This window comes from Pogona vitticeps, chromosome 3 (assembly GCF_051106095.1).
Source record: "Pogona vitticeps strain Pit_001003342236 chromosome 3, PviZW2.1, whole genome shotgun sequence".
Lineage (NCBI taxonomy): Eukaryota > Metazoa > Chordata > Lepidosauria > Squamata > Agamidae > Pogona > Pogona vitticeps.
In genome coordinates, this window is record NC_135785.1 from 41,626,811 (window position 1) to 41,915,168 (window position 288,358).

Below are 288,358 nucleotides of genomic sequence, written 5' to 3' on the forward strand. Positions count from 1 at the left end.
GGTTAAGTTTGTATGAGTTGATTCATGCAGAGTGTAGTGGGTGTTGATTAGGAGATGGTGAGGAGGAGCCCCAGTGATGAAGCACCTCAGCTCTCACAAAGTGTTGAGGCAGAAGGAAGTGAAACCCTCACACGAGTTCAGCTCCTGTGGAAAGAGCAGGTAAGTGCTACCCATTTATTTAATCATTTGGTCTGTTAGCTGTACACACCTCATTGAAAGTAATGCAGTGCTGAGAAGCAACATCTGCATTTGGGTGCACAACTGAATGCCCAGTTCAGTGTAGATGCCATTCCTCTTTATTGCACTTTCAGTTGAAGGCATAGCAGTCACAAACTGCTTTCATTACTTTCAATAAACACTTTTGCTTCCTATGTTGTGGGGGGTGACAGCATGGTTGTACTGGCAAGTGGGGTATCTTTTCTTTGCAGCCTTAGGGGATTGGAATAAACAGGGGAGCAAAGAGGAATAAAGTACAAAAGTAGGAGAGTCTTTGTGGAAGGGTATTTTTGTACCCTTCACACTTTGCAGCAAATATTACACCTCAGGAAAATTTGGCACAGCCCTACTACGTTCCAGGTGCAGTTAATTAAACTTGATATTTCCACTTAAAATCAAGATGAAATGAATAATTTGTGTCCTAGGTTCTTTTCAAATAGATTTAGGAATAAAGACCAAATTTAAGTGCTTAATGTGTGTCATACGTATTATGAACTGAAACAATGACTTCAGGTATTTTGAAGCATTCGGGTTTTACCTTTCTTTCAAATGGCGAGCATAAAATGATTTTGTGAAGCCTTAAAGTAAAATACAGTATCTTTAGAATATGAGCTCTTCCCAAAGTTATAAAGAAGAACTTATGAGCATGATTCTACAGTTCTCTGTTTTATATTTTAAAATACGGTTTATAATTCTGACAAAATAGCATGATTCAGCTCTGATAAAATACTAAAGGATACAAATTTTTCTTTCCCCATTTCCAGCCAGAATAATTGAGAGAACTCTGAAAACTTACTCAAAACTTAGAAATGCCACAGCCTGAAGGATAGTGGAGAGGGAAGTGAGGGCAGAAACATCACAGGTATGTGGCTGATCACTGCAGGGTTAAAACAAACCCCTCCTCCATTCTCTCACCTTGTCTTCATCTATTGTTGGTTGTCTGAGAGGAGGATCAGCCCCTTGTGTGTAGGTTTCTCTGACCTACATTTTATGATCAGGTTGCCTAGCTTGTGTTGTCGATGTGTGGTACAGACAGTACAGAAGTGAAGAGAGCAGAAAGAACCATCTCTCCTTGGCCACACGGTGGAGCATCACTGAAAGAAATCCTTGGTATATTTTTAACTCATTGAGGTTCCTGTCTCCCTAATTCGAAAACATTACGAGAAAGAGGGAAAGAAAAGAAATAACACAGGGGAGGCTTTCAAAAGTGCCCTTGTATGAGTATGTGTGTGTTTGCTATGTGTGTGCCTCTCTGCATATGAGATTTTTTCCCTCTGCTGATCTTGCAATGCTTAGCCAGGCACTTGGAGGAGATTTGGAAGGAGCCTTATTAAGATGACCGTGCCTAGCAGCAGTCCCAGTTGCAGTGGAGACATTCACAGTGTCTGGTGTAGCAGCGGCGGCGGCAGCATCAGCAGCAACAGCAACCACCGCTATGGGCACGAGCTCAGCCTGAGTCCTACTGGCCATCTAGTCGCAGCCATCTGCCTGGGCATCATCGGAAGCCTGGGCTTCTTGAACAACCTCCTGGTCCTGATCCTCTTCTGCCGGAATAAAGTGCTGAGGTCTCCGATCAACCTGCTGCTGATGAACATTTCATTGAGTGACCTGATGGTGTGCATTGTGGGCACCCCTTTCAGCTTTGCTGCCAGCATACAGGGAAAGTGGCTCATTGGGCCAGCCGGATGCGTGTGGTATGGCTTTGTCAACACTTTATTTGGTAAGTACCAGCGTCCTCTTGGGCATCTTTTGAATAGCATGCTTTCTTTACTCCTGTGTGGCTCATGTGCTCTCTTGGATCTGTCTGCTCAGCAATTCTCCTCTGGCACTGCTAGCTTTGTGCATTTCCCCCCTTTCCTCTACTAAGTTTGGTGTCACATTTTTAGAAGAGTGTCCTTGACCACACTCCTGCACAGAGAGCCAGAAATACTAAAAGCAGTCTGAGTTGTGAAGAATAAGGATCCAGGAGAGACACATCACTTGCTACAATGCTTAAAAGTTTGTAATGGGATGAGAATTTGTAAAGAGTGATGATAGAGGAGATTGAGGGACACACCTATTTGTTGGCTGCTGGGTTAAGCATATTCTCAGGATTAAAAGTGATCCCCCCCCCCCTGCACAAGAGAGGGAAAGAAGTTGTATACAAGAACCAAAAGCATGGATATTGGGCAGAGGGGGCAGTTTCCCTTTCTGGAATCCCAAACTGATTTAGTACAATGGTTACTGTGTTGTATTGGTACCTCCTGACCAGAAAAGTTCCTGTGGACACTTGTGACCAGATGTCCTGCAACCTGTATGGTCAAGGGGCTTCAGTAATTTAGACATTTGACAACACAGTTAAAAGTGTATGCACCGGAGGAATAGCTTTGGAGTGATGTGCCTGTCACTGATGCAAAAATTAGGTTTCTGGGACAGAGTGTGTTGATGTAGAAGCAGAAACAGGTTGAACAGCTGGGGAATACAAGGGAGCAGCAAATGGCTAGGGGATTGTATCTAGATTTTTTAAAAATTTTCTTTCTGGATATACAGTCCTCGGATTTGGTGATTGGCTGTAGCATTGCAAGTATTAAATGAAAGGGGCTTTAGAATGTGAGAAAATGAAGTTGTGATTCCTTATGAGAAACAGTTTGCAATTGCTCTGGATGAATAAAATAAATGGGACCAGGATGCTGAGACTTTAATATGGGGAGTAAGCTTCACCTGAAGACAACAAGATTCACTTTTGAGTAAACATATGTAGCACTGCACTATAATTGTCTGGGAGCAAAGTATGGATTCTGGGATTGATGCTGAAGTAGATGCACAAACTTATTTCATATACAACTATTAGGTGAACTAATATTATATAGAACTATCAGAAAAAAGGTAACATGTTTTTTGAGAATAGCAAGTATTTATCCCAGAGAGAGAAGAATGTGGACTGGAGTGCTTGTCCATCTAGGGTGGGAGGACCTCTTTTTAATGGGATTACACACTGGAACGAATCACTCAGATGAACAACAACTGGAACAAAGTTCAGCACAAAGGTATGCATTATCTCACTAGGAATTATACTTGTGTGCAAGAGTCATTTGTAAAAAGCTGTGAACTATGCAGCTATGTATGTAGTGTGCAATTGTATTCGAAAACAATTTTTTTAAAAGGATGACTGAATCTTGGGGAATACATGGAAAAACAATTCTATGTGTGTGTGTTTGCAACTATATACATACAGGTTTGCCAGTGGGCTTAAAAATCCTAGATGCCTATTCACAAACTGGTTAATAACTTGTTTGATATTGTTATTATACCATGTGAGGTCTACAGTCATTTTGACTACACGGTCCATAGTCCAATCCTAGAAGGAATGGAAAAGAGATCACAAGCAGAGGCACTCTCAAAGGCAACCATTTGAACTGCAAAACTGGGGAAAGAGCTGGGAAACCCACACACCAAACATCGAGGCTCTAGAAAAAACTTAATTTTTAAAACGGAAGAAAGGAAAAACAGCTCATGTTGAAAAATGGATCTAAGCTGTTACACCAATAGCTCAAATCGCCTGACTTTTGCAGGCCCTGGCAGGTAGAAATGTGGTATCTAGCTTTAATAAATTAATAGCCAAAGTCCTGTTGGTGTTCACATAAGATCTGTGTTATTTGCTGTGGCTGATTGCTGCTTACAGGTGAGTAGGTTGGGATGCATTTCAATCATATGCTGAGCTGGGCAACCGAGATTGTGCCAGTAATCAACCTTACTTGAACACCAGGAGGTTTCTGAACAACAATAATCAAAATAAGGAAATACTGATCTTCATAGTGATTATTTTTTACCACTATGAACTCTTTAAGAAGATGGGCATATAAACTTGTTGGTTTTTGCTTTTGTTGTTGCTCTACAGATTGTTCTCTAGCTATGTTACTATTCTCGTGTGTCTTCATTGCATATATATTCAGAAAAAAATTGAATAACAACAAAACCACATACACATGTAGATTGCATTTTGAAGAATGGACAGTGTATTTTACACACATTATCAGATATCCTTAGAAGAACCGTGTAATACTGTCACTAATGTCGCTGTGCACATTATGTGCTGTCAGGTCACAACTGACTTATAATTACCCTAATAGAGTTTTCAAGGTAAGTGAGATTTTAATGGGTGGTTTTACCAGTGCTACTGTTCCCCAATGATTTTCCATGGCCAAGTGGGAGATTTGAACTAGTCCCAGTCAGTTACTCTATCCACTACACCACACTTGGTACAACTAGTATCATTGGCTCAGTATTTTCCTTACAGTGTAGGTCAGGTATGGGTGGCACAGAGAGCATATGTTTGCTCATGCAGTACATTAAATATCTGGAGGACCCAGTTCAGTGCTCTGTGCCTTAAACACACCCTGTACTAGTTCTGTCATGTATAAGACTTGTATGTTGGTATCAAGCAAGCAAGCACCAGCCACTGCATGGGATCCAACACTGTCATTCCATCAACAGAACTGCTTCTTTCAGTCTAACCAGAAGGTGGTTATTCTTTCCTGCAACCCCTTAAAACCTGCTGTGGAAGACAAAGACGTCTGCAGTGGAGAAAGGGAAAATATTTTTGTCCGACAAGTGCATATCTGCCCATAGAGTCTGGATTTAAATCATGATATGAATCCCACCAACAGAGATAAGATACTGGTTGAAATGTTTCCAAATGAGAGTTGTGGCATCCTGAATTTTGAACAAGTTTTATTTGGCCTACGTTTTCATGGACTGTAACTGGGTGAATAATTCAGTGAGTTGGGGTATCTGGCTGCAAAGTAAGATAGTATGAGTTCAATTCGACGCTGTGCATCCCAGGAAAAGAGCCTGCTTAGGTAGCCTTGGGCAAGCTGCACAGTCCCAGGACGCCCCCAAAAGAAGGGAACATTGAACCACTTCAGAGTACTGTACACCTAGAACACCTTGGAAAGAGCCACCACAACTTTGAATTGACTTGAAGGCACTTGATTAATTAATTAAAATTCACAGACTGTAAACAATTTCTTCAGATATGTGGCTGCTGTCCCCAAAAGTTTAGGGCTAAATTGGAATATGGTTGGTTCAATATGATTGGCTCCTGTGCTTATAAATGCGACACTTGTATCGCCAAGGTATATAGTTATGAAATATGAACAGTAAAGGCACTCTGTGAAAGGGCTTCTTCTGATGTTTCTTTTGTACATGTCATGTCTTGGCTGGGAAACAACTTGACCCAGAAACTTCAAACGATTCATTAAAAACTCTTATGCAAAGTATCACCATTTCTTGGTTATACTTTATTGCTATAGTTCAGACATGATTGTAAGTACATTTTGCAAGTTATCTCATTAAAATCATGGGTGTTTGGCTGGAAGGCCTGGAGATTTGCAGCCTTCAAGATTTAATGCATTTAAGTGTGGTTTCCTGTCCCCCCCAGTATTTTCACTTGTGTTACATATAGACATAGAAAATATTACTCTTGGGATAACAATTACAACAACATGGCTGCTGAATTCTATGCATTATAATAAAAAGGATACATTTTCTTGTTTGTGTTAAGCTGGCATCAGTCATCAATCAAGTACTTGTAACATGAAATGGTTGCTTCAGTTGCATGATAATGTCAGTTGCATAGATTCCATGTGTTTGTTCTAGAGAACAACAGTTTTAGGATTTAGATGCACCACTTCCCCAATTAACAACTAATGCTGGGTAGTGATAAAGGTGGAACCAACAACAGCACATGGTATCATGCCATGTTCATATTGCCTAAATGACACATCTGTTAATGGCATGGACCTTTTTTGTTTATGATTCATCAAGTTGCATCTGACTTATAGCAAGCCTAATAGGGTTTATAGGTGAGAGCAGTTTAACCAGTGTTGTCCCATCAGAGAGTTTCCATAGTTGAGTGAGAATTTGAATCCAGATCTCTTGAGTCCTTGTTTGCCACCCTATCCACTATATTACACTGACACGTCCATTGACAGATCCAATTTCCTGGTGTTTTGCTTGTATAAATGTGGAAATCACACACAATATCCACTATTTTATTGTTATTCCTAAGCAGAGGATATTTACTGACTCAGCTGGATTCATAAGACTGTTAATTCACTACTTAACAATTAATATATGGTATCTAGATGGGATTAGCCATTGCACTCAAGTAAAACTTTTAAAAAATTAATGGAATAGATAATATGCCTGAGTGAAAATTAGAATTTTTAAAAAATAAATGACTATGTTTTTAGTATTTTAAACTTGATGTACTAGTTTCCATTGGGTTGATCTGAATTTTGGCAGAGTAGCAGAGATTTCTAAGTAGACTGAAACCCAAGAGCCTCACTAGATGAAATGAAGAATTCATATCTCAAAGGAGTGCTCACTCAAGTGGTGGAAAAGTTGTGATTCTGAAAACCGATTAAAAGGAGAAGTGGCATTGTGTTAGGAGAAGTGGCATGAGTGTCATGGGAGTTATTTCTGGAATATTAAAAAAAAGAGACTTCCATTGCATATTAAAGCAAAGAGACACCTATAACAAAAAAATATGCTATGTGGAAACAAAATTAGAACAGGAAATATATATTTTCTCTGAATGTGTAGCTTGCCTCCAAGACCCATTTTATTATTGGTGCCTTTTCTCTAAGCAATAGAATACTAAAACTTATAATGGCAGAATTGCATTTGTATCTCACCTTAACCAAAGGGGGACTATAGTGCCTCTTCAGTTTCTGGAATTGCATCTATATGTATAATTTAGCATATGACATTTTAATGCACATTTTGTCTTTAATGCCTCTTTTGTCTTCTGTCTTTATGATCAAACAGTTGCTTTTTGGAGAGGAGGGTGAACTATAACTGGCCTCCCTACCCTAGCTGATTGAAAAGCTACCAAAATTTTGCAAAACACTGCTCTGGAATAACTAACTTTCTCAGTTTGGTTTGTGTATGGCTGCTGGGAGTAAGGCAAAGGAGGGAAGAAGGTAGACCTCAAGTTCCCTGTTCTCCCAGTCCTGGAAGACAGATTACTGTTTAAAATATCTTCTTTCGTCATTGGGAACTTTCTGTGAATAGTTCTTACACCAGAACTTAAAAATAGGTATTCTTGTCTTTTTAGTAACATGGCTTATTTATATCTCCTCTGTTTCCTGCAGCATTTTCTTAACATGCAATTATGTATTTCCTTTTAACAGATCAGCTGGATAGAATGGAGAAAGTGTCTTTTTCTCTCTTTTTTTGGCATGGCCTTCCATTCATCCTGCGTTCTTCCGTCTGGCTTTTTCTGGGTGTGTTTCTGTCTCTCTGGATACCCTGGCCTCTGAACTGGTCAAATGCTTTGCATAAATGCAAATGTTAAAAAAGAAAACGGAACTTTCAAAACTGTTCTCCCCTCTGCCCTAATATTATTTTATGCAGCATTTTCATACCAGGCTTGTCTCTCATTCATGTCTTTGTTCGGCATTGAGTTACTTCAACACTTGATATTTAACCTTGATACTTAACAAAGAAGCAACTGAGAGACAATCTGGAGGCAGATGCTTGCCTAGTGTCATAATATTGTGTAGTTCTTTTGAAATAGCTTGTTTGTCTAGTACTTGTATACAGTGTTTTTTTGGCCAAATATGTTTTCACTCCCTGAGGTGAAAGGTCAGATGCCATCCCCTCCCTTTATACCTATGAAAGCCAACCAGACTTGTAGTTAAATTTTCCTTTGATGCTGGCAAATGGGCCACCATGGTCCAGGACACTTTGGTGGCAGCAGGCTAGTTTAGGGGCCCAGGGCAGGCCTTCTTGCACACCTAGCTTGTGTCCTCCAACACCTTACTGATAAAGCTTTTCATCTGGTGCCTGAAACATCTGCTTTTCTCCCTGCCTATCAGCATCTGTCACTTAAAGCACTGAATTACTCTGCCTAATGCCAGGGATGGCTTTGACAAAACCACACATCACATTGTAGGATGAAGAAATGCATCCTTGATCTTCAGGAAGTTTCATTGTGTTATGATATACATTGGAGATGGGCACAAACTGAACTACACCCCCCCCCCCCCACAAATTGGGCTGGTTCATGGTTTGGTTTATGCAAGCTTTTTTGCAAAAATGAAACAAAGTGCTGAACATTTTTTTTGTTTGATCTCCACTTTGCTTTGGTGAAACGGATGCTCCCGCCTCCTTCCCACTGCCCCCGTTGCATACCTACCTGGTCCTGCACCCTCCTCCTCTTCCTCCTCCATTGCCAACATCTTCAGAGACAGTGGAAGGAAAGCCAGGCCTGCTTTCTCTGCACATGCACACGCCTATCAGCTGATATTCTGGTGCATGTGTGGAGAGAGCAGGCCTGGGACCTAGAAAAGAAGCTGGTCGACTGTTTTTGAAGATGATGGCAGCAAAGGAGAAAGAATAGGAGATGGCAGGAACACATAGGAGGTAATGGGGACAGTGGGAAGGACGTTGTGGGTAACAAAGGGGGTGGAGGGGTTAGATTCCCCTCCCCCTCAGGCATGAACCAGAAAAACAAAGCACAAACTGGTTCAATTTTTTCTGGGGTTGTTCGTGGTTTGTGGGTCGCCATGAACCATAAACCACAAAACACACCGATTAGTCATTTTTCTGGTTTGTGTCCATCTCTACTATGCATAGAGATGGACACTATACTGAAACATAAGTACAGCTTAGTTCAGTGGGACTTGCTGTCTTGTGAATAAATGTAGTGCAATTGAATGGAAAGGTCCCAATATATATGACAGCATCTGTTGACTTCTTTACAACTATCCTGTTTACTGGAAGAAGAAAAAGCTGTTGAGAAATGGATTTTTTTTCCACTTACAAATCTTGTTCTTAAAGCTTTCGCATGATTTTTATTTCTTTGGATTTCTTGTGGTACATTTGACAGCAAAACCTGATTAACAGAGTTTTTTTTCTATCGACAGAAGGCTACAACAGTTACTAATAAACAGCTAGTAAAGCATTTTAGTGTATGTTTACTTGGAAGTATATGACGACAACAAATAAGTGGGCTTATTTGCAAGAAACTGCTATGTTAAACACAATTACACGGCGTGTCAATATGCCCTACTGAACACAATGCAATTTACTTCTGAGGAGAACCCGGAAATAGCCTTGTTTCAGATAACAAATTATAGCAATTAGATCCTTTTCCTAGAGACTCTAAGCTAAATTGCAAAGGCAAATTAATGACAGATAAAGACGCTCCTTTCTGGGCTGTAACTGTTCTTTTCAAAGTTACTTTTATAGCTGTGAGGGTATGACCTCATCAAATTTTGGAATAGAAATATCACACGTTTCAAGTGCTGACTGACGCTGCATCTTGGGTTGCTGAATTCTGATTTTTTAAAAAGAAGTCACTAAAAGTAGCTATCAGTTTTGAGAAACAGAAAAATGAAGAGTAATTGATTTTATTTGCCTTGTGCTCTGCCTTCCTATATTGAAAAATTATGCAAGAAAATGTCAATGAGACTTTCTTAGGCTGGATGGTTGGGTTCATTTGTTCTGTTTATCTGTTTCACTTTATGATTTTATTGCTGTTTGCTTGTGGTTTATTTTATATTGCTATGTTGTAAACTGCCCAGTATATTGCTTTTGCACTAAGAGGGTGGTTAATGAATCAAATAAATAAATCAAATAATTAAATAATTTGATGAATCATTGTAACAATAATGAAAACAAATTACTTCTTGGGACATGATAACAGTAACCAGTTGCTTTTTTTAAAAAAAAAGAACTTGCCAGGCTTTGTCCGGTTTTCTGAATAAACATGTGAAGGGTTGTTTCATAAGGTTTCTTTCACTGGGTGGCAGCTGTATGACATGTGAACTTTTTGGCAGACATTCTTCCTCTCATTTGGCAAACCATCAGTAATGTAGGTGACAAGGGGGCCATTATAAGGTTAGTGCCGGTTCGATGGCCTCTCATTACAATCAAATTGCCACAAAATTATCTGTGATACACCTGTTAGCTGCAGTTCTATAACTATTTTCCTGGGGATAAGTCACATGAAAGCCAATGGAAATTGTTTCTGTGCAATATTGAGTGTGGAAAAATCATCCTACATTACCTAGAACTATCTGGATTCATCCCCAGAATCTAGGGATTCTGGAAACTATAGTCCAAAATAATTTGTCAAGCTCTGAAATATTGTACTGTTAATTCTTTATTTGCACACATATCTAATTCTACATTTCCATTTCTCTCAAACAATATTTTCCTCACCGTTGCTAAGATCCACTTTCTTTTCTGACATTTAACCTGTACACCTGGTAGAACAGCTAATTTGAAGCAAGTGAGAGGCACAGCCTTGTCTAATGTGAAAACATTTCAATACAAGTTTTTTTGTTTGTTTGTTTTTTGTACAAAGATTTTGTGGCCCTTGAGCTTGGTTTCTGAAGAAAACCACATCTTAAAAATCCCTTTATATCCACTGGTATCATAAATTTTAAAAGCGTAGGAAATAGGAACAGTTTGAAGGAAATTTTTGACCTAATGAATCATATGAGATCTATTTTTATGCATGTTATTGTACATTGCCTCTAGTACTGTATAGTAGCATGCCAATGTATAAATATTAAATATATATAGACACTTTACGCACACATATATTGCAAGTAGGGATACTAAGTAGGAATATTCTTAGCTGCATTGTTCCCACACTTTGTGACCCAGTTGGAACCTCAGGCTAATTGCAAGGAGAAAGAAAAACATTCTGTTTATTAGAAAAATCAATGAACCATCTCTTCACTTCTTTTCCCTATGTTTTCTAACCAGTGTTCTACAAGCACTGCTTCGCCAATAAATAGTCTGGGGTTTATTATGGCTTGCATATTAACATGTATTCAAATCTCATTCAATCAGTGGGTCTATTTTACTTAGGAGTAGCAATTTAATTAGGATTTTGCTTTAAAGCAAGAGAAAGTCCAAGGGCCAATTTTCTCGCTCTAGGGCTGCTAGCGAAAATGCAAGGGAGAGAGAGCAAAAAGGAGAGAAAAGGAAAAAAGAAGCCCCAGAAATGGCCAGCAGACCACTTCAGGTTTTGAAAATAATCCATAATGTGTGTGCGTGCATGCATGTGTGTATATTAGACACTGCAGGGTGCAGTGTTTTCTTTTTCAGTGCAATCCTGTGGGTATTCAAGCAGAAACAAGTCCTGCTGAGTCCATGTTATCATGCCCAGGATCAGGATGGCAGTCTTTGCTGTGATTTTGGCAGCTCATTATGCCCAAGCACACAGCAATGCTAGTCATCCCTCACTGACCTTGAATGGCAGCTGTCCTCTGTACAGATGCTTCTGTAGCAGATGCACTATGGAAATTGTGCCTTGACCAGTGATCAAGGCAAAAATTTTTGAATCTTGACCTCTAGTAATGTGTGGGTTGATTAATCATACCAGATAAGCTCTCAGAATCAAGATAAGCAGACCTGCTTGCAACTGTGGAAGGTGCCTACACAAAACACCTTCATTGTCAAGGGCAGAGAGACAGAAAGAATAACATTACCTGTTGTCCTGCAGGGCATTTTTTCCTGTTTTGAAAATTATTGACTGTCTGTATTTCTGTTTTAGCCTCGCTATACCTTTTAGCTGTGTGTCTGATATGACATTCCACTTGGAGGAGCAGGAGGAAAACCTATATTGTTCCTTTTGACCCTAAGAAGTAGAGCTATGCACAAATGGCATTTTGAAATTCTCCACTCTGCCTATGTGAAGAGAAATGAGATATGGACTAGATGGGTGGGTTACTTGTCCAATAATTTTTCAGAGGTGGGTCTCATCAGTGGCAGTGGTTGTGCACAGCTGGCTGCCAAAGAAATGATTGTACCATAAAAGACAAAGCATTTACACAGTCCTCAGCCAACTCGCAAGTACAACATTTAAGAGCCAACTAAAAACATGGTTGTACGTTCAGGCCTTCCCTCCTGTCAATTCTTAATTTCTTCTTTTTCCTTTCATTTATTTTTTGTTTTATTACTGCATGTGTCACAGTTTGTTTGTAAAATCTTTATGGTTTATTGTATACTCTTTTATTGGAAGCCCCCCAGAGTGGTCGACCAGACCAGATGGGCAGGATATATATCAAATAAATGAATAAATGAATGAACGAACAAACAAACGAACGAACGAACGAACGAACGAACAAACAAATAAATAAATAAATAAATACATGTTTAGATGTACGTATTGGATATGCTTTTACCTGCAAAATCAAGATGGTCTTTTTTTCAAGATAGATAAACCCTAAGCTCATATTGTTGTCATGTGTGATCAAGTCACTTCCTACTTTAAAGTAACTCTAAAAGGATTTCCAAGGTATATGAAAAGTCTACAGTATTGTTTACCATTTCCATTTTACATTCATGGGTTTTCATGGCCAAACAAAGATTTGAACCCTGGGTTTCCTGGGTCCTGGTCTGACTCTCTCTGTCCAATACACCATAGTGGCTGTCAGATATTATCATGGCATACCACCAACACTCCATGTAACACTGTACTTTGACTGAAATCTAGGTTATTTTGCTAGACAGCATTGTAGTCTACATTCAAAGGAGTCATGGACAAACACTGACATTCAAAACAACACTTACTCACAATTTATAATATCACATATACTAAACAATGACTTTGTCATGTCATTTTCAAATACATTGTGTCAGTCACTCTCTCCTGGTACTTTTTTCAAATACTGATTTTCCCTGTGGATGCAGTACACTATGGCCCAGTTGTGCCTTGTTCAATTTTTACATATATCTTGTTCCTTTTATTCTCTTTGCATTAGATGGGGCTGGAGAGTAATGCTAGTGGCACTGTCATTAGTCTTCATCTTACAAGATAGCTTGCTTAGTTTTCACAAAATTAGTTAATAATAAAGTTTATTTGTCTAGAAATGTTGTTTTGTTATTTATAACCAATGTCTAATTGATTTTAGTGGGTCTCTTCTAAAACATGACTCAGTCTGAAGCTTGTTGTAGAGTAAGCAAAAGAGTGGGACAAGAACAACATTAACTTGTGGTTTTGGCCATTTCAAACTCAAAGGGTTACCAAAGTGCATATCTGCACTTCCTTCTAAGAAAATAAGAAAACTTGGGACTCGTCAGAGAGATGCACGTCAGGTAGGAAAGGTGATAGAAGTCCTAGTTATTACTTATTTAGTTGGGGATGTCAGGGGTCATGGCTACCCCTTTCATCTCTAGAAAATAGGCAAGGTGTCTTTACCTTGGAGGGACAACAAGAAATGTGTGAAAAGGAAGGAAGTAACATCAGCAGCTCTAAGAATAGCCTTCTAAGGCTGAAGGAAGATGAGCACAGGACAAAGCACGTAAAAGACACGTAGGAAACATGAGGAAGCTTTCTCTCTCTCTAATCTTTTTGAAAAAACGTATATCTTCTTGAGTGTAAGTTGAGTTGCACCCACTCACCCGAACACATCTGACCCCAAAAGTGAAGAAATCTTCAGATTCCTTTTATGATAATTTTATCCCACATTTGCATATTCCTTGAAAAGCTGGACTGAAAGGTTCTGACCTGAGTCATATATAGCAACATGCCAATCACTGGAGAATGTTTTTAGAATATTTAGACTTAGAAGCTGAACCTGTAAGATTCTGACAATAATTATGTTTAGAATCCTACACATTCCACGCCCTTCCCTCACTGTTTTCTGTTCCTTCAACTCACAGTCTGTGCCCGCTGAGAATGTTCAGTCCTACTTGGACTGTTTTAAAGATTGCAACATGAAGCTGGTTTGCAGATATAGTTTGGTGTTGCTGCAACCTGAAGAGATCCCTCAGATATGCTTTGTAATACTTTGCACGTGGCTGGTGCCATTTGGCATGGTGTTGTTTTAAGGATAAACACAGAGGAAAATGAAACCTCTATCTGAATATAATATGATGTACATTCTACAGAGATCAAGACAGGAGAATAGCTACAAGTTCCCCAAATTCCACCCTTTCTCATTAACTGGTATGTAAAGTCTCAATAACTACCACTCTGGGCGGCTTCCAACATAACATACTGTATATATATTGTTAACACAAAAACATGAGAAAGAAAAGAGAGTCAAGTGCTGATAGGAAAGCACTCTTTCAACAGTTTATAAGTTAATTATACAGGCTACACATTGTCCCCCACTGTTACCTGGGTGCTCATTTTACTGACCTCGGAAGGATAGAAAGCTGAGTCAACGTTGAGCTGGCTACCTGGGATTCAACCCCAGGTCATGAGGACAGTTTTGGCTGCAGTACAGCATTTTTTTAACTACTGCTCCATGAGGCGGAGCTCTCTTTGAATTTGAAGAGCAAGAAGGAATGATTGGTTACTGCTGGATAGATAAACAATCATCCCAGCCCAGAAAAGTCCGTCCTAGTCACAGAAACCATAGACAAAATCTGAGTTGTAAAAAATGCTCCAGCAGAAAATTCCCAATGCAATGTGAAAAGCTACTAAAATTTATTTTTTTCGGGTGTTTTGAATGTATGCGCCTCTACATCTAGTTAAGTGGAGGTCCAGGATCTTCTCCTCATTTATATTTCTTCCTTGCAGCCAGCCCTGGAAAGTTGTGAAAAAGTATTTTCTAAACATTTTTTTAGGATATAACAAAAGTATTCACTTATGTTCACATGTATTGATGTTAATAATTCTCTGTCTGTCTCTCCCTCCCTTTCTGTCTTCCCTTCTCACTATATGTTTGTGTATGAACAATAACATTTCAATTTAAAACATGGAAGGAAGATAGGCTGCCTCTCTCCTTTGCTACATGTGCTGAACTATACAAATTAAAATGTTATTTTGTCAGTTTCCAGGGGCAATGGTTAATATTTAGGAAAAGAAACCAGAATGAAATATTAAGAAGATCATAGGGAGACAGAAGGATTAGGAAGTAGTGCACTGTAAACACCACACACACACACACACACACACACAGAGAGAGAGAGAGAGAGAGAGAGAGAGAGAGAGACTGTCATACATAGAGAGTAGGAGGCCATAAAAGATTCAATATCAACATGTTTGTGCTGATTCAGCCTTCTTCCTACTATTGATCTATTTTCAGACGTTCGATTTCAAATCCCTTTCCTCTCTGTAACATGGTTTTTTGACTGTTTAATGTCAACAAGCATGTAAAATTATCACTTTTAATTCAAATTGTAGTCCTTAGACTGTTAAATCTGATAAAGATGCACAACCTGGTTTTCTAGCTGGGGAAACCTAAGGTGTACATCTTTGGTTGGCATTTCCTATTTTTACATTTTGATTTCTTACAGTGTTAGAACTAGCCTCTGAGGTATTTAGGGCCCAGGAGCCCACAGCCTCCCATACCCTTAACCCCCCAAATCAGAAACTCGTCATGTGGTTTATTGAGTGCAAATGAGACTTTTTGCTAGGTTCTTTTTTATCCCTTTCATTGGTTTGAACCCCAGGAGATACCTTCCTCCCACCCAAAAACAAAACAAAACAAAAAACAACAAAAAACTGGAAGTGATCAGAAATCACTTCTAGATTTGGAAAAAGGATCATTAAGATCCAGAAACCTTGCATAGTTGCAACCTATGCTTCCTGTAGGAATCAAGCAGTTTCTCACTACTGGGGCCAGTAGGTGCTTTGGGCACAATTGGACCCCTGAGTTCTACATGTGGTCCCCAGGCTATGTTTGGCTTACTCTGGGATACAATGAGCAGTTTGGAGGGTGGCAAAAATGTTTTGCTTTCAAACCCTAATCTACATTCATTCATTAGAAAGAGATGGGCAAAGTGCAGTCTGTTTTTTTTTTTTTTTGCTTGCTAATTGGGTTTTTTTATCCATCATTTTTAGTTAATGTCTGCTTATAAAGGGCATACAAGGAAGGAGGTATATTTTAGAGAACATTGCCAGTCCAAACATAACATTTGGAAAGTCTGAAAAAGGTACAGAATGCTGAAGTGTTGAGTAATACGTGCTGTTACTACATGGTTTAGTGGTCAGTGTTGCTCTAGAACTGAGAAGGCTTTGATGCAGACCCCTACTTATCCATAAATCTGAGTTATTCACACTCTCCTAGCATAACCTAATGCATGAGATTGCTTTATTGGTAAAACATAGATCAGATGAGAACCATATGTGCCACCTTGGAGGAGAGGCTGGCTGGCTGGCTGAATAGATACAGTAGATAGATAGATAGATAGATAGATAGATAGATAGATAGATAGATAGATAGATAGATAGATAGATAGATAGATAGATAGATAGATAGATAGATAGATAGATAGATAGATAGATAGATAGATAGATAGATAGATAGATAGATAGATAGATAGATAGATAGATAGATACACACATCACAACAACTGTAGTTTAATGTTCTTGCTGATGTATAGTTTAATGTTCTTCCAGCAAATGCATTTTAAGTTGTTGTTAGTTAGTTATGCTTTGTCTCCTCACTTCCAGGATATGTTGATGGCATTTCTTCCTTTCTAATATCTTGCCTTTAAAAGTTTCACATCCCTGTGTATGTGTTGCACATGTGCCTCCGCGTGCACACACGTCCAAGCACACACTTACTGTCTGAATTGCTACTAAGCCTCATCTTGTTGAAGATAAGAGGAACTACCAAATAAGGACTTGGCAGTCCTTCTTTTACATGCAACAAACTGTGTCTTTATGGTGGTCTGTGTTCATCCGTCATTTACATGGAGTCCTAATAACTGCATTACTAAAAAACCGTGGAATTAGTGGGGATCCTTGCCACACTTTTGTTCTCATGTCACAGACATAAACCCCAATAACCTGAATGCCTTTTTTGAATTGTTGCTATTCCTGGTGACAATAGGAAGGATTAGTGTAAGGCAAAAGGCTGTAATTATGTCTATGTGAAGCAGAGACTGAAGATGAAAGGAAGGGCTTCATTCTTATCTAGAGAACTTATTTGTACACAGCCTTCTTTCTCCTTCAGTGTCCTTTTCCTGATGTGTGACATGCAAAGGACATGGAAGTCACTGTGGCAAGTTTGTTTCTTGTGCCTAAAGCTTTGTGCAGAATTCATTAAAAGCTCTCCATTTGCAATTTACTTTAGGGACATTCAGTGAATTAACTATGTGGGGTGCCTTTGGAAAGAGTTTGAAAACTTCAGGGGACCCAGAACGCTACAGCCAGATTGTTAGGTCGGGCTGGTAACAGCGATTCACAGTAGCTCCATTGGCTAACAATCTGGTTCTTGGCACAATTCACAGTGCTGGTTTTCACTTATAAATCCCTAAACAGCTTGGGTCTAAGCCATCTCAATGACTGTGTCTCTCTTTATGGGCCTGCCTGCATGCTAAGATCATCAGAGGAAGCCTTTCTCTCGGTCCCACCACCTTCACAGGTGCATTCGGTGGGGGCATGAGAGAGGGCCTTCTCTGTAGCTGCACCCAGAACTCTGGAATTCCATCCAGCGCAGGCCAGGCCAGTGTCATCTTTGCTATCCTTGTGCAAGCAGATGAAAGTCTCTCTCTTCAGACAAGCTTTCCCTTGTCTGTTCGAGATGGGTTGTTAAATGGAGTGTTGTGTGTTGTGCCTTGTTGCTTTGAATCTGTTTTTGGTGTTGATTTTGTTTACCATTTTCAGTACGCCATCTGTTTGATTCTTTGTAAACATTTGTGTATGTACTGTTTTTAGCTTTTAAATATTGTCTTTTACTGATACAAGCTGCCTAGGAGAAAGGTGGAGTAACAATATTATAAATAATAAAAGTAAATAAAATAAAAATAACTTTTCCAAATCAATGCTTGAAAAAACTGATTGTGGGATGTGGGGGGAAATGAGTCAGTGAGTTTTAGGCATCTAGCTCTGGTGTGATGCATTTAGGTTGTTGCTTTGTGTTATCACATTGCTTATGACTTATGATGATGGTCCTATGAGTTAATGAGCTTGGAAAAAATCCTCTTATTAGCAACCCTCTTTAGGTCTTGTAAACTCAAGGCTGTGACTTCCTTTACTAAGTCAGTCCATCCTGTGTTCAGTCTTTCTCCACCCCCACCCCCACCCCCGTTGCTCTCAGTTCTACTCAACATTATTGTCCTTGGCAGAGAGTCTTAACTTCTCCTATGTCCTAGGTATAATCACCCATGTTTAGGCATTGAGCCTCTAGTGAGAGCTCAGGTTTAATTTGAAATAGTAATCCAGGCTTAAATCTTTTTCTTTCTTTCAGCAAAGAGAGTTTCTTATGTAAGGTTTCTATTTGCAACACCTAAGTTGCATTTGTTGGCTTAAATAATAATGATATAAAATAAAACAAAACAATGTGTTGTTCCCCTTCCAGGTACGGTCTCACTTATATCCTTGGCTGTGCTTTCATATGAACGATACTGCACAATGATGGGAACAACAGAAGCAGATGCCACAAACTATAAGAAAGTATGGATGGGAATCTTACTGTCTTGGATCTATTCTTTATTTTGGTCCTTACCGCCCCTTTTTGGATGGAGTAGCTATGGACCTGAAGGACCAGGCACAACATGTTCGGTTAACTGGAACTCAAAGGATGCTAACAATACATCTTACATAATTTGCCTCTTCATCTTTTGTCTCGTGATTCCTTTTTTCATTATTGTGTACTGCTATGGGAAGCTCCTGTGTACCATCAAGCAGGTGAGTGGATCCCTCAACCTACTTTTCAGCATCAACGCTTTCAATGTGCGTGGAATGGAAGGAGGCACTGTCTTAATGCTTCCATGGTATATTGTAGAGAAGCATCTACAGGAAGTGTTTGTAGGAAAGGAACGGATACAATATTTGATTCACACATGATGAAAAATAGCATTTCTAGCATGACTGGTAATGAATTCCAGAGTCATCTGCATCTGAAACAGGCGACTTCACCCTTTAGAGCCATGGTTTCCAACCTTGGGTGTCTCGATCTTCTTGGATGAAAACTTCCAGAAATCCTGGCCAGTAGAGCTAATGGTGAAGGCTTCTGCGAGTTTTAATCCAAGAATATATCGGTACCAAAGATTGGGAACCACTGCTAGAGGATACACTGCTAAAGCTCATTGAAGGAAGAGTCTTGATTTGGCAACCAACATTAAACCCTGAAAGACAGAATGAAAGTAAAGTTGCAGGAAATACATGGCCATTTCTGATGGCATGTGTGGATTCGTTTGCATATGCTCATTTTTAAAATTTCCCATGTAGTTGTAGTGAACCTGAGGGTTAACTGAACTAAATGCATCAATTAAAAAAAAAATACATAAAAACCAAAACTGCTTTAAAAAAAACTCCCGAAACACACTGCCAAAACCAAAACTAAAACCAATACCAAAATAAAAACAAAATGGACAAGCTAATCTTTTGAGACAATCAGATAGCAGGTTCACAGAACCATCATGATTTAGGGCAGGATTCCTCCACACGGTTCCTTCCAGATGATGGGAATTTTCCTATAACAAATCTGGAACGCACTTGGTTCAGGAAGGCTGATTTAGAAGCACAGAAGTCTAAGAGCAGCCTCAAGAAGAACAGTTCTGGGGAAGAAATAGTCATCTATTCCTTACCTAGGGAACAAAATGGTCTTCGACCCTTGGGGCCCTTCCAGCTTTACTGTTCTGTGATTGTTTGAATCTATAAATTGCCCATGCACAGCTGAGCACTTAATAATTTTTGGCTGTGAGATCATGGACAGGGATAAAGGCCAGCTATTTATGGGGACCATATGATCATAGGTATTTTGTACACTAAAAGAGAACACAAGCCATCATCTTATTGTTATGGTTGGATGGGGTGAGATGAGAAGATTTGACTGTCCCAATAGTTTGGGATCAAGAGGTATGGCTGCTTTCTCCACCATGTACAAGTGAATCATGCTGCTGATGTAACTCATGCAATAGATACTCTTCTTTTTCTTGCAGTATTTGCTTCTGGGTTCTGATCTACAGATGACTATTATTTTAATTAAGCACTCTCCAGTTGACACCTTTGTTTCAAATGGGCATGGTTCTTTCTTCACAGCTCTTTTTTCCATTCAAGGACTGGAAATTAAGTTGGTTAAAGTTTATGGACTGGCCATGTTGTGTGTGTGTGTTCAGGATCAACTTTGCATTTTTTTCTATAATCCCGAAATCCATTGATTCTGAGCCTCATGCAAATATACAATTAGAATCAAAGAATTCTGAGCTTAGGCATCTGTTTCATGTTCCAGATCTGAATTGAACCCACACTGCTTTCACTCAAAAAACTATTTTTGTTTACTCCTTGGCTGTGTGAAGGAATGGGTACCATGTTCCCAGGATTCCATAGAAACTTGGTGCTTGGGGGATGGTGATTGGTTGAAGGAATCAAAATCTGGCCAGACAGAAGAGGAATTGGCTGGAGTAACCCAGCCAATCATTGCATAGCTGTTGTAGAGGCAGAACTTGTCTGGCAGACAGGAGGGAAATGGTCCATCAGGAGGGTATATAAGAAACTCCATGGCTGTGTGTTGCGAGTGCGCTGAAGCCTCTATTATCTCAGGCCTTCAGGAGGTGCTCACTCTTCTTCTTTAGTTACTGCCACCAATACCAATTCAGTACCAATTATTTACTGAGACATGTGTTGCTTTGAAACTTAAACTTGTTTATTTGATCAGTAACATATAATAGGTAAATGACAAGTTGCTAATCAATTTCTCTCACTCACTGAACTCACTGACACACAGAACTCTGCTCTCACTCACTTTCTGGCTCACTCTTTCACAGACTCACAGATCTCTCCCAAACTCCCTCTCATACTCAATACACCCCCCCTTTATATCCCAGCACCTCCCCCTTTATCACCACCTTCCGTTCACTCCTTGGCTCCTTTTCCACTGCTCAGCTGTGATGGACAGGTGAGGGCAGGGCTGAACGCTACACTGTGCTCTAGCTGAACTTTCTTAAGACTTTGCCCATCCATTCCTTTCATGTAATACATGTTGATTTAATATAACTGTAAAGATGTAGTATAGTAGCAAAGAAAGGTGTATCTGTGAAGATTCTCAGTCATTCAGGAAGATGAGTCATGGCAACTGGACTTCTTTCTTGTCTGGTCTTTTGGGTATTTGAATCTCTGCCTTAATGTGTTTGCCGGTGTGAAGCGTATGTGGTATGTGGTGATTACCAAAAATCCTTTTGAGCTTTTTAGACACACCAGCCATGTAAGGAATTACCAGGTTCTTCCATCAGCACTGTGTCCCACTGTTCCATTGTCCTCCAGGGTGGTCATGACATTTGCCTTGTTAAAGGCCCATTTTGGAGCCAACGGAAGAACATCCACCCCAAAGACTGGACACAAAAACACAACAGGAGCAATAGAGTATATGTGGTCCAATTTGAAGAGCAGTGTTCAGAGCTCTGCACTGGAGAAACCAAACAGCCACTAAACAGGAGAATGGCCCAGCACAGGAGGGACAATGGCTCAGGACCATAATCAGCAGTGTTCCTTCATTTGAAAGAGAAAGGACAGAAGTGGGATTATCACTCACCTCCAGTCCTTTGTCTTTCTAAGGAGCCTATTCAGACCAGGGGAAAATGAAACCCATGTGGAGGATATATCAGGGCTCTCCTACCAACTCTCCTCAGACTGAAGAAGCTGCCTGGGAGAGTAGCGAAAGGTTTCAACCTAACAAGAAAGAATTCCAGTTGCTATGACTCAACTTCCAGATAGCAAAGAAGGGGATTGTACAGGTATAAATTTTGTTGCAGCTTTTTTGGTTACAGTGAGAGGCAGTTTTGCATATAGGAGCAGATCCTAGGTAAGGCAGGTGGTAAGTCAGCCCTGTCCAAAGCTTGGGATCCCCCATTTGGGGATTAAGGAGTAGGGAACGGACAAGGGTTGCCCAGTTAGGAGAGCTGTCACAGCCCTCCACAATTGAGTACCATTGGTTTCCCCTAGTGCAGGGGTCAGGGAACATTTTTACATTTTACCCCCCCAAAAATTTATATACGCTGACATTATCCCTTTGATTTGAAAGGATTTGAATTCAAAATATTATTGAATCTACACAGGCTGTGTACCAAACTAGTAGGATATATCATCAGTATCAGTGGCTGCCAGGCTATGTACCGGACTAGCAGGATGCACCAAATTTAATAAAGATGTGCACTATTTTTGCTGGAACACATTGCACTCCAGCCATGGAGAATAGGGAGTAGCAAGGTGTCCAATGTGTCTAGCAAGTTGCATTAAATTTTTGCTAGCTCGCAGAGGATTTGATCATCATCAGTGGCTGCCAGAGTGGTGCTAGCAATGACATGCTTGCTAGAGATAGCCAACACAGAGTTGGGGGGGCGGCTTTTCCTACCACTTTAATCATTCTGTGTGTGGTGTGCAAAAAGGAACAAACCAGGCTAAAGGTCATGTCACCCACCCTGGTGCCACAGCCCGATATCAAAGGACCAGTGCACTATTTTTTATCATCATCAATGGAAAACTCAGCAGAGGATTGGAAAAGATTAGTCAACATCCCAACCCCAAAGAAGGGCAGTGCCAGAGAATGCTCCAACTACCATACAATTGCACTCATTTCACACGCTATCAAGGTTATGCTCAAAATCCTACAAGGTAGGTTTCAGCAGTATGTGGACCGAAAACACCCGGAAGTACAAGCTGGATTTCGAAGGGGCAGAGGAACTAGAGACCAAATTGCTAACATGTGCTGGATTATGGAGAAAGCCAGAGAGTTCAAAAAAAACACATCTACTTCTGCTTCATTGGCTACGCAAAAGTCTTTGACTGTGTGGACCACAGCAAACTATGGCAAATTCTTAAAGTACAGGCTGGATTTCGAAGGGGCAGAAGAACTAGAGACCAAATTGCTAACATGTGCTGGATTATGGAGAAAGCCAGAGAGTTCCAGAAAAGCATCTGCTTCTGCTTCATTGACTATGCAAAAGCCTTTGACAACAACAAATTATGGCAAGTTCTTAAAGAAATGGGAGTGCCTGAGAATCTTATCTATCTCCTGAGAAATCTATATGTGGGACAGGAATCAACAATTAGAACTGGATATGGAACAACTGATTGGTTCAAAATTGGGAAAGGAGTACAACAAGGCTGTATATTGTCTCCCTGCTTATTTAAATTATATGCAGAATACATCATGCGAAAGGCTGGCCTGGAGGAATCCCAAACTGGAATTAAGATTGCGGGAAGAAAGATCAACAACCTTAGATATGCAGATGATACCATTTTGATGGCAGAAAGTGAGGAGGAATTAAAGAACCTCTTAATGAAGATGAAAGGAGAGAGCGCCAAAATGGTCTGAAGCTCAACATAAAAAAAACTAAGATCATGGCCACTGGTCCCATCACCTCCTGGCAAATAGAAGGGGAAGATATGGAGGCAGTGACAGATTTTACCTTCTTGGGCTCCATGATCACTGCATATGGTGACAGCAGCCACGAAATTAAAAGGCACCTGCTTCTTGGGAGGAAAGCGATGAGAAACCTAAACAACATTTTAAAAAGCAGAGATATCACCTTGCCAACAAAGGTCCGCATAGTCAAAGCTATGGTTTTTCCAGTAGCGATGTATGGAAGTGAGAGCTGGACCATAAAGAAGGCTGACCGCGGAAGAATTAATGCTTTTGAGTTGTGGTGCTGGAGGAGACTCTTGAGAGTCCCCTGGACTGCAAAGAGAACAAACCTATCCTGGCAAATAGAAGGGGAAGATATGAAGGCAGTGACAGATTTTACTTTCTTGGGCTCCATGATCACTTCAGATGGGGAGAGCAGCCATGAAATTAAAAGATGCCTGTTTCTTGGGAGGAAAGTGATGACAAACCTATTATGACTTGTCAGAAAGGTAAGTAAAGCAAATTTAGTGTGAGCTTTTACTAGAAGCTATAATAACCAAAGAAAGGGTACTCTACTATAGTGGCATCATAAGAAGACAAGCTCACTGGACTATGTAAAACAAAGTTGGAACTTAATATATGTTTGGGCTCAGGAAAAGACAAAAGTTTAGGGCAAAATGTTTTGTGTTTATTACTTTTTTCAAGGCTCACTGGAAACCTGGGAAATCTGGGATCCAAATGAGGTTGGATTCTTTGTCCTCTGAAGGGGGAAGTGGTGGGGTTATTTTGGATTATTTTTTCTCTTTTTTTTTCTCTTTATTGTTGTAGTTTTTTTGAATGATAGATGTTTTGTATTTATATGTTTAAATAAAATAAAACTCTTTTGAAAAAAAGAAAAGGCAGCAATACATGAAAAAGTGCAGTGCAGTAGGAAAAGAAGAAGGCTGCACATGGGATGGATTGAATAAAGAATAAAGAAGCCCACAGTCTTTTGTTTGATGCTGCAGTCAAAGTAGGACCAGGAGCAGAAAAACTGGGATTCAGATTTTGGGAATAAACTATGATACTATTGTCTGCTTTGGGGATGAGAAATAGAGTAATATGATTGCTACACACTTCAACTTCTGTTGTTCTTAGCAGAAACTGCAGAGCTAAATGCAGTGGAGATTATATTTTAGAAGGTTCCTTTATTCATGGTTTTATGAAAGAATCAAGTCTATCTGTCTCTGTCTCCATCTCTCTCTCTCTCTCTCTCTCTCGCACATGCACATACAAACCCTTCCTCCCCCAATTTTCAACAATTAGTTGCTTCAGTTCAGTGTGTCCATTTCCTTTCATTACATTTAAACAAGCTTGATGAAGCCACCCTTCCCCCCCTTAATTCAAGACCCCCGTCCTCCTTGCCTGTTCCTTTTTTTATAGTTTTGAGTCAGTCTCTCTCTCTCATACACACACACACACACACACACACACACACACACACACACACACACACACACACACACACACACACACACACACACACACACACACACACACACACACACACACACCCTCCCTCCCTCAATTTTCTACATACATTTAAACAAGCTGAGGAAGCCACCCGTCAGTCTCTTGCACCTTCCTTTCCTCCTTAACTGGAGCTTTCCCTCCTCCTGTTTGCAGTCACCTCTGGTGGAAGCAGTCATTTACAAACTGGAGTGACTGTCCAGGGCTGTTCTACAGCTGTAACCAATCAAGCTGCCTTATCTCCGATCTCTAAAAGAACAAAGGATTTACAAGTGCCGCAACCAAGGAAGGAGGGAGAGGTGACTTCCAGTTTGAGGTTTGGCTGCAGGGGGTGGGAGTGGGGGGTAGCGCTTTGTTCATTACCCCCAGGATTTTCATTTTTACCCCATTTGGGGTAATTTATCCCTGTTCCCTGACCACTGCCCTAGTGTCTCATGGCTGATTGCCAATCCATTAAGGATGTGATATTGGGGAGCATCAGCTACCAGATAGGTTACATGATGTAGGACTCCACTAGTGCTGCTAGACTAGTCCTATTCTGCTGTAATCAATCAAAGCTGAGGCCTTTCCTGTCCATAATTTATCTTTAATAAGTTTGTCAATTGTTAATGACAATGTGTGTATTAGTGGTTAGCATGCATAGGACAGGAACTCCAATTTCAAGCCCTGGAAACAAGTTGGTGAAGGGGTCAGCTTTGCTTAGTCCTGTTAATGCCCCATTATTTATTGAATATTTCTTATGGAAGTCATGATGTAGATTTGCTTGAGGGAACATTTTTGTTCTCCACAGTTGCTCTCCTAGCTCCTTAATGACATAGTTCAGGCTCTAATCTGGGTGGAAGCTATAGACAGGATACTGAAACACCTAACAAAAAGACCACAGTTTTAGAACTGGGAAGATCAACTGTGAAATTATGGATATCTGAATGTTAACCTTCCTCTACATATACAACTAAACTGATTTCAGAATTTCACATAGGTAGGAAGGCTTAAGTCCTCTGAGAATTACACATGAGTCACCTCTACCCTGGGGCCATTGCAATTTTTGTCATTTTGGGCATGATTATAGTCTTAAGGGAACTACACAGGAGACAGCTCAAACATCATAGCATCCCACATAGTTGAGAAGATTGTATTGTGCTTTGGCCAGTTACCTAGAACATTTCACTTTTTTGCCCTTCCCCTAAATTGTATGCAAGTGTTCCTCTGTGCTGATTCCCCCACTCAAGTAACACAGTAATTTTTTTTTGAGAGAGAGAGAGAGAGAAGGAAAAAGAGAAAAATTGCATCAACTGCACTGACGTTGCAGATCTAGAAATGGTATGGGAAAAGATAAGGAAAACATTTTTAAGATCTGAAGCAACTTGGAAAGGTGAGGTCACAATATCTGGTGTTTGGGGGATGTAGATTTTTTTTAAAGGTGGGAATTTTAACAGAGGTGTATAAAGTTATCCATGGTGCAAACAAAGCAGAAAAATGTTTTTCCCTCTTCCTCAGTGTTAAATGCTGAATCCAGGGCCATCCACTGGAGCTGATTCAGATGCTGGGAAGATAAAAGAAAGTGCTTCTTCACATAAATCTCTGTGAACCTCTGCATTCTTTCCTACAAATTGTATCCAGGGCCACTGATTTATATGGGCTTTTAAAGTTGATTTTAAATGGCTTTTCAAATTCACTTCAGGTGAGGCAATAACTACTAAGGAGAATAGCTCTGTATGCTACCTTTTAAAACAGAGAAAGCACACCAATTTCTGAAAATATAATTGGGAGGATGCAGAGCTTGCAAAAATTACCTTTTTGGCTCCAATACCCAGAAGCCCTCAGCCAGCATAGCCACTGACTGGTGGCTTCCTGGCAATGGTAAAACAAAACAATGAGCTTTCCCATGCTTAAGGAGGAATCTGTTGTTCTATGCTCTGCTCATTGACTTTCCAGTGATATCTAATTATGGTTGATTACAGTAGAATCCTGGACTAGAGAAGCCTTTACACCAATAATAAATGGTGCTGCTGGTCGTCCTACTTTTTCTTTGTAATTTTTAATAAAAAAAAACTCTGAATTTGATTGCTTTTGACATAAGACAGTTCTGGTCTCTTCTGGATTATGTTTGTCAAGTTGGAACCAAGTTACAGTGATCTTGATGATGCTTCAAAGTAAGTGAGATAGCTATTTAAGGTGTGGCTTTACTAGCGTCACCCCCAGTGAGTTTCCATGGCCAAATGGGGATTTGAACCCCGGTCTCCAGAGTCCTAGTCCATCACTCTATTCACTACATCACACTAGGTATCTTTTTTTTTTTTGGCAGTAAGAATGAACCTAGTAGTCACACACAAGTGGCTGAATTTATAGTACAAAGTGGCAGTGAAGAGCACCTGATGAAGTCATTTTTCTAGTATCTGTTATTGTGGCAGTTATCTCAAGTAATTCCTACTTTAATAACCTCAGGGTAGCTGACTATCCATTTGGCATTTAATAGCTTATGTTCCTATACAATCAAAAAGTAAACCTTAAAGTTGTTAATGAAAAGCTCCTGGGGGAAAAAATGCAGCAGAACTCACTTAAATTCCTTTTCCTCAGGGCCAAAATACTTGCTTTTGACATCTTCCCAAGGGACCTATTTATAAAGACTTTTAAATCAGCTTTTTAACCTCCATGTGGGATACTTCCTAAACCCAGTCCTTCCTCATGTGTTTCCTTTGATATTCATAAAACAGCTCCTTACAAAGAAAGCCATAAAGTTCCTCAGCTAAAAACAATTTGTATTTATTGCGAGACACTCCACAGAGTGCATTAATAAATCAATTAAAGAGTTCAGTGGCCACACCACATAGCATACTGTTAGACATTTTCTAGATTCTAACAAGGCAACTGATGTCTTGCCAAGACTTTGTTGCCCACTGACACTTTTGCAGTGGAAAGAATGCACTTCCTGAATTTTGCTCTTCTGTTTATTCCCTAATCCCTAATTATGTGCTTGCATAAACATGAGAGGTCATTTAAAATACCTCACTGACAGATAACATTGCTACTTAAATAGCAGAGTAGTGGGTTTAAATCAATAACATTTAAGTTATTGATTGAACGATCCACTCCTCTCAAGATTCCCTTTATAAAAGTAAAAGCTTTGTAAAAGTATTTGAACAATTCATTTTTTGGTCTTTCAAAGGTTGGTGAATATCTTTTCCCCCAAATATGATTAGTTTGTTTTTTATTGCTACACTGCATCCCAGGTCAAAGTGCTAATTTCGACTTTTAAAGCCTTAAATGACTTGAGTCCAAGCTGTTTGAAAGACAGCATCCGTGTAGATGAGCTTGTCTAGGTTTTAAGAATACCAGGGGAGGCCTTTCTCTTGGATCTGACACCTTCACAAGTTGATTTTGTGAGAATACAAGAGAGTTGCTGCTTCAAAGCTGTGGAACTTCTTCCCACAGCAGGCAGGGGGGTCCCCTCTTTGCTGTCCTTCAGCCAGTTGGCAAAGACCTCTCCTTTCAGGTATGCCTTTCTTCAGTAAGCTGACTGGTTTTTTTAAAATAGTTTTTTTTTTAATGTATTTTAATATTTTATGTTTTTAACATTATTTTAGCTGTTTTTAAAATGATCTGGCTTTAATTGCTTTTTAATACTGAAACAATTTATTGTATTTTTAGGTTTTAATATCTGTTTTAATATTGCAAGCTGGTGTGGTCCTCTTCAAGAGAAAGGCAGGGTATTAGAGATGGGCACAGATTGCTTCATGCCGTGTCATATCACGTTGTTGGTCCAGCACCAGAGGTGCCAAGCGTTTCCTTCTCCCATCCCTTGGCCGGCTCCCCCACTCACCAGCTGGTGCACGCTGCTCTTTGCATGATTGTCCAGTTGCAGCAGGAGCATCTGCTTCTCTCCTCTGCCCTCTCTGGCAGCTCCCACTCAAAAGCTGTGCTGCAGGAATCTCTACCCTGCCTCCTCATCTGAGTGGGCAGCTGCCAGAGGAGGCAGAGGAAGGAAGCAGATGCTCCTGCTGCAACTGGGCAGTAGTGCAAAAAGCAAGAGAAAAGCAACACATGCTGGCTTGTGAGTGGGGGGAACACACACTGGCTGGTGAGTGGGGGAGGTGGGAGATTGGAATTCACAGCACCTGTGGTGCCATGCCATTGATTTGAGATGACACAGCACAAAGCAATTCATGCCCATCTCTACAGGGTATAAATGATGCATTTCAATGCATTCTGCCTTTCCATGAGTCAGCTCAATGCAGAGTATATGGCTGTCCTTCCCACCCCACATTATCCTCACAACAACCCTATGAGTAAGTGCCCAAATACGATGTTAAAGCTTTTTTTGGTTTTCTGTGAGATAAAAGTAACAAATTTCATGGTTCTTCCTCAGTATTAATGTGGGCCTCCTCAGTGGCAGTCCAACACTCTAACCACATTGGTTTAGTCTTTGTGGGATGGTTGACATCTTAAGAATTTTCATTTGAATTAGGTAAGTTTACTTTTAATTCACAAGTAAGGAAAGGATTTCTTTCCTCCCTTAAAAAAATACTGTTTGCTTGGCTGTCTTCTGCAGCTCCCTGGCAACACCTTTATAGTTGCAGAATGGCCCCTCAGGATTGGCACTGTATATGAAACCATCCCTATGAGCCGGTTGATCCCTAGTTGTGAAGGAATTGCTGCTGTGTTGCTGGAGGCCCGCTAAGCTGTTGCTCAAAGCAAAAGCAAACCTCCCCCCTCCCCCGCTGCTTTCCTCTGCCACGGAAAAGAATGTCAAAACAGTCACTTTATCTGACAAAAAGCACACCTTTGCTTTCATCCAACCAGGAGCCTTAGGCTTTGACACAAGAGAACAAAAAATGTACTCAGTCACTGGCAACCCTTTGTCTACAGACATAGGTAATGAGAATTTGTGTTGTATTGCCTGAGAAGAAATGTGGACTTTTCCAATTTTTCCCTCACCCACGTAAGCTCTGCAATACCCAGCCTTAAGAAGGGGTCCTGCTGTAGGTGAAAGCTTGCCTGTTAAATATTTTCGTGGCCTGATAAAGGGATTATTTACTCTTGTTGGAGTTTTTTATTTTCAAAAGTAAGTCCAACTTCACAAGAAAGTTCTTTCATTTCACCTGCCTGCTGATGATTTGCAATTCCCTCACCAGGCTTTTGCAAGGTGGGGGGTGGCGGGAGAGAAGGATTTTGTCTGTAGGTGGCTCATGACTAAAGCAAAACAAAAATGTCCACAGAAACACTTCTTCTGTGGTGAGAGGCTGAAGTTGCATGGTGCTGCTGGATAGGTCAGTAGTTTAGGGATCTGGTTGGTAGTTCAATTCTCCCCAAAACAGGGAGATGGACTCAATGATCCATAGGGTCTCTTCAAGCTCTGCAGTTCAATTGTTGTTGTATAATTTGTGTGCATTGTATGACACAGTTTATTTGTCTACACTAACATACGAAATAAATGTACAAGCCTTGGGGAAAGTATGCCCTTCTCTCTCATGAACACCAGTGGAGCAAGGAGCACACCATCCAAAATGTGGGGGTCAGTGGCTCCCCTCAGACCATGAGCATCTCACCTTCTTGTGATAATATGTATATGTGTGAGAAGATCTGGTCTAACCTGATCACCATCAGAGATGATGCATGATGTACAAGTTAACATGCCATGCTTCTTTCTGTCCATGCACTTGTCACACAACAAACAAGACAGATTATAGACTGCAATGAAAACCTGCACCAATAGAGCTTGTCTCTGTATAGGCAAATCTAGTTAAAGGAAGTCAGGAGCAAATCTAGCATATAGGATCTTACTTTCCCAGTCATGAGTTTATTATTGCTGGATGTCACCTGCAGAGGGGTAGGGTTATATCCAATAATGAATTATGATAGGAGAAAGACAATGGAGTTAATGTGTGCCTTAAAATTGGGCATACTTTTAACTATTTAATAACCTTATGAATTTATATATATATATGAATAACTTTACTTTCTGTAAAAACCAAAACATCATCCTTCCTTAATACCCCTAGCAGACTACATCTTGCTTTAATTTACACGAGAGCCACAGGGTGCATTTTAAGTCCACAGAAGGTGGATTTAGTTTTTTGTGTGTGATGTGCAAATGGAAAACTACCCAGAGTAGACCTTTGGTCTAGATGGGTGGGATAGTAATCCAATCAATCAATCAATCAATCAATCAATCAATCAATCAATCAATCAATCAATCAATCAATCAATCAATCAAATAAATAAAGGTGAAGCTGGCAGGGTGTATATAGATTCTGTATTCTTTTTTTCTGTAGATAGCTTTTGATGCTGTTAAATCCCTTGCTATTTTTACCTCAAAATAATGGACTAATCTGGCTCTAAGGGAAAGATGAAAATACAAGTAGATAAAAACTCTCTTTCTCTCTCGTTCTGTCTCTTTGTGTGTGCGCGCGCCACACGCACACCCACCCACGCACACACACACACACACAGATGGCCCTGCAGGGAACTTAGTAAATCTTGATTGACCCAGGAAGAAGCTAGGGTAAAGCAGCAACCAGGGGCAATGAATTTTTATTGGTAACCTTCCTAGGACCTCTAAGGACTGCTGACTTTCTCTGATAACTTAACAGAGCTAATAAAGTTACTTGGAAAAAAGGGCAACTGTTAAGACATCCTGAATCTATCTACAGTATAACCCTAAAAACTGGGGGAGGTATATATGATTATATGTTCACCATTTGGGGTTCCTGCTGTAGGAAAAGTTGGGGTACAAGTCAATAGTGAGGTATTGATATTACTCTGCATACATACAACTCTATTTATTTCCTGGGCGGGGGGGGGGGGGCTTACCATACGAAGCCAGATGATACACCATTTGCTTTTAAAAATTATCTATGAAAATGTGTTACTGACGTGATGGAGTTAGAAGGTGATTGTTCCAGAGAATCTTTTCTTGACAGATTTCTTTGTTGTAAATTGTTTGTGTTTAATTTAATTTCCTGGGTGCAATTTTTGATGGGACATGTATCAGCCGCCTCTTCTGCCTTGCTGTAAATGTCAACATTCATTAATGTTCTTTTTAATGTGCTGTTTTTCTGAAGTAATCAGTTTGGCTTTTGTATGATGATATGCTGTCAAATTATTTCAAAGATAAATAGAAATTATATTGAAAGATAAATGAAAATTATGCCAAATAAATCTTTTTCTGTATAAAGGTGCATATGAAATCCAAATTAAGTCTATGCCTATTAGTTCTCTGAAGATAATAATTCGGTCCAACAAGCAGAAATACCTAAATTAAACATTTTTTGTTAGTTTAGCTCATTTTATTTCATTTTTATTAAACAAAAACAATCTCGATTTTCTTACTTTTCAATTGATTCTAGGAAGTATTAATATTTTCATTTATCTGTCCCTTCCCAGGAACTCTATTGGTAAGAAATCTGTGATCTAAAACGAGCAATCTTTTTGACAGTTATGGTTTTTATCAAGCATAGGAAAAATCAATAAAATCTTGTTGAGGAAAGAAAGTATTGAAAAATCAATAAAGTACTCTTGAGGTATAGGGGAGATAACACTAGGGTTGCAACATGGACTTAGGTTTATGTTGCCCTGTATTTCATGAAGTGAACCAGCTCATGAAATAGTTGATGCTGCTACTAATTGTACCAACAACTGATTTGATCAGAATGTACTAAACCTCTCAACGCAGAACTTCACCTGTGCCTATAGCTTAGAGCAGTGGCTCCCAACCAGGTGTTTATAGACTACATCTCCCAGAGATCCTGGCAAGCACAGCTGGTGATGAAGGCTTCTGAGAATTGCAGTCCAAGAATACCCAGGTTACCCAAGACTGGAAATCACTGGCATCACAAGAATGTTTCATCTGCCTAGTACAAAGCAGCAATCTATCCTAGTCAAGATGCACAGTACCCAAGGTTGTTATACTGTTTTGGCCCCTGAAGCAGAAAATCTGACAAATCGCTTTTAGAATCTTAGAACTGCACAACTGGAAGGTACACTATAGATGAGTTCAGCCGCTGTCAAGTAGGTACAGTGGGGAATCAAACTCCCAGTCTTTGGTTTCAGACTCAGACACCTAAACAACTGAGCTATCCAACTTAACTCTTCTGTAAAGGTAAAGGTAAAGGTTCCCCCTGACAATTTGTCCAGTCGTGTCTAACTCTAGAGGGTGGTACTCATCCTTATTTCCAAGCCATAGAGCCAGCATTTGTCCAAAGACAGTTTCCGTGGTCATGTGGCCAGCGTGACTAGACACGGAATGTCATACCTTCCCACCTTAGCGGTGCCTATTTATCTACTCACATTTGCATACTTTCAAACTGCTAGGTTGGCAGGAGCTTGGACAAGTGACGGGAACTCACTCTGTCACATGGATTCGAACTGCTGGTCTTACATCCTTGCAGCTCAGATGCTGTGTGGTTTAACCTACAACGCCACCACATCCCTGACTCTTTGGTTTTGTTCTTGTTCTTTAGTCGTTAAGTTGTGTCCGACTCCTCATGATCCCATGACTCTTTGGTACCTGCTTGTAAAAATAGAATAACAGTAATCAGCAGTTGGCTCTCCTTTTACCTATCCTAATGGTAAGGCCGGTTCTGTAGTTCCGCACATGTGAAATCATAATTCTACATTGTTAGTATAGATATGACCTTTTTCTTATGCTCTTGATATTGTTGTTTCATTGCCTGTCCTGTTTCAGTAGCTTTTGAGAAAACGGTTGACAGTTCTCAGGTTGCCAGGTAACTGAAACATGTTGAATCCATTTCACTTAATAACACTATGTCTGAGTAAGTATTTCAAACAGCCATCATAATAAAAATAAATGTAGAATTAAATATTTGAAAATGATATTGGCTAGTATCCTGTTGCCTAAATGGGGAGCGGAAGGGAAGTTGCATACACATCCCATCCCCCATGTTGACAGGTGTCACAAACCCTGTGTCCCTTGTTTATTACATTGGGGTCTTGACTTAAGAACGGCTCGAGTTAAGAACATTTTGACTTAAGAACCACTCTCATAGGAAAATATTGACTTGACTTACATACTTAGATTTGAGTTAAGAACTGAAAAAAAAACCATGTGGGAGGCAGGGAAAGTGCAAAATTTGAACTTTCAGTTAACTGTTGGCCAGTGAAAAGGGTGCCTGTCTGCTTCCTCACTCCTCCCAGCGTTTAGAGAGTGGATTGGGAGACAGTCTTCAGACTGCCTGGTACTGGACTGCCTGGACTGTATTTTCCCTGCCTTCCCTGAACCTTTCTTGACCTAAGAAAAAAAGAAACAAAATATCCCCCTCTAGTGGTCGAAGGCGGAATAGCAGCTTCCCATTAGTTTCTATGGACGGAAAAGAGCAGATACGGATCAAATGGTGTTCAATGCATTCCTATGGGAAATGCAGATTTGACCTGAGAACTTTTTGACTTGAGAACCGCCTTCCAATACGGATTAAGTTCTCAAGTCAAGACCCCACTGTATTCCCTGATTTCTAGATTCCTATCTGATTTCTCTCTCATCCCTATCTCATTGCTCTCTGATTCCTCCTCCTTCAGCCAAGCCTCATATATCAATTGATTCCACCTCTCCACCTCTCTCATAGGCTCACGCAAATAAGCTCTTGAGTGTGACCACAACAGTTTTTTTCAGTACCATGGGGGGTTTTTTTGGTACAAAGTTTTGCAACATTGTGGTCTAGACTTGCCAAACTTGTCTTCATCAAAACCAGTACACAAAGACCTATGTGCTTTATAACCTTTGACAGAGTTGCAGTATTACCAGGATGCGCTAGGTGGCGTTAACCAGTAGAATTCCCCAGAGAGATGAAGACACCAGGCAATAAGACAGGGTTGATAGCAGAAATGTTGTATTAACTCAATTTGTTTGTAGAATATATACATACACATACAGCTTTGTCCTTGTTTCCAGTCCCGTAGTCATACACAGCAGTTCCAACAGAGTTCAGGCATAAATCAGGTCAAAGTCCTTGTATATTAATTCAGCAGTCATATACCATATATTCAGTCCAGCAGTCAGAGTCCTTCTCCAGTATTCTCCACAACGACACAGCTCCTTCCACCACGATACCACAGAGTATGTGTGCTGGGTCTGCTTGCTTTATACAAAGACTCGTATCTCAGCTGATACGAGTCTTCGTATTAGCCCAGCTGCATAAATTCTTGCTTTACTTATTTTCTTAGCAATGAAGACTATTACTTATAGTCTTTGACTGCTCTATACAAAACTGGATAAACAATTTCTCCAGGTTTATCTCAAACCTGTCAACCTTGACTTTCCTTATGTAGCATTTTGAGGGAGAGTGCTATTATTCTCAACATCTAAGTAAAATCCTCAGATAAAAACATTTATCTAAATCACAGGTTAATGAGAAGAGCTGGCTTTATTATGAACCCCTGCCTGATTTACTAACATTCTTCTCTTAAAAAATAAGCTGGAAAACATTTTGCTGTGCTGTAAGATTAGCTACTTCTTGACATTTTGATGTAGCATTATACCAAATAAAAGCTATTACCAGAAAACAAAAACAAACAAGCAAACCAAAAATAAATGTGAAGACATACTATTGTCTAATGTGAAGTGAACAGATGATGCTGAGTTAAAATTCACAACCAACATCACATTAAACAAGGTAATCATTGTTAAATGGCTGTGATGAAGAGTGCATGGGGGGGGGAAATACCCCAATGTATATATTTTTCACATCTTTGGACATTTCTTTAAAAAGAGACAAATCATTAGGAGTAGTTTATTTCATTTTTTTTTAAAAAATTGTTCTGTAGTAAACAGATTTTCCAAATATGTACACTGGATGAAAGGAAGTTATCATGTTTCTAAAATTAATAATCTGTAATCACTTTTTTTCTAGCTCAGCATTATAAGAATATTTTTGTTATCCTAGTCCCTTTTTTCCCAGAACACCATGATGTTTGGGCTGCATTGAATGCTTCCAGCCTGAGGGAATATTGTTCCCAAAGTGGAAAGGCTGCTGACATATGGAATATACACTAGTCTAAGGTTCAAAACAGAAAACTGGGCAGCTTCACAGTTGGACATGACAACTTTCATAGATGCATTTTCAAAGCTGCCTTTTTTTTTTTTTAGCAAATCACATTGCAAACAGAGGCTGTTGTTTTATTCTGGTGATCTGTCATCAAGCAAAAGCAAGCCAAAGTTCCACCTCCAAAGCTGTGAAAGCCATTAGAAGATGATGGGGCTGCTAGTCTCTCTGCTCATTTAGCTCTGTGAAGGGTGCCTCTCAAGGACCCGGAGTCCCTTTCATCACTCCTGGAGCTTGGCCACTCTTAGCCATATCCTTCTTCGGAGGCCAATGGTCATTTGGGAGGCTTACCAAGACCCATGAGTGAGTGCTGAAAAACTCATATGTGGACAATTTTTTTTTTAGCTGCAGCTCTCAGAAGTCTGGCTGGAGGAATTACTGGTGAATGTGGGGGGCTTACAGTGCAAGAAATCTGAAAAATCCCAATGCCTAGAGGATAATCACACATACTTTACTGCTCACGGCTTCTCCACTTTCAGTTGTAAAACTTCTTGTTTGTTAAAAGGGGTTATTCTGGAAACATAACTGTAGAGTGAATCATATAGTTTTTTCATAAAAATTGAGGTCACTCCTTTATAGGATCACCATAACTCCCAGGTAACTTCATGGCACAGAAGAATGACTTCAAATTAATGCATACATGCATGTTGCTATGGATGTGAAATACTATAATGACTCTTTATGTGAAAATGAAGATGTAGGAGTCTGCAAACAATTTAATTTGGTCAATTTATGGAAAAGTACCTGACTGGTATGAAAAATTGCACAATGCTGCTACATTACTCTTTGAACTGTGAAGCTGCCAGAGAGTGGAGAATGAGCTTCAAGGAGGCTAATCAAGCTTTACAGACTGGCTTCGGCTTCCTTTCAAACATTAGAGGAAGGAGCCAGTCCAATTTAGCTGTAAATGGTTTGTTGCAAACATCCAGCTAGAGTTCCCTGATTCAGTATCCATTTGTATGAGCCTGGAAGGTTTTATTAACCCAAACAAAATCTGAAATGGGATGTCAGTCATTGCTGGGGAAACAGTTGGAGGTTAAATCATTAATTTATTTTCTTTCTCATTTGGCTGTATTTTTAAAGTAATAACTTGAGTTTAGAGAAAACACAGCTCTTTCCTGTGGAGGACCTGAACTTGGAAAAGTTACTGTTAAAAACTACAGTAGTGACCATAGTGACAGGGCAATCTGGAACTTGTAACTTTAAAAAGTACTTCTACAATCTCTGCTTCTAGAATCACCAGGTTTTGCTAACTTTGTCTATATGACCTTTCTCAGCTCTTAAGATTTTCAGAGGAGGCTTTTCTCTCTGTTCCATTGTCTTCACAAGTATGTCTGGAGGGATTGAGACAGAGGTCTGTGGAATGCCCTTCTTCGGGAAGTTAAATTGGTCCCCTCTCTCTTGTCCTTCAGGTGACAGGTAAAGACCATCCTTTCTAGGCAGGCTTTTAACAACTAACTGGGCAGTGAAGAGTTTTGATTGTGGGTTCTGCACATTATTATTATTATTATGTGAGAACTTTAAGCACTATGGGTCAGTATACAGTATAAGCAGCATACCTGCTTTTTACTTTATTATTTTTATATTTGTTTACTATATTTTCCAACATGTATTATGGTTTTACTAATTATTTTAATACTGATACATCTTTAGTTGTTTTAATGCAATACTTTATCATATTTTCTGGGTGTTTTTTTTCTTAAATAATGTGTGAGCCACCATGAATCCCTTCACTGGGAGAAAGATGGCAGATAAATGCAATAAAATACATAAAATAAATAAAAACAACTTGCATACTCTTTGGGTATACAGTGTATGGAGTCAGAACTTCTGTTGCCTTAAGTGGGAAGGATTGGTGCATTTTTAGAACATAGGGTGCATACCAAACAATGTGCATTTTAAAAACATGAACAGCTGAAGCCCATAGAGTTGAAAATACATGCATAAACAAACTTCAGTCAATAGGAAAAAATGTGTAAATTTGATCAAGTGCCTTTGTTCTAACACAATAAGTGAGTCAAAAGTGTACAAGCACTGGACACATTTGAAAAATAATCTTTGAGGAGTTGAAGGTTTCATTCCGGCCAGTGTCTCTGCAACAAATGTTACTCATATTGCCAATATCAGATTACTCAAAACGATGAAGCCAGGTTGGACCAAATGGAAGCCTTTAAAAATTATGCAGACAATGGTTTTTTCACTACCATTGCCAAGTTCTCATTTCCATTTGCAATCTATTTTCAATTCTCTACACAGCTCCTTTTCTCCATATGCCAACTCATCTATGATTTTTCAAAAATTCCTGTTCATAGTAACATTCTTAAAATTCACATGTACACCCACACATACATTTTGGGGGTCGGGGGGAAAAGGAGAGAGAATCAGGGGAAATCAAGCTGTGCTGGAGAGACTGTACAAATCTAGGAGAAAAAAGAAAGGTCTAGCAGGAAGGAGAGACCATCTGCACATATGAGGAATGACAAAAGATCAAAGGGTTTTTTAAACACTCAACAGGATTGATTTAGGGAGACTGGAAGTGTGTGAATTGCATAGTGATAAATTAAATAAATAAAGTGATGGGGAGGATGGGAACACATTCACAAGAGCAATGGTCCTGCTAGCAAACTCCAGAGACAGTGACCTGGGGCGCTGTGCATATCAGAAGGAAAAAAAGAACATCCATATAAATGGAAAGAAAGGTCTTGGTTAGTATGTAGCCAGACCTATAGTATGTGCTGCAGGACCAGAGTATCAGCAGATGTAGGAAATTACCTGCATTGTATTGGCGGCACACAGGCATAAAAGATTTTGCCATTTATTGCATCTGTTAGCTGTCAGGGAGAAAGAAGGTGAATTTGGGGTGTATTATATTGGTCGAACAGTACAAATTCCCAGATTCTGTTCAGATGTTACAAGTTAAAATAATCATAGTGCCCCATACTTTTTCCAACTTCAGAGATATGTCTCTTTCTATGGCTCTTTCCCACCTAAATGTAAATAGCAGCTCTTTTCATTAATGTTATTGCAGCAGTTCATTTAGGTGGTGGTTGTGTCTCTGGTAGTATAATCGTGCCTTTACCAATTTCCATGCTGTCTTTACCATCCTGTTTGTCTCTCTAAGGTCTGAAGCACGACTCTTCGGCCTTATGCTGTTTCCACAGCAGATCTTAGGGTGAAAGCAATTTTAAGAAACCCCCTTTTAATCTTTCGCTTGAATCAAGCAGGGCATATGCACAATGACTGGAATGGTTATGAGCAGAGGAAGAAGCATAAACTGCATCATCAACATCAGTATTTCCCCCTTATGAAAAGTTAATCTGAATCTATGAAATTCCTGGTCAGAAAGAACTTTCAGCTGTGTGCTATGTTTTCAAGAATGCATATAGCCAGCCTAATTATTATGCTCCTAAATGCAGTACATCTATCACTGGCTTTTCAGATTGGAAGTAGTCTTGGAAAAATTGTTTCTTATTAGCCAAGTTGGCAGAGATGGGAAAATATAGTTTATTTTGCATTTACAATGCAAGCATTGTTGTTGTTGTTGTTGTTGTTGTTGTTGTTGTTGTTGTTGTTGTTGTTGTTATGCTTCTAAGTTGAAAGTTGGAAGTAGTAGGAAAGATGGGTTGCTTGATAAAAGAAGCCACAACTTTTAGTCTACAAAGCCCCAGTTTAATTTATAGGATTGCCATAAAATGAGAGAGACATCCTGATATCTAAAAAAGGCAGCTTGCTATAAATCCCTGGCACTTTTTTCTTTTGGGAAAGGGCAATAGTAAAGTGTTCATTTCAGAAATGGGTATACACTATTGTATAATAGATATTTAACAGTGGTTTTCTGGGCACATAAAATCAGATTTTGCGTTATCTAAATCCTTGGGAATCATTTGAAGGAGGCATTTGTTCTCCTGACTTCTTGAAATCTTATCCCTTGAATATACACCCATGTGGATTTGCTGGGATGGTGGGTTGACAATTAAACCAACATTAATCACAGCTGATTGGTTGAAACAATTCACAGATTTGATAGCTGTCTTCTTTAAAAGACTTTTTAAAAACCCTGAACTCCAGAGGCAACTAAGAAACCCAAAAATTTGTATGTTTCTTCATTCTTAAAATAAGAAAATTTAGAATATTATCTAAATATATCTGATCCAAAACATCATTTTAGGATAAAATTATAACAATGAGCACTGCAAGAACGGAGAGAAAGAGACAGGTAAGTATGACCAATTCTCAAATTCAATATATGTATATCCCTATATTTCCACAACTTTTTTCCTTCCTGCTCCTCAACTCGTGGTGAATTTTCCTCAGAACGTTTCTCCTGTGAAGATGTTCCCATTCTGAGATGGAAACAAAAATTCATCCTGGCAGGAATCTCCCTGTGCCCTATAGAGTTAGGGTGCAACCACATAGCAGAAAAAACACAGTTCGATCTGCTCTGATCTGCAATTTTTAAAATTGGGTCCCTCTGGTTTTTGTGAGTGAAATAGTGATAGCTGCTCAGACAACAATTATTATTGTGTTGCAGGAGCCAGCAGGGGCAGGAGCAGAGAAAACTGTGTTTGCAGGAGCTCCAAGACCAGAATCTGTCTTTGATCTGACAAGGTGATAATTGGCATTTTCCACCTCTTTTTCAAACATTTAATTTTCCCAAAGTGACCCAGCAACAATCTGTTGCAGTGCTGACTTGAAAGTTGTTTTTTTTAAGAGAAGGAGGAACACTGTTTGGAGACAACAGGCTCCCCATTGAGAGGAACTGCTACCCTTTCAGCTCCCATTGCCTTTGAATCAGATTATCACACACAGTAGAAAGCAGAGAAAAGCAATGCTAGCCAATTGGAGCAAATATAAAGCACCCCTGCCAGCTGAACAAAGAGAGACAATTCCCCACTGGGCTTGCCCACACCGAGCTTTACATTGTACAATCACAATTTTTGAAATTTGATTTTTTTCTTTGCCTAAGCTGATGAAAATGTGGGCTAAAGGGCCACTGCAATCAGTCAGTTTAGGTTAAGCTGATTGGAAACAATTTAATAGAACATATGAATTACTCACATCATTATGTGGCTATTTTTTTTAAAGTAGATATCAAGGAAAGCAGTGCAGTGACAGAATATCATGCCATGAATTCAGAAAGCTGTAGATTTAATTCACATCATATCTAAGTAAGGCTGGATCAGTGTTAGATAGATTTATTAACTGATTCAGTTCAAGGCAGTTTCCTGTATTTCCTGTATTTTCCAATATCTATCTGTCAGAGCTTGGTAAAACTACTTCTTGGACAACATTTCCCGATGGCAATGCTGGATGGGAGTTTTGAGAACTGTAGTTTTAAAAGGGGGACGGAAGTCAAGGGGTGTTACTATTTATTTTCCCAAGATTCTCCAGTAGGTCAACCTCCATATTTTGGAGCTCTCTAAATTTTAGGCTATTAGTGCAAAGGCGTAGTTGTTCCTCTGTAGTTAAGTTTGGGCATGGGTGCTACTTGCCTTAGACAGTAAAATGTATTAGACTGACCCTTTTGTTGTTTAGTCGATAAGTTGTGTTCGACTCTTCGTGACCCCATGGACCAGAGCACGCCAGGCCCTCCTGTCTTCCACTGCCTTCCAGAGTGTGGTCTAATTCACTGGTTCTTAACCTTGGGTTACTCAGGAGTTTTGGACTGCAGCTCCCAGAAGCCTTCACCACCAGCTGTCCTGACTGGGGTTTCTGGGAGTTGCAGTTCAAAAGCATCCGAGTAACAAAGGTTAAGAGCCACTGGTCTAATTCATGTTGGTTGCTTCAATGACAATGTAACCATCTCATCGTCTGTCGTCCCCTTCTCCTCTTGCCTTTACACTTTCCCAACATCAGGGTCTTTTCCAGGGAGTCTTCTCTTCTCATGAGATGGCCAAACTACTGGAGCCTCAGCTTCAGGATCTGTTCTTTCAGTGACCACTCAGGGTTGATTTCCTTAATAATGGATAGGTTTGTTCTCTTTGCAGTCCAGGGGACTCTCAAGAGTCTCCTCCAGCACCACAATTCAAAAGCATCAATTCTTTGGCGGTCAGCCTTCTTTATGGTCCAGCTCTCACTTCCGTACATCGCTGCTGGAAAAACCCTACCTTTGACTATGTGGACCTTTACCAGCAAGGTGAGGTCTCTGCTTTTTAAGATGCTATCTATGTTTTTAAGATCCTGTCATCACTTTCCTCCCAAGAAGCAGGTGTTTTTTAATTTCATGGCTGTTGTCACCATCTGCAGTGATCATGGAGACCAAGAAAGTAAGATCTGTCACTGCCTCCATATCTTCCCCTTCTATTTGCCAGGAGGTGATGGGACCAGTGGCCATGATCTGAGATTTCTGATGTTGAGCTTCAGATGAATTTTTGGGCTCTCCTTTTTCACCCTCATTAAGAGGTTCTTTTATTCCACCTCACTTTCTGCCATCAGAGTGGAATCATCTGCATATCTGAGGTTGTTGATATTTCTTCCGGCAATCTTAATTCATGCTTGGGATTCCTCCAGTCCAGCCTTTCGCATGATGTTTCTGCATATAATTTAAATAAGCAGGGGGACAATATACAGCCTTGTCATACTCCTTTCCCAATTTTATTTATTTATTTATTTATTTATTTATTTATTTATTTATTTATTTATTTATTTATTTATTTATTTATTTATTTATTTATTTATTTGGTCGTTCGTTCATTTGTTTGTTTGTTTGTTTTTATTTATACCCTGCCCATTTAGACAATGTCTACTTCAATTGATTTTGAACCAATCAGTTGTTCCATATCCAGTTCTAACTGTTGCTTCCTGTCCCACGTATAGATTTCTCAGGAGATAGTTAAGGTGGTCAGGCACTCCCATTTCTTTAAGAATTTGCCATAGTTTGCTGTGGTCCACACAAAGGCTTTTGCATAGCCAATGAAGCAGAAGTAGATGTTTTTTCTGGATTTCTCTGGCTTTCTCCATAATCCAGCACATGTTAGCAATTTGGTCTCTAGTTCCTCTGCCCCTTCGAAATCCAGCTTGCATTTCCGGGTGTTCTCAGTCCACATACTGCTGAAGTCTACCTTGGAGGATTTTGAGCATAACCTTGATAGCATGTGAAACGAGTTCAATTGTACGGTATTTGGAGCATTCTTTGGCACTGCCCTTCTTTGGGATTGGGATGCAGACTGATCTTTTCCAATCCTCTGGCAACTGCTGAGTTTTCCAAACTTGCTGGCATATTGAGTGTAGCACCTTAACAGCGTCATCTTTTAAGATTTTAAATAGTTCCACTGGAATGCCATCACCTCCACTGGCCCTATTGTTAGCCATGCTTTCTAAGGCCCAGTTGAATTCACTCTCCAGGATGTCTGGCTCAAGGTCAGCAACCACACTATCTGGGTTGTCCAGGACATCCAGATCTTTTTGGTATAATTCCTCTGTGTATTCTTGCCTGCTCTTCTTTATGTCTTCTGCTTCTGTAAGGTCCCTACCATTTTTGTCCTTTATCATGTCCATCTTTGCACAAAAGGTTCCTTTCATATCTCCAATTTTCTTGAAAAGATCTCTGGTTTTTCCCTTTCTGTTCTTTTCCTCTATATCTTTGCACTGTTCAAATAGGAAGGCCCTCTTTCTCCTTGCTATTCTTTGGAATTCAGCATTCAATTTTCTGTAACTTTCCCTATTTCCCTTCCATTTTGTTTCCCTTCTCTTCTCTGCTATTTGTAAGACCTTGTTGGGCAGCTACTTTGCTTTCTTGCATTTCCTTTTCTTTGGGATGGTTTTTGTTGCTTTCTCCTGTACAATGTAACGAGCCTCCATCCATAGTTCTTCAGGCACTCTGTCCACCAAATCTAGTTACTTAAATTTGTTCTCCACTTCCACTGTGTATTCAGAAGGGATTTGTTTTAGATTGTATGTGACTAGCACAGTGGTTTTCCGCACTTTCTTCAGTTTAAGCTTGAGTATAACTAGTTCTGATCTTGATGAGACCCTAAGTCTCATCAAGATCAGAACTCTTCCTTCAAGTTAAATAGAGAATGGGTAGATCTATTTTACACTGTGTATAATGCATAGTGTCTCATATTCTCTGAATGCCTTTTAAAAAGTACAGTAACTTTCTAGTCCTCATGGGTAAGGAAGGGCCAGGAATTTATGATGGGAATTAATTTGCAAATACATTTTGGATAAACCATCATGTGTGAGAACCACTGTTTGTACAATGAAAACAAACATTTGTAAGCAGATAAATGTGACAGAATCTGGAGGTGCTATGTCGGAATATGTGTATCATTATTTATATGCAGAATGCGTTACTCTGTTAAACCCAGCCTTGAAGAAACAGAGCATGAGTCCCCTGCCAGTGACAATATAAACAATTGGTGTAGAAAATTTGTCAAAACACCGTGAAGGTGTTAGTTGTTCTGGAGGATTAATGAGGTTTAACTATCACATCTTCCTTTGAGCTACAAGGTGAGAGTTCGTGTCCTTGGCTGTTGTTCTGGAGGATTAATGAGGTTTAACTATCACATCTTCCTTTGAGGTACAAGGTGACAGTGGAAAGAATCACACTTAGGTCTACTGTCCTATTCATGTCCTTGGCGGTCGTCTACATGAATCTGAGTTCAATTTCTTTCTTTTTGTGCTGCAACTCAAATTTTAATGGTAGGATAGTCACTGTTGGAACTTTCAAATGACAGTACTGAACAAGTAAGCTCCAAAATGTTCCTGAACAGCGATTTGCTTTAGTCCCAGTTTCAGCAGCATGCATAATCATACTGTTGAGATCAGATGACAGTAAGCCTTCCTTTCTGCTTAATCAGCTAAACACCAAAAGAGGAAATGATTCAGTTGTATGTATGAGTTAAGTGGCAAAACCCAAAGGGGGAGGGGAGACAAAAGACTTGTAGCACCTTAAGAACTAGCTGTTATATTTTAATGTGAGCTTTTGTGGACAAGTCCATTTTTCAGGCATTTCTCTAATAGGCATTCTGTCAGTTTACAGAATGGTTCATTACATAAACAAAGCAAAGGTAAACAAAAGGAGCACAATAGAACAACAGGAGTACAACCATTAATAGAGCTTCAGGGCTGAAGGTTTTCCAAATTTCAGGACATGCAAACTGAGTTAATACCTAGTCAAGATTTACAGGTAGCCATACCTGAATTAGAAGGAATTGCCTCCCTCAAAGAACAGCAGAATCACACTGTCATTTGAACTAATCAAAAAGTAATTTTGAGAAGCCAGCAGACTTCTAGATTCATCAGTGCTCTTTATAAGGCTGCCTTAAGCAGAAACTAAACAATACACATGAAACCAGATACAGAGGAGCAGTGTGAGGATTAAGTCACCAATCCTCTGTGTCCATCCTCTGTGTCTATCAGCCTCTTTTCCCAGGAGTTTCTCTGTTGCATTGAGCTTCCATCCTTGAAATGAGGGCAGCTGATAGAAAACTAAACAAATCCTGAAGTTGGGACTCATTTTACATGATGAGAAAAGCTGTGTGGTAGGAACTGAAGGAGAAACTTCTACTTTCCTCACTTGTCGATCCCTTTTTAAAATAAAAATCAAATCACCTCTCTGCTCCCTGTGTTGTTTTGAGTTCTGAGTGTACCTACCTTGGCTCCCTTCTCATCTTTCTATGCTGGGAAGGCAAGGAAAGTGTGAAGACTCTAGTCAACCCTCTAACATTTCTTGAAGCTGATTGCTCCCAGGTAGGTTTATTTGTTATTTACTGGCAGAGTTCATCAGCCTAGAGTTGAACTTGCAACTATGTTTTCCCAATATTCATATATTTAGTCACAGATTTAATTGCACATTAATTTTAAAAAGAAAAAAAATCTGATGCTCCTGGTTTTCTCCTCATAATGCAAACCAAGAGCTACATACACACTTATGTTAACAACTTTGCAAATCAAAAATTGGATAAATTCATTAATAACTTCATGCAAATCTCTGGCAAAAACCAAATAAAAAAATAAAGACAAAAATGTTGTCGCACCTTAAAGACTAACTGCTATATTTTAAAGTGAGCTTTTGTGGACAAGTTTGTCTCCTCATATGTTCCTCAGATATCTGAAGAAGTAGAGTTGTTTACAAAAGCTCTCATTAAAATATAGCAGTCAGTCTTTAAGGTGCCACAATGTTTTTGTCTTCTTCATTTTTAAATTTTTTGATTGTTTTTGCCTAATATGCTAGAAGAGACTAATATGGCTACCTCTTCTAAAAATGCTAATTTTGGTTTTCTTCTTACCAATGCCCAGTACTCCCACCATCCATCAAGCTTGGACTTCACTGTTCACACTAAACCTTCAAGAAGCAAGAGTAAGAATGGCATGGATGAATTTCCCAAACTTATGCTTTTCTGGGTGTGGATACCATCTCCTGCAGTTCCTGTTAAACAGGTGGGAGGCAGCTGAAATCTCAAATGAAACCTTGCCTCACTCTGACAGCAGACTGCAGAGGAGACAGACAAAAAGCTATAATCATGCTTGTCATTCTTAAAACATTGACATCTGCTTCACGCTTTTGTCCTATCTCCTTGTGGCACAAATAAAAGTTGTTAACTGTTGCAGATAGCCATGATGAGGTGTTGCTGTCATTCTTAAATGCTATCAAGTTGCCTGCAATCAAGGGTGACCCCAAGAGGGAGCAACCACCAGAGTATGTCATCAACAGCTGCACTCAGCTCCTGAGAATCCAAAGTATTGGAGTAGGAAACTGTAAATTTCGTGTTGAGGAAAAGGGAAAGAGAAATGAAACGACCAGGATGTCCTGTAAAACAACCCAAAACAATTGAGCAAATTAGCAAAATTTTCCTGGGCTGGATAATTTGAATTGCTATCAAAGAGAACAGAGCAAAGCAAGGATCTGTTTGTCACTTTTTCCTGGAATTTATTGAGTGCAGGAAGTACAAAACAAACCTTGCTATCTGTGACTGCAGATTATCCACTATCAAAAATAAATGAAAAATGTTCATTAGCAGTTGCCATGATGGCAATTATATTTTAATTTGGAATTTCAAGGCAATTCACAGTATAGCAAGAAGAGAGGTATATATTTGCTTCATGTGAAACAATGACGGCAGTGATTTGAGACCAATATGTGAACTGTGACTTGAGAACAATATGTACAATGAGGAAAATGTCTTAAGGAAGCAATTTCCAAACCTACAACTATCATTGCTCTTTTCTTAGGAAGAAAATATTGTGGTTCAAGTAATCAGAAAATATTAAGTTCAGCACAACCTTTGAGAGGGCATCAGTGTCTCTTGTTATCAATGCATAACAGTTCCACTATACAGATTGTGCTAAAACCTATATGCTCTTGTTGTTCAAGCTTCCCTCACCCTTTTAAGATGTTTTACTTTCTCACTTCCATGAGCAGATAGATAATCGTGGCCTGAAAGAATCAGATGTGTGAGACAGGCACACAAGACAATTTTGTTCTGTTTTGTTTGCTACATTCACAATCCACTTTGGAAGCAGAATGGTCCTCTATGTCAGTGGTTCTTAACCTTGGGTTACTCAGGTGTTTTTGAACTACAACTCCCAGAAACCCCAGCCAGCTCAGCTGGTGGTGAAGGCTTCTGGGAGTTGCAGTCCAAAAACACCTGAGTAACCCAAGGTTAAGAACCACTGCTCTATGTTGTTATTCTCACAACACCCCTATGTGATATGTCACTCTGACAGAGGAAGAATATAACTCAAGATCAATTAGTGACTTTCTTGGCCATATGGCATTTTAGCCTTGGTCCCGGAAAGATAAATGTCCTCCTCCTTTGATTCAATAGATTGAAGACCTCATAGCCTATTCAATATTAAAATGTATAGCAGCTAGGCATTTATTTCATATGGATTGCTCGATCTGGACTTTTTACAAAATTGGACAAGAAAGCTGGGGCTATTTTGTTGTTGTTGCAAAGGCATCAATGTTTATTATAGCTTTGCTATACTCCTGCTTTTATGACATTTTTAAAATCAAGTCTTCCTTGTTGATAGATGACCTAATCAGGAGATTGAATGCAGCTTTCCATTTTATGAAATTTCAGGGCCATCATCTGGGACCACGGGGGTGGATAGCTGTTTACATGATCACATATGCATATGTGTGCATTTCTGTGTTCAAACAGTGAGACAGAGGATGTGGACTTCTGGTAGTGCCTCCTAAACACATGTTATGCATTCAGCACACATACTAACATCTTTACACTGAGCTCCTAAAATCTGGCACTTGTTAGGAGCCTTGTGGCACAATGGTTAAATTGTTGTACTGCAGCCAAAACTGTCATGACCCAGGGTTCAATCCCAAGTAGCCAGCTCAAGGTTGACTCAGCCTTCTATCCTTCCGAGGTCTGGGTGTGTGTGTGTGCATGCGCAATATGTAGCCTGCATAATTAACTTGTAAACCATCCAGAGAATGCTTTAAGTGCTATGGGGGAGTATATAAGCAGCACACTCTGCTTTGTTAGTAGTAGGCAGGAAATAGTGGTTAGGCATTAAAGATATTATGCACAATATAATTAAGCTTTCCTCTGTTCCAGCTCAGCTCTGGTTTGCCTTCCTGCATGGAGGCAGGGGAATTATATCAATCATATAGGAAAATGGCACAGCAAGAAACATTTCCTTCCTTCTCCCAGCTGCTTTTCCTAGAGAAAAATTCATAAACCTGTTAGTTAAATATATACTTGTTACAGTATCAGCATTGCTACACTTGGAGAGCATAGGCCTGTATGGAGGAAAACATTTTTTCTCTCTCTTGTTATTGACTTATTTTGTTGCAAGAGTGTCTGATGGGGCTGTTCAGTATAATCGCAAATCTAGAAAATGCATTTGTTTTGTACTACCAGATGCACTGGTTATCACTTACTTGGTACTGAATGCCACCACATCCCTATAAGAAAAGAGATTATTAGCCAGAATCTACCACACATCAAAGTTAGTTTGAAAAAGTCCAGATAAGCCAGATGTGCTCTCTCTCTCTCCATATATATTCATGTTATATAAAAGAATGGGAGAAACACTTACAGCCCAATAATGCAAATTGCTGCACTGAGATAGACAATGCTTTAGTATTAGTCAAATGCTACCTCTGATTCTAAGACTTTAGAAGCACAATAGGTACTCTTTGCTCTCTGGCTTTCCAGGGGTTGCTCATCAAGTGAGTTGGATAAATTGCTGTAATGTGTCTAATGCAACTACCAGCACCATAGCTTGCAGCTTGAAACTGTCATAAACAGTAGCCACATGATTTGTGCGATTGCCCCTCACAATGCAGAACTTTAGAAAAAAGCACTTTTCAGATGATCAGGTGCTGCATCCTAACCTACACCTATTATAACTTTCCATAGAGTCTCTATGAACATGCAAACTGAATGGATAGCACCCTGTTCAGCATTTATACACACACAACTCCAACTGCAGAACCTGCTGTGAGGACCTGATGCGATGCCAGTTGCATGTGGTTGTGTGCCTGGTTGCAAGGTCATGTGATCAGGCATGTGACTACAAGCAACCACACGGGACTAGCACCTTGTCAGATCATTGCAGCAACTTCTGTAATTAGAGCTCTTTGTATATAAATATTGAACAAGGCACTGGCATACCTAACTATGTAACTAGGAAGTGTTTTTCCAGGGGTTTCCAAAGCGGTATGGAGAGCTACAGATGTGCACTTTCTATGCTCACAGGAACTGTCTCTACAGTCTTGATTTGAGTGAGGAACGGTTATGTGCCAAGATCCTGCACCTTCCCCACACATGTACACTTCTTGTACATACTTTGATCTCTGAAATAGGCTGAAGACTTCCATGCATATGTGCCAGATACTGATACCTACTGTCATGCACATGGTCCTCTAAAGGATCCAGTGGTCAGTGGTTAGAGAGCCTCCAGGCCTTTATCCACCTCTATTTGCACTGGGCTGAGTCCTTCAAGCTCTAGCAGAGTGTAGCATAAATCCCTTCCAGCAAGTCTGAACTAAAAAGAACACTTTGTGCTCACTTAGCACGTTACTTTATACTTTACAAGTACAGATACCTGGGCTTTGTGATTCCTTAGAACTCACAACAGTTCAGTGAGGTTGGACTCTCTCTAGTAGCAATCTGTGGCCTTTCCATCTTCTGGATTAAGGTTTACCATTTGCTGTTCAAGAGACCAATCCTCAAAGTTTTAAGATTAATGTTTTTATTAGAAAAATAAAGTTTCACAGAAATTCAGTTGGTTGCTTAAGCATAGCATTCCAGTGCATATTCAAAGATTATTGAAGTTAAATAAAATACAGTGGTGCCTCACTTAACGATTTTAATTGGTTCCAAAAAATTCATCGCTATGGGAAAACATCGCTAAGCGAAACACAGTTTCCCATAGAAACACATTGAAAACCGGATAATCCGTTCCAATGGGAACAGATTGCCGTCCTTAAGCGAAAATCACCATAGGAAACATCGCTAAGCGAAAATCACCATAGGAAACATCGCTAAGCGAAACGCAGTTCCCCAATTGAAATGCATAGAAACCTATTCAATGCATCTCAATGGGGGGGGGGAATTACAACAAAATTAAAAAGAGTTGGAACAAAGTCAAATTAGTTTAACAAAGGGTTTATTAAGTGCACTTATGATTTCAAGCATTCTAAACATTTTTAAACATTTTAAAACATATAAAAACAGCCAACATGAGGCTGTCAAAACCATCGTTAAGCGAAACAGGGGGGCCCAAACTGTCATCGCTATGCGAAGCATGGTCCCAAACATCGCTTTGCGAAAATCACCCATAGGGAACATCGTTAAACTGAGCGCAAGATCACTCCGAAAAAGCCATCGCTAAGCGAATTCGTCATTAAATGAAGCGCTCGTTAAGCGAGGCACCACTGTAACTAATTCCCAGTTAAAATAAAAACATCTAAAAAGCTTTCTATAGGGTATGGAGGATAACCCCCCTCCTTTCTCCTGCTAACTACAATCTTAGTAATAGCAGTTCAAATTCATCATCAAACTTAATTCCTCATCCTAGCATAAGGAAAAAGGTAAAAAGGAACCTAAAAGGAACTTTTCACATAGCACAATCTCCATTTTCTACTTTCCCAACCTCCTCCCTTCTTAATTGTCCATTAAGTTGTTAACCAATTAGAATTTAGGGGCTGTAACACCTTTCTCCACCCCACTTTCCCATGAGACAGTCCAGGTGTTGTTTTTCTTCTCCAATTAGGTTGGAATGTTGAGTCTTCATGGCCATCTCCTTATCTGGTCCCAGATTGTAACTCAGCATAGGAAAAACATTCTCACAGCTTCTTCAGAAAAACACATTTTAAAGTCCTTCAAATCATCTTTATAAAGAACCATTCTTACTCCATTTTACATTTCTCATGACTACATAACCAATTCATATTACATGCTTTAAACCACATAACTCATGATCATGACACCTACAATTATAGAATCATAGAATAAGTGAGCTGGAAGGGGCCTACAAGCCTTTGACTCCAATCCCCTACTCAATGCCGGAATCCAAATCATAGTGAAACTGATAGATGGTTGTCTAATTTTCTCTTGAATGCCGCCAGTGTTGGACCAGTCAGCACTTCTCAAGATAACTGCATCCATTGCTGTACTGCTCTAACAGCAAGGATGTTTTTCCTGATATTCAACTGAAATCTGGCTTCCTGTAACTTGAATGCATGTGCCCTGCACTCTGTGATAACTGAGAACAGATCCTGCCCTTCCTCTGTATGACAATCGTTTAAATATTTGATGAGTGCTATCATATCTCCCCTCAGTGTTTTCATAAGGCTTAACATGCCCAGTTATTTCTGTCTTTCCTCAGAGGGCTTGGTTTCCGGTCCCCTGATCATCCTTGTTCCAGTTTGTTGTCAACCTTCTTAAAGTGTGGTTTCTGGAAGTAGATCTAGTACTCAAATACTCAAGATGACCCTGACATTAGGAAAGTGTGAAGGCAAGAGAAGGGGATGACAGAAGACGAGATGGTTGGACAGTGTCATTGAAGCTACCAACATGAATTTGACCAAACTCTGGGAGGCAGTGGAAGACAGGAGGGCCTGGCATGCTCTGGTCCATGGGGTGACGAAGAGTCAGACACGACTTAATGACTAAACAACAACAACTCAAGATGAATCTGACTTGAGTTGACGTGCTGAACAGAGAGAAACTCTTTAAGGAATTTGAAGATTACACTTTTGTTAATGCAGCTCATTCTCACCTTTTGCTTTCCTAATGCCCTCCCTACAATTCTTTGCTACTTGTCTTTACTCTTCTTTTGTGGTCTGGCCTTCCTTTAGTTCCTATATGTACCTCCCCCCCCCCCCCCCGTTATTATTATTTTCAGATCTTCTCTGAGCTTTTGGTGAAACCAGATTGGTCTTTTTTTCTTGTTGGAATTGTTTGTAGTTGTGCTTTTAGAATATCCTTTTTTTAAAAACTTCCACACATATTGAACTCCTTTTCCTGTTAGATTATAGTGCCATGGGACCTTACTTATTATTGTCCTGACTGAATTAAAAATTACTGAAATGTCTAAAACCCAGCATATAAATGCAGCTACACTGCTTTTGTCTCCTTTGAAATCAAGAATTTCACCTTTCCTCAAATTCCCCTTACTGACTCTTCTTCCACCAAGTCCAATCTATTGGTTAGAATCAACTAAAGGATCATTAATCCTCTCATATCTTCCTCCACTTTTTGTAACAGAAATTCCGCAACACAAGCCAAAAAGAGTCATATTTTATTGAATTTGATTCCTCCATCAGGATAATGGAAATCTCCCATTACTACTACATTGTGTCTCTTTGAAATCTTTGCAATTGTTTTTTCAAAGTTTTTTTCTGCATCTTCTTGATTGGGCAGACCCCAACTATGTTGTTCCTCTTATTTCTCACTTCAGTTATATTAATTTGGATGCTTTTGATGGGACAACCAAGCTTGTCCTCTTGTACTTCTGTGTAGGAATATATATGTATTTACATATATTGCGACTCCACCTACCTTTCTATTCTTTTTGAACAAAACATTCTTCAGTTCCTGCATTCTAGTTGTGAGTCTCATTCCATCAAGTTTCAGTTATCTGTATAAAGTCATACTTATCCTCCTGAATAATTATTTCCAGTTGTTCTCGTTTTTTTCCTCATACTCACATTCATATATAGACACTGGTGATTTTGTGATTTCTGGCCTGCTTTCTTTCATACATTTGAATGAAGATTATTATTGAGTGTCCTTAGAGCTGCTCAGCCTGTTCCTCCTATTGTGCATAAGCTTTCATCTGTCTTTCCCTCTGAGGTTGAATTTTCCTCCCACTTCCAATTCAGTTTAAAGTCTTCCTAATGAATAAGAATAGAAAGGTAGGTGGAGTCGCAATATATGATGCAGCCAAACACATTCTTCCCAGTGCTTGTTCAACCAAGGTGCAACCAATCACTTACCAGCAGTCCATCTTCCAGGAAGTGTAGCTTCTGGTCCCAAAATCCAAATTCCTCACATCAGCACCACTTTCATAGGCCATCGTTCACCCAGAATATTTCCCTTTCCCTTTCTATTCCTCTTCTGACTACTCCATAATCCATAATCCCTATTTCTTTTTTACTTTCTTTTTTTGTCTTTGACTGTCTTTTCCTTTGTCTTCTCTGCCTTGAAGGATGCTGGGAAATCTCACTAATTTATAACTATATCCAGAGACCAAACCCTTAGTTTGAGCCTTTCTGCCACATTCCTGTTTGCTGTCCCTGGTTGCTTGCTTTGGTCACTTGCGCGCTGGAGTTTGTATCATTTTTATTCATCTGCTGTGCTCTGTTGCGAGTCAGCAGACACAAAACAATTACTTGCTCAGTGCCATAAAGTAAGATATGAGCTCAGCCAGTGTGAAATGTCTGTGTCTATCTTTGTTTTAGCCTCAAGGATTCCACTGTAGCTAGTGCATCATTGTTTTTTACCATTACAATACGTAACTGTGGTGTACATTTTTTTTTCAGAGTAGGCTGGTGGTGGGCCAGGTGCAAAACCTGCCCTTCAGGTTGATGCAAAGGCTGCAACTAATGCTATATGGAGTAGCTAAACTGGCAGAAGAGAAAGTGGATAGCAGCTGTATAGCACCAGTTCTAAGAATATAGTATTGAGCTGCCTGCCAGTATACTTCCAGGAGTAAATTCAAGGGGCTGGAGATGATGTTTAAAGACAGAAACAGGCTAGAACCTTGATACCTAAAGGCTTACCTTCCCCTATATGTACCTGCTAAAGCACTGAAGTCTCTTGGGAATACTTCCTCTCTGTCTCGCTAGTGGGACCACCACATTATGTGGGGGAATGAAAGAAGGCATTCTCTGCTGTAGTGCTCTAGCTGTGGAATACTGTCTCTTCAGAGGCCTGATAGGCATTCATGTTAATTGTATTTCAATGCTAAGTCAAAACTTACCACTCTTCCAAAGCTTTGGGACTATATTGATTGCTGGGATAATAGTGATGACCCATTAATGATTGATCTCCATTTTAGTGTATTCAGGGTTAAATTGTTTTATAAGTTTTAAACAGTCACTTTATGTTGCTTTGAGTTTATTGGTGTTTTGTTGCTTGTACCCATCCTTGAGATGCTTGACTATAGGATGGTACATAAATATTTTATTAAATGAATAAACAAGATGAGCTTAACTGCTGGATAGCTCTGTGGTGTCGGTATCTGGCTGTGGAGCCAGAAGTTGGGAGTTTGATTCCCCTCTGCGCCTCCTTCACAGGGGCTAGACTTGATGATCCATAGGGTTCCTTTGAGCTCTGCACTTGATGATGATGATGATGATGATGATGATGATGATGATGAACATTCCATCTTTTGCATACTACCTGGTAAGGCAAGAACTGAACAAGATTTCTTTACCCTGTCTTGACTTCAGAGTAACGTTCCTTTACAAAAATAAATAAATTGTAGTCCAGGCTACTATTGCATATACCAGTGGTTCTTAACGTGGGCAATAATGCCCCCCAGGGGGCGATTTCATTTTTCAGGGGGGCGGTAGAACAAAAAGGGGCGGTGTGGGGGCGCTGGAGCAGGAGGGGGGGCGGTAGGGGGGCACTGGAGCAAGCCAAACCTGTGAAGATGGCTGCAGCCTTTTTACAGTGTGCATGAATATATATTTTCCTCCAATATTAATTTAGTTTCAGACTTTTTGTCTTGAAATTTTTAGTTCCTGCATTTGTTTTTATGCCCTTTTCATATTTCTTTTTGCGTCTTAAAATTCACTTGCAACTAAATCATTAAATGTTACTTTTTGGGGGGCATTTCATTTTCTTGGAATTTAATTTTGTTTTCAGGGATCATTGGATTTAAGTGTCTTAAATAAATAAACAAACAAACAAACAAACAAACAAACAAACAAACAAACAAACAAACAAACAAATAAATAAATAAATAAATAAAACAAAGATATCACCGCGGGGAGGGGGGCGATGATAACTTCCTCAATGGCTCAAGGGGGTGTTTCTTTCAAAAAGGTTAAGAACCACTGGCATATACCATGGTTGTCAGTACCCATTCAGCTGGCATGAAAAGTGTACTGAGCAGAAATTTGGATTATTTTGGACCAAGGAGATCTGATCTCAAATGTTTCTCTGATCAGTGATGAAGCCTACTATGGGTCAGTCTCTGTTTCTTAGACTAACCTATCTGAAAGGAGTTTTATGAAGGCAGAATAAAAAAGTGGCCTGAGCTCCTTGTGAGCAATAAATAAAGCAATTCAGATACCCTGATTGTTGCATTATTTCAGTTAAAAAACCCCCGAACAGTAACCAGTTTTCTGACTGATTGAATGTTCAGCCCACAATAAGTGTGCACAGCATACAATAAGTAGGTGCTTCATCAAAGAGATCAGCCCAGAAAGACCTCTTTAATTTTGAAAGGTTTGCAGTTAGTCATTAGCTCTATTAGCATTTGATAACATTTATAAAAATGCTAGCAATGTACCAAGTAACCATTTTCCTCTTACAAGGTCATTCCAGAATCTAGACAACCAGAAACATGAACGACAGTACCACTTTGTTTTTCAGCTAATCTGTACAAGTTTTCCTTCTCTGTTGTCAGAGAAATAGCAGTACAGAAATAGCAGCTCTTGGTTACACTACTGTCTAGTATGACTGAGTTTTGTGGCTACAGAATCCTGAAACACAATCCTTATAATCACTTTAGTTCTGAGGTTTTTCTCTTTCAGAACGTCTGTCACAGTAACTAGCTCATCCTGCATTTTAGTCTATGGCAAGGTTATTGCACACATCATCCTTCTGATTGTATATGCAAAATAACAACAAAATCCACAATAACAATCATTTAGATCCTAAACAAACAGCAGTAAGCACACCAAAAATACCGTGGGTTTATATAAAATCTTTGGTGAACCTGTCCCAAAGTCCAAGTTTACTGGGAAATTATTTGAGTTGGACAGCTGTAAAAAGAGAGTAAAATATATTTAACTCTGGAGTATGATACCTTATTTTCTTCTACATGGTTCAGTGCCATTACTGCTGAATTACATGATACAGAAAGACAAGTACATTTTACTTGTTTTACAGTACAATATTCCTTTATGTATGGCTGCAGAAGACAGACTGATTTTTGTAGCATATGGGCCATAACTGCAGTAGAAAAATGAAACCACAAGATTACAATTTATCAACCAGGTAGCTAAGGGACACCCATATAAATGGATCCACCAGAAAACTCTGCAGAGGCCCTTCACCAGATAGAACACTCCCACCAGCTCTACTTCTGCCATGACCACCACCTTTGGAATTAGATGGATGTGAGTTGGTGATGACCATTTCTGTATCTGTGTAAATTATCCCAAGAGATGTTCACCCCTAACCCCTACTCTCTACATTTTTTGACCCAAGGTTAAAACCATTTTATGTTGCCTGGCTTTCACTGAGGAGTGAAACTGATTTTAGTGCAGCTTTTTATTGTTGTGTTCTTTATGGTTTTATGCCATATTCTATGGATTATTATTTTTTTTTGGCTGTGTATGCATATCATTCTAAACAATATGTACCTCACACTAAATTAAGCTAAACTCATGGTATACTTTTAAACACAATAAAATATTTTAATGCAATATGTATGTGCCAAAATGAATTTTAGCACACTCCATGCTGTCTTGTTCTCTCCTTTCCTTTCTGCAGAGACAGAAGCAGGACTTTGGAAGCTTTTGCTTTCATTGTCCTATAATCTCAGTTTGCAATGTCATCTAGAATGACAAACTGTGGTTAAAACTAGCTTCACCAGGGATGTTGGCAAGATTTTGGGTCCAAGTCCCAATACTGAGTCTTTCAGACCAAGGACCAAGTCCGAGTCTTTGGTACTGTCTCGAGTCCCAAGACCCAAGTGTAAGTCCCTATTAAAAATACAGTATTTTTCCCGTGTATAAGACACCCCCACTTTTCTCATCCAAAATTAAGAAAAATAAGTGGGGCTTAGCAAGTATAAGGGGAAAGAGATCAAAGCACTGCAGGATCGCTTTCATCCCTGCTTTCCCTTCCACTTGTTTCTTGTTTTTGTTCTCCCCTCAGCTTACCTCGGTGTATAAGATGACCCTCAATTTTTAGTCTAAAGATTTTGGAAAAATATGGTAAGCTTTTTTTACAGGTTGCAAGTTGTATCCGAGTTATTGGGGGAAAAAAACAAGTCTGAGTTGAGTCACCATTGCAACTTAAGTCCAACTTGACAGCATGTCCAGCGACTTGAGTCCCCATCCGTACTATATACAGAATTTAAAACAAGCTAATTTCTAACCATTCGAACTGACTTAATGTTAAATGCAGTCCCCAGTTTATATAACACAGATTTGTTGAAAGCAAAACCAATGGCATGAGAATGCAATCATTGATTTTCTATTTTGATTCAACTGTATTTTAATTATCATTTTGTGTTTCTCTTTTCCAATTTTTATTATTTTAAGTTTAATGGTAAGGGCAGAGAGATTTTAAACAAATATGCACATATTATATCACCTGGACTAGAATCTCATTCCAGAGGCTGTTCAGCATATTGAACACAGGGAAAACGGTGAAAAGGTTGGATGGAACATTGTTTGTTTAGGAGTCTAGACAACAATTTTCTAGGTTCCTATGTCAACCATAAGGCAGAATATGTAGAACTGCATTGAAGACTAATATGGTGCATATTTTACATAAATAGCTTGTTTTCTTCATGCCAGCTCTTCTCACTTAGTGATTGTTAGGCACCTCTGCTGTGCTGTTTTATTTGTTGCATAGTTCTTGAAATATATTGTATTTTTATTAAAATTTCCAAGTCAGCAGCTGGACAATTTTAAATCAAAGGGAACAATGGCAAAAACAAATAAATCAGTTTGCGAAGACACACTATGAGCACTTTTGATTATTTTATATGGATTTTAAAAACAACCAAGTATTATTTAATTTGCATTTAACATTGTCTTCTTTTCAACCACATTCTCATTAATATAAACATTCTGTAGAGGATATGTTGTATATCTGGTGCAGAATAAATTACATCTACTTAATTATCTGACACAACATTTTAAAAGCTCTGAGCTAATGCACTTATAAATCTTTAAAAATTAATTAATATACAATCTAAGATGTGCTTAATATAAAGTCAAGAATTTGTTTTAACTAACCCATTGGCTGAAATAATGTCACTTAGCATACCTGAGTAGTCTGATTGAATCAGTGGTGCTTACAAAGGAGTTGGCTCACCATATCCCCACTGACTCAGTGGGTCTACTTAATTTATGACGTTCTACACTGAGCAATAGGATTTTAGGTACTGTATCTTTACTTCACTTAAACCTCTAAAACCGTATATAATTCTGAATTTATTTATTATAGCTATTGTGTGGCAGCAGGGTTCAGCATTCTATAAGTGAACCTAAATAAGCCAACATCAATGGCAGCAGTCACGATAGTCTACAGGATACCCTCTTCTACTTACTACCATTCACACTTGTTGAAAAATAGTTCTGACAATTGCTTTGTGTTTGGGTGAGAAGTGGTGAATTGATGAAAAAAAGGAAATCAGCTTCTGGGATTTTCCCCTGTGTGGTGTCACTTTGTGAATGATAGGGAGCAGAAGAGGGTATCCTGTAGACCATCTTGACTGCTGCCTTTGGTGTTGTTAACATTCAGGCTGCCCTTTGCTATGTAAAGTTTGGCATCCTTTTTCTTGCTGGCAATGTAGGGATGAAATTGTGCAGCAATATTGGGTCATTTTCTGGATTTTTGAATCGTGGTTACAGAAGCACAATATTCCACATTATTAAACCAAAGGTTTTGTATTCTTTGATTTGTTTGTTTTGTTTTTTCAAGATTTTAATTTAAATTCCAGCAGCCTGGCTCTGTTTAGGTTTTCTTGAAACATTCATTCTTGAAACATTCATAGGTTTATTAAACCAGTTCTGGCAAACAGCAGGTTTGCTGTTCACAAAAATGCAGGTTAGATAAAATGTGTTAGTCTTTAAGGTGCCATAAGAAATGTTACTGTTTTTAACACACTTACTCACATGCCGATAGACCAGCCATTTCAGAAATACTTCTGATAAGGCCTCCAACATCTACACCCTTGAAACCAGCAGGCACATGTTCAAAGAAATACTCAACAGATTGGTTCCTCAAGAAACTGCTTAAAACTCTGTAGTAAATGCGAAGTCTTCAGGTGAAAATCTGCACAATAGTAAAACCAATGCTCTTCCTCAGCTGTATGGGGAAATGGCAAACATAATCTCACAACCTCAAACATTGCCCAAGAGGAATATCCATATTACACCATATGATTCTCTTTCCACTGATCTCTTTCCCCCTATCACTTTCCCACTACCAATCTATTAACTAATGCTGAAACATTTTCCCTGCTTGATTGTGTACTCTCTTAATTTTACTTTGCAGCAGTGTGATCTGTTCTCTTCTAGGATGGTGTCTTAAAGCCTGATTTACAAAATTTAATTGCACAACAAGATGTTGGCAGTACCAGTGTGCTGTGCATTTCCTTAGGAGCAGGGATGGGAAATCCCACTCTATTGTATTTTTTTTAGTTTCAAGTAACTTTGAATCCTCAATATAAGCAGTTCTTATCTGCACTTGGGAACTGGAAATAAAACTAGAGCAAAAAAGTCTCTAAATAAACAACTAATTAAATATTGCAGATCATTTATACCATTTCATAACATTGTTATACTTCTTTCATGCAAAGTGTATGCCACATCTTGTTTGTTTGTTTGTTCAACATTGATACTGCCCCATAGTGCAATGTGCATTAAGGTGTGTGTCCACAAGTCATGGGCTGAAATAGTTTTTTTCTAACACTGTTGTCATAGGTTCTGCTACATAAAGTTGATTACCTAATCAGCCATGACAATATTTCCAAAATAAAACATTTCTGATTTCAACCCAGAAAGTCCCAAGGCTCTTGTAGAATCATTGTCATCATTGGGACCATAGGTTGGGAAGCCAAAATAGCTGATGCTGGAATGACTTTATTGGTGTGGGAGAATTTTGGTAATTAAAGACTTCCCCTTTCTGTCCCACAGCCCGCAGTTATTTTCTGATGATAACAAGGATTCCACTGGAGCCTTGGGACCTTTGAGAAAGAAATCAAAAATATTTTGTTTCTGAAAAATCACTGAGGCTGATAACATCAGCTTTTCATAGGATAATTTATGCAACAGGATTTCAGCCATAGTTTGGCTTAAAATGGTAGGAAGATTGCAGGACTGTAGGGGATGCTTTGATCATTGAATAACTAAATTGCATATATTGCAAGTAAACAGTCATAAGCATGATGGCTTTGGGAGACGGATTTTGGGTCAAGTCCAGAAAAGAAAGAATAAATATAGTTTATCCAAACTTTTAGAGTATTCAAAAGGTGGCAAAGGAATACTAATCTTTATCTGGTTTGAGAAAGGCATCCAAAGGCAGTAAAATGTCTGTCGAACAGTGCTTGGACTCGTGCTCAGATCTAAATTGCATTCAGTGCAGCAGCAGTTAGCATGGATGAAACAGTGTTTATATAGTCACAAAAGGATTCTAAATACTCATTGGTCACATTACAAACTTCAATAAGTAGAGCACTGGCCCTATTTCTGGCAAATGCATTAGTCATGATCTAGCATGCCATCTGTTCTGATCTCACATGAAGGTTTCCCTCCCTTGATCTCACACGACTTTCCACAGCTATAAGACTACAACATTTCCCTTATCACAAGCCAACACAAGTACCAAAAATGGTAATGTTGTAACATACTCTTTACTTATCTTGACGTTTCCAAAGCTTGTGCATTACTTGTGATTAATGGATTCCCTGTAAATTGATGGTATGAATAAGTGGCATTAAAACTGGAACTGAAGAAGTGATTTTGTGTTTTTGTGATGTAACTTTTAGACTTGGTTTTTAAAAGGATGAGGCAGGACCATACAGTGAAGGCAGAATATCACATATATCAAGTGCTGGTTCATGCTGCACCTTGTCCTCTGTGGTGGAATATTGCGTTCATGACAAGGTAGGTAAGAGAACAGTATGTTTTCTACTATAGACCAGCAGCTCGTAACATCCAGATTTTTCAGAGGTAATTAGGAGTAATTGTTTGAGTTACTTTCCAAAAAAGGAAAGATTTCTTTTTGGGAAAAAAAACCCAACAACCATATAGCTATAACAATGGGGCTAAGTAATTGCTTTTCAAAAGTAATTTGCCATGGCCTTCGTTTAGCATCCTCCATGCCTATTATGATATTGTGCAATGAATACAATATTAAAAAGAAAACTGTATCTTGAATTTTATCCATAATTTCTGGAGCATGCAGAAAAATGTCTGAGCAATTAAGCCTACAAAGATATGCTGTTGACAGGGGACTCATCTGGCGAATATTCCTTTCGTCAGTAAGAAGGCTCATTTTGCTTTCCAGACAAACCATGCACCAGCTGGGCAGTCAGATCTCCCATTATGTGTGGTTATATAGATGATGTGCAATGCAGAAACTTGCACAAATGCTGACACCTGTAGTTTTGTTGTTAGTTTTAACCTGTTTTAAGGTAAACTGAGTGTCAACAAGAGCGGAAAGATTTTAAAGCATCTTCCGCTTCAGAAGAAAAATAAATAAAGGCAAAGAAGTAGAAACAAACAATTGAGTGATGTCTTAAAAATATGTCAGGATCTGCTAAACACAGACTCTTTATAATCAAAGAAAAGAACTGCAAAGTAGAAGCTGACACTCCACAATGTGGGTCGACAATTCTCCCAGCCACCATTTTACTTATAGTTCCAAAAAAGCTTCTTTTGCCAGTTGATAAGTACCTGGCCTATCCTACTAATTGCCTTCGCTTACTTCCTCCTTAGATTAGGTAAATAATAGGGTGTGGGCAACAGGCTTTCAAATATATTACTTCACCCCATTGTCTGAAGCAAAACCATACCAAATTCTAACACATTGCGCCTTTTTGTGTTTGTGGTGGGAGGAGGCATTTGGAAGCAGGTAACCTTCTGGAGGCTCCAATACTTTGGCCATCTCATGAAGAGAGAAAGACTCCCTAGAAAAGATCTGATGTTGGGAAATTGTGAAGGCAAGAGGAGAAGGGGATGACAGAGGACGAGATGGCTGGACAGTGTCATTGAAGTGACCAGCATGAATTTGACCCAACTCCAGGAGGCAGTGGAAGACAGGAGGGCCTAGCATGCTCTGGTCCATGGGGTCATGAAGAGTCGGACACAGCTTAATGACTAAACAACAACAACAATGTTCTGAAACAGATAATTAAAAATCAGCCTGAGAGAAGTTAGAAAAGACAATTGTAATTACTAAAAGTCAGCATAGGCTGCTCAAAAACATGTTATGCCAGCCCAGTTTTCTCTCTTTCTTGGCAGAATTACAAGTTTAGCATAACTCAGAACACTACAGATGCAGCATACCTTAATTTCAAGAAGCCTTTTGACAAAGTTTCCCATGCTGTCCTTGAGACCAAGCTGAAAAAATATGGACTAGATTATGTCCCTGTGAGGCGGATTTGTAGTTGGTTGAGGGGGCCATACCCAAAGAGTGCCCCCTAACTATACTTGATCTTAGCCAAAAGACTAAGAATCAATAACAATTCCTCATCATCCCGGAGAGAATTGACAAGTGAGGTGCTACAGAAGTCTGTCCTGAGCTAAGTGTTGTTTTATATTTTCTTATTGGAGTATCTTTCCCAAAGAACATCAGCATGTGCCACACAACCCTATGAAATACATACATACATACATACATACATACATACATACATACATACATACATACATACATACATACATACATACATACATACATACCATATTTTTCTGTGTATGACACCCCCATGTATAAGACGCCCCCCTTTTCTAATCCAAAATTAAGAAATCTAAGTGGGGCTTTGCAAATGCAGGGGAAAGGGATCAAAGTGCTGCAGGATCGCTGTGATCCCTGTTTTCCCTTCCACTTGTTTTTGTTCTCTCCTCAACTTACTTCCATGTATAAGACAACCCTCAAATTTTAGTCTAAAGATATTAGACAAAAGTATAGTCTTATACATGGAAAAATATGGTACATACATAATGTGGATAATGAGAAGAGGGAATGCCTATTAAGTCTCCAGATTCTTTGGTGTATCAATGCAATTATAGAGTCCTGTACAAGGGAAGTAATAGCAACCTTCTATTCTGCTTTGGGGTAAATGGTCTGGAACCAAAATTTAACCCTTCAGAGAGACAGTTGAGAAAAAGTTTTTTGTTTATTAAGGAGAAGAAAACATTTAATCAACTTCAGATATTTGTAGGGCTGTTAGCTGGAGCAATTTCTCTAGCTCAAGAACATAGGACTTGATCTAATGGACTCAAATTATATGAAAGGAATTTTGCCTAACTATTAAAATGGCTGTCTTGACCGTAAGAGCCATTCAGCTCTTGGAAGGTGGCTGCCTGTCCCTTGTTGGAGGTTTTTAAACAGAGATTGTGTGCCACCCATCAGGGATGCTTTAACTGTATTTCCTTCTTCATCAGGATTCTTGCAGCTGGTCCCTTTCAGTTCTACAATTCTATTATTCTCTGATAATTAAAAAAACCTTATACTAAAATAATCACTTTTGTTCTGAATAACCCACCAACCTATGGTCCAAAACACATTTTTTATCAAACTCATTGTTGCTTGAATACCCACAACAAAACAAGTTTGAGTTGTGAGTTGTGTAATATTCATACTCCATGATTTAGTGAAGGCATCCATCTATAAATATAAAAGCAATTAAAAAGATACACTGTATACTGCAAAAGGAGCACAGTTATCCTTTGGTAAGGTACAAAGTTATGATAACTTTGCTATTTCTTTCATATATGAAAAAAGCAACTACTGTATTTAGAGTCCATTATTTGTGGTAAGTTTTCTTAAAAGCTCTGGGAAGGTGAGTTACTTGTCTGGGTGAAGCATTCCCTTTCATCCCCTGGAACCATCTATGAAACCTTCGCAGAAACAAAACACTTTCCATTTATTTCTCAAAACTAGTGGTGAACATTATTTCTGTTTCAGGGAAATGCCAATTAATACTCACTGTCTTAACACCCATATTCATGATAATCTGGAAATTTAAAATTTTTAAAACTTTGCATTTATGAACAGTTGTTTGTTAATGATATGGTATTTAAAATAAAATAGTAATGAAAATGAGCAGATATAAGGTAGAGAAGTACATAGGGTAACATTCTAGAGTATTACTTTCATTTGTTTTCAAGAAATGCATTGTTTTGACAAGAAGCGACTCCGAGATGCACAAAATAGGCAAATCACATAGGGACATGCTGAATCATAAGTTCAATAATATGGTATTATTGCTACAAAAATAGGTCCTTGCTATTTACAACCTTTTCATGATATGTGAGGCCAGGCTTGACAGTTCTGGAATAAATCTATTCCATGTGTATTTTGAATAGCATCATCCAGCATTCTAATCAAGGAAATATAGCCAGTCCTATTGAATCTCTATTGATTTCCTAAACAATAGACAATTCAATCAGTAAATTCAAAATAAGGTAACTTGTCACTTGAGAAGCTAATATTGACATAAAAGGAGTCAAATGAATATATTACTATAGAATTAGAGAGCTGGGATCAATTTGCTGATAACCTGGCCTTTCTTTACAAATCAACCCATGAGCTTCCTTGCAAGTGTGGATTGGAAATACAGAGAAAAGATATCAGTAGTTGTTTTTTATCTCATCAAAAACAGCTGGAACTACTGGAACAACTACTGGAACTGCAAAAGAGGAAGTTGATGCCCCCAGCTCTGAGCTCTGTCAATCAAGATGTAGGGAGACCTTCACATGGTGTCTTTATTAGGTTTGTCTGGAAGGGACCTTTATGGTGGGGTGATTGTCAATTTATCCAGCACTCACCAATCATTCCCTCCTTGCTCATGAATTTTAAAGAGAGCTGCTCTTCCTTCTTAGTGCTTTTTTCCTCTCTTGAGTCTGTTGAAGTCTGTTGCTGAAAAACAGTCATATTTCTCAGTTTGCTGTGTGATTTGTTCAAGTAATGTAATGAAAGCTTGTATTCTTTCTTCTACTAATGTCTCAGAGTGAGTTATTGAGGCTATAAGTGCTAGTTGATGAGTAAAAGGGGTAGATTAATCTGGGGAATTTAAAGCAATTCTCCTGTGTAAATCCCTGCATTTCTGCTGTGCAGCTAAAGGAATTCAACAACAACAAAAAATCTAAATTCAAAGCATACATCTCATGTCTTTTCAAGTCTTGAAACTATGGATGGGCGAGGCAGGTTTGTCCAAAGGACAACTCCATAGACACAGACAAATTTCTTTCCCTGAAAATGTCCATTTTCCATGTTTAACACTTTTTGACAATGAACACACATGAAATAATCCTAACTGTCCCTGGGGAGGGTACTAGAAAGAAATCAAATGTAATCATTTTGGCTCAGAATAAATCATATGGGACGGCAAGAAAAGAAGCAAGTCATTAAACAATACCAATTGCAGCCTCCAGAGACCACTAGGCAAATATAAGCATGTCATTAAGTATCTTCATCTCCCTAGGATATTAACATCAGAACAGTTACTGAACAAGGAAATTTCTCTTAAAGATACACAAGCAAAACAAGAGCAATTGTTGTGATAAGATTGTACTGCACCTGAAACTCTGTGGATGAGATCATAAAGGGTCTGGATCCCTGCTGTCTTATAAATACTTCTCTCTGCACTTATGCAAAGTGCATAGGCCTCTTTGCATAGGGTCACGCTATATGCTATGAATGCAGTTTTTCACTGCTTTTTAAGTCAGAGGAGTGTAGAAGATGCATGGTCACCATGCACTACCCTAATTTTGAGGCCATAATAATGGCCACTAAAATAGCAATGATGAATGATGTAATTCATAAAAATCAGATGAGGACAAAATAATCTCATTGCTCTGGAAGAGCACCCCTTGATCTCTTTCACAATGCCTATTTATTTATTTCAAATACTTTTAACCAGCCTTTCTCCTTAAAAAGAACCCAGAGCAGCTTACAACTATTAAAAGACAGCATTTAAGTTAGTAACACTGAGTATACTAAAAAAGATAGATGAACAGAATACCAAAAAGAAAGAAAGAAAGAAAAACCCACATTCAATGCAGTCAAGTACAACAATCCGTTTCAAAAATCTCTTTCAGCAGCCATTCACTCAGGGAAAGCTTGCCTGAAGAGAAAGCTCTTTGCCTGCTTGCAGTACAGTAAAGATGGGGCCAGTTTAGCCTCCTGTAGGAAGATGTTCCTGAGTTTGGGAGCAGCAGTAGCGAAGACCGACTCCTATTGACCCACTAAATGGACCTGTGAAGGTGGTGGGACTGAGAAGTAGGCCTCTGTTGATGATCTTAACACTCAAGCAAGCTCATAAAGGGAGATGAGGTCCTTGATCTAGCTTGGGCTGAAGTCATTTAGGGCTTTATAGGTTTGAACCAGTGCTTTAAATTGTGCCCCAAAATGGATAGGTAGCCAGTGGAGCTGTAGTAACAGGAGGGTTGTGTGATCCCTGTGTTAGCAATCTGATTGCTATGTTTTTAACCTGCTGAAGTTTCCTTACACTTTTCATAGGCAGCCCCATGTAGAATGTGTTACAGTAGTCTAGTTGGGATGTAACTAATGCATGGTCACCATGCCAAATCAGACTTGGCCAGGAACAGGCACAGCTGGTACACTAGTTCTGACAGTGCAAAGGTACTACTGGCCATAGCCAAAATTTGGGCATTCAGACTCAAGAGATGAATCCAGAAATATCCCCAGGCTGAAACTCCCGTTATGTTGTCCTTTTGCAAATAAAGAACAAAAGGAGAAAGAACAGAAAGGGAGGTGGTAACAAAATGCTTAGGATGAAATCTAGACCTCTTCCTGGACTAAGATGACTTAAGTCTTTACAACTGTTCATCTGAGAATGTTTCTCAGAAAATTAGTGTCTTCAGAGAAATTTCAACCTCCTCTGCGACATTTTTGGTGTACCTCCTTAACAAAACCACACAATACCATGCCATAGAATGACCTAAGGTAGAGGGCATGGTGGCAGAAGTAAAATCTGGTCAGGCTATCAGCAGATTTGATGGTGTTATAGACAACTGACAGACAAAAAACTGAAACGTTTAGGAAACTCTCACTCCACCCCATGCTATGATCACTGCTAATGATAGAGTGATCATCTCCCATCTCTAAGAAATTGTTAGCAGATTTCTCCTTATTCTGGAGAAATTGAGTAAAATTGTTGCTCTGATTTCTTTTCTCAGAAACAGTATGGAGAATGTTGGGAGATCATTTCTGTATACCTGTAGGCAGAAGCAAGCATATGTTAGAAAAGGTGATTTTGAGAATGGAAAAGGTCTAGAGGTGGCATTGCACCTCATAGCTTGCTTAAGCTGCTTTGAATTTGTGGTGTTGGTGGTGATGGGGAATCCATGACAAAAAGCATTAAAAAATTGTACAGGACATATGGTGGTAAACGTAATTATTTTTAGTTTGGCATGGCTTGGTGTCAGTGAATCAGAGTAGAAATCTATCAGGATTTCTCCAAATGGAAGATTTCCAGGGACTCATATCAGATTCTCTCCTAGGCTTCTGTTCAGATCAGGCAGCTTCTACTTTAACCTTTCAAGTTTAATATATTTTTATAGGCAACTTCACGTTTAATATATTTTTATAGGCAACTTGGATTCTGTCTGGCTTATTAATAATGTTTTGTACAATATAAGAGTGAGATACATTTCAGCTAGACAAAAGTGGGCTGAATACAGTGTTTTATGCTACAAGTTTCAGCTTTGCCAAGAAAAGAGCATAACTTGAGAGGAAAGTCTGGAATTACAATTAAAATTGATCTGTGAAGTACAAAGTGATAGGAATTATCAGTTACAATTAATTGTGACTATGTCTTTTAGGTTTATCTGTTTCGCCTCCTGTGTGCTTCTCACATCTCAATATTTCTTCAGAGCTGATCTTTACTTTGACACAGATAATATGAAACACTGTAATTAAACCACACTGGGATGATTTCCCCCTGTGTGGAGGTAGACAGATTGCCTGTCACTGAGCCCTGCTTTTAATACTGTTTTCATAGGCAAATTGCAAATTATCTCAAATAATCCATCTTTTTGTGTTTTCCATCTTATATAAGTTGCATTTCACCCAGGTGTAGTGCTGGCATGAAGAATATATTCAGTACCTCTACTGTTATTTAAAGTTCCAGGTAAAGCAAGCTTTCTTGAAGTGCATATTAGAACATCAGAGCAAATCTACCTAAATGCCAAGCTGCCAGAGGGCCCATGATGACCTTTAGTTACATGGCTAACACAATTCCAGACCAGGACAACTGACCCAGTGGCCAATAATCATTTAGTCTCCTAACTTTTCTATAACAGATTGTTTGCTTTATAAGAGTTGACTAATGCTCCATCAAAGGTTTACACAGTTATTCTGCATGGCCGATTGCCTAACGCATACAGCCTGACAAGAATCTGCATCACATCCTGGTGGTTTTAGAGAGTCAGTTCCTAAGAATATGGTAACAGCACTGCTGACAGATATGTTAAACATGTTTAAAAAAATCATAGAAATCTTACAATTGTACAGTTGGAAGGGACCCCAAGGGTTATCAAGTCCAACCCACTGCCAAAGCATTTAAAATTACTATGACAGCTGGCCATCTGACCTCTGTTTAAAAACCTCCAGTGAAGGAGAGTCCATCATGCACTGAACAAGTCATTTTCATTGCCAAACAGCTCTTATGGTCAAAATGTTCTTCCTATATTTTACGCAAAATATCCTTTCTCATAATTTGAATCGACTATGTTGGATCCTAACCTTTGGAACCAGGTAAAGCAAACTTGCTCCATTTTCCATGTGATCGCTTCTCAAACAGTTGAACATGGTTGTCATATTCCCCTCTCAATCTTCTCTTCTCCAGGCTAAATATGCCCAGTTTCCTCAGCCTTTCCTCATAGGGTTTGGTTTTCAGTCCTTTTACAATCCTTTTTGCTCACCACATTCTATCTTGTGAACATATTCATTAAACTGTTTTGCCTGGACCTTCTTTCCTCCCCTTTTTGAAGATGAAGAATGACATTTACTCACCTCTGTTCTTCAGGGATCACACCTGTTCTCCAATATTTATCAATGACTAGGTACAGAGACTCCAAGATTGCATGTGCAGGTTCCTTTAATAACCTAGGTTGCAGTTCGTCTGGCCCAGAAGACTTGACCTAATCTAAAGCAGCTAGAACACCTATACCGCCTCTTTGTATATCTTGGGCAGAAATACCCCCACTCCTTTCTTCTACTTGCACTACGTTGAGTTCCTTTCTAATAAGAATTATTTGCCTTTATTACCTTATCCTGAAGAAACTTCCATCCATCATGGATCCCCTTATTTTTGGTTATTTAAGTCCGTAGTTAATCCTGTTTATTTTTTTTTAATGCTTGTGGAAGTCAAATAGCATAATACTCATTCACTGCTAACTGGCAATTAATGACTCTTCACTGGAACTCTTGAGTGTTCACCAAGCCAGCAGGCACATGTGCTCCCAAGATTCACAGTGACTTGTTAATTGTTGAATAAAAGTGAGTGAATGTTATGTTTTTTGCCTCCCACACACATCAAAAAGGAACAGGATTTCAGTCACTATTTTCTTGAGCTTTTTTGAAATCAGCTTTCCTGAAGTCCAGAATGCTTGCTATACTATTCTCAGTTTTCCTTTTTTCTCAGTATAACACGTTCCCAGAGAGTATAATCACTTCCACCCAAAGTTCCCACAGTTTCAGTACCACTGACCAGTTCTTCCTTTTTAAATAGGACCAGATCTAGCACAGCTGTTGCTTTGTTGATTCTTTTACCTTCTGGAAGATGAAGTTATTGGAGATTCAAGTCTTGGCAGAAGTTAGGGTTACAGTTTGTTGGGTGCGAATGGGAGTGCTCCTGATTATTCCATTTCATAGTCTGTATGGTTGGTTAATTCACACCCAAAGAGTGCTGTGGGTGATGTTACCTAAGGTGGTAACCCTGTGAAATTTTTACTGGGTTGAGATATGAAAAGGGAGGATGGAAAAGATCCCCTCCTTTATTGTTGTCTTTTTATTAATATTTCCCTGACATAGGACAATTCTAATATATTAGAGATGTACTTTGGTACAATACATATAACATGTATACCATACTAGGTTGATGCATTGCTGTAGTGCTATGTCACTTTATTTAACGAAAAAAGAGGAGAGCGGCATCTGCTGGAGGAATGATAGCCACAAAAAGGGTGGAAGCAGGGATGGGGGTGTCAGTAATCAAAAGCAGGACAAATTGGAGCAATTTGAAGAGCTGTTTGGATCCTTCTCACAGGAGAATAAACATCTTCCATGTGAATGAAGAGATCACTCAAGTGTGAGATAAAATAGATCACATCAAATATAAGAACCTTTTGAGCACAGACCAGATCATCAAAGTGTAGATGATAAAAGCAACTTTGCAATGAACATAATTTTCATTTAAAAAATCAGAAACTATAATAGTGTGTGTGTGATCATTATCAGTACCACAGAATGTAGAGAGATGCAGAGTTTCAGTTTTTTCTCCTCTGCTAGAGTCTTCATGAAAATAGCTACTATGAAGTTATTATTTACCTTAGTTACATTGTGAGGGTTCCCTTGCACCAGCATCCATGGGAAGACTTCCTCACCATTCAGGTAGCCATTTCAGAAGAGCAATTTTAATCAAGATTACAGGAGGGGAAGAAAGTGTAAAATTCCCACTTCCTATCTGTCATGATTCTGGTGATATAATTCTCCCCAGCAACAAACTGCAATTTTCTGAAAAGCCCATTCAGTGCAAAAATGACTATAATGACAATCTAGCTTGGCTATGATTTTCAGAGCCAAAATTTTTGAAACCAATGCACAAGATATGTTTTCAAAATAATGCACCCATTTCTAGTTCAGTATCTGCATGCTCCTACCTGGATTCCTACGATATATATATATATCTCGTAGGAATCCAGGTAGGAGCATGCAGATATATATATAAAGCAGGTTGAGGAACAGCAGCTGAAAAAATAGTTCACCGCTGGATAGCTGAATGAGTTGGGCATTTGACTGCAGAGTCAGAGATGGGGAGTCTGAGTGTCTACTGTGCCTCTTGGGGTAGGCCTGTCTAGCCTCAGGCCAGCTGCACTGTCCCAGAGTGCCCGCAGAAAAAGGGGAAAGTAAACCACCATAAAGTTATAACGCACCTGATGGCACACAACTGCTATTTTAAACAAATGAATCAAGATGAGGCAGCAAACCTCAAGTGGAATTAAAAAGCAGAAAAAAAATTACCCAGGAAATGATACTGTTCTGCATGGTATTAGGAATTGATCCTGTTCTATTTGAAGGAGAAGAGATTTTGTTCTGGTTTGGGATCATTTTTATTTCCAAAACATGAACATTTCCACCATCAACTCTGATGGAGCTGAATAGATTTAAAGGTGGCAGCAGAGAATTTGATCCCAGATTGAGAAAATGAATCCGGGTTTGTGCATGTCTTTTAACTGTGTTCTCAGAAATGTTACATTGTTATGTGCCATCAAGTCATAAATGACCTATAGCAACCCTAACAGGGAAGTGAGATATTTAAGGAATGGTTTTACCAGTTATGCACCCCTGGTGAGTTTCCATAGGTGAGTGGGGAGTCAAACCCAGATCTCCTGAGTTTTAGTCCATCACTCTACCCACTACACTACACTGAGTCTCAATGTTCTCAGAAATACTGTCCTCTATTTATCCTTGAAGTCTGCCTACTCTGAAGAAGCAATTTTCTTCCACCCCTCACTAACAAACGATTATGTTGCCTAAACTGAAGGGTAATAAACAGAATCCAATTATTACTGTGCATTTTAATGCAAAAGGTCTGAACTAGGGGATATTTCACCTCATCTTGCTACTAATTTGTGTTTTCTTTCTTTCTTTCTTTCACTTGCTAATGATAGAGTACACCTAATGAGAAGGTTAAAAAGCCATATAATTTTAACCGCTTGTAATCTCTTCATAAATTTTAGTTAAAACAGATCAAAATGCTTTTAGTATGTGACTTACCATGCTGAACAACAAGATTTCTCCCCACTAAATTAAATTGTAGCCAAAGAAATCTTCTTCCTGTTAAAATGTTAGTAGGCTGAGCTGCCCAAAACTTTACAGCACTCTGTAAATATTCCTGGTGGAAGTGAAGATGCTCTGCCTCTAGTAGTAGCAGAGGGGTGGTCATGTTTTTATTTTTATTTTTATTTATTTTTTGAAATATTTTATTTTACCTATTGATCTAAACTCTCTCTGCATTACCCATCCCTGCTCTAAAATAAACTGCCTTCTCCAGTCTGGTGCCCAGCAAATGGGTCTGATTACAACTCCCATCATTCTCACTAAGAATGGCCACCAGATGACAATACTGGCAGTTTTGTTTCAAAAAAATCCAGACTGATCCAGGTGGATTTGAAATAATACAATAATACAATAATACAATAATAACACAATGGCTGAAATCTTAGCATCATAAGTTGCAATCAGAGTAGGCCCATTGAACCAATGGAACCAAATCACCACTGATTCAATGGGTTTACACTAGTTGTGAGTTACTATACTAAGGACAAGATTTCAACCAATGTAAGGATATACAAAAGGGTGCCGAAATCAGAACGGTTTGAAGCATTGCACTAAAACTGCAGTAGTGGGTTGTAGCAGATGTCAAACAATTACAAAGACATGCATTGCAGAAGGATTAAAGCTCTCAGCAATATGTTAAGCACTTTGCACTGTGAGCATAGCAGATTCTTCAGAATCAGAGTCATACATCGGTTTTTTCTCTCCATTTATTAAACTTTGTTGAAAGACAAATATCAGATTGTAGGCCTCAATGGATCACATTACATTTGTGAAGGTATTTGGACATCTGAAACATTTCCAATCCAAGAAATGAGCCAACTGAAATTCTCACCCACCTCCAGAAACATGTTCTGATATTCTGTCAGCAGCAAGCAGATTTCAAAACATCCATTGATGTGCCTGAGACGAACAAGAGTCTAATGAATATGGGCAAGAACTATGAAAAATATAAGCAGACCAGAAAAGGAGAGCAATCAGTTCAAAACAAACAAACAAACAAACAACCCATTCCCTCCACAACACTTCCCCCAGATGTAGGAATTGTTCTCAGCTGTGAAATTAGCATATCCTCCCATTCCCCATCTAAATCACTTGATAAGTAGGGAGGGGTCATATAGCTTAATGGTAGTGTGTTGTCAATGAAAATCTTCCAGTAGCATTAGGAAAAGAACTGCTGCTGATCTGTAGTAATGGAAGGACCTAGGGCCTGACCCCATACAAGACAGCTTCCTATGTTTCCATGATCCAGTTATTACTCTCCATTTCATCTATGCATGCTGTAATATGTGCAGTTAACAAGGAGGAATCTATATGTCACACTAAGCAATCGCAATAGTGTGATTCTGACTGTTGCTTCCTTTTGGCATTTCCCAAGAGTTCTAAGTACAAAGCTTAAATTTGGAAGGGAAACCTGGAATAGTCTAAATCTCAAAAGCTGAAACATATCCTACAGAAAATATGGCACAGACTCTGTAGAAATGTGTTGACATTACTTTTATGTAAGACTAAAGAAGCTACTTGGATAAGTAGTGAAACATTTTAACCTAAGAAGCCCAGTTGCCATCACTCAACTTCCAGATAACCTCACCTGGATGACTGAGAATCTTCACAGATATATTACTTTTAAGTGCAAAGAATGTGTGTAGGGGGAGAACAGATCCCCTCCTGTCTGGCCTCTGACCCAGCTTTGTGCTTTTAGTGTGCATTCTAAGGGCCAATGCATCTAGAAAACCAGTTCCAGTTGCTTAGACAGAGCCTGTACACAGGCTTCCATACAGCTAGCTATGTTCAGAAGTTACACTGAAAGCACACAGAGAATGATGAAGACTAGCAATCATGGTCATATCCTTTGCTGTGGTGTAATGTCTTTTGAGCTTGTGTTTATTATAAAGATTTTATTAAGGACATAGTTTAGTGTCACTGAAACAGGACCAAATAAAATCAGAAGTCACATAGGTTAGTAAAACATGTGTTGTGTTATGTGCTGTAAACTTACATCTGACTCATAATGGTCCTAACAGGGTTCTTAAGGTTAAAAAAAGGATATGATCAGATGGTGGCAAAGGTGTGTGCCTGATTGCACTGGAATGAGTAACTTTAACTGGAGTGATCTTCATTCCAGTGACTCTTCCATTTGCCTTGGAATGGCTCTAGCCCAATCCAAAAAAGTAGAAGCCTGGGCGTGAATCAGGGTTGGGGTGGAGTGCATTTCCCTATGCAACATGTGATTGCCAGAAAAGAGATCTCATCAGATCACTTTATGAGCAGTCCAAATTGAGTTCTGTTTTCCCATATGATCACACCCTGAAATATATAACGAGTAGTGTTACCAATGCTATCTCCCCCTTTCCATGAGTTTCCATGGCTTAGGGATTGAAATCCAGGTTTCCTGAGTCCTGTTGTTCAGTCTATCCACTACACCACACTGGGTACTAAAGCATGCCAGTGTGTGGAGTGGAGGTGTGCAGAAAGATACTGAGATAAGTATGGAAGTCAGGTAGACTTCATTCACTTATTTAAGAGTCAACAAAGAGTGTTCCAGAAGTTACAGTTAAAGATTTGTATACCTTGGTTCTATTATCAGTCCAAATGAAGACTGCAGCCAAGAAATCAGAAAAAGACTGAAACTAGGAAGGGCAGCAATGAAGTAATCAGAAGAGTGTATAAAGTGTAAGGATGTGTCAACGGAGACCAAGGCCAAGATCATCAACACACTAGTATTTCTAATCACCATGTCTGGGTATGAAAACTGGACAGTAAGGAAAGCTGATAGGGAAAAAATGATTCATTTGTAATATGGGGCTGGAGGAGAGCTTCTGGACCACCAGAAAAACAAAGAAGTGGGTGCTAAATCAAATCGAACCTGAATTGAGGCAAAAATGATGAAACTGAGGCTATTGTACTTTGGGCACATTGTGAGAAGGAAGATTCTCTAGAAAGGATAATAATACTGGGAAAATAATACCAGGAAAGGGGGAAAACTAAATATAAGATGGATAGACCCCTTAAAAGAAGCCATAGGCCTTAGTTTACAAGAGCTGATCATGCTTACCTGGCTAGCGTGAAGAGCCTCTTCAAAGGCCTTTCTTCCGATGCTTCTGTCAAATGAAGTCTTATCTACAGTATAAATGCTAAAGAGAGGATTTTTCCATGCTGAATGGGTTTTTTTAGATCTTGTGCTATCCAAGTTTACTTGATTTTTTCACTTTGATTTTAATGTTCTTGCAGGCTTGAACTTCGGTATACTTTGCTGAATTCTTGGAAAATGTTAAGGCATTTACATTAAGTTTTATGATGTCTGCGCACAATAGGGTTTAAAGCCTTATTTTTGAGCAAGAGAGCACTTCAGCTGATATATCATTAACTTGTCACCATAAGATAATATTACTGGTGGATAGAATGCTGCCCACTTCTCCATGAAGATATAGAATTATTTGATTACTGTTCCCTCCTTTTTCTCTCCACCAGGAAAACCAGCACCCCATGTAACAAGGCAGACAAGATTTTCCCATGAGGATAAATGCTGGGTACAAGTGCTTTGCTTCATTTTAAGGGAAGGGGAGGATAGGATAACTTTATAGGCTACCCATGCTTCTCAGGATCTTAAACAGCATTCAGAGCTATTATTGATCCATTTGCATTACATTGCAAAAGAATGTAGAACTCTTTTATTTGGCATATTCAGTATTTCCAGAATTTTTATACTCCTTATTTTCTATATATTCGCGAAGGCTTTCATGGCCAGGATCTAATGGATACATTGTCAGTTTGTATAATCATGTATTTCTGAAATGTCTCAATTACAAACTTTCAGATCTAATTTTTTTCTAATGCCTTGTGAAAAGCAAATGTCCTTCTGCTCAACCTGGCCAGCTAGATTTGACCTATCTACAACTAATATCTTTCATACTCAAGGAACACCAGTCTGCTATTGAGGAAATACAGATTCGATTCATATAGGCAAATAGGCGTGGAAAGAATCAATGGTCCCTATAAACATATCTGAAAAATTCTTCCTCCTTCAAAGCAGGAACATTGTTGACTGATCTGAAACAAAGTGTGGTGGTTGTTGTTAAGAAAATGATAATGCTTTTCTTTTTGGTTGGGCTCAAATCCAACTGAGCAGGACATGCAATATTTTTAAAAACATATACACTCACATATCAGCATCAGAATGTGGCTTAAGCAATTCAGATACTTTATTCATTCAACATTAATTTGATCTGAGTGAAATAAAAAGTTGGAGAACAATCAGAAAAAGGGCAAGTGGATCCCCCCCACACACAAAAGCCACAATACAAATGAAAAAGCAGGCAATACCTTTATTAGATCACTGAAAAAATCAAGTAAACATCTAGCTTTCAATGATAATTCATCTTCATCAGGTTGTGCACCAAGATCTTGTTCAGAACCAATATCTTGTGCATAGCAATTTGTTGATCTTATCAATTTCAGGCTCTTTCATTGGTCAGTTTCAAATTCATGTATACTGAATGGTGTGGTACACAGCTATTTAAAAGGTGTAAGTGCAGAAGCCTGACTTTAACAAGAGCTCTCAAAAAAACTGTCCAGGATAATAATTCATGTACAAGATACACAGAACTGTCAAACTTAATCCTGAGCAGGAATTGGTAGGTAAAATTTATGTAGGTGTTGATAGGGAATCCTGTGGAGAATGGTATCAGTTCCTGCACAGTATCTAAGGATTAATGTGCAGTATCTAAGACATTATGGGAAGAAACTGAGGACACTTTACTGGCTGGGAAGTCCTGGGAAAACTAAGAAAAGAGACAGATAATCCCATAGAATGCTGTGCAACCAAGAAGCATCTAGATTCAGAACCCTATAAAAAGATGTAGAAAAATAAAGATTTCACAACTCCATTGTAATCTGGGTATCATACACTTTGTAAGTGGGGTATGCGGCAAAAAAACTTATCTTATTCAGAGTTGTGGCTAGCATGGTACCTCATTCTATCCCCAATATTTTCCATTTCTCTTTCATCTACTGGCAATCTCTGTTCCAGTGGTCCCCAACCTTGGGTCCCCAGATGTTCTTGGACTATAACTTCCAGAAATCCTGGCCAGCAAAGCTAGCAGTGAAAGCTTCTGGAAGTTTTATCCCAAGAACATCTGGGAACCCAAGGTTGGGAACCACTGCTCTATTCCAATTTTGCATATTGGCCAGATTTCCATTAGTTACTCCCACTAGTGTAACTCCATCAGTACAAATCTAAGCTGTGAATTACTGCATGTTGAGAATTCAGCACAGGCACAGCTGTTGCACACCTGACACAAAGCTCAGTGTACAGCAGCAGATGCCTATGCTGACTTGCAAACTTACAGCACTCTGCAACTAAAATGTATATAATTGAGTTTACCTTAGCATTTTTTTAACCTGGATTCTGCCCATTGAATTTTTGCTGAGCTATTTCTGCTCCCTACTTTACAGTTCTCACCGCCTAATTTTTGGGGGCCATTTTGCAAACCATGGGGTTCATTCCAAATCTTTTGATACCTTCTTCTTGATGTGTGAGTTTGTGTATGTATGTGTTTCAGCTGCACAAGGATAAGAATATGAGCTATTAGTATATGTGTTGAAGAAATATGTGTTATAAAGCTTGTTTAAAGAACCACTGTATTTTAAATGTCTGTATTTAATAGAACGCTGTATAAGCCATTAAAGTGATGTAGACTTGTTGCTAAATCAGAAGACTCTCTAATGTTTCCCATCCTTGGGGATACCAGATTTTTTAAAATTTGCTATTCATTTACTGTGTGCTGAATAATATATTCAAACAAACTTGGCTCACTTAAGTCTGCCAGGCTGGAGAAGGCAGCTTCATTGGATTACCGGTAATTATTACTCACATAATTAAAACTGCAGTAGCAAGACCTTCTTGTCATTGAAAAGAAAATTGATGTTTTATTAATTTATAAATAGTATTCAACAAATCCCCAGTGCTAAGATCTCTTTATTCATTGGGGCAATTGTGACAGACTGCATGCCTTGAAATCATGCGAATTTCTTTCTTTCTTTCTTTTTAATTGAATGGAGAATAGAACTTCAGAATATTTAAACTTCCGACCGAGCAGAAATGCACACAGTATTTGTTAGATAATTTTTCATTAGACAAATTGCATGATAAGAAGCATTTGCTTTGTCTCATGAGCACCAATTCTCTCTGATGGTAGGAAATTGACATGACAGAACAGCAAATGGTTCAAGGAAATATTCTGTTGTTCACCATCATCTCTCCAAGTATATGATTATTTCTAAGTGGTACCTCCTGTAATTTTTTCTTCCAACATTTTCCAATTTTCTCTCTCTTTTTCTTTTGAGTTCTCTGCATGTTCAGTGAGCCTGTGGTGAGTGGGAGGGGCACACCTATTCTTTATATCCCAATTACTCTGTGTTCAGGTATAAGTGTATATGGAGTGCATGCATTTGCATTCATATAGGGCTTTACACACATGGAGGGGACTGGGGTGGAATACAATATTGTGCCCTTGCTCTCCAATCCACCCATTCGATGAAGATATAATTTATGTGTGGAGGAGTTGGATTCTTTAAATTTACATTTAAATTGTATATATGTTACGCTACATTGCATTACATTATTTTGGATTTCCACTCCCAGAATCTGCTCCCCAGCTGGGGATTCTGAGAGCAACACTCTTAACACAGATACCTTTTCCAGACTTTGCTTAATCAGATCTTTTTCCTTGTGTTCTGGCATTACTTTCATCTATATTATTCTGCTGTTTCAGGTGAGTGGAGTACCCAAAGGGATGGCCCAAACAAGAGAGCAACGTGTCCTGATCATGGTGATTGTGATGGTCATTTGCTTTCTGCTTTGCTGGTTGCCTTATGGGATTGTGGCCCTGATAGCAACATTTGGGAAACCTGGTCTAGTCACCTCCTCGGCCAGCATCATTCCTTCTATCCTTGCGAAGAGCAGCACCGTCTACAACCCCATCATCTACATCTTTTTGAACAAGCAGGTAAATAAAATGTGTTGTGACATACAGAGCAGAATGCCAAATGCTTCTGACTATAGGAACCATTTGTTAATCCATCTTTTATAAATGACAAATGTTGGCTGCAAAGGAAAGCCATTTGTTTACATTGGCTGGAGATTTAGGCCAGGATCAAATTGTGAAAATCCAATAACGTATAATAAAATCTTGTGTTTTACTAGTAGCCCACACAATTTTCAGCCAGGAATATTATGACCCTATGACTGATAAATCAAAGAATAAGTAGTGAAAGAAGTCTAAGAGCTCCTCAGGGAAATTATGTCAAATATGAGACTTTAGAATTGTGTTGAGACACCAACTTCTGAACATGAGAAGTAGTTTTCTAAGAAAAGAAAATGATAGTTCTGAAGTGCTAGAAAGGAAACAGCCTAGTTGGTAGCTTATTCTTCTAATCACATTTAATTGGCTGCAAATAAAGTGAAGTTTAGGTTACAGTTACACTATGAAAATTAATTGGGAGATGGATCAGGATTTTTGAAGTCACTTTAAAGTCATGTAGTTTTGGGATCAGTGTGTGTGCTTTTGTGAACATTTTAGTTTGTTTTAAAACTGTGTTGTATATTGGTTGAGATGGGAACATTGGCTTTTATAATCATTGCATTTGAGCCTTTGTCTTGTGCCCACACAACCTTGCACTGGCTGCCTCTCACAGCTGCTGCTAGGAACTTGTTTGAATTTTTTTAAAAAATTTCTTGTAAAAAAAATTTCTTCTGGCATAGCGCTAGTTCAGTATGACAGATAGAACAAAATATTAAAACAGATTAGTCTGCAAGCTTTCTTTGCAGCCCAGCACATGTGCACGCACGCACACACACACACAGAGAGAGAGAGAGAGAGAGAGAGAGAGAGAGAGAGAGTAAGAGCAAGAGTTAGAGTAAGAGTAAGAGTAAGAGTAAGAGTAAGAGTAAGAGTAAGAGTAGAGAAGAAGAGGGAATTGTCAGTCCAGGCTAGTGAGAAGGAAGTACACCAGTGAATGGCAAAAAGAAACTGACCAGAGTAATTGACAAGATTGGCAGCTTCTGAACATGTGAAGGAGGGAGCATTTTCCCCACTCAACATTCCTCTTTCTACTGGTTCTCTTTTTAGATTGGACTGCAAGGTTTTCCTGCAACCTGAAACCCATGATGCTGGCATTCATTTACTTGACAAAACCCACAGACACAATTACACTGAAATAGGCATTTAAATATGCCAAAACAAGTAAAAATAAATTGATTCCACAAGCAATTTGAAATAAATGACCCTCTCGTAAAATACCTTGCTTTCCAACTGAAAAACATGCTTCCCTCTGCATTCTTTATTTTCACGGTCACATGGTATATATACCGGTAGGAATGTTCCCATTGGTTTTAAAAATATTGATTCATTTATTCCTATTTGAAATGTTATTGCCGGCTACATAATGGAATCAATTTATTTTTTCTGATGTTTCCTGAAGCGGTGCTGACCCTACTTTTTTTTTTTACCCTAAATGATACATCAATATAGCAGAAAGGGATTCCCATTCAGGAATGTTTGATCTGTGATGCTTGCAACTCTGGAAGTAATGGGTTGCCCACCATGGTCCCAGCCTCCGCCTGTATGGCTGTGCCACTTGGCAAACAGTAGGCTGAGGCATTAAGCAGTAAGCAAGACTAATGGCACACAGAAGTCAATCTGCACTGAGTTTTATTGATATATCCGTATACCAGCCATGAAAAAATAATAAAAACCAAATACAGCAGTCATGTGGCAATTATGGTGGTCGCCTCCCCTGGTGCCCTAGGAGGGGAAAAGAATTGAAAGGAACATGTATATATGGTATACTGGTAAGGAATGATACATCATCAGTACAATTTAAAATCACCCTCTCAACGAGGGGGAAAATGTACTGGAAATGCACCACTAGCTGGGAAAATGAGTTAATCTTGGCCATGTATCGTGTGTATGGAAATTTATGAAACAAGCTAAAAAAACAATGCAAATAGGTATAAGTGGAGTTCTTTTGGCAGGTGTGATTGGGCCCTAAGTAAAACAAAAACAGTATATGTTATTAAATTTATGGTTTCTTTACCATCCTATCTATATAATACATACATTTCTTGTACTCACGTATCACATTTCAGGGTGTCAACTGAAAATATTTTCATAGAGTTGGTCTATTTCAGCCTCTTCAGCATCAGTGGTTGGTGCATAAACATGGATTACTGTGATGTTGAAAGGTCTACCTTGGATTTGTATTGAAATCATTCTATCATTTTTGAGATTGCATCCCAGTACAGCTTTTCCCACTCTTTGGTTGACTATGAGGGCGACTCCATTTCTTCTATGGGATTCTTGCCCACAATAGTAGATATGGTAATCTTCTGAACTGAATTTGCCCATTCCCATCCATTTAAGTTCACTGACACCCAGGATGTCAATGTTTATTATTGCCATCTCCTGTTTGACCACATCCAGCTTACCAAGGTTACATTCCAGGTTCCTATGCTGTATTTTTCTTTGCCACATTGGATTTTCTTTTCACTTCCAGGCACGTCCACAGCTGAGCGTCCTTTCAGGTTTGGCCCAACCACTTCATTAGATCTGGAGCTACTTGTATTTGTCCTCCACTCTTCCTCAGTAGCATGTTGGATGCCTTTCGACCTGAGGGGCTCATCTTCCAGCATCATATCTTTTAGCCTTTTGTTTCTGTCCATGGAGTTTTATTGGCAAAGATACTGGAGTGGCTTGCCAGCTCCTGTTCCAGGTGGATCGCATTTAGTCAGAACTCTCCCCTATGACCTGTCCATCTTGGGTGTCCCTGCACAGCATAGCCCATTGCTTCTCTGAATTACTCAAGCCCCTTCGCCACGACAAGGCAGCAATCCATGAAGGGGTTCCAGATCTGTTAGGAATTCATAATACCATTCAATGAAAAGCTTCCCAGTCAGTCAATGTTTCCAAATGGTTCAATAACACCACCAAGAAGATAAAGTTATTAATTTAGTCCTGTCTAATTTTAACTAAGATGCTTGCAAAGTTTTTACACCACACAATTATCTTATCTGAAACCATACTAGAGAACACTTGAACATTCAAAAAGTCAGAAGCCTTTACTGGACACATGATAGCTCAGTTCCAGTAGTGGAGGCTGCCTAATTACTTTCAGTAGAATACATAGACCCATAAATGTCAGGTTTACAGGACATGTACCACTAATCCCAACCTCACTCTGAATAGGAACAATGCAATGAGTGACCTCTAGCATGCTTCATTCCCATTAAATTTCAAAATCCTATACTGCTGCCCCAAATTGTACGATTTGAAGATGAAAGAGCTGAATAGGAGCTGACCTCTCCATGGCTTCAGAGACTCTGACAAGACTTTTCATGTGGTTTAACTCTAAAGATCATACATCTGTTGCATCATTTCCTAGGCTTATTGGGACCAGAAAGTGTTACTGGATCTTTAGCAGAAATCATGCACTAGGACATTGGATTTAGAAGACAATGTAATACCATTATTTCTCTACTTTGCTGTCACTGTGACATTTCCCCTTTTTCATTTCTTTCTAGTGTTATCATCAATGGTATGCCAAAATCTATAGAGAATATAATTTCTCTTTACTAATCCCATTGCCATCTCTTTGCATGATTCAAAGTATCAAACCATCTGTATGAGCAAGTCTTTCATATACGCAAACACCTTGTATTTTCAGATCCTAAAATTAGCTCTCAAAATTGGTTATAACTGGTTATAACTTTCCTCTTTGGAAAAAAACCCGCAGTCCTACAACACTAACAATCCCAAAATGTCTAGATCCATTTCATTGTGGGCCTCCATCACTGAAAATCCAGTCCCTGTACCAGTCCTGTGCAAAATATTACATCATGTGAGCATATATTGGAGCCCAATTCAGCCATTTCTTACCGAATTCTCAGAAATGCACTCAGAAAGGAGAGTGCTTCTTTTCTTCTCCATTATTGCTTTTTCCATGTGGAGAACAGTGTGCCTGAAGAGGAGAAGAGTCTTGCTCCTGTGTAGGCTCTTCACACAAGCAAGAATCTTGAAAAAGAGCCCTGGAAAGCCTAAAAAAGTAATGGCACAATAAAAGTTAGATCTGACTGAAAAGATATGTTGGGGCATCTGCTTTTTTAAATGTAGCACTGCAGGTATGTATTCATCCAGACACTTATATTTGGATTATGTGTTTTTCATTAAAACAAGGATAATTATCATGATTCATTTAATGCCGAAGATATTCTTCCTCACCGACCATAGAAGCAACAAGTACTTGTTACATACAGCACTGATGTTACCTGTCTGTCATGGGTTTGGAGGGAAAGTTCCATCCTATGGGGAGTGGAAGGCGGGACATCAGGAGGAGGGGCTGTACTGTATATATAGGTGAAGCCTGTGTGGAGAAGTTCAGGAGATGCTGGGATGTGACGAAGCATCAGCTGGGAAGAAGAAGCTGGTGTGGGAGTCTGTGTGTCAGACAGGGTACTACTGTGTGTCAGAGTACCAACCTGATAGGTTCAGGTGTCTGTTGGTTAGCCAGAACTGATAGGTTCAGGGTCTGTGCTTCAAGTTAAGGGGTCTGTGTGAACCAACCTGTGTGTATGTATGAGTGAAACTAAGCCACGTTACTATTTCTTATTCACCTGATCATTTTATTTTGCCTGTGTGTTGTTTTAAATAAACCTTATTCTTTTATTTGTTGAAAATCCATCCCTGGTCTGTGTGACTTCTTATAGGGAATGGTTGGTGGCAGCTTAGTTAACGTGTGGCAGATCCCAGTAGGTCTGGGTTTGTCACATTGATTGGTGGCAGCGGTGGGATACGACTGGTCCAGTTGTCCAGTGGTCCAGCAAAGCCTTGGCACGTGTGCCCAGAGCAAGGGGGGTCTAGTCAGGGACAATCTGAGGCGCGTAGGTAATCTTCTAGGTGTACCTCAGGGGGAGGTGCGCTAGTGGAAGAACGTGCCAACTGGGGAGACTAGATTAGGGTGCTCTGAGGCAGCCTGTTTTTGGCGGGAAAAAAGCTGAGGCAAAACTGTGTAGTAGCAGTGATCTAGCCTGCCTGCTGAGAGGCCCAGCAGAGGGGGGGGTAGACTTTAACTCGCTACAGTTGCAAGTTAGTGCTGAAAGGACAGCAGCAATCTATAGGGAAAGCTGGTTCTGAGGCAAAAGGAAAAAAAAAAGTGGTCGTTTTATTTTGAGGCTTGACTTTTTAAAGCAGCCTGTTCTGAGGGGGGATTATGCCCTTGACTCGAAGCCAGATGGCAGAAATGGGTGAAGTGAAAGACCCCCAGGTAGACCAAGGTTCTGAGGATGAATTTGGCTCAGTGCAGGGTGACAGCACAGGAGAGCAGAACCCAGAACTCAGAAAATTGCTCCTAGCCCAACAGCATGAACTGAGGGTGAGGGAAATGGAGGAAAGATTAGAGAGAGAAAGAAGGCAATTTGAATTGGAATTGCAGAGAGAGAAAATGGCGTTTGAATTAAAAAAATTGGAACTGATGAACCAGAACAATAATAACAATAGGGATTCTGAGGGAGGCCAACTGTCTAAAGCTGACCTGAAGAAATTCCCTGTGTACCACAAGGGAGATTGTCCTGAGGTGTTCTTTTCCTTAGTGGAAAGAGCGTTTGTGGACTTCTCAGTGAGGGAAACTGAGAAGATGACCATCATGCGATCTTTAATCAGTGGTAGCCTGGCTGAGGTCTATGCCGAGATGCCTGAGGAACTGATGAAAGATTTTGCAGAGTTTAAAAAACTGGTGTTTGCAAGACATGGGATAAATGCGGAACAGCTGAGGCAAAGATTCAGGTCCCTCACAAAGAAACCAGAGCAGACTTTTACCCAAGTGGGGGCCCAATTGGTGAGGCTGCTTGAGAAATGGCTATCTCAGGAGGGGACAGAGACCTTTCAGCAGCTTAAAGATTTGATAGCGCTGGAACAGTTCTATTCAGTCCTGCATGGGGAACTGAAATTCCAGGTGAGGGAAAGGAAACCAAAATCTGTGGCAGAAGCAGCCGAGATCGCAGATTTTATTTCCCAAATAAGAAAGCCCTTGGGTGAGGGGAAATCTGTGGGGAAACCCAAAGAAACCTACAGCAAGTACTCTCAGGGACCAGGGAAAAGCCAGCAAGGGGGAGGGGCCCATGGTGAAGGGAAGCCCTCAGACATGAAACCAAGACCTCAGATTTTGGAGGGAAAACCAAAACAAGATGAGAAAGACTCAAAATACACCAGAAAATGTTATTTCTGTCAGGGAAAGGGCCATCTAATCTCAGAGTGTGAGAAATTAAGGCAGCTAAAAGGAATGGTTCCTCAGGAATCGAGTGGAACCAAGCCAAAAGCTGTGTTCTGTGTCCAGAAAGAGCAAGGCTCATTGTCACTGAGGGAGCCTGTTGCCATGGCTACTCAATCTGAAACAGCTACATCTGCTGATCAGGCTGAGGAAAATGGTCCTCTTGTAGAGGTCAGGCGCTGCCTGTTGGTGAGAACAGATTCCCAGTTGTTTGAGACAGCAGGGGTGGACGTAGGAATACTTGGCCATCAGTATCGGGGGCTGCGGGACACTTGTTCCCAGGTGACCCTGTGCCATCCAGATATTATTCCTAGGGAGTATGTAATCCCAAATGAGAGCATGAAGGTGGCAGGGATTGAGGGGCAGGTAATCTCTCTGCCAGTCGCGGAGGTACCTGTCAACTTTCAAGGCTGGAGGGGAGTTTGGCGGCTAGCAATTTCATCGACTCTGCCAGCAGCCGTACTCGTGGGAAATGACCTGGCTGAACATGTGAAACGGGTGCTAGTGATTACACGTTCACAAGCCACCACGGGGACAGTTCAAGGGGGTAATGATGAGCCAGAGACGGAAGCAGAGGGGAGTTCAGAAGCTGTGGTGGAAACCTTAACCACAGACAGCAGATTTGGACAGGAGCAAAAGGCAGACGCCACTCTCCAAAAGTGTTTTGAACAGGTGACTGACGCCCAGCTAACACCTGAAACCCCAGTGAGATTTCTGGAGAAAAAGGGGATTTTGTATAGAGAGACCCTGAGGAATATCTCAAAAGGGGGAGATGGGATCAGAAGTCAGCTGGTGGTACCTGAAAAGTATCGCCCCATGATCTTACAAAGGGGGCACTCTGACATGTTTGCTGCGCACTTAGGGGTGAACAAAACACAGCAGAGAATCACACAGAATTTCTACTGGCCTGACATAGGGAAGCAGATCAGGGAGTTCTGTAAACAATGTGATGTGTGTCAAAGGCAGGGGAATAGCCGCGATAGGACCAAAGCAAAGTTGTGCCCTTTGCCTGTGATTGACACTCCGTTCAAATGCATAGGGGTGGATATTGTGGGACCTTTGCCCAAGGCCACAAAGAGGGGGAACAGGTTCATTCTCACCATTGTGGACCATGCCACGAGGTACCCTGAAGCCATACCCTTGACAAACATTGAAACTAACACAGTGGCAGATGCCTTGGTGGGGTATATGTCCAGGATGGGATTTGCCTCAGAAATAATCACAGATTTGGGAGCATCAGTCACATCAAAGCTCATGAAACGCTTATGGCAAATCTGTGGAATTAAGCACAAGGAAACCACTGCCTATCAACCTGAAAGTAATGGGTTAACTGAGAAGTTCAATGGGACTCTAATGCGCATGATTAGGGCTTACTTGGCAGAGAATCCAAACAATTGGGACCAGAAGCTGCAATCCCTTTTGTTTGCTTATCGATCAGTGCCACAAGCCAGTACCGGGTTCAGTCCATTTGAACTTTTATTTGGGAGAAGGGTGAAAGGGCCCCTTGATTTGATCAAACAAAATTGGGAGCAGATCACCCAGGATGACCCACAAAACGTTGTGACATACATAGACTCTTTAAGGAAAGACCTAAAGAGAAACCTAGAGCTAGCAACAGAGACCCTGCAAGCTCAAAAGGTCAGAAAGAAAGCTTGGGATGACCAGAGAGCCAGTGAGAGGCACTTTGACCCAGGGGAGGGAGTGCTTTGGCCTAGGCTCTGCAAAGAGAGCAAACTGCAGCTGGGTAGCCCAGAAATAAAATACTTGGGTCACATGGTAGGGGGAGGAGTGATAAAACCCCTGGAGGCCAAAATAGAAGCAGTTCGTGATTGGCCCAGACCCAACACCAAGAAAAAAGTCAAATCATTTCTTGGGGTGGTGGGCTACTACAGAAAGTTCATCCCGAGGTTTAGCGAGATTGCGGCTCCGCTGACCGATCTGACGAGGAAGAAGGCTGATGACCGCATCCCGTGGACCAGCGACTGTGAGGCGGCGTTCCAGAGGTTGAAGGAGGCGCTCGTCCAGTATCCAGTGCTACGTGCTTCAGACTTCGACCGGGAGTTCATCATCTACACCGATGCGTCTAACAGCGGGGTAGGAGCAGTTCTGTGCCAGGAGGATGAGAATGGTGACCAGCATCCAGTGTCCTACCTGAGTAGGAAACTTCAAAAAGGTGAGAGACATTTGGCAACCGTGGAGAAGGAGTGTTTGGCCATAGTCTACGCGATCCAGAAGGCCAAGCCTTACATCTGGGGAAGACATTTTGTTCTGTGCACTGACCATTCACCACTGCAATGGTTAAAGACAATGAAAACCCACAATAGCAAACTTATGAGGTGGGCTTTAAACCTGCAGGACTATGACTTTGAAGTGAAGGTGGTCAGAGGGTCAGTGAACTGTGTTGCTGACGCCTTGTCAAGAAGACCTGAAGATTGAAGACGGCGAAAGAAACATGGACTATGTATATATGTATTGATGACAAAAAGTTAAATGTACCTGTTTTTTGAACTTGGTTTGTATGAATAAAGGTAAATTGATGTAATGTAAATGGTAAATGTTTAAATGCCTAATTGCTATGGTTAACTTAGAATGTAAGTATAAGTAAGTATGATATGGTATGTATAACTGTTGTTGTGTGTTTTATCCAGGTTGTTTTTTGGGAAAAAGCACCTTAGCTTTCCCCCTACAAAACAACTTGTGGGGAGGGGAGGTGTTACATACAGCACTGATGTTACCTGTCTGTCATGGGTTTGGAGGGAAAGTTCCATCCTATGGGGAGTGGAAGGCGGGACATCAGGAGGAGGGGCTGTACTGTATATATAGGTGAAGCCTGTGTGGAGAAGTTCAGGAGATGCTGGGATGTGACGAAGCATCAGCTGGGAAGAAGAAGCTGGTGTGGGAGTCTGTGTGTCAGACAGGGTACTACTGTGTGTCAGAGTACCAACCTGATAGGTTCAGGTGTCTGTTGGTTAGCCAGAACTGATAGGTTCAGGGTCTGTGCTTCAAGTTAAGGGGTCTGTGTGAACCAACCTGTGTGTATGTATGAGTGAAACTAAGCCACGTTACTATTTCTTATTCACCTGATCATTTTATTTTGCCTGTGTGTTGTTTTAAATAAACCTTATTCTTTTATTTGTTGAAAATCCATCCCTGGTCTGTGTGACTTCTTATAGGGAATGGTTGGTGGCAGCTTAGTTAACGTGTGGCAGATCCCAGTAGGTCTGGGTTTGTCACAGTACTGAGTTAGTGAGAATTATACGAATGAAAGAGGATTATCAGAGGGGAGTTTTCTGGGGAAACTTTAACAGGGAAAAAGGGTTTTTTTTCCCCCCTGAGCTGCTGAGAGGAATTTTCTCCAGCAGATAAAGCTAGTTGTGAAATGTCATGGTTGAAAAAGAGAGAAGGTTTTAGGGATTTATGAGTGATACAGTTCACAAACTACTAGGTTTACAATACCCTTCATATCTAAAGACAGTAGAAAATATAAATTTTACCATTAAATCAACAATGCCCAGTTCCCCACTGGGACCTTTTGTAAAAAGATCACAGTTGGAAAAGAACAATAGTCTGAAAATGCTGTGAGACTGATGGTAAAATGTATATTTTTTTTCTGTCTTTGAATGTAAAAGTGACTGTAAACTCAGTAGTGTTTTACTCCTTCTGCAAATGTCCTGATGAGAAACCTAACATAATTGGTTTTATATGAAAAAGGCCCTTTGTGTCAGTATAATGCAATTGTCCTGTATACCTAAGCTTATGATCATGCCAACTTTTATAAAAGTATGATCAGCAGGTTAGGCCCTCAAATGAACTGACAACAGACAAATGTGAAGTGCAAGTGGAGGGGACACAATTGCAGCTGGAGACTGATAAACAAATGGTCAAGGAATACCTTGCCACCATGAACGGGTTCAAATCTCCAGGGCCGGATGAACTGCCACCAAGAGTACTGAAGAACTCTCAGAACTGCTGTCCTTTATTTTATTGAAATTACAGGAAATGGGTGAGGGGCCTGAGGACTGGAGGAGGACTAATGTTGTCCCTATCTTTAAAAAGGACAAAAAAGAGGAACCTGGGAACTACAGGCCACTCAGCCTGACGTCAATCCCAGGGAAAATTCTGAAAAAAAAACTATAAAACAGTCACTATACAAGCACCTAGAAAGCAGTGCAGTAATAACTAGAAGCCAACACAGATTTGTCAAGAACAAATTCTGCCACACTAATCTAATTTTTTTAAAAAAATTGGATAACCTCCCTGATTAGAGATGGGGGTATTCGAACACGACTATCCCCACAGATAACGAGGGTCTGGCCCCACTGCTACCATGGGCTCTATACTCCCTTCCTGTCACTCCATGGATTAGCCACTCCTCGACCTGGCAGAGAGGCCCATCATCCCACCTTCTGCCAGGAGTGCCTAATTCACCGTGAGCTACAGAGCGATAGGAAGGGAGTGCAGAGCCCACAGCAGTGGCGGAATGGTGAATGGTCTGAAACAAAAACAAGACTCATTTTCTTTTACAAAAACAGAAGGCTGAGGATTAAAAGACAATGGACTGATCACTGAAGCTGTCATTTTTTTCATGTTCACCAACATCAGAATGCAAGAAAGTCAGTATAGAATGTTAGGATTTGGTCAGCAAAACGGAATATTTTCCAGGCTGAATTTTCTGCCATGCAACTGGGACACCTGCACACCTGCCATAGAAACCTTGCATATCACAGAAAATTCTGGGACATCTTTTAGCATGCATACTCAATATTGCATTGCAGAACAGTAGAAGAGATGTGATACTAGCAGCCGATCAGAATCCACACTTATGGATCAAGCCCTTTAATTCCAATTGATTTTATGTCAGATCAGCACATAAAAATAATAAAAATAAAGATCATTTTGATGCAGAGCAATAATGATTATCTATAGTCTCGTATAGGAAAAGCGGGGGGGGGGGAGAATGAATAATCTGCAAGGTCACAATCTTTGATAAGGAAGTTTCACAAAAATCAGAAAATAGTCTTTCGCCTTTTTGTTTTATTTGTACAGAATCATGTAATTAAAATTAGGGGGCTGGCCCCTGCTTGCTCACTGAGACACTTTTTAAGGTGGCATTTTAGCAGTTGACAAGGATGTTAGCATTTGCCATGAAAAATAAATTTTCTCTCAGTCTGATTACCTGTGACCAAGTTAGCTGGCCAAGGGTTACTGTATCATTAATTGACTCTGGAAGTTCTAACCATCCTTACCCTCCTTGCAAGAGATTCCTCTCTCTTCCCATCAACAATGCCCATTTATCGCTCTGCATAAAGGTTATAAATGATGTTTCCATTCCAAGGGAATTCAATCTCAATCCATTTCCAAAATTACCTAAGAATTAAATAGTCCTAGAATCCAAAAATCATGATAAAAATATTTAGAAAGAAAGGAAATACATTTACCTATATTTTTGCTCTGGAGATGGAGAAAGATGGAGAAGCTCTATACAGTCAGCAAAAACAAGACCTGGAGCTGACTGCGGTTCTGATCATCAGCTTCTCATAGCAAAATTCAAGGTTAGACTGAAGAGATTAGGAAAAACCACTGGGCCACTCAGGTATAATCTAAACCAAATCCCTTATGAATACACAGTGGAAGTAAAGAACAGATTTAAGGAACTCGATTTGGTGGACAGAGTGCCTGAAGAACTTTGGATAGAGGCTCGTAACATTGTCCAGGAGGCAGCAACGAAAACCATCCCAAAGAAAAGGAAATGCAAGAAAGCAAAGTGGCTGTCCAACGAGGCCTTAGAAATAGCAGAGAGGAGAAGGGAAGCAAAATGCAAGGGAGACAGGGAAAGTTACAGAAACTTGAATGCAGACTTCCAAAGAATAGCAAGGAGAGACAAGAGGGCCTTCTTAAATGAACAATGCAAAGAAATAGAGGAAGATAACAGAAAAGGAAAGACCAGAGATCTGTTCAGGAAAATTGGAGATATTAGAGGAACATTTTGCGCAAAGATGAACATGATAAAAGACAAAAATGGGAGGGACCTAACAGAAGCAGAAGACGTCAAGAAGAGGTGGCAAGAATACACAGAGGAATTATATCAGAAAGATGTGGATATCCCGGACAACCCAGACAATGTAGTTGCTGACCTTGAGCCAGACATCCTGGAGAGCGAAGTCAAGTGGGCCTTAGAAAGCCTGGCTAACAACAAGGCCAGTGGAGGTGATGGCATTCCAGTTGAACTATTTAAAATCTTGAAAGATGATGCTGTTAAGGTGCTACATTCAATATGCCAGCAAGTTTGGAAAACTCAACAGTGGCCAGAGGATTGGAAAAGATCAGTCTACATCCCAATCCCAAAGAAAGGCAGTGCCAAAGAATGCTCCAACTACCGTACAATTGCACTCATTTCGCACGCTAGCAAGGTTATGCTCAAAATCCTACAAGGTAGGCTTCAGCAGTATGTGGACCGAGAACTCCCAGAAGTACAAGCTGGATTCCGAAGAGGCAGAGGAACTCGAGACCAAATTGCTAACTTGCGCTGGATTATGGAGAAAGCCAGAGAGTTCCAGAAAAATATCTACTTCTGCTTCATTGACTATGCGAAAGCCTTTGACTGTGTGGACCACAGCAAACTATGGCAAGTTCTTAAAGAAATGGGAGTGCCTGACCACTTTATCCGTCTCCTGAGAAACCTATATGTGGGACAGGAAGCAACAGTTAGAACTGGTTATGGAACAACTGAGTGGTTCAAAATTGGGAAAGGAGTACGGCAAGGCTGTATATTGTCCCCCAGCTTATTTAACTTATATGTAGAATACATCATGCGGAAGGCTGGACTGGAAGAAACCCAAGCCGGAATTAAGATTGCCGGAAGAAATATCAACAACCTCCGATATGCAGATGATACCACTCTGATGGCAGAAAGTGAGGAGGAATTAAAGAACCTTGTAATGAGAGTGAAAGAGGAGAGTGCAAAAAACGGTCTGAAACTCAACATCAAAAAAACTAAGATCATGGCCACTGGTTCCATCACCTCCTGGGAAATAGAAGGGGAAGATATGGAGGCAGTGTCAAATTTTATCTTCCTGGGCTCCATGATTACTTCAGATGGAGACAGCAGCCCTGAAATTAAAAGGCGCCTTCTTCTTGGGAGGAAAGCGATGACAAATCTTGACAGCATCTTGAAAAGCAGAGACATCACCTTGCCAACAAAAGTCCGAATAGTCAAAGCTATGGTTTTTCCTGTCGTGATGTATGGAAGTGAGAGCTGGACCATAAAGAAAGCAGACCGCCGAAGAATTGATGCCTTTGAATTGTGGTGCTGGAGGAGGTTCTTGAGAATCCCCTGGACTGCAAGGAGAACAAACCTATCAGTTCTAAAGGAAATCAACCCTGAATGCTCACTTGAAGGACAGATCCTGAAGCTGAGGCTCCAGTACTTTGGCCATCTCATGAGAAGAAAAGAGTCCTTGGAAAAAACCTTGATGTTAGGAAGGTGTGATGGCAAGAGGAGAAGGGGACGACCAAGGATGAGATGGCTGGACAGTGTCTGCGAAGCAACCAACATGAACCTGACACAACTCCAGGAGGCAGTAGAAGACAGGAAGGCCTGGCGTGCTCTGGTCCATGGGGTCACGAAGAGTCGGACACGATTAAACGACTAAACACACACACAATCCTTTTTAAATAATTAAGTTATGGCCCATAAAAACTGACAATATCAGGAAATGTTCAAATTCAACCCAGGTAAGAAATAATGGATTCTAAATTCCCAAATACTTTGTATGTTTACTCCAGCTACCAATTTAATTCAGTGAATGCAAGAATTAATTAATATAACTCACGACCAGCTCAAGATGTGGGATCATCCTAAGGCATATCACAGCTAATGTCATCACTTTATGAAATAGAATTACCAAACATGCATGTTGGTGTCAGATGTTTAAGGTAAAGATATAGGAAATTCCCTTATACTCAGGGCACATCCAGACAGTCTAGTTCATGCTTAAAAAGTTCTTATCTCTAGTGTGGTCTACATTATTACTAACTTCAATTCACACTGATCATCATTTTTCCCTCCCATGAGGAAGGTCCAGACAGGTCTTGGGATCTCTCTAATTTGTCTCCCTTTGAATTAATGACACTCTCCTTCATGCCCCCTTTCTCGCCTTTTTCCTTGGCCATCATTCAGCAGGTGGCAGTGATTTTCATTTCCTTTTCTCCCCCCCCCCCTTTTTTTGGTAAAATAAAGGATATGATATTGCAAGATAGATAGATAGATAGATAGATAGATAGATAGATAGATAGATAGATAGATAGATAGATAGATAGATAGATAGATAGATAGATAGATAGATAGATAGATAGATAGATAGATAGATAGATAGATAGATAGATAATTAAAATGGTAGAATAGATGAAAATAGAGAAGGGGGTTATCTGTCATATCGCTTGTCCAACTCAGGATGGCACAGACTCCGATTAATTTTCAGATTCTCATGAGAAAAGGCTCTGTTAAAAGTGGAATGTTTGAATGCCGATGTGGACACATCAGTGCAATTTGGTGTTTTTTTTTGGGGGGGGGAGGAGAAATGTATCCTGCTCAAGTTCATGTATCATTCTGTGGCTTGTACTTACATCCCAACACAGAGCCCATTGCCTTTCCACTGAATCATGAGGTTCAGGTTGTTTTATTATCTTAAAAAGATAAAACGTTTTTAATTGCTATGGGCGGCAGGGTAGGGAAAATCTATACTCCATGTTTGCTCATTTGGGCTTAGGCAGTACCCACTTCCCTGGGAGTGAAGAGTATATGAGAATTGCATCAGCAGGCTCTGAGCATGAGTTTGAGTGTGCAACCTAATCCTACCTGTATTCCCCATGGTTATTACTGTTGCCAAGAGGTGCAAAACGGAATGGAAAACAGATGGTTATGTCCATTGTGGCAGCAAAACTAAATATTGTTCACCCTATGCTTTTAGATTAAAAGACTGAAAGTAAAACAAGGTGAGGAGCTGAGCCTTGGCAACTCCTCCTCTACTTTTCTCCTTCTTACTAAGCATTACATAGATCTCTTGCAAAATGCTGTGTTTTCAGCAGAGCAATTGCTGGATAATACCCTTGTCTGGAATCATCCTGTATATCTTCCTGCCCTGCCTGCCTCCCCGCTGCAAATGACAGAGGGGTTGTGCAAAAATCACTGCCTATAGAACAAATGCTATATTTAAAAAATGGTGGAAAAATACATCACTGCTTGAGATCTTAAAAAATAATAATTGAACATATTAAACAAACCCAAAACATCTGTTTTCACCTTGTTTTCTTTCTTCCTTTCTCCTTCCCTGTCCTTTGTAGAGGTCAAAGATATATAAGACCTAGTATATCATACACAAATACTGTAAAAGAAATCAGCATCAGTCACAGGGATAGGAGAAAAGGTGTAGAAGTTTGGTCCTTTTTAATGCACTGATCTTTCTGGCTCCAGGCCAGCTGAATTCAGAGTCGTGCCCTTTTGTTTAAAATTTCTAAAAGTTCTTATCATTTCCAAGACAAGTATAAAAATAATTTGGAAAAGCAAAGTGACTCATTTTTTTAAAAAATGGACATACAGAGATAGAGATACAATAGGTAAAATATAGAGTTGAGTTGGCTGTCAAAAAAATACAATGAAGAAGCCATTTGTGTTTAAGGCTAACAATTTGGCCTTTAACGACTATAACTAGCTACATATGCCCCAAAGTGCAGTCCCTCCTGATAAACATTAGAATGATCATGATTTAACAATTCCATAGTCCCTTCATCTCCCATGCTCCATATACCCCCCCCATTTAAAGCAATGGAAGTTTTGTGATGTCTTGCTCATCCCATTGTCTTCAGCAGAACTCAAGTTAGCATAATTTATCATGATTCCATACCATTATATGGATGTTTCTGTATAAGCTGTTATTTTCATGAGTTTATTTAACATTGTGGGTGGTGGGCTTTAACTCTCAGAAGGAAAGAGATACCTATGATATATGGAAATTATTTCCCCCATGGCCCATAAATCTAGTCCCACTGCTGCTCCTGGATTTTTCCAGGTTGCTGTGACTTTATCAGCTTCATGTGCAAACTCAGATCTGGAGATCATCTTTCAAGGCTTCCTAATCTTAATTTTAAATGACTCTGGTGCTTGGTGTTTTACTGTCATAATGATTACTATTAAGACTCAACTTTTGCAGCATTGTTCGTGCAGCTGCAGAATCCACAAAAGCTGGTAAAATTAAGGATTCTGTGTTTGTAACAATTTCCTGTTGCTTTATGGACGCAGAATCCAAAAATGTCCTGTCTCACTTCCCCTCTTTTTATGTTTGGGTAAACTTGTAGCTCCAACCTATATTAGAGATCATTGAACCTTATTGGTGGGAAAAGCTTGAACCCCCTTTAAAAAATCTCCACCTTAAGCATAGGTGCTAGAAGTGTGGGGAGGGGACCTATGGACATTGCGTTGGAAACGTATAAATGGCACAGTCAGGCTCTATACTTGAGAGATTTCATGCACTATGAAATTCCATCTCAGTCTTTAAATTCAAACAAAAATATGTTCCTGACCATAGCAATAGTCTGCCATAATAAAAAATATGGCCAACACAGCTATGTTACATGTTATAGGTATATTGTTTGGGTTCCAAAACTATGTTCATATTTGCCCCAACAAGATGATGCTTAAAACACATTAAAACACCAAATGGTGCTTAAATCTCATTAATTATATGGGAATTGTTATTAACAGTTTATTGTATCATCATCATCATCATCATCATCATCATCATCATCATCATCATCATCATCATCATCATCATCATCATCATCGTCATTATTATTATTATTATTATTATTATTATTATTATTATTATTATTATTATTATTATTATTATTATTATTATTATAAAACATGAGGCACAGTCAATCAAAATTTTAAAAATATTTACTAGTATTATAACAGATATAAGTATTAACCAAAAACCTAAGTATCTGTTAAATATCAACACAGTATGTATGCTGTTACTAATATTGCCATTTTTTGTAGCTGTGATTTTTGAGATCTGCAACTGCTTGTAATGTTCCTTGATATTGTTCCCACAGCCCTGATGACTGTGGGGAGCACTGAAGTGTGCTTCTTTCACAAGCAAGATGTTTCAATTGCCAGATCTCTGTATTTTGTTAGTTTTTTCCAATTCTTTATTTTCAACTCTGGCATCTCCGGAATTGCAATGTCAATGATCCAGACATTTCTTTGTTCTATTACTACTATGTTTGGTGTGTTATGCTCAAGGTGTCTATTAGTTTGTATCCAGAAATCCCACAAGATCTTGACTTCCTCATTGTCTCACACCTTCTCTACCTCATGCTCCCACTGGTTTTTGGAGGCTAGTGAGTTATATTTTTTTGCATAATAACCAGTACACTAACTTTGCCACTCTATCATGTCTAACTTTGTAATCTCTTTGTGCAATCTTTGGACATTCACAGATGAGGTGTGACACAGTTTCATCTTTTTCTTGGCAGAGTTGGCATTTGCTATTAGCACTAATTCCTTAGATCTTAAGTTTCATCACACTGTTTTGGAGTGCTTGTTCTTGTGCACCAAAAATCAAGTCTTCAGTTTCTTTCTTAAGGGTCCCCAGGTTTAGCCATGCCCATATTGAATTATGATCATGCTTTCCATCAATATTTCTCAGGTGTTGTCCATGTAGTGGTTTATTTTTTCCACCTGTTTAATTTATTTTCAAATTGTTGTTTCTTATATTGAACCTCTCTGTTGTTTTCAAAATATTCTCCATTTTCAGTGTCTTAAGTAATTTTTCTCTGCGAGTACATATATAATTATTTAGGCTCTTTTTTTCTCCTCTACTACCTGCTGTATTTGCAGTAATCCATGGCCTCTGATTTTTCATGGTAAATATAATCTGTCCACATCACTTTTTGGATTTAGTGTGTGATGCATGTTCATTAATATACTCTGGTTTTTCTTCCTATCATGTAAATCTTTTGCCTTTTACTAAATATGATGATGATGATGATGATGATGATGATGATGATGATGATGATGATGATGATGATAGACTGCAAATGCAATACACAGATTTTGGACTAATTTTATAGACATTTGTATTATAAATACACAACTTTAGTGACTTTTTTCAAAACTTCTCAGTGACCTCTGGAGAAATACAGGCAGGTGTTTTTTCTTGCCTGATAAATGTGCACCATGACAATTTCAAAAGTCCTTGTTTCTATGCAACTCTAGGCTGTGTAGTTCTCTTCCTTTTTGCCCAAAGTGGAAATATGCCTGTTCCTAGCTGATTAAAATGTATAGTATAATATAAGCATCTGCTGTGGCATCTCCAGTCCTTCATCTGGTCTGATGCACAAGTCACCATGAAGAAACTGACACATACAGCTTAATTGACAACCCTTTACATTTAGGAGGACTTCACACAGACATAACAGCAGAGAGTTTATAAGCAGTTCTGAGCAGTATAGAAAGTGCTTCTTTTTCAGCTTTCATTTACACTTTCTTCCTGCCATGGAAAAGTCTGTGGAAGGAAACTATATACTTCAGTGCACCATTAAAGAGGAGTCTTTGGCTTATCAAGCCAACCTGCAAAATTTGGCCTTTAAATGCTGGACTATATAATGAGACACAGGGTTTAGGTCTTTCCAGTTTGGATGGTTCAGTGTTTAGGGGCAGAGTAAGGGTGCAATTTCTGGCTCCTTTGACTTCTACTTTGCATTTTGGATCCTAGTCCCAGCCCCTATGCACCAAGGCTAGTTGAGACATTTTGCTCCCTGAAGAATCCGGAGAACTCCCAGGAACCTTCTGACACTGAGGATTGTGGGAACTGTCACTAAAAAAATTGAGTTTCCAAGCCCACCGGACCACATACCTCAGGAGAAAAGCACAACTGAAGAGGGTGGGCTACAGGGCAGATCATGTGACACATTCCTCTCTAACTCTTCATTCTCTCTTAATTCTCAGAGTTCTCACTACCTGAGGAAGCCACTTCAGTCTGCTTTATGACAGGGCTAGCTGTGCATTATAGCTTCATTCTGCTGTCTGCATAAGGCTAGATGCTTCCTTGCTTCCCGAGATACCTGGGCCTTGCTATATCACTATCACTGTCACCACGTAGTTAGAGAAATATTAGTATGGCATCTGTAGGTCCATGTTATACCAATTCAAGAAGAGATCATAGCCCAGAACTTGGAATGTTTTTGAACTACCATTCTTAGACTCAGCAACCCAGTTCGCATGGTCACTAGCAACTGCAAATCCAGAAATGTAACTTTTCCAAGCTCTGTTCAAATCAGTACTCTTAAAACTGTGATTCCCAACCATGTGTCACTAGATGTTCTTGGTTACAACTCCAAGAAATCATGGCTAGCACAGCTAGTGGTGAAGGCTTCTGGGAATTTTAGTTCGAGAACATCTGGAGATGTTGGGAACCACTGTACTAAAGAAAATGTTGGGGAGCTGTGGAGAGAAAGCTTACTGCTTCCTGTTTGCATGATTATATCAGCCCTCATTTATATGATTTTTATACAATGATTTAAAATATTTTTCATTTCCTGGTGGAAATGCATTTTAGAATGAGGGTACTATAACCCATTTTGGCTGGCCAGATAGCTCAGTGGTTTAGGTCTCTCACCGCAGAAACGGAGATTGAGAATTTGATTTCCTACTGTGCCTCATGGGAAAAGAACCACCCAATTTGAGCCTAATCCTGCAGATTAGCAGAACAGCAAGTAAGTCTGAGGCATACATAGTCAGGGCATGCTGTGGACAGCACCATCTGCTTCATTTCACAAGGAGATCTTTTAAATCCAGTGTATTAAGTTGATCCAAGTACCAGTAGGTCTGTCAGAGGATTATACAGAAATATCGGTGAGTTGCATTAAAAGCAATTCTAACAAATAAAGTCAGAAGAGAAAGTGAGATATTGTAATGCTTCCACATTTTCTCTATAGCTCTGGGCATTCTCTGCCCAAATTCTAACACAATCAGCAAAGCTGTCAGGATGTCTGCTAGGCTGTTGATGCTCTAATCTGCTGACAAGCACAGAAAAGAAACTCAAAACAGAGGAAAGGAATTGAAGTTCTAATTAACATTGCTGTTATTTCACCAAGAGACCAAAAACATCATCATTTTCTATCACAGATGGAAAAGTGCTACTGATAACTGGCACCTTAGAAGCTAGTTTTGTTACGAAAAACGCTTGAAAATAAAATGTATTTTTTAAAAATACAGATTTAAAATACTACTTATACCTCTTATGCTGAGGTCCCAGTGGTCTCCCATGCTCCACAGCCTCTAAACTTCAGTAAATGTTCCAGTGTCAGATGCCTCCAGCTTGTTCATTGATTCATCAAATGCAGGTTGCCTAATGAATGTGGGAAAATTACAAGGGTGGACAGCATGCGACACATTAATCATTTCTCTACATATCCCTATACATCCCCACACCATATCTGTCTGTCTGTCTGTCTGTCTGTCTGTCTGTCTGTCTGTCTGTCTATCTCCCATGCCTCTCTCCCTCCTTATAAGGGCATTGGGGGCTGCTGTGCCATGTTTTGTGAGGCCTCCAGCACTTGGGCGTTCTTTTCCACTAGATGATACTGTACAAAGAAGAGATTTAGTTTACAGTTTTTTGTTTTTTGTTAAACATACTAGTATCCTTTATGATACATAACCACTGCTTTAATGGTTAAAGAGTCTTGTGGCGCAGTGGTTAAACCGCGGTACTGCAGCCAAAACTGTGCTCACAACCTGGGGTTCAATCCCAGGTAGCGGCTCAAGGTTGAATCAGCCTTCTATCCTTTCGAGGTCAGTAAAATGAGTACCCAACTCGCTGAGGGGGGGGGCAATGTGTAGCCTGCATAATTAACTTGTAAACCGCCCAGAGAGTGCTTGAAGCGCTATGGGGCGGTATATAAGCAGTATACTTTGCTTTTTTAATTTTTTTCCTAAAAAACTTAAAAATTATGCCTGCAAATTAGGCTCTTTGACAATTCCCATCCCCTTCAGCCATAGTCCCTTGGAAATGTAAGTGTCAGGATGATCTATAGTTACATTGTTTTTGAAATGCAAATGCAAAAGAACTTTTGGACTTTACATCTAAAAATAACTTTCCTGTCAAAATCCATCTTGCCATGAACTTTTGAACTTTAAGTTCTTTACACTGGTACTAGCCTGATGAAGTGGTGTTTTATCCATGAAAGCTCACTATTGTATGAGGACTTTTTAGTGGTCTACAAAGGTATCACCTATTTTTGTGTTTGTAGTTTATTTTGACCACACGGTTCCACTTTATTTCAATTGTTTTCATAAGTGTTCGTTTCATGTGAGGAGGTATGAGCTGGGAATTGTCTAGAAAAAGTAGGTATGTCCTCCATGACTAGGAACAACATTTTTATTCAGATAATATCACTGTAAAACTTACAAAAAAAGGCATGTTTTCAGGTTCTTCTCACCTTTTCTTCCAATAATGTATAAAAACTGGATAGGAAAAGAAGCAAAAAGTCCACTAAAAATAAGAACTAAACAAACATCAAGCCATATGGAATAGCCATTGTTCCTGTAAGCAGACTGACTTGCATAATGGAGACTGAAGACTTAGTGAAAAATGAAGCTGACTATTAAGGTATGAAATTATAGTCTCTCACCTCTCTCTGAGCAGAACTTGGGTGTAACTTGTATTGATTGATTCTCTGCTCTGAACAAGGAACTATCTCTGGACTTCTTAAGCCATTGTTCTCTTAGGACCGAGCTATTGCATATGCCGCATCAAATACATAACATACCACTAAGTTCCAGTTTCTTTCTTACTCCCAAGTAAGCACATGTAGACTTAGCCTGGATCAGAGCCACCTCTCCAATTATTTCCCCCTTCTCACACAAGCTTAAGAAACAAATACGCACAGTATTCTGTTGACGCCAAGTGATATTTCTCCCCTCTCCTAGCCCTCATATATATTTATTTATTTAGTTTACAAAACTTTTAGCCACGCCATTACCAATGGTCTCTGAGTGGAGTACAACAATATTAAAACTTTAAACACATTAAAACCATTAAAAATAGGCAATACAGTGGTGCATTACAAGACGATTTTAATTCATTCTGCGAAAATCATCGTCTTGTGAAAAAAAATCATTTTGCGAGGTTCCCTATGCATCAATCTAAAAAAAAAAAAAGTCTTGCAAAGCATCAGTCTAAAAAAAAAGTCTTGCGAAGCACGATCATAGAAAAAAGGTCTTGCAAGGCACCATAGTGATCACAAAAAACAATCGTCTTGCAGGTTTTTCATCCCACGAAGCAATCGTCTAGCAAGGCACCACTGTATTATAATATATGGCAGTATAAATTTAAGAGGAAAAGTCACATTGCAGGACATTATTGGCTGACAAGTAATTGGAACAGCAAAGGCCTGTTAGGTGGGCTGGGCTGCTTCACTTAATCTTAGTGTATTATTTATTGATTACTATAAACATTTATTGGTGTCCCCCCCCCCAATGCAATGACTGTTCTGGAAAACCTTTATAAGAATCACAAATGAGTCACCTGTCTTCACTCTGATCAACTAGTACTTAGCCTTGCTAAATGTAAAATCTTCACAGAGTTCTTCTTTATGACACATGGGGAAGAGCTTTTCTAGCTCACTTTTATTGGTAATGGTAAATTAGCATAGGCATCCTTCAGTCTCGAGAGACTATGGTAACATGCTCTGAATCGAGGAGTGTCCTCTCCAGAGCATGAAGCCCGGGTAAGGTAATATGGAGGATAGGCTGTTACCCAAGCAGCAGATCCCCCCTCTCCACATTGCTGAAATGGTCCAATGGAAAGGCAAGAGCCAATACAACTGGTTCCAGCAATGTCGCAGGAGTTGGCAGAACGACACATGCTGCCTTCGGGACTCCAGCTCCGGATTTTGCCTCAAGGTTAACTCCTGAAGCCTTTTCCATGAGTGGATATAGCCACAAGGCAGTGGAGGTTTGAAATTGGAGTTTTCCAATTTGGAGTTTTCCTTACATTTGGATAAATACTGTATTTCTAATCATAGAAGAATTTCCTTATTGTTTAAGGCTATGAATTGGGGCATGACATCTGTATCATTCACAAAATGATATTAAGTATGCTAAATGAATCTATCAAGTATTCATACTGCATTTTAAGTGTAGGTCTCTGCTGTTATTACCAAATCAGTTAGAAATACACAAGTCTGTGATCTGAGGTAAAAAATTGTCATGAGTCATGGCAACATATTTGATTGCTAACATTATAAACATAATACAGCTGTTGTTCATAACGATCCTCATGCTTGGAAATATTGAACCATTTAGAGATTTTAAATTAATTAATTAAATAATATAATATAATTGCTTATTTAAACAATCAATGGCCAGAATCTTGTTGCATATGTATGCTGTCATAAGTACAATGGCATAAATCACAGTGATGAGTTGCCACTAATTAAGGGGGCGCCACTTGCATTTCTTGTTATGCACCAGTTGTAGCAATATTTTAATTACATGGATTTGAGAATACTATAAATGTTTCTGCTGGATATACAGAGTGTACTGTATATAACCTTGTGTAAATTGGCTGCATTCCTATATCTTATTAGTGAGGGTAGACGTATTCAGTGGTTGTTTATATATGTTTGGCCATACTGTGAGATGATTGTGGTAGCCACAAGAACAGTATTATTCTGCCACCAGTTTAAATAGAGCTCACAATGTCCAAACTAAGAGAATGTTGGCTTCTTTAAACCAGTGATAGGAAACCAGAAACCGATAGAAAACCCAACAGTGAAGTTGGAACCAGTCAGAATTGCAGCATAAGAGGGCAGCATCTTCTCACAAATGAGAGAATGGCTGTGGCCATGTATGTGGGTATGGTTGAATGAATGAGTGCGTGTATGGATAAATGTATGCGAGTGTGGCTTTAGGTCCTTTCACTTTTGTCATGCACACAACTTGAGGTTTACCCAGAAGGGAATAAATGACTTGGGGGTGAGCCCCTCCCTTCTACAAACGATGATTAGTTTTAAAAGAAGAAAAGACAGGGTCAAGCCATGGCTTCATAGATTTCATTTAGGTTTGGGCAGCCTCTGCCAGCTGGTTTAATTTGGCCTATGGAACCTTTCACTGGCAACACTGGAAAATTTTCTTCTTACCTGTATTGAGGGGCTGCAGCCATTAAAATTGGTGCCAGGTGAGGGGATGTTTAAGATTTAAAAACTACGTGGAGTGCAAAAAAAAAAAAAATCCCCCTGACAGTAAAAAAGAAAAAAAAGGCATAATGTGAGGGATAAGTTAATAATATGACTGTAACGGAACCTTAGTTTACAAGAAAAAGTGCTTATTTATCAAAGAGGCGATGTGTATGACACTTCCTAGTCTCTTCATATCTATACATTCAACATACTTAATTTCATCTATAGAAGAGATAGTTGGACACTCTATGTGTTTGTATCACTTTGTCTTGTGTAATGGCAATTGGTTATCTTTAAGTGAGACACAAAGTATTTGTCATTACATCTACATTATACAGTATCTACATATTTTCAGGGGAGGGAATTGAATCACTGTCATAAATCTATGTAGTTTTCCATAGCATGGACAGATTTTCCCCCATGGTGTTTCTTCCCATGAACATTTCAGATAACCCCACACAGCAGACATCAGTCTCGGGACTATTTCGTCTCAGGAAAAAGTGGAATTTGATTGCCCTGTATGTCATTTTCAGTCTTCAATTCCTCCCAGCCCGTTAAATGGAAACTATGAGTTGAGGCGAGTTGAAGACTAAAAATGCTGTGCAGATTCAAGGTATCATTCCCACTGCAGAGGTCGGACTGCTTTAGAAGAAACGAAGAGGATCACAAGGAAGCCAAGGTAAGAAGACAGTTCAAGAATGGATTTCTTCAAAATTTACTCGTAACTGTTTGCACATGTTCACCAAAAAATAAAATAAAATAAAGGAATATGCTGAGCCATGTATTCAGTGATAAAAAGAACAAATCTCTCATCTCCATTGTCACTAATGTGAGACTGAATGTTATTTTGTTTCATGCTGTTTAATGAGATGAATGGGTTACATGTGTAATGTTGCTTGCCTAAAGGAATCAATGGTCAATGAGTTTGATATCTGCGTAGCCAATAATCCTACCATGTTTTCTGTAATACCCTGCCCCTGTTATAGAGAACCAGAAGGGGAAGTAAAGGAATCAATTGATTGCTGCTTTGTTTTTCACTTCCTTTGTTCTCTGATCTCTTCCTCTCCCCACTGCACTTTTTAATGGACTGGAGAACCACCATCACACTCAATCCCCCCCTCCCATAGTGCTACTTCCCCTTCAAGGTAAAGAGGATAACGCTAAGATGCTTTTGGGGGAAAATCAAGTAAAATGGAAAATGGATCCTAAACTCCACCTTTGGAACAAAGAGCTACAAAAAATAAACTAGGAATATGAGGAAGGATAAACAGGTCTGAGAAACCAAGAAAAAGAACCAGTGTGAAGCAAAGTATGGGAAATATTCCAGTCATTGTATTTGTGAAGGCTTTCACAGCTGGGATCTAATGGTTGTTGTGGGTTTTTCGGGCTCTTTGGCCATGCTCTGAAGGTTGTTCTTCCTAACGTTTCGCCAGTCTCTGTGGCTGGCATCTTCATAGGACAGGACTAGCACTCTGTGCTCTGGTGCAGTTTGTTTGGGAGCTGAGTATTTATAGCTGTTGGATCATCTTATGTCCTTTTCAGGATTTGAGTGATTATGGTGATCAGTGTGTTTTTGTTGTGGGTGTACTGTTGTGAAAAGGAAGAGAGATTATCTGTCACTGTGATCGATGGGTGTCGCTAGCTGGTCTTTTGCGTGTAGTGATCACAAGGATCGGTGACCACTACACACAACCTTCAGAACATGGCCAAAGAGCCCAAAAATCCACAACAACCATTCCAGTTATTATCCATGGCTGACAGGGAATAAAGTGGTACAAATGCCCAATCTGGAAGATTGTTAGGATTAGAATCCTAAACATACATATGTGGGAGCCCAATTGAACACAGTGTGGTTTTTGTGTGAGGATACATGCATGAAATGCCTACCTTAGTCCCTGAGGGACCAACATATTCATTATATCATAACCTTTCATAAGATTACAGTCCATGTCAGCAGATAAAAGCTTATGTCAAAACTTGTTTGTTGCTGCTTCAAGTGCCACAAGTTTATGTTGTTGTTGATGTAACAGACCAACACAGTTGCTTTCTGAAAGATGAGCAATTGGTGCTTTGTCTCATGTAAACATTCACATGGAAAGCAACAGACCAAGGCTGCAATCTTGTATTTGCCCCTCCAAAGTAAGTCCCAATGAAATCATAGAAATGAAGTCCCACTGAACTGCATAGAGATGAGTAAGGTTGTGCAGAAAAACTGGATTGTTGCTTGCTGCAGGATCTGCTTGAGTGTGTATTTTCAACAACATCTTTCAGGTAAATCACAAAATATTAATTACCTATGAGTAAACAGTTGTGTCATTCTAATTTTGTTTGAACACTGAAGAAACAGCTTATCTGGAAACCAAGTTTTTGCACATTGGCCTCCACTATGAAATAGCTTCATACCTCCTATCAAGTTTCTTGGACTTTTTCTCCTATGAAGTTCTATTTTCCTCAACAGTAGGTATATTCGCTTCTTCACAGGATACAATTGATTCAGCCTGTTCTCTCCAGTTCATGCCATATTGTGTCTAGTGAATGTTGTCTGAAACACTGCAGCCCTGCTACATCCTTTGTAAACAGCCTACTCAAATACCATCTGCTCCTGGCAGAGAAAATCTCCAAGTACTGTATTTATAATCAAATCTAGAATGTTGCAGCTACCTCCCATGAGTAAAAGTGTTCATGTCGTATTTCTCCAAAGAGCACATGTGGTTCAATTTTAGCAAATGATTGGTTCATAAAACAAAGCTCTTTCAGTGTAGTTTGAAATAAACTTGTTATGTGCCCTGAAGTTTCTTCTGATTTATGGCCATTACAATAGGGTTTTTGAGGTAGGTGAGCTTTTCAAGGAATAGTATGCCACCCCCCAGAAACTTTCCATGGCAATGTGATTATTTGAACCAAGGTCTCCGGAGTCTTGGTCTGACTTTCCATCAACACTACACTGTCTCTTTGCATTCTAAGTGAACAGTCAACAATTCTGTACATGTTAGCTGTCGAGAAAGAAAGAAAGAAAGAAAGAAAGAAAGAAAGAAAGAAAGAAAGAAAGAAAGAAAGAAAGAAAGAAAGAAAGAGACCTGAATGGATACTCCGATTGTTTGGTGTCTTTTCCACAAAAGCCTGCCCTTTTTGTATTATAGGTGCAAATAAGGAGCCTACCTGGTCCATGGGTCACGAAGAATCGGACATGACAAAACGACTAAACAACAATAACAACCAGTAATAAAGTTGTTTGTGTCATATTTTCCTGGTCCCAGCTGAGAAGGTTATCGCTTCCCAACCTTCCCTGAAGAAAGCTTTAATATTTTGAATTATGTCTCCCACATTTCACATGACAAGTTCCATTTAAAGAAAATGTCTGATTTCAATTGCAGTTATTCTTTGGGAAGGAATGGGAATTAAAAATGATAGATACATTATTTTGTAACATGAGTAACAGAGAGTGTGGATTGGACATTTCTCATAGGGTGGATATGTTTTGCCTTATGTTACTGAGAAGAATGCTTGAAATGAAATGGAAGTAAGTTTTGGATTTTGTTTTAAACATAAGAAAACAGGAAGATGCAATGTCTATGGACATTATGTGTAAATATGAACTGAATCAAGGTGTTTGTGAGGCAATAATGGGATACGCAAAGAGCTCAGAGGCAGTAACAGTTCAGAGTGGGATCACTATGACCCCCCCCCCATGTTAAGTCTGGCATTCATAGGTCACAATTATAAGGAGCGAAAGGGAAAGAAAAACTAAGGAAGATGATGGGTTAGTGGCAAAGGAGAAGGAGAATATTGTCTTTACCTTAGAAATAATCCTTCCTTGCCTTTCCTGCTGCAAAGTTATTGACTAAATCATCAAAGCCTATAGCCACAGGAACACTAATTATGGATCCAAGGAATGGGAAGGAGGGAGGAAAGAAAATGTAGAAGTGCAGTCTCCCTGCATTGTCCTTTTAAGAACAATCAAAGATGACCATGCCCATTGCCTCTTTGAGGTCCATCACCCACTAACCTCTTTTTTTCCCCTGCTGACAAATAGAAAGAGAAAAACAAGAATAAAGCAGAGCGCCTAGCTTTGTCACCTGCCCCAGCGCCCTTCTGTCTTACTTGTGCCATTCAGTCTATGACCTGGGTTTTATTTTTGTGTTTTTGTGGCTTCTCCATTATCAGGCCTGGAGTTTTCACAGAGAACTGGAAATGCAGAAACATTATCACAGGCCTTGATAAACATTGGGATAGAGTGTCACCAAAAAAGACACAAGATGAGTTGGATGTGATCTTTGTATACTTTATTTGGGCATCGACTGGGGGTGGTGGTGTCAGTGGGATTATGCACATCACTGTAATAAAAATGCATTCATTCATTCATTCATTCATTCATTCATTCATTCATTCATTCATTCATTCATTCATTCATTCATTCCACTTTTATACCACCCATTTGGCCAGGAGCCATATTGGGCAGTGTTCAACAGAGAACAATACCACAATCAAAAATCATAAACCACCAACTTAACAAAATATGGTCAGCAAAACTACTTGGACTTTGTAACTATCTGTGTTATTTTTAATCAATAAGGTTTTTATTATTCACATATCCTTCATTGTAATTATGACAGATCAAGTGATACAATCATCAGAATCAGGTCCTAAAATATGAGAACTCTCAAGGCTGGCTAGGGGGGCAATAATCCTCTTCCCTCCTGTTATGCCCTACAATAGGTATACAAATGTGCAGTGTCTTAGACCCCAGAGGAAACATATGGCCATTATGACACCTCTAGGATCAGAGGCAATATGTCTAGCTTGGGGATCTTCCAGGAGCATCTGGTAGAAAATAAGATGCTGGATGAGATAAGTCTTTGGTCTGATCTCAGTGGTCTCTTCTGTCAGCCTAGGGTAATACAGTTGTGTTCAAAGTTATTCAGCCCCCACTGAAATTGAATGTTTTGGCCATTTTGACATTGATTTTGATCATTCAGTCATCTTGCTTACATTTACATGAAAGAGGCACTTGTAGGTCAGAGAAATATAACCCTTAAGTTTATAATGAAATAACCACAAATGTCTTTTCTGTGCTCACATCATTATTAGTTTTTATTCAACCCCCAAGTGACATTCAATCTTAGTACTTAGTACAACATCCTTTTACAGTTATAACAGCTTTGAAACGTGAAGCATAGCTTGACACAAGTGTCTTGCAGTGATTTACGGGTATCTTCGCCCATTCTTCATGGGCAAAAACCTCCAGTTCAGTCAAATTCTTAGGCTTGCGCACTGCAACTGCTTTCTTTAAGTCCCACCAGAGGTTCTCAATTGGATTTAAGTCTGGTGACTGCGATGGCCACTCCAAAATGTTCCAGCCTTTCCTCTGCAACCATGCTCTAGTGGACTTGGAGGTATGCTTGGGATCATTGTCCTGTTGAAAGGTCCAACGTCTCCCAAGCCTCAGGTGTGTGACGGACTGCATCACATTTTCATCCAATATCTCCTGGTACTGAAGAGAATTCATGGTACCTTGTACACGCTGAAGCTTCCCTGTACCTGCAGAAGCAAAACAGCCCCAAAGCATTATTGACCCTCCGCCATGCTTCACAGTAGGCAAGGTGTTCTTTTCGTCATATGCCTTGTTCTTCCTCCTCCAAACATAGCGTTGATCCACGGGCCCAAACAGTTCTAATTTTGTTTCATCAGTCCACAGAACACTATCCCACAACTTTTGTGGTTTGCCCACATGACTTTTGGCATACTGCAGTCGACTTTTCTTATTCTTGGGAGACAGCAAGGGGGTGCGCCTGGGGGTTCTGGCATGGAGACCTTCATTACGCAGTGTGCGCCTTATTGTCTGAGCTGAAACTTCTATACCCACATCTGACAAATCTTTTTTCAGTTCCTCAGCAGTCACACGGGGACTTTTCACCACTCTACGCTTTAGGTAGCGCACAGCAGTCGAAGTCAGCATCTTCTTTCTTCCACGACCAGGTAGCATTTCAATGATGCTTCCTATGGTGTCTCTTGGTATGTTTAACTTCTTTGCAATCTTCTTATAGCCATTGCCCTTCCTGTGAAGACAAATCACCTCTTCTCTTGTCTTCCTGGACCATTCTCTTGACTTCACCATGTTTGTAACCACACCAGTAAATGTCTAGAAGGAGCTGAGTATCACAGTCATTTTAAAGCTGCCTAATTGGTGCTTATTATGCTTGATTGGTGCTCGGTGACATCCACAGGTGTTTTCAATACCTGATCGAAAACACCTGAATGAACCTCTCTTCTTCAGAGTGGTAGTCTTTAAGGGGTTGAATAATTGTGGCAATGAAGAAACCACAAAAGAAACATTTACTACTGTATTACATAAACAATTGATGTTATTTTAGTTGCATTTGGTTCTTTAAAACGTCCTTGTAGGATTTCATTCTGAATACAATTCCAAATGTACACTATAGTCCCTAAACCCCTTTACAGCATTGGGGGCTGAATAATTTTGAACACAACTGTATATTTGAAAGAATGAATAAGAAGGGACTGTTAGTAATATCTCTGTACTTTGTTGTTTCTTTTTATAAAAACTGCTATTCCACCTTAACATCTCAAAATGCCCTCCAGATTTAAAATTTAAAAATATAAGATAAAATTTTATTATATATCTTTGGACATAAAACTAATGGGTAAGATATACATATACCTTACCCAATAGTTTTATGCCCAATGGGATGAATAGATTCCATAAGGGAAGCCACCGCCTTAAATTTAGAAGAGCTGAAATGGGTTTTTGAGGACAGGACCTTTTGGAGGTTGCTCGCTTATAGTGAATAAGTTGGAGACAACTTAGTAGATGTATGTAACAACAACAATGATAACATTCTACCTTCCTATTTGTGTAAAGTGTGGTAAAATGAACCTTTTGAAGGCACTTCCACAAGCTGAATGCTATTATTGTGAGGTTCCTTCATGAATCGCATCTTTCAGTGTGGTGGAATTGAGAGCAGAGACTGAGATATTGAAAACAGCACACCTATGGAAAGGGACAGGAGAGGGCCCTTCTGAGCACCTGTGCTATTGCTGGTAATAATTACAGTTATCATTACATGCTGCCAATTTGCTCCTGATTTACGGCAAACCCTTTGAATTAGCAAGCTCCAGAAGGCCTTTTTGTTGACAGTCCTGTTCAGTTCTTGCAAACTTAAGACTTCCTTTATTAAGTCAGTACTCCTAAGGTTTGGTCCTTCTTTTCCTGTTGCCTTCATTTTTTTCTCATTATTTTTTCCCAGTAATTCTTGTCTGTCTGAAATGTGCTTTAGTTCAGTCATTTTTGCTTCTAGGGATATTTCAACCTTGATTTAATTTAGAACCCACTTATTTGTGTTATTGGCACAGTCATTTCAGTAAATATTAATACCGTATCAGTTTTGCATTTATGATGCATCACTTATTCTTTTTTGATTGCTATTTACATTTTCCTCCAATGAAGAAGCAGCATATCTGAAACAACTGTGCACCTAAGAAAGCATTCATCTGTTCACATGAGGGACTAAACAGAACTGGGTTCCCAAAGAGGATTGTTCTGGAAGCCCATTCAGCCAGAGTCCTCCTCAGCCCTTTGTGGTCAAAGCACAGAGCTCTCTTACATTGCCAGGTGCATGGGGACACCTGAAGGATGAGACTTCCATATGTTCCCACTGCAAATTTAGCCTACCACAAATTTAGCCCAGTTGAGATTGGCTTAGAGAAATATAAAAGCAAGAAAGGTCATTTACATCTAAGGTCACAATCTTGAGATTTGTTCTGCTACTAGATAGTGAAATTTGGTCCTCCAGATATTTCATTCCATACCTCCTGAAGTACCACAAGGTATGACGGCTATGGCTTCAAAGAGGTGACGTCTGAGCATCCGAAGGGCCAAAGTTTCCTCATCCCTGCTTTAAAATAACTATTAGGGTGAGAGATACAAGAGCCATAGCTTTTCCATCTCTTCCTTTCCTCTTCTTATTTCCTTGTCTCTACTACCTGCTGTAGCAAGACACATTCCAGGTATGCCAAGCTTAAGGATGAAGAGCAAGGCAGATAAAGAAACCAGGGAAAGGATACAAATGCAGGAATAGGCAATATCTTTATTGGATCACTGAAGAAATCAAGTGGATGACTAGCTTTTGATAATAAATTATTCATCTTCATCAGGATGTGCACCAGAATAAAGTCTCAAAATTTCATGGCATGGTTGTTGTTTATACTGTTCATTTCATGGCATGGTTGTTGTTCATACCTGTTCTTAAGGTGAGTTGTGCAATATGCAAACAACTTGTGTGTGTGTGTGGAAACTCCTTCCCAAGCATCATTTTGGAATTTATCAGCCATTGCTTCAAAGAACTGGCAAGCCATCTGCATCGCCCCTCTCCCCCCACACCGATTGCCTTCTTTTGTAACTCAATGTTTATGTTTGGTTGGGAAGTGAGTGGGGGCAACAAAGCCACATGGAAGGCCTCCATCAAAGAGCTGGGATTAAAAATTTAGTTTTCAGGGAAGGCCAGTTTTCTTCAGTGTGCACTATTTATTTATTTATTTATTTATTTATTTAGTTAGTTAGTTAGTTAGTTAGTTAGTTAGTTATTGGACTTATATACTGCCCCATAGCACTACAAGCACTCTCTGGGCGGTTTACAATTTTTTAATTATACAGGCTACACTTTGCCCCCCGCCCCCAACAAGCTGGGTACTCATTTTACCGACCTCGGAAGGATGGAAGGCTGAGTCAACCTTGAGCCGGCTACCCGGGATTTGAACCCCAGGTCGTGAGCACAGTTTTAGCTGTAGTACAGCGTTTTAACCACTGTGCCACGAGGCTCCTGCTTGGTTGGTGTCAAAAAGTTTACCAATGTGTTACATTGTTTTCTAATGTGTGCCTTGGGCAGCCATTCAAGGAAAAGGATAGGAGAGAAGAGTTGTAAGGATTGCTTCTCTTACTGTACTAATTATTCAAAAGGAACAGCCACATGTGACTTTCTGTTTGTGTGTTCAATCTCTCTGCTTCAGAAATTTCTGACAAAGATTTATGGTTGGCTCCTGATGCTGTTGTTTTCCCCTATCTCTCATCTGTTTTTACAGTGCTTCTTTCTTCTATGTACATTTGCCCTCCCACTCCCTAAGACAGCATGACCCCAGCCAGTGAAATATCAAGCTCCCCCTGGACATGCAAGCCCCCAGCCTTTGGCAGCCATCACCCTGGGGAGCGGCCTCAGCAAGTCTTTCCTCCCAGCACTGTAACCTCACAATCTACAGCGGCGAAAGTTCAGACCCATTATGCACTGCTTGAATTCCATGGGCTCTCACTGATTCAGTTTCCTTCCACACTACCCGCCACAGAATGGGCAAATTTGATACGCTCCACACACACCCATCCAGCTGAAAATTTTGGCATGCAGGCCCCTACAAAGCTCCCTCATCACCTCTATAATGTTCCGGTCAGTCCAATCATATCTCCAGGTGTCCTATTACTAATCCTAAGCCATTAACAATTGCTCTGCAAATTTCCTTATTAACTTTCCTACGTGCTCTATTTATGCAACTAGCATTGCAGTCGGCTCTCCAACCATGCCGAGGAATAATCGTGGACCCAACTATTCTTGAAAACGGGAACTTTGCCTTCTAGCTCCTCAAATGAGCCAGAATGTCCAGCACAAGGGACTTGCCACTTCTCCTGGCCAACTCATTACCCCCCAGATGAACCAATAACACATCTGGGGATACACCAGCTGCTGGTGCATCTGCCATGCCAGGAAAAATTGGCCCAAAGCATGTCCCTCCAGCCAAGCCATTTCAAGCTCGCTACTGGTTGCAGTCCCAAATCTCAGCCCCATGCCATCCTGGCAGAATAATCAGTGACCAGTGGCTAAACGAATGGACCTACACTCTGCCCTCTCAGACCTCCTTCTCATTTTTTTGTCTATTTCCTCCACACCTTGAACAGACTTCAAATTTTTGGCAAACGTTGCGTTGTGTCTCCCCAAAACTGGAATATGAAAACCTAACCGAAACCCATCAAGTAAATACGCTGCAACTTCCTTTAAATGGTAGTTAGCCAAACAAAACTGTAAGCACCTCCAATTTAATAGGGCTGGGCCCCTTTTGCCGATCCATCAGGCTTCCTGTTACTGCCTTGTTCCTTGCCATCCACTTTTGGTGACCTCCCTTTAAAACATTTCCAACTGGAGTGGGCTCCACCACAGGTGGCACACTCATGTCTGTATTGGCATGGTTTCCTGGAACAGGACCCCCATGAAGTGAAGTCCCAGCAGAGCAGGCGGGGTTGAACCCCCTGCCCCACTCCAGCATGGGAACTGTTAACCTGCTCTGTCTTCCTGATAAGGTGTCCACTGTTGAATCTCTCACCCTGCAGTGGCCAGGCAGGCTTCATGGTTGGAAGCCTTAAGCCCGGGTGAGGTTCATCCCATTGCATGTTCGTGTGTATTGACGTTCTCATGAAGAAATTTTGATCATGGGTCAGCCAGGAATCACCCGGGAAGTCCACGTAGGGCCTGTATATCAAGTCCAAATAATGAAATAAAGACAATACATGCCAAGTTTGCGCCTTCACAGTTATACCTCCATAAATAAAAAATCCCAGCAACCAATTGGCTCAGGTGCACTCTGGCTTTTTGCGCTACCTCCTCTCTTTCTCTACCTCATCCTTCTCCCACTCCTTAGTGTCCATGTTTCTATTTAGTAATCAAAATAGATCTAAGTATTGACCCTTCCATATACGCTCTTTCATAACTGGTGTCAAGTGATAGGGAGAGCATAGTCTCCAAATGGCAAAGCCCTAAGGGGAACGGAATTATACCCAGTGTCAGGTACAGAAGGGTACAGTCAAACCCCAACTCCCACCGATGCCCCTGTAGGGGTGGAGAAAGGTGTTGGAGGAAATAAGAGGCCTGCCAGGTGCCAGTGGATGAACTCAACGGCACCTGACTTGCCAGCCAGTCCTGCGTGCCCATGGTCAACTGCTCCTTCACTTGTGTTCCCAACCCCCATGGCCACACCGGCAGAGCTCCACTAATGTTCCATGCAGAAGCAAGCTCGCCTGACATTTGAGTAGTGGCTGCGTGGCAGCTGGTTGAAGGCCTTTCACCATCCGACCTGCTGTCCTTGACCACTTCCCGCCTCTGGACCCTGTTACTGCCCAGGCATGCAAATGTGGGTGCAGCTCTGCTCTCAACCAGGCTGATCAATTCTGCTGGCTGGCATTCCCTTGATGAATCTGCAACTCCTGACGCACCTTGCACACCAGCCTCTAAAGCAGCAAAACGGGACAAAATATTATCAGCAAGGGCTTTCACTTTAGCATGCTTGTGTGCCTTGGACTCCCTTGCTGAGTACCTAGGCTGATTGTTCTTAGCCTTCCACTGCTCCAATGCTGCTATTTTAGCCTGTATTTCCACCCACACAGGCCACCCCTCCTCATATGATGATGATGATACAACTGGAGTGGACACCCTGGGAGCCTTGCACTTTTCAGGCTATTTGTCTTTGCTATTGCCGTGACCCTTTGGGGAGGGGCATCACTGCTAACAAAAGCTCTTACTAAATAATCTACCTGGTAGCCAGACAGCTACCCCTTACTAACATGCTCCAATTGTAAAAAAACACCCTACATTGTACCCTTATTGTTTGCCTTTTTGTTTATCTATTAATTTATAATAATCATTCTTTTCTTTTTTAAAAAATAAAAACCCTCAGGACTAGCTAACCAACAACTGGTAGTTGCTCGAATGCAACTATTCCTGTTGTTATTATAATCAAATTTAATTTTTATTTGAATCTCTCTCTCTCTCTCTCTCTCTCTATCTCTCTCTCTCTATCTATCTATCTTATTTGTTTGTTTGTTTGTTTGTTTGTTTGTTTATGTATGTATGTATGTATGTATGTATGTATGTATGTATGTATGTATGTATGTATGTATGTATTTATATTTTATTTTTTGAATGTGCGCGCACATATATCTGTATGCATGCCTTTAGTGTGTGTTTGGGGTGTGTGTGTTTGCCTTGTCCCCAACTGCCTCAACCCAAGGGCCAAACTCAAGGGGGGGGGTTACCACCCCCTTAATCCTGAAGCTTATGGAATCCTTTCCCCACTCGCTCCAATTTATGATTTTATTTAAATATAGATATAGATATATAAACAGAAGAAATCTCTTAGGATTTCTTGTTCTCCAATTCCTTCTGCTTTTTTCTTTTTAAAAAAACACCACAAAATGGCTGTAAGCAGGCACCACTGGGGATCAAGGCTGATCCACAACACTACACTCCAACTTTGGGGAGTGCCGATGCAGCTCCCTAGACGTTGTTGGCTGCTATGCAGCAAAAAAATCCCTGCAGTGCTGAACACAGCCGCTGCCAGGGAATGCAAGCCTCAAAAGAGGCCAAGCATGTGGGGGAGAGTCCCCCTCCCCTTGGGTAACTACGAGAATAGCGCGTCTCACGCTATCCTGAGGGGAGGGCAAAAGAACTCCGCTCAGCGACAACCACCGGCAGAGCCGACAATCACAGAAAATCCACAAAGGAGGGAAGGACAAAATACTATGCAATATCTTTAGACTGCACTGAGAGCTGGTGTAGTGTTGTGGATATAGTGGTGGATTTTAAATGTGTTTTCAGCATTTATTTTATTTATTGTTTTAATATGATATTTGTTTAATTCTTCTTAAAATATTTGTTTACTGTTTTTAGCTGTAAATATTGTCTTTTTAATGATGAAAGCAGCATGGGGTCTTTTTTAAGGAGAAAGCCAGGGTAAACATATTTCAAATAAATAAATAAATAAATAAATAAATAAATAAATAAATAAATAAATAAATAAATAAATAAATAAGAAAGAAAGAAAGAAAGAAAGAAAGAAAGAAAGAAAGAAAGAAAGAAAGAAAGAAAGAAAGAAAGAAAGACTCAGGAGAGCTGGATTCAAATCCCATCTTAGCCATGGAAACTCACTAGGGCTGGAGAGGGACTGGCACTGTCAAAACCACTCCTTATATGTTGCACATACCCTGAAAAGCCCATCAGGGTCACCAAAAGTCAATTATGATGGCACATACCAATAACAGGAGCACAGTCTTAAAGCAGTCACAATGACTGTCTGAGTTCAGGCTGGCAAATGAAGGTGTACCTTTGTGGCATTTTGGTTTCATGTCTTTGTCTATTTGCTGTAGCCTTTGCTTTAAAAAATGCAAGAGAGAATGTATAATTCACCATCACTCTCAGAATACCTATTTTGTAGGGGCCTTACTACGATTACAGGCTCCAGATGAAGCAGTTTCAAGGTTGCAGCCAGGAAAAGGCTATTGTTTTGTTGCATCTTGGATTCAACAAAAGGCTGGTAATTGCATGTGATATTGGTCTACATGTGGCCTTCCTAGTGAATAACACTGCTGGATATTGTTTGTCTTTCAAGCCTTTCTCTCAGCATGCCTTCGAAAGGCTGCATGGACAGATCTGTATCTCTGTGTTTCAATTATTACTGAATTTGTTGGATGATGATGAGGTGGTGGTATAGGCCTGATCCTGTTGGGTTAAAATATATATCTTTATAGTATTTACATAAAATATCTTTGCAGCATTTTTTAAGAGCCAATCTTTCACTGACCATTTTGGGCCTTTCTTTTATCCATTATATCTTCTCTTTCGTTAGCTCAGACAGTGAGCACCCAGGTGGTTAGTTTTATCACCTCCAACCCAGACAGACACAAAGTCACTATGGATGGAAAATACGCCCCTCATCCACTTGCCAAAAGGGTTATGTGAACTAGTATCGCCACCAGAACAATCTTTGGTACTTCATTTTCTGCCTCACAGGTTGTTTTATTGCTAGTGGGCTGTACCTTGGTAAATATTTCATTAGCACTGCCTTTGAGGAAAGAATTATCCAGTCTTTTAGGCATTTGAAAGCAGCAAAATGGCTCAGGAAGAGAAGTGCAGCTTTATGTGTTTAAAATGTGTGTGTGTTTTCTCATACAAACACACATTTTATAGGTTTTAATGACTGGAGGGTTGGCATCAAGCACAGTGCTGCCCTTTTTAATTAATAGTCATTTTAAAATCTGCTGGAATTTTACTCCATGCTTTTTGGGATATAGGAAGATGCCTTGTAGTGAGGCGAATTTGTCTAGCTCAATATCATCAACCTTGTTTATCCAGGGCTTCAAGCAGGATTCTTTCCTAGCCTTATTTAGAGATCCCTTGTGTTTCTTGGTGGCTTCTCATCCAAGCAGTAACCTGGTAATTTTCTGCTCAGCTTTGGAAACCAAGTTAGCTCAGGTTTGTCCAGGATCTGCAGTTGCCAGGTCTTAGCGTGCTACCTAGAGTTTCAGGGAATTGCTACACTTTGGATCTCCAAGCAGGGAGCCAACTCTGAGGATCAGCAACACTGGAGGAGGAGGAGAACTGGTTTTCATGTGTGAATTTATTTTAAAGCCTGGGTACATGGAACTCATCATTTCTTAGTTGGTGCTGAGACACATCTTACTGCCTCTCTGGCAGCTGGCCATCAATAGATAGTTTTTCTTTGGTTCTAGTTTGCCATATTACCTGGTTACTGAAGTTTTGCTGAGATCCTGAGCCCATCTTCTAGGGCCCATCTACTTAAGCCATTTTTCTACAGTCAGCTGTCAGAAACCATTCTACCTCCTAAGCCCCTACCACTACATCAGAAGGCCCCACCCTCACATCACAGACAACCAACCCCTGGCCTTAAGTGTTAACCCTGAAAGCTCAGGGAATGAAATGATGGCACCTTTAGTAGTTATAAAATTACCTTTACAGCGGTGCCCTGCATAGCGATGTTAATCCGTTCCAGGAAAAACGTTGCTATGTGGATTCGTCGCTATGCGGGGCAGAAAACCCCATAACAATGCATTAGAACACATTTAATGCGTTATTATGTGGGATAAACTCACCGTTATGCAAAAATCCCTCATGCGGCCACCATTTTCGCGCCCTCGGTAAGTGAGGGCAGGGCACGAAAACGGAGTGGGCAGCCATTTTCTTTACCCGGCGGCCATTTTGGAACCGCCGATCAGCTGTTTTAAAAAAATTGCTATGCGAAAATCGGTAAGCGAAACGCTTACCAGTCACAAAGTGATTTTTGGCCATTGGAAACATATGTATGCGATCGCATTAGCGATCGCAAAATCCGCATCGCTATGCGGATTCATCGTAAAACGGTGCACTCATTATGCGAGACACCACTGTGTAACTTTTTTTAAAATTATAGTTTCTGGAAACAGCAGCGCTAGTAGGTGGCTCAACAGGCAAGGGAAAGGGCATCCTTTAGGAGATTTGCCTCAGGTGTTGCATATAAACTGAAGAATCTATAGCTCAAGTTTCTGCCTTTATTTTTCACTACTGTTTATTTCCTCTATTGACTTACAATTCAGGTTTTCATTCCTATTTTTAACTTTCTGCAAGCTGCCTTACACATTTTATTCTGAAATGCGGGATACGTTGTTATTGTATAATACATGTCAAAAGTTCAAACTGCCCACTGCTATACCGAACTCTTTACATAAGTATAGCAAAATGTTTGGAGAGGCAGAAAGGTGTTAGGTGTGCTTTGTTCTGAAAATGGCCTTGATGAATAAAGGTGATTTCGTTCCATGAGGGGAAATGATTCATATCAGGTTGACATGTTTTAAGCCAATAGTTATATTTAAGTGTTAGTAAAGAATTATGTGACAAACAAAGAAGATGGTTCACCAAACATGCCAATCTCTGTTCCAATGCATAATTCAAAGGATTAAAAATGCCCGGTGCAACTCACCTTTTTTTTTACAGCTCACCCAGAGCTGTGTCTAATATTCACAAACTTTGATGCATACAGACTCCTTATGATTAACCACTCAGTTCACCTAAGGATGCTTTTTGTCGTCTTTCTCCCACATCTTCCTTACTGTCTTTTCTTCTCTTGAAGAAAGTGCTTGGTCATTTGATTTTACCCCAACCTGCCCTGCAGCTGAACCTATCAGTGTTACAGCTGCATTCTTTAAAAAGCCGGCACTCAAATTTTACTGCTCACTGAGATAGCTCATTGTGCACCAGGAGATGTTTAGGGCACCCTATATATAGGCAATTGGAGGTTTTTGTTTGTTTGTTTATTTGTATGTTCTTTACTCACCAAGCCAGCAAACCTCTGGGAGTGATCCATTCCTCTAAACTGTGGATCTGTCCCCATATCAGTGCTTGCCTGGTGTGAAACTCCCAAGCTCTTAAAATTCTGAGTTTTAATTGGCCTTTAACAGTTAGTTGTTGTGGTTTTTTTGGGCTCTTTTGTCGTATTCTGAAGGTTGTTCTTCTTAACGTTTCGCCAGTCTCTGTGGCCGGCATCTTCAGAGGACAGCACTCTGAAGATGCTGGCCACAGAGGACAGTACTCTGAAGATGCCAGCCGAGAGACTGGTGAAACGTTAGAAAGAACAACCTTCAGAACATGGCCAAAAAGCCTGAAAAACACACAACAACCATTAGATCCCAGCCATGAAAGCCTTCGTGAATACATTTAACAGTTACGGTAGGATTCTATGTTATATTATCTTCTTTATTTTGTCAGAATGATATTATTGTGATGTTTTGCAATTGTAAACCCCTCTATAAACCAATTCAATTGAAAGCACTTTCTGTTTGGGGAGAATCCATTCATGAATAAATAAAAAAATTAATTAATGCAACCACACAAGCTGTAGGAAGGGTAACCAACACAAAGGTATATGAAAGGTTTAGGTTCCTAATGGCAAAGACTGCTAGGTACTTTAAGGGAGACATTTCACAATAGCTACACACCCATTAACAGAATATAAGGCAATAGAGATGGGCACAAACCTCAGTTCGGAGGTTTATGCAGGTTCATATGCACAACATCACAGGTGCCACACATTCCTTTCCCCCATCTTCCTGGCTGGATCCCCCACTCACCAGCTGGCTCACACTGCTCTCCACCTGCTCTTCAGCTGTTTGTCCAGTCTCCTGCAGGAGCAGGGGCTTGTCTGTCCCACCTCCTCAGCCTATTGCTCCCTCAGACAAGGAGGCAGGACATGCAAACCTGCGCTCCTGCTGAAGACTAGTCAAACTGAAGAGGAGGATCAAAGTAGCACATGCCAGCTGGTGAATGGTTTGTTGGCTGGGGAGGTGGGAGAAAGGAATGTGCAGTCCCTGTGGTGTTATGTGTATGAACCTCATGAATGCCTGAACTGAGGTTTGTGCCCATCTCTATAAGGCAATCTTGGTGCTCCATCAGATGCCATCTGATCAAAAGGTACTTGTGGAGCAGAGGTCATCTTACTGCAGTGGCACCATTATCAGTAATAAATATTTGGTTTACATGTCATAATGTATTCGTTTGAGAAAAAGGGAACACTGGCAAAAGATACCATTGAGTAGATTTAATGGACATGTAGAAAAGCAAACAGCCTTTTAGAAGTTTTAAGTGGTTTATTTTTGTGAAATTACTTATCAAACCTTTTGTCTCTGTGCAATGGAATATCAACAAGGAGGAGTAGACCAAAATGCTTTCTCTTAGTTTTAGAGAAATGTGCAATTCCCAAGCAAAGAGCTATGCACATAATATAGAGCCCATTGAATTGAACTGGTATGAAATGCTCTTGGGCTGTAGAATCCTTTAACAAAGGAGTTAGCTCTGATTATTTAAGGTGTGCAGAAAGTGCTATGAAGTTTAAACGAGAGAAGAATAAGCAATACAGAAAAGAAATGAAGGATATATTCTAATACAAGGACATATTCTCTGCAGAACTGCTTTTGGTTTTTAAGCAGAATTGCTTACCTACTCTAGCCTGTATTAATAACATTCTTCATGTGCAGAGCCATAGAAGATAAACAAAAATGATACAGTGTCTGCGCTTCAAGCACTTCTCCAAGTTTTGAAATATAGAATTATCATTTTTACTGTGCTATTAAACTTCTGTTGCCTGGCAACACCAAAATCTTGTTTGCAGAAACTTGCTAATATGTAGAGCCAAAATTTCCTTTTAATTACATTATCCTGTAATATACCAAGTTAAATTCTGTCCAATTTTTCCCTCCTTTTCTTTTTAGCCTAGTCAGTGAGTGAGGAACGAAGCTTAGAGACAATACAATACCTGATTTTTTGAAAGAATTCCTCTTTCACAGACCTGGGTTAATTTGAGAATTGTGATTCACCATTGAAATTCCAGTTACAAAGGCAAAGGAAAAAAATTCCTTGAGAATTCCTAAATGCATTTCCTTCTAGTTCAGCAGTCAGGGTCTTTATGCTACATACAGCCTGAATCATGGACTGTGACGTCCACCCCGTGCCCTGTTTGTTTCCCACAAACCACAGCCCACACTAGTGACGTTCTTTCGCTACCACCAGTGGATTTCTTTTATCCACAATGCAAATTACAGTATTTTACTCAAACACTGGCTGCCAACAATTGGAAGATTTTATTAAAGTTACAGGTGTTCTTTATTTAGTTACTCAGAATCACAATCATTGAAATGTTATATTTTATTAACTTATTTGCAATTTAGCCCAACTTATGTATTTGCTTGTTACAACTCACATTTCTAACTTTGACTATCTAGCTCTTTCTGCAAATCTCTCCATCTCATTTCTCTCTCACACACACACTCTCTCTCTCACTGAATCTAACTCTCTCTCTCTGACTTTAGCTGACACAACTGACTCTCTCTCCAGACTCTGCTCTCGCCCCCCGTTCTCCCATTGGCTCATGCAAATAAGGTTCCGATGCGATTGACAGGTGGGCATCCGCCACATGACCATCTGAAATATTTCATTATCTAATGGAGGTATGGGAAGATGATGCTATGGTGGATTTCAACAAATAGTTTAGTCTCAAACTACAGTACTTTGTCAAAAAGATAGCCATGGCTTGATTAATGTAAAACAGATAAAATTAATCCATGCCCAGTCCTGTCTCTAGAGGTATATTGTAGCTCCGTGCTGATGGAACTAAAAATATGGTTACAAATACTAAAGGAACTGGTCAATGTACAAATGCGATTTAAACGAATGAGCAAACATAACACAAAAGACAAGGAATTACTTATATATTTATATAAACACTTCTATTTAGATGTACATTTAGCCCTCTCTTGGATGCACAGCTTAACATGTTGATGGGCTCTGGGTACATCAGGAAAGCTGAGGACAGTATAGTCAACAACATATATTCAGTTGGCAGTCTAATCTCCAAGCAGGGTCACCCCGGACAGAATAGCAAAGTCTGCTTACCATTGTATATGCAGTATTTTGAACAACATACTGACCTTAGTCTGCATCTTGGCCCAACAAGATGAAGGGGAAATGAGTTGATGTTCATTTTGTACTCCATTGTTGCTAATCAAGATGATGATGGTGTGATGATATTGATAGTACATGGAATATGTCACCTTTCAAATTCTGGATTACAGTTCACATCGTACCTCACTTTAACTATACTGACTAGGAGGACCAATGAGAATTGCAGTCCAACAACATATTGGACGGCAATTGAGTAGATAGGATACTACAAGTATCTCCCAAAATACTAGAAATAAGCAGGAAATTGACTCATAGAGATGGCTAAAATGTTTGGCTTTTAAGTTACAGCAGCCTTGACTGATAAACTCAATAATTTACAAAACCCATGTCATTGCAGCTGTCTGGTTCCTATTACACACACAGGAAGCAGCAAATTGCTTTTTGGTGTCTGAATAGTCCATGTTTTTGATACTGAAAAAAAAATCTGTGTAGGTCAGAAAATGTCACTTCAATTTAGGATGCAGTGTATATAATAAGATCCCCCCACCCAAGTCCATCTGTACTCAGATCATGAACCTATAAAAGCTCAGAACAAAAATACCTCAGTTGTCAGAAATCAGAATCCTCAGTTTGTGAGGAGGAACCAAGATAGTTTGTTGCAGCAAAACTGAGAAAGAATCTTGTGGCAGAAAGAATCCTGTAAGTCTAAAAGACTTTGTTTTATGAAAAGTTCAAGGAGTGGTTTACTATTGACGCCCTCCAGTGCATTTTCATGACCAAGTGAGCATTTTGAATCCAGAGCATCGGAGTCCTTCTCTGACACTCTCTCCAATATGCTGCACTACCTCTCTTAAACACTAAACCCGTATACGATATAGGCTTCCATGAACTGCAATCTACTTTATCAGCTATGTATAAGTTGCCAGAAAAAAAGCTGTAGAAACTGAAGGAGAATCTGTGACACCAAAAGACTTTCAGGAATGAACCATCCAGTCACATTTCCCTTGGCTCCAGCTCAACTGAGTAGCCATCATTATTCTGTTCCACAGAAAACAAGTGAGACTTCTAACTTGAACCACAGATATCAATGCAACCTAAGCATGCCAAATCCTATCCTTTGTTTATGTTAAATAAGGAATTCTACTTTAGAACCAGGCCTTAATTTGTTAAAGGTAGTTTGTTTTCTAAAAGGTTTTCTAAAAGGCCTACCATTAGCACTCTGTCTGCTCATAAGAAGTCAAATTTGGATCTTCTCAATTTAAAAATGGATCTTCTTATTTTCCCCTCCCATTATTTTGGAGTCTAGAAACATATTATACAATCTGTGCATAATCTAGCCAATTTACATCCACGCCATGAGTGGAGCAGATCTTGTAGCCACTGCCACCCTCTCTCAGTAGCTCTCCTTTGGATATAGACTCCTAAAAAGGAATTTATTAGCTCAGGCCTTTCTTTTGTAGAATATATAATATATATTCAAAATATTTTTACTCCACCTTTCTCCTTAAAAAGGACCCAAGGCAGCTTACATCATTAAAATACAACATTTAAAGCTAAAAACAGTAAGTATACAAATAGTAAAAAGGATCAAACAAATACCACAGTAAAACATGATAAGCAAAAGCAACACCAAGAAACACCAAAAACACATTCAATGGAGTAAAGCACAACAATCTATCTGAAAACCTCACTCAGTCAGCCTTAATTTGCTTTAACAGCAAGGTGAGCAACCCTCTGTGTCACACAGTGATTGGATCCTTACAATAAAAAATTTGTTCTCATCCTCCTACTCTACCATACTGTCAAGGAATGGGGCTGAGTAATGTTCTCTACTGCTGGCATATAGCTGGCGATGCAATAAGTAGCAGACAAGATCTTCTTCTTCATCTGCCCCACATATACAAAGTCTATCGTGTACTGGAATGCCCTGAAATGCATCATTTGCTCAAAACGAAGACAAGTGAAGGCCATACATAAATCTTTTTTTTATTGGGAAAGACAAGTATTTTTCCTCCTGAAATTGGGCTTTAGTCTTTGCTAAGCATTTCATAGATCTTACAGATGACAAGTCAGCTCCCTCCAACTGTGCTCTGGTATCTAATACACATTCTTTGAAATATTTCCATTAAACATACTTACAGCCTTTACACCAAAACCATTATTTGAAAGCAATTTTGAAAAATTAGATAACTATAATTGTTTTGACATTTTGATCTCCTGTTCTTCTCACATTGGGGAGCCTGACATCACTCATTTTAGGTAACTTATTCCAGTAATGGAATATCTTAAGAAGGCAAAGATCTGTTACAGATATAATTCAAAATTCAGCTCTAATTATCTGGGGTGAGGAGGTTCTTGATGCTTGCTAGCAAGGCTCCCTCTAAGGTGCACAGATGCATTAGTGCACTCAACTCCTCCCCTCTCTGCGCAGCTTTCCTCCTCCTCCACAGTGAGCGTTTTTTTGACCCTTTGGTTGCGGTCACGACAGAACCCCATATGGGGGGGAGAGGGTTTGGAGTAGGGATGGTGGTTGACTTGCTCTGCCCAGTGGGGGTGAAAATTAGAACATTGCTCCTGAGTTCAGGTGCAAAAATTTATTCTGTGTCCTTTCAATTTTCTTATTACTGGCAAATCCCCAGATTTCAGTACCAAATATTAACATAGATGTATATGTGAATATATATAAATATATATGTTCTGGCTCCATTCTTATTGCATGCTAGAAGTGTGTCTCATTGAATTAAGGCAGCTGTACTTTTGCACTGATATGCAGAAGACTCTCATTTAGGCTTTCATTTACTTGGGAGTAAGTCCCACTGCTACCTGACTGCAGAGATTTTATCTTCTTTTTTCAGAAGGAACATATGCATATACCTTTGGCTGCTCCTTGGGATCAAAGCAGCCATTAATGACTTTATTAAGAGCAATTAACAGACCAGTTTTAAGGCTTTTATTTATTTATTTATTTATTTATTGGACTTATATACCGCCCCATAGCGCTACAAGCACTCTCCGGGCGGTTTACAATTTTTAATTATACAGGCTACACATTGCCCCCCCCCCCAGCGAGCTGGGTACTCATTTTACCGACCTCGGAAGGATGGAAGGCTGAGTCAACCTTGAGCCGGCTACCTGGGATTTGAACCCCAGGTCGTGAGCACAGTTTTAGCTGCAGTACAGCATTTTAACCACTGCGCCACGAGGCTCTTACGGATGCAACATCAGCATATAGAGGTGAGGTGGAATGAGAAACTTTCAAAGAATAAAAAAGTAGTCCAAGCATTCCTGAAAGTCAAGAGCTGAACTTGGATTTCTCATAGGACCAGCCTTCAAAGCACCAGTTCTTGAACCTGCAGCTCCACACAAGCACCCAGAATCAATATTTTTATTTCAGAAGACATAGGTCAAGGCACAGGTTAAGAGTGCAAAGTAGCTGTTCTCCTTTCTTCAGGCTGTAAAATAAAAGCTCGTTGAGTCTGAAGGAAAGCTAAATTGTGTTAAGAAGGCATTGTAAAACTACATATACGTTAGTTCAGTGGTTCTTAACGTGGGCGATAATGCCCCCCAGGGGGCGATTTCATTTTTCAGGGGGGCGGTAGGGGGGCGCTGGAGCAAGCCAAACCTGTGAAGATGGCTGCAGCCTTTTTACAGTGTGCATGAATATATATTTTCCTCCAATCTTAATTTAGTTTCAGAGTTTTTGTCTTGAAATTTTTAGTTCCTGCATTGCAGTTCGTTTTTATGCCCTTTTTATATTTCTTTTTCCGTCTTAAAATTCACTTGCAACTAAATCATTAAATGTTACTTTTTTGGGGCATTTCATTTTCTTGGACTTGAATTTTGTTTTCAGGGGTCATTGGATTTAAGTGTCTCAAATAAATAAATAAATAAATAAATAAATAAATAAATAAATAAATAAATAAATAAATAAATAAATAAATAAATAAATAAGATATCAGCGCGGGGAGGGGGGCGATGATAACTTCCTCAATGGCTCAAGGGGGCGTTTCTTTCAAAAAGGTTAAGAACCACTGCGTTAGTTGAAATGTTTTATTCTAGTTAATTGCCAAGACCACTTTTTGAACTGGCTGTTTCAGAAAACGTGATGAATCAGTATATCCCTCAGAGAGAGGGAAAAAAATGTGCAGGCCAGTTCAAGAATATGTTAAGTTAGGAAGTGTCACAACTGGCTTAATGATGTTATACTGAAGTTTCTTAGATCTTCCATGATCCTTTACTACAGAGGTGCCAACTTTCACTGGAGGGCCTCCATGCCTCCTTTGACCCACTAGAGGTTGGATCCATCCATCCATCCATCCATCCATCCATCCATCCATCCATCCATCCATCCATCCATCCATCCATCTATCTATCTATCTATCTATCTATCTATCTATCTATCTATCTATCTATCTATCTATCTATCTATCTATCTATCTATCTATCTATCTATCTATCTATCTATCTATCTATCTATCTATCTATCTTGATTTCACTGTTGATGAAATCCAGTGTCTTGCTTGGTTGGGCATTTCTTTAGTTATTTGTAGGCTGTTGGCATTGTGGTTTCTTTCTGGTATCCCCTGCTATCCCCACTGCTAGACCCCAAATTTCCTCTCTAGGTTGGGCTTCTGTTTTGTGAGTCCTCATTGGCTGGGAAGCCAAAGAGTTATTGCATTATTGCCTGGTGACTTTCCTTCCTCTTAGTCTTGCGGGCTCCAACACAGTAGTTGAAGCTACTTGGCAAATCCTGGCATTCATATGATTATTACAGCACAGGAAAAAGAGTATATTTAAATTTATATAGGATTTGACCACAAAGGAGTATTGGTACCTTGTATTTATTGCCAACAGAAGTCAGTAAGGATCCTCTGATGGTAGATGCATCTTTTCTGTCTCATAAATAGAACTATAAATTGTCTTAGCCTGCAAAACATGCCAGAAGGGTTTGTTTGTGTGGTTTGAGGTGGGTTTTTTTTTTAACAAGAAAAATGTTCTTGTAATATCAGTGTAAAATCACACCTTCCAGACACAGTGTTCACACAGCCATAGGGTTTTGTAACCAAAACAGTTATTTGATGAAAGTGTATTGCTATTGCTATTGGATAGAATATTATCTTCAATGTATGCAAATACTGTAGATGTAATATGACAGGATGCCAAAGGCAGCTTCCCTTGCTTTCCACACTGCAGGCACACACATATGCACACAAACACTACAGACAGGTTCACCTTAAGGCTTAAAACTTCATTGAGTCAGTGGGTCATACCTCACCCTTCAGCTTATCACCTTGCCATAATCAGCTCTAGATTTCTTGCACTTTATAAAAGAGCAGCATGGTTAAGATTCGAAAACAGTCCTTCTACTCCTTTCAGTCCCAGCTGTGGAAAAGCCAATTTTTGGAAGTTAGTATCTGAACCAGAGTTTGGGGGAGGGGGAATCTTTCTAATTTACACTATTGCTCTCCACGCAACACCCCCATCCATAACCGTGACTGCTGGGCTGCTGATACTGAGAGTTCATAACTTTTCCAAGTTCTGAATTCCAAACACATTTGAGGATTGCATGTTATGTTCTTAAACATAAACAGAACAAGCATTCGGAGGGCAACCCTTCCTTCAGGCTACAGTAGAAAGTGAGCTGGGGAGCAGGGTGCTCTCCATCTGTTCTACTGACATTGCATCTGCCTATCAGGCTCTTCCTCTCCTTGAAATGTTTCCAAACAATCTGGTCATTAAAAGGATATTGGAACTTTAAGAACTGGTATGCTTTTTGTCCTTTGCCTTCCTCATCCTTTTCACTTTCTCTGTCATGACATTTGGATTGTAAGATTGAAGACGAGGGGAAGCATGATTAAAAGGAGGAGTTAAGGCCTCCTTGGGTTCTTTTTAAGAAGGTGGGATAAAAATATTTTAAATAATAAATAATAGTAAATTAAAAATTTAAATGCAGTCATTAAAATGTAAGATTTCCCTTTGACTTCAATGGACCAGTGCTAATAGCAACAGAAGGACAAATCCATCATGTTTAAGACATAATGCCATCGCCAAATGCAAACTGTTCCTCAGTCTTAAAGAGTAGTTGTTTATCATTCCATGAACAATGTCCTGTAGAGAGTTATCACCATTTTTACGCACGTTTGTACTTTCCTGCAAATTCCATTCCCTGGAGTGCAAGCCATTTTCTTCAGCACGGTGCTGCACTTCACTCTGATTTTGCAGCATGTGTGGCAATAAGGAAGGAAGACCAGAAATCATTAAGAACAAAGCAGCTTAAGAATAACTAGCATGCTCCTGATGTACCTCCCCCCCCCCATCCACTCGTTATAACCTTAGCTTTCTAAAGTATAAATAGTTGTGTTCCCTTCAAATGTGTTGACCTTGACCTGCAACTGTTATGGTGACATTCACCCAGCGGCTTGCTTAGCATCTTCACATAATTCAACTGCCTTAATGTGCCGCAAGAGTTTACACCCGCTTACAGTGCATGCATTTGCACTAATTATGAAATAAGACAAGACTCAACAGTTTTAAATATTCTTGTTTTAAAGGCTTCGTGCGATGAGACAAGACAGGGATACTGTTTAATGAGGTTAAAGTGTTTTTCAGAGGTGCAAGACTATAAAGCATGGCTTGCAGCTTCCTCTGCTTGCCCAACAGGGAAACCTACTGATGTTATTTATTGAAAATGCTTGCATATTCTTTCCATCTGGTTCAAGGAGGTTCAGAGTAGGGTGTCTTTCCGGCAGTCCTGGATCGTGTGTGTGTGTGTGTGTGTGTGTGTGTGTGTGAGAGAGAGAGAGAGAGAGAGAGAGAGAAAGAGAGAGAGAGTGAGTGAGTGAGTGAGTGAGTGAGTGAGTGAGTGAGTGAGTGAAAGAGAGGGAGGGGAGAGGAAGGGAGGGAGAATGAGTGAAGTGTAAGTGAAGGAAATACTGGCCTTGATGGCAACCACTGGTCCCACCTATCACCAGAACAGTTGTCAAAATTGTAGCTTCCTATCTTTTGAGATAACCGAGGTAGGAGGGGACGAGGGGAGTGTGCCCTGTGAAGTCAGAGGGGCGGGCTCTTGTGATGCCACAGGGACATGGCCCTCTGTAATTTTGCAAACTAATGACTGCATAGCTGGATAGCTCAGTGAGTTAGATATCTAGCTGTGAAGCCAGAGGCTGGGAGTTCAGTTCTCCACTGTGCATCCTAGAAGATGTGGGCCCATGGGTCAATCTGCACAATCCCAGGATGCCCCCGGGAGTTGGAAAAGGTAGTCCACTTCAGAGGACTCTCTATCTGGAAAATCCTGAGAAGGGTAGGCCAGGATTGATTTGATGCCACATAAGACTGCATACCTGTATTCATAAATGGGCAAGCCAGGTACACAATGTGGATTTCCTGAAGTATCTCAAACAAACATTATGTATACAATACACATACAAACAGATCCACACTGAACCCAGGCTTGAAAGCCCCTACACAATAAAATAAAACACTTTGGGAGTAAATAATGCTGCAGTCTATCTCCCCGTCTAGAGACAAGGAGTAGCATAGCCATTTGGACCAGCTTTGACTGGTGCCCTGAGACCAGTTAATCCTAACTACCGGTTCTGGCCATGCCCACTGCTAAACATTCCTGACCACTTACCCACAACTCCATGTATCCCACATGGGCAAAAAGATTTCATATACATGCGCATGGGAGTATTCCCTCACCCCCTGAAATGAATTGCAATGTAGTTTGTTGAAACAGTACATTTCAACATACTTTCACACCATGGTTAAGTAATTGTTTCATGCTTCGAATCAATCCCTAGAAAGCCAAAAGAGGTATTAGCTACAAGTTTCTCATATGCAAGCCCTTTTACCCATAGCTGAACCCTGCATACAGTAAATACAGGAAATAAATCAGAGTTACAAAAATGGAGAAATATTCATGTAACACTGTCAAGTTATAAATGCAATGCTAGTTTGTGCCCCGGTGCTTTCCTCTATGTATAATCAAATCAGTCTGTGGAGTAAAAGGGTGTCTTAAAGGTGTGCTTGGTGGGGAAGTGGGCCTTCTCTGTCTCTGCTCCCAGACTCTGGAATTCCCTCCCACAGGAAGCCAGACTGGCCCTGTTTTTGCTGTCCTTCCACAAGCATGAAAAAATATTTTTCTTCAGGGAGTTTTTCTTTAAAGTCTATCTAGGAGACAATAAATGGGATGGTTTATATTTTGTTGCTTCTAAATCTGTTTTTGTAATGCTTTTACATAACACTTTAAATATAATGTTCTTAGTTCTTTAATATTTGAATATTTTACTGTTTTTAGCGTTCATCATTAATGAAGTAAGCCATGTTGGGTGCTTTTTAAAGAAAAAAGGTGGGATAAAATACTTTTAAAAAATAAATAAAATAAATGAATAAATAAATAAATGCAGATCAGCTCATGCCATAGAGAAAATTACCTCATGAAAAGAAAAATGTTGTGGAGTGTTATGGCTGGGTTCCTTTCAGTCATTCTACTCCTGATGTGCTTCTCACCATTCATAGCCTTGTTGTCTCTCATTAATGTATATTTCCCCCTGTTCAGATCAAAGCACCACTTATTATCCTTCAAATCTCATTCTGTTTTCATTATAAGCTCATTATAAGCTATATATGCTGTGCAGAGCAACCTCATGCAATTAAAATGTTTTATTCCTGATTTTAGAACCATGCTTCTGATTCTTTTTATACCCAGAATTGGTCTAGGAACTTTTTGGAGGAAAAAAAGTTAATTTTTTTACACTGCCTTTTTCCAGACGTATTGTTTTTCTAAGTAGACAGTAGAAGTAGAGTATACTAGAAGTATTTCCATTGGGATGTGTAGGAGACCCCAGACCTGCTCTGTACCCAAATAAAGAGTATACGGATTGGGTTATACTCACCTTGTACCCTTTAGGAAATAGTCGGATCAGCTCCATTCCCAGGTCCATGACATTGCCTGTGCACTTCAAGACCACCCCAAGACAAAAACAAGCAAACAAAAACCCAAAACATTCCTCCTAGCACAAAGACTATGGTTTTGCCTTGGAGGACAAGTAACAGGCCTGTTGTAAGACTGAGGGAGCAGTAAGAGATCTGTCCAGCCAAGGAGCTCAGATTGGCAAATGAGACTAGGAGATGGGTAGTTTGAGGCGCTCCACTTGCAGCTGTGAGGGTGTGGAAGATTTTATGGCTTATTCTTCTGCCACAACCTTTCTTGGTTCATCATGAGGATTGGATTCAAAATATGCTTTAATTGATAGTTCCTGATTTCAAGCAAGCTTAGAGATTCAAAATATCTTGCTCTTAGACATCCTAATGAAAAGTGGTTGTTGAGAGTCTTGAGTGGAGGAAATATGACCAATCAAGGTGTAGTAGATGATTCAAGTGCTACTTGTTACTACTAAGAATCAAGAGGAATTCTATGAAACAAATAATTTTATTAAAATAAGGTTGCTTCTAACTCTGTCTCTCTTGCTCTGTCTCTGTATTGTTATTACCAAGTCATATTTTTAGCTCTTCCTTTAATCTATGCCACCCCTCTTGATCATTGAGTTTCTTCTCTCTGCTGACCTAGCTCCTTCTCAGAGCATGGAAGTAACATGCTACACTGAACTGGCTACTTTATTAGAGTATACTTGCATTCAAAAGCAGAGTAATGAGTAGCCATAAAGCTGCCTTTTTCTTATAACAAGTAAGGTTTCTGAGTTCAATTTTTTTCCTTTTCAAAGGCGTAAAATGGGTGCATAAAATCACCAAGCCATCTTGGTGATTTTACAGTTTGCTGAACATGAGTCTCACAAGGGACCATATTGCTTGATGCAATAGAGAAATGAAGCCATCACTTCACAAATAGGCTGTCTCTATTTACTACATATATTTGTGTGTTAGTTTTACAGATGCTTTTGTGCTCTTCTGAAATGTGGAAAGTCAAACACTTCCAGCAACAGATGCTCCTCCAAGTCGACTCGAGTGTGTCGCAGTATCCGGAGACAGGACAACAACTTCACATTTGTTGCAGCTTCAGCAGGAGCACCATCCTTGGACCCTCAGGATGCCATGGTTAGCGCAAACCACAGTTCCAAGGCGAAACAAACAGTGTTACTTGTAGCACATTACAGTGCTTGAATAAAAATCAACTCTTTGCCCTTTCAAACATAGGAGGAAGTAACTCTGAAGATGAATGGAACTTTGGAGTTTGCAAGTTCATAACTCTGTAAGGAGTGGACAATGTAGTTGGGCTCAGCTATTTGGGGCAGAGAGAATGTAAAGAATCTGCAGTCCAATGAAATGTTTGTGCAATCTCAACAGCCCTTCAAAATGTAATACAAATGTCTTTTCATGAAAAAAATGTTCACAATGTTAATAATGCTAGGTATAAACCATGGGTAGGCTACTCTTGTGAGTAGGACTTAGTGATCTCTGGTTCTGGTGATGATGTGCCTGCTTTTTCAGAGCAGTGATGCTGCCTGCTTACCTAAGTAGATTTAAAGGGGCAACAAATCTAAGGCATAGAGATTTTCAGGGATCATTTTGATGGTAGCATGTTTTAACAAACATGGAGTACAATGACACTGAATTATAATCTGCTTTGCATTGGAGTTTGCACACCTGAAATCACTGCCTTTTTCTCTGACTACAGTATGTAGAGCTAATAATGTGGAAGCTTGTGCTTCTTCTGGAGTCATTCATTTCTTTTGGAATGGCCAGCAGAGGGTTGTTTATTTTCAACTGATTCACTTGCATCCTTTTTCCCTTGTTCTGGTGTGTCTGATTGCTTAACTTGATCTAAATGTGCAATTGGAAGTTTGTCCCATAGTGAATTTTTTTTACTCTTCAGTGGGCACCAATATGCCTTTACAGTTAGACAATCCCCTTCAAATAAATGACTGTTGTCTGTCGTCCAGCCAGTTTTACTCCTTCTTCTTTAATCTGCCTGTCAAGTTTAGCACTGTTTCATATCAGTGGCAAGGCTGCTTTGCTTTTCCTAGCAGTTTGCTTTCTTTCTATGCCTGTTTTTTCATGGGGACAATTGTTGTACTAAAGGGTTTACCTTTCCTTCAACAAATGTTTGCCTTTCTACTTTTGATGGCACAGCCTCTAGTTCTTTGGGAGGCTAAGCCTTTCAAAGTTGCACTATATCACTTTGAAAAGAGAGGAAAAGAGAGAGAGAAAAGGAGTTCAAACTGGTAGGAATTGATTGTTAAGCTTCTACATAAAGGGGAGGAATGAAGGTAAAAGGTGTGGAGGAGAGGGTTTGGGATGTGTGATGCGGATTCTTGCAGTGGTGCAATTGGTGTGAACAACCAGAGAGATTTGTGCAGCAGAAGCCAACAGGGAATACATCTATTTAATCTAATGCTCCTCCCCTGTGTAGCCACACCCATGGATTGCCAAATTCTGATCACCAATTACAGTCTAGCTTCGGCTATTGTTCTAATGACTGAGTATGAATATGAAACTGTCACATGGGGAATGGGTTAACTGATGAAGTTAAAAGCTGAAGTAACCCTTGTGGGGTTGCACTCCCATTACAGTATTCACAGAATTAGAAGTAAAGTCAAGGCCTGGCTATTTGGGCAGGCTTTTCCTCCTGCTATATCCTAAATTCACATTTTGCCATATTAGAGTTATAGTATATGTTCATTGTTTTTACTGTTTTTAAATTTGTAATGCCGCCCAGAATAGACCTTTGATCTAGATGGGTGGGGTAGAAGTCAAATGAATGAATGAATGAATGAATGAATGAATGAATGAATGAATGAATGAATGAATGAATGAATAAATAAATAAATGAATGAATGAATGAATGAATGAATGAATGAATGAATGAATGAATGAATGAGAATGCCATTGTCTTTTACTTTGGGCTGGACTTTTTTGACTTCAACCTACAGTAGAATGTTGACAGTGCATTGGATATCTGAGCTGAACATACTAGATTTTTAAAAGTTCCCTTCTTAGTACACAAATGCAAAATAACACATTCTACTGATAGGAAAGAAGGTTAGGAAATATGTGCAACTCTAATTAAGAATGAAAAATTATAGTGATAACATAAAAAATATTTAAGAAAAATATTAGTTTAGTAGGATTATTTTTCCCCTAGCACATCAAGGGAAATACCTTTCTCTGATTAAACAAATTGTGGTCAGTGCTGATGTGTTGCTACATAAAATAGAAGCTTTTCTTGTCATTTGAAAGTGCTTACATTTACACATACAAAGCGGCTTGGTATCAAACAGTGGACAATATATCACAGTTCAATTCAAGAACAAGCAAAATTCATTCCTAGCCTAAGGTTGGGCAATGGTGAGTACCATCATCTGTTTCTTCAAAAGATAGAAAGGCAAAGTGCTGGGATGTAGCAGTCTGCTACCTCTACTTTATGAACTCTGTCTTCATTATCAGAAGAATCTGGGCAAGGATCCTACCACCTAGTTCACACTTCCCTTTCATTTATGTGAGCATATTTTATGTGAGTAGTTGCAGCCTAGGACTATTTGCTTGCAGGGAACATTCATGTTGAGTGGTACAATTTCTACAGGACAATGACACCATCATTTAAAATGGCACATAAGTGAAAGAACTGAAAGATGTTCAAGGACGTTCCTAGACTTCCACAAAAGATAATGTCATTAAATGCATTATCTCAGTCTTAGGCTGTTCAAAATACTTACTGTGGGATACAGTTCAGAAACCATGGATAAAGATGAGGCTTGAGCACCATTCAGGACCCAAGCATAGATTGGCTGAAGGATTGTAGATGTCCAAATCCTTTAACATAATGAAAATGTGAAAGCTAAATTGCAGACAATCTTAAAGATGCTTATATAATTCATTTTTCCTGACACACACTGCAAGATCTTGTTTTCCTTTCTTCCTTCTGAGTTACTTTTAATTTTTTTTCTTCATTGAGCTTAAAGTGCCACATATAGCTCTGATCTTTCACACTTTATCCTTATCAGTAACTCTGAGATAGGTTAAGCTGAGTAAGTGATTGGCCCAAGGTTGACTCGAAGACTCATGGCTCAGTGGAGAATTAAACTTGTACCTTTAGAGTGCCAGTCTAACACTACAAGCATTATACTGAACTAGCTCTTACCGTCTGAGATTTGCTTAAATCAGTCAGAAGCAATGTTAGACTAAACCTTCTTCAGAAACTTTGTAAATGTTAATTGTGGACGGAAGCTAGGATGCATAGTTTGGCTACATCCCGTTGATCCTGAAATCATACGTCAATAAGGAAGTGAACAATGGATGTCATTATACTACCTGTTACTGGTCTTTACATAGGTTGGAATATTGCACAATAAGGGCCCCATCTTCCCTCTACAATTATGTTTCTCAAATACGTGAAGAAGAAGCAACAGTATTCTCAGCAAAAGCTGCTAGCACAAAACCTCCTCTAGGAGAGAAAGAGAGCGTTGTGGGAGAGGTCTTCCATCTGAAATCTGGCAGTGGTTCTCAAATGAGGTACCACCCTGCTAACCTGAACATGTTCAAACTAATTTGATTTTGGCAGCTAAGGGTTGCACTTGTATTGGAATGGGAGATCATCAAAGAATACAAGAAATAAAATCTTCCCTGAAACCTAGTGGAGTTCCTGCCAGGCAGAATGGACTAGTCCGGACTTAATGGACCGATGGTGTGATTCAGTAGAAGATAGTCTCCAGAGTTCATATAAGTACCACTAGTGAAATACACAGGTATTCTAGGTGAGATAAAGACTTTTCATAATAATTATAAAGCATTCATGTTCCTCCAATTCCCATATTTTTCTGCAAATGTTCTATCAGCCATGGATTATTCACTTGTGGTATGGTAGCAGTAATTCTAGAAACCCAAGCGTGTCTCCTAATCCTCTATTTACCCTACCTACTGACTCACTATAAATAATAAATATAACAACAAAATGCAAGTTAATGCATGAATGCCCTTCCCAAAAGAAGTGGCCCTTTTGTTTCTTTCATGGTAGGACTCAGACAGGATGAGAGTGGTATAACATGCAAGAGACTGAATGTGTTATCTTTTCTGACAGGCTTCCTAGCCCTCAACTCCCAAACTCCTTGATTCATACTGGCTTAACCTATAAACCAGAAGGAGAAGCCAAAAAGGTGTGGTGTAGCAGGGAGGAATGAACACCATTTTAATTAGGGGGCTGAAGTAGTAGAAGCAGGGCAGTTGATAGCCCAGGCCTTGAAGAGGTCAGTAAATTAATTAGGCCTCTGGCCTTCAAAGTGTGTAGTAGAACTTGACACTAGATCAGAGATCCATATCTAAATGTAGGATGTTGCACTATATGTAATTCTTATCTATAAATACCAGATCGCCAGGTCTAATCACAAGGTAGCCAGAAATATAAAGAAGTTGAACAAAGAAATCTAACATAATTAGAGGGCACCCACCTGCCAGTGTTTTTTTTTTCTTTTCTTTTTTTAACAGAAAAGGCTTTTCATGGCCAGGAACAAAGCACTTTACCCCCAAGGCCTTTGTTATGTTTGGACACTGGAGACAGTCCGATAATCTGAGTCTTGCATCTCCTAAAAGAGGATAGAAGTCTTGTGGAGGAATAGATTCAAGCTGGGAACAGTTAAAAATAATGTACTTTTAACATCAAAGAGTTTGGGAAATGCAGGATTGCAGCTTGCAGCATGAATGCCTGCAGCATGGGCTTTAATTGAATCAATCATTTACATATTGCAGATCTAAGATTTGAATTTTAAATTTTGAACTCTTCTACAAAAGTTAAAACATTACTACAAGAACACACTGTTTCAAACTACTTAAGAAGAGCATCTTGAGAAAGATGATCTCTCAAATAACAAGAAATGAATGTTCCTGAATAGGAAATAAGGAGTCTATCACTCCAGCTTGGATTTTTAAAATATCAAGTCCTGTAAATGAAGAAATATCTGGATTAAGTAAGCTTTTCTTTGAAACACAAACCCATATGAAATTCTCAACCACTAGCACCAGTGAAATTCAATAGGTAAAGCTGTTTCTAGTTTGAAGAAGGTCACATTGTACCCAGAACTACACTGGCTGAACATAAAATTCAGAAAAGCTGTGATTCAAAAAAATAATGTTTCTGAACATTGACTGTATCTGCTTCCCTTGTAGCTGCTGAAAATCAGGAGCACATAACAAAAAGTGGTGGCAGTCAAATTTAGTGCCACAAATAGAGCTGAACACCCAAGTATTCAATACATTTAAGATGCAAATATATAAGGTTATCCTAGACGGACCTTTTTGGTTTTTGGTTCCTCCCCCATAGAATTATAGAATAATAGAATCATACAATGGTGGAGATGGAAGGGGCCTTTAAGATAATGAGGACCAACCCTCTGCTCAGTGCAGGAATCCAATTTAAAGTATAGCTGACAGATGGCTGTCTAACTTTCTTTTGAATGCCTCCAGTGCTGTCATATTGTTCTAAAAATTAGGCAGATGGGAAGTGAGATTTTTCCTTGAATAAGCAAAATCTAGGAAACTGGCTTCCTGTAACTTGAGCCCATTCATATGTATCCTACTGTCTGGGATGATCAAGAACAGATCCCCTTCCTTCTTGGTATGTCCATCTTTCAAGTATTTGAAAACTGCTATCATATCTCCCTTCAGACTTCTTTTCTCAAGGCTAAACATGCCCAGCTCTTTCAGTCTGTCCTCACAGAGCTTGGTTTCCAGCCCCAGGATTATCCTTGTTGCCCTCCTCTGAACCTGTTTCAATTTCACAAACCCCATTTGTGAAAATGGGGTTTTCACAAGTGGACACAATACTCAAGACAAGGCCTAGACAGTGCTGGATAGAGGGGAACCAAACCATGGCATTTGGAGGCTATACTTTTGTTAATGCTGCCTAAAATAGCCAACTTTGCCTCTCTCTCTCTTTTTTTGCAGCTACATCACACTGTTGGTTCATATTCAGCTTGTGATCTATAACAATTCCCGCCAGGTTTAGAACTTTGCACTGATCCCTGATAAATTTCATTCTGTTGTTTTCAGCCCAGTGCTCAAGCCTATCAATATCTTTTCTAATTTTATTTCTGTCTTCCAAGGTATTAGCTATTCCACCCAGTTTCATGTCATCCACAAATCTCCATTATCCAAGTCATTAATAAAAATGCTGAAGAGCATTGGGCTGAGGACTGAGCCTTGGGATACTCCAGTTGTTACCTCCTCTCAATCTGAGAAGGAGCCATTGATAAACATTATCTGAATATGACTCTATAACCAACTGTATATATCTGACATTTGTGCTATCCAGCTCACACTTACTTAGCTTGCTAATCAGAATATCATGAGTCACTTTGACAAAGGCTTTGCTGAAGTCAAGATATATTATGTCTACAGCATTCCTACCATACACCATTCTTGACAAATCCATGTTGGCTTCTAGTTATTACTGCATTGTTTTCAAGATGGCTGCAGAGTGACTGCTTTATAATCTGTTCTAGAATTTCCCCTGAGATTGATGCCAGGCTTACTGGTCTGTAGTTCCCAGATTTTTCTTTTTTCCCCTTTTTGAAGATAGGGGCATTAGCCCGCCTTCACTCCCCTGGCACTTCATCCATCCTCCATTATTCCAAGACAATAATACATGGTGGTTCAGAGTTTTTTTTTCAGCCAGTTCCTTCAATATTATTGGATGCCTAACTACTGGCCCTGGAGATTTGAACTTGTTCAAAGCAAAAAGTTATGCCTTGACCTTAATCTTGTCCCCTCCACTTGTACTTCACATTTGCCTGGACGGTGATGGATTGCCTTTTGGAAAAAGACTGAGCTAAAGTAGAAACTGAGCACTTTTTGCCTTTGTTGTCTGATATTGTTTTCCCATCCTTATTGAGTAGCTGAGCCACTATTTCTTTTCTCTATCTTTTCTTATGCACGTACCTAAAAAATGCTTTTTTGGGGGGTTTTTCTTTTAGCATCTCTTTCTAACCTCAGCTCATTCTCAGCTATTGCTATCCTAACACCATCTCTGCAATTATTTGCTTCTTGTCTGCACTCTTTCTTTGTGGCCTGGCCTTACTTCCACCTCCTATATGTGTCCAGAGCTGCTGTTGTTCTGTCACAGAATTCCATCTGAGCAGACAATGCTGTCAATCAAAATTTCATAGAGCCGAAATACCCTAAAATGTCATTTATTTAAACCCTTGTAGCAAAATAGAACACCAACAGCTGAAATTTCAGTGGAGTAACTCTTTTTCATCTCCTGCTGAACTTTACTAACCATGGCCACAATTCAGCTATACTTCTCAGTCCTGGTATATTGTCCTCAGTTTTTTGCATACACAGAAAATAGCATGAACAAAATTTGCCTTCAAAAATTTTATACTTTGATTGTAAGAATTAATGTGACTTAAAATTATTACTGTAATTTAGATGTATTCTTCTTTATTGCCCCTTTTCATCCAAAGTCTTGTTATCTGTACATTTTTACTGGTGTTTTCTTTGTGTAATTTACTGACATGAGATAATTTAAGCTGCCTGTTTGGTACTATTTAACAGTGGTATTACCGAACTGCATTGAATTATAACACAAGGTGAGTTTATAGGACAATATTCAAGGCAGGAAGTGGATCGGAGAAAGTAGATTATCAGACTAGTGGGAATTAGTTCCTCAAACTGTGTCGTGTTGTACACATCTCCAATCACCCTACTAGCAAGAGAGCTGGATATGCCGTCTAGGGGTTAGGGGAACTGTAGTCCAATATGTCTGGAGGGTGCCAAGCTGAGGAAAACTGCTTTAGATTATCATAATTTTGGGTAGATGAGTTCATAGAACACAATTTAACAGTTCTATATAGAACCCCTTGTGTTGTGGCTGATTTTGTATGCCTTACGGTTGATTTGTTGTTTGCCTACAGTTTTAATGGCTACAATGGGAGTAAGTCCCATTACACTCAGTGCAATTCATAGCTGAGTAAATCTATCCAGGGATGTGGTGGTGCTGCGGGTTAAACCACTGAAGCCTCTGTGCTTCAAGGTCAGAAGACCTGCAGTCGTAAGATCGAATCCATGCAACGGAGTGAGACCCCTTCGCTTGTCCCAGCTCTTGCCAACCTGGCAGTTCAAAAACATGCAAAAATGCGAATAAATAGGTACCACCTTGGTGGGAAGGTAAATGTGTGTTCCGTGTCTAGTCACACTGGCCACATGACCACGGAGGATTATCTGCGGACAAACGCTAGCTCTATGGGTTGGAAACGGAGATGAGTCGGACACGACTAGACAAATTGTCAAGGGGAACCTTTACCTTTAAATATATCCAGGATTGTACTGCTTTTGTTTTGTTTTTTAAAGCTACTTTGTTTTCTGGACTTTTAATCTCCCCAATTCTTATGATCCTTTGGAAGATTTTTTTTTAAGAAACTTGATTTATTCAGTGTCAGAAGTCTATTTCTGAATAAGCATTGATCATAATATCCAGAATATCAGTACTTCCTGTAATCCTTCTCTCCATGTCTGAATATATTTCAGCTCCTGTCTATGTCATGAGCCATTTCAGATGTTATGAAATGGTACTGTACATGTTTTGCCTTCAGCAAGAGAAACTGTTGCTTTCAAATCATGTTCAAACACTTATAAAGAGTTTTATTTTTAAAAAAAAGAAATCTGTCAGCTGAGATTTAATGCTTCAAAGGGGATGAAGATATACAATGGATAAGGTCAGCCAAACTGTCTTGATGAATTAGGTTTCAGTTCTAAATATACATACCTGCTAGGGAGGAAGTCCTATTGAACTCAGTGGGATTTACTTCTCAGTGGACATGCATTGGATGCAGGAATGAGTCATTCAGGGTGAATATTTCCAACATCCCATCTATGACTAAATCAGCCGGCTTTTAAAAATAACAGCATAACTATTAAAGTCCTCTCAAGTCCCCAAATTATGAGAAAATAAGTTATTAAGCAAAATTCATGTTCAGCATACATTGGGCAGGTTCAAAAAGCTACTTTAGGGTGGGAATTATGCAATCTATGGACCATACGTAGGCTCACATTCCTAACAGACCCCCCCTACTCCATAAATTATTTTGATAAATTAATCACTTATATTTTTATTTTGAGGAGATTGTAAAAGAGAACTTCTTCTCCTGGAAGATTCTAGAAACAGGAATTCTTGTGTGAAACAAGATGGAGTTCCCATTCTGTTCTAGAAGAAAGTGTGTGGGTTTGTTTTAACAACTGAAAGTAGCTGTTTTCAAGACAGGAGTGACTGTCCAGTCATTTCATGTGTGTGTAGGACAGGCAATGCTGGTGTGGGCCACAGAGCATGTGTGTCTCTGCTTCAGAGTACTTCATGTAATGGTTTACCTATCCCCAATGGAAGAACTGACTCATTAGCAGAGCACATGCCCAGCATGCATGTCAAGGAGGGCTGAGAAAGACTTCCCTCTAAATGTCTAGAGATATTTTCCCACTCAGTGTGGTCGATGTTGAGTTAGTTTGACCAATGAGTAAATGCCTATAAGGTGCCAAAATGGTAACCAAAATTATCAAGGATCTGGGAAACATCTTGTATTAGGAAAAGTTGCAACGTCTTGGGTTCCTTTAGGTTAGAAAAAAAGGCAACTGGAGTCACAGTATCCTATGCAGAAGACACCACACAAACCTATGAAATGATGCACGGTTACAAATGGGATAGAAAGGGTTTTTGTTTTTCCCCCTTCCCACTCGCATTATATTAGAAACCAGGACTCTTCAGTGATTGACAGGAGACTCAGGAGAGACAAAAGGAACTATTTCTTTGCAGAATACACAGCATTGCACCACCTTTGCAATCTTTTAGTAGTCTTTTTTTTAATGTGCCATCAAGTCACATCCAACGTATAATGACACTAGCAGGGCTTTTGAGGTGTGAGGTATTTCAGGAGTGGTTTTACCACTTTCAGTGTGCTTCCATGAACAAATGGGGACATGAACTCTGGTCTCCTGAGTTTTAGTTCATCACTATATCCACTAGACCACACCAGCTCGTTTAGAGGTCTTACCAATCAGCATTGCCCAACTCTACTTTTTGTTTCAATTAAACTATGGAATTTGCTGCCACAAGATGCAGAAATGATACCCAAATCAGACATATTACAAAGGGAATTAGAAGCATTCATGAAAGAGAAAGGCATCCATGGCTTTTAGTCAAGATGGGTATATGTTATCCATAATATAGGCAATATATCTCTCAGATACCAGTTGTTGAAGAAGACAAGAAAGCTGCTCTACTCATGCCCTGGGTGGGAACGTAATGCTTTCTGAGATTGGCCTTTGGTTTGGCTTCTCCTTATATTCTTAAGGTCTCTTTCTATGATTGGACATCTCCGTTCAATGAGATGTAGAACGTTTCAAGGATTTGTAAGGGTAGAGTCTGAACTTAAGGTTAGACAGTACTCTATTTCCCTTAACAAATCAGAATCTACTGGCTGCTATATTGCTAGAAGTAAGGCGTAAAGACTGTTCACGGGCAAAAGTGAGCTTGGAGAGAATAACTGGTCTTTGATAGCAAACATAAATCCAAAGTCATGTTGAGTTTCTAGACCAGGTGAAATGATTTGGGAATTTGCCACTGAATAGCAATTGGATGTTTATGGGTGTCTTAATTATGGGTGTGTTTTTAAAAAGTTCCTAATTTTAATGTGGCATTACTAAAAATAATAATTTATGGGGAAATGGGGCAATAATAACAGCAAGCAATGCAGTGGAAAATACTGTGTTTCCCGAAAATATGACAGGGTCTTATATTAATTTTTGCTCCAAAAACGCATTAGGGCTTATTTTCAGGTTAGGTCTTATTTTGGGGGGAACAGGGTAACATAGCAAACAAAAATCAATACTTGCAAGATATTCATATGCTTTTTTTTGCCATCAAGGTATCACTAGTGGCTTTCAGATACTCAGACTATTTAATATAGTGAAAAAATACCTGCTGACATTTTAAAAATCATGTGTTCTGAAGTCTCTCATCCTACAATCCAGCACACATTTATCTAGAAGTAAGCCCCAGTGTGAACTCACTGGGACTTACATTTGACTAAAAATGTATGGGGTTGCACCATTAAATGTCTTGTTCTTTCAAGATTGTCCTTATTTGTTTATTCTGGAAACAATGTGTTGTAATTATGAATAAATTGTTTTATTTTAAAAATTCTTGGGTTTAAAAAATTCCTCTAAATTGCAAGTTGTTTTTCTTTTACAGAAGTGACATACAAAGAACATTTTAGATTCGAGTAGGAATTTCTTTTTCCTGGCATCAAAACTCTTTCAAATGTTACGATTTCAATTTGTAATCCATGTTATGACCTCAGTCCAGGTTGAATAAATGAACCCTCAGTTCCTTTGATTTACCTTCTTTAATGATTATACATCATGATTACTGTGTCCTTATAACCACACCCTCCTTTGGTTCCCCTTTTTTTGTTCTTGAAGTAGGACTTCCTATTGCCAAAAAGAGAACCCACTTTTTAGATGAGAATAGTAGTTTAATTTACTGGTGGGAAATATGGTGAACTGAATATTCACTTAATCCCATGGTTTTGTCTCATATTGACATACCTCCTCATTCAATTCAGTTCCAAGCATTTGGAACAGAGAAATTTTAACAATCTAGTCAAATCGAATCCATTGGTTTAAAGTCCTCCTCATGGCCGTATTGTAAATTAATACTGTGCCAAATATTTCTCCTATGGGGAATTCAACCATGCTCCTCTAGTTTATAGAAAAGAAATTCCTTTCAAAATTAATTTCAAAGGAGAAGGAAGAGAGGCTTGTCAGTTTTGTGCTTATTTTTCTTGTGAGGTAGCAGAAGATGCATGTAAGTGTCCTATCTTTGATTATTATCTCTGTGATAACTGGCAACCTTCCAAACTTACACAAGCTTACACCATAAGGTAACTCTGCCCATAGGGATTGTTCTGATTAGGAGGAGTGGACAATGAGGGAAGTAGTAATGAAGAGATGCATAACAGAAAGAGAAGAACATAGAACCCTCAATTGCTTTACCATGTAATGGTAAACTCAGAAATATCACCAAGAAGAATGCCAAAGAAGCCTGAAAATGAGGCAGAAAGAATAGACACATCTTTCACAGGGAAATAAAACTTTGTGACATTGGAGGATACATCGTGGCACAGCTTCGGTATTTTTCATTATTTTTCAGTATTGTTTCAGTATGTTTCTAGAGCTGGAGACAACATTGCCTTCCCTCATACTTCTACAAGGCTTACAGAGAAGCAGTAAAGACAAAATGTATCTAGAATGACCTATCCAAAAGGTAACTTATGAAGAGTCTGAACCCTGAAATGACAACTGGTGCTAAATCAAAACTCCTCAAAAGACATTTCTTAGAAACACAGCCTTTGCAGAATAATTTTCAAAATTTCTTCACCATTTTGTGTCCAGGCTATCAGTACAGTTCGTTTTGTTGCTACTTATAGTGGCAGAGAAAAAAAAAAAAAAACCACCAAAAATCTTCAAGGGGAAAAAGAACAGATCTGTACCAAAACCATTGTTAATAGTTAACACCCACCTTGAAAAATCTGTTGAACAATTTCTTCTTGGAGAAATTCATAGCAATTTTTTTCAAATTCATCTGTGAAGAATTTCAAGAAGCTATTTGTGCACAGCTGAAGTATATCTTTCTCTGCATTGTCTCCCTTGTCCATAAACACATATTTTTCTCACCCATCCTTTGAAGTAAATATATCCTGATGTACAGTATATGATGTATATATCCTATGCAGACTTGCCTAAAATCAGCTCAGATGAAATCTTTTCACCACCAAGGCATAAATGATGCAGAAAGACTATGTTCCATTCTGAAGATGCTCTTTACTGAAGCATAAAACTTGTTTCCTTGGCATCTGAAAGTTCTTGCTCTTATCTAAAAGCTGACCCAGCAAGAACAAGTTGACAGGTTTACAACAACCAGCAGTACACCTGCAGGCTGAATGGTACCTCTTTATGCACTTATTACCCTGGTCTGTTCAAAGTACATTTATTTATTTTATTTATTTATTTCATTTATACCACATATCTGGTCAAATGTGACCACTCTAGGTGACCACTCTGTTGCCTTAGCCCAATTAAACACTAACTGCTAAATAATCATAACAGAGCTACTTAAAATTGAGATAAAAAAGCTGAGAGAACCTGGAATGCAGTTTATTATAGATGGGCAAAGCATCCACGCATCTTCTCAGATTGCCCCAAGGTTTTTCTCTGGGAAATCAAAGGGCAAAGGAAGACCATGCCTGTTTCCACTTGTCTCCTCCAAAGCCATCTCTGCCATGAACAAACTGACATAGCCCTTTTCTCTTCTCTTTACCTTAGCAGCCAAAAGCAAGGTGAGTGGTGGCAGCAGGAGGATTCCTTCCATTTCTCTTCCTCCTTCCCTCTTCTCAAAATGGCATCAGAAGAAATGGTAATAATAACTGTAATTTATAAAAGGCCACCTAGCTTTGCAAGAGGGTTTTTTGTTTGTTGCTTGTTTTTTAAAGACATTTCTCACAGGCCTTTGTGCCTCAGCCTGGCTAACAGTGTGATGAGGTGCTGTGGTTTATGGTAGCCATAGTTCTTCTATGGGCTTTTTTATTGTTTCCATGTATTGGACACCATCTCAAATTTAGAGTTCCCATAGCATGGATTGTTGAGGACAGACAAAATGGCTGAGGACGAAAGGTATCAAGAGAATGGAAGGTGAGCTAACATTTTTACCACTATGGTAGACATCATTTGGGATTTTTTCCAATGTAAATGGTAGATTTAGAGGAGCAATTTAATCTTATGTTAAGGGTTTGTGTGGAGTGGTGTTTTTTTCATATCTGTGTGTATTTTGAATTTAGTTAGGCATCCTTCAGCCTTGAGAGACTATGGTAATGTGCTCTGTATGGAGGACTTGGAACAGCATCTAGTGTGACTGAGAAGGCCAATTCAAGAGTGAAAAATCCCTTCCACACTGTACCCGGTCCAGCTCCATTAAAATGCTGTGCTGCTTTTCACTTCAGAATTGATCTCACCCAGATGTTGAAGACAAGTATGAATAAGAACAAATCTGTCATGTATGTGTATGTGTGTTTGCTGGGTTTCTCTAGGGTGACAATGTAGAGTTCCAGTCCCAACCTCCTGAAATACAGAAAAGGACCTACAGTACAACAAGAGTACATAGCATGGATATAATTGTATATGAAGTAAACTGCCCTCCTTCTTTTACAATGGTTTTCCACACAAGTGCCTTATAGCATTGTTCAAATGTTCCAAGAAGCTTAAATGGACTTGTACGAGGGCAAAGTGGCATTGCAGAACCCTTCTTCAGCCTAAAAGTGTTAATTAGAACCACTGAAGGCTCTCAATGGATTTGTAAAGTTCAGGAGAGAACCTAAGGATGTGCACAGAGAAAATGATCATTTTGCTTTTGTTTCAATTGCATTGGAGAGGGAATGCCTCTATACAGTGGTGCCCTGCATATGGGGAAACATCGCTAAACGGAATGGAAAAGCCTATTGAAACGCATTAAACAAATGGGCCCAAAACTCACCATTCTGCGATGTTTCCCCATGCACAAAAACGCTGCGCGTGGCCATTTTGGGTGTTCCGGCAGCCATTTTGGGTGTTCCAGTGGCCATTTTGGGTGTTCCGGCGGCCATTTTGGAACCACCGAAGAGCTGTTCACCCATCGCAATGCGCTAAAACATCGGTATGCGATCGCATTAGTGATCGCAAAATTCGCATCGCTATGCGGATTCATCGTTAAACGGTGCGCTCATTATGCGAGGCACCACTGTATTTTTTATTGCTTCCATATATTGGTCCTTTCATTTACCATGAAAGATACCACCTATTTTGGGTAATTTCATTTCCCTATTAATTTTTCTGGCACTAATACACACACACACACACACACACACACACACACACACACACACACACACACACACACACACACACACACACACACACACAAGAAGCTGCAAAAATGACACCAAAATAGCAGAGGTAGTGCAGTAGAGAATCAATCTACTCCAAAAGCAGGGAACAACACAATCACCAACAAAAAGCCTTAACCAATAAAATTACTCAAAAAGTAGAAGCAAGCCAGCATAGAATCAGTCTACTCCAAAAGCAGGCAACAGTACAATCATAATCAAAAATACCTATAGACCCCCTCTCCCAAAAACCAAGAAGCAAACAAGCAAGTAAATATAGGGACAATATATAGTACAATAAAATCAATTAAAATGACTATAGGGGCATTTCTCTGCTTCTGTCATTTGATATCTTTCTCCTCTCTTCTTTGAGTCCTGTGCAGCAGCAGATAGCAAAAATAATCCCCAAAGAAATGGGAAAAAGTTTCACCCTCCCCAATCAAGGAGAAAAGGAAAGGATCCAGAGTCACAGGTGGGAAGCTAGGCATAGACAGCAACAACGAAGAAGGTGCATGAACACACGAAGCATGAATTTGTCGATTCGTGGGGGAGGGTTTTAACAAAAAACCCTGACTCACCCACCCCCACTGTGCTGCTGCCCCTGCCACCCCGACACACCCGACACCCCATGCACCAATGCAGCCCCCTGCCACCTCCACCGATGCACCCCCACCGTAATAGCCACCACCACCACCACCACCATCTCAAGCTGGCTTCCCCAGTCATGGCCTGTAGAAAGGGACACTGGCTCTTTCTATAAGATCACTTGCTGAACTGACATGATATTCCACAAATATTCAGATTCATCAGCCTTCTGGGGTAAATATCTTATATAGCACCCTATCCCTGGAAAGGCTTTGAGTTCTGAATCGCATCAGGTAACCATCTGTCCATAACATGAGAACTACAGAGTTTTCCTAAACATCCAGACCACCAGCACTGCACCCAATCAATCAATCAATCAGTCAAACAAACAAACAAACAAACAAACAAACAAACAAACAAACAAACAAACAAACAAACAAACAAACAAACAAACAAACAAACAGATGCAGAATTTGTCCTGTAGCTTGAGTGGAACCAGATACCACAAGGGACAGATTCACTGTTGTCACAAAAGACACAAATTCTAGAGCCACTGATGACAAGGTTATCTCAGTGTAGATTCTTCTGCACAGAATCAAGCCTCCAAAGACAGACTGAAGTAAAGATTGCATCTTGCACCATTACCTATGCATTTGTGCACTAGGTAATGCACCATTACCTATGCATTTGTGCACTAAGTGGTATATTTGTTAATTCCATGGGACTTACTTACTTACTTACTTACTTACTTACTTACTTACTTACTTACTTACTTACTTACTTATTTATTTATTTATTTATTTATTTATTTATTTATTTATTTATTTATTTATTTATTTATTTATTTATTTATTTCTGCATACATACCCCACCCATCTAGAAGTCTACTCTAGGTGGCTCTCTAGTTTGTCTCTCTAACTGAGATTCCTGTCCATATACAGATACCCGAATATACAGGTATACATGTGCATGTGCACTTTTAGAATATGGCCAATGGGGCACATAACATCAGGGTGAGAACAGCAGGCATAATCCCACTTAGTGTTCATGGATTTGGTCCACTCATGTGGACATCACTGTGAAAAGGGAGCTTTATTATACAGTGGGGTCTTGACTTGAGAACTTAATCCGTATTGGAAGGCGGTTCTCAAGTCAAAAAGTCTGTAAATCAAGTCTCCATTGACCTACAGTGCATTGAAAACCGATTAATCCCGTAACAGGCCGTTTTTGTTCCATTTTGGTTTTTTTCTGGTCTGTAAGTCAAATCTCAGTCTGCAAGTCAAATCTAAATTTTGCGGCCAGAGAAGTTTGTAACTCAAAAAGTCTGTAAGTCAAGCCGTCTGTAAGTCAAGGGTCCACTGTATGCTAGACTTAACAAGTTAATTATAAGAGGAAGGCAGCCATTAATCAGAGCAGCTTGATTAAACCTTTTTGTTCTTGGGCAACACTTGTCTGAAATACACTCTACTTCAAAATTATATTTCCTAAAAAAATTAATCATACTTTGAATTCACCTTAACCTTATTTTTTGAGATGAAAAGCATGTGTGTTATTTTCCACCCCGAAACAACATATCAACAACACATCACAGCAGCATTTCAAGTTCTTAAACAAAATGCACAAGTGAATCAAGGATTTCCCAGAAGGAAAAGCCAACACATAAAATGTTTAAATTGTCACATGGGTATAAATGTTAAAACAAATGTTAGAAATACAGTAAGAAAGACATAAAAGCAAAGTAGAGAGTGAGTTGTGCCGCTTTTTAGATCTCAGTAGAAGTGATGTAAATCAAGTAAATTGATTATTTACTAGGCAACTAAGGCCATAATGAAGCTCAATTTAATGTAGCAGAACATCCTGGCTCAAACAAACATTTCATAAGTAGAGGAGATACCAAAAATATATTATTAGCATACAATTTCATAGGTAGAGGAGATACTAAAAATATATTATTAGCATACAATTGGACTTTTTATCCAGGTGTTGATTTGGGTAGGATGTTTAAAATGTGAACCTGCAGAGACTGAGATGCAGAAAGCAATCTGGGTCAAGCAATTGTGTAATTTTTCTCCATTTGCTAGGATTTGCAGCCTAGCCCATTATCAAGTCTTGCATTTATGTATATAGGCTGCTGATTCTACCAAAAAGAAGTGGAAAGAATCTGAACCAGCTGAGAAGACTTACAAAAAACTGCATTATCAATGGAAAGGAAGTGCAGAGCAGTTTTCAAACTGGTATGTTTGCAAAAGATATCTGACATGTAGGGCATTGCCTGATGCAGGGATGTTGATGCTAGCAACGGGAACGTACCATGGAGCTGTTCCCTTCATGAGTTTTCTAGTTAAAAAAATAATAACAGAAGTAATCTTGGAAAACAAGAGAAAGTTATGAGTGAAAGACATTGTCTCTGTAAAATTCATGAAGCAGGGTCATGATACAGTATGAGATTTCTCTGGAACTCCTTGTACATACTGTAAAGCATTTTCACAGTGAGGGAGATACGACTCTTTCCCCTTCTTGTTATTTTTTTCCTTGCTATATAATACTGCTGTTTCATCAACCTTCTGTTTTGGTAAATGATTTTTTTTTGTAATTAACATGAATAAAGCACAGCTGAGGTCCATTCCATTGTCAGAGATATTTTTGAGGCTCTGGAGAAATTCGCTAGTATATGGAGTATTACTGAGGCTTCAATTTTATTTCAAAGAAGCAGGGCAAATCTCACTTAGACAGCATTCCTGTAGTTACACAGGAGAACAGGCAGGTTTCTACTTGGCAAACACCTGCATTGCTCCTAGATCATCAAGAACAGCAAGGAACAGATCTGCACAGTTGTTCAAATCACTATGTATGTATACGAGCTGCCCATATATGCTGCTGATTTAAGTATTTCTGGACACTTCCATAGGATTATTTCTTGCACAGTTGTTCAAGGTTCTTCAAAACATATTAACTTCACACAGAAGAAATCCTAGGCTAGAATTTGCAAGAAACATTTTTAAATCCCACATCAACTTAGTAGAATTTAGATACCAAGACCAGGTTTTCCAAGTGGATGCTTTGGACTTCAGTTCCAGAACTATCAGACAGTATGGTCGGTGGTAAGAGACAATGAGTGTTGCAGTCAAAAACATCTGGAAGTTTCCTTTCCTTGTTCTGAAATACGGCTTTTATTTCTTTGGAACTAGGGGCTTGTTCTGGGATGGCACTAATGTCCATTTTCTGTATTTCAATTGGCAATCCTTAGATGCCTGTAGCTGAGTGCAGAACATGAAAGTAGTGTTTCAGAAATATCTCAAAATATTGGAGGCAACATTTTGTGAGCACTGATAGATTATTCGGGGTCAGGTATACAGCCTGGTGGAACCACAGAAATTTAGTGGTAAATCAATTAACTTGATGTATGGTATGATGATCCGAAGTTATTGAGTAAAGCATTTTTAATGCTCATGCAATGGTTCATTGAATGAATGGACAGTATTTGAATTTGCATAAAGAAGTGTCTAGGAACAACTTCTTGAACAACCATGAACTATCTAACCAGTTGGGCAACAGACAATTATGTGAGCTGAAGAAAGGAACAGGATTCTGCTCATTGTATCCAGGGTCATCACTGAGCATGATCTCAAAAACTTTCCAAATGGGAAACGAACCATATCCCAACATAGAGTTTTGAAGAAACTGCTGAACATGTGGTACACAAAGCTTTGCTGTATCCTTGGTCACATACTGTAGCAAACAGCCTTGCCCTCACCTGTCCATCACAGCTGTACAGTGGAGAATGAGCCAGTGAGAGGATGGAAGGCGGAGCCAAGGGGGAAGGGGGCTGGATATATAAATGCTGGTGTATGGAGCCTGAGAGAGATTCTGATAGAGAGAGACTGTGTGAAACTTAAAAGTGGAGTTAGAGATCTGTAAGACCGATGAATGGAACAGAGAGTTAATGGAGTTTTAAAGTTAAAGTAGAATTAAACTTAAATACAAGTGATTAGCAACCTGTGATTGACTTATCAATTAATAATCCTATATGAACTTCCCTGATCTAATAAATGACTTGTTTTAAAAGCACACATGTCTCCATGATTAAATGGTATTAAATTAGTAATACATGGTGGCAGTGAAGAAAGAAGAAGGGCGAGAACCTTGTGAAGGCTTGGGGGGGATAGGGGCTTCAGGGAAGATTGCTACACATACCATTACAGAACCACCGCCATCCCTGAAAAACTAATAACAGAGAAAAAAGAAGCAACGTGGAGACACAGTTTCTGAATCTGCCAGTGTGAGTTATATTCATCTGACAGTTTCCAGGGGGATGGAAGTCCCTTTGTGAGAACTGTTGCACCATACCACACAATGTCCTGGGGCATTATAAAGCTGTGGGCTGTATTGTAGGCGCATGCAACTAGACGTGAAAACATATTTCCTTGAACTTTTGTTCTCTGTAGCAGCCTTTCCAGCCTGCCAAATGTATGACTCAGAGGGAGACAGGATCCTGCTGAATAGGTTGAACTGTGTTGTGGAAACATCTTCTGTGAGAAGAACCCTTCTGTCTGTAGAAGGTCGCTTAATAATCTAACCTTAACCCATTTGTTCATCTCCAAGATATCCCAAGACATTCTGATACTTGTATTCATGAGGTCTCACTGGGTGACATGGAAGTCAGATAAAAGGCTGTTTGCGAAGTTTTGAAGCACTAATTTGTAGAAGACTTTAGATGACTGAATTACTCACCCTGCAGGATTGTTTCATCTCTTCCTAATGTGACTGTCTTTACACTTCTTGAGCTTGGGGTATTAAAGGGAACTATTCCTATCCTAAGGGCTACCTCAGCTGTGCTGTTTTAGCACTTTCCCTGTTGCTGAAAAGTTTCTTTCCTATTAAGCTGCCATAGAGAATTTCTTCAGTGCCTTTACAAAAAATAGCTTGACCTGGACAGTGTTTTCAGTGCCCTGAAGTTATAGAAATAATTAGGTTACAACAAAAGCAAATTCTGAAACAACAACACAATGTGCTGTGATGGGTCATGACTCATAATAGAAAGCCATCCAGCACCATATATTAAAAGCTGTTGGAAAACCAAACTCTTTCATTCACATGGCTGCTGAATTTCAGCACATTATTCTTGGGGTTAGCAAAATGAGGCAGGCTGTGAGGGAAGATAACCCAAATTTAACTGATCACCAGTAAGAAAGTCTTGATGAAAGACTCCCAGGCAGATTATAAAATACCCTGAGTGCTGTTTTACCACAAAAATGGAACAAAGAACTTGCAAATCAAGGTGGGTTCACTTGTTGTATATCCTAACAGTTCTGTGAAACAATGAAACACAAATGTCAGCCCACAAACTCTGCGCAACATTTACTATAGTTGCTAAAGGGTCAATGTATTCTTTATAGAAGTGTGAAAATGAACAAAGCAGGATCACGTTTCAAACAGCTGAAGCGATCTGACAACAAAGCTACAAGAGTGGGAGAAGTGAAAAACGATGTGAGGTGCTTCTGTGGAGAAGGAAATGTGTGTGGGGAGAGAAATTTATAGCAAAATATGCCCTTATTTTACAACAATAAATTCCAGACTTATGCCATAAAAATGTACAGAGGAACGAGATTCTATTTGTTACTAAGTTTCTCTCACATTTCAAATAAATGCTTTGCAAAGTATTGCATATGACTCCCAACAGACACATTTAGGGTAATCATGTGCTGAGCTTTACAGAGGATAGCTCTGTATTTGAAGCAAGACGATTTGGAGGGCTGTCAAGTTTGGTTTAAAGACAAAGAACTGCAGGAAGACAGAACAGATACCTGCCTGTCAGCAGTTCACACCCAAGCAGAAAGCTTAGCTAGCACTGGGCCACAGTTTTCTTCACTTTGGTCAGACACAATTCTTTTTAAATTATTATAGTTATTTCTAAACACAGAGAGAATGAGAGAGGGAGAACACCAAATGTGGTCTTTTCTTAATGCAGAATAAAAACAGTTCTGGTGAAGCATCTTCAGTGATCGGATGCCTTACCTGTTATTAAGGGTGCAAAGGCATACACCTGATTGCATCAGAAAAGGTGGTTTTAATGGGACCAATCTCCTTTAAAGCAACCCTTCTATAGGCTGGGGAATTACTCCTGCCTAGCCTCCAGAAATATAAGCCCTACAGATGAACCAAAAATGTCTAGCTTGGGCATGGATCAGTGTTGGCCTGGAGTGCTGTGATCTATTTTCCCATGTGATCATACTCTTTGTTCATGTGAACAAAGACATCCATTTTCTGGCTAAATATGTTCTGCTTTACCAATGTTGTTCAATATGGAACATGGACTGTAGTTCCTCAAAATAGAGTCTTCATTTAAATGTGACATGGAAGGCACTTTTCCCAGGAGTAAAGAACAGTTTGCTGTTTCTGGTTGTTTTTGTCACATTTCAATGCACTTAATGTGTGTGCTGAGGAATTCACAATCAGCACAAACATGCTAGTAGTATACCCATCTAAGCCAGAGAGGTTAATGTGACATAGGAAATGTTCCTGGTGCAATGTAAGGTCACTCAGAGCATTTATGTAGGCAAACATTTCATGTACATGACATGTTCTCATCAATTAAATAGAATTAAAAATGTAAATGTTTTTTTAAAAAATCTAGGAAGTCTTTGTCCTTTCAGTTGAGGATGTCACAGAAATAAAAATAGCATAATATTTTCCACATATAGCTTGTGGCTGCAAGAAACAATTATTCAAACAAATGTGAATTCAGAAATTTGAGGAAGTACAGTTTTGTCTCTGCCCAAATTTGTGTTCATAATGTTCAAGGTAATTATGTTTATTATTTTTCTTAAGAAAAAGTGGCTTTCTTGCCAAAAATATGTTATAGTCACGTTGTTTTCTGCTGACAGTTGATTCTAAGAGACTTTTGACAGACTAGTTCTGTTTTTCTCTTGACACACCCAAGTGCATTGTCTCAAGCTTCTCAGCAAATGATGCAGACTCTTCTCTGCATTTGTATGAATACTTAGAACCAGTCACTTCTGGTTTCAAGGATTACCTACAGCATGAATAGGCACACCAGCTCTAGCAACTGGAATTTTTTTGGATCCATTAGTCTCTAAAGATTGATAATTTGTGGGGGGTCCTCTACCCCTGTAGAGGTTAAGAGTCATGCAAATCTAACCTCCCTTAGTGATCTGTGTATGACAAGAGTTTTTCAAACCCAACACACACAGAATCCTTGTCAGTACACATGCATAAGAAAAAATATGATATTGTCAATTTCTGATCTTCCCATACCCCATACGAGGAGCCTCATGGTGCAGTATTTAAACTGCTGTACTGTAGCCAAAACTGTGCACATTACCTGGGGTTCAGCCCCAGGTAGCCGGCTCAAGGTTGACTCAGCCTTCTATCCTTCCGAGGTCTGTAAACTAAGTACCCAGCTTGCTGGGGGGGGGGGGCAAAGTGTAGCCTTCATAATTAACTTGCAAACCGCCCAGAGAGTGCTTGAAGCGCTATGGGGTGGTATATAAGCAGCACACTTCATTTTTCTGCTTTTAATGTTTCCAACACCATGCGGGATCTTTAAAACTTCTGGGGTTTTCATTTAAAGTATTATTTCTTTCGTTTCTTCTTCTTTCTAAAGGAAAAGCAATCCTAAAACCCCTCACCAAAAAATCACTAGCAAAAGGTCTCAAAACATGATAACACTTGGCGACTATATTTCTCTGAGAGTCAACTATCAGCAGTTGTATTCAATCAGTGCCTTTCTGTGATGTAATATCTAATAGTACTGCATCCATCTCAAGCTGCAGAAAGAATGGCTTTGTCTATTCTGTAAAATGCCAGTGTTTCTGTAGACCTTCAACTGCTTTCCATGAAAATAGTGCCACTCTAGTGCGTGGCAAGCTGGATGGATAGCTTGGTGAGTTAGGTTTGGCTAGGAGTTCAATTCCCCATTGTGCCTCTCAGAAGAGCCAGCCTGTATTGCCCTGGGCAAACTGCAGAGTCCCAGAATGCCCCTAGTAGAAGTGAATGGTAAATCACTTGAGTACCCTTTACCTAGAAAACCCTGAAAAGAGTTACCATAAATCAGATTTAACTTGATAGCATATTATTATTATTATTATTATTATTATTATTATTATTATTATTATTATTATTATTATTATTATTATTATTATTATTATTATTATTATTATTATTATTATTATTATTATTATTATTATTATTATTATTATTATTATTATTATTATTATTATTGTTATTGTTGTTGTTGTTGTTGTTGTTGTTGTTGTTGTTGTTGTTGTTGAATGGCAAAGAAGATGCTAATTTTGAAAGTTAAAAAGCATCTCAGAACATGTCTTACTGATGGGACTGCAAAATGTTGTTGGTTTCCATTCCTTCCCTGCAAAATATTATGGGTCATTCCTAAAATACAGCTGAAGCAAACAGCTAATCTTGAGAGCAATGAAATATCTGTGTAGACATCCTTCAGTCTTGAGAGACTATGGTAACGTGCTCTGAATAGAGGTCTTGGAACAGCATCTAGTGTGACTGAGAAGGCCAATTCGAGACTAACAATCCCTTCCACACTAAAGACAAATACAGTCTGTCCCCTGTCCAGCTCTCTGATTTTGCTTGTTTCAGGACAAGTTTTGCTTATTTCTTAGCCTTGGCCTCCTGGACAAATGTCTCTTCAAATTGGGAGAGGCCATGATGCAACGCCTGCCTCCAGGCTGAAAGCTCAGATGTCAACATTTCCCATCTGTTGACGTCCATTCCTAAGGCCTTCAGATCCCGCTTGCAGATATCCTTGTATCGCAGCTGTGGTTTCCCTCTGGGGCACTTTCCCTGCACTAATTCTCCATACAGGAGATCTTTTGGCATCTGACTGCCAGCCATTCTCATGACATGCTCAAGCCAATGTAGATGTCACTGTTTCAATAATGTATACATGCTAAAAATTCCAGCTTGTTCCAGGACTGCTCTATTTGAAACTTTGTCTGCCAGGTGATGCCAAAAATGTGCCAGAGACAGCACATATGGAACATGTTCAACTTTCTCTCCTGCCATGCACAAAGAGTCCAGAAATATCTGTGATACTGTCCTTATTCACTCAGTCCTCCCTCTGTATCCAGAAGCCTCTGTGGAACTCCACCGACAAGTTATGCTACGCTTGTTTGTAACTGGTTAATGCATAATTATAGACTGTATGTTCTTTACAAGTATTTTATTGTATACTACATTACTTCAATTTGAGGGTAAGGAATTATGAAAAGCTCTTGGCAGAATAATCTGTCAGCTCTTTCTGAATCACCATTGAGCATCAACAAACTGGACCTTTCCAGTTAACACACATTTGTTCAACAGACTCCACCATAGCATAAACATCTGGCACCAGATGTCCAAATTACCTGATGCAATCATTTTCTCACATTAGCTTCCAAATCAGATCATCCAAAAAAAGGCCATTTCTTTCACTACAAATATAATGTCTAACTGATAATGTGATTTACAGCAGCTGTTTTCTTTTTTGTTTTCCCACTGGGGGCATAATTGTTTCTGCTCAACTTCAACCTGCATGAATTTTTTTGGTTCAGTATAATAGGAACAGCTATCTTAACAACAACAACAACAACAACAACCTTTATTGGCATAAAGACAAAAACAGTTAAAACATACCGTTGATTGAATAATTGAAATAGTAAGGAGGGGGGGGGAATAAGCCCGCAGAGGTGCTTAGAGGAGTCAAGTTAATTTTTTGAGGACTGGGAAGTGAGAACCTGTGCAAGGAACTCAGCTACTAAAGTCGTTGTTTCTTGAGAGAAGTCATGAAGAAGAAAACCTGTCAGAAACTGGGGGGGACCTGGAAAGCCTGAAATGATTGGCCCTAGAGTACGGTCTCGGAGATCTCTTAGCTCTGGACAATGACATAGAATATGGGTAACTGAATCAGGTTCTAATCCACAGAGGTTACAAGTTCTTTCTTCAAAGGGTATTCTGGCATATCGACCCTTGAGAACTTCGGAAGGGAAGATATTCATCCGCGCTAACATAAAAGCCCTCCTGGTTAGAGGGTTCAGCAGGGACTGTATATAAAGATGTCCGGAGCCAAAGGTGGGGAAGATACCGAAGTAAATTGGGGAGCATGTTTGGTTGATACTGGAAACTAGATAAATATACTCAGACTCCCATAGTTTCTCCTTAATAATAGAAAGCGCCTGTTCAAAGTTGCTGTTAGAGATGGAGCTTAGAGATATACCAATCGATTGGAGTTTGGTTTCACAAAGTGAAAACCACTTAGATTGGTAATGATCTTTAAGTAGGTGCACAGGGAGAGAGTCCGGGTTTGATTTAAAGAAAAGACGGAGCCAGAATTTGAAGGTAAGTGCCCACGCTAACGTTGAGGGTAAATGCGTGCCTAACTCTAGGGCTATGGTCGATAATTTAATTGAGTTTGGAATCCCTAGAATCCGGCGGTAAAAAGAGGCAGCCAATAGGTCAACTTTGTTATCCATTGCATTAATCCATATTGGGGCTCCATAGAGTAGGCGATTGATCAGTTTTGCCTGGAAAATTTGGATGGCAGCTGGGATAAACTGGTTCCCAGCTTTATAATGGAATTTGGTTATAGCTCCTAGAAAATGTGAAGCGGATGCAGTTGCGGAGTCTCTATGTACTGTCCACTTGAGTTGAAAGTGGAAAAGTAAGCCTAAGTACTTGAAAGATCTCACCTGTTCAATCGGTTGGCTATTAATTTTCCAGTGAAAGAGCTTCCAGGATTTTGAGAAGACCATAATCTTGGTTTTCTCAGTGTTAATTACAAGATCATTACATGAGCAGTAAGATTGAAACAAAGAGAGAAGTTGTCTTAGACCAAGACTAGATATAGAGAGGAGAGCAGCATCATCCGCGTATAACAGAAGGGGTACAGGTATCTTATTTAGGAACGGGGCAGACTTTTCGGCAGATGCCCAGCTATCTTACTGGACTAAAAAAAAGATTATGAGTAGATCAAGTATTTATCCTGTTCTTGCTGAAACTGCATGAACAAAGTTTTGGTCAATGATCTCTGGTCTCCCATCCATCAAACTAATGCATAAGGAGGAAATGCTATTGGCTGTCAGCTTGGCTTTAAACATTTTGATGCCTCAAGGAAAATATTAAAGGTGAAAATTCCTTCTGCTTCATAACAGACACCTTCAGTTTACATTGCACCAAAAAAGTATTGTTCAGACACAAGCATAGTGAATGAGCTTGTGTATGTTCATGTTTGTACGCACACCTCAGTAGAGTAGATCAGTATGCAGTAGGTTAGATGTTTGCATTAGACCTACTCAGAACATCTTTTGCCAGCTTCATTTGTGGTCTTCCTTAGGTTATACTCTTGTGCAGCTAGGGTACTGGAGAGCAAAGGAAAGCAACATTCTACAAGGCAATACTAAAAATGGGAGCAGCCCGAACAAAAAATTATGGCTTGAAAATGAACTTTGATTCAGCATTGAATTTGTCACAGATGTAACAGACAGTATGATCTTCATTTCTGCTAAATCTGGAGAAGCTCGCTACCATTCACAAAGACAGCCTAAGGAAGGGGGGAAACCTAGAACCCGAACTTGTCATCAGTTAACTGCCCTAAAACAGAGCAATTGTCAAAGTTTCCTTGCTGAAAAGACTTAGCATTTTATTTAATTAATGTACTTCTTAGATTATGCAATACAAACATACGAGATTTAAAAGCTGGCAAGTTTAATATATCCATTTAATATTTTCATCCCTCTCTGGGTGCTCCCAAATTAGCAAAACAGGGGTGTGTGTTTTTCCAATTAAAAGCTAAGTTAGTAGCCCAGATAAGAATGGATAAGTCCGTATGTGAAGCCAGCCTCTAATCACTAATAAAAGCAACAATCAGACTCTTTTGGGCTTAGCAGGCCAATTATGCAAGTGCTGTTCGGCCTGTTGCATGCTTCGTCATGCCCTGGTGGTACAATCGAATGTGTAACTGGTTGTGCAGTCCGTCATATGAGGGAGCCTGAAAAAGAAAGAGGTAAGCAGGAATACATGTATTCTCTATAAAGTGAAAGCCAGCTCTTAAAGACAGGAACAAATTTCTTACTGGCTTTATAGCTATGTGCAGGTCACTTCTCAAAATTCTCCACCTCAGTGGATCCACGGCAAAGTGGAATCCAGCTGTTATGACTATGTTGTGTAGAGTCACTAAAAGAGAACAAAAGCATTGCCTGTTCAGTTGGCATGTTGCAAGTTAGTGCAATGCTATCATAGATACAAGAAATATTAAAAAGTATGCTGCTTATATAGTGCTTAAGGCACTCTCCCGATATAACTTAAAACACTCTCTGGGCAGTTTACAATTTAATTATGCAGGTTACACATTGCTTCCCTACCCCAGCAAGCTGAGTACTCAATTTACCAACCTCAGAAAGATGGAAGGCTGAGTGAACCTCAAGTTGGCTACCTGGGATTGAACCCAGGCCATGCAGAGTTTTGGCTGTGATAATGCAGTTTAACCACCCTAAGGTTCCTTCTCTATAAAAATGATGGAAGCACTTTTGTCATGACAGTGGAGTTGAGACTGACAAATTGAGCTTTTCCTCCTAGTTATTAAGTCTGCCTCAAGCTGCTAAAGAACCTATTGCAAGATCCCATGTGTTTGTTTGAACTGTAGGCTTCAGGCTACCTATTAATGTTGCCATCTGAGTGAGTATATCACAGCTGAAAAAGAAATAATTGTCTAGAGACTATGTCATGCGTGAAACACTGATTTCTCCAACATAAGCACTTTATGTTCAGGGAGGCACATTCTCAACTTCTCCGGAGCAGACTGATAACAAAACAAAACAAAACAGAAAAAACGATGACAATATGCCCAAACTATGTGCCCAGTAAAAGGGTGAAAACATATTTTTCTCACCCTCTAGAAAAAAAAAACTATGCTTTTATTCCTTTTAAAAACAAGATTTCTTACTTAACACTTTTATGTTTAAAGAAAACGAAAGGCTCTTCACACCTGATTCTGTAATTCTAGTCATTATCACTGCACAAGAGTGCAATGATGTTATTGTACAGCAGAGCAAAACAACATTCTACATAGCAGTACTAAAAATGGGCCAGGGGCAGCCCAGACAAAATTTGTAACTTTTAAACTAAGTTTTGAATCAGCGCCAATTAGGCACAGCAGTATGGACAAGATTTTCATCCCTCTTCCCGTGCAGACACCAGTGACCCTTTTTGTCAGTGGATAAGACATTGCTAAAATATATTTTCGAACACTTAAGTTTTTAATTGAAAAATAATAATCATCACTTTAGCTCCTTTTTTATTGCAGAAAATCCATCTAGTAGTTGTAGAAAAATTAAAAAGTTAAAACACTCATTTTTTAAACACAAAATCAATCATTTTATAACTCTGAAGCATGCTCAACAGAACCTTTTTGTTTTTAAAGAGTTAGGCACAATTTTAACAGTCTCCAGAGTCTCCTTCCCCACTTTGAACCAGCAGAAATTCAACCAGAATTTTACCCAGCAGGAAGGCTGGCTTTTCTTCCTCTAGCTGGCTTTTCACTTTGACATTTCCTTAATTTCTTTTGAAAAAAATTCCCCTTTCCCCTTCTTTTCTTCTCATTGGCTATCAATGGCACTTTGACATGTTAGAATTAATGGTTCCATATTTCTGGGTGGGTTTCCTCAAATGTGATTGGATGGCAAAGAATATAGGACATGGGGAAGAGTAAGTTCGAGTAAAGCCTTCTAGCCCAAGCCATGGAATTAAATCAACTCTGGCAACAGAGATACATGCACGTCCTGCAAAGAAAGAAATCATAACACAATAGCTTGAAACTGTATTTGCATTCCCCCAATTACTCTCTAATTTGCATTGAGCTTTACTGATGGATGCTTGGTCATTTTTCTTGTGCAACTGGGCGTTTGACAAGGCAAGCAGCCAGGACGCACACTTGCATCTTTTCATTTAGCACCAAGGTCACTCCATGCAACCAAGGATCCTGAAAAATAGGGTCTCAATTGTGTGCTAAGACTTCAAGAGTAGCAGCCTTTCTCCTCCTTGGTCTTTGTGTGCAAAAAATTGCAACAAGTAAGGAGTAATGCTGGAATTACCTCCCCATTCACACTTAGAATACAAACTTTTCTTGGTCACTTGAATGGAGCTCTTATTTTCAATTGAGTCTGATTATCCTAAACAAAGTATCAAGAAGAATTGTGAAATGCCTTCTCAAGAGATCCACGTCATTGGGTTTCTATCAGACATTTGTTTTAGAAGATTAATTAGAACATGGGCAGGACAGAATATGGTCTTTGGACAAGGAGAGAGGGGAGACATTTCACTGATGCACTTCAGCAGCTGGTGTTAACTACTAAGTATTTCTCATAACATTTTATATGCCACATTTATCAAAACTGCAACCACTGTACTCACTGAAATTTGTTTTTAAGACAAGTCTTGGTGACTTCCAGGTTTTCTCATTAGATATGAAACAGGAAGTAACTAGACAGAATTTCAATACAAAACCACCATGTTCATGAAGAACATGTAAGGAACATGCTATCATCTGCCAATTTCCTTGAGAATCAGTTTATTAGTTTCCAGTTCTTTAAGGTGTCTCCCCCACCTAGGGTTGCCAGACATCCGGCAAAAGGAGGACATGTCCTCCTTTTTAGCCAAATGTCCTCCGTCCGGCAGGCAAAGCGAAAAACCTTTAAAATGTCTGGGTTTTGTATATTTTATGTTGTAATTTTGGATGGGAGGGGGAGAGAATTTATTTTTATTTTTTAACATGACTGTTTCTTGGTCATTTCACAAAGAGACATTTATTGGCAGCTATTGTAATAAAATTGTATTGATTGCGGGTTTATTCTGGAACGATTCAAATGAAACATTTCATATGTCCTCCTCTGTCCTCTTTTTTGTCTTTCTATGTCCTCCTTTTGGTACCCATATATCTGGCAACCCTACCCCCACAGCTTTCAAAAGAATTTCCAGCATGGAAAGAGAACATGCTGATTACATACATTTGATGCCTTTGCATTTTCATTTAATTTCATATAATGTAAACTTAACTGAGTGACCATGACCCAGAAAACTCTTGCAAAAGTGTGGAGCTCTCCCTAGGTAGAAATCTGAGCACTTCTTTCTGAATCATCTGATTATTAAAAAAAAAAAAAAAAAGGTTTGGGTAGAGGAAGGAGGAAATGGATTGAGAGAGGGCATCCAGCCCTGAGGAATCCAAATCAAGAGTGAGAAACAGCAATCATGAGTCTCTGATAAAAACTGACCTAGTTTACCAAAGCACTACATTTCTGATTGTGCCCATGCCACAATCACAGAAGCAGACATAAGCTTTTATGTTAGTAACTAAAGAGAAAACAATAACCTGTGGAGAGATCTGTCTGACACACATACTGAAACATCTAGCAGTGAGACAATTAGATCTCCCTGGTCTCCAATTCTAGTTTAAAAAATGATAATTGCATGGGAAATTGTTGGGATAAGGACTATAGCTCTGGGGGTGTGGAGGAGGTTATTTCTTTATCTTGAGAGATCTGATCTGGCCATGGTGACCCATACCCTAGTTACATCTTGGCTGGATTACTGTTACACGCTCTACGTGGGACTGCCTTTGGAAACTGTTTGGAAACTCCAGCAGGTCCAAAATTCCACAGCCAGATTGTTAGCTGGGCCTGGTTAGATGGAATATATAGCTCTCCTGTTACAGCTGCTCCAGTGGCTCCTGATCTGTTTCTGGGCACAATTTAAAGTCCTGGTCTTAATCTAAAAATCCCGAAATGGCTTGGGTCCAAGGTATCTGAAAGACCACATCTCCCTCTATGAGCCTGCCTGGGCATAATCGGGGAGGCCTTTCTCTTGGTCCCACAACCCTCACAGGTGCACTTGGTGAGGGCACAAAAGAAGGCCTTCTCTGTTGTTGCTCCCAGACTCTGGAACTCCCTCCCACAGGAAGCCAAGCTGTTGCCAGGTTGGCCCTGTATTTGCTGTCCTTCCACAAGCAGGTGAATACTCTCCTCTTCAGGCAAGTTTTCCCTGAGTATTTTGCTTCTGAGAGTTTTTTTTTATTGGATTGTTGTGCTCTTTTGTTTTTATATGTTTTTACTATTAATTTTATTTACTATTTTTAATATGATACTTGTTTAATTCTTTTAAAAATAGTTATATACTTACTATTTTTAGCTAGTAAGTGTTGCATTTATAATACTGTAAGCCACCTTGGTTCCTTTTAAGGAGAATGGCAGGGTAAAAATCTTTTAAATAAATAAATTATGGGGCATTTGCCAGCATCAGTTTATACCTTAGATATATTTTTATTTATTTATTTGTCACAAAACCTAAGAGTGCAGGCATTGACTATAAGACATGAGGCTCAAAAACCCACCCATCCATTGTGAAAGTTACTTAAAGTCTCAGAAATGGAAGGAATTCCATTTTTCCAAACCAACTGAGCAGGAAATTTGGAGAAAAAGAAGACGTGATTTTTACATCATTGTTGCTTTGTGAACTAAATAATTCTTCTTCATCTTCTTTTTAAGAAAATAAACTATAATCTGAAGTGAACTATTTTGTAAATACAAATCATTTAGAATTGGTCCTTACAAACATAGATTTCATGATTTTTCTGGTTAGATGCTTTGCTAAGGTAGATGAATGGAACCAATTCCCCTGAGAAGTGGTGAGTGCTCCAACACTTGAGGCATTCAAGAGAAACTTAGACAACCACCTAGCAGATATCCTTTGATTTGTATTCCTGCATCGAACAGGGGATTGGACTCGATGGCCTTGTAGGCCCATTCCACTGTTCTATAAGAATCCAAAACTCCGATACACTCAGCTCTAGTCCTACCAGTAGTTTTGAATGAGTTCTCTTCTGAAACTTCATATTGCTCACCCATGGATGTCATGCATGAATGGTCAAATGTGCATATCAGGAGCCCAAGTAACATGTTTCTGTAAAGGGTAGAAGGAATTTCCCAGCATCCCCTTTATGATACAGCTAGTGGTATGGTACAATTTGTAGCTCTTTTATGGAGCTTCCATTGGAAAACGTGGATCAAAATTACCGAGTTTTTCTGAAGCAGCAGCAGATCGATCTGTGAATAGTGCAGATATTCAGATGAACGCAATTGTATTGAGTTTGCCATATCCATTGAAATTCATGGTCAATAATGGAAATGTAAAAGTCCTTATTAAGCCACTGAATGCACTAGAAGCCCACCTGGATTGCTTCTGACATGAATTAAGAACCGAACCGCTGAATGCTACACCTGTGAAAAATAGCTTTCCCACTTACTCTCAACTGAAGCATAGTTTCATCAGGCTTCTGATATTCATATTTAACTCATATTTAATAGCTTATGCATGATGTCTGTTCCTGTCTGTTCATAAAAGAAACGGCTCACACAGAGTTCAGGATGTTGCTCAAGTCTGCCATAGGGTGCTGTGGTTTAGAATGAGCTCTGAGATATTAATGTCAGAGTCAGCATAGCATGAGCCCTGGAAAATATGTGAGATTCATGAATTCAATTGCCGTTCTGCTAGCTAAGTCACACAGACTTTGCAGGACTAGAACAAAGGGCTATTTTGCAGACCTCCATTTGCCCTTACTGTATGGCAGTTATTCCCAATTTCTCTCCCCCCTTTCTAGAGACTTCTCATTTAGAATGTTCCTTAATTGTATAGTATATACAGGGCACTGTTATACATCTTCCTCATCTAGAAGATAAATTTTTTAAGAACACCTCTAGCAGCAATAGAAAGGATTAAAGAAGGCAGGAAGCCCAGCCAAGATTTTCTGTAAGAATATCCCCAGAGGCAAATAAATTGGCTAGCACCACCCAACCAAATCCATGAACCTATGAACCATGTTACGATATTGGCAGTAAATCATAGAATCTTGGAGGAATTAAGTTGAAAGGGACCTATAAGCCTAATGAGTCCAACTCCCTGCTCAAAGTCGGAATCCAAATCAAAGCAGATCTGACAGGTGTTTGTCCATTTTTCTCTTGAACAGCTCTAGTGTTGGAGCGCTCACCACCTCAAAAGCAGATTCTCATTTTGGAGAACAGTTTGGAAATAGAGAAAGAGAAGAAATTAATTTTCCTTGCCCATATATATTTCCTGTTCAGATTTCTTGGGTACTGTGCCTTGTGTTTGTGACATTAGGGATATTGTAAGGCAACAGGATCTGATGTCAATCAAACCATGCCGACAAATTCTGCTTTTCAGATTTTCTATACAGTATTTATGGTAATGGGTTTGATTGAACTCGTTCATATAAGTCTACTTAATTGAGATACATTTTAGAAAACCCATAGTAGTCAGAATGCTACTAAATCAAAAAGAACATGATAAATTATTTAACACAAAATGGAATTTAGCTAGCTAGAATAGTCTGATAATTGCCTTTGCATACATTTTTCTGGGTTTCCATGGCTCGAGAATGTGGTCAGAAATATTTCCAGAGACATCATGTTTTTCTAAGAACCACAACATATTCAATTTAACTAAGGATTGGCTCCAGTCGGCTTAATTGAAACAGAATAGCACTCTCCTGTCTCAATACAATTTTCATCTAGGGACTCATTTGTTCAAAAGTGCTTCGACAAAAATATAAACACCCTGAATAATACTACTAACCATGTTTGAGATATTCAGAGCTTCTCTCTGATGCATTTCTTTTTCACATACTGTACTTTGCATTTTATATATTTCTTCCAAACAGCTCCATCCTCCATACTGTGTGGTTCAAAACGTGGTAAAGCTTTTCCCTCTCTGAATCGCAATTCCCAGAATCCCTCAGACTGTATAACCAGTGGCAATAATGGAAAGGGAGTATGTATATTCTAGTCAATGAAGCAATGTTTCCAAACTCTGTGCCAGCCCTAGCTGTGTCAGTGGGGTATCCTTCCTCCAGCCCCAGATCCATATATGACACCGAAGTAGTTCAACACAAAATGGAGTGGGTGGAAACAACTGGAATGGGTGGAGACAAATGACTAATAGTATTCTTCAGGACAGTTCCATGCACTTCCTTCAAGTCTAATTTCAAATCCAAGGACCCGAACTCTCTTTTTCCCTAGTGGGGTTTTCTGTGTCAACCAGCCCCTTGAGGCCCACAGCAAGGAAGGTTTATATGCCTGCACCAAAGGCAATGGTGGCAGTCCCAGCTCCTCTGGTCTTGCTGTATCTCCACAAACTGGTGTTGGGATTTCCTGTTGCCACTGTCACCTCCAGTGTCATAGTGGGGGAGGGAGTGGGCTCTCTCAACCCAGATTCCCATTAGGTGTTTCCATTTCCCCCAGTAATGGGGTTGGGGAAGGGATTGAGGAATAAGGTGCTCCTCTGCCTAGTCTTTTTGCACACTCCATTATATCAGGACCCCAGTCAAGGGATCTTCTTTATATATGTACTCCCAGTCAACCAGGGATGCTGGTTCCTCTGAGGGATCTTCATCTATATGGAAGCCCACATCAGGGTCCTCTAGGGCTCCCCTTCCCAGTCTCTCTCTTCCTCTATCTCATCTACCACCACATCTGGCATAGGTCTGCTGTCTGGACCCTCTGCTCCACTCTCTCCTTCTCTTCTCCTGATGCCTTCTGCCTCTCTGCCTCCAATGCCTCTCTTATATCATGCAGCTCCCATGATCCCTTATCCTCTCTCTCCTCCAGGGGTTGTCCTTGCCCAGGTTCTCAGCTGGCACCTCCTCCTCTGGGGCCTCCATCTGGATTCCCCATTCTAGCACATTACATTCTTTGGCCATTCTTTCTCCCAGCATCCATTCTGGCCAGAAAGAGATTCCCTGGTCCACTGGGAAGCTTGGCATTTGAAATTCCCCAGAACTGGAGATGTGACATGGCCTCTTTGGGTGGGCTGTCTCACTGCTTGTTTCCCTTCCACTGCTAGGGCTTCTACTTAAAAAAGAAAACAAAGTAAAAATAAAAATTTCTATTTGCACAAGGTTGGGCAGTATGAGCTGTTGCAGAAAAGTCACCACACCAGCACACATTCATTGGAATGGTGAGCAAAGCCTGTCAGCAAGACTTCTTTTCTTTTAAAAAAACATCTTAGGGTTAGCAAAGCTTCTTTCTGTCAGCAAGACTTTAAAAAAAGCTAAGTGCAAGCAAAGCCTCTCTCTGTCAACAAGACAAGAGGAAATGAGAGGAAGATACTCTTTTTTACAACTTGTTAGGCAGGTCCCTTTTAATGGTGCCTCTTACAGGACTTCAACTGGGCTGCAAACAAGCTACAAACAAGGCTTCCTTCTTCTGTCCCTGTATGACTGGTTAATATGAACAGAAACAGGGCAATTAGAATTCCCTGGTGCAACTTCACAATAAGTGAATTTGCATTTCTCTTGCTGTGAAGTCACACTCTTGAGTGTACCTCTTATTAAATCTCATTACAGACTTTGTTCTTATCTTAAACTTTATACAAAAGTATTACACTTTTTGGGGGGTACTTCGTCATCACTTGATTAATTCCTTTCCCCCAATACCTGTAGGAGTATGTATGTGGATGTGTGTTTGTGCGTAGAGTCTGGCTACCCAGGTACTGTATGCACATACAGATTTGCCAATCAAGTATAATACTTTGTGCATCTAATGAAGTTGAAACTACTACATGAAGGCTTGTGCTACATTAAATTAGTTAGTCTGTAAGGTGCCTCTGAAAATGGCTATTTCTCTGTCAAATCACATACAGAACATATTTAGAGTATTTAAATTTAAGCAAGAGAGGCTATGGGTTCCTGATTTGATCAGTGCAGGCTATTTTGGCAATGATATAGCCCTGTTAGGATTTAAAGGGAACTTATTCGCTACTAATTATATTAAGCACACCATTGTCAGCCTTGGAGTACTTCTTCGTTCTTCCTCTTTTGCACCTGTAACAACAGAAGCACTTGCTTTTAGATCAACCACAGTTCTCCTTGTGAACTAAAAATAATTTGGTTTGTTCAAAATACGGTTATTAAATACAGATTATTAAAATTTATATACATATTTAAAAGAAATGTGGGGAAATAAGCAACATAGGATAAATATGAAATAAAACAGAGTGGAACTGTTATGACATAAAGGAGGTGGAGGGTATATCTTTTAGCTAGATTCTAGCCAAAATATACTCAAAAAGTTATACTGTACTGGCATAAGTCTATTAGCATGAATTTCAGCAGCAAACTGATACTGGTTAAGACATCAAAATAGGCCTTTGTTATTGCATACAAAATCATGTGACTCGTGCTTGACAACAAATTACTATGTTGACTTAATTAACCACCAATTCACTGCTGAGATGTACAGCAAAGAATTTAATGCCAGTGGGCATAAGCAATACATTCCTGAAATGTCCAGGCACTCCGTAAGGTTAAGAACACAGAGGTGAGCCCTGCAGAAAGGATAGGAGGTGATCAATCAAAATTTTTATGGAACCTTTAAGATGAAGAATTACACATTCTTTGTTCCTTTTGTCAACAGACCTAGATGATAGTAGAAAATACAGTTGGCTCATTCTGAGTCATCATGAGGCCAGGTGATGAGAAGGTCTTTTGACACAAGGGAACCAGAGTTGGAATTCACAGGAAGTCTTTTGTTAGATGCAGTCAGGTGTACTGCTGTATTTTCTTGATTGAACCTCCAGACTGGCAACTGATACTTTCTCACTATCAGCCAAGCTGTACTCAAAGACTAGATCCTTGTGTAATACACAGTGGTTGCATGTAACATCCAGCAACAATCATCCATGTGAATACATTCTTCATTTGTTACTAGAAATATTTTTTAAAGAAAAAGCCTGTGCTCAGCTACTTTAGAGGGTCATATTACTACCAAAGAGAACTCACAAAATGCTTCTGCAGTCACCCAGGGATACCACCTCTTGCTTCAGAAAAAAGGCAGAGCAGAAGTTGAGAAAGCATCATGCAGGAGACACATCCTCTACTACTTCCTGAGGTTGAAGAGGAAGATTCAACTGGAGATGATAGTAGCCAAACAATGTCAAGAGAAAGGGATTCTATGACTTGGAAAGGAAGATAGTTAAATACTACCTCTAGAAGCCAAGGACTGAATAGATTTTTGTGGCCTATCACTCTTGCACTCTATTGCTACTAAGCAAAGCCTACTTTGAGAGCAACCAAGATGTTTCTTGGCTACATAAAGGCAAAGGTCACTTAAGTTGACCTCCTTCCATATGAGCCTACCTGGCGGTTAAGATCCACCCAGGGGACCCTTTTGAAAGAGCCGTCCCTCAAGGAGGTAAGAGGGATGGCTTGTAGACAAAGGGCCTTTTCGGCAGCTGCCCCCAGACTATGGAACGCCATCCCAATTGAGATTCGTCTGGCGCCGACGCTGATGACATGTCAGTGCCAGGTCAAAACCTTCCTGTTCCAGAAGCCTTTTAATTGAAATAATATCAACTGTGAGTCCTGACTGCAATTTTTAGAGTATATATTTTAATTGTATTTTAATCGTTTTATTTTTTAACTGTATTTTAATTGTTGTAAGCTGCCCAGAGACCTTTGGGTAGTGTGGGTGGCATAAAAGTTAAATAAATAAATAAATAAATAAATAAATAAATAAATAAATAAATAAATAAATAAATAAATAAATAAATAAATAAATAAATAAATGGACAATTCACATAATGTGGACCTAATGCCATAGACTGTGGCCTCAGCATAAGCAGATCCACTGAATCAACCACTGCATGGTAAGTCAACACATGTGTTAAGTCTGTTGGTTTATTGTCGCTACTATAATTGGGACCGGTAATCGGATGAATTCCATGTGCTTTGTTTACATGGTTGAAATCAAACTGCTCAGAAATTAATTTTTGGCAGGAAGCTTTCAGAATGCAAATTTAGATCAAGACAGGAGTCCTACATGGCTATGGCCAACCTACTTGGCTATTGAAATTGAAAAGGACAAAAAGTATAATGAATACTATACAAAAAGTATAGTCAAAACTTAACAATAAAATTGATTGGCATGGATTAATAAATAAAAATGATCACTTTACAAAAATCTTTATTACAGATTTTACATTTTTTGCAAACCATCAGGATTATTGCATACAATTTGAATAATCAATGTTGACAAATCCAGTTATTTGAGGTTTTGTGTTTTCACTTCATTTTTTTAAAAAATGCAACCACTTCTTAATAAAATTTTGTACAAGTACATAAAACTGACAATGAGACACCTTGGAAACAAAAGAGTGATTATTCCAAATAACATATTCTAGAGCAACTGTGAAATACAGGCAATTATTTTCAAATCAAGTCTGAATTTAAATGACGGGAATACTTCCACTGACCTGAGCTGTGTTGTCAGATTTACACCATCATAAAACTGTCTTCACAAAAAGCCAAAAAGCTAGACAGAAATTCCTTTTCTGTAGACATTCATACTGGCATTTGAATGCTCTTCACAGGAAGACTTCTGATTCTGCTACTGTAGGGGATTTCAGACACAAATGACCCCACATGTTGAAAGAACATGTAAGGCCCGTGTTCCATGGTTTAGTCTTGCCTCCCTTTAATGACACAAGGAGTATGCAGGGTGAGGCTAACCTGTGCTTGTACCTCGCATGTTCTTTCGATGTACGTATGTGAATGGAACCTGTACAAAGTCCTCTCCTACAAATCCTCTTAAATCCATGGAATGAGCTGCCTAAAGCAATCCAACGAGACTACAGTATTGGGCTATTATTACCACTGAGCAGTAGCTGAAATCCTGTTTGCATCATATAACAAACTGAAAATTTCTATCTGTTCCTCCCCTGGTAATTAGTTTTGGGGTATGCACCTCTAATGTACCAGCCTCCATGTGCTTGCAACTCTGAAAATCGTAACAGCAGCACTTTGTTTACCAGGATTGAATGGACAAAAAATTACCCTTGGACTTACACTATTAACCATATTTGAGCCAATATTAGGGTTCTGTCAAGGAACTGGACATGAACTTAATCCAAAGATTAGATGGAGAGTATAATACTGAAAATAGTAATAGGAAAAGTACATAATAGTAAATATACTTTACTTTTATAGTAAATGTACATTATAGTGGTAAACATGGGCAAGGTTTAGCCAATAGCCAGGAACAGCAAAGGAGGACATTATTAAGAAGAAATGTGTGAGAAAAGGGATTTGAAGGTAGAGAAGAAAGTGGTTTGGCTGGACTACCATCCCAAGGGAACAGTGTGCTGGACAAACTGAGTGGGAAACAGGGAGATAGTGTGGGGAACACAGAGAACTTAGGTCTGCTTCCCTGATTATAGTCTTCATGCTTGAGTGGCTGAATATGGCAGTGGAACTATGAATAACTATGGCTCCCAATGTGTGTAAAATGTTTGGAAAGGAAAGGAAAAGTAAAAGTTGGCTCTGAGATCATCACTCAGAAGTCACAGAGAAATGATGAAGAACTCCAGTGGAGGAAATACTCCTCACCATCATCATGTTGAGATATCAATCAGGGAGATTAGAGATGGCAGTGCAGGCAGGAGGGTTGGGGGGGGAAAGGCCAGTTTGAGGTGGAGGAAGACAGGTTTGGAAGCAAGAGTACAACCTGACTTCAGCTTTATTCAGAATGATCTGCAGAATAAAAAAATTTAACCTTCAGAATGAATGAATGAGACCACCCAGCAATCAGGTGAGAAAGGGGAAGTCCAAGACTATGTCTATGAGAACTGTCGAGGGAGCATTGAAAGGACAAGGAAGGAGCCATGGAAATGATAGAATAAACATGTCAAAACACCCCACAGAAAGCAGATTATTCAGTTCACATGGACGACAACAGATATATAAAGACAAGAGGATGCAACGAGATAGAATCCTGAATACTGAATTACAGACAGATAGCCAGATCTAACATTTAATCAAGTTAATATAAGAGGAAATGGGCCTAATGAAAGACAGAAGTTTAGCAAATAGTTTGTACCTATGATTAGAAGTACTGTATAAGCTTTACATGGGTTAGAAACAATTTAGGGTGTGACTAGATAAAGATTTGTCCCACAATTTGGTTCATTCTGGGGATGGGCTGGTTTGCTCCTTTTCTGGCAACCATGTGATGTGCAAACCAGCCCATTCCTGATCCATGTCAACCCACCTTTTTTTTTTTTTTTTTGGCACCCTGTCAGGGGCTACCATTTTTTTTTTATTTTGTGTAGTTAGAAGTGCTCCATTTTCATTTGATTCCAGCATGTGTGACTACTAGCACAGAACCAAAGTGGATGGCTTAATCTATTCCTTTGCTTAAGCATTTCATGAACTTGAGAAATTAAAAGGTTCTTCCTGGTCTTCCCTGAAGGGGGAGATACAGGATGCAAAGGTTCTTGTTCTTTTGTTTTGGTTTTTTTTAAAAAAACACTTATAAGGCCGTGCTAAAATGAAAACTTCCTCTCTCATTCTCCCTCCAACAGGGAGTGAGAGGAAGCCTTCAGTTTCCCAATACCATAAAGCAGCTTAAGCAAAGTACAGAGGAGGAGAGAGGAGGAGAACTTTTCGTTGGTTTTCCCCTACCTTTTCTCTAAATGGAAAGAAGGGCCAAATAGGGTTGCTAGTGATTTAATGCAGTTGATTCTTGCACATAGATGCAAAGATTCCCCACATTAAATTAACTATATATCATGATCTATCCTGTTCCAAGCAGGGATAATTTGGCCACCTACTCACACTCTTAGTTACACCACCCCAGTGCTCTTCCCCACAGGTTTTTCTCTAACTCTGTTCTCACGGTTGCCCCTCTTATTTTGCTCATGAGATATTCTCTCTCTCTTTCTTATTCTTTCAAACATTTAAAGGTTTAGGCCGAGCTGCAGAGAAAAGTGCCATGCGGAGTTGCCTAGAATCCTTTTGAGAAATGAACCTCCAGCATTGTGTTCTGGCTAAGGAAGACCTTCTTCAAGATGATATTGTTGGGTACAAACAGATTTTAATTAATTAATATAAATCAGTTTTTTAAGCAAAATAAGCTGAAGATACACACCTTAAGGTGCGAAAATCCCTGCCCAGTTACAGACATCAAGACTTCACAGTTTTTGAGCTCTGGCAGGGATTGAGAGTCAGACTTAGCACACGTACATTCTTTTAAAAGTTATACATTAGTAAACAGCATGATTTTTACCACTTTACAAAGGAGGGAGTAGATATTACCTTTGAACAAATGCATCTGATTTCAGCAAAACCCTAATCATTTTTACTCAAAATTATTTACTTAAGATTTATGATTAATCAATATCTAAAGGCAGATTTTCCCCTCTGTCTACTAAAAACACTGTCATAATTTTCAAATAACTATGTGTCTGGACTACACATACTGTCACATTTATCAAGAATTAGTTTCTGATAACATGCAAGGATAAAAACAGGAAGCAACCAGAGCTTAAGATGGCACCCCATCAAAGAGCAGGACTGCTAGTGCTTAGTTCTATGACGTGACTATAATTGTTGTCACTGGAGAGGCAAACAATGGGATAATGAGTGAAGCACAAATGATTTACATTTGCTTCCTTCACTATATATGACATATAATGTGCTTTCAAGTCAATTCTGACTTATGGTGACTCTTGCTAGGGTTTTCCAGGTATACTCAGAAATGTTTTACCAATCTCTTCCTCTGATGTGTATGTGGGTGAACTGGGACTGTGTAGCTTGCTCACTTTCTGAAAATAATACTGTAGCAGGAAAAGGAAGGAAGAGGGAAAGAAATGCCTCCTTTTCTGTGGAAAGTTCAAAGCTAGGGAAGGACTGTGTCCACCCTGGAGGATCTTTGGTGGTCATGGAAAGCTCTTTCTGTGTAACTATAGTATTTCTGACAGTAGCATATCCTTAAATGGGACGTTTCATGGGCCAGATGCTTGATACACAAGCCCATTATTCACTGGGGAAGCTCCAGCATTGACCCCCCTCATGCCACCTTGGAGCCTGAGAAGAAATCTTCTCTTACCCATTTGAGTTTAATAAGAATGAAAATAGAAAACAAATAGACAACAATAACAGAGAATTGCTTGGTACAAAAAGAGAGAGTAAGCTCCTACCTGATAACTATTGATAAGAACTTTGAAAAGGACAGTGGAGTCTCGACTTATGTATGGCTCCACTTACAAACTTTTCGACCTACAGACTTCTCTGGCTGCAAAGTTTCACTTCAACTTGCGGCCGAAGAATTGACCTACAGATCAGAAGAGGGAGGCGGGAAAAGCGCCAAATTCAAATGTGGCACTTTCCCTGCCTCCCCCTTCCAGTCTGTAGGCTGCCGATCTGCTTCCAGATGACTTCCACGGCTTCTCTGCTGCCATGGGAGGCATCTCGGAGGTCCCCCCCCCCCACCGCTGATAGTGCAGCACTATCAGTGTTGGGGGGGGTGTTCCGAGATGCCTCTCATGGTGGCAGAGAAGCTCTGGAAGGCATCCAGAAGTCCCCCGCCACCGCCGCCGCCGGGAGCCGAGCTGCTCCTAGGAGTCCGAGCATGGCCGGGATCGTCCGGTGTGGCTTGGTTCCTGGCAGTGGTGGCGGCAGGGGACCTCCGGATGCCTCCCAGGGCTTCTCTGCCACCATGGGAGGCATCTCAGTGGTCCCCCCCCCAATAGTGCTTCAGAGGCACTATCGGCAGTGGCGGAGGACCTCCGAGAAGCCTCCCATGGCGGTGGGGAAAGTCTCCGGAGGTTCCCCCCCCCACTGACGCAGGCTTTCCCAAGATGGACAGGGCCTACCAGGGGAGGGCTTCCCCCAGTATGCCCCTTCTACTGCCCGGGAAAGCCAGGGGAGTAGACTGGGCCTACCGGGGTAAGCCCTCCCCTGGTAGGCCCGGTCTACCAGGCTTTCCTGGGCAGTAGACCAGGCCTACTGGGGAAAGCCCTCCCCTGGTAGGCCCGGTCCACCCTGGGAAAGCCTGCATTGGTGGGGGCACTCCAAGAGGCCTCTGGCAGCGGCGCCAAAGCCCTCAGGAAGGCTTCAAAAAGGTCAGGTTAATTTTTTAAAATTTTATTTTAAATTGTTTGTGGGGGGGGGTCCTTGGGCTGGAACTGATTAAATGGTTTTCAATGCATTCCTATGGGAAATGCATTTTTGACCTACAGACTTTTCAACCTATGGACACCGTTCCAATACGGATTAATTCTGTAGGTTGAGGGTCCACTGTAGTGCATGAACTGCCATATTGCATGTACCACTAAAAGTGAAAACTTTTCTAGATTAAGTCACCTGGAGCTAGGTAATTTGGTATATTTTATGGATGCATCTGCTTGCACTGGTACAGTAGGTGGGACAGAAGGAGAGAGATGACAGTGCTCCTGCTTTAGAGAACAGGACTGAATAAGAGGAGTTTTGGTCTCTTCAAACCATGTAATTCTATGATATCAAATGTACTGCAATAGTTATCCAGCTCACCATGAAGAAAAACCTTCACTCAGTGACCATGTTCTTGCAAGCAAAATATGAAAATAATGACCTTCGTAGGATTTTTTTTTACTAAAACCAAAGATCCATCTTCAGGGTTATCCAGACCAGATGCATAGAATTTGGAGCATTTTTTAAGCAAAAGAATGGTTCTTAACTTTTTACAAGATTGCAATGCAATTGTTTTTGAGAGATATCTGAAGTACTATAAATGAGTTGTAGCACATTGGGTATCCTACGGTTTGGCACCAATACTGGCAACTGTGATGTCAGTTCAGTACGACTGGGACGTGAACTTCTTCAGCTCCCTGTGGATTCCTATAATACATGCACTACTTTCATTTCCACATACAAAGAGGTATCAAACATAGTGAACACTGAACTCTGCAACCACAAAACTCAAACATTAGTGTCAGAAGGACATACACAGTCCACAAAAATTATCACAAACTTGTTCACTTGCATGTTATTTTCCCACATTTTGACACAGGTCATGAAATAAGGAATTTTTTAGTCCAGGGGTAGAACTGCAGGAGGGAAAAGGGAGAGATGGGCCTCCTCATATACAAGTGAGTATAGCCAAAAAACAAAACAAAACACTACCTTTCAAATCTCATGCCAAGAACATCTGGATTCTGTACCATGCAAATATCATGTAAATGAAACAAATATGTGTATTTTATTTTGCAACATTTATTCTACTTCTATTAGTAATCATAAGAAAGGCAGGTATCTATGAGAGTGTAAGGTGCCAAGATATAGTGCTGGCATTTTCTTTCTTTAAAATATTTTCACACCGCCTTTCTCCTCAAAATGATCCACTGTACTACTATACTACTTCTGCTGCAACCACCTTTGCTACCTATGCATTTGCTTCTGGGGTGGTGAACATGTAGCCATGCAGTTAGGGGACTGCAACTATTGAGATAATGGGGTTTCATTAATCCAACATCTAGGTCACTTAATCTCCACTCTGGAGATTAAGTGCCTTACAACTGGTTCATTACTTTGTGGCACATGTGATAGCCAATCAGAGTCTTGCCCTGCACCACTATTTGACCTGATTCCAGCTATGCTACTGCTTTTTCCCAGTCAGTCTTGATTTTCTGTCACAAAAAGGAGCTTACTAGAGTCATGACCATCACAGGCTCTCTCACTCTTGAAGAAAAAAAATACTCCTTTCTTCCTGTAGTGAGATTTTTCTGCACAATACTTTTTTTCTTTTGGTAATTCCAGAAAAATCTCATGGAAAGTATAGTGGTCATTCATTCTAGAAGAAATGTCATGCTGTGACGAGCTGTTATGATTGCTACATAGAATAACACCTTTCCTACACAGAATTCAGCAGAAAGCTGTGCAGAATTTGGCAGTTTCCTGTGCATAACAATGGGGAAGGAAGGAAGGAAGGAAGGAAGGAAGGAAGGAAGGAAGGAAGGAAGGAAGGAAGGAAGGAAGGAAGGAAGGAAGGAAGGAAGGAAGGAAGGAAGGAAGGAAGGAAGGAAGGAAGAGCTATTGTTTTTGTGAGAAGCAAGGAGATCTTGATGAAGGGTCTCAGCATGGCAAGATTTGAACCATCACCAAGAATGAAAAATCTTGTGAATCTTAATTATATCCTTAGAGTCTATAACCCAGCTCTGATTACTCTCCTGCTTTTCATCCTATGGCCCTTGATCTTTTAATTTAGGACAAGAACCTGGAAATTGCTTTTGAAATATTAGTTGTTCCCACTAATCATTATATTCCTTAATTTTTACAGTGCTTCTAATAACTGATTGCTTTTACTTGTTACAATGTCTAAGAAATAATGTTGCATTACTCATTATTTTTCCATTATGGGATGGGGGAAGACATTAAAAGATTGTTAAGAGACTTGACAAAATGTGACAACTCTCATTCAATAGGCTTCTAAAACGCAACTAGAAAATCAAAACAAGCAATGCCGTTCTCACTGTTATTTTTGAAATGTAATTGCGTTGCATTTTCAATAATAATAATAACAATAACAATAATAATAACAATAAAGAGAGGTAACATTGCAAGAAACTGGTACCTCAAGATTTCCAAGCTCTGCTCAGATCATTGATTTGTCAGTTTTGACTTTGTCCATGTCCTGATACGCAACAACCAGCAGTAGATGCTGACAGGCAGAGGAAGCCTGCTTTACTCACTGGCCATCTTGTCCACCAGGGCCAGGCTGGCCATTAGCCAGAGTGAGGGGGTCACTGCAGGCACTGAAGAACTAGAGGCAGCAGCACAGCCTCACCTGCTTCCTCCCACTTGAGTTGCCAACCTTTTTTCTAGCTCTTTCCTACACTCAGTAGGGTGACCATTTCTCAACAGGCTATGTGATTAATGCCTGGCCTTGAAGGTCACACAACTATCTGAGAAGTGGCCACGCTACAGAGGTGGGGAGGCAGCGGCAGTACGGGGGGGGCAGTGCTTCCACTTGCCGCCACCTCATCTTTCCCTCCCCATAATGTTCTGTGTCATGGAGAGCCTGGGAAAGCTTATGCTGGCATTGCTGGTCAGCATCACCTTCCAGATACACCTATCATTGCATACATACATGAAAATTTAATTTTACACCAAAATACCTAGAAACTCTATGATCCTTGAAGGGAGGGGAAAGAATCAAACTAAGATTGTCCAGATGTAAAATTCTCTGTCTAATACCAAATTAAATGGCACGATTTTTTAAAAAAAGTACAAGTTTGTCTGTAAGCATTCCTGGAGTATTCTGGGATACAGGAACCAAGCAGTTCTTCCGCAGTAAAAGGTTCAATTGGAGGCTCTTTGTATTTACCCTTAAGAAGAAATTGTCTATATATTTTCTATTGTTTTTGTTTTCTGATGCAGTCATATGGGCTAGAAATGTAATTCTGGATTTTTGAACACCAGGTTCTTCATCAAAGATACTATGTGCTGTACAGCTGCAGTCATTTACAGGACCTGTGTGACTAAATGCTACATGACTCTGATATATCCTCCAGCTATTAATTAAGGCATATTGAACAGATGAATTGCTTATTGTTAACAACCTACTCACTTATTGGCAGGTCCTTTATAAAAAAAAAAATATTTTTTTTAAAGTGCCTTGTGATTCAAGGCTTTCCAAGCCCAGAATGAGGGAACCACACTTCTAACACTGTATATTCCTTAAGCCAGTCAGAGTCACTTTTCCGTAATTATAAATGTCTTCATCTTTTCCTCGATTAAGGTGCTTTATCATGTTTTTCTCAAAGAGCAGTGGGTGGTAGGCGCCCATAGTGCAGGCTTGGTCAAAGAACTTCTGGTAATAATGACAAATGTCTGTTCGTCTTTTGGAAGGAAGAAATTCGTAAACATCGACTTCATCACAGAAGTTCATCATGAGAACTATACCTGCAAAGGAGGCAAGAGAGAGAGAGAAATTACAGATAATAAGACTGTACATTACACATGGAGACAAAGAGTTCAGATGACCAGGAAAAGTGTGTGTGTGTGTGTGTGTGTGTGTGTGTGTGTGTGTGTGTGTGTGTGTGTGTGTGTGTGTGTGTGTGTGTGTGTGTGTGTGAAGCTGCGGATTTCTCTCTCTCTCTCTCTCCCCCCCCCCATTTCTTTAGTTTGGACTCTTTGTTTTCATTTTACAATAGTTTTTTATTCTATTTTTAAAAATCTATAATTTGTATCTGCCTTGATTCAAATATAGACATTCTTGGACACAATTTTTCCTCACAAACGTATTTTTGCAAAATGTTTTCATTCCTTTAATGATGTTTTGTGTGTTCCCTTTCCCATGTAATGTACACATTTTGCTTTGCTCTGATGAACATATTTTGTATACATTTTTTAGCTCTGGGAACTGCACTACAGAATTATGAGAATAAAGAGTACTCTAACTACATTCTGCTTTTCATTTTGCAACTGATGATGTAGGTTTCAGTCCACAAAATTCTATGCTGAAGAAAATGAGGAATGGCATGAGATGTTTTCTTGTTTTCAGTTTGTATATTGATAATAGATGTGACTTTATTAAGCCTTTCTCAAAACAAAAAGCAAAATGAAATGCTTCCCTATTCTTAGGAAATACTAATTAGCCAAATCATTTCTGTGGAAAGATGTGAGGATGCCAGGGAATTAAGAAGACATACTGGGTTTTGCTCCTCTTATGACAAAGGAGTTGAAGGATCTCTCTATAAATATAATTGAGGTTAGCTATTTCTTCCTTTCCAAATGTTGTAATCTAACACTGCCTTGAAAAAGCTTAATGTTCTCATTTCAAGAATTTCATCCTAGTTTGAACTATTGAGACTAAGGGTAGAATGAGGATAAAAAGAGGAGACATTTCTGAAACAGTAAGTATCCAGCTGCTTGCTTTGGACCTTCACAGCTATGTCTCAAATCCATCTGCCATCCCCAGAAAAGCTGTCATTCACATGAAAAAAAAAACACCTCTAAATTATTCTGGTTTATGGTTAGTCTCACTCTACAATCTAGAGTCCCAGGTTTCTAAATCAAGAATTTCTTATCCTACGATTAGGAAGTCTGATTCTGGTTAGCAGCTGGTGAGATACACAACCAGAGTTCCTTCCAATGCCTCATTTGCAACTAAGTCCTTACCCAAACAAACCCCCTACTTTAAAAGCTCATTTTAATTGTATGCTCTAATGTTCTAATTGTATGTTGAGAGCCAATTCGATCTAGTGGACAGTGTCAGATTAGGATTTAGGAAATCTTGGTTCAAATCCCTGTTCATTCATGGAAATTCACTGAGAAGTGGCAATAGTAAATCACTCCACAAATCTCTCATATATCCTGAAGTCTATCTATGAGAGTTACCATATCAAAAGTTACTTGGTAGCATATAAAAGCAATGATTGGAAAATATAAATCTCTTCAATTTATATAGTAGTTCTCACTTCCTGATTTACAATCTGAATGCTAGCCCCCCCTTTGAAGCAAAGAGATCTGTTGAGGCTCAATACTTAGCCAGGAAATCACTGCAGGACTCAATTTATGACTGATACTTGAAATCTTCAGAGTAAGGGATAGCAAACAAATGTGATAAACAGATAAACTGAATGTATGAATGCCTGTGTACAGCTTTCATGTGATCAGGCATAAGCAACCTCTCACTCAGGATCAGCAATGGAGGAAACTAAGGTAGGTGAGGTGTAAATACACCACAAACATTGATATGACATCTTACCACCTGCTAGCATATCATCATCATCATCACCACCACCACCACCGCCACCACCATTGTAGAAATAAAGTGGCTGAAATCCTATTGTAATTAGTACAGTGTAACGTTATGCTTGTCAAAATTCACAGAGTTACACCCACACAAGTCATGTGTCTGATTAAACAACTAACTGTATAACTATGAAACTTGGCCTGCAGAAATGCCTTGGTGTGAATTTCACAACCACTTGTTCAACTTTGAGTTATGCAGGTGTAACTAAACAGGATTTCAGCCATTATCTTTGTAAAATGCAACACTACTTTTTGCCCTGCCCTGCACAAAATCTCTCAGCCTTTTTGTTAATTTTAGCCCACAAAGTAAAAATTCCAACTTCTCCTTTTTCTTCTGTATCTTGTGAGGGCACCCTCTTTGTTCAGAGTGAGGACAAATAGTACGATAACTCTGCTTCCGTTTTCTCATAAGAAAAGCAAGGTTTGTAGAGAAATTACAATATTACTGAACTCCTTAGCTGAAGCAACACTGCCCCCTAGGAGGGGTTTCCCTTAAGAAACTCCCTCTTGAAAAAAAACTTCTCTTTATTAACCTCAATATTCAAGGCTGCTTTGTGAGTCAGAAGTTGTTGTTGACTTGCCACCTAGTGACACCTGGACCAACAGCATGGACAGAGAAGTGAAGCTGGACATTTTCATTACATCTGCTTAAAGACATGTTTCGCTTCAGGGAGCTGCCGGAACTGCTTCCATCCCGGCTAGCTGTTGTAAGGACTGTAACATCAAGGATGCATGCCTGAGCTTGGGTTCTTCCTCCTCCATCCCCATCTGGTTTCTCTTGCACTCCCTTTAGCTTGTAAACCTGGGGAAAGGAACTACCACACTGACACTATGTGGAAATTGACATCAAAGCCTTCCAAATGAAATGGTGGTGCAAAACTACTTTAAATAAATATCTAAATAAATACAATGCACTGCAATGTGCACGTTATCACTTGTATTCAATGGAGGAATTACTTGTTCCATTTTCCTTGAGAAAACTCACTGATGGGAGCCAAGAGCTACAGTGTGAGAGGCAAGATGGTAGAGGCTTAATCTGAGCAAGGGCTTGACTCAGGGAATCTGCTTCTAGCCATCAGGACAGGTATTTTTGTAGCTTTGGTGGGCACAAGGAATGAGCATTTTTTTCCTCACATGAATGCAGCATTAGACATAACCCACTGTCGGAACATGTATACGCATCCCAGTGTGGAGAAGTGTAAGCAGCCACTTTGATGCCTAGAGTTTCACTCTTATTTGGTTAAGCTTGGGTCATGTGCGATTAGGCCATGCAGACATTAGATGGAGAAACGCCTCATTCTGAGTTCATGACAGCCATTCTGATTCTGCATCCAGCTCACCTGTTTTATGTTTCCTTCTGTCCGGAGAAGAGTGCCTGGAGGCAGTACCTATATGCAGGACATGTGGCTTCACATCCTTCTAACAACAAATGCCAAAAAGTACGTGTGTACTTTACAGCAGGAATTCTTTGTGCTATCTTAATTTTTAGCATCCCAGGTTAAAGCCTCAGTTGCCCTTCCTGAGTCAGAGTTCTGAATGTCTTGGTAACTCAAACACATCCAATGATGTTGTTTTCTGTCCAGGTAGCTAAAGCAATTTCACAGAAAGTGTAATTATGAAAAACATCAGTGACCTTTCCCTACAATGTTTGCAAAATGCAGGAGAAGAGTGAGGAATCTCTCTTTTTCTATCGTTCTCACTTTTCCTTCCTTCTTCCTTGCCTTTCTAAATATATTCCTGTCATCACAGGTGCAGAACGTGTGATACTAGGGCATGAGACATGATTCCTCTACTTACATTTTACTCTTCTAAAAAATGTCAAAATGTCAAAACTTGCCAAATGTCTGCTTTTTAGTTTGTGTTTTTATACTGGGGAGTGAAACTCTGATGTAAGATCAACCGTGATTGTTGTTCTGCCAAAGCCTGTTCCCCATGTCACAGCACTCAGAACTGATCAAGGTGGCATCTAGTCATGGGCTAAGACATCTTTAGGCGCACATGAACCAAACTCTGGCACTTCTCTTTTTTTAACATTAGGACAGAGCTTGAGCAACAGAAAACCATTGCTTTGTACAAGGCTGCCATCTACAGGTGAAACCTAAACAGACAATTGTGACAGCTTTTATAAAATGACACCTGTGGAATTCTAATAATTGTTAGAAATAATAATTTAGTTGCAAATAAAGCTGCTTCCTCTCTCCTTCCACTCTCTTCTTGTGTATGTATGCTTATATACATAAGAAAAAGGAAGGAAGGAAGGAAGGAAGGAAGGAAGGAAGGAAGGAAGGAAGGAAGGAAGGAAGGAAGGAAGGAAGGAAGGAAGGAAGGAAGGAAGGAAGGAAGGAAGGAAGGAAGGAAGGAAGGAAGGAAGGAAGGATATGGTCAGAGAAAATAAAATGCTTCAAACATTGTGAAGTAAAATGCCAAGATAATATAAGACCAGGACCAGCAGTTGCCAGAAATAGTACCAGCAGAATAAAAAGACGAAAGCTATTCTAAAGACTGATAAGAGGTGTCCCACATAGCTATACCTGGGAAGACTATTACAAAGGGATCTTGTGTTATCACACAAGAGGCCGTGCCGGGCTGCCTGTCATCATAATAACCTCTGCTAAAGGGCAGGAGAGTGGGACCTTAGAAACCAATCAGAATTATAGGCAAGCTGATGCAGGCGAAGGTGGCCCATCTGATAGGATGGTCCAAAAACATTTAGGGTTTTAAAGGCTAAACCTTGTAACTTAACTTGAGCCTGGAAATGTACAGGGAACCAACAGTTAGTACAAAACATGTATAATATTATTCATTTTCTCCTTCACACACAGGGTTCTTCTGTTGCTCCATTATGCAGCAGCTAACAGTTCTTGACCATCAGCTGGTGCATAATAGGCAGCCCCCCACAAAATGTGGAATGGTAATCTAGCCTGGAAATAATCTGCCTATGTTTTAGGGAAGCAGGTTTCACTCTCTCTGAATAAGGTCACAACTGGCAAACAAGCTGAGGTCTAGTCAAAAGCAACCCTGGCTATTGGATGATGCTTCCTCAGACAAAAATGCATTTAGGAGCACTTCCATATATGTACCAGGTTCTTTGTGAGAATGTAAGCCTATCTAAAATAGGTTGTATAGCACCCAACTAAGTCATCAGTTTCCTCTACCCATTACACTCCAATCATGCCTCAATTAACTGCTGCTTGTTTTTCTTTTTTCTTAATTGGGGGTGGGAAAAGGGAGAACAACAGGAGATGAGTGTCTCAACACTGTTAATCAGATTCTACCTTCAGGGCCCACTGGACAAAAGAAGTATGGACATGTGGTTTGGATAGGTCTACAGGTGTTACCAACCTGTGCATTACCAACCTCTGGGATGGCCTTGCCTACTGAATGGCATTGAGGAAATCTATGGTTTCATAAATGGCATGACAATTCCCCCATTGGCAAAAAGGGCTGAAGATTTCTCCCAGCCTGGACTTTTGCACCACGGAATGAGGAAAAAGACGAGATACATGGTTGCTGCGGCAACATGCTCTGGCCGAGTTGGAAGACAATGGAACGGTATGGATAAGCTCCTTTCAATGGCTCCAGGCCCAGAATGTACCCTGATAAGAAGCTATGGTCACATCATGTGCTACAGGACAAAGGAATTATTTACTTTCTGGGAATAAAGAAAAATGGTGCAATGCATTTTCTCTCACAATTTCCCAATACAGAACTAAATTCCAGGGGTGCAGGTAAAGAAGCCAGTAAGAATGCAGGAAAATTAAGAGGTGCACTGCAACAAAAATTCTGCTTGGAAGAAGGAAACTCCAAGTCATGATCTTGTTCACTTTTTCTCATGTAATTTTTACTTTTGCAGATATTGATCCCTCTGTAGCCTTTACAGGCCTTTGTTTGCCTTGACTTTGAAAGATGCTTCAAGCTTTCGCAGAGCTAGACTACTCCTTCAAGGAGATTCCACATTTCCCATTCCCCTGTGATTCATGTTTACAAAGAGCTACATTTTCCTGGGCTAGATTTCTGGCCTGTAGACAGCTTTAAATGAATGTCGAGTCCCTCAGTTTTAGAAATGAATTTATTTTTCATTGATTTCTTTTATGTTGTGCTGTCGTTTCATGGCTTTAATAACCTGTTTATCTGCTGTGGTTTAAATAAATTTTCAAATTAATTGCACATGTAAATAGTATCAGATCATTTCTGGTTATACACTTTCACTCAGTGAGACAAAAAAAGGATCTCATTTTCATTGGTTCATTGGCTGGAAGAAATGATGACCAGAACTGATGATAAAAGAGGCTTCCTTAAATTTGAAGATGGAGAAAAAACGTAGGAGCATCAAGATACGACTCAAATATGAGGGCCTTCAGATTTTCTATGCCTTGGAAGCTGAAGACTAAATTTTCATTTTTGTTTGTTTTGAAATTGTCTTTTAAAACTTCATAGTCATAACTAGAGATGGGAATGTGAAAAAGTACAAATTTTGGAAACGAATTTTTAAAGAACTAAATGATATACAGTATGTGAAAAAGATATAGAATTTAACCCTGAGATTGCTCTGTTATCGATATGGGAAAATGTGGAATATGATAAAAAGTATTGGTTGTTGTGGGTTTTTTGGGCTCTTTGGCCGTGTTCTGAAGTTTGTTCTTCCTAATGTTTTGCCAGTCTCTGTGGCCGGCATCTTCAGAGGACAGAACAGAGAGCCCGAAAAACCTACAACAACCATTAGATCCAGGCCATGAAAGCCTTTGCGAATAACTAAAGAATTACTAATTTATTAATAGCAGCTAGATTAACAATAGCTAGGCAATAGAAATCAAAATTCCACTTCAAAGTGTTAATGATGACTTATAAAGTGGTTTAGGACCTTGATACATGGTGGAGCGCCTTTTCCCACCTAGATCTACCTGAGTTACTCATTTTAGCCAGGAAAGACAGCTGAGGGGCCTAACGCAGGGAGAGGCCTGGAAAGAAAGAATAAGAAACCGGGCCCTCTCGGCAGTGGCCCCCCGACTGTGGAACACCTTGCCACCGGAAATCACCCTGGCACCCTCGCTGGGTGTTTTTAAGAGTCATTTAAAGACCTGGCTGTTCAGGCAGGTCTTCCCTCCAGTCAACACCTGATTTTCCTTTTTCTTTAGCTTTTTTTCCATCTTGATCTTCTAATATGCTGATATAATTATGTGATTGATTTACTTATACTTTGATGCCTTATTTGATTGTATTTTATAATGTTTTATTCTTCTTTGTAAGCTGGCCCGAGTAGACTCTGTCTAGAGCAGCGGGGTAGAAATCGAATAATAAATAAATAAATAAATAAATAAATAAATAAATAAATAAATAAATAAATAAATAAAATAAAAATCTGAAGTTCTAATGGAAGAGGGGGAGGTCATCTGTGGCCACATGGTCACAGATGCTGGGTGGAACATGTTGGCGCCATTGAAACACGTGTTTTGAGGGCATTGTATGCATGGTGCACAAATTACACCTTGTGGTGCATGATGCCCTTTGCTTGGGCAGCCACATCAAGCCCGAGTGAGAAGCAAACACCCGTGAGACACCAGTACTGCCACCAACTTGTGGGCCACGTCTCCCGCAACCTGAAAGCTGCTCGCTGGCTGTGTGAGAGGCAGGAGGAGTTGGGTGAGGAGACCCACATTCTTCTGGCAGACCTGCCCACCAGGCAGAACTCCACCTACACCGCGGCGTCCCGCTTGGTGGAGCGGAAGGCCATTTTGGAGGACATCATGTCCTCCATGCCCATTCTGCCTAGGGGGCAGAGAGGTGGGCATCAGTATCACAAATTGACTGGCCCTCTTCCAGATGGTGGAGGTGCTCAAGTCTTTCCAAGAAACCACTGACATCCTGTGTGGTTATACAGCAAGCCTGGGACAGGTCATCCCCCTGATTCATGCCCTCAGTCAGTTCCTGGAAGCTGCTGTGGCACCAGGATCCTCCCTCCTTCCACAGATCAGGGCTTTGGTTAAGAGGTTGCAAGCAGGTGTACGGAAGCGACTCCATCCTGTCTACAGGGACAGAGCTTGCCTGTGCGATCCTTGAATCAAGGGGGACTTGGCAGCACACACCTCAGATCTCAAGGAGCGGAGAACAAAGCTCTCTATTGAGGTCCACAAGGCATTGGGGGCATGGCACTTGCGTGGGGAGATGGAAACTTCAGGCCATAAGGGGCAGGGTGGTTTGCCTGAGCCACAGGGACTTCAGCTGGTGAAGGCCCTAGTCACCATTACTGGAGCTCTGTGGTGATCTTGGCAGTTGCCGTAGAGAAAAGACAGGCGTCTGAGAAGGATTTGGCAGAGACAATGGTGCGAGAGTATCTGGCTGAGCCACCCACCCGCCCCAGTCAGGTCCCGTCCATTTCTGGACTAGGAAAGTGGGCATATGGCCAGAGTTGTTCAATGTGGCCATGGACCTTCTTTCCATGCCCCCCACCAGCATCCAGAACAAGCACGTGTTTTTTCATCTCAGAGACATACCGCGACCATACCACTCACGTTGAGATCCCGTTACTGTGGAGAGACTGTTGTTCATCAAGGTGAATCTTCCCTTGTTCGCCTTCCCCTCACTGAACCCAAGGAGGTAGGGTTCCAATGACAGTCTCTCCCTTAACACACTGCCTGCCTGCACCCGCTTCTCTGCCCACGTGCCTGCCCACCCACCAGTCCTCCTGAGAAAAAATAGACCTTCCTATTTGCCTGCGGGGCTGTAAACCTGCCCCTCAGTGAGAAGTCCAGCTGCTGATTCTAGTCGCCTCAGCAGGCCACATTCTGTAGAATTCCTCTCTGCTGTTGAGTCCAGTTGCCACCTCGGGCCAAGTCCTGCCTGCTGAGTCCAGTTGGCTCATTGAGTCAAGTTCTGACAAACTCCTGCCTGCTGAGTCAAGTCAGCTCACTGGGCCAAGTTCTGACCAACTCTTGCCTGCTGCTGTTTCCAGTCGGCTCATTGGGCCAAGTTCTTTCCTGCCTGCCTGCCTCCTGAGTCAAGTTGACTCATTAGGCCAAGTTCTGACCAGCTCCTGCCTGCCTCTCGTGCTGAGTCCAGTTTGGACAGAGAGGGCCACTTTGTGATCAGGATGAAAAGTGAAAACCAGGAAACTAGTAATGTTGAAAAGATTATATATCCAATCCAGATGCTCCACTGGGCTATCTGTCTGAGTCTGATTTACATCATGGAGGAGGCTGGGCTGGAATCCTCTTTTCCCCATACACTATCATCTTCCATTTGTTCTGCTTTTATGGGAAGGTTGTTCCAACAAGCTACATTTTCCACACTGGCATTAGAAATGGTGCAACCTTGAGATCTCTAAAGCAGTGGTCCCCAACCATGAGCCTCCAGAGGTGTACTCTAAGGGCGACATTAAGTCCTGCCTGATGAGTCCAGCCTCCTTGGGCTTTATTTCAAATTCCACAGTCTAATTTCCTGCCTTTTGCCTCAGTGCCCAATGGGTCAAAAAGCCTGCTTTGCTGCCAATTGCCGGTGTTTGTTTGTAGGCACTTTTCCATAGTCACGTGGCCGGCATGACTAGACACGGAAAGCCAGCCCATTATCTTTCCACTGAGGTGGTGCCTATTCCAACATGGCCGGGGCAGCCCCACCCAAAATCTGTCCAGTGTTCTCCCTCCTTACATGTGCTGTGTGTGACATGTCCCTCCCTATCTGCAGGATCAGTATCCACTGATTCATTTATTCTGAAACATCTCAGAAATGTGTATTTATATGTATTTACATAGTGTATTTTCAAGAACTGCTGTGGCAGGGGCTCCCCTACCCCAAATCCTGCTCCTGTTCATTCCAGTCACCTCCTCGGGCCATGTTCTCAAGTCCAGCATCCTCTTCCAGTTTCCTCGGGCTACACCAGCCAGCCCCACCCAAACCTGTCATGGCAGGGGTGTACTCTAAGGGCTACCTTAAGGCCTGCTGTTCATTCCAGCCTCCTTGGGCTATGTTTTGTGCCAAGTCCTGCAGCCCCTTCCAGCTTCCTTGGGCTACATTCCAAAGGCCTGCCTGCTGATTCCAGCTCCCTTGGGTTTGATTCTCAAATACTGTTTGTTGAATTCAGTGTCCTAACCTCCTCGGGCAACCCAATGCCAACATGGCTGGGCCAGCCCCACCCAAACCTGTCTGGGCGCCCCGATGCCGACATGGCTGGGCCAGCCCCACCCAAACCTGTCTAGGCACCACAATGCCAACATGGCAGGGATGCCCTAGCCCTTCCTGGCAGGCAAAAAAGCACATTTTAGTTCTTTTTGGAGACTGTCTTTATCTCACCTTGATGGCAAATGCCTCCCTCTTGCTCATCCATGTGGCAGATTTCTGCCACTACACTACCAATGCCTCCCCCAATGCCACCCTATCTGCTAAGAATCATGTTGGTACCTGGAATGTCCGAATCCCACATCTGTAATCCTGCCTAGGTAGACAGTGCCCAATGGGGCTACAGTCTACGTTGCTGCCTTGCGCCTCAGTGCCTGATAGGGCAAAAAGTCTATGTTGGTACCTTGTGCCTCAGTGCCCACTAGAGCAAAAAGTCTATGTTGCTGCCTTGTGCCTCAGTTCCCGATGGGGCCACAGTCTACTTTGCTGCCAACTACCTCAGTGCCCGATGGGGTCAAAAAGCCTGCTTTGCTGGCAATTGCCTCAGTGGGGCCATGGTCTCCTTTGCTGCTAAGTGCCTCAGTTCCTGATGGGGCCAAAAAGCCTACTTTGCTGCCAAATACCTAATTGCCTCCTGGGGGAAACTCTACTTCACTGGCAAATGTGATGTTGCTGAAGACAAACTCAGTGCCTCATACCTCTGTGTGCCTGCCAGAGACAAACCAAGCTACCTCAGTGCCAAAGACCTCTCATTCTACTGGGGCCAAATATAACTCCCTCAATGCCATGGGCTTCTGTGCCGTTTGGTAAACTATCCTGTGGGGACTCAATTTGTGGTTGAATAACTCAGATGTCCGATATCCAATCTTCACCAAACTTGGCAGGCATTTTGGGGAATAGACATAGGAAGCTTCAGTGTGATTCCGGATTCTCTAAATACCTGGGTGGAGCTTTCCTGGGGGTGTCCTCCTTGTGACTATATAACTCAGTGGCCCATTACCCAATATTCACCAAGTTCTCTGGATTTGTAGAAAACCATATGAGGAAGCTTCCCTGAAAATATGGTGTCTCTAGGTGCTTGTGGGCCAGTTTTATAGCCTTTTAAAGCAAAGACAAGTTGATTCATCAATTCATCAAAGAATATTCCTAAATTTGTATTCATTCATTTGTTAACCTTGATGAATCATGAATCAAAATGACTTGCCATTTCTTTTAATTCATCCCATCTCTAGTCGTAACATCACTCAAATTTAGAAATATTTGATCATTCTCCTCCCAGATAAGTGGGCACAACAGAGGCTCATATTGTACTTTGTTCATGATTTAGAGAAACTGTAACAGAAAGGAGAGACAGATTACACATGGCTTTACTTGGTGGTAAATTGGTTGAGAATTCCAGAAAGTAAGGAGGGACGCCATTTCATCTTATGTAACCTGTTGGGTTATATTGCCTTTTCTTGTCTTTTTTCATCTTCTTGAGTTTTGATAAATTAGCCTATGGATCAGAGAAAAGGTGGACTTATAGAAGGAAGGAAAGTGGCAAAACCTAAAAAGAGTATCATAGGATAAAGCAAAGAGGGAAGCAGGAGAATGGCCTTTCATTAACAAATCTAGTACTTTTTATGGAAACAAGAATAAATAAGAATTATGGTTATGGATGGGTCTCAGCCATCTTATAAGAAAACCATTACTTAACTTGCTGATACAGAACTGGTACTCTAATACATGCTGGTTCATTATATCCTCAAAGTGTGTGCCCAGATTATATTTATATCTGGCCTGTTGCACATTTATATACTGGTTTTGTTTTCAGTTGACAGATGAGTTATCTATATGTTAACTACTTTCAAACATAGACTTAACCAACAGACTCAAACAGTCTACCTGACTTCCACTCTGTTCATTTTCACGTGATTTCTAGTTTCTTTAAAAACTAGAAGAAGCAACTTCCTGGGGAAGTGGGTATGCACTGGTTCCCCTTGAAACCACTGCACCACATCTGGATTGCTGCTGGCAGTAAGCATGTACATTTGGCTGCCACTGCCAAATTTGCTGTGAATTTCAAAGGCAACTACAGTAGTTATTTATGGCACAGGAAGTTGCTATGGGGCCCTCCCATTCCTCAGAGTCCTGTGAGAAACTGAAAAGAAGGGAGCAGCTGCTGCTGTATCTGTGTCATGGACAATAGTATCAGTGGAGGTATGCCACCATGTATCAGTTGCTAGGGAACAGAGGATGGCGGATGTATTTGCAGTCATGTTGTGCTAGTGACTGGTTGTTGTATGATAGAAACGCTGGACTGAATTGGCCCTTGATCTGATCCAGCTTGACTCTTCTGAGGTTCTTACATGGTGGCAGCACTGACCACCAGTTTTGCAATGGCAGGAGGCCATAGGAAATCACAAAAGAAATTCCAGATGGGTCCCCCTCCCACTTTCTCTTTCTTTATTTCCACCCACTGAACTGCCAAAATGTTTATGTAGGTTAAAGGTAAAGGTTCCCCAGACATTTAGTCCAGCCATGTCCAACTCTAGGGCGCGGTGCTCATCCCTGTTTCCAAGCCATAGAGCCAGCATTAGCACGACTAGACACGGAACGTCGTTACCTTCCCACCATGGTGGTACCTATTTATCTACTTGCATTTTTACATGCTTTCAAACTGCTAGGTTGGCAGCAGCTGGGACAAGTGACGGGAGCTCACTCCGTCGGCTGGTTTTCTGAAACTGCAGCACAGAGGATTCTGTGGTTTAACCCGCAGAGCCACCACATCCAGGTTGTGTAGGTTACAGATTCTTAAAAGGCAACGTTTGTGCTTGCTCACATTCTCTTAATTTACAGATTGGCACTTCCATTTACCTAGGGAGTTCTCAGAGTAGGCAGTAACCACTTTTCTATTGTAGGATGGCCCTCCTTCACTTTCATATTGATAGCTACTCAAGCACCAGAGTTCTCTAATTTTTTTTTAAAAATCCCCTATGGAACGGCCACCCTTAATTAGCTCTGCAATACATGCACAAAACCACAGGAACCCAACATGACTTCAACATTTTTTAAAAGTATAAATAAAACCAGGGATCAGGCACTTGTTTGGCAGTGAACTTACCAAGCATTCCTGAAGAAGGTGGATTTGGCTGAATATCTTCAGGCGAGTTCTCCTGAAGGATGTCCCAGAGTTGCCACTGCATGTGCGGATTCAGGATATAAAAAGGTTGCTCAGGGTGCTTTTTCCGATAATGCTTGAAGCTTTCAAAAAAATTGTAATCTGGTTTTTGATACCACTGAAATTCAAAATACAAGAAAATAAATTGCAAATATTAGTGAATGCCAATAAAACTCTCTCACGAGTGGCCTTAGGCAGATATGTTGTCCATAAAGTTTTGCCCGAAACAAATCAGACCAGTATTGGCAAAACAGTGGAAGTGAAGGTAGCCTTTCAGAGGCTGGAACATTTAATTTTTTGGATTATAACTCCCATAATCCCTCATCTGCCTGGAGGATACTGAGTGTTGTAGTACCAAGAAACAACTTCTCAACATTCTACATCTTCTTGTGAGGACTGTTGATTCCTGCTGACCTGAAACAGACATGGCTGCAGCCTGCAGTTGTTTTAGACTAGGGTGTGTGTGTAAGACTCAGACAAATCCTAATTCTAGATCTGAACTGGGCAAATCCAGACAAATTTATCTGAAGTGCAGCAAAAGTCCTTCTGAAAGTCCATGAGCAGGTGGAAATCCAGAGGGACATAGATAATGTGTCTATAAAAATGGAAACATTCCCCTGGAGCTCTCCAAAGCAAGAAAACAGCAGAATGGAGAGAGAGGAGGGTGTGTGTCATTTTATGACTGATAGTCCTAGCTTCCAATAAGGCAGCAAATTTATCAGTCCTTTCTTTTTTTTATTTGGGGGAACATATAGAAGGAAATTATTAGAGGCTATTCCTATATTTCAGGAAACAAGCAGAAGGGATTTATTAGAGGCTATTCCTATATACGTCTCCATTGAATTGCATGGGTCCAAGCAGCAGAGTTTTGGTTATACATGGATTTTCCCCCAATTAATAAATAAATATTTCAATAAATAAATTGTGGTCCAAGAGACGTGGGCTGAAACAGGTTGGTCTTGGACTTTTTGCTAGTGTTGTGGTGGCCCCCAGTCCAGTGGCAGCGTCCTGGGAGCTCCCTGTGCCAGGGTGGGTGCTGGGACATGCCAAGAGGTTGATACGCGAGTCGGGGGAAGTCACAGGGAACTCATCTGTTCAATCTCTCCTCTCTCTGTGTGTATATCAACTGTTTACACTATAATTACTGTAGTTTTTTGGGGGGGCATAAGAATTATACAAGGATCTTGAACTACATGGGTGTTATGTGCCCCTAACCCCAGGATTGTTGAAGGGAGAAGTGTATTACTACTAAATTATGTAGCAACAGAGACTTGGCACCCAGCAGGCAATGTTTATGGTGATTTAGTAACTTAAGGGAATTTACCCGCAAGAGTTTTACGGTGTACACTTTCACACATTTTCTTAAAAGCCTTTCATTTCCCCACTTCTCCAAGGAAGTAGCACTTCATGTTTCTAGGTATGGAATGATTTAACACTTGAATTAAATGTTCAAGTGTTGAAACTGCTATGTTTAGCAGTTTTAATGATATCTTGCTTCAAAGTCAACAAAGGTAGAACCATTGAGCTTCCAGACCGCTGTTGTGGTCATTATTCAAGGTGCACATCCAGATGCTCCCACAAGATGAGGGGAAGCAGAGACAGAGGGGGCGTTTTCAGTGGTGTTACTGTAAAATGTTTCAGTTAGAAAGCCCGAATGGTACCTACGTTGTGGTCTTTTTGGTTTCAGGTGAAGTCCCTTCTATTTTCTGATGCATTTTAGGGACAATTTTTAAAGTACTTCTACATTTCAGCACTCTTGCTCAGTATACTTATTGTCCTATTCTAGCCTCATATATAAAACATTTTGTCAACTCATGCCTAAGTCAATTTGGTTGGACTTTGAGAATTCATTTTATGCTACTACTAAAACCTGGGAAACACAAACAAAACCTATTTATTCATGAGCAGCTCTGTAGTATTTCTGAAGGAAGAAATACAGAGGTGTGTAATATTTAGAGTTCTCATATCCTATTATGAAAAGTTTCTCAGGTTTAATACATACGTGGCAGACAGGTACAGCTTTATTTTTTTCATGTTGAGAACAGCTGTACTATTGAACGTGGCTTGAGGAAACTGCATTTTAGTTTCCTTTTGAATTAAATGCTCAAATCACATATTTGGAATAAATGGAAATAGAAGTTTTAATAAATTGGAAGAAACTGAAGCTAATAGATTTCTCTTTTCCTATACAGACTGAAATGGATGAGATATTATAATAATAAGAAAAAATGTGTGACTTGGGGAAATATCCTTCAAACTGTGCCTTTTCAGGACCAGCATTATCTCTCTGATGCATCTTCATGCACTTATTTTAAAAATTCATACAGCTCAAACTTACTTCGTGGATATTTGAGTGGTATGGTGCTGGGTCCCATACGATTAAGGTTCCAAAATTATACTGTGGATCTGAAGCAAATTTCTGTTCTTCAACAGTAATGAGCTGGGAATAATAAAAGAGATAGCAATTAATGGATTTTACCTCATTTGAAATCAGAGAGATTATGGCAGTGGTCCCCAACCTTGGGCCTCCAGATGTTCTTGGACTTCAACTCCCAGAAATCCTGGCCAGCAGAGGTGGGGGTGAAGGCTTCTGGGAGTTGTAGTCCAAGAACATCTGGACCACGGTTGGGGACCACTGCTCTACGGCATCACTGGATACTACCAAGTGTGGAGAAGACTACAAGTCTCCTAATTATAGACACCAAAATTATCAAAGAGTATATTTTCTTTCAGTTCTTCCTCAATATTAAAAAAGTACAATTATAGGGGGTGAAGGAGCTACTAGGATAATGCTGTAGTGCTTACTTGGGCTGAAAGTTAAGCTAACAAGAAGGCTGACCACTATATTTTGAGTGAAGAGAACTGGAAAAGAACTGATCTGAGGTCTGAACGTCCTTGCTTTGTGGGATACAGCTGTAATTACCACCAAAGACATTTTACCCCACCTTCTCTTTCAGGAATTTTCATCATTTTGGAAACCTAGGAATCCATAGATATCAATGGGGGGAAACAACATCTGTTAGACAAATTAAGGTAAGAGAAAAATGTAAAAATTCACCATATAAGACAGTCAATAGCAATATAACCCCATAGACTCAGTGTACCAAGCGGACCAGCTTCTGATCAGTTTTCAGTTAGAACAGTAAGGAAGCTACACATACTCACAGAGGAAACAAAATTTATGCCTAGCCAGACAAAAACAAAACATGAGAACATGGTGGCACCTGGAGGATTAATGTCTATATTCCAATTTCAGCTTCTATGAATTAGTCCACATTGTCAGACATATTAGACTGGACTAATAGTAAGGTACATGTGTAGGTAGACAGGCAGGGACAGGGAGAGCCAATGAAATTTGCTGACACAAGTAATTTACCTACCATATATAAGCAGTTTGTGTGCTTCCCAAAATTTTCCCGTGAAATAGGAACTGAGATGAGAGCAAAGGCTCACTTTGTCTTCTTCGCTGCAATCCACTTACCCAGAAGTAAGCCAGATTGATGGCTCAATCAATAGTACTCCTGAATGGACATGCCTAAACATGCATTAACTAACTTTTTAAGGTAATTTTCTGTTTAAGGTGTGAAGTGTTCTGCACATGCTCACAGAAAAAAATGAAGAGGATTTTGAAGATAAAGAGAATTTTTTTGTACAATGGCTGAGTACAAAATGCCTTGGGCCATATATTACAGTCTGTGTTGCATGCAAACCCAACATAAACCCCACAATAAATCAACTTTGGAAAGAGTGTCTGTGAATAGGAAATTAGCAGGGGAGGGTTGCATTATTGTTCTTTTATTGGCTGGCCACCTTGTGTCCTGAATAATGAGCAAATAATTGGTGTAAAGTGCAAATAGAGCTGTTTGTATTTGGGAAACTGTTATGGCCTTACCAGAGGACTTCACCAGGCTCAAAATCCTCCAGTCCAGAATATAGTTGGGAGCTTATTAATCCTGAAAACCCTGAACTCACAGGAATAGAGGAGACTGAACTACATGAACAAAACCTCCACTGTAACTTATGCTGAGATGTTACATCCGAATTTCACTCCTGGTTCAGGGCAATTTTCAATGTGTGGTAACTCTGTTACACCTCAGTGTTGCAGAACCTGAGAGTTCCTCGTGAAACTTATGCCATTGCTCCATGAGAATGTTAGTACTTGTGCTAACTTAACTTCCTTGGAATAATTTCACTGCAACTCACTATTTTTGATTTTTGGTATGCCAGTGCAGAATAATATTGGAAATGTTTCAGGTCACAATTTATACAAGATGGCTATGAGGTCTTAGTTAGCATTCTCCATGAACCACAACAGCACTTATGGAGATGCTCCCCCAGAACCATCTGCAATACACAATGTTTTGCAGCATAAATACCCATGTTATTTAGCAGACATGTCAATAGGGAACAAGTATCCTTGCTTGCTTGTTTGCTTGCTTTCTAGTATGACAATGAGCAAAAGACAAAGTCTTGTGACACAGCAGGAGCATAGGTTGATGTAGGGTACTTTTAAGTGGCAAGGGGGTTGTCCTGTTCACCTTCCAGAGTTTCTGCATATTGCAGACAAAGGGCAGTTTCTCATGAACTTTCTTGAGCAAATGTGCTTATCCGTTAACTCAACTGCCTCATTAATATCCTGTCCACAGATACATCTGGCTATTTTTAGCTGAGCAGTCAGCACCAGTACTACAGCAGTTTCAGATGCCTGCTCCGGGGGGGGGGGCTTTCTGCTCTTCATCAGCTGCCACTTAACTGCTACCAGGTTTACTCATCCTGTTCAGTTATGCTGCTCCTAATGAACTGCATGTTTTATAGGCTACTCCATTGCTTATGCTTTGACCGCCCTGCTAATTCCCGCTTAACTGCCTCCGTGATCCGTTCTGTATACACTAGCACACTCTGATTAATGAATATTGCAGTATTTCCATAGGGTAGCCTGCTTCAGCATGATCAACTAATTTTCACTTCAGTCTTAATTTAAAGCTCTCTTTCTGTCCTTCTAACAGTTGTGATTTATTCCTGTTGCCGCCGCCTTTGAGTCTGTAAAGGAATACTGGAAGGGTCATTTCCCAGAGGGAGGATTTCAGAGCTGTAAATATGAAGTGCCTATGGATGGATTAGTTTTCAGCTGCTCTGTTCCCACCGGGGTATGTGGTTTTCAGCAAAGGGCTTCACCTATTCCTGCTTCTACAATCAATCAAGTTGGCTGATGGGGCCAGCTGCAGGGGGTACGGAGGCTCCTGGGCAGCACATATCCAGACTGGATAGAGAGTAGAGAGGGCAGAAATGTAATGAAGCATTTATTCATATCTGCAAATTTCCTGCATAGAACATGGACCCTTTCTTCGGCCAAATGGAGATTCTGACATCTTCCTTGCCAAAGGCTGATCTAAGGACTTACATAATGTTCCAAGTTAAAGGTATTCCATGTGAGCAGATGCATAAAATCATTATAATCATGACATTCAATAAGTGTTAAAGTAATCTGAAAGTGAATATTTGCCTTCATGTCCTTTCTGAAAACTTGGAGGTAATTGCAATTCTGATGGGACTGCATTCTAAAAACTCAGAGCAAGGCGGGAGAAAGCCCTCTTCAGAATGCCATATCAAGCAGCAGTCCGCCAGTTATGAAACACTCAAGAGGCCTATCCTGAAGATCTTAATATCAGACAGGTTTGTTATGAGACAGAGATTCCCTTAGACAGCCAAGCCCAAGTGGATTTAGAATACCTCTCAGAGCAGGTCTTCATAACAGAAGTACAGTGGTGCCCTGCTTGATGATTACCTCGTTAGATGAGGAAATAGCTTAATGATGAGTATTTTGCAATCGCTATAGCGATCACAAAATGATGTTTTAATAGGAAAAAATTGCTTGACGATGATCAGTTCCCTGCTTCGGGAACCAATTTTTCGCTTTACGACGATCAGAAAACAGCTGATCATCGGGTTTCAAAATGGCTCCCCGCTGTGTTCAGGAAGGCTTTTTTGCTTTACAGGCACCAGAAAATGGCCGCCCTATGGAAGATCTTCACTGGACACTGAAGTATTTCACCCTTTGGAATGCATTGAACCGGTTTTCAATGCATTTCAATGGGTTTTTTACTTTTGCTTGACGACGATTTCGTTCTACAGAGATTTTGTTGGAACGGATTATCCTCGTCAAGTGAGGCACCACTGTAATATGTACCCAATGCTGTCTACCAGTCAGCAACTTAGTTGCCACATTTTGCACCAACTGAAACTATTGGATGCTCTTCCAAAGTAGAGCCATGCAATGCAAATTGTAGTCATCAACTTGTTGATGAACACACCATGACTGGATTCATCTATCTATTCATTACCTTTCCGTTTTGCTGTAGAGCTTTTTCTGCTGTAGCACCCCAAATGTGGAATGCCCTCCCCTTGGAGGCTCCATTAGCACTGATACTGGCAGCATTTCAGCCCTAAATCAAGACATGTTTATTTATTCAAGCCTTTGGGGGTTCACAATTGTGGCATGTACAGGTTTTTTTGTGCTATGTTTTAAATGTTTTTAATGTTTGAGTGTTTTCATTTGATTTTGTTTAATTATAAATTGTTTTAAATATATTGCATTTTAAATTTGTTTTACATGTTTTTGTAACCCACTCTGAGATCCTATGAGATTTACTGGCTGGCTATAAATGATTAAATAAAATTAAAAAATACGGATTAAAGACATCACAAAATGAGAGCATTTGTTTATTTAGTTTTATTTATCTGTGTTGTAGTGCATGGTTGTACAGATTCCATCCAGAGCAGTGTACAAGTTCATAGTTTAACCATTTCCAACTAGTTCTGGGCACATGAAGTTAGGGAAGTTAGACAAAGGATGTTCACAATCTGCCTTTATATCTGTGCTTTCCAAAGGCTCTCTCTATCTCTCTTTTTTTTTTGTGCAGCAAATAAATCAAAAATTAAATTTAAAAGCCTGCACAAATTCTACTCCAATTCCAGCTGTTTTTGATGACTGCTCTTAATTCTATACATAACTTCCTGGGAGTAAGTCCTGTTGAATACAGTGCATTATATCCAAGGAAACAGGCATAGGATCCTGTTTCATTCCTCAGTCAAGATTTTCTTGAAAGCAACATTGTAGTAAACTCTCAGAAAGCTTAGGACTGTGCAGCTGGAGTCTACATCGTGGTCTGAATGAATGCTGGAGCTACCGGGCCATAGAATAATGGTGGTATGTTAAAGGTAAGAGAAAGGGCTCTGCCCCCATCTGTGGTTTAGGGTTCCTGACAATTTCTGGAACATAAAAATGCTGTACTACAGCTGCTTTTGTAAGGGACGTGGTGGCGCTGTGGGCTAAACCGCAGAAGCCTGTGCTGCAGGGTCAGAAGATCCGGCAGTCGTAAGATCGAATCCACGCAACGGAATGAGCACCCATCGCTTGTCTCAGCTCCCGCCAACCTAGCGGTTCGAAAGCATGCAAATGCAAGTAGATAAATAGGGACCACCTCGGTGGGAAGGTAAACAGCGTTCCGTGTCTAAATCACACTGGCCATGTGACCACGGAAAGATTGTCTTCGGACAAACGCTGGCTCTATGGCTTGAAGAGCAGGATGAGCGCCGCCCCCTAGAGTCGGACACTGACTGGACAAAAATTGTCAAGGGGAACCTTTACCTTTACCTTTACAGCTGCTTCTCTCATGGTACACAGATAGCATGAGAATACTTTTTTTAAGGTAACCATGTTGATACAGGAGAAGAACATAAAATCCACAAGTGTATAATATTTTCATCATATCTAATAACATTTACAAAATATTAAATCAATTCTGATTCCCTTCCAGCATTTTTAATGTAAAAAATATGGAGAAGTCTATACTTCTAGACATGTTCTGTGACTATGTAGCTGCACAAGGTGGCAGGACACGTTATCCTATTAACCACATATTTGCTGTGTAATATCATCTGGCCCCTCTCCCAGGAGGCAAAGTAAAGATTTGAACTCCTGGCTCTGCAGCCAGATGCTCCAACCCACTGAGTGATGCCAATTAAAACTCCACAAGTGTGTGTGCAAACATTTGAGATCTTGAGAACTCTTCTTTAGACTAACTAATATAAAATGCAAAGGTGTGGTTTAGGGCCTCGATACTTGGCGGAACGCCTACTCCCACCAAGTTCTACCCGGGTCACACGGGCGAGCCAGGAGGTGAGGCTGAGGAGCCTAACCCCGAGGGAGGCCCGGAAAGAGAAAACAAGAAATAGGGCCTTCTCGGCGGTGGCTCCTCGCCTGTGGAATAACTTACCTCCTGACATTCGCGGAGCTCCCTCGCTGGGCACTTTCAAGAATCTATTAAAGACCTGGATGTTTCGGCAGGCCTTCTCATAAGACTATTTTTTGATTTTCTTATCTCTTTATTGTCTTTTTTCTTTTATCTGTTTTTGTATTTGTTGTGTATTCTTATTGTATTTTAACGTTGTTGTAAGCCGCCTAGAGTAGTCTTCGCGACTAGATAGGCGGGATATAAATAAAATAAATAAATACATAAATAAATAAATAAATAAGGAAATCCAAAAATTTGACTGGAAGTTCTACCCATGAGGTCTGCAGCTAATCTGATAGGGAGACTGGGAAGATATCATTTTTTGAAAAATAAACATGTGTACCAGCCTAAAATCTCAGTAAAATAAAAGATTCACATATAATCTGAATCAGACAGAGATAAAGTAAAAGCCAAATCTAGTTACTTGAGGTCAAACTGGATGTTTAAAAATTTTGCATTTAGAATGTCAGGGTGCTTTTAATGAGATAATATAGGCTGAGAGGAGTAGAAGATGTAATATGTAATAAAAATGTAGCACCACAGAATATGCTTTCTCAAAACTTTGGTCCATTGTATAGCATGGAATCATAGATTTTAAAACAGGTTCCACAATAAACATGTGAAATGTGTCTATATCCCAGGAGGCTCAGAATATCTTGAAGAGAGGCGGCAAGTCATGAAGAATTACTAAGATAAATGAATGAAGGCCAGGAACACATAAAATACAAGAATCAAGAACACTTTGGTCCCATCATGAGAAATGAAGACAGATGATAATTGAACTAAATGGGAAAAGAAGTACAGACAAGAGAAGAATATGCGAGTATTTGCTGAAAAAACATTAGAAACTGCTTTGGATGTAGCACAACATCACTCAGTGACCTTACATCCACCATAAGGCTGGCCATGTTGACATCCAATGTCTGGTAGAAGGGGAATGAGAAGAAGATTCAGGTGATTATTCACTGGGACACCACTGCACTGATGGTCCTGCAGTTCGGTTGGTTGTTATGGCTGGTTGAAAGGAAGAAGAGCTCATATTGTAGAGCCAGGGGCCAGGAGTTCAAATCAGCCAGAAAGAAGGGGGTCACCTGAAATCACTTGGAGTTTATGTAGCTGATGGGACTACATGCCCTACCTACCATCTGTGCAATGTGCATCTAGGCAAGCTGCAGAATCCCAGTGCCACCCCCACAAGAGTTGATGTAAGTTAGAAATGACTGGACAGCACATAATAATAATGTTTGTGAAACATATGTTCATGAAGCAGTAATGTTCATCGGAAATATGTGAGGTGTATTGCAAGAAGTATCTGATAAGACTCAACTGAAATGCTTTCATAGCTGGGGCTGCTATATTTAGGGGGGAAAGCTAAAGAATTATTTTAAAAAGGAGGTCTCTAGAGCTTAGAGGCAACATTGTTTTCCCTTCTGGCAGTGCTTTTCAAATACAAGTGGTGCCTTGAATAGCGAGGTTAATGCGGTTCTGTAAAAAAAAAATCAATGTGGTTTCCCATTGAAATGCATTGAAAGCCGGCTAATCCGTTCCAATTGGAACGAATTGCCGTCGTTAATGGAAAATCTCCATAGGAAACCTCGCTATTCAAAACACGGTTCCCCCCACTGAAATGCATTGAACCCTATTCAATGCATCTCAAGGGGGGGGGGAAATCAACCACAAATTAACAAAGAGTCAGAACAAGGTCAAATTGGGTTAACACAGGGTTTATTAACTGCACTTTATGATCTCAAACATTTCAAACAGAAAACCCCTTTAAAAGTAGCCAACACGAAGAGCGGTTCCTCCATTGAAATGCATTGAAACCTATTCAATGCATCTCAAGGGGGGAAAAATCAACCACAAATTAACAAAGAGTCAGAACAAGGTCAAATTGGGTTAACAAAGGGTTTATTAACTGCACTTTATGATCTCAAACATTTCAAACAGAAAACCCCTTTAAAAGTAGCCAACACGAAGAGCGGTTCCTCCATTGAAATGCATTGAAACCATTGAAGATTGCTATCCGATAATCGCCCATAGGAAAAATCGCTAATCAAGGCTTTAAAATGCCCCGAAAACCACATTGCTATTTGGTTTTTTCGTTAATAGAGGCACTCGCTATTCGAGGCACCACTGTAATCTACCATATACTTCTCACAGTTGAAAGGTACTTTGAATGAGCTGTTATGCCGTATTGAAGGCAGGCCTTTAGGCTCAGATTCTGTTGCTCTATTTTTGGGCAAAGGCAACACAAAGCATCTGACATTAGCAGTTCTTCTGCTTTTTGGTGCTGTGCTTGCTTCCAACTTTCGTGGCACAGAAGAAACTGCATAACAAAGTGAGCTGGAGGATACCTTAATTAACACCCACAAAATGCATCCTCTTCTATTGCTCTTTAGCATTGCTGCAGAATTTTGAATTTCTGGTAAAAGTCCTTTTGCTATGCAGTAGAAGGATGTACACAAAGAAGAATAGCTACAAGTTCCCTAGACAGTCCACATCTTTACAGACTGAGTAACTTATTCTAAGACATTTGTAGTAGAAAGAGTAAAAAAAACATTTCCTTACCTAGAGTTGGCTGAAATTACAGACTTAGGTATGCTGCTTTCTTTCTACGTACATACTTGGATACCAACTGAATAGATCAACAGCAAGCAACTAATCAAACTCAGGAAAATGAAGGGGAAGAGACACTCAGCAGAGAGGCAGGAAATCAAAGGCTGGGACAATTAGTGTTGGATGGTCAATAATCTCAGCCCAGCAAAGTCTGTCCATCACAGAGTTACAGATAGAATGTGAAGTTGCAAATAAAAATCCAAAAAGCATTGCATCTACTCATCAAACTCACCTGAGAATTAACAAGGCGTATTGTTGTTTCCTCTCCTACATCAACCTGAAACCCTCTGGTCGGGGCCCCATTGAACCGCAATACTGCATCATGGCTGTCTAAAAATAGGCAAGAGGAAATATACATTAAAGGCATAGGATAGAACAAAACACCTCTAAGTGCACACAAACACAAAATTGAATCTGAGCTCCAGAAACCAACAGTTGTTCCTTGAGAATAAGGCAGTAATCTTATGACAAACAAACTCAAAAGACAAGACTGTGTGATATCTTTATTAGACCACTAAAATCTCGTACACAAAGGTTAGCTTTTGATTCCACAAAAGTCTTCCTCAGGCTAGACATGCCAGGGCTACGAGTGGAGTTGGATCCTACAGTTCCAATGTCTTTGAGGAAAATGAGTCTTAGCCAAAAAAAAAAAAAAACCCTACATGTTTTTAACACATACACATGTGAACAGTACTGCTTATAAGAGAAGCAGTAGAACTGATCATAGTCATTTTTATTCTGGTACCTGATGCCACCTGCATTGGAAAAAGGGGCATCATAAAGTAGAGGAGGGCAAGTAGGACCTTGGCACAGGGTATCAAAATTTAGAGAGCACTAAATTTAGAGGTGTGTTGGTTGGAGAGTGTCAGGAAAATAAACTGTAACATCTCCCGGTGCCATTCCCAGGGGTGGTGTATACTCTTCCACCACTTGAGAAAGAATTGAAGGGCCATTCCAAGCCTTCACATTTCTCTACTCTGCTATGCCTCTTCCTTGAAGAAGAGGAAAGCTGTGCTTTCAAAGAAAGAATGGAGGGCACCATGTCCATGCTCTGTCCCCTCCAACAACGGTAAAGGCCGGCACTGCTGTAGTGCACACATCTTGCTTCACATGCCCAAGAAGGATAAGATTATGTAGTACTAACAGCATTGTGGGGCAGCTGTGCGCCACAAAGAAAGAGGGGAAAGAGCATCAGGGAAAGTAGGTGGACGAGGAAGGTGCTTTCCCTGGTGCCAAAATAGCTATCTACCAGGGATGGGGATTTGAGTCATGGGACAGGCTGTCAAGTCAGACTTGTCACATCGGTGACTCAGATTTGACTTCAGGTTGTTGTTTTCAGTGACTCAGACTCAACTCACAACTCAGAACCCACCCACCCCTCCCTTTTTCTGGGGGGAAAAGCTTGTTTTTTAACAGGGACTTGGGGTTGGGGCTTGGAACTTGGTACCAACGACTTGGACTTGAGACGTGAACCCAAAGACTTGCCAACATCCTTGCTAACTACAGCTGTGTCTGGCCCTGTTTTGGGGAGAGATGAGGGGAAAATGCACTGATGCTGGACTTGATGTGTATTATATTGTTTCAGTTCTCTCCTACAGTTTGCTGGCACCAGAAATCTCCACTGGAATCCGTATTTAACAGGCCCGTCATTGAATGTAACCATTATAATAGCACACTGGAAGTTCAAAACAACACACACACATATTGTTCATTCGTTTACTTAAAACATTTCTTACCTCCCATCTGAAGAAAATTCATGCCAGTCTCCAAAAATATAAACAAAATAATTGCACAGATGTAGTTTTAGAAGTAGTAGCCATATTAGTTTGTGATAGTCTCGCAGATGTATAACATACAAATACAATATAATACTTTCTTGTGACAACTCAATAAGACTGTTATCATGATAGTTCCCTGGATTCACTTGTTTCTGTTTGTCCTCATGTATGGAGGAAAATTGGAAAGAACCACTTGCATTTTAAACTAAATGCAATCCAGTGTGTAAGCCAAACTCTAAAGTACGGTAAGTCATAATTATGTGTTTTTTTAAAGCACAATTTGACTTGTTCCAAGAAAAATATAACTACAGTTGTGTTCAGATGTCACAACAAACTGTTTAAATTAAAAAGTGGAAATGAAAATGTTTGAATTTGTAGATATGTCAGAATAGGAGAGGAAAGATGGGGAATATGTGGTCAGAAGAGGCCAATCTTGCTTCCACCATGATAAACCATCCTTACCACAACCGCTGAATGCAGCTATAACTTAGGAGACATCTAAAATCAATCAGCATTAAAGGAGGTGGAGAGAATGAAAAAAAAAACATGCAATACATTCAAAATGGATTACCTTTTTCTTGATTACCTTTTTCTTGCCTATAACACTGAAAGCCCCAAAGTCAAAGATTTTAATCTTATTTTGTTGCTTCTATTGTAACAGAAGAATAATGCAAACCTATTTCAGGTCCCAAATGGGATGACCTCATGGATCCCGCTGAGGACACAACTGCACACCGGCCCAGATGCATGGTGATGTTTTCCTTGGGCAAGTATGCCTCCCATTCTGATGTATTGAAGGGGCTCTCTGCTGCAGTTATCATCCCAAAGTCTAGACGACTGCGGAGCTGGCACAGGATTTCTTCAGAACTGAGTTTAGTAGTATATTTTGGTCCAGTGTACTTGACATGGTATTTGTTCATTTGTAGGTAGTTTTTCCTTGCCTTTTGCAGTCGAGGGTTGAGGCTTTGAGATGAGCTATTCTTGTTCCATACTTTGATAGCACTGGGTAATTCCTTAGGCTTTGCAGTTAACTTACTGCCTGCTACTGCTGTAGAGGTATTAAGGCGTAGTGTTTTGGCAGACAAAGAGAGTTTCTTTGTGACATTGATAGGTGCATCCTGGGCCAGTCCTTGTTTGAGGGTGCCCCATCTCCACATCTTCACCAGTATGTGACTGGGCTGGCTTTCTGATTTTAGAGAAAAATAAAGTCCTTTCCGTGTTTCCTTCCACAAACAAATAGTCAGAACCAGAATAAATGCCAGGAGGATGTAAATGCATTTTCTAAGCAAGTTGACATGAACCATAATGTATGATGCATCAGGTTGGGGAAATCAACTCCAGACTGGAAGTTGGACCTGAAGAGAAACCCATGCATATGTTATGAGCAATATATTAAATCAATTATATTTACACATTAAAGCTTGAGGCAGGGGAAGCATATGTATTTGAAATAAAGCCCATCAAAGTGTTGGTTTAGACCCTTTAGATGTAGACCTAGCTTTGTGGAAGACACTTTTCCAATAGTGACACATCTAAGGACCAGTATTAACACATGCCTTAAAGAGGGGTAGACTGATCCATATGTTATCAACACATCCTATTTTGATAGTATGTTATGTTGGAGAGATCATGTATCTCTCCTACAGCAAAACTTCTGAGTCCTCCACTTACCTGTGCATCTTAGAGCTAGAGTGTGTGCTATTGCTTAGTACAGTATAATAAATATACAGTATCCTTGCTGCAGCCATCAATGCTGTCCCCTGACTGAGAAAGATTCTGCATCTGCATCAGCCACCTCTTATGGGATGCCATTACTATGTTGCTGAAGGAGGAAGACTCAGGAGGAAGATTATTCCACTTTGACAGCAGCTATTTCTTAGGAGGTACCACTGGTGTATTGCTGTTGTTTATTCATTCCTATGATAAATTCAGTCATCTTTTTTGTTTCTACAAATAGGTTGTTTATACATTTGCCCATATCTAAGGGCTACATCTGTCCTTGACCCCCAAGCCCACACCATTTAATCAATGATGATGCCAATCAGGATGATTAGGTCCCAAGTGGTCAATCATAAGATGGGGGGGTATAGCTGCCCATACTGCACTCTCCTTACCATAGGTAGACCTGCACTGGCCACCATCCAAACTGGTCATATCAGGTTTTGGAAGAAAGTACTCCCCAGACCTAAATAAGGTGTGTGGGGGGGAAATGGACTGAACTGGCTAATTTTTTAATGGGGCTTGAGAGGGCTTTAAGGCCAATGTGCTGCTCCTTGCACACTGCTGATCCAGCTAGACAGAACAGCTATCTAATTCTGGCCTTGCTGGTTAGTGTGTCTAAGAAATGTACTTAAAACATACACACATAGAAATACACATGCCTTTTGCCTTACACTGTCTAGACTTTCTAGGGTCTCTAACTCAGGATTTTCCCATCACTTGCTATTTGATGGGGGTGGGGGAAGGGATTACAGCTAAGCTTCGTGGATACCAAACTATATATCCTGCTACTGAACTATGAGCTCCCTTTCATAATCTGGAAGTTCCAGTAATTGAAGTCAGCCTGAAACTAGGGTAAAGGAATTGTGAGTAGCTCACTTACCAGATATTTAGTTAATTCACCTATTAAATTAGCTTTTTATATGCATCTAATGAAAAACATAAAGCCGGGGGTACAGGGAGAGGTTCATGGTGAAGTAGGAAAAACATGGAAAGGAAGAGATAGAAGGGGCATTTGCTGGAGGGTGACTGACTCTGTTTTCTTGGATAAGATCACATAAAGATGGGTATACACTGGGAGGCATATCAACAGCTATGGAACTGTTCGTTTGGGCACAGGCACAACTTTGGGAAAGTGACCTTTTGGACTACAGCTCCAGAATCCAACACACACAGCCCCCAGAATCCTAACACTGGGAGTTGCAGTCCAGGAAACCATTTTTCCCAGTGCTGGGAAGCATGGAGAGATCAGCAACTGCCTCTTCAGTAGCTCTTTCTTTTTCATACTAGTCCCAGAAAGATAAAAGGGGAAGTGTAGCCTATTTTGACCTTAAACAGGAAGAAAGCAACTCCACCTCTTCTGTTTCTGCAAAAACTGGGTTGGGAAATTCAAGGACTATGGGCTCATGAATGAGGTAGAAATTAGAAAATCTTCAGAGGTAGCCATATTAATTTGACCCAGCAAAACAAAGGAGAGTAGGGTGGACACCTTGAAAAGTAAGAGTTATTTTAATATGGCCTTCTGTGGATTCCAGTCTACTTCTTCAGATGTGTGGAGCACCATATTCAGGTCTCTAAATTATGCTTAATCTACATTGTTGTGGTGACAGCCAGTGATATGCAGTGAATACAGTATCACACTAGAACTTGGGAGATCTAGATTCAGAGGTGGCAGTGTTTATTTCGGCACAATGCAAAATTTAAAGGGAAGAAATTTGATAAGAGGAAGAGAGGAGTCAGAATGAGAGGATGTAGAAAAATGTAAATGATCTTTGCTCTGGTTTTAAAATGCTCAGTGCATTTCAGCACTCTGCCTTCTTCAGGAGCAAGGAACTTCATTAGCTCATTTGGTTTGTGCCAGCTCTGTATACTTGTAGTAGAATACCAGCTGGTACAGACCAAATGAGCTAACGAAGTTTCAATTCTAAAACCTTGCTCCTAAAGAAGACCATGTCCCAAAATACGCTGATCATTTTAAAATCAGAATAAAAAACTACTTACATTTTTCTACAGCATGAGGCCTAGTCTCTCATTCTGATTTCTGATACCATTGGATGTACCACTTCCTTGTGTTTCTGCTTTGGGGAGAGGGAACACCAAAGGACAAATTGTCATGGCACCTTATAAAACTAACTGATATATTTCAGTGCAAGCTTTAATGAATAAAAATCCATTACCTTAGACACAAGGGGTTGGTTAGCATAAGGATCAGCATAACAAATAAAGTTGTTAAGGGAACACAAGTCTGTGAGATGGTTGGGCTTTTAACTGCCTTTGAATCACAGGGTTTTGCTTTCAAGGAAAGTTAATTCCAAAAAATTATCTTAAAGTCAGACGTCTGGATTCAATGGTGGCACAACCCCTGGGGAAGTCCTGGTTGTGGAAACAATTGTATAATTTCTATACATGCACAAGGAAGCATTCGGGATCTCCTTGCTCAAGAAGTTCTTACTGCTGCATAGAGATCAAGCAGCAGAATTGGCCCATTGACATGCTAGTTGGTGCTCTGCCCCCTGCCTCAAGTTGCTGTTGGATACTGTAAGTGCTTTACAAGCCAGCAGGACGCCTCCTCTTTCTCCAGGCCCAGATCCCACATAACAGTGATACAGCTGGAAGGAGACTTTTTTTTTTGATCAGCCTCAAGTTGCATTTAATCTCAGCCAAAGTCTTTATCTGAATGTGGGGGAGGACACATAAAAACACGGTTATAAAAATTAGCTTATCACCAAGCTATTGTTCTTACTCTAACCTTTGTTTATTGACTAGATTTTCCTAGTTCAACTCTCTTTCTTTTAAAATTTCCTTTGAAATTCCTTTGTTGCACAACAGCCCCTTGGGTGATCAGTGACAGAATGTCCTGGGAAACTGGAGTGACCAGACACTGGTTTTTTTTTTTTTTGGCCAGAATAAATGTAGGAACAAGGTTGATCTGGGATTAGTATCCATTCCTTATGTCATGTTCGCTTCCACTTATTCTTTGTACTGTCTTCCCTATGTAGAATGCAAATGGGGAGTGTTGGAATTGGATACCATAGGTTACGGTAGGAGAAGAACTAGTAAATAAATAACTTATGCTGTGTGTGACAGTTAAAACCTATAATGTAAAAAGACTGTACAAAATGGACACTAAGCCCAGATATTAATCCTCTTCCTACATTTATTCTATCAACACCATTTCATTGCTATGTAGTTCCAAACCTTGGGTCCCAGATGTTTGTGGACTAAAACTCTCAGAAGCCTTCACCACCAGCTCTGCTGAATAGGATTTCCGGGAGCTGCAATCCAAGAACATAGAATCATTGAGTTGGAGGGGGCCTATAAGACCATTGAGTCCAACTTCCCTGCTCAGCGCAAGAATCAAAGCAGATCTGACAGATAGCTGTCTAATTTTCTCTTGAATGCCTCCAGTGTTGGAGTGCTCATCACCTCCCAAGGCAATTGGTTCCATTGTTGTACTGCTCTAATAGTTAAGACGTTTTTCCTAATATTCAGTCTAAATCTGTTTTCCTGTAGCTTGAGCCCATTATTACATACATGGCTTGCACTGTGATTGAGAACGGATCCTGCCCCCCTCTGTATTACCTTTCAAGTATGTCAAAAGTGCTATCCCCCACCCTCAGTCTTCCTCTCTCAAGGCTAAACATGCCCAGTTATTTCAGTCTTTCCTCATAGGGCCGTGATAATCCTTGTTGCCCTCCTCTGAATTTGCTCCAGTTTGCTGGCATTCTCCTTAAAGTGTGGTATCCAGAACTGGACACAGTACTCTAGATGAAGCCTAACCAGTGCCAAATAGAGAAGGACTAGTGCCTCATGGGATTTGGAGACTGTACTTCTGTTGATGTATCCTAAAATAACATTTGCCTTTTTTTTTTTGCAGCCCCCTCTCAGGACCCAAGGTTGGGAATCACTGCTGTAATAGCATTTCCAGAATGAATGTAGGAACAGGGTTGTTATTGGGGCGTAGTATCCATCTTGTGTGGTCTTTTGTGGGTCAGTAGTCATTTAAGATTGTGGAAAGGAAGCCCTTTGACAGGCACATGAAGCAAAAGCCACTGAGGCCGAACTTTCCCTCAGCAGGAATATTTATCTCATTGCCCAGGCATATGAACATCCTTTTGCCTCTAACAAATCCTGCTCCAGTCTCTCTCAGACAGGCATCTCTGCCAAAAAAATAAAAATAAAATAAAAATGGCAGGTCAGTCTTCATTTCCTGTGTGGTGATGCATTTGAATGAGACAAAGAGTATGTGGTATGGATTACTAATGGAACATTTCAGAACAGCAACATGTGAGCTGTAGAAGGGCAGCTTCTACTTAAACTGGTCTGCCTTAAAAAATCCAAATCACAGAATTCTAATCAATTAATTAGTTTAAATAGATATGTAACACTTCAGTTCTACTTTGGTACTTGGGAAAAGCTACAGCTTACTGGCAGAACATTTTTTTTAATTTACAGAAGGTTTCTAATTAACTACTTTGGTTTTTCCACGTAGAACCAGAGAGACTCCTGTCTGAAATTCAAGGGAAGATTTCAGGTTTCACCAATAGGTATAGTTGGCTGGATGTTTCAGTGGGTTAGGTTATCTAGTTGTGGAGCCAGAGTTTGGGAGTTCAATCCACTACTGTGCTTCCTGGAAGTAGAGTCAGTCTATATAGCCTTGTACAAGCTGTACAGTCCCAGGATACCCCTGAAGAAGGCAACAGTAAAGCACTTCAGAATATTCTGTACCTAGAAAACCTCAGAAAGGATTAACGTAAGTCAATTTATAATAAACACTATTATAACCAACAAAACTGAGCTTCCTACATTCCTACAGATAAACAACCATCAGGTCTACTTCAAATCAAGAGTAAGACGAAGTCGTCAAGCCCTTGAAGTTCAGGAACTGTGGGTAAGTCTCTCCTTCAAATACGATATCTAAAGAAGATGAACGTGGGTCATCTCCATATTCTCTATTGGCACTCTTCTTAAAGAGCCACACCCATTAGGTGTGAAACCATACACAATCATGCATCTTCTTAACACATAAAAAGTGACAGAGATCATTATCTCAATTCCCACATTTTTAAAGACAACACCAACATTTTTTTAAAAAAAGCACAACACAGTCTTCTTTGAAGTCACGGTGTGACATGGAAATTCTTGCTCTGTTCTGTTTTTAAAATTAGTATTATTATTTTTTCCTTCTCATTACAACTGCTAGAGGCAGATGTCATTACAAATCAAAACAGAGCTGAAGCTGCCTGGCTGATTCATTTCCTGTGCTTGCCTTGGATCGTAACTGCCATTTAAAAAATTGAATCTATTTATGCAAACTTATGGAAAAGGTGATTTCATAAAGCACAGAGACAGTCTGAAGGTAACTGCACACCAGCGTCAGTGAGATCATAGGAAATCTCAACAGATCTGGAACTGGGAGAGACAGTGTTCCTAACAGGCTTATTAAACAGCTGGCAGAGCTGAGCTATTTTCCTTCAGGGCCTGGCTTCCCCAGGGATCCCTCAGAAGCTACTTAGGCACAAATGCACCTTACACAAACAGGACAGAAGAGCAGGCACATGCTAACTGCCCCAGGTCATCTTATATGAAAAACCACATTATTTAACCCAAAGGGCTTGTGTGGCACATAAAGAGAAATACAGTGGTGCCTCGAATAGCGATGTTACATCGCTACTGGATTTCATCCCTATTCGAAATGCGGTTTCCCATTGAAATGCATTGAAAGCCAGCTAATCCATTCCAATACGAATTGCTGTCGTTAATGGAAAATCTCGATAGGAAACCTCGCTATTCAAAACGCAAATGCATTGAAACCTATTCAATGCATCTCAAGGGGGGGGGAATTCAACAACAAATTAAAAAAGAGTCAGAACACAGTCAAATTGGGTTAACAAAGGTTTTATTAAGTGCACTTTACGATTTCAAACATTTCAAACCCTAAACCTTAACTTTAAAACATTTTAAAAATAGCGAACACAACACGAGGCTGTTTAAATAGCAAACAGTGAGCCAGCCAGCGAGGGAGCAACGAAGGAGGAGGAAGCCAGCCAGCCAGCCCAGAAGGAGGGTCGCAGCCGCCTACCTGCCCGTCCCTGCCTGCCGGGGGGGGGCGCCCGGTGGGTCCCTTTGTTCTTCTCCTCCCTCAACCCCCAGCGCTGCCAGGAGGAGCCGGAGGAGGCCCGGCTGGGCCGCCGGGAGATGGGTGGCTGCCACTGTCCCGGGAGGAGCGAGCCGGCCGAAGTGCTGCTGCCCCCCCGGCTGCTCGCCGCCGGCCCAGGGATGAGCGCCTGCCCTCGCCACCCCGTGCCGGCAGGAAGCAGCCACCGCATGAGCAGCGGGAGGAGCCGTGCCGCCGCCGCCCTCGCCCATGCCCTGGTGGACCCAGTGGGCTTCGCCAAGGCGTAGTGCGCCCAGTTCACGGGCTCGGAGCCGCCGCAGATGGTGCTGCGCTCAGTGGGCGAGATCAAGGCAGAGCTGGAGTTGGCTGTCAACAAGGAGCGCTTCCGCGTGATCTACCTGCGGACGCTGCTGGCCAGGGAGAAGAGCTACGACTGTCAGTGCTGGGGCTTCAAGCATGCCTCTCGCGGGCCCGAGGAGGAGGAGGAGGAGGAGGAAGAGGAAGAGGAGGACGGAGAGGAGGCTCAGTATTGGGACCAGGACGCCCCTGGTGCAGCCGCCGCCGCCTCCTCGGAGGAAGAGGAGGAGGTGGAGCGGGAAACGGGGAGCCAGGCACACGGCCACACCAGGGCCCTTTCCCTTCTCCTCCCGCCGCCGCCTGGCGACAGGCCTCCCCAGCACCACCAGCACCGGGGCCCCGTCCGCCTGCCCTCCGCAAGCTCTCGGCCCACAGCGACTGCTCCGAGGCCGGCAGCCCTCAGCCCCAGGGGGCCGGTGAGCGCAAGAACATTTAAAAAATACTGTAGCGAACACGAGGCTGTTTAAACCATCGCTAATCGAAAATCGCCCATAGGAACCATTGCTAATCAAAGCGCAAAAATGCCCCGAAAAACTAATCACTATTCGATTTTATCGCTATTTGAAGCGCTCACTATTCGAGGCACCACTGTAGTTATATAACTACTTATATTGTTGAAAATTTTAGTACACTAGAACAGAGTCCCAGTTGTTGTTGTTGTGTGTCATCAAGTCGGAACCAACTTATTGTTTGAATTTAGTAACCTTTGTATCCTACCTTTAAGAGATTTTTTTGCTAGGTTACAGTGGGCTACAGTGACTGCCTTGGCCACTCACTCACTCACTAAATTAATTAAGTGCTCTGTCAGCCAAGTAGTCAGTATGAAGCTTATTAACCACTTAAGCTCTGTTCGTATAACCAGTCATTATTTTTTCCACAATGTGCTGCTTTTAATCTATCCAGAATTGTGGGTAAATCAAACTTTTTATTCTTTCTCTTACTGGTGTTTCTGAGTGAGTTATTGAGACAGGAACTACCAGTTACAGAGAACAAACACTGAGGGGTGGTATGCTGCGGGAAGATATGAAGCTAATTCTGCTCTGTAGGTCTCCTAATGTATTTCCACTTTGTAGTTAGAGGTTTTAAACCTAACAGTTTCCACACTTTGCAAATACTTACTAATACTAATAAGTATTTCTAAATAGTGAGATATTTAACTAATGAGCAGACCAGTTCCACACCGTCAGTGGGTTCACATGGCGGAGTGAGGATTTGAACCCACACCTCCTGAGACTTATTCCATCACTCTACCCTCTGTTTCCCACTTCTCACTAGAGCCCTGGTTGACAACAGACAAAATGGAGGAGTCTTTCCTGAAGAAATGAGAAACAAGCCATTGACCCTTATTTTAAAATGTACATAAATGTACATCTCCTCTATGCAAAACACACTGTGGAAGAGACAAGAACACCAACAAATTAAAGCTAAGTGCTTTGCATGCAGGTCAAGCTAGGAAGCCAAGTATTTTAACTGTAATATTTATTCACATATGTCATTTAGAAACTAGTTTCCCGCATTGTCATATGGTTTTATTCTGTTTCATTCTGTATAAGCTTTCAAAGGCTGTAGCCCACTTCATCAGATGGAAGATTTAATAGGATACTACACTTGATCTTAGCCAAAAGGCTGAGAAGTGATTTAATAGGGCTGTGATTTATAAAGGCTCATGACCAACAAACTGTATTAATGTTAAGGGTGTCATAAGAGTCTTTATTGCTTTGTTAGGACTATTACAATCATGGTTAACTTAGGAGATTGTTTCAAGTTTATTTAGAAAGCTGTTTTTAAAAGCTTTCAAAACTCAGTATCATATACTTTACCTTCATTTGTAAATTGGCTTTTAAAGATAGCTTCAGCCAGTGTTCTGTTTACCTCACAGTACTTTTAAAGAAACATGATGCCTCAATGGCAGTGGTGGACAACTTCTAGAGGTTTAGGGGCTGAACCACCATAACCCCTCTTACACCTTACCCCAGGTTTTTAAAATTAAAAACCCACTCATGTTTTTGACATGAATTTTTTAATAAAATTAATAATGTGGGGGGAGATGAGGTTGTTGAAGGGCTCAAAGCATGACACAATTGCCTCCATATCAGAAGACACAACTGTCTGAACAACAACAAAAACTTCATTTAGAGCGTGGTAGAGCATGCTGAGTAAACTAGGAATTCTGGAGAGCCTTCTTTGCATCCCTGAGGTCACACATAGCTTTCAGAGTACATTTTCTGCACCCTTGCTATAAGGCAAAGAAGGGGAAGAATTAGGTTTACGAGTTCTGCTTTTGTATTTCCTCACCAGTGAGGCTCACCAAGCAGCCATTTGTGAACAAGAGCCTTTGAACACATGCTTGTCTGAGGATTTTCTCCCTCGGTACCAAATATGGATCCTGTGCACACTTCCTTTCATAACACAAACATGGTCCTACCTTCCTCCATTTTCATAGATTTCATCAAACTAATCCCAATCTACTTTCTTTTTCTTCTATACATGGTATAGAATTGACACTATCCTGCCTTGACTGTCAGACCATGTATTTTTTTAAAAAACAAGCACAATGTACCAGCTGATGGTACTTGAATCTCTGCATGATTTTCAGCAGCTTTCCTATAAACGGAGAAATATTATTGATATCCAACCACCAAAATAAAATAACATTTTAATGAAAACTGTGGACATCCTACTGATGAACCACCCGCACTTCAACAAGATGAACAAGAAATATACTTAAAACAGCCTAATTAGTAATGCAGAAATAGTTCTCTGTATAATAAAACAAATGGAGTATGAGTTATGTCTCTGAGGGATTAACAAGTAAGAAATCTCCATAGACACCATGTGTCACATCACTAAGCATGTAAAAGGGCCTACAGAAATTTCTTAATGTTCAACAATTTGGTCTAAAAGCTACACAGTTTGCACAACAATGAAACAAGATTTCTACTAGTATCTTACAACCTTATAGGGCTGAAACCTAATTACTAGAGAGAATGTGTCCTCAAGCCACATTTGCTAAGCTGTTGACAGATTTGTTACCTGCTTTGATGAATACTGCTCTATGTTAACTGTTTTAGGGTTGCTCCATTGGATCATCATTGATGCCTGAAGTACCAAGATCTTTCGCAAAGTGTAAAAGCCACACCTGCAAAACAGAAAAAAATCCATTTATTAGGGGAAGAAACCAACATCAGCAAAGATGATATCATGCTTGGTGCAGTAACATATCTGAGCCATAAACTGAAGAACTCAAGGGTTAATTCAACCCAGGCTTTTATAACTGACCTGTCTCAAACATAGAATTAGGTGGGGAAGCCAGATAATGTTGTATTCCACTTATATCCTTTCTGCATTTCCCCTTTTCCATCTCCTTTTCGCAGCATAAAACCCCAATTGTACAATATGTTTTTACTAGTATTACAGAGACCAATCCCTCTAGAATACCTTCCCCCAAGCTGATGCAATGAGATGCGTCTGACAACAATTCCCATCACCCCAACAGCTCTCATTACCCCATTGGCCATGCTGGTTGAACATGAGAGGAACTGTCGTCCCGCACAGTTGGGGAAAACTTGATCTGGAAGCACTATAGATGTCTGGCAGTTGGGCTTCCTCACCCAATTACACATGAAGAGAAACATACTTGTAATAATGCAAACACTCTTTGATAGCTCTGAAGACTTCAGAATCAATTGCAAATAATTGTTAATCACTTCATGCAAATAAATAAATAAATAAATTTACAAATGTATTTATGGAAACATTTAAAAGGGATTGACATGCCAAAAAGATAGAAAGAGCCAAGCAATCAAATGTCACTGAAATCAAACTAAAAACAGTATGACTGCAATGCAACTATTCCGAGCACTCTGCCAACTGTATGTAAAGGAGCATCACATGCTTGACAAGCAATTATTTCTTACAATTTAGACAGGGTGCCAATAATTTTGGCCAGTGCATTTTTTTGGGTTTCTGTGTGGGACTGTAAAAGATTTGACTTTTCTTCTTTGTTTTTGTGGTGTTCCAACACAAACCAACGAAATGAATGTGTGACTACCAAAACATTTGCAACTGCAACAATGTTCTAAGAGAACGGTTGCATTTACTGACAGAATTGCAAGTGTGCCAATATTTTTGGCCATGATTGTGTATTCAAATAGACTTCTAAAACCTGCATTTCCTTAAAGTCAGGAAAGATGGAGCCATCAGGTTTGTTAGGGAGAAAGCAATTTAGTAGGGTGAGGGCTACCAGAGACTGAATTCGACACTGCAGATTGAAGAGAGACTAAACATAGCCTGTTCTCAAACCTTAAAAAGAAAAGAAAAAGAAAAAAAATGAGCCCAGTGAGATCATTGGGACTTCAAATTAGTTAAGGTATGACTAAGTCTTGATCCAGCCCACTGACTTAAGAAGAGACATATTGGATCTAGCCCAACATTCTGTTTCCACAGTGGCCAATAAGATGCTATAGGAAACGTCCAAAGAAGACATGAATCAAAAACACCACCCTCCTTATTTATGTTCCCTAGCAACAGAGTTATACCATCTCAGATATCTGAGATAACACCATACTTGGAAAGTTATTTTTAAGATGCAATTTGTTAAGGTTAAGGAAGTCTATGTCTTGCCTGAAAAGGGGGTGCCTCACTTCAAAATTATGGGCTCAGGCACCCTTTTACTCACAGTAGCCCTAAAACTAACTTGTTACCATTTCACTCAATGTGTTAAAAGTTGCTCTTTTTAATTTACTATTTCTCAAAAATAACTAAAATTACTTTAAACTACTTCAAGAAGTTGTGAAAGTTACAAGCTACTGGCCTCTAATACAAATCAGATTCTTTATCCATCTATGTTACTGTCACCTCTACAGTGAAAGAACACAAGACAAACCAACACAAGTCTGTATGTGATATTCCTTCACCACAATTCAGTGAGTACATTCCCTCTGTATAAAAGTATCTAGAAAGTGACAACTACATTGCAAAACGAGCAAAGTTATGCCTGATTAAATGATTATCATAATCTGTTACACATTCTTAATTAGAAAACAAACATTTATTATATGCAACTAGTTATTTGTAACTTCTATCTTCTAGGCTCAGTAACAGCCTTCCATGAACATGTTTAATCCCCTTTTCATACCATCCACATACGTAACAACCACTACATCTTGTGGCAGTGAATTTCACAGTTTCATAATGTGTTATAAGAAAAAGTACTCAATTTTATCTGTCCTAATTTTATATGTTTTAAAGTAGATTTTAATCTATTTCTTAAGAATTTATATATATTATATATCACACATTCTGGCCAGAAAGGTGATTAATGCATAATAACAACATTTCTTGCTTTGCAAACATAATCCAAACCAATGTTTTTAGTCTAGTAACTTTTTTTCTTTTTTACCCAACACATTATATTGGTTTGGATACAAAATATGTTCTAGGACAAGTTCTTTGTTTGTCCCAGCTCTTTCTTTGTTTGTAAAAATAATAATCATTAACAACCATGTGTCATCATATTGAGGCTAATTTGAGGTGACCCTTTCCAGATTTTTCAGGTATAGAGTACTCAGAAGTAGTTTACTGTTCTCTTCTTCTGTGGGCACCAAGGGACAATGTGGTTGCCCATTGCCATAAGGCACACTGGGGAATTGAACTCCTATGACTCTGGCAAGTGGCAGAAACCTGGGAATGTTATTTATAAGTGCCAATGTCATCAAAGCCTTGCATTTTAGATCTGGCTCTGTGTAAACTCTACAACCAAACACAACTCTGGGAGATTAGAATGTCCCAATCTGGTGCACAAGAATTAAACAGCTCCAGGATTTAGAAATTAAGCACAGTGTATAATATTGCAACATAAACCAGTAAGCAAGACCTCTAAATAAAACTAGCTATGCTGCAATCAGATATTAAATGGCAAAGGCCTGTTGGGATTAAAATGTTTTTCAGTTGCCACTGAAAAGAGAGGAGAGAGAGGGCCAGCCTTGCCTCGTGGTGGGAGGGCATCCCATAACCTGGAGACTATCATGGAGAAAGCACACTCTTGGCAAACATACCTTTAAAGGTGACGGAACTGAAAGATGAGTATTCCTAAATTATCTCAAGATCTGAGGTGGGTTATATGGGGAGATTTAGTCCTTCAAGGGTTTTATAGGTCATAGCCTGCCCTGCACTTTGAATTGGGCTCTGAAAATTAGACCAACAGCCAGTGAAGCTGCTATAACAAAGGGCTTATAAACTCCCTGTCACCAGATCTAATCAACAGTTTGATTGCAACATTTTACGCCAGATGAGGTTTCAGAACACAACATGTAATCTCAAATGGATAAAGCAAAGACCAGCATTTGGATATAATCAAGCCACCCTAGACTTCAGAAAATGTTCACTATTTTGCTAATTTACAACAATGTTAGACGTGCACTGCTCACAGGTGATCATGACTACAGTTTGGTTTTCATTATCAACCCAGCTCTTTTAGAAATGTTCAGGTATTAATCAGAGAAGAACTATAAGATGATACACCTGTTGATGTTATGTTGAACTAATAAGATGTAGTGGTTAGAAGTCTTACTTACTGGTGTGATAACCAGACGGTGGTACACATTGTTAACTCTGTCATCTAGATCTCAGAGAGTAATGGTGCTTGTCAGAGCCCTCATTTTGAGGTGCTTACACTTTAATATAGTTCTACAGGCTCACCATGTCCTGGGGGTTGTTCATTCCATTGCTGACACCCTGTCTGGTCAACAAATGGACCAGTTCAGGGTGTTGGCACCGGGGGCACAGGTTCAGCCAGATGTCCTACCATATGAGGTATCGAATCTTGGGGGGCTGAGGCTAATAGAGCAATGAGTCTAGCAGTGGCACCAAGCACTTGCTGTAGTTATATGGCAGCATGCAAAGAATATTTTAACTTTTGTGAAAAAGAGGGACTGGGACATGATTGGCCTGCATCAGAGGATAATCTTATGCAATTTGTAGTTCATTTACATAGGAAGTGGCTGGCCCCTAGATCTATTCAAGGCAGGATATCTGCTCTAGCTTTTTATGCTAAGGCTCAAGGTTGTAAAGGGTTGTCTGTCGACTTTTCGTGTTTGCAAGATAATCGAAGGATGGAGTAGAGAACAAGGTGTGGCAGGTGATACTCATACACCAATATTGCCTGCTATATTGGCCAAACTGGGGAATGTATGGGAGGTGGTTTGTGAGGAACAATTTGATGTTTGCCTGTTTAGAGCTGCTACACTTATCGAATTTTTTGGGGCCCTACAGATCAGCGAATTAGTGGCTGCCTCCAAATATGACATGCCACTATTCTCTCTGCAGAGGAAGGATGTGGTGGTATCGAAATGCCAGACTGCCATTCATTTACAGAGGTAAAATTCGGATCAATTAGGAAAAGTACAGGTGTTGTTAGAACAATGTTCCGAAGTTGAGATTTGCCCAGTAAGGGCTACACAAGTCTATGTGCAGCTTAGGGGCGCGGAGGACAGCATGTTTTTCTTTTTGCATCATAAGGATAAGTCACAAAATACCAGTTTTGAAAAATTACTTCCCGAACCTTATGCAAAGCAGGGATACAGGGTTGGGGTTTTGGAATGCATTCCTTCAGGATTGGTGATGCATCTACAGCAGCAGCCCTTGGATATGCAATTGACAATATTAAAAAAAGTAGGCAGATGGTCGTCGCAATAATACCGTTCTCATGTTTGCCCATTACCACCATTTTAGGTGCTGCTGTGTTTTGCTGTTATTTGTCATTACAGGTCCCAAGATGCCATTGGCCCGAGTTCGAGTTCTGTTGTGTGGGCATAGTTATGTTTTTCGGGCTGCCCAATATGCCAGTTGGACCAGTTGGGATCGCAATCTGGGCCTCGGAGTTGTGGCGGCAGTGGAATGGAGGGGACGGAGAGGCATGCTCTGGGACGTATTCATGGAACTGGCATCCCAGGGTTCTCCGGATGTGCACCCTGGCATTCTGGTGACTCATTTGGGAGGCAAGAACTTAGCCCAAAGGTCAGGCAAGTCACTGATCCTCCAGGTTATTGTGGACTTCAAAGCTTTGGCAGTACGATGCCCCAAAATGCGTATTATCTGGTCAGCAATTATTCCGCAGCTGGTGTGGAGAGGCGCTCATGACCCCAGGCAAATGATCGTGCCAGGAAGAGTGTCAACAGAGAGGCTGGCAAGGCTGTTCGGCAGGGCTTGGGGTCAGTTGTTACACATCCTCAGGTCACAGTTTCTCGGCAGGAGTTATATAGAGAAGATGACGTATATCTGTCAGATTTGGGATTAGATATATTTCGAAGGGATTTACAAGTGTGTCTCAGGGCTGAAATATTCAGCATGGTGGGGGGCATGGGACTTAGATGGTTCCCTGTGCCATGGTGGGTAGTGCAAAAGGCAAGGGTTAGCTGAGTTCCAAATAAGGTACCCCCACTTCTCAGAATGGCAGTAGCAGAGGTTTAGCCGAGGGGATGGAAGCTGGGGACCCCAGGGGATGCTGAGCATTTAGGCTTTGGAGGCCCAGATGGGCTGGACCTGGGCTACCACAGCTATTGGAAACGCGTAGGCATGCTGTATGGTGGGACAGCGTGCCTCCGGTATAGGAACTCAATTGGCGAGATCTGGACTGGAAGCTCAAGGTTGACTTTGGTTACAGACCAGTTTGGGGCACTACAGTGGGCCCTCTTGTAAAAGGTAAGTTCCAAGTTATAAATAAGTTAATAAAGTTGTGGCCCTATTTATCTCATATACCTGTGTCTATCTCGTTATTCTGGACTGTGCAGCCAAGAGTTAGACTATAAACCTGCTGAATGTGTAAAAAAGGAAGACTTTAACCAAGCTGTTTTATTTAACTCCACCCTGAGAAATTTAAACATATAATACACAATGAATAAATAACAAAAGAAAAGAGTTGAGAATGCTTTGCAGAAATTTACAGCAAATGACAAAACTTAGCAACTAACTTGTGTGTCTCCCAGAAACCTTTTTCAGGGAAGGAAAAAAAAATCATGTTTGTTATGTAATATATGAATTAGTGTTTGCCATGAAAAAACAGAACTGTGGGAGTTGGAACTGATGTAATTCAATGGATTGAGACGACAATCAACAGTTTCATTTAAGCTGATACATGATTTACATCTTCCCTGCCAGATCATAAAGCAGCTATATCTATCATTTCTCAACAGAGAAACCTGTACTCCTTTACAGTATCTTGCCTAGATATTTACTTTGAAAAGAAAGCAATTTAAACAAATGTCACTTATGGCTACCTAAGAATCAGGAGACCTGAGTTTGAATCTCTGTTTAGCCACAGAAATTCAGAATGGGATCCAATGCTGGAGGTATTCAATAGAAAGTTAGACAACCATCTGTCAGATATACTTTGATTTGGATTCTTGCACTGACCTGATGGCCTTATAGGCCCCTTCCAATTCCACTATCCTTTGATTCTATGATACTGGTAAAACTATTCCTTAGATATCTCAATTTTCTTGAGATCCATATTAGGGTCACTGTTAACTGTGCCTTCTGGAATAAGAAAATGGAAATTGTTCTAGACCTGTTCAAATTTACCATATATTTAATCCCAACTCCTGTATTCCACATTTCAGCTGCATAACATAAATTCATTCACCTTTGAATTCCTTCTTGCCATTCTACACTGGGGGAATGAGCAGGTACTAGCAGGGCAAACTCAGTGTTGTATCAAACTGCAGAGTTGTGAAACAGCTCAATTCAAGTAGCTGTTTCTAACTGGTGTATATAAAGGAAATGTAAACAAAGAAAAGAAAAAAGGAGGCTTTTATTTGCATGTCTAAATTTAAATCCCCAAGCTTGTACTATGACTTATCATCTTGACAGCTTATCTGTTTTGCTCATAGAAGAAAATGTTCCATGAGCTTTGCATAAATGGAGAATGGGGGCAGAGAACAGGTGCCAGCAGAGGGGTGACAAATAGCCACAGCTGAATGGCAGCTGCTCAAGGGGACAGAAACAACAGGAACCTCTCAAGTAAAAAAACAACCAAATGCTACATAACCACAGATAAGATAAAGAAAATCCATAGAGTTCTCAGCATGATATGCAGGGCCAGCATCTCCATACGTCATCTCTGCACTTCTTTACAAAGAGTTTTCTGCCACAGCATAGCTCGAGCATATATTATTAAGACTTATTTCTGTGAAAGCCCCCTTAAACTAAGGAACCCTTCTTCATGAACACCAAATGTATTGTTCCTTCTGTGGTGCAGCTGCTTCCCCAGGGCCAGGCTTTTTAACAGGAGCATCAGCAAAGCTGGGTTTCATCACAAAGACATCTTAAACCTATTTCACCAAGGGATTTGACAGAAAACTCCTAGCACAGTTGGTAACACTGGAAGGAATAATTGCCAGATCACAAGTAAAATGGAAGAAGACTGAATCCTACTGCATACATCTCATCTAGGGATGAAACATTAGTCGTCCTCACCAGACAATCAGCAATCCAGTGACTAGAACAGGTGTGGACAACCTGTTTCTCTTAGAAGAAATCTGCTAGTGCGACTGGTGGCCAGACTGAAGGTAGCACTGGGTAAGGCCATAATCATCTGTCCCTTGAAGAATATCACCATTTTCATACTACTTGCCTCTTCTTAAAAAAATCTTGAGAGAGAATGACAAACAGACAGAATGAGGTGGCATCCATCAATTAAATTGCCTCTCTCACTCAGCACACATTCGCAAAGATATACAAATGCTATTTGCAACTACCCATCTGGTCCTGATCCTGGAATTGTATTTTTAAATAGTAATTCACTTGTTAGAACACCTGTTAAACAATTAGTTATCTGAGGGGGTATCTAGAATAAAACCGCACTGCTCATTATATTATTCCTTTTCATCAGAGTTGTGTTATCTGTTGTTGCTATGCAAGTGGAATGTTAGTGTTCACCTTAAGTGTCTTCCACCAGTCACATCAGTGAAGGCCCCTATTCTGCTCCTCCACTGCTACCTGAATTAAGTGATCTTTTCTTACCATTAGAGAAGCAACCAGCTCCTTTGCAATTTTAGGCAGCATCCCACAGGAGGCGGGCTTGGCACGTATTTTCTGGATTACTTCAAGGCAATTGTTCCATTAAATCCAATAAATATGGCTGGCAAGGATCTATCAACACTTCTGGTGAAGTGATGGATCCTTGTCACTTATGTCATTCCTGAGCACCAGGAAGCCATGGTGAGGAAACTTCTTTCAAGCATCACCCATGCAGCAGACAGGAGCCTGTGGGCAGTGTGGGGGCCCTACCAATTTAAGTCAGAGGTGACAAAAGTGCAGCCCCCCCCCCAGCTATTGCACTGTAGTTCTTTCTCAATGACATTTGCCAGCAATAGTGAGAAATGTTAAGTGGTGCTGTCCAACGATATCTGAACAGTCATACTTTGCCTTTCCCTGTTTTAAGTTGAAGACACAGCAGGAACACAGACCAAGACACCAAAGAAAACAGCAACACACCTCTTAAAAATGACAGCTGTCATTATCAAGCAGAGTGTTACTTGTTGCATGCACAGGAAGTAATAGCCTGCCAGTCATCTGATTACTGCTGAAAGGACGTATGTTATGTTTTCACTGCACCCAAAAGTAACTCATGATAGGTACTGGGTGAATCAGTGGGATTTACATAAGGGTTGATTTACCAATCAGCAATTGATTTAATGGCTCAGCTTTAGCTGGGACTAGCAACTGGGATTAGGCAAGAGCCATTGATTGTAATGAGTTACTTATGAGCTCTGATCTGGCCAGAAGCAAAATTTCAAAATCTTCTTTTCCAGCCTTCTAAGGAGAGAGGGTTTGGGGAAAATCAGGGGAGGTGTGAGCATGTAAAAGCTAAATGGTTCCTTCTAGAAGCAAAAGAAGACCCACCAGCAGCTTTCTCCTAGTTTGCCTTTCTAAAATATCTATGGGCTCTTTTCCAAAAGGGAGAAGTTTTCAGTGATTATCCCTCTTCAGTGGACAAGAAATGTCAGGACAGGAGTTGTGGAAGCAGAACTATTGCCTGGAGTGTTGATAATTCATTCATTTCCTCCTCTAATGTCAGATAAACACCAATGAATATTCTGGTATACCTCTATACAAAAATCACGTCATAGACTTTTCTGTTTTCTCTACAAAAAACTGGCAACTCAAATAACTGCCGCCAGGTCAGGCTAACCCTGGCCAAATCATATGCACAATCCCCAGTAAGAAACAACAGAAACAAAGGCTTAGCAGCTTTATCTACCATTACCCATTAATCATAGAGTTGCTGGCCAACAATGCTGCATGATTAGCTATATGCAGGCTTTTTTTTAAGGATGTGGAGAGGAGAAACTTGAAAATATGACCATGTCAAGATTTCTAGCCCCATCCTACTGCTTGGACAAGGACTGTCTGAAAAAGAAACTTCTACTGCAAATGTAATCTTTTCATGCAATTGATAGTTCTGAAAAAAACAGACCAAAGGCTTTATCCATCATCAGAAGAACAGCAGAGAGAAGGCCAACCTGGCCTCCAAACGGAAGGCATTCCACAAACTTGGAGCAGCCACTAAAAAGGCCTTTTCTCATATCCTTGCTAAAGGAGGTGGGGAAGGACAGAGACAGGGGCCTGGGCAAGCTTATACATTGAAAGATGGTGCTTCAGATAGCCTGGCCCCACACCATACATTGCTTTATAGGTTATACCCATTAGCTCAATTTGTCCTCGGAAATGGACCAGCGGCCAATGAAGCTGTTGTAACAGGCAGAGTTATATGTTTCTTGTGGTCAGCAGTCTGGCTGCAGTCTTTTGAACAAGCTGAAGTTTCTAAACACAGCCTCACATAAGAGTACAGTGTAATAATCTACAGTATACAAGATGCCATTAAGGCACGTGACACCATAACTGGATCAGACATCTCAAGAAATAGGTGCAGTTGGCACACTAGCTTTAACTGTACAAATGAAACATGGGCATCTTCTAGTCCCAGGGTTAAAACCTGAAGTATGCCTAAGTTTCTAACCTGTGCTTTCAGAAAGACCCCCCCCCCAAATAAAGGCGGGAGCTCTGATTGGCCTACAGCATAATCAGAAGCATTTCTGGTTTTGGATGAAACCTCATTTTGTTTGTCCCTCATCCAGTCCATTACTGAGAGCAAACACTGGTCTAGTTATCAAGTACAGTGGGATGCAAGGAAGGATCTCCCCCCAGTGGTGGTCTTACTTCTCCCTCTTTTTTGCATGTTGGAATCATTCTTTTTTTTTGCAAGGAGGCATCTGACGCTCCCCCTGCTCACCCAGCCAATCCTCCACTGATTGCTTTTATCAGCCAGAAAGGGCAAGAGTCCAGTACACAGATTCTGTCCACAACCTAAGGCAGCACAGCACAAACTGAAATGCATACATTGTCACAGGACAAGGCCAAATACACATCTGCAGCAACTGCATCAACTACAGCCTTCAAGTCAGAACCAATCTACGCAACTTTGTTACTTAAAAGGTAAAGGATCCCCTTGACATTTAGTCCAGTTGTGTCCAACTCTAGGGGGCAGTGCACATCCCCATCTCCAAGCCATAGAGCCAGTGTTTGTCCGAAGACAGTTTCTGTGGTCACGTGGCTAGCACGACTATACATGGAATGCCGTTACCTTCCCACCTAGATGATACCTATTTATGCACTCGCATTTACGTGCTTTCAAACGGCTAGGTTGGCAGGGGCTGGGACAAGCAACAGGAGTTCACTCTGTCACATGGCTTCGATCTTACGACTGCTGGTCTTTGGACCTTACAACACAGAGGCTTCTGTGGTTTAACCCGCAGCGCCACCATGTCCCCACTTGTCTCCTACTGCCAAGCAAATTCTTCACAGCAGGCTGTTGAGTGTTCTGCATTCTGTAAACACATCCTTGATAGCTTGGGACAGCTCTATAGGGCACCTCAGCACTCTGATGGCTGCGCGGGCACAATAGGAGCAGAGAAGAGTGGCTTCTTTAGCTCCACTACTGTCACTGACAAGGCCTTCAAGTCGGCTTCAGCTCCTGTGCAACTGGATCTGCTCCAGGTTTTCCACCACCTCCTCCCTAGTCTCCATCTCATTCATTTCATCACTGTCTGCTCTCTTGTAAACCAAACCTGCTTTTCTCAGTTTCTTTCTGACAGTGAGAGTCTGCAAAATTCACATCTAAAAAGCAAAACCTCGGGCAGTTCTACTGCAGCATACAGTGTACTGCTCACTTCTGAGAATGTGGCTTTTTGAGCCTTGGTTTGTGCAAACCGCAGGACAGTGCCCGATAAATTAAGGTTTTGCACAATATCGTTTTCAATAAGCCAGCCATTCTTTGAGACCCACTCAAACAACATGACAGAAACTTCACTGGGATCCTAGAATAGGACCAAGAGTGCACTGAAAACAGACCAGCAATAAGTACCAGTTTGCTTTGGTACCTTTTCATGGCATTGTTGCAAAAAAAGCCTGGGAGCAGCAGGGCACACTTAGGCTTAGTAGATTTGCACAATGCAGCAAACCTACAAGACTACTGCAGAGGTGGTTGGCTGCATTTTACCCCAAGAGGCCTTCTACCTCAGTTCCTGTGTGTATCATTGACCTCTGCTTTGACCTTGCCAAATTGCTCACCAGAATTATTGGTATATTGTTTCAAGTGATTGGGGAAAATGCTATATTACACTGCAAGGTAACACTGGACCTCACCATGTAACTGTGCCATACTGTAACTTCTCCCTAACAATGACGAAGCATTTAATATTGTTATTTAAGAAGCAGGACAGATGCTAATGTGAAGCATACATGATTTTCAAACAACTAGTTTTCAATACATAAAGATGATTTTATGTATTTTTATTTTTTTGCTCTTTTATTCAAAACTAAATTGGCTGTACAATGTATTCTTGGGATAGTAAAAGTGAGAATGGCCACTGATTAGCTACACTTGCAACACAACTGTAAGAGAACTGAAACTCATTACAGTCAGATAAAAGTTTTGCATGGATGCACACAGGCTAAGCATTGGCTGAGGCCAAGTAGACTTTATTGTAAGAAGAGAAGGAAAAGGGAACAAGGAAGGCTTCAAGAAGTGATTTGTAGCAAAGCATGTGGGTTATTATTGTTCTTGTCACAGAAGAGCCACATTTCAGTGGGTAGAGTTCAAGTAGTGCATGAATTACTGCCATCTATCATTTGCAGGCAAGGTTCCATTGAAGAGTAATATTCTATGGCAAGAAAACACAGGGAAAAGAGTAGAGGTGTGAGGTCAGACCACTAGGGGAAAGTCCTTTCTTAGTATAGAATGGAGAAAGTCAGTAGCAACCCAGAACCAGAAGATCTGTAAAGCCCAGACCCAGGAAGCAGAAAGATGCTCTGCCAGAAGGTGTTTAGAATTTGGGGGAGGTACATGGGAGAAGCACAGCAGTGTTTCTCCCATGTACCTCAGTGGTACCTCGGTTTACGAATGCCTCGGTTAACATAATTTTTGGTTTACAAGTTTCCCCAGGATGCATTGCACCTGGGAGGTTTATAGCACCGCCCCCATGCATGCGCTCCTATGGGAAACCGCATTTCAGTTTGTGAATTTTTCACAATATGAAATGTCCCGGAGAACGCATTAATTTTTTAAACCAAGGTACCACTGTATTCCCTTACCCTCATGTAAGAAACATAAAATGAAGTACATGTATCATTGCATTTTATCCCCTGGCAAGAAGGAACTCACATGGTCTATGTATGCAATAATTCTTGCCTGTGGTTCAGCTTTTTACACACACATGTAGGCCTTTAGAGGGGGCAGCACTCAATTCCCCAACATCACACTGACCCAGGCCCATAAACCTTCTGAGTGGGCTTACAAAGCAAGACATTTCTCACCTAGGATGAGATATTTATCCTAAAGCAGACCTTAACTGTGTGGATGATATGCTTCTCCAAAATAATCAGCACCAAAGATACAATGCACAAATGGGCAATGATGGACATTGGTTTCTGCTAGACAGACTACCACCAAACAGCCACTGGCAGAATATCATGACTTTAATCTGTGGAGTCATAATATTTGTGCCTCAAGCAAGATGCGAGCAAACACCCTCTCACCAAGCAAATCACTAAGGGGGGGAGGAAGAACTGCTGTTCCAAGCATAATTGTCAGCCAGTTCTATAGTCCAGTGCGTTGGAGGCATGTATATTCAAACCTCACTGTGGAAACAATTATTTTACAATACTCTTTGGTCTCCTCCAGGTTTCAGTGCCCACATGAAGGAACATGAAAACAGAAACAGGATGCCCACATGGATCTGCTTCCTTTTTGTGTACTAATATGTTGGCTGGGAGATTCTTGCAGTTAAAACACCTTTTCCAAGTTCAGCCCTATTCTAGTGCTGGTAGTGACATTATGCACTCATGTTTAATATGGTGATTCAGCCTTTCACATGAAGAAAGAGTAATCCTTCTCCAGCCCAACAAAGTGGATTGTATTCACATTTAGTCATGCTGAGAATAAACACATCTAAATCAATAGGACTTATATCAGTCTTGATAAACTTCTCCTTTATTTCAGTGGGTCTAAGTCTGGATATAATCCATTGTGCTTTCAACTAGGGATGTGCACTACCACTAAAATTTGGATTTGGAATTCAGATTGGGAATTTGGAATTACAGCCCTTCAGATTCAGAATTCAGAATTTTAGAAATTTGGAATTTCTGTAACCTGGAACTCTGTTACCATCAATATATATATCACTATATAACAATTATTTCCCCTTTTAAAAACAACAACAACCAGGCAAAACATTTTGAAATGATTTCTCTGTGTCCTCTGATACCTTACCAGTGATTGTTTGTGAAGTTGGGAGGCACTGTGAGCCAAATCAACTTAAATAAATGTATGCTAGTGGAAGCCAATATGTCATCATCCAATGCCAGTTATGATTTAATTTAAATTAACTGAAGGCTTACCATCCTTACCCTTCAGCTTCTGAGGCACTCTATGGGCCTTATGTTCTGAGGAATTTTTTGAGAACTTTGGGACAAGTGGGGTGGGGGAATTAATAGTAAAAAAAAATCCTGCCAGATTGCTACTGCTGGAACGAGAACTACTGGCAATGATCCAGTGGACATTTTTGTCAATTCAAGGTTCCTCCTCTCTTCCTGAGGCTCCCAAAGCCTTCCCCAGGGCAAAAAGGGATTGTCAGGGAGCCTTAGAATCTGACACAGTGGGGAAAAGAAGCTTTCAATTAAGTTAAGTTATATTTTACCGGTGGCAGATAGTGACCTCATCGGCTTTTGTGGCATAAATTTATGCCAGTGGGATTTTGACCAGAATTTTTTAGGAAAACTACATGTGTTCCCCTAGTAACTGTCAGACATCTCTGTTAAAAGTTCTGACTGAAGCAAAAGGAAACACAGACACACAGAACTGATGGCACAATCCACATATCAGTGAAAGAAACAAATATGACGGAGTGCTTTTTGAGCAAGATTAACAGGGGCAGAACTGAGTTTTGGTTCCATAAATTAATAGTATTTTGTGATGCTGGCTCCTTCTCTAGAGATCTTGTGTAGAGCTATGGACTCCATGTCAGATCGAGGGAGGAGTGTTTACTCGGAGAGACTGCAGACAGAGACACTGAGGAAGAGCAAGAGAACATCCAGCAAGAAATAAGAGGGAGAGGAGCTGGCAAGCAGATTGGCCGGCAAAGCTTGTCTTCATGCAGCAGCAGCCAGCCAAAAGCAGTGACATACACTTGCAGTGATGCAGATCTTCTTCTTCACCCTATGGATCTGTGAAATGGTTGGCACAGGAGGCTCAGAGGGTGACACACACTGTGTGGTGACCTCAGTCTGAGTCCCTCCCCTACTGTCTCAGTGGTTAGCTTTCCCCCAGGGACTGGCTACCTAAGTGGATTATTAAATGGATTGTTGTGCCTTCCTGTTCTGAATGTGTTTCCGGTGCTGTTTTTGTTGTAGTGTGGTATCTGATCCTTTTTAGCATCTGTACACTTAAATATAATAATATAATTTATTGTCATTGTAAGTATATACACAGTATACCATACAACGAAATTCACAATATTATCTTTTAATAAAGCAAGCCTCCTTGGGTTTTTTTTAAGAAGAAAGGTGGGGTAAAAATAGTTTAGACCAACCGACAGAGCAACAGGTAGAATGTCCAGGTGAGATCTTGGGCTTTGGTGGGGGCAAAGGTTTCAGATTCATCACCCCTTCTCCTTTAGTGCCAGTAGGTCTGTTCACTACATTCCATTCCATTTCCCCCTCCTTCAAATCAAACAGCTGGCTGTCTTTTTAACCTGACAAATGCTGCATGGGATCTGACTGATACGTTGTGGTGTTGTCCCCACCCCCAGAAGTGATGAGTGCATCCCTGCCAGAACTACACATATACTGCTGACCCAGTCCAATTTTGCACATTTTACTAAAGACAGTACACACCACCTAATGAAAACTATTTGTTAGCAGTGGCTGAAAACAGTAATTTTGGTTCGGTTTTTTCAGAATGGAAGATGCCATGATCAATGCATCCTCATCCTTGGAGTAATACAGCCATTTCCTTGTACTTGGAGTAGTACAGCCTTCAATTCTGTTTTCACAAGATTATTTTCAAGTTCTTTTGCTTATTATCAGGGTGCTTTTTAAAAACTTTCCTCTGAAAAACCCGTTTAAGTATTTACTCAGAAAATTTACATAAACACATTTGACTATATGCACAGTACATGCAGAGACACATAGGAATATGTAGATTATCACAACTGTAACAACCTCTAAACAAACTGAATGGACAAAAACACAGGGTATTAAAGGCCTCTGAAGTCTTCTTCACTTTCTAATGCCAGAAGACTACACCAATATACACTGGTACTCTGCCAAAAACTTTTTTAATAAATCTGATATGGGGAAAATTCCTATGATAATTATTTTAAAGAAAAAGACATTTTGGTGAAAATATCATGGTTGAGGTTCAGGATCCTTGCTCATATTTTACTCATGAGGTTGCTAAGGAGCTTGTATTTATGTCTTTCTAGGGAAGTTGGCAAGTTTTGGGGTCGGAGTCTCGCGTCCAAGCCTTTGGTCTCAAGTCCTGAGCCTGAGTCTCTATTAAAAACAAGTTTTTCCCCCAGATCCTTTTACAACTATTTTCTTTCAATAATCCTTTTCTAACTTTCAATTTACAAGTTAATTTACTGTTAATAACTATATTCCACATCTCATTATACCATTCTTCCAACATCAATTATTTTTCCAGTTCTTTGAAACATCAATCTAGCTACTCTTAACAAAATAACAATTAGTTCCAATTTCCCCTACCCAATTGAGTTTCCAATTATATTTAACAATGTTAACATTGAACATCTTTGTATATCTGTCTCTAAAATTTCTTTAATTTCATTAAATATATCCATCCATTCTTTCTATCTCTCTAGTATGTTCCTCTTTCTTTTTTACATCTCCAACATATACGTAGAAGATAACTCTTTATTCAATGTACTTAATTTCCCCCATCTCCTTCCTTCCACCCCATTCCTTGGTCCAATCATCTATCTTATATTTAACAAAGTGATTCCTTCTCTTCTTAGTTTCTTTTATTCTCTCTATATTATACATCTTCTTCTTCCAATCTTTCATTTTTATAACTTTCTGTTCTAACAAAAACTTATTTAATTTCTTCTTCAGGTTATCTGGAAAACTGTGTAATCCCACCACATGTGTCAATGGGGAAATCTTTGCACCTATGAAAAAGAATTTTTTGAAAAAATGTCGCATCCTGCAATATTAAGTCAAAAATTACAACAACAACAAAAATTCAAAAGAACCCTGAGAATGGGGTAGAAAAACTGAAGCGCATTTCATGGGAAAATAAAATATTGGGGAACAAACAGTTTGGAACCCCATTACCTGTTGGACAATCTTGACCCAATGTCATCTGCCTGACCCACCAGATCTTCTTAGGCTGGTCTCTTTCTGTAGCCACCCAAAGAGAGGCCCAAAAGTAATCTACCAGATAGAGCCTTCTAATTGGTGACACCAAGATTATGGAATCAGCTCCCAAAGGAGCTACATCTGGTCCTCTCCCTGTACTCATTTAGGAAGGAGTTAAAAACACTACTCTTCAGGGAGGCCTCTCACATCAAGCCTGGTTCAATGCCTCACATCCTGTTCTGCTTCAGTTTGAAAATTGGTTCAGCACCATGGGTTATTCGAGTTTTTAGGTTATGCCTTATTATTGTTTTCAATTTGGTGTTTTGTTTTGTGGAGTTGGTTTGAACTGTTTGTAAACTGCCCAGAATAATGGTCCAGCACTAATGGGGTGGTATATAAATTAAAGTAACTAACAAACAAACTGGTTAAATATCACCTTCCCCTTTTCCCTGTAGCTGGATAAGTATCTACTGCAGGGCTCACAGGGAGGTCATGTTGTAAGCATTTGCAATACAGAAAAAAAAATCTAAAATAACCCCTCAAAAACATGTCACTAGTACAGTTCAGGAAATGTGCTAAATACTGACAAATGACATGATTCTTAGAAACGTCCAGAGAATTTCCAAGTCAGATTTTATCAGCTGACACTTCCCTAAGAAAGATTCCTAGGTTAACTTTTTCTTACTCCCCTGAAAATCAAAGGCCACTTTACAGAATTACTTTCAAAATGTGTTCACCACTTTTCTGGTTTGTGTCTCACGACCTCCACCACCGAGCTGTGAAAGATCCTAGGCAGAAGGCATTGTGAAGGAAGGAAAACAGCGCACATGTTCTCAACGCAGCTGTTAACATGTCCACTTGTACTACAAAAAAAAACTTGGTCAACTTTACTATTCAAGAGAAGGAAGAGATAATATAAGCACGCACTGGTGAGTATGCCACTGTACACACTACAGTGACCCATTTCCTTGGCAACACTGGATCTTTTGGAAATAAAACAGAAGTCATGACCAGCAAAGCCTACAAAAAGGTCAAAGAAGCACTCACAAGCAAACATACACATTGATAGCTTCCAGGTACGTGATCTACTTAAAATCAGTTAAGTTTGCACATCAGTCATGTGAGTTTCCATGGTAGTTTCCCAGGCACCTGTGACGCATCCACTTTTCGGAAAATCTATTACAGGAGGCTAATGAAGTAAAACTGGAAATAAAGCTGCTACAATTATAATTCTAGAGAACATGTCTGGAATTGAATGACAATCCCAAACTCCCATACCACTGGCCAAGTTGAATAGAGCTGATGGAAACAGAACCAACAGCTGTACTCCTGCTTGTGAAAAAAAATCACATCCACTTACAGGGCAATTCTATAAAGCTCCATTATCCCAATGGAGTCTAATCACAGTTAAGTGGATAGAGGATAGCAGACTTAACATCAGAAAATGTTCTCCCGCAGGATCCAACTCTAGTTATGACTTATTACTCAATTTCAGCCAATGGCTGAATCTTGTTGCATAATATAGTAAGTTGCAAAACCCTACAATCTTGATCATTACAATTCTTATTATTTATTTATCATAAGAACAGTAAATGTTTTCCATCCCAATCTTCCTTTTTAGAACTAAACCAACTCAGACTCCCAGCTGCCACGGTTATCGCAGAATTAATGAAATTCACACTCCCCTTCACAGTAAAAAACAAAATACTGACATAAAATATCATTCTCTCCTCTTCAGCTACACTTCTCCTAAAGTTAAATACCATGATATACAATTTTTACAGAAGTACACACCCACAGGGAAGTACCTAAAATCAATGAATTAAGATTTTATGGAAAAAGCAGTTGCCACTTGGAAAAAAAAACCAGTTTCAGTGAAACAGTTTCATCAAGACCCCAAAACGGAGAAGCTGAACTTGACTTTTCCATGCAGTCATCACCATAATAACTTGTCCTTTCTTAGAGGTCATCTATTTACTATTTTTATGTGCACATTCAGTGCAGAAATACATGTTAATGAACCTTGTGGCGCAGTAGTTAAACTGAAGTACTGCAACCAGAATTCTGCTCTTGACCCGGGTTCAGTCCCAGGTAGCCAGCTTGAGATTCATTTAGCCTTCCATCCTTCTATGGTCAGTAAATTGAGTACCTAGCTTGCTGGAGTGTCAATGTATAGTCTGCATAATTAATTGTAAACTACCCAGAGAGTGTTTTAAGCACTATTAGGTGGTATATAAGCAACACACTTTTCTTTTTTAAAAATTAACATGAAGGGAGCATTATAAAGCAGCATCCATATATTCACAACTGGATCTCAGCTAGAATGGCCAGTTTATTGCTCATTTCTAATTTCTGACTTACACCGTTATGGAAAAAAGAATGCTTTTAGGACTGGATTTTTCCTCTAGGCCCCTTTCCAATCAGGATCTGCTTTGGCTTTTGAGTTACTTAAAAACACTTTGCCACCAAATGGAACAGTTAGATTTGAAACTGTCCATGTCTTCCTGTTTGAATGTAAGTTACTCAAGTCCAAGGAAAAGTGATTATTATCTATCAGGGGGAGACACTCTTGGGCAATTGGCAGCTTCAAGGGACAGGCAATGGTGACAAGATGGGAGGAAGGAATGAAAGTGTCCCAGGTTTTGAGACTGCTAGTGTGTAAAAAGGTACCTAAAGAAAGATCCAACATTATCCTCAACATTAAAAATAAGTTTAAAACAAATTATGTGATTGGTCTTTCAGGTGATAGCTTCCATATCAGCAATAGCAAATGTAAGGGTGGCTCATGATTAGGTGTAAGACCGAAGATGAGAGTAAGATTACTCTCATGGGAGTGCCGTCCTTCCTGCCCACTGCTGACAAGGAAATCCAAACACCGGCAGCTCCCCCTCCCCGAAAGATAAAGCCACCTGGAACAGATCCAGGGACTGTAGAGGAAAGATTGAAGGAGGTGACGGTCAAAGAAACCAGGACTGTTCTGTCGGGAGTAGAGCGGAAGCCCCGGGTAGAAGTGGAGGTGGGGCTAGTGGATATAAAAAGCGGTGACGACGATTTGCCGTCAGGTTGGGAGAGGATCTGGCTAGAACATCCTTGGACGGGGAAAGTAGAGAAGTTGAGAATCTCTAAGGAGGAAGCAGATGCCAGAAGAAGGCACGAGAGTACCCCTAAACCCTCATATGGGGGGGGGAAGAGACAAGAGACTGGTGAAAGAAACTAAGAGAGGAGAAGGAGAAGGTTGAGAGAGAAAGGAGGGAGAGGTTGGAATGAAGGATAAGGGAGCTACAATGGAGGAAACCCTTGGAGGACCATGGCAGGTGGATTCCCCCTCTTGAGTCCAGGTCTGGGTGGATGACTGGGACGAAGACATTGTCCCCTTACTGGAAAGGGTGGCAGTACAATTACTGAATACAGATATTTCATTGGACTGGTCGGGACCCTGGAACGTTCAAGGATGTAACCCCTTTAAAGTTGAAGATTGGAAAACCCCGACCCATTGTTGGAGGAAGGAAATGGTTGCAACACCTTTGTTGATATAGATTTCTTGTTAAATAATCCAATAAACGTTACACTAATTTCTAAACTGAGGAAATCAGTTGATTTATTACAGAAAAAAATGGAGCCAGACCCTGAACCCTCACATTGAGATAGGGGGTACTTCTCCCTGTAATTTTGGGGTGAGTCACTCCCTGGTCCTCATCCAGAAGTTGCACCTGAGCTAATGTAAGAAAATATTTTCCCTTCCTTTTTGTTTGGGAATTGAAAGTGCCAACGAGATGGCAACTCCATTGCTTTTGTGTCTACTTCCTGTTGTACAGATGGATGGAACATGTTAACCCCAGGTGGAAGAGCTAGCTATTTTTATTTGATGGGTTCCTCTTTTCCAGACCTTAAGAAGAATGTTGCATGCAAGCAGTTCTTCCTTCCTGTTCCCAATACAGTACAAGGGTAACATTCCACTCTTTTCAGTTAAATTGCCTGTCTTTGCCTTTCTTCATTAGCCGTAGAGAAGCTTCAACAGATTCTTCTGCAAGTTAGCTTAAGCAAACAGAATAAGAGATCTGAGCAGTCTGTCCTTGACTTTATTCTGAAGCTGCACACTTCTGCTACCTCTCATATTCTGCAACCTGCACAGAAATTAAGCAAACAATCTACAGTATTCATGTACATACAAATGTAGGATGCTCCACCATTGGGAAAGAATAGTTCACCATTTTGGCTGGCATAAATGTGAAATCCATCCCAATACAGAACAGCCTCAATGCTCAGTTCCTAATCCCTTACATTTACATTAAACTGAGGAAATGAGAATTTCTCCCGTAGTATTAAGAAAGTTCAACAGAACAATACAGCAGGAAATCTCACCCTGGCTCACAAACCATTCTCGGCACATGCTTGCCCTAAGAATTTCCCATGCAAAGTTGTTCCAGTTTCTCTACAAAAGAAGGCACAAAGGCCATGTTGTTGTTTAGTCGTTTAGTCCTGTCCGACTCTTCTGGTTTATTTATTTAAAGTTAGCTGAAATTCTGAAAAGTGTGTTCATTTAAAAAAATATGTAAGGAGGATGTCGTTCTGTGTCAGAAAACAAGATTTATTTTTCTCAGCTCTTCATGCTGGTGGCAAGACCTTGCAAAACAAAGGAAGAGTTGCTAAGAGATGATAACTGAAATCTCCACCTGCAGTATCAGCAAATTTCAAGAGAAGGGGAATGAGATAGGAATGTCATATCTATATCTAACAATAACAGTATAACTTACTATGCCACTGCTTTGATGTGCTATTAGCTACTACCAATGTACCCTCCAATTTTCAGCCCTGCTGGGTGGGGCTCTGCCTCTCTTGTGCATAACTCCACTCGCACATGTGCACACAACTCCACCCCCCTCGTGTGCAGGATTCTGTCACAGCAGGAACCTAATGTGATTGCTGCATGGAGGAGGAAGAGAACTCAGAGAATAACCCCACAGCTTGCATCTGAAAGAGTTAGAAATGCACTGGGGATAAGGATTGCCTGCGCAAGCATGATGTGCAAGGCACAGCACCCCATATCCCTGCATACCTGGGTCCCCCGTGGATCCTTGAATATTGAGCAGCAAAGTCTGCAGGACCATTGTAAGCGCACACTTTGCACAGCCTTGAACTCTGATAACCCTCATTCTGCAATGCATAATTACAACCTCCTCTCCATCTCCCAATTTTTGTTTTGAACACTTGCAGCACTTGGGAGTTGCCAACATGTTTGGAGACATGGAGGCAAAGCTTGAACACACAACTTTGTACAAACCACATCCATGGTGTGTAGGCTGAAGCTGCATGACTGTAAAGGACTGGAAGCAGACAGTGACCAGAAATAGCTGGCTCCCCATCTTACAAAATGTAAATTTCTGCATTAAATTCAGAGCTATTTGCAGCACCTAAGATACTAGAAGAAAATCAGATGAATGTCTAGTTTTAGCATTTTCATTAATTGAATATCTGATTATCAAGCACCAGAGTTCTATAAGAAAGAAATGTATTGTTGGGAGAAAACACCTGCTTGTGTACAGTAATAACAGTATGTTTTGTTCTGCAAAGAATTTTCAGTACCGCTACAGTTGCAAGCTATATTGAGAAAGCACCTGTCAAAGAATCTGTTTCAGTTTATTTGTGGCCAATATGTTGATGATTTTGTGAGTCACTGATACTCCAGAATGTGTAGGATTGCCTCCTACGCTTTCTTCTCAACTTTCTGAGAAAAACAAAGTAAATTACAGATTACCAGTGACACATCGGGCATTAAAAAATAGATGTCCATGATACCTGCACTGCCACATTACATGCAACACTCTAAATATCATTCAGTTCTCTCTTTTTTTAAAATCCACAATTCAAAATCCTATGAAATATTGTGCCCACATTGCCAGCAGGTAAAGAAAAGATGTCATATTGTACATGGCAAAAAGCAGCCTAAACATTCCACAATCTGAGAGCAGCAGAAAGATCCTCTCCTGACATGCTTGTGAAGTCAGTGATGATGCTAAGAGATTAGAAGACTCATATGGGGAGATGTAGTCCTTAAGCTAGTGAGAGGTGCAGCTCAACCACATCTGGAAAAATCACAATTGCCCCTCTTCACCTAAATCTTTGGCTGTAACTAAAAGGGTGAAATGGGTATACACTCCAGTAGTTCCCAGATTACAAGGTTAATTTTAAAAGGGGATATAGAACAGTCAAGGGCCATCTGACATTTATTTATTTGTAAAAACTACTGACTTTGCCTCCATTGAAGTAAAATGCATGAACACTGAGAAGTGAAGAGATCTATATGCATATGTGTTATGAAGAGATACATCCTGCCCAATGTGCCATAAGAAGTATAATTTTTTATTTAGCATATACCTGATGGGTAACTGTTCTATAAACTTCAAGCAAACATAATTCTCTTAAACACAATATTCTGCCTGTCAAGTTAAATAAAGTTAAAAAGAAACCCATTAAGCCATTACTAGAGCAGTTGGATGACATCAAAAAAAGCCCTAGGACAAAAGAATCAGTAGTTTCTTTCTGCCAACCTTTTTTCCCTTGCTCATGGATAGCTATGTGGAGGCATTAGCCAAGGATCTATTAACATCAAAATAAAGCTAATTTAAAACTGACCATTTCCTACCCTGCTGGGAAAGCAACCAAACCAGCTGGCAGACTTTTAATTAAATGATTCCTTGCTTTCTTATCTTCCCCCTACAAGAACAAATAACATGTTTGAGTGAGCCACAGCAGGGAAGGGTGATCATTCACCTTTTCCCTCTAATTGCATCACAAATCTATGGAAATGTTAAGGGGCAGACATTGTGCTTCCCTTTTTGTGCTTAAGAAAAAATCCACTGTCCACCTGGTCTGGCTCAAAAATAATTCAGAAAGGGCCTTCTTTTGAGTGTCATCAAACACAGAATCTGTCCCAAGTTCCACTTGCAATGGTAAAAAAAAATTCATTTCCATTTTCATCAAAAAAACATTTAAAAACATACTGAAGCTAAGCAAATAAACGGGGGAGGGGGATGTTTTGTAGACATGTTGGTATTCAAGCCCACCTTGCTGTATTAGGCTCGTTATCATTTTTTCCCCTAGCAGGCACCTTGACTTTAACAGCTACATGGCAGGCAGTGACCCCCAGCCTCTCTGCTCTCTACTATTGCTTCCTTCATGTGGAGAACGACAGAAGAGAATTCGTATGTAGGATCTCCACGTCATAGATTCATAGAATAATTGAACTGGAAGGGGCCTAATAAGGCCATCAAGTCCAACCTCCTGTTCAATGCAGGGGACTCAATCAAAGTATTTCTGACATTCTCTTGAATGTCTCCTGGACTGGACCACTCACCACCTCCCAAGGTCAGTGATTCCGTTGTTGTACTGCTCTAAACAGTTAAGAAGTTTTTCCCTGATATTCAGCCTAAATTTGAGCCCACTACTTACATGGCCTGCACTCTGGGATGATTGAGAACAGATCCTGTCCTGCCTCTGTATGACTACCTTTCAAGTATTTGGAAACTGCTATCGTACCTCCCCTCAGTCTTTTTTTTCTCATGGTTAAACATGCTCACTTCTTTCATTCTTTCCAGTCCCCTGAACATCGTTGCTGCCCTCCTCTGAACTTGATGAGCAAGACCACTGGAAAACTACAGTTCCTGTGAGCATGCCAAGCATGCATACAAGGGCAACCTCTCCACAAACACACATCTTCACACGGGGAAGACATAACACAAGCAGGAAAAGACTAGGTCCTGCCCTCTAAATGTGTTGGAGAGACCCTGGTAGATAACACATGAACGGACGTTTTGCCCTCCCCATAGTTGAAAATTATTATATTTATTGAGTTTGGCTAGTAAAGATGAGCAAGAACGTTGTTTGGTTTGGATTTTTATGTTTTATATGTTTGCTCTAAATGCGTTGTTATTTTTTGGTCTTAATTTTGTGGTATTCGTTCCTTTTTAAGCATTTGTGTACTTACTGTTTTCAGTTTTTGAATATTTTCTTTTCACAGTGTAAGCTGCCTTGGGTCCTTCTAAGGAGAAAGGTGGGGTAAAAATATTTAAAATAAAAAAAAAATAAGAAGACCTCACACAATTATATGTTGGGATTTTTTTTAATGAACTGAATGGAAAGAACATGAGACTTTTAAATACATCCAATGTGGGCAAAAGACAGCTGACAGTTGCATCTACCTCCAGATTCTGCACAAACAAATCAATTTAAGTGCCATAGTGGAACTCTCCCACAATAGTAAGGAGTCATGGGAGTTGCAGTTCAACAATGGAGGGTCACAAGTTGCACACCCTTGCTCTGAAGAGATGCATTGCTTCATTCTATAACCTAAAGTGACAATTAAATGAAAAAGTTTGCTAAGACAAACAGCATTACTCATTTCCTCCATGAAATCCATATATTATTTATTAATTGGGATGGGGTTGGGGTGGAGGAGTTCAACAGTGTAATTTAGAATGGAATTTTTTCTTGTTTGTCTTGGCAATATACTCTTTCTATTGCAAAGTAGCTGCCACCCGCATGAAACTGTCCTCAGCAAAATTCCATCTATCTGTAACAGAATTTTTTTTTTAATGGAACACCTTGTTCACTAAACAAAGGTCATTTCTTTGACCTAGAATGATAGTCTAATCTGGTTTAGTTTTGTTTTTAATTCATTTAAAACTGACCTCTTCACTGCACACCTTGTTATCAGGCATTCAAAACTGTTTAAAAGTTTTTTTTTCAAAATAGACATCCATATCTGCCTGAGTAAGTTCAGGACAGCATCTCCCAGTTAGTATGTCCAGCCCTGAGAGTGACAGTCCAAAAACCCTTTCCAAAGCCCTCGGTCACTACCTCTTTTTTATCGTCAAGTTAAATTCTACTCAATGTGGAAATTACAGTGACATCAGCAATGCCAATATGAGCAAACACCTCAAGGGAACAAGAGAAGGGAGGCAACATCACATCACATTCTCATCCACATTAACCTGATTAATCCTCATGTGTAAGGATGGAATGTTTTCATCCCCAACAGTTGTATTTGTTGAAGAATTTATACAGAATTAAATGTACAATCCAGGATTTCTACAACACTGTCACCTGAAGAGCTGTCAAAAGTGTCCCTCAGTGTTAGCCACTGCCCATCTACAGTTGCTGCTTTCCAAACAGACAGACAGACAGACAGAAAGACAGACAGACAGACAGACAAATATAAATAAATAAATAAATAGCTGGCACAAAATTACTGCAATAAACTTACTTCATTTTGCCTTTAGGGTACATTTTTATTTCAGTCAATGTCACGTAATTGCAATGCAAAGTGGCTTGTGTAATTTTTCAGCGTTGGATGGATGACCCAAAATGTGTGATATCTCAGAGCCCTCTTCACACTAAGAGGCAATATCTGAAATCTTTCCTCCCAACACTTGCTGAAATTTCCCTTCCTCATGCACTTTTACTCTTTCACTCCAGATGGAAGGAAATGATTGTTAATTGCATTTACTTATCTCTGTGTGTCAGACAGATGTATTTGCAGCAGATGAAGCAGAACAACAAAATGTGAATCCTGTCCTTCCCATAGTAAATTACTCACTGCACCTTGGAATCTGGGTTACACTTGTATTTTACTGCTATGGGAAGCAAAATATAATCTTGCATATGGAGAGATAATGGTGGGCTTCCAGACCTTCTAATCATGCTAAAGCTGTTCCTCTGAGATGATCAGGACAAGTTATGCAAGACAAGTAGTGTTAAGAGCTGAGTTGTCCATAAAGGGAAATTACTTAACATTTCATTTCTTCTAACTTATCCAGCCTTTTATTGCAGCATTCACATCATGTTTCACCTTATTTTATTTTATTTTTCAGTTAATCCCAACTGCATAAGTGAAAGAAAGTCCAAAGTTTTCCATAATGGTTTTGACTGCAAGAGATCACTAGCTTTAGACAAGCAATGCTGCATTTGCTCAGTGTCCAGAAATAGGTCTGTTATGCATGTTTGGTGGTGGCAGAGCATGAGAACTCCATCATGAGACTTAGCCGTGAGTAATTTATATTTGTTTGCCACAGCAGATTGAAAGTTGTGTTCAGTACACAGCTCATTTTTAATCTAATTTAAGCTCCTTTTCCACTTCCACTGAAACAAGGCACGAGGCTATTCTCACGTTTATCTTGTGTAAGAGAGATAAAGTTGATTCTGTGCATTTGGACTTCCAATAAGTCTTTGACATGGGTGCTTTGACAACAGCTTCCAAAAATGAAGGACGGGGCAGGGAGAGCTGTCTCATAATATAAAAATTATTATCCTTTTGGGAATCAGACATTGAAAAAAAAAAAAACAAGCACTGAATTGTCAACTGCTAGTTGCCAAGGTGGATGGAGATTTTGATGTGTCTCCTGTAGAACTAAGAGAACTCAAGAAAAAGTTGAGAACAAAACTGACACCCTGTCTGTGAAGGATAAGATAAATATCCTTGAATGACCTCACCTTCAGATCAGCACAGGCTTCCTGGAAAGGTAGAATGATGATGATATGCAACCCACAAGTGTTACTAGATTACTTTTTTCTCTTGTCACATGTCTCGTAGCAATGCTAATTGCTTGTGATGGGGTAGGTGGGTGGGGGGGCCGCAAGCACCAAAATAGACATTTGCTTGATGCAATGCTGGGGCACAGCAAATTTTTGTTCATCTAATTTCAAGTGTGGTGGGTAGAGTCCTTACAGGAAACTCAGCATATATACTGGGCAGACTTATTATTACTGTTCCCAGTATAATTACAGGCAGAAATATCCACTATTTCATAGTGGCTACAATGCTGGCAGGGTGAAATATTCCTATTAGCAGTAATGGAGGTCTTTTTTTTTCCTGACACATTCTAAACACTGCTTATTCTCAAAGAGCACATAGCCCTATATCTTTTTTTTTCCAAACAATGGACATCTTTGGAACCTTAAATGATGCAAATACTCTATTTAGCTTTTAAATTCTTCACAAATAAAAATTTGTCCCTTGATGCCTGCAGTGTTTCTCTGACCACGTCAGAGAACTAGCTGCTGACAAATATTATATTATGTCTTCTATTGATAAATCAAACATGTTTCTCAAATATTACAATAATAACTAGAATTCATACTTTTCCCAAGCATATGATGTTGCACAGGTGCATGTATATTCCATTATTCAGAAAAAAATAAAAGATCTTTGAATGTGGGAGACAGTGCTTCTGTGCCTATGGTTCAAATAGTCAGGAGATGTCCTGATATTGCTGCACAACATCATGCCCACATTACCAGTAGGAAAAAGGATGCCAAGCTTTACATAGCAAAAGGGAACCAATGGCAGTAATCAAGACAGTCTACATGATACCTTCTTGTGCTCCCTACCATTCACAAAGTGACACCAAGCAAGGGAAAATCCCAGACGCTGACTCCTGCTGACCCAAACACAAAGCAAGGAAGAAAGGACAACAGAAGTATGAACTTAATTAAACTTAGCTCCCTTGACAAGACCAGCAATACGACGAAGTGAAGGTCATCCTGTTCCTCTAGCAGTCAATACACTATAATTAATGTTATGATAACGTTACTTTTAAACTGGTTTATTCTTCAATGCACAGAATACTTTACAGCACAGGCAAAACCCAGAAGCAATCCTCTGAACCAATGAGCATACCAGTTCACACTCCAACACCAAACAAAAAAACAGCAAAAGGGGTGACAAAAGAGGAAAATGTGCAACTGGACTTACATGTACCTAGACTTTGCTGCACAATTTGATATACCAGAGAGCTGTACATCTACATAGTGGTTTTATAAATCCCCCTGCTATTTAAAGCTTTTTTTGACCTCTGAGAAGGGCGGTAGTTAATGATTACCATGAAGATCACACAAACATTAGACTAAAAACCCAGAGATTACTGAAATCTAGTCTTTTTCATTTACTGTACAGATGATAAGGTCAAACTCTCTAGAAGTAATCAAAGATTTTCTTCTTTTAGTTGTATTTACAATTTTCCTACACATGGCTTGAATGTTCAAAGCCTTCAACTAAAGTGTTTGGCTATCTGTAGAAGTTCCTTAAAGATCCTTTCTATATGACTGGCTAAAGCTAAATGCAAGAAATTTGGCTTTTCTTTTCTACTGCACAACCCAAAATGAGTAGAACTTGAAAATGCCTGACATTGGCTGGAACATACTAAAATTATTTTGTGCATCTGTAAATGTCTTCACTTAAAATCAATGTGGAAGACAGGCATGCATGCAAGTTTGCAATATACATTTATTTAATTGATTTCAGGTATTTGAATGCACTCCATTGATTACTATCTCCAGATAGTTTTCTACTAGCCCACTCCATCCCAAAAGCTCCAGAATAGTAAGAATGATAGTTAACAATCTGGTGCCTCTCAAATATTTGACAGTGCAACGCCTGCTCTCCCTAACTGTTGGCTGAGACTTGTGGACGTTCTAGTCCACAACATCTGGAAATCATCAGGATATCTACATATGTATTAGAATATAGCATTATGAGAAAAATCTAGGTACTAATCTAGACAAAACTACAAATGGTAGAACATCTTCTAATAGATGCATTACAATAACTTGGTGCATATTATGATCAAGATCAAATTAACTCCAACCCTACTAAGACTCAAATATATGACTTCCATTTGAGAATGAAGCAGGTATCTTTTCTGCCTTTCTTAATATAAAATGAGACCATTAACTAGAAGTATGCCTAAAAACAAAATATCTAGCACCAACATTTGTGATCAACATCCACAGAAAACCCAACCTGTCTCTGCAAAGCAACATGCCAATCATTGAATTAGATTGCATCATAGAAAGTCTATCTTTTTCCCCACCTCCATATCCCTATTATCTTGCCTACCTTGGCCCAAAAACAACAAAGAGGGCAAGGAGAAAAAAAGAACAAATACTAGGACAGCTTCAGGGTTATATACACAAAAGAAAAAAAAGAGACCATGGTTAACTTATAACTTAGTTCGATCTTCTTGAGAAATTAGTCTGACACATCAGGAAAATCCCACCACATATTCTCTTTTAATCAGACAAAGAGGTATAGTTGTATATTATGCATTCAATCCTGCTTGCTACATGCAAGAGAAATAGGACTAAGAATGTTTCTATCAGGACTAAGAGTGTTTTTATCTATTATAGCCCAGCTGTTGGGTTGGGCTATCTATCATAACCCAACAGCCATGCTTTGGTGTCTGGCTGTTGGTGCTACAATCAATGCACACTAACTTGAGATGTTCATGGAAAACAGGATTAAAAACATTTCTGTCGAGGGCTGTATCAGTATAGCCCAGTGCAACCCTGTAATTTTGGTGCCTGGCTGCTGATGCACAGCAGCAGCTGGAGGTGTTTCCTTCAAGGAAAGGGCAATCACCAACTCCATCTCAGGCCACCAAGCCTGCTTGTTATTGTGGACAGAATCGAGAAAATATTTTGTCTGTGCATCTGTGCCACAAAGTCAGAACAGACTTATAGTGACCTTAGTAGGGCTGCAGGAATTTCATGTCTATCATTCTATCCAACACAACACATTGTGTGCCTCATATTATGTATTAAAGTCTGGTAAGCCTTATCACTAAACACTTCAAAATGAAGTGAAAGACAGTATTTTGGAGAGCAGGGGAAGGGAGCCACACATCCTCTTTTTCTTTTTCTTTTTTTTCCCTTTTTTCGGTCCATAAAACTTGCAAAACGGTGGCCTTGATAGATAATACAGTCAGAGAAGATGTGGGAAAACTTTGTCCTCCATATGATTTGGATTACAACTTCCACAATTCATCATCATTGGACACCAGGGCTGGAGCTTTGGGGAGCTGAAGTTCAAAACACCTGAAGGCCCAAAGTTTACCATCCCAAATTTACACAACTGTAGTTAGCAACCATTAAAATTGTAACCAGTGTAAGTGTTCTTGGCAAAATAATTCCAAAAGGGGGGGATATGAGAGAGAGAGAGAGAGAGAGAGAGAGAGAGAGAGAGAGAGAGAGAGAGAGAGAGAGAGAGAATCATTATCTTCTTGTCCCAAAGGTTTAGTCTCCTCAAAATTAGCACATGATCTTCTCAATGATATAAGCATTATCACTGGCTTATTGCTGTACACAAAACTGTCAAGTTTGTGATCTTTATTTTGGAACTTCAGGTCCATGGCTACAACTTCCAATCCGGATGATTTTGGACTTTTCTGCTTCTTTCCCAAATCCCAATATCTGCAGCAACCAACCTGATGAAGAGTCTTGGTTATTCATAAACTTTATGAAGATATTTAAAAGTCTGTGTGAGCACCACCATCCCTGCTTTGCATGGGGGTGGGACCCTCAACCATTGTCTCTGTAAACTGCAAACCCCGGGAGCTAATTGAACTGGATTTTATTAGGATCAGGAAGCAAAGTACAAGGAGTGGGAGGGAGCCAGCTGAACCCTGTCCCAACAGTTTTCTAGGGGGACGAGTTACCTCCACTAGCCCTATGTAGCTTTCACTGGGACTGCAACACTCAAAATCTGTTGGTGGCGCTGGGGCTTCAACATAGTCTCAAGTGACTCCACACTTTTAAAGGAAGGCTTGTACTGCTGGCTGCTTAATGATGCCTGTAGCTTTCAGGTCCTGCCTGTAGCTGCCGCCGCCATTCCTTCTGCCTCTTGTGTTTCCAGTACCTTCGTTTGGTAGGGGTGAGGGCAAGGTGCCCTGCTGGACACTGAGGTCTTTGTATGTTGGTCAGATGAGGTGGCAGTGCCAGGGCGAAACAGAGGCACTTGTCCACTGCATCCTTGCTTCCTGGCAACAGAGACCTCCACAAGGACCCCTGTCCAGAGGTTGTCTAAATACATATAGTCCACATTCCTAGCCACACAAAATATGGATTCAAGTCCCTCACAGTCTCATCCCAGGTCTCCTCATCCTCTGACCCAGTTGTCTATGTCCCACTTGGTGCTCTTCCTCTTCATCATCTTTCCCATTTATTCCCACCAACAGTCTGCTAGCCATGGGCCCTGCCTCCTCACCAGCTGGGCTCTATCTCCTGCCTCCATCCCTTCTCCACCGGGGGCCTGCCATCCCACATCTGCACCTGCCTGAGGCCCTCCAGGGGGGCATGTGGCAAGGATAGAGAGCAAAAGGCACCAGTAGTGACCCCACACACACACACACAATCTAATAAAAATATTATCCAGCTCTCATTTTCAGTTTTGCTAGTGGTCTGCACAACTGTGTTTCTCTGTTTTATTACCAACAGTACAGTAGAGAGGGCTGGTTCAAGATTTTTTTAAAAAAGGAAAACATGGCAACTGTAGATGGAGAGGATAGGAACACTCTTACAGGTGGGAAACAGACACGAATTAGAAGTGAAAATTAAGCTAATGTGTTATTAATGTTATGTTCCGGTTAGAATTCTTGTTAGATTATAATGGAACGGTTTTAACAATGTTCTAACAATGACAACAAATGTTGCTGCTCCTTTCCTTTAGGTAAAGTGAAGCAGCCTGCTCCAGGCATCATCCCACTGAGAAACTGCCAAATGCCAAAAAGATGACAAAGGAGGTGGGAGAGAACAGTCTCCTAAGAGGGCATTATCTGTATGCTGATAAAAGTAGGTTCACAAAAACAAACCTACAGAATTTAAACTAACAACCCAAATCCAACTGTTTTAGCCTAGTAAATTGCACTACAGTAGAGGGGCTCCAATCCTTTGGCCATCTCATGAGAAGAGAAGACTCCCTGGAAAAGACCCTAATGCTAGGAAAGTGTGAAGGTAAGAGGAGAAGGGGATGACAGAGGACAAGATGGTTGGACAGTGTCACTGAAACTATCAACATGAATTTGACCCAACTCTGGGAGGCAGTGGAAGACAGACGGGCCTGGCCTGCTCTGGTCCATGGGGTCATGAAGAGTCGGACATGACTTAATGACTAAACAACAAAGATCCATTGAACCAATGGGGATTTGGTGAGGCAACTCCTCTGTAAGTTCCATTGATACAAATGGGCCTTCTCTAACTGTAATTTACTTTAGCATAGTAAATTACAGTTAGAGCAGTGGTTCTTAACCTTTGTTACTTGTATGCTTTTGAACTTCAACTCCCAGAAACCCCAGTCAGTACAGCTGGTGGTGAAGGCTTCTGGGAGTTGCAGTCCAAAACCCCTGAGTAACTCAAGGTTAAGAACCAGTGAGTTAGAGTATGCTAAGCAACTGGATGTTGGCCAATACCTGAAATCCAGTAATAAATTATATTGATCAATTATCATTCCACTGTGCAAATGTTTAAACAGTTTCTGAGCTTGCCCAAGGAGATATATATAAAGCTTTCCAGTATGGCACCATGTTACTGACCCCAATGTCATCTGCCTGATCCACCAGATCCTCCCAGATCACGTTCCTCCAGTTGGCCACTCCAAAAGTCTTCCACTAGTAGCAGGGCCTTCTCTGTGGTGGCTCCAAATTTATGGGATCAGCTTCCAGATGAGCAATGCCTGGCTCCCTCTCTTTCATTATTCAAACAAAAACTTAAGAGATATCTTTTTAGGGACCCAGGTTAATATTTTGCTCATCTCCAGTCCTGCTGCTTTTGTAAACTGTTCTGGTGCCATTGGGTTTTTAATGTTGTTTTTAATTATTTGTTTAGTTTTATGTATTTTGTTTTAATCCATTATTAAACCACCCAGAATAGTGCTTCTGTTTTTATGGGGCAGTATAGGTAGGTAGGTAAGGGACGTGGTGGCGCTGTGGGCTAAACCGCAGAAGCCTGTGCTGCAGGGTCAGAAGACCAAGCAGTCGTAAGATCGAATCCACGCGACGGAGTGAGCGCCCGTTGCTTGTCCCAGCTCCCGCCAACCTAGCGGTTCGAAAGCATGCAAATGCAAGTAGATAAATAGGTACCATCTCGGTGGGAAGGTAAACAGCGTTCCGTGTCTAAATCACACTGGCCATGTGACCACGGAAAGATTGTCTTCGGACAAACGCTGGCTCTATGGCTTGAAGAGCGGGATGAGCGCCGCCCCCTAGAGTCGGACACGACTGGACAAAAATTGTCAAGGGGAACCTTTACCTTTATAGGGAGGGAGGGAGGGAGGGAGGGAGGAAGGAATGCAGCTACTTACACAATTGACTATTTCAATTGTGGAATGCTCCAGGTCTGGAAGCATTCAAGAAAAACTTAGATAACCACCTGGCAGATATGCTTTGATTGTATTCCTACATTCAGAAGAGGGTTGGACTTGATGGCCTTGTAGGCCACCTATCTATCCATCATCTATTTTATAGTATTTGTCACGAATCATCTTTATTCGTGTCAAAAAGTCTCTCTCTCTCTTTCTTCCTGTTGGTGTTGAGGACTAGATTGTGGTTTAGGTTTCTTTAGGTTTCCTGCCTGTATCAGGGAGAAGACAACAAGAGTTACACACACGTCCATTCATAAAACTCATTTCTGGTACAAGGAAAAGATTAAAAATTAAACTTCCAGAGTGTCAGCAGTCGTAATAACAAAGCGACTTGTGGCACCTAATCTTTAAGGCTAACAATCTGTCATGGTATAAAATGCCATAAGATCCATATCCTGTAGTCCAAAATGTTGAGCAGAAGGGAAACCAGTAAGCATTCCTACCCTAACCCTATTCCAGGAGGCTCCTTTCTTTGTGAGAAGGGAAGGAACAGCTTTATACAATCCCCAGTTTTTAAGTTCTTCAACAATATTGCTGCATTCAAAGGGGGTAACATTAATTCATATGTGGCTAGGATGCCAAAAAGTTAATGAATTCTAGAAAAATGTGGCACTAACAATGGAAAAAAAATAAAGGGGAAATATCAAAAATTGAGGTGAAATATGATTGTCACTCTTAATAGGTGTCAATGAAAATCTAATTCATTTATAGTCAATTTTATTTAATGTTGATAGCAGCACATACTATAGCAGTAAGGCTTCACGGGGGGAAAACTCGATGACGTTATTATCAAAATGCAAGTGGACCTGGTGTGGGAGATAACATTATCTGAGAACGTGACAGATAAACCATTATAAAAGGAACTGATAAAGAATACAAGTTGATTGCAACACAGTATAGCTGTGCTACATTTGCAGACTCAGGTAAAATATCATATGGACCACCAAACAAATATTTGAAATGTTGAGGAAATTATTTTCAAAGGAACCTTTGCAAGATACAAACTTTGCATCCCGGAACTACTGAACTCATTCAACGGGAATGAAGACTCATAAGGTTGTGGCTAATGGCTTATACTTTGAAGTTTAATATTTGTTTTTGAATTCTTCCTAAACTCACATATTGGCTGTTTCCGTAACTAGTAGTTAAAAACAGAAATATAAAGAAAACTTGTAAAACGATACTACTGCTTTTCAAGGGAAGATGTACAGTATGCACAAAAGAATCGCAATAATATATATATGCAAGGCAACTTACAGTATTAACTATTACCATGGAAGCCCTATAAGGGTTGCTATTAAGTCGGTTCCAACTTGACAACACATGGCACAACAAATGCTTACACACACACACACACACACACACACACACACACACACACACACACACACACACACACACACACACACTCACACTCACATATAAAAGCATTTGTTGTGCCATGTGTTTGTCAAGTTGGAACTGACTTAATAGCAACCCTTATAGGGCTTCCATGGTAATAGTTAATACTGTAAGTTGCCTTGCATCCTGTAGGAGAAAGGTGGCATATAAATAGTGTAAATAAATGTTTCAAGAGTGCTTTTATCACATCCAATCCCCAAGTAAGTTACCATGGCTGAATGAGAATTTAAACCCAGCCCTCCTGAGTCCTAGTTCATCATTATATTCACTACACCACACTAGGAATCTTGATAACAGTTTGTGTGTGTATATATATATATATACAGTTTTTTTGTGTGTGTTTTGTGCTGTCAAGTTTGAAGCAACTTATATCTACCCTGATAGGTTTTTCAAGGTAAGTAAATATATGGGGAATACAGTAGTTTTACCAGTTCCACACCCCCAATGAGTTTCCATATCCAGGTGGGAATTTTAACCTTGTTCTTCAGAACCCTAGTCTATCACTTTATCCTTGACACTACACTGGGAGTCCAATAACAGTTTACATGAGAAAACCAAAGAAAAATCGGAGCAGGGTCTGAGACTTTGTAGGAACAGGTAAGCTCAAGGCTCCATAATACTCACCTTGCCTTCCAAGAGACCACTAGTCAAGATCACCCAGAGTGTGTGTTGCTGATTGGGTTAAGTGCCCTGGCATTTATGAGCCTTGGGCAAACTGTGCTGTCCCAGAGCACCACTAGAACCACGGACTGGTGACTCACTCCTGAGTACTTTAAATGAGAGGGTTGCCACAATTATTTATGAAGCATTTAAAGCAAGTCCTTGAAAAGTCCTGAGAAACTTTTCAAGTGTTTGGTTTCATTCTCAGATACTAGAGATGAAACTGCTGGGAGCTGCACCCTGTTATTGAATTTCACTATCATAGCACCAAACCCTGTGGCAGCCGCTGAGGTTACAAAAAAAAAAAGGAAGGGGAGTCGCAACAGACTCTTGGGCAGTATACGGCCCACTTGTCCTTTAATGTCATTTCATGCAATTTCTGTATTGTTGGAGAAAAGACAGGTGTATGTTTTAAAGTTTGCTTTAAACTGCCCAATATCTAACATTCTCTAGCCAATTTACAAAAGATTACATAAGATACCAAAACATGACCAAAAAGTAGAGATAGCATGCCAATGTAAAACCAAGAGATAAATTAAAATCCAAATTTAACCTGGCAGCAAAGAATGATGTGATCTGAAAGCATGAGAAACTGTTCTTAAAATGCCTGAGACTTTAAAAGATGCCAAAAAGTATGTTAAACTAGAGCAATGCAGATGACCATAGGCAGAGTTTCAAGATCTGGTGACCAATGCTGCTCTGCACTTAGTTACAGACTTGCCTAGTTGAGACAAAGGAGCCAACTCTTCCTATCTTAGCCTCCACAACTTCCTGTACTGTTTGCCACTGTTATTAGGAAGCAGTAATAAAAAATGATAAAAGTTATTTATTTTGATCTTGCATTGTTAATACTTAACTCACACCACTGAGTTCTGCGGGTTCTACTATTTTCTAAATATGCAAGTCATCTCTTACAAAAATCTTGCGTTATTTATAATGGTTTATCTATTGTGTGCACATGTGAGCCACACAAAGAAAGGCCATTGAGAACAGTCCTCCACTCCCAGAAAGTTGTCTTTCAACAATGACATCAAAATCAATGTACAAATATTGTAAATGAATATACAAAGTGATACTAAATGAATATACAAATACAGGAAGCACAAAGGCCAGCTGTTGCCTTCTTGCCAGCAAGCAAAGATCTTTCTCTCAAGGCATGCAACTCGCTTTCCTAGCTGTGGAAGGGGCTTTTGCCTTTTACTGATGTGTGTTTACATTATGTTTTTAAATTGTGTGGCATCAGAAAACACTACCAAATGTAATCCAAAATGATATACTGTGCACCCTTTTGCACACAAGGATGTAGACAGTCCAGCATGACATTAAATAAAGTTGTGGTAATCACATTGTTAACCTCCTATAAACCAAGCAACACACATAACAGTGATAAGAACCAGTTCGAAGGCTAGGAAGGAACTTCTTTGACATTCAGGTCAGTGAGATGGTGGGCTAGGCAGCAACAATGGTCTCCCATTCGTACGTATATCATAGGGGTGGGCAATAGGTAGGCGGTGAGCCCCATGTAGCTTCCCCTCCTGCCAGCCTCCACTGCTGTTCAAATTGCAGCAACAACAAAAGCATCGGGAGGGGACACCCTTTTCCTTTGCACTGTGTCTTGTATTAAAAGATTCACATTCCCCAAACCCCCTTTTTTTTAACAAAAAAATTGCAACAAACTAGCATGTTTCCCACTTTGGAAACCTGTGGAAAATGTATTTTAATTGCTAAAAGTAGTTACACAACATTGGCATTATGACATCTGAAATCCCTGGAAGAAAAAGAAGGAAAACAAGTTGTTTCTCAAATGAAAACTCTAAAAATATAGGAAGCTCTTTGCACCTGGTCTAAGCTGATACTGACTACTCTGACTGAGGCAGTTCTCTAGGACTTTATGGAATTCTGTATCACAGGAGTACACCTTCTCTAGTCAGTCACTTACGTACTTACTAATCCAGGTGACCATCCAACCACATGGGAAAACATTGCTGTTGTTATGCTCCGTGAAAACATGTGGCAGGTTGTCATTAATTCCCCCTTCCCCCTTCTTTATTATAGGTACTGTATATGAAATTTTGCACAAGTTCTGCACTCATGCTGATGCTGCTGCCATCATTCCCATTTTGCTGTCAGAACTCCTCAAGTAGATACTGGCCAATGCTTCTGAAGGGTCCTTTTACTCACAGCTCTGTTCGGGTCTGACAAACTAAAGGACACTGTTTCTTTTACTTAGTCAATCCATCTCATACTAGGTATCTCTCTTTTCCTATTGCCTTCCGCATTTCCTAATACAGTTCTGCCCCACTGGACGATTACCCTGCTCTACGACGAATCCGCTTTATGTTGACGTGTATTACTGCCTTTTCTAGTGAGTGATGTATTCTTATCATATGTCTGAACTATGACAGCCTTAAGTTAGTCCTTTTAGATTTAATGACCCAGAATCTACTAATTTTTCTTTCTGGTGGCCCATGATATTCAGAGACCACTCCTCTAACACCTCTTTTCAAAGCATTTTTCCCTTGATGATTTTCTTTACTGCCCAGCCTTTAAATTTGTACATCATAATGGGATATACCATAGTGTGGATGATCTTGGCCTTTTTATTGACTAGCACACTCTCACTCTTGAGGACCTCTTCTAGAAGATTCAAAACTGGTCTTCCAGGTCTCAGTCTTCTTTTAATATAGTCTCCATTTTGATTGATGATTCCATTCAGGTATAGAAAATATTCACAACTTCTATTTCTAATTATCAGTGTTAAAGTTGAACCCTCTTGGTCAAAGTATTAGTTACACACTAGGAAAATCAAATGTCATAGGACACCCATTTCATCCTCCACATAATTAAAGCTATGCTTCAATTTTTAAAGCATAAACTATTTTTTTCCCGAAATTATTTGGCACACTCCAACAGTTATTGTATATCTTGCAATATGATGTCTAGTGCCTCTTCATTTTCTGAACCTTGATTCAACCTGGCATTTCTCAACCCGTGCAAAGTTGAGCAGCTTCCTGGAAAAGAGAAAATTTACTGAGGAAACTTCTTATTAAGGAGTGGATGTCTCAGGAAAAGAGAATACCTACAGAATCACTGCAGGGATTTGAAAACCTGAGGCCAGTGTCTTCAATATTCCTGCACAGGTAGTTCCAACTATGGAAGCCATGGCTAATTCAAAAAGAAGGGGGCTATGTACTTCATCAAGACCATAGGAGGAACTATGGGAAGACGGAAGGAGTGTTTAGATAGACTTGTCAACAGGGAGAGGAGAAACTGTAAGCTGATATCTTGACAACTTAATCTTACGTTGCCAGCAGCCTGCTTTGAAGTACAATATGATATGTCTCTAACCAGATGTTTTGGATGAGGGCAACTCTTGGCTTCTTGTCCACTCTGCCAAGTTTTGCACCTGATGCAGAGTTCTGGAGAATTCAAGAGTTCACTTTGTACAGTGGGGTCTCTACTTAAGAACTTAATCCGTATTGGAAGGTGGTTCTGAAGTTGAAAAGTTCTTATGTTGAATCTGCATTTCCCATAGGAATGCATTGAAAACCATTTAATCCATATCTGCTCTTTTCCGTCCATAGAAACTACAGTGGAACCTCTGCTTAAGAACTTAATCCTTTTTGGAATGGTGTTCTTAAATTGAAACGTTCTTAAGTTGAAGCAAAATTTCCCATAGGAATGGAGTGAAAACCAATTAATCCGTTCTGGCTGTTTTTTTGTTATGTAGAGGTGTGTTCGTACATTGAAGCATTAGTTCCCATAGGAACTAATGCAAAGCTGGTTAATACGTACTCTACCACTAGGGGGAGAATTTTTTTTTAACCTAAGATGACCTAAGGTTAAAAAAAGAGCAGGAAAGTTTTTTTTTCCTGTTCTTATCTTGGCTTTCTGTTCTCAAGTAGAAGCAAAATTTAGCAAATGGAGCTGTTCTTAAGTTGGATTGTTCTTAAGTAGAGACGTTCTTAAGTAGAGACCCCACTGTACATAATTTTTTAGTTCAACAAAGGCATGACCCAACCCAGCTTTCTATTTCTACAGGGGGGGGGCACTCGGGCTTTGCTTTGGGTTTTTTTTTCCCTTGAGGGAAGTCAAATTGCAATAGGAAACCACAATAAGTTTGTCTGACATAGAACCTAGATTCACTTTGGTCCAGAGACTGAAAGGGTCAAGCATGTACATGCACTGAACAACCAAGTGTGTGAGAGATGGCTAATTCATACTTTGCAGAGCACATTTATTAATTTAAAACATTTTTGCCCTGCCTTTCTTCTTGAAAAGGACCCAAGGTGGCTTAAAACAGTGAAATACAAGATTTAAAGCAGAAAACAATGAGTATACAAGAATGGTTGACATCATTAAAATGCAATACTGTATTTAAAGCTACGAACAATGAGTAAAGAGGTATCGTACACCATTAAAAGCCAACATTAAAGCTATGAACAGTAAGTATACAATTAAAAAAAGAAAAGCCAAGGGGGGGGGGGGAATGGAAAACACAAGTAGTACTAGAAATTCAGCCAAAGCAGTACACTAATGTTTGCAAAGATGCAGACTGAACAATGTGAAGATAGATGGGTATGTATTTTTTAAAAAGAGGCAATGAACAGAAAAAAAGGAAGCTGTGGCCAGTAAGGCTTCCTGGCCCAAGTTCAGCATCTTGCAAAATTCATGTTACAGTTTCCTTGAATACCTTCAGGATATGTGGTGTAAATTTACTGGTCACATATAGTATGACTCTGCTTATATAATAAGAAAAGATGAAGCTGCTGGATAGAATATTCTGTCTGCCCACCCACCCCTTCCAGGATATTCCATCCAATATCATGGCAGTTCAGGGGGGCAGAGAGTGGGTGTTTCCACAGTCCATACAAAATTTATTAAGGTCAGCAGGATCTCTGCCCCTTCAGGTCCAGGCCTGGAGTGCTTTCAGCTGATGTGGAACCAACAGGACACGGTGGGAATCAGTCTGGTGTACTGTGCCTCCGTGACCCAGAGAATATGATCTGAAGGTAGCAAACCTTACGTCTTCCACCTTGTCATAGTCGGATCATCACCTGTTGAGATTTGGATTTTGTACAATGGTGTCCCTCTGTGAGGTGGGTGGACCTATTAGAATGATCTACCCCACAAAAAATAATGAAAGCAGCTGGCCTCCAGAATGTTCTTTTGGGTTTTCCAGCTGATCTGGCTTGTGTTCCTGTTGAAGCCCAGGTCACTGTACATGCATTCAGTTACCTGGGCTAAAACATTTCTAGCCACCTACTTCATTGCAGAGCCTGACACTCATCTTGGTTTATGGAAGAGCTAAGGTGATGAAGCAATTAAGAAGATAGCTAGAGAGCAGATAAGATGAGAGCATTCCCTCGGAATACAACTTGGCTGCAGTCCGGGAGCTGTCCTACAAATACTGTAAATTACTTAAGGTGACAAAAAGAGACTACAACACCAAATTTATTAACATAGCCTCCAACCAACAGGAGAAACTCTTCCAGGTAGTCTGCTGCCTTACAAATGCTAGACAGATGCAAACATTACAACCAAATATAGAGAAATGCAACCCATTTCAAATCCAAAACTGAATGCATCCATCAGGACGTTGACTCCTTATTTATCTCAGTAGATTAGACTTTCCCTTCACGTATTGCTGCCTTGTCATGGTGAAGGTACTTCAGTAATTCAGAGAAGCTGTGGGCTATGCCATGCAGGGACACCCAATACGGACAGGTCACAGTGGAGAGTTCTGACTAAACACAATCCATCTCAAGCAGGAACTGGCAAATCACTCTAGTATCTTTGCCAATAAAACTCCATGGGCAGAAACAAAAGACTAAAAGATATGATGCTGAAAGATGAGCCCCTCAGGTCAGAAGGCGTGCTACTGAGGAAGAGAGGGAGGACAAGTACAAGTAGCTCCAGAGCTAATGAAGTGGTTGGGCCAAAACCGAAAGGACGCTCAGTTGTGGATGTTCATGGAAGTGAAAGGAAAGTCCGACGCTGCAAAGAAAAAAAGCTGCATAGGAACCTGGAATGTAAGATCTATGAACCTTGGTAAGCTGGATGTGGTCAAATAGGAGATGGCAAGAATAAACATTGACATCCTGGGTGTCAGTGAACTAAAATGGATGGGAATGGGTGAATTCAGTTCAGACGATTAGCATGTCTACTATTGTGGGCAAGAATCCTGCAGAATAAAAGGAGTAGCCCTCATAGTCAACAAAAGAGTGCAAGGTTATGCTCAAAATCCATCAAGGTAGGCTTCAGCAGTATGTGGACCGAGAGCTCCCAGAAGTACAAGCTGGATTTCAAAGGGCCAGAGGAACTAGAGACCAAATTACTAACATGTGCTGGATTATGGAGAAAGCCAGAGAGATCTAGAAAAGGGCCAGAGGAACTAGAGACCAAATTACTAACATGTGCTGGATTATGGAGAAAGCCAGAGAGATCTAGAAAAATATCTACTTCTGCTTCATTGACTACACAAAAGACTTTGACTGTGTGGATCACAGCAAACGATGGAAAGTTCTTAAAGAAATGGGAGTGCCTGACCACCTTATCTATCTCCTGAGAAATCTATATATATAGTCTCCCCCCACTTATTTAATTTATATGCAGAATACATCACACGAAAGGCTGGACTGGATGAATCCCAAACCGGAATTAAGATTGCCGGAAGAAATATCAACAACGTCAGATATGCAGATGATACCACTCCGATGGCAGAAAATGAGGAGGAATTAAATAACTTCTTAATGAGGGTGAAAGAGGACAGTGCCAAAAACAGTCTGAAGCTCAGCATAAAAAAAAAACTAATATCATTGCCACTGGTCCAATAGCTTCCTGGCAAATAGAAAGGGAAGATATGGAGGCCCTGACAGATTTTACCTTCTTGGGCTCCATGATCACTGCAGATAGTGACAGCAGCCACGAAATTAAAAGATACTTGCTTCTTGGGAGGAAAGCGATGACAAACCTCGACAGCATCTTAAAAAGTAGAGACATCACCTTGCCGACAAAGGTCCGCATAGTCAAAGCTATGGTTTTTCCAATAGCGATGTATGAAAGTTAGAGCTGGACCATAAAGAACGCTGACCACCAAAGAATTGATGCTTTTGAGTTGTGGTGCTGGAGGAGACTCTTGAGAGTCCCCTGGACTACAAAGAGATAAAACCTATCAATTCAAAAGGAAGTCAACCCTGAGTGCTCACTGGAAGGACAGATCCTGAAGCTGAGGCTCCAATACTTTGACCATCTCATGAGAAGAGAAGACTCCCTGGAAAAGACCCTGGTGTTAGGAAAGTGCAAAGGCAAGAGGAGAAGTGGACGATAGAGGATGAGATGGTTGGACAGTGTCATTGGAGTCAACATGAATTTGACCCAACTCTGGGAGGCAGTGGAAAACAGGAGGGCCTGGCGTGCTCTGGTCCATGGGGTCACAAAGAGTCGGACGTGACTAAACGACTAAACAAGAACAACAACAAGCTTGAAGTATAACTAAGCAGCCTTCTTGATGTCTTTTCTCAAGCCATAGGACTCCTGAATAGGGAGGCAAAGCTAGTTCCCTCCCCTTTTGTCAGTCACCTTGCACAAGCAGACCTTTCGATGCAGGCAAACCTTTGACAACCTCATGTAAAAGAGGTATTTGCTTCCTACTACCTAGTACAAAGCCAGCAGAATCCATTCTGAAGTAACTAGGCATGAGTACCACAGCTCTAAAGATGTCTGGGAAACAGTACCTTCTTGTCTGTCTTTTGTTTTATCAAACATCATCCACTGCCCTTATGGTTATTCTTACCCTAAGGTAAAGGTAAAGGTTCCCCTTGACAATTTTTGTCCAGTCGTGTTCGACTCTAGGGGGCAGCGCTCATCCCCGTTTCCAAGCCACAGAACCAGCGTTTTGTCCAAAGACAATCTTCCGTGGTCACATGGCCAGTGAGACTTAGACACGGAACGCTGTTACCTTCCCACCGAGGTGGTCCCCATTTATCTACTCGAATTTGCATGCTTTCGAACCGCTAGGTTGGCGGGAGCTGGGACAAGCGACAGGAGCTCACTCCGTCGCGTGGATTCGATCTTACGACTGCTGGTCTTCTGACCCTGCAGCACAGGCTTCTGAGGTTTAGCCCGCAGTGCCACCACGTCCCATTCTTACCCTACCAATAGTATTGTTCTTCACAGGCTGTGAAATTGTACAGAAATTCTGTTCTTTCTGTTTAGGCAAGATTTCTATCCTGTGGACGTTTCATTCAAGCACAGATGACAATTATCTTTCTTTGGAATTTGTATTAATAAATTGTATTGATCCCATTATCAGGAATGTTGTTTTTGCTGCAATGAACTAGAGACTTTACAGGCCACTGGAAATGCAATGTACAGTTTGACAGAACAAAATGCTATTAAAGTCAACTCCGGACCAGAGAAATTAAAATTGGTTCCTTCCCTTTTGTCAGTCCACCTGCTCAAACAAACCTTTCGTTTCAAGCAAACTTTAAATAACCTCACATTGTTATCTACTTCCTGTTCTCCAGTACAAACCCAGTAGAATCCATTCTGAATGGTTTGAGTACTGCATCCAAAATAAGCACCTGGCCATGACATCACGGTATTCCTGGAACTGCTAAGGGTGTCAATTCACTTTCTCCCTGCAAAGTTATGGAGACAGGCTGGATCTTGCAAGGGGCTCAAATTCTTCCCTTTGTTGGCTGACAGGCATGCCTAGAGTACAGTCCTCTACCAGAACAGGAAATCCAAATAGGTGCTCTGTACAGAACTGCAGCCCAAAAAGTGTTGCAAGTGACCGGCAGTGACACATTTAAACCCAAATACATTAACCTCAAGTTTCAAGATATTTCTATATTTCACCATTAATATTGCCAACAGCAAAAGATGCCAGTTAAATCCACTTAAAAAGCAAATCAAAATACTTGCAGGGTCTTGCTTATGCCACTACTCTATGACAAAATTTTCAAGTTTAACACACAAGTTTTTTTCCCAGGCTTTCCATGAAAAATATTTTTTATCTGTGTTGGCAAGAATCCTGTTTATGAGAAAAGAGTACGCATTCAGCTACTTAAGGACCAATCAAACAAATCAACGAGGCACTGAAATTCATGCCAACTGTGTAAGAGCACTGCCAATGCCAACTTCATCATGAATTCAGCCCTACTGCTAGGAAGAAAATAAAGAAGCAGCTCACATCTTTTCAGACCCAGACATGGCACAATACAAACTTGAGAGGAGGACAAATTTCCTCTGTTCTGTCACAACAGATGGCCTGAACACAAGGATCTAGAGGAAGAAAACAGCAGTATTGATTGTTAACATCATTATCTCAGCAGGTTGCTCCTTTCTGCAGACAGTGATGTTCAACACTCTCAAAGCCAACAATATTTTAGCAAATCAAAATCGTGACTGAGTGCGGTCACATCTGCTTCCCTGCCTGCTCCATGAGACCATGCTCCTTTTAAGTCACCTCCTGTGCTGGTGGACCCCACGCTCATTCCGTCCCATTCGTCCTGGAGGCAGGCACCCAACCTACAGGCAAACCAGGAAAACTTCTGTCCATCTCGGAAGTTATCCATTTCAAATGCGTCTCCCCTATATTAGGAAACTGAACGGCTCACCACGCAGAATGGTGAGCGCCATCAGCACCAGACTTCCACTCATTGCAAAACCAAAGGACAGCAAAGCCAAGCATGACCAATAGCTACATGTTGCTGTTCCATGAACACATTCAGCTAACTACAACCCGAGTATTCATAGTAACAAACCTTTCCACGGAAAAGAAGATGAAACTCCTTAAAACAAATCCTCAGCCACCAGTTGCTAGGTCTTTGTTTCCGAAAATAATACTAAATGGAAATCCCACCCCCAGGGAATAAAAATTACAAAAGGTCATGTCTTATTAAATATGTGGCGCTCCTTTGCATCGCAAGAGCCTCGAGTACCTTAGCGATTTCGCTCACCAAAGGACCCGTTCTTGAAAAGTAGCGCACGGCGCGCGGTGGTGCTGCAGCCTGGAGAGAGGATTCGGATCAGGGGTTCCAAGATTAGGATCGAGGATTTCTCACCACCACCACCACCAACCACCACGACCGCGCCTCCCAACCTGCCGATTTGAACTGGCGCCGGCGAAACGATCGCAAGGGCAGAGGGGAAAGTCCTAGCATCCGAGCGGGGATAAGCACCTTCCTGCCTACCCACTCGCCCCGCCTGCCAATCAGTTCCCCGCCCAGGGCGTGCGGGTGCCGAGATCCACGGGACTTGCTGGTGATTTACTCACGCAGGACTCTGGCTGGCTGGCTGGCTGGTTGGCTGGCCGGCAGGCGGGCGGGCGGGCTCCCTGTTTGTTGCTGTTGCTACTGCTGCCGCCGCCGCCGCTTCTGGCCGTGGCCCAGAAAGAGAGGCAGCAGCACCGTCGTTGCCTGGGCGTCTGTCTGTGGCTCTCTCCTTGATTTGCCTTTGTTACTGCCCCGGCATCCCGGCGTTGAAAAGGCTCCCGTGCAGCAGCCGCCCCAGCTGCAGACGCCTGGCGCAGCTCCCCCGCACAAAGGGCTGGCCCCCGGCGCGACCAGCCGCCCGCCCGGACAACGGGGGGACCCCCATGGCGTCGGTTTGGAAAAAAAAGGAACGAAACCCACGCAAACCAAACGAAAAATAAGAATATAAGATAAATCCCAGCCTGGCTGCAGAAGAGGAGGGCAGCGGTGGGTTGCCGGGTGGGCGGGCTGTCTGTCTGTGTGTGTGAGAGAGAGAGCGAGCGACAGAGAAGGAGGGAGGGAGGGAGAGCCCAGAGGGCAGAGCCTTGTTCAAGGCTAGCGGGGGGGGGGGAAGGAGAGGGGCTGGGAAATGGAAGGGGACCCTTCAGCCTCAGCAAAACAGAAGCCGGAGCCCTCCTGGACCCGCCGCGGCGTCCCTCGCCGGCCCCTGTGGAGAAGGAGGGGGCCGCTCGGCGCGGCGCTGGAAGCGCGCGGCGGGAGTCGAGAAAGGGGGGGTGTCGGCTCCCGCCCCGCTCCGCTCCCTGCCGACCAGCCTGCCCTCGCGCGCCTGCCCTTTTCCCGCTTTCCCACGCCCTTCCCGCCCCGGGCTCGGGCCCTACGAGACCCTCCAGACGTTTCCCACGTGGGCTGGGCAGGGCATGGGCAAGGGCTGGCTGGTCCTCCCGCGGGCAAGGGGGCGTCGAGCGGCTGTTGCTGAGGGAAAAAGCGAGCGGGCGCGCCCCTCGCGCGGGTGGCCGCTGGGGACAGAGGGAGGGAGCCGGGAAGGGATGGCGGGGGGGGGGGGTGGAGGAGGAGGAAGAGGACCGGGGCTCCCCGCTCCGGTTCACGCGGAGAGCTGGAGCCGAGCCCAGCGGCCCCTTCCCCTTTTGGCCGGCCGGGGCTGTAGCGGACGCGCCCCCGTCGGAGGCTTTGGGCGGAAGCCGCTCCTGGGGCCGTCCAGCCTTATTTTCTGGGCCGCCTCCCGCCAGCCAAGCGGTAGCCGAGCGAGCGGCGGGCAGGTCCGGAGAGGAGGGGAGGGCGAGGGGCGACGAAGAGCCGGACACGGCCGTTGCAACGCGTTGATCGCGGGGAACAAAGGGGCGGCTGGAACCAGCCGGGCCCTCGCCGAAGATCGGGCTGAAGGGACAAAAAGAGCACCTTTGAGCGCAGGCAGAGTGCGTTTCCCTCCGGGCATACTGGCCACCAATTTGCCTCGGACCGGACCCCGTTTAGAACAGAGAGAGAGGACTTTTCGTTGGTTTGATTGGTGTGCCCCCGTTTTCGGCCAACGCGGACTTTCGGGTCCCGATAGGATTAAGCCCCCAGTACCTATCATTCTAAAAATGAATAACTGATGGGAATGGAGAAACTGGACGGGATGGGAAAAGGTATTTATGGTCTAGACATATCTGTCTAATGCGCTAGTTCACCACAGATCAACCATGGCAGAAAGGAACTTGGAGTATATACAGTACTATACATCAACCTTGGGTAACTCTGGTGTTCTTGGGCTGCATCGCCCAGAAACCCCGCTGGTGCTGAAGTCTTTTGGAAGTGGCATACCTGGGTTACCAAAGGCTGGGAACCACTGTATTGTTACTGTGGGCATTTTAATGGAATCAGTTTTTCTCCTAAACCTTAAGGCCCAAAATAGATAAATACCTGGTTATCTTAAGGTCTGCCATCTTTCATATGCTACCGTGTTTCTTCCTCCATCAGGTAGACCACTATTTCACCAGGTATCTGGAAGCTAGTTAGGTAGACTGTCACCAGCTCTAGACCAGCATTCATCAACCTGGTGCCCTCCAGAGGTTCTAACCACATCTCTCCTATGGCCTTCTCTCTGGGTGGCTCATGGAATGTTCTGCCCACAAAGAATGGTCAAGCTCACCGTGGATGTTTTAAGCAGAATCTAAAAATATAGCTCTTTTAGAATTGGTTAGAAATTTTAACAGTGTTTCTTGTGTGTGTGTGTTAGCCCTCCTCTGAACTGCTACATTTATAACCTATTATAATTGCTACTATGTATGCATTTGAGTTTGTCTTTTAAATATTGGTTTGTCATCATGAATCTGTTACTCAAAATAAATAAATGGATACAAATAAACAGTTCCCCGCAGTACCACACTCTCAAGTATTAGCACTTTCTGTGCAGAATGTAAGGGACGCTTGCCCAGAGGAAACCATTGTTTGTTGTTACATGCCATCAAGCCGCCCCAATTTATGACGATCCCATGAATGAGTGATCTCCAAAATGTCCTGTCAACAGCCTTGCTCAGCTCTTACAAACTCAAGCCTATGACTTCCTTTAGGAAGACAATCCAGCACATATTGTGTCTTCTTCTTTTCCTGCTGCCTTCCACCTCTCCCATCATTATTGTTTCTTTCCAGAGTATCCTGCCTTCTCATGCTGTGCCCGAAGTAGGACAGCCACAGTTTCAACAATTTTTCCTCCAGAGCTACATAGTTCAGCGTTGATTTGATCTAGGACCCACTGGTTTGTCTTTCAGGCAAAGCTCTCCTCCAGCACCACATATCAAATGAATCAATCCCCCCCCAGCTTTCTTTACTATCCAGCTTTTACATCCCTGCATGATGATCAGAAAAACAATAGTGTGGATGATCTTCATCTTGGTCTCCAGTGACTCTTCCTTACATTTGATTTTTTTTTTTTTTTTTTTTTTTTTACAGTTCTGTCATTGCTGCCCTTCTTAGTCTTGGTTTTCTTCTGATTTCTTGGCTATACTCTCCATTTGGACTGACAGTTGAACCAAGGTACACAAAATCTCTAACCACTTCAGTTTCTTCATTGTCAACATTGAAATTTTGTGGTACTTCTATAGTTATGATTTTTTTTCTTGATGTTCAGCTGCAGTCCTGCTTTGATTCTTTCTTCTTTCACTTTCACTAAAAGTCATTTCAAGTCATTGCTGCTTTCTGCCAGTAAGATGGTGTCATCTGTGTATCATAAATTATTGATGTTTCTTCTGCCAATTTTCATATTCTATTTAGATATATTAAAGTGTTTTGACATGCCAACATGCGCTGAATTATGGAGAAAGCCAGAGAGATCTAGAAAAACATCTACTTCTGCTTCATTGACTATGCAAAAGCCTTTGACTGTGTCGACCACAGTCCAGAGACCTTTGGGTAGTGTGGGCGGCATATAAATTTAATTAATTAATTAATTAATTAATTAATTAATTAACTAACTAACTAACTAACTAACAAACAAACAAACTATGGCAAGTCCTCAAAAGAAATGGGAGTGGCTGACCACCTTATCTGCCCCTGAGAAACCTATACAGTGGACCCTCAACTTACAGACGGCTCGACTTACAGGCTTTTCGAGTTACAGACTTCTCTGACCGCAAAATTTAGGTTCGACTTGCAGCCGAAGAATCAACCTACAGACCAGGAAAAAAAAAAACCAAAATGGAACAAAAACAGGACGAAAACGGCCGGTTATGGGATTAATCGGTTTTCAGTGCATTGTAGGTCAATGGAGCCTTGACCTACAGACTTTTCAACCTGCACACACCGTTCCAATATGGATTAATTCCGTACGTTGAGGGTCCACTCTACGTGGGACAGGAAGCAACAGTTAGAAGTGGATATGGAACAACTGAGTGGTTCAGAATTGGAAAAGGAGCATGACAAGGCTGTGTATTGTCCCCCAGCTTATTTAACTTATATGCAGAATACATCATGCAAAAGGCTGGACTGGAGGAATCCCAAACCTGTATCAAGATTGCCAGAAGAAATATCAACAACTTCAGATATGCAGATGATACCACTCTGACGGCAGAAAGTGAGGAGGAATTAAAGAACCTCTTAAGGAGGGTGAAAGAGGAGAGCGCAAAAAATGGTCTGAAGCTCAACATGAAAAAACTAAGATCATGTCCACTGGTCTCATCACCTCCTGGCAAATAGAAGAGGAAGATATGGAGGCAGTGACAGATTTTACTGTCCTGGGCTCCATGATCACTGCAGATGGTGACAGCAGCCACGAAATTAAAAGACACCTGCTTCTTGGGAGGAAAGTGATGACAAACCTCAACAGCATCTTAAAAAGTAGAGACATTACCTTGCCGACAAATAGTCCACATAGTCACAGCTATAGTTTTTTCAGTAGTGATGTATGGAAGTGAGAGCTGGACCATAAAGAAAGCGGACTGCCGAAGAATTGATGCTTTTGAATTGTGGTGCTGGAGGAGACTCTTGAGAGTCCCCTGGACTGCAAGGAGAACAAACCTATCCATTTTGAAGGAAATCAACCCTGAGTGCTCACTGGAAGGACAGATCCTGAAGCTGAGGCTCCATTACTTTGGCCATTCCATGAGAAAAGAAGACTCCCTGGAAAAGACCCTGATGTTGGGAAAGTGTGAGGGCAAGAGGAGAAGGCGATGACAGAGGACGAGATGGCTGGACAATGTCATCAAAGCTACGAACATGAACTTGACCCAACTCCGGGAGGCAGTGGAAGACAGGAGGGCCTGTCGTGCTCTGGTCCATGGGGTTACGAAGAGTCTGACATGACTAAACAACTAAACAACAACAACAACAAAGTGTTTTAAAGCTCTAGAAACCTCTTTGCCTTCTTATATTGTCCAGCACACTAAGTGTTGATGGAGTCAGGTCTAACCTTATTTAGAACAGTAAGCAAAATAACGTAATAATGAAAACACGGCAGTATTGTACCATGCATATAGCACAATGTGTCATGGCCATTTGGTGGTATGAACAGAGAGCCCCCTTCCCTTTGCTAGGATCATGGACTTCTCCTATAATTCGTTTTTCACTAGCACAATAGTTTGTCAGTTGCTCTTCTCAGCTACATTAAAACTAGGTCCTGTTTTGTTGCTTTGACATAGGTTTATCTGTTTATAAATATGTATGTTCAGAAGGTAAGATGGGCCCTTTCAATTTTTAGATTTTCAGCAGCAAAATAGGAAGCCTGTTACAGAACGAATCCAGTCCTGGGTGTATAAATGTCCAGATCTCGCACCAAATGTTAAAACAGCAAATCTGGCTCCATTCCTCCCAGCCAGGTCCTTAGCTCTTTCTTTGCTCAAGCCAATTCCTTTGCTTTCCTCATCTTACCTTGCATTTCCCAGAAAAGGCTAAAGTGTGCAATACTCAGGGGGTGAGTTGGGGGAAAGGGGAGGAGGAGGCTGGCCTACAAATGCCAACTTAGGAACAAAACAGTGCATTGTGTTAAGGGACAACCTCTCTGTAACATTGCGTCAGCTTGTGTGTCCTTAATATTGCTGCATGCATGCTGTTCTATTCCCTCAAAGCAGATTTGCAGAACCAGGAGATTTTTCCAAGCTGTGTCCTTAAAGACATGGGAGTGCCTCACCACCTTATCTATCTCCTGAGAAATCTATATGTGGGACATGGAAGCAACAGTCAGAACTGGGTATGGAATAACTGATTGGTTCAAAATTGGAAAAGGAGTATGAGAAAGCTGTATATTGTCTCCCTACTTATTTAACTTATATACAGAATACATTATGCAAAAGTCTGGACTGGAGGAATCCCAAGCCGGAATTGCTGGAAGAAATATCAACAACCTCTGATATGCAGATGATAGCACTCTGATGGCAGAAAGTGAGTAGAAATTAAAGAACCTCTTAATGAGGGTGAAGAGGAGAGTGCAAATAATGGTCTGAAGCTCAAAATAAAAAAAAAGATTATGCCCACTGGTCCCATCACCTCCTGGCAAATAGAAGAGGAAGATATGGAGGCAGTGACAGATTTTATTTTCTTGGGCTCCATGATCACTGCAGATGATGACAGCAGCCACAAAATGAAAAGACACCTGCTTTTTGGGAGGAAAGCGATGACAAACCTCAACAGCACTTAAAAAGCAGAATCATCACCTTGCCGACAAAAGTCCACATAGTCAAAGCTATGGTTTTTCCTGTAGTGATTTATGGAAATGGGAGCTGTGCCATAAAGAAGGCTGACCACCAAAGAATTGGTGCTTTTGAACTGTGGTGCTGTAGGAAATTCTTGAGAGTCCCCTGGACTGCAAGGAGAACAAACCTATCTATTCTAAAGGAAATCAACCCTGAGTGCTCACTGGAAGGACAGATCCTAAAGCTGAGGCTCCAATACTTTGGCCATCCCATGAGAAAAGAAGACTCCCTGGAAAAGACCCTGATGTTGGCAAATGTGAAGGCAAGAGGAGAAGGGGATGACAGAGAACGAGATGGCTGGACAGTGTCACCAAAGCTACCAACATGAATTTGACCAAACTACATGAGGAAGTGGAAGACAGGAGGGCCTGGCGTGCTCTGGTCCATGGGGTCATGAAGAGTCGGACACGGCTTAACAACTAAACAACAACAACAAATTTCTCAGTGTATTTCTCAAACTTGCAATATTGCAGCAGGGGTTGCATTTCATTTCCCATCATCCTTCATCACAGGCAGGACCAACTAGAAGATGGAAGTTGAGAGGGGGAAGCCTCTGGAGGAGGGCACAGTTGCCTACTCTACATTCAAGTGTAGAACCATTCAGCTAGCCAGAACACTTCAACTAGTGTTCTGAAATAAGATCTAGTTACCCATTGTTTTCAATGGGCTATCATCTTCCCCATAAGAAAGCAGAACGTTATAGATTTTTTTTCCCCATAGACAATATGACTGGCCACCAAAAGCTGAAACTTGTTTTTAAAAAACTCTTGAAGTATACTGACTTTCTGCTTATTATATGATTTTCTGCCACACACATTAGGGACTGGCAATCCTTAAATTGAATTATGAAGACTATTATTACATGTCAATGGTTATATCATATTGACAGCTGCTTTTTAAAAAGTTTTGAGTGAATGAAATGTGCACAATATTTCTTTGAGTTATATTTCAAACATAACATCAGACACTTAAAGGGAAAAGCTTTTCAAATAGAAAATACATTGAACATCTGCATGATTTCATAATGAGTTTCTAAAATAAAATACGTACAATAATACAATTAGTGGTTCCATGTTATGGTATAATGCATGGCTGCAATGTAAGTTTGAGAAGTACTTGTATGTAATGGAAAGATGGCCTTTAAAAAATATTGTGAGAAAAATAATAATACTGACTCCGGTGACTAACCAAAGTCTTCATGAAATGCTGAGCTTGAGTTGAAGTATAATAACCATGTCCCCTCAAGTCAGCTCTGACTTATGGTAGCCCTTTTCAGTGTTTTTCAGATAGACAGTACTCAGAGGTGGAAAGACTGAAAGAACCGGCCATGTTTAGCCTTGTGAAAAGAAGGCTGAGGGAAGGTATGAGAGCACTTTTCAAATATATGAATGGTTGTCTTACAAAGGAGGAGCAGGATAGTGCAGGACATGTAACAATGGGCTGAAGTTATAGGTAGCCAGATTTTGGTTGAATACCAGGAAAAAGTTCCCTACTGTTGGAGCAGTATGAGAATGGAACCAATTACCTCAGGAGGTGGCGAGTGCTCCAGTACTGGAGGCATTCAAGAGAAAGTTAAACAACCACCTGGCAAGATATCCTTTCACTTATATTCCTGCACTGAGCAGGGGGTTGGACTCGATGGCCTTATAGGCCCCTTCCAACCTCATTCTAAGGGTCTATGATTCTAGTAAATAGTTTACTATTCTCTTCTTTTCGGGGCACCCTGGGGCTATACAGCCTGCTCAAGGCCACACAGGCTGGCTGTACTAACAGGAGACATAGTGGGGAATCAAAAGTTCCAACCTCTAATTCCCCTGCCAGATACCTAAACCACTGAGCTATCCAGCTGGAATTTGAGTTAGCCTTTGACATATTTCAGTACCCAAACTGCCAGTAAGATCTTTCCTCTGGTTAATAGCTTGAGTAGGTAATGAAAAGAGACTCTGTACAGTACAAGTATAAATGAGCTTTAGCTTGTGATATACTGACTCGAAAACTTGTCTATCTCCCCTTCCCCTCTCTATTTACATTCATCTTGGCTGAAGTAATGTAATACGACTGCCCATCATCTACTAGTCAACACTGCAACATCAAATATAAGGCCAGCAACATGTTTGTTCATGACCTTAGGATGGAGATGCAACATAGTGATGTTTTGCTGTGTATCTGTGAGGGTTGGCTGATTTTTGTCTTTCTCTGTCCATTGGCTATGAATTTTTGATAGCAATAGGAAATGTTACTTTTTGGGCTACAACTCCTAGAATTCCCCAGGCAACCAAATACTGTAGCCTTCCCTTTATTATTCAAACAAGAAATGTTTGCAGCTCTGTTGGGAAATAATGGGGTATGGGGTAAAACAATAATAAAATAAAAATAAAAAAATAATGGGGTAAAACAAACTCTGCTTGATTGGACTAAATTGTAAACCATAATCTAGCATGCTACATTATGATAGTGGCCATGGGAAGTCTATAAGCATGAAAACCACCTCATATTATCCTTTGGCAGGAATATTATTCAGAAGCATGTTGCCTCTCATGTGGCTTTCTCAGCTAGCAGCCACTGACAGGCCTTTTCCACATGAGATTGTCTAATCTCCTTTTAAAGCCATTTCAGGAAGCAACTGTCAACACATCTTGTGGCAGTGAGTTCTCTGTGTGAGAAGAACTGACTTTTGTCTGTCTGCAGATACATTCTGCAACTTTCCCTTCAGCCTCCATTGTAATAATGGACTTACCCCTCTTGCTCTGGCCTATTTTCTTTAGGTCCAAACTTTCTGTCCTTCCCTCCAGTCTTTTTCTCCAAACAGTGAATACCCAGTCTTTATGACTGTTCTGTTCTTCACCGCCACTGTTTTCTACATTAAAACCCCTGATGAGTCCTACCAAGTGAATTCATACTCTGCAGGTCCAAGATACACTTCCAACATCATGGTTGTCTGACCAAACCATCTAACTATTATACCTCTTCTTTGTCCAAGTGGGAACAAATGACACTGGCAAGTATAATTGTAAAGCTCTGGCTGTGAAGCTCTCAAAAGGAACATGGAGAGCCTTGGAACATATTTTCCGTAATTCCTACTGGGGGGAAAAAGCAGAGAGAGAGAGAGAGAGAGAGAGAGAGAGAGAGAGAGAGATCACTTAAGACAAAATCTTGTGGGTGATGGGACCCAGCGTCCAGCAGTTGGCATAATTGCATAGGACCCCATTCATGCAGACAGGTACACACTATTCACACAAACACAACCATCCACATCATAAATACAACACACACATACTGTATACTCAGTTCATATATGCATACATCCTACCCACTAGATTAATGAACACATACATACACACATCATTTGTAGTAGAACATCAGAGTGCTTTCTCTTACTCTTCGTGTAGTAGAGAAAGGTTCTTATCCCTGATCTGTTGCTGATCACAGATATGAGCTTTTTTCACCCAGAGAAAAGGATGGGTCATTTCTGGCCCATTGAATGGACACTACCAGTATGTGATGCACCTCACTCCAAAATGGATGCAAGCTAAAAAGTGAAGAGAAAGACCTAGTTCTGCAAGGAAACTGGAGAAAGAGGCCAGTAAATGCAAAAAGGCAGATTAACAACATGTTGAAAAATTACTTCAAGAATACTGATATATGATTTCTCATTACCCTCCACCCTGCACTTCTCTAGCTTATTTCCCAATCACTTAGATAAAGTTGTAGCACTATGATTGGTCTTGAGAACTCCCTAACTGGGTTTTCTGATTAAATTTGCAAATGATGCAATTACGTGGAAGAACGGTCAACAGAAAGAAATAAACATTTAGAACACAAAAAGTGTTGAAACTGAGGACAAAGGGCATGACTGAAAATAGAAACCCCAGCCAACCCACTATTTCTTTGTGCCTTCAGTCCAAGACTGTTGGCGGATATAATGCTAGCTCATCATTATGGGTTGTGTGTTTTTTTGGGTTTGTTTTTTCTGTTTTATTCTCATTTCAATGTCTGCATCACTTTATGTTGTTATGCGCTGCCAACTTGCTTCTGATTTATGGTGACCCTATGAATTAGCGATCTCCCAAAGATTCTGTCCTGAACAGCCCTGTTCAGTATTTGCATACTCAACACTATGGTTTCTTTTATTGAGTCAATTTCTTTCTTATTTGGTCTTTCTCTTTTCCTATTGCAGTCAAATTTTCCCAGCATGAATGTCTTCCAAGTGAGTTTTGTCTTCCTCTCGCGATGTGTCCAAACTGTAGCAGTATAATTTTAGTCATTTCTACATCTGGGGAGTGACCAGGCTTGATTTGATCTAGCACCAACCTATTATGTTTTTCTGGTGGTCCATGATACCTGTAAAGTTCAATCATCACTCTCCTCCTACATTACATTCAGATGAATTTATTTTTCCCCTGTTGTCTTTCTTTTCTGTCTAGCTTTCACATCCCTATGCAGTAACCTGAAATACCATTGCAAATATATTATCTTCACCTTGATCTCCACAGACTCATCCTTAGCCTGAGGATCTTTTCTTGTTCATTCACAGCTGCCCTTCTCAGTCTTCTGGTTTCTGATCTAAAATCAGTCCATTTTGACTGATGATTGAACAGAGGTATAGAAAATCTTTAATAATTTCAATTTTTCTCATGTTCATAATTGAAGGTATGTTGTTCTTCTGTAGGCAAGATTTCTGACTTCTGATAACCTGCTTACTGTATATTTAAAGGCAAGAATGAAAATTAATAGAATATGGTATTCAACCGACACTACTGATACATGATGATACAGTTCAGATTCTTTGGACATAAATTGTACTAGTTTTCCATTTAAGTCCTCTCCAGCTTGCCATTTTCAGATGTATTCAGCTACATCTCCCATTATCCTCCACCAGCATAACCATTAGAGAGTAACACATGTAGAGGGTGACAGGTTGGGGAAGGCTGGTCCAGTCTCTAGTGTTAGCCTGATGATGAATTGAACATAGCATGCACTCAGTGGCTGGATAAATAGGATTAGGTTTTTGTCAAGAGTAATTACAGGTAGCACTGAAAACACAAGTCTGTGCACAGCCTTCAGGGGAATGGGATGGGCAAGGAGCACGTGCTGTTTAGCAGTGACGATTCTGGAATACCTGAACACATACTGGTTAAGTATGGACTCAAACCAATGCTGGGGATAGGTTATAAACCCGATGTTGTATCCCTGACTGCCTTCAGATAGAGGGCTCTTGGCATGACAAATGAAAAGATACTGGGCTAATGCACCTTTTTCTACTTGAAAATGTTGTCTCAAAATATAGGAGGCTTACGAATGGAAGACAACAAGATTTAGATCCCAGTACATTCTGGAAAGGGACAGAACTATCATATGATAAAAGCTTTGTTTAGAAGCTGTCTCTGGATTTTGACTGGAAGAGATTAATCTTTCACTTTTATTTTTAAGTAGTGGTGCAATATCCTGTACAGGAATGTCAGAAAATATCAGCAGACTCAGTGTCAGGAATTACTAGGCACAAATCCACCACCAACCTTTCTCAGAAAGGTTAGGGACACAGGGTTTCAGATACCTAAGCCTCCTGTTTTTCTTCAGCTGAGTGTCAGGCGACTTTAGATGAGAAAGAACAATCCAAGCAAGAACTTCAGTTTACCCAGTATTGCTTGTTGAATCATGATCTAAAACTGTCTTCACCAGCCTGGTGCCCTCCAGATATGTTACACTATGACTTTTGCTTTTTCTCAACAAGCATGAGAGTTGAAGTTCCATGCAACTGGAGAGCACCTATTTGGGGAAGTCTGATCTAAAACTCTCTCTTCCAGGTCAATAGTGAAAAAGATACAATCCTCTTTTCTTACCAACTGCTCATGGAGCAGGTCCTTATTGAATATGAATCTAACAGGAAAACCCTATGTACCAATTGGACCTACTTAGCTTATAATTACATTTGAAATAAACTTTTATAGTAGATGTGCAGCACAAAAACATACACCTTGTTATTTTTACTATGGAACCTCTTCACATCATTTTGATTCTTTTAGAAGCTTTAAAGCTACTCCTGAACATGTATGTCTTTTTGAAATACCTTCGATAAGAAGTAATAAAATTTTACAGCTGTGTAATCACTCAGAGAGATCAAGGGTTTGATGGGACTAAAGGAAGTTTTGAGTACAGTGCTTTGTAGATTTTTGGTATTCCTATTGTGCATGTTTGGTTTGCAGTCACAAGCAAGGGATGTAGTAGCGCTGCAGGTTAAACTGCAGAAGCCTCTGTGATGCAAGGTCAGAAGACCAGCAGTCATAAGATCGAATTCACGCGACGGAGGGAGCTCCCATCACTTGTCCCAGCTCCTGCCAACCTAGCAGTTCGAAAGCATGTAAACATGCGAGTAGATAAATAAGTACCACCTTGGTGGGAAGGTAATGGCATTCTGTGTCTTGTCACACTGGCCAAGTGACCACGGAAACTGTCTTTGGACAAAGGCTGGCTCTATGGCTTGGAGACGGGGATGAGCACTGCACCCTAGAGTTGAACACGACTGGACAATTTGTCAAGGGGAACCTTTACCTTACCACAAGCAACAGCCTGAAAGTTAGTGTTTCTCCCTAGTGCACTACAAGAGCAAGCAGGCCCAATAGTATTGGGAGAGGGGGCACCCAGGAAACCTTTCCCAGTCCCCGGCACACTAGACTCTCTTGGCAAGTACCCACACAGGGACAAATAAGGGTAGTATGGCTGAGTGGTCTAGCCTGGCCGGTTTCTTGACTGCCGTATTTTAATGATTTTGCTTTCAGCAAAATTCTCCTTATGCATCGCTCTGTGTGAGTGTGATATTCTCAGTCCAATCTGTGTCAAGACATACTATTGCCACAGTTCAAAGATCCCTTACAGGTGTGTCCCAAAACATATGTGAGTTCATGGATGTGCTGTGAGAGCATACCTGGTAATGTCACTTGTGGAAAACTGATAACTTACAATGCATTTATAATGGATGAGAAATTACTTGCTCACAGCCTTGCACTGAGTTTTAGAACGTGTGGAACAAGCTTTGCATGTAAGGGGATGTGTATCTCAAGGTAAATATTTCAGACTGTTACTTCAACAGTGAGAGGCTTTACATGGGGGTTTAGAACATAAGAACAGCAATGCTAGAGCAGAGCAGAGGCTTACCTTGTCATCAGTGTACACCAGTGGTTCTTAACCTTGGATTATTCAAGTGTTTTTGGACTGCAACCCCCAGAAGCCTTCAGCACCAGCTGTGCTGGCTGGGGTTTCTGGGAGTTGCAGTTCAAAAACACCTGAGTAACCCAAGGTTAAGAACCACTGGTTTACATCACAATCAATCACTTGCTTGGGGGGAGCCAGCCAGCAGACACAAGTGCAATCTGTAAACTGTGTCTCAGGATATTCAGTAAGTGAGATTTGGAGGTTTACTAATTCTGATACTATAGGTGACACAGAACCATCCTGGCTGTTAATGGGGAACAACCTTTGACAACAAGGCAACTAATAATTCTAGGTTTCTCCCTAGCATTTTCCCCCCTCTCTGGCTAAAATTCCTACTATGCATATATACTGTACGTGTCTTGGTATTGCCAGAAGTAGCGAACACCTATGCAAATCTAATCCTCCTTTCATTCTGCATATATTGCTCTTCAGAGAAGCTAACTCAAATATTGTGCAGCTATAAATTACCCTTTGCCCCCTTCGTTCAATCTCTTGTATACTGAGTCCCTGTCACAGGGGGATTCTGCACAAATACATCTCTAAAACAACAGTCTGCAGTAAAATATGAAGAAGGTGAGAGATTACTGTGAAGTAAATATCCATAGTACCTGCAGGGTGTGTGTGATATTGATCTGCTGAGGCGTTAAGATTCATTTTTGCTCACCCACAACCTCACCCTTATCTCTTTCTTTCATCCGTTCTTAGTCAGTTATGGTAATGTTTAAAATGTCTCCTATAATTAAGAAAAGCAAGTGTGACTGACAGTGAAAAACACAGAAAGGTTAGAAGCTACCATGTTAATGAATAATAATATCCATTTTCAACAAACTACAGAGAAACAAAACTGATGTTTTCTACATAAATACCTGGCACATACAAAAAGTTAACAGCTGGACTGAGAGTGCGACCAGACAGAGAAAAATGCATGATTTCAATCTCCCCAGAAATGGCCACTTTGCAGGAAGTGATCTCCCTTAATGTGGCCTTTCCCTGTGTTCGGGAATCGCTCCAGTCTGGCCCTGAAAAGTAGTAGCCCTACAGCTGGACCAAAAAGGTCCAGCTTGGGCACAGATTCGGCTCAGGTTGGAGTGCAATCCTCCATATGTTGTGTGATCTCCAGGATATAGATTGAATCAAACCACTCCACACACAATCAAAAATATCATCTATTTTCCCATGGGATCATACCCTGAGTTGAAAGGATCTGTGAACAAAGTAGCAGACTGGGATTATTTACATTCTTGTGGCATTCCAAAGTGCAACTTAGTCATGGAACACTTGTCTATGTCACCGATACTTAGCCCTGGTATTTCAAAATACTACAGTTCTGTTTAATAAAATGCCCTACTACTGCCATTATTAAGTGGTTGGGGGTGGATTGGTGCTTGTGTGGGTTTTTTTTAGGACATTGGTTTTGCAGGAATTTAGTGCCTACAGTACCATTCGCAACTGCTGTAATCGTTTTGAAAGACAATTGTACTTACATAGCAGTGAACTTATTGTTGAATAGCAAATCTCTAGGGAGGGAGGGGGAAGACGGAGAGATGTGCATCCACATGTCAGCCTGTGGCTGAATTCCAAACTCTTTCTCTTACAACCCTAACAATAGTATTAAAATCTGTTTCCCTACTAGGATCAATGTTAAAATACAGGTTTGCATCTCAAACAATCTTCGAGCCTTAAATTTTGCAATTTATGAAGAGAAATGAAACGTTTTGAAAAGTATTTGCTTCCGGAAACATTTTCCTAAGATGTATTGGCTGGAATTCTATTATGCTATTTCTTTCTTTCTTTCTTTCTTTCTTTCTTTCTTTCTTTCTTTCTTTCTTTCTTTCTTTCTTTCTTTCTTTCTTTCTTTCTTTTCTGTCTATTTACTGATGAGCCAAAACTCTGGGTGGCTAACAAGTAAACACATAAATCACCCACTTTGAGCCAGCAAAAACCTATTGACATAAATCTCAGTAGCAAACTGCCACACATTAAGAAATCAGTGTACGCACTTGCTATTTCATGCTGTGGGACTCAGTGTGCAACAGTCAATGCCTATACTGATTTCATATTGCTGAATTTTATGCTGTTTGAATTATGCCAGGAATATAACTAATAGGATTTCTGCCATAAATTTAAAACTTGCCAAAATTTAGGAAGCATAATATTCAGAAAAACCTCCCCTTCCCCTCTGCTGCCTTGATTGCTCTTTCCATCTTGCTCTATCATCTTTTATCTTCTCCCATTCATCTTCTGCTTTTTTATTGTGCCTTCTTTGCCCTTTTGTTTTCCACTCTGTCCTTCTCTCTTTAACCTTGGACCTTCTACTGTGGCACCGCATGATGTTACAGAAGTTGTAAAATTGTAGGTACTACTATGAGGGCTTTGCACCACACTAAAGTTGTTGCAGATGCAGAGGGTTACAAAGCCAGCTGCTTTTTTGGGGGGAGGGTTTTCCTATACTCCACTTCAAAACACATTGTTCTTCTATGGAGCAGAAGGTGCATGGCACCTTCAAGGAGGTTCCCCCTTTTCACCTCTCCCTCAATAGAAAGTAATAGAGCAACATAGTGTACTTCAAGCAAGAGAGCTCAAAAGGGGCTCCATTTCATGACTGTTTGTACTCTGTTAACAAAAGAACCCCTTCAGCACAGTAGGGTGCAGAGGACATATGCACACTATGAATTCTCTAAACACTGTCAGCCAGTCAAGTTTAGGGACACTGTTTTCTGCTTCGTTTCTGATCCAAAGTGATCTCCCATTGCTGGAGATGAGAATGGAGATTCTGTCATTCTTGAATGCTTTCTGCACATCCAGATGTTTCTCTAAACCCCCGTTCATTTGTGTCCATTATGCTGGCAAAGGCCTTGTATAATTCAGTTTGCCATTGACAAACTGATCACAGGGAGCTGGAGATTGTATTTTTATTCCAACCATCCACTTTAACGAAATTAGAAGTGCAATTCTCATTTCCCTTCACAAGAAGCCTGCAGAAAGAGAAGTGAAACATCTTACATCGTGTCAACAAAACACAGCATGCTGCTTATACACTGCTTCATAAGACTTAAAACACTCTTTGGACAGTTTACAAGTTAATTGTACAGTCTACACATTGCCCCCCCCCCCGCATGAGCCGGGTACTCATTTTACCAACCTTGGAAGGATGGGTGAACCCCGAGCCAGCTACGTGGGATTGAACCCCGGGTCTGAGCAGAGTTTGGCTGCAGTACAGCAGTTTAACCACTGCACCACAAGGTTTCCAAAATGCTGCCAGCTTTGTTCCCTACTTCATAAAAGTTTTGTTCTTTCAATAGGATATTCGGTTTAGTGACATCTTGGTTGTGGTTTAGGGTGACAAAACTGTTTTGGCATATATCCCTTACCATGCTGCTCACTCAAAATCTGATCAACATTTGACTTGCCATCCCTGAAAGGCTATGTCTAAAACCTTCTCTTAGGGTATAGGAGACCATGGCAAAAAAATCACCATTATTCAGACCCAGATGTTAAGGATTTCGGTCCTGGCTCCTGGACCCATCTCACAGAGCTGGAAGAAGATTAAGGAGAAGGAGAAGAATCTTCCAAGGAATCCTGTGAATTAGATTAGATGCACTGCAACCACACCTTCTTTCAAGCCCAGCCACCATAGCCAATGGTGATGGAGTCCAACCACATCTGGAAGACTGACTACCTTACCAGTCCATAGGCTAGAGCACTGGTTCTTAACCTTGGGTTACTCAGGGGTTTTGGACTGCAACTCCCAGAAGCCTTCAGCACCAATTGTGCTGGCTGGGGTTTCTGGGAGTTGCAGTTCAAAAACATCAGAGTAACAAAGGTTAAGAACCACTGGGCTAGAGTAAGAAAAACTGAGTTACATGAGATTACCAGTAGACTAGGATTTCCCACATCTGAATCCTGGGTGACTGGTTCCTAGCCATCCTTAAGTATAGAGCCATCTAGAAAGCCAACACACATGCAAAACAAAAACAGTGAGTGGGGCATGGTTAAGTGCAAGCTTAAACTACAATTTTTTGGAATTATATCACTCCACCATCCCCTCAATGGGGCAGGGACTATAGGACATTTAAGCTTATAAATGTGTGTAACTCTCTTCATTTATATGCTGTAACATGGCTAATGACTCCCAAAATATTTCAAAATGTGCATGTACAGTGAAGGGTAACATGACATTTCTATCATAGAGATTAGTTCTAATAAGTTGCTGAGCACTACATTTGGAGTGAAATTATCTTCTTTGGGGTAAAGCAAACTCAGTGACTCAGGCACTGGAAAATGCTGCCTCACTGAAAGGCAACCTTGACACTGTAATTGCTTTAGAAACACTATGCACTGGAAAAATCTCCTAGCTTGGAATTCTTGAGCTGTTTGGATGAAGAGCTGGAAGGAAGGAAGCAGAGATGAGTCTAAAACAAAACATCTCCTTTCAACAGGAAATTTTCTGACAAAGTAAGTCTGAAAGGCACTCTTAAAATTAAAGCAATATTTCGGGGGGGGGGTCATGATTGCCTAAAACGACTTATTGTAACCTCTTTCCAGATTTTCCAGATAAAGAATACTCAGAAGTGGTTCACCATTCCCCCTTTTTTGGGGGGTGCCCTGGGGTTGTGCAGCTTGCCCATGGCCATACAGGCTGGCTCTATTCACTGGAGGCACAGTGGGGAATCGAACTCTCAACCTCTGGCTTCACATCTAGATACTTAACTCAGGGCTTGATCAGATGGGTGTGATTTTTGGTGTGCCAAAGGGATGGATTGGTTTGGTCTTTTTTTTTCCAGCCATCACATGACATAATTGCTAGAGTGGACCAGTTTGCCCCCAGAGCCCCCCATCTTTGCTTTTCCTTTTTGTGTGTGTGCAGGTTTTTGAGCTCCAGTTTGGTTTGTTCCCAGTGTGTGTGATCACTGGGAATTGACCAAAATTAAGCCTTGCAGCTGCCAAAGGTGTCAAGGGTCTTTCTGGTGTCAATTTCCAGTCTCATGAAGTGGCATAATAAATGGGTCACTTCTGGATAGGGGCAAACTGGATAATTTTCCTACTCTTCTGTGGAGAGACAAGGGAAGTGAAATTATTAATTTTCCTCTGCTAGATCACTGCTGAATCATACAAATTAGATAAAGAAAAATGTATTTCTTTCATTTTCATGAAATGTCAAACAATACCGCAGCTGTGGGTAGTTTCTTAATCAGCACCTTGCATAAAGGAAAGAAAAGAAAATTAAATTTAATCTAACTGATTCAGTGCACCAGTGATGGTCTAATAGAGATTATGATGATGATTTCACTTCCCTAACCCTTCATGGAGGGCAGGGGAAGTGTTCAGTTTGCTGATATCCTAGCTTGTTTAATCACTTCATGATACTGGAAGGAGGGCTGCTTGAGGTCAGTATGCCATTTGGATGTATGGATCATGCCAAATGGCATATTGCTCATTCCCATCTTGACCTCAAGCAACCCTATTTAGATGGCACCAGTCTCCACCAAAAGTGCCAGTGCTATCACACTGTCACTGAGCTATCCAGTCAACCCAATACAGTACCTCTTTTCTTTTGAAAAGCTGAGGTTTTTATGCTTCTGCAAGCTTACTACGTTTTTAGTACCATATTACTAATTGGAACAATTATGACTAAATGAAAGATACTTCATTTATCTGATAAAGTAAATTCATAGTGTTGAATGGGATACTCAGGACTTCATGTGCTTAATTGTGATGCTAGATTGATATCAATTAGAGTATTCCCTTTTCTCTTAATTATAATTCTGGATACACTGTTCAGATAATATTTTCTGAAATGTATGTGCATAAGAAGAATTTCCACCAATGCCGAAGACAAGATCAGCTTTTGCTATCCATGCAACTTTGTTTTTTGCACACGTGCATATCCTGGGGGCTGGGGAGGAACCTGTTCTATCTAAGACTACTTCCCATATTCCTGATTGTATCAGTTTTGAGAGTGTGTTGAAGCACAGTTTAATGCCCTGAATACTACAGAATAATTTTTAGGAAACATGTAGGAAATCACACCATACTTGAACAAAAAAAAAGTTTCAGCTCTGTCTTTAATAGAAGCAACTCATTTTATGGAAAGAAAAGACGGCAGTACCCATTTGCATCTCAGGCAAATGTGACTTTATTCTCTTTCACAGTACACCCAGTTGAGTGTTTTTGCAAATTCTGAGTGTTTATGAATGCTTCATACCTGGTCTGGCAAGCAGAACAAAGTGCCTCTCAAGCACTCCAAGCTAAATTAACTTCTCTTCACTAATAGAGGTTGTGTGGGATTGGGTGGAGAGATGGTTTTGGAGGCATCCATTGATGAATGTCAATCATTGATCCAAAAGCAAATTAGGCAATTACAATCAGTCTGGCTATTTGTAATGAGGTTTTAGTTCTGAGAAATACATGATGGCTCATTTTCCCCCTTTTAAAGTCTAGCAATTTTCTTGCCAGTGCATCTATTGCTGGTTTGGCAAAAGCACACATAATGCAGCCAAATTGACTGTGTAAGAGTCTTACTTGTGCAGACAAAGCTGCCTGATGCAACTGCAGCACTAAATGACTTTGAGCATCACCCTGCATTTAGCGTAATTCTATCACCCCAGGAACACAGTATCCTGAAACTCTATAAGAGTTCTTGTGATGCGGCAAGGATTAAAAAATAAAGGTTGCTGTAGTTGCTATAAGGCGATGCCCTCCCAAGGACTTCAGTGACATTTTGTACACAGCTTGGAGTAATTTTAATTGGAAAGGCTATAAAAAGGCTCCAAGCATAAAACAAAATGAAACAAAACAAAAGTCATGACACAGATACACAGTTGACTGTACATCATGGGAAGAGGTATTTCCTTTTTATCTGCCCTGAGTGTCCCATATTCGGCTTCAGTGGGTGACCTTGGGTTCAAATTGTTACAAGAAAACCTCTCCCCATCTGGTATCTCCTAGCATGACTAATTTTATAGTCCAATATCATCTTCCCCTAACTTGCCTTTTTTCTACACTAAAGAATCCCAAGTGTTGTAGCCCTTCCTGAGTTATTCTAACCATTTGTTCTTTTTGATTGCCCTCTTCTGCACTTTCTTTTCTTTCTCTGCAATATATATTCTGGTCACCACACACATAATATGCAACTGCAGCACTAAATGACTTTGTGTGTGTGGTGACCAGAATTGTACATACTCAATCCACAGAGGCCTTCTCTTCTTGTCTCATGACGGCTGAGTTTGTTCAGGAGTATTTGGTAAGGAGCTTTGACAAAAGCTTTCTGGAAGTTTAATAAACAATGGTTGTTGTGGGATTTTAGGAAGAACAACCTTCAGAACACAGCCTAAGAGCCTGAAAAACTCACAACAACCATTAGATCCCGGCCATGAAAGCCTTCGCGAATACATTTAATAAATAATGTTTGTGAACTTATTGTTGTCCATTGCTCTATTCACGATTTTCAGAGGATTCAAAATGTTCATGTGACACAACTTGATTCTGCAAAAACCATACTGCCCTGCTATAAGTTCACCAATTTCATTTTAAATAACATTTTCTACAACTAACCCCTGATAGCAGTTAAGCTAACTGGCCTAATAAAGAGTGTGGCTACATTGGAGAGCCGAATCAGAATGACTCAGCTTTGTTGTAATTTGATTCACAGCTTGTATACTCCTGTATTTTATTTATTTATTTATTTATTTATTTATTTATTTATTTATTTATTTATTTATTTATTTAATTTATACCCCGCCCCTCTAGGCCATGTCTACTGTATTCTTGTGTACTCTTGTATTCATTTCCAGTTGTGAAGTTTGGGTCTTATATTTTATGACTTGTGAGCTTCCTAAGGACAAATGGTTGTCCATCATATGAACCCAGTCTTGGACTAGATGTCATTTTGGTTTGATCCAGCATGGCTGTCCACCCTGCAGGTGTTTCTGAAGGGAATTTCATGTATCCACATCATGATTTTTGTTATGTTTTATTTTATGCTTGGAGCAGTTTTGTAACTTTTCCAATTAAAATTACTCCAAGCTGTGTACAAAATGACCCTGAAGTTCTTGGAAGGGTATCGCCTTATAGCAATTGCCACTAGTTTAAAACAAAAAAAAACTTGCTGTATCACAAGAACTCTTAAACAGTTTCAGGATACTGTAATCCTGAGATGATAGAATTATGGTGAATTCAGGATGATGCTCAACTGTATTGCTGCAACTATCAGGCAACTTTGTCTACACAAGCAAGGCTCTAAAACTATAAAGTACCATTCCCATGTTATTTTTCTAAAGAATTTTTTTCAAAGCTTTAAATGAGAAGGCAGATTTACAGCAAACCTTACCCATTATACTACATTTTGCATGTTCCGCCTTGCATATCACACTCACTCAAACAGAAAACTTTTTTTTAAATGAAGTGGTTTGGGAGAGGAAAGGCTTTGCAGAGAGAAGTGAATGCTGGCACTACAGAGACACACATGCATCTTTACAACAATGTCTGCAGGGGGGAAGCCAACATTATGGATACATGGCATGTTCTGTTAGAACAGTGGTTCTTAACCTTTGTTACTCAGGTGTTTTTGAACTGCAACTCTCAGAAACCTCAGCCAGCAGAGCTGATGGTGAAGGCTTCTGGGAGTTGCAGTCCAAAAACATCTGAGTAACAAAGGTTAAGAACCAGTGTGTTAGAACAGTGGTTCTTAACCTTTGTTACTCAGATGCTTTTGAACTGCAACTCCCAGAAACCCCAGTCAGGACAGCTGGTGGTGAAGGCTTCTGGGAGTTGCAGTCCAAAACTCCTGAGTAACCCAAGGTTAAGAACCAGTGTGTTAGAAGATGGGTCAGAAAGGTCCAGAGCTTCCCCAGTTATCACAACACCTCAGTCTCCCTTTATGGAAGCATCAGTTCAGATAGAAATATATGTTCTGTGTCCTCAGTAACAGAAACTTCTTCATAGTCCCTTCATCTCTATCTAGTACACCTTTATTGTTATCCAATGGCCCAACAAACTCTCTTACTGGTTTAGTCCCCCTAATCTTTATTATTTTACAATAAGTTTGTGTTCTATTATGTTTGCCTAACTTAGGCAAGATTCATAGGTGGCTAGATCCTGATTTGGATAAGTGACTCCCCTAGGAATCTTATAAGATTTACAGACCTCCCAGGCAAAGAGAACAGACTCTTTGATTTGTCATAACTGACATTATCCCAATAAAGGGTTAATACCAGAACAAAACCAAATAATCAGTCACTCATCTGGGTATTTCAGAAGCGTCTTCTATACAGGTTCTATTTACAGTATTTATATTATTTCTAGGTTCCATGCTCAAAAGTAGCAAATACAGAAATTATCCAAGAGTTTTATAGCTATGAAGAAAAAACTGTAGGCGCATGCACTTAATTCTAATATTTTAGTCATTCAGACATGTAAAACAGTAAGATTAAAATACTTACAAATCCATAAAAACTGAACTTACACTTTGAACAAATACTGAAGTCAGAAAATACATCTCAGTTGTAAGCTTATAGCTACGCAAAATCCAGACAAGAATTTTTCTCATGCTTCCATCAAAAACACAAAAGCATTAAAACATTTAAGCACATAATCTATAAAGGCAGAGAATATATCTCTATATTATTACATTTAAAAGTAAAAAAGTAACATAGCTTTAAAAGCTTCTTTAAAATACATTAAAGAACACCAGAGTTTTTATGTGTGTTTACTTGTTTAGTCGTGTCCGACTCTTCGTGACCCCATGGACCAGAGCACACCAGGCTCTCCTATCTTCCACTGCTTCCCGGAGTTGTGCCAAATTCATGTTGGTTGCTTCTATGACACTGTCCAACCATCTCATCTTCTGTCGTCCCCTTCTCCTCTTGCCCTCACACTTTCCTAACATCATTGCATATCTTGGAGAATCCTTGGTTGCCTGCAAATTTTGAATTTTGTTTTATTCTTATGGATCAACAAAACCACTTTCCTTTTTGAAAACAACTACTGCCAATTTGTTTTTTTTTTTAAATAAAAGTAATGTTCCAAGCTTTGCTTTCCACTGTCTGTGACTGGCTGGACTGGCAATTCTTGGGTGTGTGTTTTTCCTGACTTACTATAAATAATGCTAAGCTGGCAGTGATGTGAATTTCTCTAATATGTTAGCGCTGATCTACTTGGGACTGCTTGTAGACAATTTTTTAAAAAAATATGAATGGGTTGTGAACCTATTTGTAAACTTGAAGGTCCTCACCATAGACTGACTGTCCTGTATTTAATTTTCAGGGATCTTTCCACTTATTCTATTGCAGAAAAAAGTCTTGTGTCACCTTAAAAATGGAAGAATTTCATTTGGCATAATATTTCATGGAGTATAGCCTACTTCATGAATTGCACAGTTTGTTCTCTCAGATGGCAGATTATTATTATTATACATGATGGCTGGGTGAATGAGTGAAGGAATGCAATCAAAGGGGTTAGAAGGAACTGAAATATAGAAAATAAAAAGAGGTATCATTACCTTAACACTGAACATTAACAAATAGTAGCTGAGTGTTATATAACACATTCTTGCATTGGTGAGCAAATAATGTGGAAAAATGCCTATATCCCTACATAAGCCTCATAAGATAGAACTGAACATCTTGATGAATTCTTGTTCCATTGTGAGTCTTTGGAATCTGTTTTTGAGTTTCTCTCTCCTAGGCAGAGTCTTAGGTGGCTGAAGAATTATTCCATTCTTTTTAAAATATTGCCTTTCTGATGTTA

The 288,358-nt window shown here is 40.3% G+C and overlaps 2 protein-coding genes and 1 non-coding gene across 14 annotated transcripts; 1 reads left to right on the forward strand and 2 right to left on the reverse strand.

Annotated features, from left to right (window-relative positions):
- Positions 1-385: 385 nt before the first annotated feature.
- LOC110088936 (vertebrate ancient opsin) lies at positions 386-134,894 on the forward strand. Its single transcript, XM_020811580.3, has 4 exons — positions 386-1,936; positions 18,480-18,808; positions 79,446-79,679; positions 133,398-134,894. Exons 1-4 carry the CDS (start codon positions 1,552-1,554, stop codon positions 133,632-133,634), a joined length of 1,185 nt encoding a protein of 394 aa, XP_020667239.3. The 5' UTR covers positions 386-1,551; the 3' UTR covers positions 133,635-134,894.
- Positions 134,895-172,044: 37,150 nt separating this feature from the next.
- ST6GAL1 (ST6 beta-galactoside alpha-2,6-sialyltransferase 1) lies at positions 172,045-264,797 on the reverse strand. Of its 12 annotated transcripts, none has more exons than XR_013543020.1 (8): positions 263,967-264,236; positions 217,851-217,956; positions 207,300-207,978; positions 205,078-205,175; positions 196,274-196,375; positions 193,879-194,053; positions 192,147-192,270; positions 172,045-180,812 (listed from the first exon to the last, which is right to left on the reverse strand). XR_013543020.1 is itself a non-coding variant. In XM_072995922.2 (8 exons), the coding sequence occupies exons 4-8, from the start codon at positions 207,925-207,927 to the stop codon at positions 180,571-180,573; spliced, it is 1,245 nt and encodes a 414-aa protein (XP_072852023.2). In that variant the 5' UTR covers positions 207,928-207,978; positions 211,541-211,617; positions 217,851-217,956; positions 263,949-264,238; the 3' UTR covers positions 172,045-180,570. The 12 variants fall into 12 exon arrangements, 10 of the variants coding, with proteins under 10 accessions (XP_072852023.2, XP_072852022.2, XP_020667244.3 ...); XR_002302174.3 differs by having other exon boundaries at positions 263,949-264,236; XM_072995922.2 differs by lacking the exon at positions 192,147-192,270 and adding an exon at positions 211,541-211,617 and having other exon boundaries at positions 263,949-264,238.
- LOC140706236 (U2 spliceosomal RNA) lies at positions 216,267-216,455 on the reverse strand. The gene has a single exon (XR_012085884.1). It is a non-coding gene; the product is annotated as a U2 spliceosomal RNA (small nuclear RNA).
- Positions 264,798-288,358: the final 23,561 nt, after the last annotated feature.

Bases quoted from the DNA above. Each gene is read 5' to 3' on its own strand.
- LOC110088936 (XM_020811580.3), top strand. From the start codon at position 1,552: ATGACCGTGCCTAGCAGCAGTCCCAGTTGCAGTGGAGACATTCACAGT. The intron at 18,809-79,445 runs GTGAGTGGATCC...CTGCTGTTTCAG, and splicing joins TCCTGTGTACCATCAAGCAG to GTGAGTGGAGTACCCAAAGG. The intron at 79,680-133,397 runs GTAAATAAAATG...TTTGTGTGTTAG, and splicing joins ACATCTTTTTGAACAAGCAG to TTTTACAGATGCTTTTGTGC.
- ST6GAL1 (XM_072995921.2), bottom strand. From the start codon at position 207,927: ATGGTTCATGTCAACTTGCTTAGAAAATGCATTTACATCCTCCTGGCA. The intron at 196,376-205,077 runs GTGAGTTTGATG...TATTATTCCCAG, and splicing joins TACGCCTTGTTAATTCTCAG to CTCATTACTGTTGAAGAACA. The intron at 180,813-193,878 runs GTAAGTTCACTG...CCTCCTTTGCAG, and splicing joins ACCTTCTTCAGGAATGCTTG to GTATAGTTCTCATGATGAAC.